The sequence below is a fragment of the Stegodyphus dumicola genome, chromosome 2, assembly GCF_044657685.1.
Source record: "Stegodyphus dumicola isolate Sdum_Otavi_A_Nest chromosome 2, ASM4465768v1".
In the NCBI taxonomy this organism is placed as follows: Eukaryota; Metazoa; Arthropoda; class Arachnida; order Araneae; family Eresidae; genus Stegodyphus; species Stegodyphus dumicola.
The window spans coordinates 285,023,670-285,312,027 of NC_140769.1; the positions used below are offsets into that span (position 1 = coordinate 285,023,670).

The 288,358-nt window shown below is 33.9% G+C and overlaps 1 protein-coding gene and 2 non-coding genes across 6 annotated transcripts; 1 reads left to right on the forward strand and 2 right to left on the reverse strand.

Annotated features, from left to right (window-relative positions):
- Positions 1-14,616: 14,616 nt before the first annotated feature.
- On the forward strand, positions 14,617-14,690 carry TRNAT-AGU (transfer RNA threonine (anticodon AGU)). Its single transcript has one exon. It is a non-coding gene; the product is annotated as a tRNA-Thr (tRNA).
- Positions 14,691-17,416: 2,726 nt separating this feature from the next.
- On the reverse strand, positions 17,417-232,487 carry LOC118183050 (zinc finger protein ush-like). 4 transcript variants are annotated; one of them, XM_085812239.1, is made up of 5 exons: positions 232,329-232,487; positions 51,843-52,027; positions 42,897-43,017; positions 32,338-32,769; positions 17,417-24,334 (listed from the first exon to the last, which is right to left on the reverse strand). In XM_085812239.1, exons 1-5 carry the CDS (start codon positions 232,366-232,368, stop codon positions 21,735-21,737), a joined length of 3,378 nt encoding a protein of 1,125 aa, XP_085668365.1. In that variant the 5' UTR covers positions 232,369-232,487; the 3' UTR covers positions 17,417-21,734. The 4 variants fall into 4 exon arrangements, with proteins under 4 accessions (XP_085668365.1, XP_035208354.1, XP_035208356.1 ...); XM_035352463.2 differs by lacking the exon at positions 232,329-232,487 and adding an exon at positions 110,892-111,739; XM_035352465.2 differs by lacking the exon at positions 232,329-232,487 and adding an exon at positions 69,553-69,692.
- Positions 25,834-25,905, reverse strand: TRNAN-GUU (transfer RNA asparagine (anticodon GUU)). The gene has a single exon. It is a non-coding gene; the product is annotated as a tRNA-Asn (tRNA).
- Positions 232,488-288,358: the final 55,871 nt, after the last annotated feature.

The window sequence follows — 288,358 nt, forward strand, 5'->3', positions numbered from 1 at the left end:
AATATTCTAATTTGTGAAATGAGGTGCTGTCACCAGCTTTTTCTTGAAAATTATACGCACTGCATACTCCTCCGGATATGGGCAAGGTGACAGCCGGCAATACGCCAAGGCAAGGGAGAAAAACCTATTTGTTGTCTATTTCTTATAAGGTCCATGGATACATATCAAACATTGCTAAATTAACACAATAATTAAAAGTATATACGAGATCTTTAAGAATCGAAAAATGAATTTTACTGATAGTGAAAAAATAACTTAAATATTGAACTTATGGAGAAGTCGAGATATTTTGTAATTGATAGTAAGTTTGAATAATTATTGGGTATGTGCCAGCTAAACGTTACCGTCGGCTTTGTGTCCTGTGGATTAAATGTGTTGACAGTTAAGTGTCCCGTAGCTAAATGTCTTGACGGCTAACTCTCTGTTTCAGCAAAATGTCCTGTCGGCTAACTGTCCGTGTCGCCTAAGTGTCCTTGTCGGCTAAGTGTCTTGTCGGCTAACTGTCCGTGTCGGCTAAATGACCTGTCGGTTAAGTGTCCGTGTCGGCTAAATGGCCTGTCGGCTAAGTGTCCGTGTCGGTTAGGTATCCGTGTCGGCTAAGTGTCCGTGTCGTGAAGTGTTCCCACCTCTTCCGGAATTCCGGGATTCTCCCGGAACTGATCCCTGAAAATTAAAACCTCCCGGCTCCCGGAAGGAATTTTAAATAAATATTACTCTCCCGGAATATCAAGTTTCTCGAAAATAACGATACAACGTGCAGGAACGAAATGGTTGAGAGCATCGAAAATCACATTACCGCCAAAGAACGTCTATAATCAGCGGTTCTCAACCCTTTGACTAACGCGTACCATCTAAACAAAAATTGAAAACCTTTAGTACCACCACTACAAAGTACTACTACTACCACCACCACCACCACCAACCTTAAACAAAGCTCAGATCGCATAAAGTTACGAGTGTCAGAGAAAAAACTCATTCAGGATGTTGGGTTTATTTAATTTTTGAATTTAATAGTTAAAATTATTTTGTTTCTTTGCGTACCACCGGTTGAGAACTTCTGCAATAAACCGATGATCCCAGCATTGTTCTGGTCCCTCTCGCCCCCACGATTATCTTCTCCTTTCCAATCAGCAGATGGAACCACATGTGCCACCACTTCCAGTTCTCGCCGATGTGTTTTGCTTTATGGAGTATAAAGTTGTAAGGATCTTGTTTTTAATAACGTTTATTTTATTTTAAAACTGTACTATCACTTCTTATTTTCTACTTCCGGCCAGAATTAAATGCTTTAACTTGTTTATGCAAATTGTCTGGCTAACGCCCAAGTACTTAAGTTGTGGCCTTTTGCCAAGAGAGAGAGAGAATGAGTTTTAGGAAGGAAGCCGCTTGCCACTGTAGTTTTACGAGTTTTCACTCGATTGCTGGTTGCCTTTAAGGCCAGAGGTTTAGCCCTCTTGATATTTGCAGACGTGTCATAGTTTTAGCAGCTCGGCGTACTACATACGTACCTTTTTTAAATAAAGGCCAGTCTTAGTGCTAGGCATTTGTATACTAATTCAAAGTTAGCTTTTAGTTAGAGTTTTAGTTAGTATTTTTTTATATTCTTACGTTCAAACCACAAGTGGTTGGCCGAAGTTCGGAAATACCTGTAAAGTATTGAAAATAAAGGGTTTCGTATACCCTTCCTGCTTGTGTTGTCTACTTCACACCTTCTTGAACATAGCTTGAGTAAGCTCCCTGTTCAGGATCATTCATGTTTCCAAAGCAAATCAAGAGAAACACAAGTCCTGACAAAGTGTTCTCGCTTTCTATCTCAGTTCTGTGACATTCCCTGGGAAATTCAGTTAAGGAACTCTCACTTTCGTCATGCTCTTTGGAGACTCTCCAAGAAGCTGGCAAGAGATATTTTATAATATCTGCAAGCCAGCATGACAGCTAGTTCCAAGTGGATTAATTAATAGAAAACGGGATTAAAAAAATTTGGCAACTTGAGTCCATAAGAATTAAAGACGATTCCAGTGAAAATGAGATCATTCTTTATAAACATTGAAGAAAACTCTTCGTTTTAAAGATAACCGGTATAGTTGGTTGGTTGGAGTTTTTTTTGGCCCATGGGGGTTATGTTGCGACAAACAAAAGGTTGTGTATTTTTGAAACTGTAAATAATAAAGACAAGAACACATGCCCTATTCAGAGCATACTCACGAATGGAAATTTAAGGCAACGTTCCATATAGGTATAAAATAGCAACAATAAAATCAAACACGTAAAATTCTTAAAATCAATACATATTCACTCTATATCAATACATATTCTTTGCAGTAGCCATCTATGGTGAGCGATGAGTAAGCGCTGTGCGAATGTATCGTGGTTTCATGCCGGCGTGTCACGCGCCCTCATACCCTTTCACCCTCTCATATTCAATCCATTCCTTTATTTAGTCTGCTATTAGGTAGCTATCCACGAATAAGGGCGTATTTTGAAATTATTTAAATGCTTTCATAATAATGTCTAGTGGAAAAAAAAATTCTGATGCTGCAAAAGTGAAGAAGTGCCATAAAGGAAGACAAAATGGTTAACTCAATTTAATTGGCTTATGAAGAGAGACAACTTTAACGGAGAATGTAAACTGTCGGAAAATGATTAATATTAAGTAGGAGGGTGTTAGAGCTGTAATTAAGTAGGAGGGTGTTAGGGTGTTAACTGTACATTTCCAAAGCAAGAACCACCAATCGTTAATATTGAATAGGGATTCTTCGCAATCGGTTTCGAACGTTTTCCTGAAGAAAGTTTTAAAAAAAGAAGATAATAAGCAATTGAAATTACTTCAGTCTATCATGGGATTAAGCAGCATCATAGTTTTAATAGCCAGGATTGCACAAACAAATTGTATAGCACTTTATTTCCAGATTCTTCTTTAGCCAAAATAAAAGATTTCTTGTGGTAGAACAAAATGTACAAGTGTTTACGAGAATTGCTTGCTGCTACAGCTCAAGAAATACTTTTAAATGAGATTAAGAAGGCGGAGTTCTTTTCTCAGTTGCGACAAATAATAATAATAATAATAATAATAATAATAATAATAATAATAATAATAATAATAATAATAATAATAAATAAAATAATAATAATTTATTTTTTTTTCTTCTCCCGGCAACATTTTTTCCTCTCTCGGATTTTGATAGCCAAGAGGTGGCAACGCTAACAGCGACGCTTGAACTCAAAGGTGGTGGACGATAATTCGTCACCACTAGAATTTGGTGATTACGGATCCGCCTTCCCTGTTTCATTTTACGTGAACAAGAATGTAAGATGATGAAACGCGATGTAATTTGAGAGCATGTCCAGCTAGTAGGCAAGAGGTCATGATTTGAATCCTGGTGGGCTGCACTGCATATTTTTCATATTCCTGATTCGACTAACTTAAAGACTCCATAACCATTTAAAGAGCGAAATAAATATGAAATGTGTGTGTATTTAATTATGGAAAAGCCCACTAGGGATATCTGCCTAAGAGGAGGGATGCCTTCGTGAAGGACTTTCTAAGGGAAACTGACTCGTATACACGTTACACATGGGGAAAACCCATTCAGCCAGCCCGTTCGCGGGATTCGAACCTCGGACCGAACTACCAGTGTTCAACGACTTTACCGCTCGGCCGCTGGTGGGCCTAAATATGAATATTTTTTGTCTCATATTTACTTTTAGTTGCAAAACCTTTTTAACGCAATATCGCAACTGAATGAATTGTGTTTAGAAAAGTTTAGCGTGTTTTCAAATTCCTTAGATCTTCTTATATTCAAGAAAAATGTTTCCAGTTAACCTAATGACTCTACAAGTGGCGCCCGAACTAAAGAAGGTTGTAGATGATGATTCTCTGCAGCCAGGATTTGGCGACTAGGTCCCCTAAAACCCTAGTCGCCCTTTAAAAAGGGGAGTATATAAGGTATTTCTCACACTTCTCTAGCGTGCCTTCGTGGTGTAACGGTAGCACTCTGGGCCGCTATTCCAGAGGTCCGTGGTTCTATTCTCGGCGAAGGTGGTTTCATATTTTTCATCTTTTTTGCTTCCAATTACCTAATGTCTCTACAAGTGGCGCCTGAACTAAAAGGGTTGTGGATGATGATTCTCCGCACCCAGATTTGGCGATTGGGTCCCCTAAAAAGTCTAGTTGCCCTTTAAAAAGGGGAGTATCTGATGTATTTCTCCCACTTTCCTAGCGTGCCTTCGTGGTGTAGTGGTTCTGCACACTGGGCCGGTATTCCAGAGGTCCATAGTTCGATTCCCGGCGAAGGCGTTTGCTCATTTTTCATCTCTTCGTCTTTTCCATTTAACCTAATATCTCTACAGTGGCGCCCGAACTAAAAGGGCTGTTGGACGATGATTCTCCGCACCCAGATTTGGCGATTAGGTCCCCTAAAAACCCTAGTCGCCCTTTAAAAAGAGGCGTATGTAAGGTATTTCTCCCACTTTCCTAGCGTGCCTTCGTGTGTAGCGGTTCTACACACTGGGCCGGTATTCCAGAGGTCCGTGGTTCGATTCCTGGCGAAGGCGGTTGCTAATTTTTCCTCTCTCCGGTCTCCAAAAAATACCTAATGTTTCTACAATATAAAGTCTTATAAATTCGAGTTCAAGTATTATGAATTTCAGTTTTATAATCGCCTTAAATATTATAAATTAAATCCCGGTGATATAATCTCTTTAAGGATTAAGTTTCCTATTTTTGTAATTTCTGTTCAGCATTATTGAAAAGGAATTTAATGATAAAACCTTACTACTTAAGACTGATTAGAACTATTTTTGAACTCTAAAGAATTCCCCTACGAAATATTCTCAAGCATCAACTTATTTAAATTAGAACATTAGACTCTTATTCATTTCTTGCAAGAAAGTAACGGAGCTTTCCGTGCCCCTCTGTTAATGAAAATAGTACAGCGAACTGAAACGGTGAAGCAATTTAACGTTAACGGCAAGCCATGAAACTTGGAGAAACTCTTATTCTCTTGAGCTTCTTTTTGACAGCGCTGTAAATATTTTCTCCGTTCTACAAGACGAAGCAGTGGCAGATATATGCAGAAAATGAAAAAGAATTGAAGTGCCGCAAAGATGGAACTAAGCGTAATGCTACTGGGAAGTGGAATTTCTAAAATGTTAGTGACTTGGATATAAGAAGGACAATAAACGAACTGCGAAGTCAGTCAGGTTTTTAAAAGTAATTGTCTGATTTTTCACCTTTAGTTTAACAAACTTTGCTGAAATAGTCATTCGCATTCTTCAGTGTCATTTCTATCATTTTAATAATTATCTTAAATGAAGTTTTGCACTTCTAATTAAACCAAGTTTGCGTGTGCTTTATGCATCAAGCCCTTGCTATTTCATTAGCAAAAAATAAATGAAACATCAAGTCGTAAATATAAGAATTTTAGCTCCCTAGTCTCTTAACAAAGATGAAAGCCCAGCAGTTTTAAACATTAAAGCAATTGCAGCTTTTAATAAATTACTTTTACAGACACAGACAAAGATGAGAATCTTAATGCTATTTACTCTGCTGAATAAAAACTCCTTTAATAATGTAAAATTCGGTTCAGTGATATAACTAACGTGTACAAAATATAAAATTAGTATCAGTTATGGAAAACTTCTGATGATGCTAGTAATGTCCATCTGATAATGTCCAGTAATGTGGTTATAAATTACTGGGTTTTGAAATGGCCAATATGTTCGGGCGCCATTTCTAGCCCGCGAATGGAACACCTTTCACCTTTTCGTTAGTGAGGACTACGTGTAATATGCGGACACCAGCAGGGATAGCTGTACAAATTTTATTTTCAACAGCCTATTTTTGCTTTCTTGTACTTTCGGGTACTCACTAACACCTTTTTCGTTAGTGAGGACTAAGTGTAATATGCGGACACCAGCAGGGATAGCTGTACAAATTTTATTTTCAACAGCCTATTTTTGCTTCCTTGTACTTTCGGGTACTCACTAACACCTTTTTCGTTAGTGAGGACTAAGTGTAATATGTGGACACCAGCAGGGATAGCTGTACAAATTTTATTTTCAACAGCCTATTTTTGCTTCCTTGTACTTTCGGGTACTCACTAACACCTTTTTCGTTAGTGAGGACTAAGTGTAATATGCGGACACCAGCAGGAATAGCTGTACAAATTTTATTTTCCACAGCCTATTTTTGCTTCCTTGTACTTTCGGGTATCATACTTCGACGAAAATATCCAGTTTGAACCGCACTCGAAACCATTTGAATGTTTTTTCTGCATGACATCTGTACGTACGGCCAGAATAAAGGAATCTTTTTTTCGAAAACGGATTATAAAATGGATTCAAAGCAGATTTTTTTTTGCGTGACATCTGTACATACGTACGCATCTCGCATAACTCAGAAAAGATTAGTCACAGAACGTTAACATTTTGTGTATGGGACTGCTATAACATGTACTTGTGCACCTCCCTTTTTCATTTCTCTCGGCCGCAACAAACATATATGTGTTTGTATATATAGAGAGAGATACCCTGTTACTGGGCTTGGTGATCTGAGTATTTTTCACCTTTTATGTTGGTAAATTGTGCATTTTTTGCTCTAAAAGTGATTTATTTGTTTGTTCTTAAGTTCCGGTTAATGGCTTTATGCCTTTAGTTAAGGGGTATCAGAAACCCCTATACCGACAATGTTAAACTGGCCATTTTCGATGTACCTTTTCTCAAAATCTGCTGTAGACACAAGCTTGAAATGTTTTCTGTAATTAAAGTATATAAATGGCGACCTCGTTAGGCCTAGCGCCACTTAAACCTTTCATTTGTTGATAATTCTACAATTACTACATTCAGATTAAGGAGTGTTGGAACCCCAAAATCTTCAAAAAATTGTGATTTCGGATTTTTTCATTTTCAAATTCTCTACACTTTTATCTTTCTAAAAATACCATGCTTTAATATCTATGAAAGTTAGAACTGTAAAAAAATCTAGTTTTAATTTGTCATTTATTAATTTGTCATTAAAGTATAACCTATCTGATTATACTGAAATGAGCTTTTGAAACATTTTGAATGTTAGAGTAAATTACAGAATATTTTGTTAAGCATAGTAAAATTTAGCACTTTTCTCACACAAAAAAAAATTAATTTTTTTTTTCAAAGTTTATTACAAAAAGCTCATTTCAGTAAATATTAGGGTACCTAATAAATAAGCCATAAAAAGTTGATACCTGTGAGCAGTAGTTCCTGAGAAAAGGTACATCGAGTGTAAAAATATCACGTTTGGAGAAAAACGCGTTTGTATGTAAAAATCCCCATTGATCAAAGCAGTAGATGACAAATTAAAACTAGATTTTTTTACATTCTAACTTTCATAGAGATTAAAGAATGGTATTTTTAGAAAGATAAAAGTGTAGAGAATTTGAAAATGAAAAAATCCGAAATCACAATTTTTTGAAGATTTTGGAGTTCCAACACATCTTAATCTGAATGTAGTAATTGTAGAATTATCAACAAATGAAAGGTTTAAGTGGCGCTAGACCTAAGGAGGCAGCCATTTATATACATTTGAAACACTTAAAATAATGAATCAAGTCAATTGGTTTACTAGCTTCATTGCCCTTTTGTCCAGTGGACCAAAAGTTAACTTTCAGTTTTGGGCATCGAAAATTTGGCCTTTTTGCTCGTTGGCCGAATTACTTGTATTTGCTTAGAAAGTTTAATTGTAAAAATTGTTTTCTGACTGTTTTTATCTGTAGTTGGTGTTTTAGGTTTTCTGTCTTTTACAATTTTTAATGAAGATGTTTTTTGGGGTTTTTATGAATTTTCGCCTTGCCGCAAAGTGAGAATTAAATTGATTCAATGATATCTGTAAATGTATATATATCTGTAAAGAAATTCGAGGAAATAAGTTTAAATGAAATGCAGCAAAAAAACGCGTATAATTTACGTATAAGATCGCTGTACAACAAACCCTTGGGGTGTCAATATCATATATTTAAAAGTACGTAAATGTTTCCTTCATTTTTTTTCAAGACCAAATAGTAACTGGAGTTATTATTACATCGCAAAGAATGCTTAAGATTATACTTTTTACTTCCTTGTACGAAGTAAAAAGGAAGTATTGTAATCGCGAAAAGCTTCAAGCAGCATATTTCAACGAAAATATCCATTTTGACCGCTATCGAATTCAATTTAACGATGTTTTTGCATGATATCTGTACGTAAGGACAGAATAAAACACTCTTTTCCTTCAAAAAAAATTATAATACTGCTTTAAAATTAATTCTGAAGAGAATTTTTCGTGGCGTCTGTACGAACGTATGTACGTACGTACGTATCTCGCATAACTCAAAAACGAGTAGCCTCAGAACGTTGAAATTTTGTATATAGGACTGCTATAACATGTAGATGTGCACCTCGTATTTTGGTTGCAATCGGCCGCACCAAACGTATATAAATATATTTATAAATATATCCACTCTGTTACCCGGCTCAGTGATTTCAGTTCCTTTACTCTTAGATGTGTTTAATTGTACATTTTTTGCTTTAAAAATGATTGAATTATGTTCTTTTTATCTTCCGGTTAAAGTTTTTATGCCTTTCGTAATTCTGGAAGCAATATTTGTACAATTATCAACAATTTAAAAGCTCTTTAAGTGCTGTTAAGTTTTAAATAACATGGCGGACATATTTGTTTACATTTGAAACAGCAGAATTGTAGATTTGTTGCCAATCTAGAGACACTAAATTTTTGCAACACAAAAATAACGCCTTCATTTATTATTGCGAATTAAATCATGCTTAATCCTTTCTGGAATTTTTTCGAGGAAATAAGTATTTAAGATTTACTTCGTAATTTTTAATACAGATATTTTGAGTTTTTATGTATTTTTGCCTTGTCGCGAAGTGAAAACTGAATTAGTTGAATGAGAAATACTCAATCGTCCGAGAAAAACTGTTTCTTTTTCGTTTTGTTTGCTTAATTTCTTTTATACAACGTTCTATCTTTGTTATAGTATTTGAATAGAACATGTGGCAACGATTCGATAATTCTTTAAATGATATACATTTTGTGCATTCTGAGTTATAATATGAACGAAATATAATACTGTTAAGTAAACCTAGCGCCAGAGTGTCGCTATGGTAAACAAAGGGAATTTTAAAGAATGCATTTATTATATTGTGGTTTATGCGCTGTCGGCGAAGTAGGTTTAATTCAATCTAATAAGTTAAATGAAATGCAAGAAAAATTGCGTATAATTTAATATTCCGTACAAGGAAGTCATGTGGTGTACATATCAGATTTTTTTAATCTTATTTATAGTGTTAACTTTCTCAAATGTTATTTCGACGAAGGCTAATGTAACGATGTAGGCTAAAGTAAAATTAGAATGCAAAAATTGATTCTGCACTAAAAAATTTCAAAAATAACTTTACACATTAAAATTTTACATGCAGTACTTACATGTATATGATGTGCAACAGAATATTTGGGTCAGATCACGTTTACCGTACACATACGATTTTATATTTCTCCAGATGTCATTCAGAAACTGAAATTAGTTGCAGTTTTACGTCGATTGTTTAAATACAGTGAAGGGAAATTATTGCTATTTTTTTAAGGTTTAGATCGCGCGTATATGCGAAAATACTGCCTTTCATTAACCATGCCTAACTTGTAGAATTTCTACTAAATTGGACAGCCGAAATCTACTCAAAATGTTCACGATTACAGCAATTATTGCGAAGTTGGCATATCAATATTCTGCTTATGGGTGCCAAAAATATCATACTTTTGTAATTTCAAATGAAGATTTAACCCTCTAAGCGGCAAGGCCTAGCATATAGGCTATATGGCCTAGAATATTTTTTGTGATATCTGTAAGAACGTATATATACGTGCATATTAAAATATGTCAAAGAAATTAAGACAATATATCAAAAGAAAACAAATCCAGGTATGAAATACCAGAAGAGTTTTCACATTAAAATTTTAAAAAATAATAATTTGTTTTCACATTAGTTTTAGGAAATTTGTGCTTTCTTGGCGAACACTGTGGCCGCTCAGAAGGGTTTAAAAGATTATGGATCTGTATAAGCTGTTTGTCTGATGGTACAGACAACCGTAGTTGTGTTTGTTCCCGGACGTTGACGCTGTGCTGCATCGATTTACCTCTCAATCCGACTGCCAATCAACTTGTTTTGATTGTATCCTTATTTTTGTTCTGTGCGAGACTGGAAAACCTACTGCATTTAATAATCGCCGCCTAGGTGGTGTATTGGTTAGTAACTCTGACTGCAGTACCGATGCACTCGATTTCGATTCTTGGAATAGGAACGGATGCTTGTAAGCGGATTGTAGCTGTGTGGTAAGGGAATGCTCAAAATTCAAGGCGAATGCATGTAAATAATTGTATAAATGTAAGTAACTTTTGGTGAAATTATATATTTGTAATAATAAAATTCCATAATCAAGAATACACTTAAAATTCTAACTGTATGTTTATAAAGGAATATTTTATAAAGCTCACACCTGAAATCTCAAGATGTAAAATTCGGTGTCATCCTATTCAGCACATCCTCTTTGTAATCTTAACAACGGCAGAATGTTGCTAAACGTAATAAATTGTTTCTAGCATAGCTGCATTCTTGAATTCCGAAGCAAAATCATATTCAATGCATGGCATAACATTTTCGACATAAATCGGCTACATACATAAATTATGATGCAATTATAAGAATAAAGTTACTGTCATAGAAAACATTGTTAGAATTGTATTTTTATTACCATGGAATTATATTTTATTCATTTGTACTTGTACGAAGTAAAGGAAGTATCGTAACAGCGAGAAATTTTGGTTATCAGATTTCAGCGAAACATCCATTTTGACCATTCTCGAATATATTCGCACTATTTTTTCCGAGACGTCTGTATATACGTGCAGACTCTTTTTTTTAAAAAAAAAATCGGATTGTAAAATGGATTTAAAATGAATTCAGAAGAAATTTTTGTCGCGATGTTTGTGCGTACCTACGTATGTACGTATCTCGCATAACTGAAAAACGACTAAACGCAGAATGTTGAAATTTTGCGTTATGAGACTGCTATAACATGTAGATGTGCATCTCCCTTTTTCTTTGTATATATATGTAAGATAAAGTATATATATGTAAGATATGTAGACATTAGGTACACTGTAGAGACATTAGGTATTAGCTTCCTCTTCAATATGGATCTACGTACGCATCAACACTGCTCGGTCTTTTCCTTGCTATTATTATATATATATTTGTAATAATAAAATTCCATAGTCAAAAATACACTTCCATAGTCAAGTTCTAACTGTATGTTCTTTTCATTTTTAATGGCGACGTTCTCTTATTTGAATGTACGTGGAATTAAATCCAGAGCCTCGTAGTCAAGTTGTTTTTCCCGCCTTTTCTACACGTACAATTATAGAATGTTCTGGAAATATTTAAAGCGAACTGGATTGGCTGATGTCATTCCTTGGAAGCTCCGCCTTTCCAGAGACTATAAAAGGACTCGCAAAAGAATATCGGGGCTTTTCTTTAATGTCACGATGCAGTAAATTTCATACAAAAAGTTATTAGTAATTCTTTTTTATTTACTCCGGATATCTGATTTTGTAACTGCTATTTTCTCCTGAAATATGATAAATGGATCCTGTTTTTTAAAACTTATCGTCTGATAATTTAAGCTACGACAAAAGCTGGTTCATCACATATATATTGTGGTATTCCTTAAATAATGTAGCATGAAAGGCCTCATAATGAGATGCCTCGCCGGAAAAATAGGATTACAGGGATACGTGAATTTAACGTTCAAGTAAATGGTTATAGTGCTTAGTAGGCGATGGTTTTGGCTAAAATTTGCCAAACGTCAACAATTGTGGCGGCTATTTGGCAATTCTGGTCCTACTACTGTGTAACTGTAACTGTGTCCTTATGTAACCGTAACTGTGACCTCCAGCAATTTAGAAAAATCAATGGTACAAGAAATTTCTTGGTGGAGGAGCGAAAACTGTGTAAGACTAGAGAGGTCATCAGTTATGAGTTTGTAGAGACATTAGGTATTTTTTTTTAAGCAGGAGTGATTAAAAAAATTAGCGATCTCCTTCGCCGGAAATCCAACCACGGACCTCTGAAATACCGGTTTGGTGTGCTGACCACTACACCACGAAGGCGGGAGAAATACCTTACACACTCCCCCTTTCGAAGGGAGAGTGGGAGTTTTAGGGGACACAGTCCCCAAATCCTGGGTGCGGAGAATCATCACTCAACACCCTTTTAGTTTGGGCGCCACTGTAGAGACATTAGGTATTTTTTTTTTTTAAATCAGTAGTGATGAAAAATTAGCAATCGCCGGGGATCGAACCTCGGACCTCTGGTGGTGTGGTGTATTGAGAATACGGCAAAGCACACTAGGGCTATCTTCCTAAGGAGAGGGATGCCTTCTTGGAGGACTTTCTAAGGGAGACTGGCCCGTATACACGTTACACATGGGGAAAACCATGAAAACGCCCGTGCAGCCAGCCCGTTCCCGTTCCCGAACCTCGGCCACGGACCACTGAAATACCGGCTCAGTGTGCTGACCGCAACACCACGAAGGCACGCTAGGAAGGCGGGAGAAATACCTTACAAGTTGAGTTCAGAGTAGTGAGAGATCACTGAGCGAATTTCGCTTTTAGATCGCTTTGCACTGTCTTGTTTTCAACATTCTTAATAGTTTGAAGATGTATCTGCTGATTGTGTTCTTCTGTGTGTGTTCTCTTCAAAACTATAAATTATTCCGTATTAGAAAAATGAAATCATCAAGCTACGATTGTTTCTGTGTACATTCAAACCATTACTCACGTCACTGTTTTTATGTCAGGAGAGGGGTTGAATGCCGGTACCAAAAGCAATGGATGAGCAACTGAGACAGCTGGTGACAGCTTTGCTGCATTCGAAGAGAAGATAAAACGGGCCATCAGGTATGTTAAAGTAAAGATGAAAGTGCACGAAGAAAAAATTGAAGTGGGCCAAAAAAAAAAAAAATGAAACGGACCATCAAGTCAGTTCAAGAAAATATTGAAACAGATAAAGAAGTTTAAATAATAATAAAGAGTCTCTGCTGTGCCAAGGAAGTTGACATGTTACATAAATGCGTAATGACAGCTGAAATCAGTTCTGATGGCTTTAAGTTCCCACCTATGTTTTCTTGACCCTTTCTAAAGCTAAGCGTATATAACTGAAAAGCTATACATATATAATAATTCTGGCAAATGTCTAAAACTGAGTTCTCTATAGTGGCGGACGCAAATGGATGGAGTTCCAAAATTATAGCCTGCCATTTCGCCATTTCTCTAAAAGAAGACGCAGCGGATATTATTAAAACTTTTTCCAGAAACCAGATGCCAGACTTCGCAGCTGTACCCGGAGCGCTGGAGCAGTTTCGCAGCTGTACCTGAAGCAACTGTACCCGGTAACCTTATTTCGCAGCTGTACTCGAAACAGTTGTTTTGGCGAGAAGTGTCTAAGAGTATAAAAGATTTTATTTAAAATCTTGCCAAAACTGTCCCATAGAAAATGTAAAAGAGCTCGCCACGGATGTGAGAGGTTATCTAATCTTTTCTTTCCAGATTGCGCAACAAGGGAAACCCAGTCCCTGCAGTACTTCGTTTGTAGAAACGTTCGTCCTGAGAAAGAGAAAACCCTGAAAATGGCGGAATGTCAAGGATCTAAAGAACGCTTTGGTGTACGCTGTGAAATTCGAAGCAGCTCAGCAAGCAACTCATAGAGACCGTCACCTAAATCAGAGCTGGTCAAGTCCAGGAGCCAGTAGATCAAGTAACTGCTAGTTTAAATGATTTAAGCAGGCAATTTAATGCCTTAAAGCGGAATACGAATGGGAAAAAATCGATCCTTAAGTCCTGGAACTGCGGTGGGATGGCCACGTAAAAGGAAGTGCAGAACACTGCATATCCGGGAGCTAAGACCGCTCCCAGCAAGAAGGAGAGAAACTAATTAGTGGCCATCTCCGTAGGGTGGAGGGTGGCAGACATTGCGAATCACTATTTTAAAGCACTTCATACTACATTGAAGTACTAAAAAGACTTCAAAATTAGGAAAAAAGCCACAGTTTAAAAAAAGCCGATATATAGGCGGGCACATTCTCCTGGTGCAACAACCATCCACACTGATGGATGGTTGTTGCACCAGGACAATGCGCCCGCCTATATATCGAGCAGTTACTGACCAGCAAAAACATTACTGTGATGGCGCATCCTCTTTATTTGGCTCCATATGACTTTTTTTATTTCCTAAAATTAAATCTTGCTTAAAGTGAACCCTTTTACCACAGTTGAAGAGGGTATAAGGTATTTCTCCCGCCTTCTTAGCATGCCTTCGCATGTAGTGGTCAGCACACTCGGCGCGTATTCGAGAGGTCCGTGGTTTGATTCCCGGAGAGTCCTAATGTCTCTACAGTGGCGCCCGAACTAAAAGGCTGTTGGATGATGAGTCTCCTCACCCAGGATTTGGCGTTTGGATCCCCTAAAAACCCCAGTCGCCCTTTCAAAGGGGGGAATATATAATGCATTTCTCCCGCTTTCCTAGGGTGCCATCGTGGTGTAGTGGTTCTGCACGCTGGTCTAGTATTCCAGAGGTCCGTGGTTCGATTCCCGGCGAAGGCATTGTTAGTTTTTCATCTTCCTTGCCTTTTTCAATTAACCTAATGTCTTTACAAGGCTCTGGCAAACACGGAAAATCTCCTGAAGGGCCTTCCAAAAATCTCGTTCCAGAACTGTTAACAAATTCAGAAGTGTGTGAACTATTTTGAAGGTGATAATGGCACGAAGAACTGATTCTGTAAGGACAATGATTTATTGGACCCATATCGTTTTTACTTCCTTGTACAAAGTAAAAAGGAAGTATTGTAATCACGAAAAGTTTCAGGCAGCATATTTCAACGAAAATATCCATTTTGACCGCTATCGAATTCAATTTAACGATGTTTTTGCATGATATCTGTACGTAAGGACAGAATAAAACACTCTTTTCCTTCAAAAAAAATTATAATACTGCTTTAAAATTAATTCTGAAGAGAATTTTTCGTGGCGTCTGTACGAACGTATGTACGTACGTACGTATCTCGCATAACTCAAAAACGAGTAGCCTCAGAACGTTGAAATTTTGTATATAGGACTGCTATAACATGTAGATGTGCACCTCGTATTTTGGTTGCAATCGGCCGCACCAAACGTATATAAATATATTTATATGTATATCCTCTCTGTTACCCGGCTCAGTGATCTCAGTTTCTGTATTCTTATATGTTTGTAAATTGTACATTTTTTTCTTTAAAAATGATTGAATTATATTGCTTTTATCTTCTTGTTAAGGATTTTATGCCTTTAGTAAATCTGTGTGCAATATTTTTAGAATTATCAGAAATTTTAAAGTTGTTTAATTCTCGCTAAGCCTGTTTTAATGGCGGCCATTGATGTTTACATTTGAAACAGGAGACTAGTGGATTTGTTGTCAATCTAGAGAAACTTAGCTTCGCAACAACAAAGATAACGCATTCATTTATTATTGCCAATTAAATCATGCTTAATTCTTTCTGGAATGTTTTCTAGGAAATAAGCGTTTGAGATTTACTTCGTAATTTTTAATATAGATATTTTGAGTTTTTCTGTATTTTTGCCTTCTCGCGAAGTAAGAACTGAATTAATTCGATGAGAAATACTCAATCGCCTGTGAAAAACTGTTTTTTTTTTTTTTTGTTTTATTTGCTTAATTTATTTTATACATAGTTCTAGCTTTATTATAGTATTTGAATAGAACATGTGGCGACGATTAGATAATTCTTTAAATGATGTACGTTTTGTGCATTCTAAGTTATAATATGAATGAAATATAATACTGTTAAGTAAACCTAGCGCCAGAGTGTCGCTGTGGTAAACAAAGTGAATTTTAAAGAATGCATTTATTTTATTGTGGTTTATGCGCTGTCGGCGAAGTAGGTTTAATTCAATCTAATAAGTTTAAATGAAATGCAAGAAAAATGCGCATAATTTAATATTCCGTACAAGGAAGTCATGTGGTGTACACATCAGATTTTTTTAATGAGTCACACCTTGTATATCTCTGTGTGTGCGCATATTTGTACGATATACATACATATAATTAATTTTTGATAGCTTTAATATTTCTGTACAAAACTTTAACGTATAATTTCGTTTCAAGTAATCAAGGGATCATCTGAATCTCGTTCTTCCAGTATAAAGATCTGATACTCATGTTCGAAACTGACTTTACTATGGCTACGTGCAACAATACATACAGAGGAATTACTCTCTTCTAATAAAACTATCCTATCTGACTAAATTTTCCCTGTAGTATTTTATTAAAGCCTTATTTGGTAACCAAAAACTTTCATTGATGTTTGATAAATTCATTGATGTTTGATATTTATAGTAAACCAGAAACACTTTTTTATGTTTATTTAGAAAAATTATTAAATGTTCAATTCGCAAACATGTTAACGAAATGTACTTTTTGTATGTAATTATTGGATTTAGATTAAAAATCACATAATGTTTCTCCGCAATCGCGACACGAAGTTTCCCGCAAATGCTATATATCTTCTAATTATAGAATAAGAAAAAATAAAATTAAAAGGTCAAAGTGATACGTATTTAACGGATGAAAACGAAAAATGTTTATGTATAACTACTTTCTTTCCTTTTGCACGTTATTGCCCCTGAATATACATTTTTTTTTTTTTTCTTTTTTTCTTAAGGTTACTTTCATAGTTCTTAATTGGCGTTTCTTTCCTTCAACCTTTCAGATGTGTAAACGTTCTAGCAAATCATTTTCTCTTTATTGTTTTGTTAATTCTTCTACGTAATTTTATTATCGCTTCTTTCCTGCATTAAGTCAATGTTCTTAATTTGATTTATTGAAGGAAAATAGCTTTCATAAATGTGATTTATGATCTTTTGTAATTAATCGAGATCTAAAAGCTTAGAATCGTCATCCCGTTAGAATCAGCTTAGAATAGCACATTCCGGTTCATTTCATTCTGCTTCCGTTTACGTTGCGTTCGTTTTGCACATTTTATCAAATAACTATTAGCGAATGGTTTAACACATTTTATTTCGGTACATCTAAAAACGAACTGAGCTTAAGGTATTCTAAATTTTAAAAGTGATTTCAAAATATTTGTAAATTTCTTGAAGGTGCTGAAAGAGATAATATTTTCATGTCTACAATCTACTTTATAAAATTTATGCGTTGAATGAAATTGTCTTTAAATATTCACATTATTCTTTACAAGTTCAATACTCAAAGTCTCTTCAGCGTTTATGTCTTAGCTTGTAACATGACAAACGTTTGAAAATAAAAACAATTCTGATCAAAATAACAAATGCACTTTTTATTTGGCATTTAAACAAGACTACAAAGTTCTTTACTTTTTACAGTTTCACATATTCATAGACATTTTATGCTCCATATAGTCAACCTGTCATACCTGTCATCAAGTATACGGTTAACAAAAGAAAACGGTTTACGTCCATATTATCGGAATTTTTCTCGTGAAGTCAAAAAGCAAATATTTAGCTGTTTATAAAGGAATTGCATTCAAGTTTTCTTATTTACAACATGCATAAAGTAGTTATCATTCAACAAGACAGTGGGATTTTATAGAATAAATACACGAAATAATATCAGCAAGTAATTACCTAATCATACTTTTGAGTACAAAAGTTATTGAAATGCCTTAAAAAACGGATCTTTTCCGAAAATTATTGACCAAGTAGTTTACGCAAGCATATGCAGAGATATAACTGGTAAAAATGTAGTAACCATGTTTGCTATTAAAAACCATAATTTGTAGAAACACCAATTTAAGCATAATTTGCCTGTCTTAAATGTTTCGATTTGATCATAATTTATGTGTTAACTTGCCTGTATTTAAAATATTTTAAAATAGCCAAGTTTCATGACTTGAAACATATGCATCCAAATCTTAAAGTAATATGTCTTAATGTATACATATGTCATCATTATACATAGTTTATAATGTCTTACTTTTGAGTAAGTATACATATGAGATGATTATCAGTGGTGCTTATTATTGATGTTTTAAGGTAATACGCGAATCACATTGATATATGTGCTCCAAAATTAATTGATAAATGCTGCTTAAAAGGTTTTGAAAATATTCTTAGAATTTTTATTTTGTTGCTGAAATTTTTTTTATTTTATATGCATAAAATTCTTTTCTAAATGCTTATATATTTTAAGCAAAGCTTGAAATAAACAGAATGAAGCTAATGAAAACATAACAATATATGACTCTAAAATAAGATCGGGAACTGAATGAACAAAGTGAAAATAGATTTAGTTAAAAATACAAAGAAAAACGTGAAAAATGGCAGACAAGTAGCAGACATCTAAACATATACGATAAGAAAAAAAAATTATATAGAAAGCTTTTCGGAGAAAATATGGCCACATACAGTTTTATTAAACAAGTTTTTAATATCTTAAAATATATCGACGATGCCATTATACATACAAATAAACACAATATATATAGTAAATGCTGCTTATTCTGTTCATTTTCCATTCTTAATAATTAAATTTTCATTACTTCATAAAAATAAATTGCTAGTGATTACGTATTATTTGAAATTCAATTCTTTTATTTAGAAACTTCTTATGACACTGGTAGAAATAAAATAAAAACTATGAGAAATATGATTTTTACAGGTTATTTTTCCAATAGACCGGCGTTATTTTATGCCAACTTACTGAGTTTCATCCTAAACTAACGCCCACCGAGCAGTAAAGTCGCTGAACACTGGTAGTTTGGTCCGAGGTTCGAATCCCGCGAACGAGCTGGCTGAAGTGCTTTTTCGTGGTTTTCCCCATGTGTAACGTGTATACGAGTCAGTTTCCCTTTGAAAGTCCTCCACGAAGGCATCCCTTCCCTTAGGCAGAGCCCTAGTGTGCTTTGCCATAATTAAATACACCAAACACCATCCTTAACTAACATTAGGACAGACTAACTATTTTACCGAAGCTAAAAAATTATAATTGTTCTTTTCACAATAATTACTAATAATTACTGAAAATGGCAAAACTGCAAATTTTGAAATTAAATGCGAGTTTTTGTATTTTTATCATTTCATAACGACTGTAAAACTTTTCCAAATATACGAACCGCACGGTTTAAAAGGTGCATTTCGTTATTTTTTGAATTTTTTTTTTTTTTTTTTTTTTTTTTTTATTTGGCATTGCCAAAGCATGAATATTATCTTAGTTTAAAACGTTTCTGTAATTGAAAGCATATGACTACGACCAACAATTGCGAAAATAAAGGCCGGGTGAGGAGGTGGCTGTCTACATATATAATTTTGGTACTGCGGGTTGCAGTAAAAAAGCGAAGTGCACAACTAGTTGTTACAGCAATCCCATACTCTATGGCTAATCGCTTTTGAATTATGCGAGATAAATACGCATGCACGTACGTACGCACAGATGTCACGGGGGGAAACTACTTTAAATCCACTTTGAATTCATTTGACAGTCCCTTTTGGAATAAAAATCCTTTATTCTGTCTGTACGTAGAGTCATCTTATCAAACAATAGTCAAAAGGTATTCAGGAACGGTCAAATTGGATGTTTCCGTTGAAACATGATATCCTAAATTTTTCGCGACTGCGATACTTCCTTTATGTCGTACAACAAAGTTTAACAAAAAAACAGCAATATCAATTTTTGCATGTATTTTTTGTGTGTATTTATGTACGTCAATGACATGCACAATTTTTTATCACAACGTAACTTCCACACAATGTTTAATAATAATTAAAATTTATCAGCCCCTCAGGAATAAATTAGCCAAGTTTAGACGAAAAATTGTGTAATTTTCTTAGATGCACATTTACTATTCAGAAGAAACTAACCTAATTGAACCACATAAACGGATGAAATCTCACACAGCAGTTGAACATGTCATGGGGTGCTGAAACATTTTGATGCGTTTATCATAATGTTTGACACTTCGATTCTTATCCTCCTGTAAGTTACCCTGCAGCATTAATAATCGAAATGAATTTTAAACAAAAGAATTTGTGCTTAAATATTAAAATTTTAAAATTAATGTGTTTCTTAGTGGTTTACAATAACTTATATTTATTTAATTTTTGGTTTAATTTTTATTTACTTTTTATTTTTTATTTTAATTTTCTTTCTCTTTTATTCTAAAGCTTAGGAAAATAGTCAACCGTGAAATTTCCATAACTCACATGTACATTTTAAAACTATTTCTTACCCATCTGTTTGTCTGCAATATTTATTATCACTAGAAGGTACTGAAACAAGCATTGTAAGCCATTAATAATAATATTACAGATCAAATAGAATAACAGATTCTGAACAGAATAAGCGGTACATAAGTATTTAAATTTTGAAATTCCTGTGTTTATTGATACACTTAATAATTCAGAATTTTTTCGGTTCAATTTTCTTTCATCATAATATTATTTAAAATAACAAAAATGATGACATTTTGTCAGTTCATATCTACTTTTAAAAACTATTTCATAAGTATCTGTTTTTTTTTTTCATATTTTTTATCACCGGGAAATACGGAAATAAGCATGCATTTCTGCACTGATTGAAAATAAACATAATTAACATGATGCAAAACATTGATTACAATGGCATCTATTAAACATTTTACTTAATAACGTAACAAATTAAATTACCTATTCGCAACTAATAAATTGAAAAAAAGTTATATTACATTTACTAAAATATTTTTACAGATTTTACATAAAAGGAAATTCAAAATGTATAACCACACTCTTTACAAAGCCTTATTATAAGCCAACGAACAAATATAAATCTTGATTATAAAATTCTACTTATTAGTTCTGTACTAAAGTACCACATTTACTTGAACGCATAGTTCTGCTTGCAGTTATTCTGTTAAACCAGGATTCATCAAATTCTTCATTATACTATTGTTTTAATTCACTCTCTTATTATATGAAATTTGATTAGCATAAAATGCTTTAGAAATTTTAAAAACAAATTTTTTAATCACAAAATTTATACAAAAGAAATTAATGAATTAAAATATAATACTAATTTCGTTATAAATTTATAGTTGTTTTAGTGCAATATACATAGGTTAGAAACAAGTCAGAGAATTAACAACAAACATTCAAATAGGTTAATTCTGTTAATATACCAGTTACAATATCCTATAAATATTTAATAAAAGATCATGAATATAAATAGGCCAGGTATAGAAGTTTATGGTTGACTGTTTTTAATATGCCTTTAAGTTCTTAATGGTAGTTAAAAATAAATAAAAAGAAAGCAATCTGCATTAAATCACCCAAAAAGTATTTCGATAAAAAAATTGCATCCCAAAAAATATTTGGATTAAAGAAGATTTGGATGATCTAAATGTTATTTTCATATAGGATGAAAATAAGAGCACGAAAGTTTGGACACACTGAATAAAACCTATTCCGTACACTTTTATAAAATTCTTTCACATATTCAAAGAAGTCACGCAGCAGAGGCAATAAGCTCAAAGAATTCAAATGCTTTGCATGAACCGGCTGCGAAAGTTGAAATGACAAAGAAAGTAGACACAAATGGCAATTCTTAGTAAAGGCATTAAAATATTTACATGTGGGTAAAAATGCTCATTTAACTGTAGCCGTTTCTTGAAGACAGTTTTGTATGACTCTTGACACGCAATAGTACTTTTTATGGGCTACAAAATTATCTATGTGAAGAAATGATATATCACATGACTTGCAGTATTTAAGTTCAGAATGTGATTTCACCTGAGTGTTCCTTTTCTTCCGCGAAGTATGAGAAAAATGTTTTCCATTCTCTGACCTTTGAGCTTCAGACGTAACGCGTATCACGGACGTTGACTGTGATGATGGAGAAATGGACATGTCTCGTGGTTTGTCACCGCTGTCACATTCTGTTTCAGGTTCGAACTTAATGTACGAGCGTGGTAGTTCATCCCTTGATGAGTCGTCGGCACTGCCGTCGCGATCGTTTTCTGTCTTGATGACCACATCGCAGAAAGCTAAAGGATTAACTGACTCGTGGTGATTGCTAACATTACCGTCAGAACTGCTGTCACCGGATTCCGTTTTGACGCTACAACTTTGTTTGTGACGAGTGTCAGAAATTCTTCCGTCACTACGAGGAGAATCTTCTGGCTCCGAATGGTCTGTTGGCACTGAATCTTGCTCAGGAGATGTCACTTCATTAAAGAGTTCCAAAGAAGATTTTTGTTCCTTTTTAACCAAACATTTTATTTCTTTGTTAGTTTCAGACTCTTCATCACTGCAGTGAATCACTGCGCGTGGCAACACTGGTATAGCTGCACTTTGAGCGATAACAGAAGAAGCCACAAATTCATCTAATGAAGTGCTGTCGTCTTTCAGATGCTCGCATGCATGGTTGCGCATTCCTCGAAGCGTGTTTCCTTTGTATCCACAAACAGCGCAGCAGAAACCCTTCAGTTCAGTATGAGTCAGTAGGTGTCGCCGCATTGTCTCATATGAGGAACAAGACGCATCGCAATAGTTACACTTCCATTCGTCTGGCCCACAAAAAGGAGGTTCTAGAAGTTTGGGACTATTGCCTCCGTCACCTTTCTTTCCAGATACATTCCTCGCGCTTTCGGACTTTTTGATACAATAATATGTCTGGTGGGCATTCAGATTGTCTGAAGTACTAAATTTCACTCCGCATGCGTCGCAAGAGTACACAGGTTGTGACTGTTTTGCAACCGGCGTCCGAAAATGGTCTACACCGTATTCCATTCGACGCAGTCCAGGTTTACTAGGATCATCAGAATGACAGCTTTGAGTAGAATCATTCAAAGGGTTGTGGTTGCTGTTTTCGTCACTCGAATGTTCCAGCGCAGAGGATGCAGCAGCAGCGACAGCTGCTAAAGCGGAAAGCTGTCGGCGCCTATTAGTGCAATAATGTGTCTTATGGGCTAAATAATTGTCGTACTTATAGAATATAATGTGGCACTCTTCACATACATTGTTTCCTTGTTTCATGAGTTTTGGAGGAGGCATTCCAGGTGTAGTGACTGGCTTGTCTCCAACAACAGCGGCTTGTAGAACTGGAGGCAGCGGCGAAATTCTTTCCGAAACTGCCTGAGATACACGTTGTACAACTACGGGGACATGAGATGAGTAGCAGGAACTGCTTTCACTATTGTAAGGACTGGATGGTGAAATAGCACCTCGGGGTGATGACACTATGCAGCCAGACGGTGGAGATCTAGAATGTACAGGTGGTGATGGGCGTCCAGTTGAGGCTGAGGAGTTTCTACGTTTCATTAACGAAGGACTGGAAAGTAAACTGGAAATCCTTTTCCTCTTCAAACTCAAATCCAAAGGAGCCTCTTGATCCACGTTTTCGTTCTCTGTCTTTTGGGTGATCCTATCTGGAGAAGAAGCACGAAGTTCGTCGCTTGTGCACGTTTTTTTAAGATTTAGTACATCTCCTTCGCTCATTTTACGTTTCATCTGTGGTGTTTTGGAATTGTACCCAGCCTTTGCTGACGATTCAATACCTGTGTTTATCACAGGATGACTGCTCTTTCTATAAGGACCGCTGCTTTCCACAGATTGAGAGCTTATAGATTTGTCTACGACTGTAGAACATGTTGCATTTGTCTGCAGCACTATGCTAGGACCTCCTGTTGGAATGACTCCATTCTGTGGCACCAGTCCCTGTCCGGGGACTAAAGAGCAAGGAAGCAGTATTAGCGGATTTGTTGAAATGGCAGCGTAGATAGCTTGAGGCTGAATGATGGAAGGCGTCACCGCGCCATTAATGCCGTTCCTAAGAATTACAGTATCAGAGGCTGTTCTGAAAGCAGTTGAAGCTACATTAATATCTGCAACTGGCGAAGTTCGCCGCAAATCTTCAGTATCGTGTCTAGATCTGCAGTAATATTTCTTATGAACTTGATAGGTGTTTATAGACATGAACTGAATCTTACAGGCATCACAAAATGATTTGGGGTTAGTTAAATTAGAGGCATGGCTAGTGTTAAGGTTGTGATGAGAACGCACGTGCTTATCGTAACTGTATTGATCCATTGCAGTGAAATCGCATACAGGGCATCCGTATGGAAGATGTCCACTTTCATCCTTCAGTTGAATCTTGCGCTGGTCTTCCAAAATTATGCTTTTGTTGCTGTCCTTAGAAGTAGCATCTTTACCACATTTGACTTTTATTCCATCGAACTCTTTGTCATCTGAAAAGAATAAACACATGGTGAATTCATTACATTTTCACAATACACAGGAGTCTGGAGATATATTATTACTGTTTTATACAAATTTATTGATATTTTTTCCATATTTCATTGATAGTACCTACTATATTTTTCACGCTTTGTTAGGTTTTACTCTTTTCTTTAAAATATAAGCCTTTGAATGAATTAATTTTATTCCACCCAAATATCTTCCAGAGCTATTACTGTTATTTTTATGAACTGATTCTAGAAATAACACTTCTTGTTAGTTACCAGGGCTCTAACAGAAAGCAAAACTGGCAAATGAACCCATAATTACAGAAAAAATATAGGAATGATGAAAATGAAGCAGGTATGAAATTGCCAGAAATTAGATACGGTGATAAAATGAGAACAAATTTGGAATTCGTAAAAAATTAATTGTATGTTTAACTCTAATTTTAAAAGTTCTTTTTTCTAATTGTTTTTAAATGTATTTGTTGTTTTAGGTTCTTCAGTATTTTGCAATTTTTAATAGTGCTCTCCAGCGGCCGCGCGGTAAAATCTCTGAACACTAGTAGTTCATCTCGTGTTTGCATCCCGGCGAACGAGCAAAGACAAGGGCGTTTTCGTGGTTTTTCCTCATGGGTAACGTGTACACGATCCCTTAGAGAGTCCTGCACAAAGGCGTTTCTCCCCGTGTGCTTTGCCGTAAGTACACTATACTATTTTTAATGAAAATGTTTTTAGGTATTTTTTTGCCTTGCTCGAAGTCAGGACTGAATTAATTGAATAAGAAGCTTATCTCTAATGAAATTCGAGGAAATTTAAACGAAATGCAGCAAAAAATGTATGTAATTTAATAAGCCGTACAAGAAAATCAAGTGATGGCCACATAGATTTTTTTTTTTTTTTTTCATATTCATAGACTAACATTTCGCTAAGAGAACTATCACAATTTTCGCTTTTCTTACAAACGAAATTTCGGTAAATATTTCCCCAGTTTTATCCCTTCCACTTCCTTCTAGACATAACACATAAGTGGTAAGTTACATTAAGCCGCTTTCAGCTCTATTTTACTTATGTTAAGGTTTCGGGAATTAAGATTTAGGAAAGGGAAAAAATATAGAGGAGAAAACTAAGAAACATTGGTAGGAAGTTTTTTTCGGTGGGAAGAAAATAATCCCAGTAAACTCCAACATTTTGGTGAGGCTATAGATTCCAAGATTAATAAGAGTTAGACGAGATTTATCTTTCGTAGCCTCCTAAGTTTGTTAGATATTGTTTCGCTGGATACATAATGGTTATTTATGAGAATATACAGATAAACAAAAGCCTAATTCTCAAATTAAGTAAAAATAACAAGCTTATTGTAATTTACCGTATGAATGTTATGAAAAAGAAAATACGGTGAAAATCGTTTAACACGAAACTGAGGGTGTAGAGACATTACGTATTTTTTTTTTATTTTATTTATTATTATTTTTTTTTTTGGAGCCAGAGAGAGGAAAAACTAGCAGCGCCTTCGCCGGGAATCGAACCACGGACCTTTGGAATAACGGCCCAGCGTGCTACCGTTACACCACGAAGGCACGTTAGGGAAGTGGGAGAAATACCTTATATACTCCCCTTTTTAAAGGGCGACTAGGGTTTTAGGGGACCTAGTCGCTGAATCCTGGGTGCGGAGAATCATCATCCACAACCCTTTTAGTTCGGCCACCACATTAGGTTATTTTGAGGCCGGAGAGATGAAAAATTAGCAACCGCCTTCGCCGAGAATCGAACCACGGACCTCTAAAATACCGGCGTGCTACCGTTACACCACGAAGGCACGCTAGGGAAGTGGGAGAAATACCTTATAAGGGGACTGAAATATTTTTTCGTGTTAAAAGAACTTCGTGTTAAACGATATTGAAAAACAAAAACGTATATTCAACAAAATTAAATTTATTAGAGTACATTTTATTTGCATGCATATAGGCATGTATTTAATAAAAATCAATGAAACTTAAATATCCACAAGATCTTAATGAAATTTAATACAAAATGTTTTTAAAGTTTTTTGAAAATTAGAACGTTTATTGAGTTTTTGGAAAGTAATCTGATATTTTTCTTTGCACTGTCTTAGCATCAAATTGTTAACAAATTGTTCAGTGCTTCCATTACACCATTGCAATGTGCGCCTAAATAACTTCGCATACTTTGTTCCTCCTTTCGGATGACGAGGCCCACCAGCGGCCGAGCGATAACGTCGCTGAACACTGGTAGTTCGGTCCGAGGTTCGGATCCCGGGAACGGGCTAGCTGCATGGACGTTTTCGTGGTTTTCCCCATTTGTAACGTGTATACGAGCCAGTTTCCCTTAGAAAGTCCTCCACGAAGGCATCCATCCCCTTAGGCAGATAGCCCTAGTGTGCTTTGCCATAATTAAATACACCACACCACAACACCATTCGGTGTTCTATCGAACAGAGCGAGAAATAATCTTTTAGTCTTTTGCAATACCGCTCCTGCGTATTTGTCAATCAATATGCAGATCAACCATTGTGCTTATTAGGTAGATTTCTGATTCTTTAAATTTAAAATGCCAAACTATGAAACTTTGCCTCATTTGAAACATTTTTGTAAGTGGAAGTATATGTCTACGACGGACAGCTGTAAAAATAAGGCCCGGGTAAGTATGGTCAGTCCATAAATTCGTGCGCATTTTTTGTAAATTTTTAAATTATATGAAAAAACACAATATAACACTTTAATCAATTATATATTTTCCTCCATTATCTACAATGTCTCGCCATCTTACAGGCAGCTTTTTTTAGGCCATTGCTGTAGATAAACTCTGGTTTGATGCAAAAAAATCTTGAAACTTCATTGTGTACATTCTGTTTAGAATTTAATTTTTTTTCCAAGTAAAAAATTTTTTAAGGCACAAAATAAGTGAAAATCACTTGGGGCAATGTCTGGGGAGTAAGCAGGATGTGGCAAAAGCTCCCAATTAAATTCACTAATTTTTTGCAGCTTTCTTCGAGCCGTAGTCGGTCTAGCGTTATCATGAGGAAGCAACACTTTCTTGACATTCACCCATCGTGGGCGTTTTTTGATCCATTCTGAGTTTAGAAGGCAAAGTTTTTCACTAAATATAAATAAATACAAGGATAAATACTGAAAATATTTTCTAAAAGCAATCAGATCAAAGAAATAAAAGCCGGTAATCCGCTGCAAAATATCCTTCGTGAAAGAGAGGAAAATTCATATCAGTGCTTAAGGAGAGAGCTTCTTTTGCCTATCCCAACCACTCTGCTTAGTTATTGACACACTTAAAGAAAGAAGAATTGCTTTAAAAAGTATATCTAACGTTTCTTAAAATAACAATCCTATATTTGCATCTCCGATCACAAAATATATAAACAGTTGTTAGTGCTGCCATCTGTTCGTTGAACTTATACCTGTTCGTATTACTTCAGTATTTAATAAGAAAAGTAAATTTGCCCTGTAACATAGAAGATTTCTTTGTCATCAGTTGTCATAACTTAAATTCAGAAATAATAACAAGATATTTAACGCTTACACCGTTTGAAATTAAAACGAAATTTTTTAAAAAATCAATTTTGCAGTTTTATTGCTTTTACAATGCAACAAATATACAAAATTTTCTTATTATAACTATAAAATAACTGTAAAATTTTCAAAGACGGAACTGATAAAAAATACACGACATCAAAAATATGTGCCTGTAACAATTTGTTATATTTACATTCAGTTTTATTTCATTCTTCATTCATTTCATATTGTTGCGTGCGTACGGATTCGTTACTAAATGAATGCACAAGTCCGATGAAAAATGAACAAAAATTTATTATTATCACAACAAAAATGCTTAAATTTTCTCAAATTATCACGCAGTATTACAATATTTCACAGTAGTTTTCTTTTAACTACTCAAATGTCCAATAGAACGTAATTCAAAACAGCTAAAGAACGCTAATCCGCGAATTCGCTACAATCAACAACAGTAGTTTTCTAAACAACAACAAACTAAGCAACTACTACGAACTGAGATGTTTTCCTTCTTTTATAACATTTTAAAATCACGCGCTAGAATTTTCCAGTACTTTCTCGAAATGAAAAAGAGTTATTTATTTATTTAATGCACGCGCTCTTGTATATTCAATTTTCCGGCTTAGCTTTCTTCTTTTAATATTCGTCACGCGCTGCACTGCGCGGGAAATAAAACCAATTAATTTATAATTGAACTACCATTACCTTTTTAAATACCAAATTCGTAACACTGCCCCCTTCCCAAGGACTGCACGTCCCGGGCAGTACAATCCCTGGATAGGAAGCTAAACTTACAACTGTGGCATAAATGCAACTGAGGCATAAACATTACATTACAATATCAAACAACATGAACAATAAATGCAATAACTAACTTAAACAAATCAAATGCTATCAAATACTAAATATAAAACAAATACTAAATACAAATCAAATACTAAATACAAATCAAATCAAATACACATTTAAAAACAAAAAGGACCATGGTCTTATACTATTTACAATTATTTACATTATGTACTATGGCCATAGTAATGAGCTAACCTGTCGTAAGAGTTCGAAGACTCACGGATCCGAACCATGACGTCATTTAGCCTGTTTAGGATTGTGTGCGAACCATCCCAAGGTGACTGTAAATCAGGCCTGACTCCTTTTCGTCGAATCGGGTTCCACAACCACACCTTGTCTCCTTCGTTGGATCTATGTCCAGCAGCTCTCGTGTTGTATCTGGTCTTCACTTTCTCCGTCGCCAAGTTCACTCGCTTTCGTGCGGAACGGTGCATCACTTCAAAACGGGCCTTGACATCTTGGATGTGTTCCTCAGGCGATGAAGGCGCATCCGTACGGCGATGAAACAGGCGGTCACAAGGCAGACGAAGATCTCGACCGAAGAGCATCTGAGATGGAGAATAGCTGGTAGTCTGGTGTTTCTTTTCGACCCTAGCATGATTTCGGCTCTTTCTCGAGCTGGTTCTTTCGGAAAAAGCGTCGGCATTTCCAGGTGAGGATCCCTTCTTAGGATGGATAGTCATGTCTTTAGATCCTGAAAGCAGTTTGTTGTTTTTCAAGTCTAAGGAAAAATTGTATTTCCTTAAAAAGTCCAATCCGAGTATGCATGGATCTGTAATATCCGCCACATATGCCGTGTGATGGTAGGCGGCACTTCCAAACGTGATGTTTACGTTTAACTTCCCAGTTATGTCGATCTTGTCACCAGACGCAGTCTGAAGGGTAACACAGGATGGCGTCCAAATAAGTTTATCTTTAAACTGTTCAGCTAAATCTTTCCTAATGATGGTAACATTAGCTCCTGTGTCAATGATCATACTGCAAGGAACTCCATCGATATTCCCATTGATGGACAGTCCGTTATTGTTGCCACTCACTGTATAAATTTTAAGAGCTTTAAAACAAGGTTTTTCACTATCTGGCAACCTCCGTTCCTCGATATGGTCACTAATTTGTTTACTGCGTTGTTGCTGGGAAATGGTCTTATTTTCCGTACCTCGGGGTGTTCTGCAGTTTCTTCGTATGTGGCCTTCAACTCCGCAGTTCCAGCACTTTAGAATTAGTTTCTTTTCACTTCTGTTCCGTCTCAAGCCACTGACTTGTCTGGTAAAATCATTTGCTTTATATTCCGTACCCTGGGGTATTGTGCAATTCCGTCTTAGGTGACCTTCACTACCACATCTCCAACACCTTAGAGCCACTTTCTTCTCGCTCCTACTCCGTATCAAATCTTCGACTTGTCTGGCTAAATCATCTAAACGAGCCATCAGTTGATCCACTGGCTCATGGACTCGCACAGCTCTAACTAGGTAGCGATCTCTACTAGTTGCTTGCTGGGCTGCCTCGAACTTCATGGCGTACAACAGAGCGCTTTTCATGTCCTTTACATCTGCCATTCGAAGAGCTTTCTGTATTTCAGGATCTTGGATGCCGTCGATGAAATATTGCAGCGACAGGATTTCTCTTGTTTCTGTCGGGCACTCCGAAAAGGCGAGGTGGGACAGCCTTTCAACATCCGTGGCGAGCTCCTGAAGTGTTTCGGTAGGCTTCTGTTGACGAGATTTTAATTGGAGCCTGCTGTAGTCTTTTAAACACTTCTCCCCAAAGCGCAACTCCAAGGCGCCGGACAGAGCTTCGAAATCTAACCTTTTGTTTTCGGGAAGAGTCTGAAGGATATCCGCTGCGTCGGCTCTTAGAGAAGCGGCGAGATGACAGGCCTTAGCTTGGGAATCCCATCCATTCGCATCCGCCACGATAGAAAATTGTGTCTTATACACCTGCCAGGAGGTCTTCCCATCATATGTGGATAGCTTCAGAGGTGGACGAGCAGGCATTGGTAAGAATTTAAAATCATCAAAGAGGTGGACGAGCAGGCATTGGTAAGAATTTAAAATCTCCCTGCCGACGCTACGAATTTCTTTAAAGTATCCAATTCTTTGGCAACTTCAGAAACTCTCTCATCAATTTGTTGTTCGATTTGGTGTTGGACGGCACAAACTCTTCCTTCAATTCGTTCCTCCACAGCAGAAACTCTCCCTTCTATATGTTCTTTTACAGAAGAAACTCTTTCTTCTATTTCTTCTTTCACCGAAGAAACTCTTTCTTCAATTAGTCCAACTTTATTTTCAATTATGTCAATTCTGCCTTCCATAGCTTCAAATTTATTTTCTATTATGCAGGTAATCTCTCTTTTCATTTCTTCTTGACCTGCTTCAATCTTTTCTTGACTAGCTTGAACGGCTTTCATTTCGTCCTTAACAGAGTTGACGGCCCCTTCCATCTTTCCTTGGCTAGATTTCATCTCTTCTTTCATTTCTTCTTTAAACGAGGCAAAGGCTGTTATCAATTGCCTTAACTGCTCTTCCATCGCTCTTGTTATTGGCATTCAAATCCCACTTCTGACACCAAAAATTGTTGCGTGCGTACGGATTCGTTACTAAATGAATGCACAAGTCCGATGAAAAATGAACAAAAATTTATTATTATCACAACAAAAATGCTTAAATTTTCTCAAATTATCACGCAGTATTACAATATCTCACAGTAGTTTTCTTTTAACTACTCAAATGTCCAATAGAACGTAATTCAAAACAGCTAAAGAACGCTAATCCGCGAATTCGCTACAATCAACAACAGTAGTTTTCTAAACAACAACAAACTAAGCAACTACTACAAACTGAGATGTTTTCCTCCTTTTATAACATTTTAAAATCACGCGCTAGAATTTTCCAGTACTTTCTCGAAATGAAAAAGAGTTATTTATTTATTTAATGCACGCGCTCTTGTATTTTCAATTTTCCGGCTTAGCTTTCTTTTAATATTCGTCACGCGCTGCACTGCGCGAGAAATAAAACCATTTAATTTATAATTGAACTAACATTTGCTTTTTAAATACCAAATTCGTAACACTATATTTATATTTCATCCGAAAAGAGCAGAATACTGTCATTTAAGACATTACGAAGGCATATATAAATTGTTCAACTATTACGTCTTTTGCGATTAAAAAGAAATTTATTTATGGTAAGTTAACTTTTTTATCATCATCATAAATAGATAAATATTTACGAAAACCGAAGCAAAAATTTCATTGCAATTAAGGAAACGAGGCTGAATATTTGTACTCACATGAATTATTTTTTAAACTCTCAGTAAAATTTTAACAGGACATGACAGTTTACTAGCAAACCTATGAATACATTAACACAAAAGAATCGATCCAACAAGCAATATTTATAGATCATTTACATATAATATTATTATATTTAGTATATTGATATATAAGAGTATTATTATAAATTGTTCAGCACCGGTAAATTATGATTAAAATTATATCAACAAAATTAATTCGCAACGTTAAGAGAACAATGTAAACATGTGACTAAAATACTGAATTTAAATTGTGTAGTGCTGCCATCTGTTGTTACATTAATAAACATTATTAGTAATGATACTTACCACTAGATGGAGCCTCTTGCATTGCTGAAGTTGAACTGCTAACTTCTCCACGGCGAGCATCATCCATGTCGCAGTCACTATCGCTATCGTAACTACGAGATTTCAACCTTTTTTCACTTGACAATTTGCGTATTCGAGAATTTTTATACGTTCTTCCTGTATCAGAATTTTTGCTTCCTTCCGAAGCGTAGTCTAACATAGCTTCGGTTTCTGAACGTTCATTTGATGATGGTACGAGTTCTGGTTTTTCTTCCGCACTAAACAATTCTTTTTCTTGGCTTCTCTGTGATAGAATTACGGGTGAACCTTCAGCATCGGAGACCTTGGGAGAGTTATCTTCCTTCTCATCTCCTGCCTCACTAATGCGACAAGTTACTTTAAGTTCCACTTCTTTATTGACGTCTTTAGTGACTGTGCATATAATATCACTTCCTGAAAATAAGATTACGAAATTAGAAATTATTAATTCAAATTTTGATAAAAATTTAGCATATATATTTTTTAAATTAAAAACACTTTTGTGAAAGATTTTTTTTTTTTTTTCTAATTTTCAAACCAAAAATCCTGCTGTACTTTCCGCTGTATTTGCCCAGCTGAATTTTCTATGCAGTTATATAGTATCATGTTATAAACCTATTACGTTGCTATTAGAGCCGAGTTCGTTAGTTATAAGTGAAAGATAAATGTTTTGCATTTTCCGAATGGCAACAGTCTTGCACGCTGGAGATAAAAGTGCTTTTATTTGAAACAGTATTACTACTGATTGCTTTCAAATTGTTGAGTTTGTTAATCAAAAATTCACTAAAATTTAAAAAAATTTGAAATAAAAAATACGTTATTCAAAATTTGATGGCTTTAGGTACTTTGATAATTCTAGCTACTTTTTTCATATTACGAAGAACTTACATACATAGATGCTGTTTCTTCATGACTTAATTTCCTTAAAATATAATACAGGGAGATAATATTCGGTGGCAACATTTTTAAAGGTGATACGCTGTTTATAGTATAAACCAAAGCAAAATCCGATTTCGAGAATTATAGCCCCATTTGAGCTAAAAAACATTTGGAAAATTACGTTAATCCATTTATTATTATTTCACTTATTCTCTTTTAAAATTTTCACATTTGAAATACAAGAATTTGGTAACAATTTAAAATAATCTTTAAATACATTGCACAATGAGATACATTCCGCAGGAGAAGAAGAGGAAGAATGACCTTGCTTGTTTACATTAGCTGTACATAAGTCACGTGATCTCTGAGGTCATTCGCAATGTTTGTTTACAAAAGCAATACATAAGTCATGTGATCTATGAGGCCATCGGAATGTATCTCATTTACTTTTGTCTAAAACTCGTAATAAATCTTATGTTTTTGCGGAGGACATTTTCAAATAAGATAAAGTGAATAATTTCGCGATCTGGAAAGAATTTATTATGTTAAATAATAAATTATTTACAGATCATTAAAGTTAAACAGAATGTTAGTTAAACAGAAAAAGACTAGTTTGACTCCTTGATTGCAAACTCTGTTTTACAACTCACTGTAGTTCAATATAGCCTAAAATGGACAGGTTAACTGAGCATTTAATTTAAATTAATTCCGTCCAAATGTTCTTAAAAATACTTCTCCAGTTGCACTGCAAACAATTAAATTTATTATCGTATCAACAAACAGTATATGCTATTCTTCTCAATGCATTAAATAAATGTAAATAAATGTCATGTTTCTCTCCTACAATTTAAGAAACTTTGTTTTGTTGTTAAAATGTAAGAAAAGCACATCATGTCTAAATTTAAAATTAAATGAATTTAGCCTTAGTATGGAGTTAAATTCGGCGCAATGCCCACAGCAATCCGCTTTTTTGTAAAGTTATCTACGATTTAATCATGCCAATCCTTGATTTTTTTTTTTTTAAATTAAGGGATGATTGTACGTGGTAGTATTGAGATTTGCAGCTTTGCAGCAGATATAAAAGGTTCAGTATATGATAAAAAATATGTAATAACCTGGTACTATAACACCAATTAATTCTTTGTAAGTCAGATGTAAACAGAAGCTACTAGAATCCAAATCAATCTAAACAATACCTAATTTCATTAAATGAAAGTCGTATTAGTTGAAGACCATTAAGGGGACTCATACACCTTAAAACCCATAAGATCTTCGAATATGTGACTCCTGCAAGAACTGGGATAACTTACTTATTTTAAAAGCAATTGCTTCCAACGTTTTACAGCTGACTACATAATAAGCTGCTTTCTGAAATAATAATCAGAAAATTTGTGTTGCCACGAATATTTTTATAATTTCATCCGCTTTGTGACAAAATTTTTCGTCATGTTTCCAACTTGTGCGCACAGTTGGAAACAAACTATTGCATAATTTAATTCGATATTTAATATATAGCTTTTATAACACTTGGAAACTACTGTGAACCAAAAATTCTAAGAATTTCATGTTAAATTTTTATTTTATTTGAAGCTGAGTTTATAAAATGTACTTTATTAAAAAAATTTGTAATGTTTTAGTGCATAAAATTTTTTAATATTAAAACATTCATCGGATTTTTGGTTCAGTGAGAAAATAGTGCCCATATAATACAATTTCATCAAATTTCAAGTATGTACCATTAGCCATTTTTAAAATATCATGCGCGCAAGGTGGAAACATGACGAGAAATTTTGTCACAAAGCGGATGAAGTTACAAAAATATTTGTGGCAACACAAACTTTGTGGTTACTAGTTCCCAAAGCAGCTATGTTATGTAGTCAGCTGTAAAATGTTGTAAGTAATTGCTTTTGAAATAAATAAAATATCCCAATTCTTGCGACAGTCACATATTCGAAGATCATAAGGTGTTTAAGGTGTATTCAATAATATTTCAATACTAGTATTCTCCTTAAACGAAACTTTACTTTTATAAGCTCGTAAACAGAATACCTCAACACGAAATCGTACTCGCCACTTTATGATTTTGGAGTAAATTTTCATATTTAAATTTTCAAATTTTATCCGCCTTTAAAAGTTAAGTAAGAATTATTCAAAAATTTATAAATTGTTTTACAAAAATTTCAAAATTTTGCATTAGAATTCTAACTATACAAGTATTTTTAACCTCAGTAAATTTCGTAATTTTGATGTGAGCATTTCCAAAACTAGATGGCTTAAGATTACGTAAGTGTCATTTGATAATTGAATTTTGATATTGTGTATTTCCTTTCTCTTCCCATCATGCTCTCGGTCGCTTCATGTGTGTTTACAAGTACATTTACTAAAAGCTCACAGAGGCTGTTCGCAAACTTTTTTCAGACGATTTCATTGTATTGACAGAAACATTTTACCCCAATCTTTTGTGTTTTAAATGGCTGTTTCGTAACACATATTTCTTTGCCATCTTTCTACTTCAAAGAAACTAAAGCCTTTTGTAGTATCAGAAGAGGTTATTTTATCCCATTCCTCTTGAATAGATTTCCAAAGTCCAAGGGAGATCGTAGGTCGATTCGCTTTTTAAAAGTCCGAAAGCGCAAAATTCCATGAGTGATACATCAGGAGGTTTAGTTAGGGATACTAGTGAAGAGTATGACTTTTATACCGATTACTTGTTCCAATATTTCCAGGAAATTAAGAGTGGATTTTGAACGTGCGGCCGCTTGCTTTGTCTCAATGCAATTCTGATGATTGATCTCATTGTTGGTAAACAGAAGGTATTTCGTATTTGAAAACTTTCGTATTTATCAGATATGTTCCTGATATCAGATATGTTCCTGATAATATGTGGACTTGACCTTAACATTTTTCTCCACTCTCTTTATTCTTAACTTGCCGTAGTGAAAAAAAAAAAAAAAAACCAATAACAATCATAAATCCCTTTGGAAAACTTTCTTTGATCCATTTTTTAAGACTTTTGTCTCCTTTTTGATGATCATAAATGGATCTCTTTTGAATGGAGTTATTTGAATACACGAAAGATACGTCTATTGTGGCAACATTTTTTGCCGGGATAAATGTTGCTCATAAAGGATAAATGTTGCCGGATAAATGTTGCCCGGATAAATGTTACCCGGATAAATGTTGCTGCAGCGTATTCTGCGTTCCGCAGTTCTGCGGCCCTACATTGAAACAACTAGAACTGCCCGAAAACGGCCGAGATTGTAATCTTGTTTTCTTTCCTCCCCCTAAGATATGCAGTAGCAGGTGCAGTTTCCCCAAATGCATTGTATCAGTTTACTGCAGACAGCTTGTCCTAAGAAATTTCTTATCTTTTGGTTGATGGTGACATTTCGTTGTTATTCTTTTGTGGTACAGTATGCTTTTAAGCTTTAAACAGCAATAAAAGAGCAGTTTAAAAATTTAAGGATTATATTTATTTTTAAACAATTTATTCCTTCTTATAAAAATAACGGAAATAAACAAAATCTCAGTCATGATCATAACAAAGCCAAAAAGGCTTGTTAGTCTGACTTTCAGAATAGTTTCATAAAGAACGGGGTCGAAGGCTAATGGAATCTTTGTTAGCTTTAAACAGCAATAAAAGAGCAGTTTAAAAATTTAAGGATTATATTTATTTTTAAACAATTTATTCCTTCCTATAAAAATAATGGAAATAAACAAAATCTCAGTCATGATCATAACAAAGCCAAAAAGACTTGTTAGTCTGACCTTCAGAATAGTTTCATAAAGAACGGGGTCGAAGACTAATGGAATCTTTGTTAGAAAGTACAAAGGATGTCATTCGAAATCTTCACACCTATTTTCTGCGTTAATGGACGGGCAGAGGAGGAAATTGCTGTGAAACTGGAAAACTATTTCGGGCGTTTCGGTATTTTGAGGACACAAGTTAGCGAAGGGTCTGGATTTCAAAGAGTTAAAGATTCGAACAACGTTTATGACATTCGAAACGTGTCTTTTTTTTTTTCCTTTGATATGTATTTGGAACAATTTTTCCACTTGAAGTCAAACTTTGACTTTTTTTCCCTTTTCTTGTTGACAATATTACCTGTCGTAGCTATGGATATCGAAACACCAGGGCTTCTGAGTAACTGGATACGAATCATTTTCTTCAGAAAGAGTAGAAACATCGCCTTCTATCTATTTTTTTTCTTTAAAAGCACCATTTTGCATAAAAACAAAACTTTCAAATAACAGTTGATAACATATACTTTCAAAAATATAATTGCACTTAAGGAAAAATTATCAAGCAGACCGAAACTACCAAGTTTCTTTAACAAAAAAATGCGAAATTATCTAAAAAATCTGCGAAAAACCTCTGTATAATCCCTATTTACGCTTCATTGCTTCACAGTCGTTGAATCTTACAAGGCCTGTTTTCTTCACTGGGGAATTAACTTCACACAGTTTGAAGCTAATGAAAACATTTTTATATTATGATTATAAACAAAATTTCCCCCTTTTATAAGCCCCTTGTTCACGCAAAACTCATTTCTGTTCTTTATGGGTGTCCGCCGATAACATCGCGGCAAAAATATCGCGGACGAAAACGTCGCGGAGAAAACAACGCAAGGCGAAAACGTCGTGGGAGAAAACATCGCAAAGAGAAAACATCGTGGGAGAAAACATTGCAAAGAGAAAACATCGCAGTTCTAAAACATCGTGGTACAAAACATCGTCGTCGAAAATAAAGCGGTTCAAAAACTTCGCAGTCGAAAATATCGTGGTAAAAAATAAAGTATCTACAAATCATCGCATGACGATAATATCGCAGACATGCTTTTTTCAGGCTTTAATAACTGTAAATGGATATTCCCATAATGATTTGTGAGCGCAAGATGTAAAGAAGGATAATTTTTACTTTCACATTTTTTATTAAATATTAAATTTTTGCTGAGAAAATAAGAAGAAAACTTAAGCATAGAAAATTAATGCAACTTATAGCACTTAATAGAATTTTAAATCGACATAGTTAACTAACAAAGACCATTAATGAATAATTTTTTATAAAGATTTTACAGGTAATTTTTCATAAAAATTATAATCTATTAAGTTGCATTTAATTTTCTATGCTTAAGTTTCCTTCTTATTTTTTCAGCAAAAATTTATTAGTTAATAAAAAATGTGAAAGTAAAAATTATCCTTCCTTACATCACTTGCGCTCACAAATCATTATGGGAATATCCATTTACTGGTATTAAAGCCTGAAAAAAGCATGTCTGCGATGTTATCGTCATGCAATGATTTGTCATGCAATGATTTTACCACGATATTTTCGACGGCGATGTTTTTAAACTGCGAAGTTTTTGAACCGCTTTATTTTCGACGACGATATTTTGTACCACGATGTTTTAGAACTGCGATGTTTTCTCCCACGATGTTTTGTAGCACGACGTTTTCGCCTTTCGTTGTTTTCTCCGCGACGTTTTCGTCCGCGATGTTTTTGCCGCGATGTTTTCGGCTGTAACCCCTTTATGTACCAATTATTTCACTCATTTTGCACACACGTCAACTATTATATTTCAAAAACCACCAGAATAGGTACAAGAAGAAAAAAAACAATTTATTGGATTATTAAATCATCCATTCCTGAATTGCATGTAACATCGGTAGCTTTCATAATTCATTTATTTCCTTTTACTGCTAGCGATAAGTATTCGAGAGAAAGATTTTTAACTTGTTTTCACTGATACTACAAGTAAATGAAAATAAATAAGAGAAACTTCATCCTGCAGTGTTTCGTTACATAATTATTAACAATATATGACGCGTTACTTTGATAGATTTTTTTTAATTCAGATACATAAACGAATGTGATCACTATTTAAAAATAACGACAATTGTGATACTGAAATCTTGTAATAAAATTTTGTTGTTAATAGTTAATACTAATTCCTAATGGTTTCATAACACTAGCCGAGAATTACTGACTCACGTAAGAAAAAAGATAAATTAATGTTAATCAAAGGGAATGTTTCAAATTGCAAAAATCTAAAGATATAGTAGCAACAGAAAAAGATAAATTAATATTAATCAAAGGGAATGTTTCAAATTGTAATAATACAAAGATATAGTAGCAACGGAACTATTCTACCTACCTCAGTTCCTTTAGAAAACATCTTTATTAACCACAATTAACAGAGACGAAGGTTTGTTTCATACATTCACATTAAAATTGCTTAATAGGCCCCCAAATAAACAAAACGTACTCCAAAGATCTAAACTCTGTGCAATAAGAGGAATCAAAATATACAACTAACTAAATATAATAGGAGCATTACAGAGATCCTATCTCTGGCTAATAACAATGCATTTCTTGGTCTAAAAGGGTTTCTAATCTTATCAGTGGCACCGGCACCCTGCTTCTTATCAGTGGCGCGTTTCCCTCTATTTCAGATAACTCGATTCCTTTATAAAAGAGTGTATCACGTGATAAGCACGCTGTTATATCTACCAAGGTGAAAGTAAAATCACTGGGAAATATAAAATATGACGAAATAGCCATTACATAACCCAACTAAGAACGTTTACGTAAAAAAGACGCATTACATAGTTTCCATAAGAGGATGCAAATATAGATGAAGGTAAGTTTAGTGTTAAATGAATGACTTGCTATTCCCCATTTCAACATCTCATAACTTTTATCTACATTCGTAGCTAGTTTACTGTTTATATAAATAGATATGGCTATTATTATCAGACAAACAATCTATCCGTGTCCAATTTCGACTTAACTCTTTCTATTTACTTTCACATCTGTTCCATATTAAAACATGTGCATCAGATAATTCCAAGAATTTCGATCACCGAGGAGCAAGTGCTCCTTCGAGGAGAATTTGGAAATTTTACGGAGCAAAACGAGCATTTACATTAATTTTTTGTAAAGTTTTGTGGATCAGTCAGTACGGAGCAAAACGAGCATTTAAATTAATTTTTTTAAAGTTTTATGGATCAATCAGTACGGAGCAAAACGAGGATTTAAATTAATTTTTTTAAAGTTTTGTGGATCAATCAGTACGGAGCAAAACGAGCATTTAAATTATTTTTTTTTTTTTTTTAAGTTTTGTGGATCAAACAGTACGGAGCAAAATGAGCATTTAAATTAATTTTTTTGTAACGTTTTGTGGATCAGTCAGTACGGAGCAAAACGAGCATTTAAATTAATTTTTTTTTAAAGTTTTGTGGATCAATTAGAAATGAAAACACTATTTATGAAGAATGCAACTTATTTGAATCAAGATTATTTAGAAAATTAATTTTGTTCTGAAAAATTATGATAGTTAGAACTATTACTTTTTTCTGTTATTCTATATTTTCTGTGACAAATCTATTGAAACAGAAAATAAAATAAAATGTACGAATTAATAACTCCGTTTTACTACATAACTGATCTTAATAATATTTTAAATTGTTTAAACTTTCTTCATCAATTCAAAATAAAATTTTACATTGAGAAATTTCGTTAATTACATCGCTTAATATTTTTCCAATGCTCAGCTCTCAATTATTTGTTTTTCTAACATTGGGCTCCATTTTAAATAAGTACACACTGAGTTCAAAAGTTAAAATCCTACACGCAACACTGTTATTATTTTTAGAATAAACTGAATCACATTTCTGTGAAAACAAATGACCTTCAGGGAATATGAATAACACGTATTTCCTGTGTGCAAGGAACTGAATCGAGAAGTATTCAACATAATAGTTAAATTATTTCTCGGTGATCTTAATTGGGATTTAATTATATTATTAGTTAAAATATCCCTTCTTATGCTAGAATATGAAAGGGAAAAAGCAATAATTCTGCTGAAAACTAGACAATAGAAGCTTCTGGAATTCATACACGCTAATATTCTGTATAATGTGACATTGAAAGAAAATATGCAATACAGATTTGGCCCCCTTAATATTATTTTTCATTTAAGAAACCTATACTCTTAATTTATAAGGTATTTCTTCAGCCTTCTTAGCATGCCTTCGTGGTGTGGTGTTCTGCGGTTCGATTCCCGGCGAAGGCATTGTTCATTTTTCATCTTTTCCTGCTTCCAAAAAAATAGCTAATGTCTCTGCAAATGAATCATCTGTTTTTAATTGTTTTATTCTTAGAGCTTGTCATCCATTTGCATTAAATACTATATAAAATTAATTAAAAACTCCGAAAACGCTAACTTGCGCACTCATTTTTACCGAATGGCAACAGTCTCGCACGTTGGAGATAAAAATGCTTTATTTTATTAATCAAAAGGGGCTTTGTCCCTGAAGGACTATTGTTTTCGTTTTGCGATTTTTCGTTGAATCACTATAAATGTTCGTTTCACTTTTCAAACTGTTGCCACCCAATGTTAGAGTCCTGCATTATATTTAAAGAAATTAAATAATGAAAAATCTGCATAAATGTATGCATGTTTCTCGCAATTGGATAAAACAACGGTACAATGAGCCATCGAATTTTGAATGACGTAATCTTCTTACAAATATGGGCATGTGGAAGACCAAATTTGAAATTTGGAACTTGCTTTATTATCGTTCATATTTTGTAAAACTTTTAACGAATTTTTGAGTAACAAACTCAAAGATTTAAAAGCGAGCAATGGCAACACTACCGAGGGGGGGGGTACCTTTTTATCTCCAGCGCGGAGCTGTGTATCGGAAATTCTACAGATAGGCTCATTTTAAAATTATTTTGCAGCATTGCTTTTGAACTGAATTTTATGGTTTAAACGCAAAGTATATGATATTTAATAAAGATAACACACAAAACATTAAAAAAACACCCCTTTGGACGTAATTTAAAATCTGAAACCTTTCAGATTTTTTTTTTATTATTATTTTATTTATTTATTTGTGGTTCCTTTCCCCCTCCCTTTTAACGTAAAATTGTAGATAAAGCTTTGAAAATTACATACGTAGATAACTGTCTATTGCCAAATATATCTGTACTACTGTAATAAATCTACAGCAGTAATAAAAGTGTGGGTTTCAAGATTTAAAGCATTAAGAATTTATAAACATTACCATTGTATGTAATATTAAAACATGGATTTACCACACAAATTTTAAGTTATTACTAATATTTCTGCATTTTAGTCATGTAGTTCTAAATGAATATTAGTGAGTAAATAACGGCAATAAATAATGCAATAATATACATAAAATTATGGAATCACTGCTATACTTTTTATCCCCCCCCCCAAAAAAAGGAAAAGAAAAGAACAGGAAAAGCTGCAATTAAGAAAGAAATCATTTATTTAAAATATTATTTTGTACAAACTTACGTATAGAAACTAACCATCGTATTAAAAATACGATTTCATTGCAGTGATGAACGTCAAGTTGTAGTTTAATCTTAGTTTTAGAATTATGAAAAAGAATAATTACTAATTGCCCAATTTACTTAAAACCTGTTACAATTAAAAGCTTAAAAAAATTATAATTTGCTAAGGATTTCTTCGTTTTTCTTTCAACCTCATTTTAGTTATATTTTATCCGTGTTAAAAAAATATAGAGTACAATATTAATATACAGATAATTACCATAAAAATGAAAACTTAGTAAATATATAATTCAAAACTTTCATTTGTGGGCAAATTGATATAGATTTATACCTGAGATGCGAAGGCTAATGTTAGCATCGGTGGGTAGGGCTGCCGTTCTCATCAGCTTTAACCAATGGCCTTCATTTTCAAGCATCACGTGGACTGGAGAACCACCGTCGGAACGGTTCACCTGAAAAAGTACATTGTTTCAAATATAGATGGCAGCACCAGGCTAAGGTAAAAATTTTGTAAAAACGTACGTTTAACTCGTACAAAAAAGAAATGTATTACTCCTAATTATATTTCATCAAAAACCTAACTTCTAATCAGTATCTTCTTCGTTATTTACATCTTTTCTATTAATGATTCATTACAGAAATTTAAATCGTAATAATAATGTAACTTAAAATTGAAAAATAACGAAACAAGAGTTATCAAAGTGTGATCAGTCAATAGCTTAAATAAAGAGATAACCATGTTACAACATACAAGATAGAAAAAGAGATACACTTCGTGCTTAGAACTAATGTATCTTTTTCTCCGTAAATATGATGCAAATAGCCCAACTGGAAAATTATTCACGTAACATGTGTGAGATAGTGTGGTTACGTAAATATTTCCAAATGTAGAATAGGGTGTAAAAGAACATTTAGGGAATCAGAAAGCTGCTTTTGTCTTTTTTCCCCTGTTTTTTCCTTTGATAAATGGCATTTGCATTCTGGAATTTCTCCCATATGTTCTGTAAGTACGAGTTATTGCCAATATCACTGTTGGACTGGATACGTTGGTCTGCCAAAATAATTTTTTCTTAAAAAAGAAAACAATAATATACTTATTATATTAACGGTACATCTAACAATGTTTCCAGATGGTAACGTTTTTAAAAATGCACTTAATAATTTTTCAGATTTTGTGTAACAAAATTAATTAAATTGATTAAATTAAAAATAATTAAATTTATTATTTAAATGCAACTATTTCTTAACAAAATATTATTTTGTAGTTTTTTTTTTTTTTTTTTTTTTTTCCTAAAGAGGCTTTGTTCCTGATTGCCTGATTGGTTCGTTTTGCGATTTTTGGTTAAATCACTATAAGCGGCGAATCACTTTTCAAACTGTTGCCACCAAATGTTAAAAGTCCTACAGTATATTTGAAGAAATTAAATAATGAAAAATCTGCATAAATGTATGTATATTTCTCGCATTGTGATAAAACAACAGTACATTGTGATAAAACGAGCCATCGAATTTTGAATGACATATTCCTCCTACGAATATAGGCATGTTGAAGACCAAACTTGAAATTTGGAATTTGTCTTATTATCGATTTCGTATTTTGTAAAATTTTACCGAATTTTTGAGTAACAAACTCAACGATTTAAAAGCGAGCAATGGCAACACTCTACGGGAAAAAAAATCTTTTCATCTCCAGCGCGCGGAACTGTGTATCGGAAATTCTAAAGATATGCTAATTTAAAATTATTTTGCGATATTGCTGTTGAACTCAATTTTATGGTTTAAGAGCAAAGAACATGATATTTAATAAATAAATTAAATAAAATAAATAAGTATAATTGTGTGTTACCTTTATTTAATAAATAAATAAAATTTATTTAATAAATAAAGGTAACACACAAAACGTTAAAAAAAAGCCCATTTGGACGTAATTTAAAATCTAAAAACTTTCAGATTGTTTGTTTGTTTGTTTATGGAGCCGGAAATTATGATAAATCAGGTATGTCCACATCGGTTTCCAGCCATGAATCTCTAATGCTACATGGACATGCTTCACTTATACCACTAAAATATGCAGAAATGTGGGAATAAGGAATTAGGGGATAACTCACCCTAATTCCTTATATTCCCCCATCACTCCTCAGCTTATACTGTAGATGAGAAATGGAATGAGATCCAGATGAGTGATGACTAATTATCGTTCAACACAAGCGCCACTCTAGAGATATTTAGAAATTTCAGGTTTGTTTTGGTTCGTTTAATTACGACAAAGCACTCGAGTGCTTGTGTGCGTAAGAGAAAGGATGGCTTTCTAAGGGTCTTTCTTTAGAGACTTTTTTAAGGGAAATGTGTCGTATACACGTTCAATGTGGGGAAAACCACAAAAACACCCTTCACCATGATTAGAACCCCAGAACTAACTACCAGTGTTCAGCGACTTTGCCGCTCGTTGGTGGGCCTAAAAATTTTGCGAGTAAGTAAGCATAAAAAACTCAGCTATACTTTCTAAGGTACTCGAGTGACAGATCGTCCAGTACTACCTGGATGGGCTGGCACTTGCCCTGCAAGAACATGCACTACAGAAGGCAATGATTACTTATAACATTACTGTATTTGACTGATTATATATACTTTTGGGCATTTCTGATATTTTTTAAAACTTCTTGGACTGAAGACCACAGAAAAACTTAAATAAATTGAAAATAAAAAGATGCCTTATTTAAATTATTTAATGAAACTATGCAGCTTAGATTTATTATGCTCAGTACAAATGTTTAATTAAATTAGTAAAATTAATGGAAGAATGCGTATGAACTTGTTAGAAGAAGTCAACAAAAGAGAATGCGTTGGGAAGATTATGTACGTTATTTATTTTCCATTATAGTTATATTCTCCTCTAACTAGACGACAATGGAAATAGGTTAGGTTGTAGAGACATTAGGTATTTTGGAAGCATGAGACATCAAAAATGAGCAACGCCCTCTCCGGGAACCGAACCACGGACCTCTCGAATACGTGCCGAGTGTGCTGACCACTATAACTATATGCTAAGAAGGCGCGCCTTATAAGGTTAGGTTACTATATGTGTAATATTTATCAGAATTACTAGCAGTAGCACTGAATTAGTATTGTAATGTATAATAATTGTATAATTGGTAATGTAATTAGTATTGTAATGTATAATAATTGTATAATTGGTAATGTAATTAGTATTGTAATGTATAATAATTGTATGTTTGGTAATGTTTCTATTATTCATCGTAACATGCACTGTAAAGTTTATGTGTGTACTGCATAATTAGTATTATAATGTATTGAAATTGCATAATTAGTACTCTAATGTATAATTGGTAATGTATGAATTGTATAAATCAGTATCGTAATATATAGTGCATGCTGCAAAATTAGTTTTTAAATGTATTATAATTGAATCATTAGTATCGTAACGTATTGTAAAAGTAGCATGTTAAAAAAGCCCTGTATGGCCATGTACTTATATTTTTCTCAGATATCAACAAACACTGGGACCCGGGCAGTTGGACGGCAGCGAACCCCGTTGGCGGCTCTGGATAATGGCGGACGTGGTGCTTTACTGATTAACCATTAAGGTAAAGGGACAGTGCCCACGTCCTCCGTCACTTATCACTTATAAGGTTAGGTTGCCAAAATATGGTAAAGCACACGACGGCTAAGGGGAAGGATGTCTTTCGTGGAGGATTTTGTAAGGAAACTAGTTCGCACTTCGTTACACATGAGGAAAACCATGTGAGTTGAAATACCAGTATTCAGCGGTCTTAACCACTCGGACACTTGTAGAGATTTAGCAGTGGAATAAAAAACATTTAAAAAAAATTAGTAACCTATCGCTCAAATCAAATGACAATCTGTTAAATATTTTCAAATATGTCAGATATGCAAGTTATGTGAAAACTAAAAGCGGATGCAATTTTGTCTAGAGAAAGAACAGAACCCACTCCCGGGAAGGGGGAGAAAAAAAAAAAAAAAAAAAAAAAAAAAAAAAACTAGTTCGTAATGCTTTTAAAGTGAGAGTAAAGGTCTTATATGACTTAAAAGTTGTTGTCTTTTATATTATGATCAGCCCACCAGCGGCCGAGCGGTAAAGTCGCTGAACACTGGTAATTCGGTCCGAGGTTCGAATCTCGCGAACGGGCTGGCTGCATAGGCGTTTTCGTGGTTTTCCTCATGTGTAACGTGTATACGAGCCAATTTCCCTTAGAAAGTCCTCCACGAAGGCATCCCTCCCTTTAGGCAGATAGCCCTAGTGTGCTTTGCCATAATTAAATACACCCCACCACATATTATGATCAATGATATAAAGTTAAATAACTCATATAGTTGTTTAAATTTGTCAAGCAATGATAGGCATAAAAATTAAAAAAATTAAAAAAAAAAAAAAGCTTCAGATTTTAAATTATGTCCAAAGGGGCGTTTTTTAACGTTTTGTGTGTTACCTTTATTTATTAAATATCATGTTCTTTGCACTTAAACCATAAAATTCAGTTCAACAGCAATGTCGCAAAATAATTTTAAAATGAGCCTATTTTTAGAATTTCCTACACAAAGTCCGCGCGCTGGAAATAAAAAGGTTCCCGCCCCCCCCCCCCCCCGTAAAGGGTTGCCATTGTTCGCTTTTAAATCGTTGAGTTTGTTAATCAAAAATTCTTCAAAATTTTACAAAATATGAAATCGATCATAAACAAATTCCGACTTTTAAATTTAGACTTTCAGACGCACATATGTGCAGTAGGATTACGTCATTTCAAACTGGTTGTCTCTATGTACCGTTGTCTTATCACAATGCGAGAAACATACATACATTTATGCAGATTCTTCATTACTTAATTTCTTTAAATATAATGCTGGGTTTTCTAACATTTGGTGACAACAATTTGAAATCTGATACTCCGTTTAAAGTGATTCGATGCAAAATGCCGAAACGAAAACAATATTCCTTCAGGAACTAAAAAGAGAGAGAGAAACTCTTTTAATTAATGACAGAGTAAATACTTTATATTTCCCGATTCGATATGAACTTTCGATGATGCGGAACAAAATTCCTGATAAGGAAAAAGGTTTGAAATATTATCTTTATTGTCGGAAAGATAAAGAATAAGTCTTGCAGAAGATATCTCTCATACAGAATCGGTTTTTCTAAACTCTCATGAATTCTTAGCAGATGTTAATTCTAATACAGAATTCATGTATTCGATGATTTAAATATACTAATGATTATCTTATATTCGATTATATAAGATTATTCGACTGATTTCTGTTCGCGTTTCCGCCAAACAATTATCCGCAAAAAAGGAATATGAAAAATTCTTGGTCAAAATAAACGGATTTACGCAATACAGTAACAATAATTGAACATTCAAAACAGCCATCGTGTCTACAGTATTTACTTGGACCTTATTTCCGCAATCATGGCCCATAGACGTATATTTCAACTGAGCTTTAAATGACAATTAATACTTTAAATGACACAAATATCCCCATTTTGGCATTTTACATTAAACTTCATTATTAGCCCAAAAAGGGCGTTAGTCTAAATGCGCTATTAGTCTGGAATCGGCCTTTTGCGCTGAATCACTACAAACGGCGTATCACTCTTCAAATTGTTGCCACCAAATATCATCGGCCTGTATTATATTTAAAGAAATTAAAAAATGAAGAATCAGCGCCAACGTATGTATGTTTCTCGCAAAGTGAAAAAAAACCAACGTTACCTAAAGCCATCAAATTTTGAATAACGAACTCTTCCATCCGAACATGCGCCTCTGGAAGCAATGAATTTTTAATTTCGAATTTGTTTTATTATCTTTTTCATATTTATAAGGTATGGCTCACCATCGGCCGAGCGGTAAAGACGATGAACACTGGTAGTTCGGTCCGAGGTTCGAATCCCGCGAACGGGCTGGCTGCATGGGCGTTTTCGTGGTTTTCCCCATGTGTAACGTGTATACGAGCCAATTTCCCTTAGAAAGTCCTCCACGAAGGCATCCCTCCCTTTAGGCAGATAGCCCTCGTGTGCTTTGCCATTATTGAATAACCCATAACCCCATATTTATAAGGTATTTCTCCCACCTTCTTAGCATGCCTTCGTAGTGTAGTGGTCAGCATGCTCGGAGCGTATTCCAGAGGTCTGTGGTTAGATTCCCGGCGAAGACGTTGCTCATTTTTCCTGTACGCGGGCGTGCCTTTATAGGAAAGAAATAAGCACCATATTCCATATGAAGCACAAAATAGGTCACTCACAAGTAGGGTAAGGGGCTCCTATCTGTTTACTTCAGATAAATAATATATGACCTCTACATTTCTAAGTAATATAAGGTCACATTACCTGGTAAGTAAACACATATCTTTAACAATTTGATTTTGGCAACAATTTTCCTTATTGTTGTTGATAGATTTTGATGAAATCGCATTATTTTGAATAGTTTCATTCTTTTAGAAATATGGGTTTGGCAACAATTTTTCATCGTATTTCTTATGTCACTGTTTTTAAGAGATTGGCATATTTCATTTTATTATTATTATTATTATTATTATTATTATTTTATTTTTTTTTTTTTTTTTGTAGACGGTTGCACGGATTTTGCCGATTTTTCGTATGGTAAACCCATTGCTGGATAAGTTATTTATGGTAACCGATACTTTGTTGTCATTTTATTTAAAAAATAATGCGTTTTATTATGCATAAATTGCGTGTTTTAAATATTATTTATGGCTTCTAAATATTAAAAAGCAATTTAATTTTGCATTTTTATTTGAAATAAAAATTTTGTTGTTTATAATATTTTATATAATTTTATGTTGTGGATGATGTAATCAATGACGTCACCTTACTGAAAAAGTAATTGGTTTTATTAATATCTATAAATTTAATCTAATGTTTTAAACATTATTTATGGCTGTTAAATATTAAAATACAATTTAATTTTGCATTTGTTTTAAAAATGATTTTATTATGAATGATTATTTAAATAATTTTAATTCTATGCGTGATGTAATCAGCTCCCTGATTGGTTTCTGAATATTTGTGCACTACCACGCCATTTTAAAATTTTATTATTTTTGAGTGATTTTTTTAGGAAACAAAGTTCTTAACCTCCTTTATACCAATTTAGTTCTTAAGAATTTGCAAAGGGAAGTTGGTTAATTTATTTATTGGGATAATTAATATTTGTATTAAGGGATATTGCTTATTTCATTGTAATTTTGTCATACATAATAACTTTTTTTATGAAGTTGTTCTGCAGAGTAAAATTCTACGCAGTTTTTAAATTTAACGTTCGGTGTTCCCTTCAGCCATTTTTCCGGTGCATTTAAAAGCCAGACGAAGGCTGGCAGCGAAGCTGCTAGTAATAAATATCTAGCATTCAGTTGGTAAAGTATCAACAATGTAATGTATCATAGCATAAAATTCACGCAAACTAATTATTGTAAAAACACACGTAATTGCATACAATGAACTGACAAAAATAAGTTGGCAATGTACAGCAAATGTATGCAGATATATCTAAAAGTTACGTAGTGCGCATAAGTATGCAGATGAAGCTATTTTTTTCTTTTGTTTTCAGACTTATTTATTTATGTCTTTTTATTATTTTATATTTTCTATTTTTGACAGCTGTTTGTAAAAAAAATTATGTAAACAAGTCATGATTGTAGGCATGATCATGCACTCGAAATAAGCTGCTTCTAGCCAGCTCAATTTGTAATGTCATGATCAATTTTTACATGCAAATAACAATGTACTGCTAGACAATAATGTAATTTCTGAAAATCAATTAACACAAAAACATACATTACAGCACATAATGAATCGTCGAAATTGAGCTGTTAATGTTTCAGCACAACTTTACAAGGGTATACTTAAATGTAAGCTTTGTAAACAATTTTATAGTTCTTAATTAATTCTGACAGTAAACAGATCATGTTTACAAAAATGATTTGTAACGTGGGAACATCCCGCCTGTTTCTAATGCAATATAAAATGTCCTGAAACATGTTGCCTGTACCCACTACAATGGATAACATCTTCAAAATATGCCCCTGCACAACTATGTATTTTGCAATGTATATATATCATGTAATTCAATCCCTTTTCGCGAAAGTTGAGCTAATTTAACGCTGAAAGGTAGGAGTACCGTTGATGCCGCCGCCGGTGGCAGTACCTGTAGTGCTCATTGGAGTCACATTTTCCATCACGATTCGAGGAAATGATGCCAGAATGTTGTTAGTTTTCTAGTTAGTGTGTGGGGCTAATACCTGCTTACTTAGGGTAAATACTAGGTGGCCTCCTCACTTCTACATAACATAACATAACATAACTTCTCCAGCTTCGAAATAGCTTAATGTCTTTACAGTGGCTCCCGAACTAAAAGGGTGGTGAATGATGATTCTCCACATCCAAGATTTGGCGATTGGGTCCCCTGAAAACCCCAGTCGCCCTTTAAAAGTGGAAGTATCTAAGGGATTTTTCTCACCTTCTTAGCATGCCTTTGTAGTGTAGTGGTTAGCGCGCTGGGCGCGTATTCCATTGGTTCGATTCCCGGCGAGAGCGTAGCTCATTTTTCATCTTTCCTGTTTCGCAAATACTTAATGTCTCTACAATGAATATTTGATCAATTCAAAGGTTTCCAAGCGAGCAGTGGCACCACTGCACCGAAAAAAACATTTCTTTCTACAGCGCGCGAGACTGTCTATCGGATATTCTAAAAATATGCTGTTTTTAAGTATTTTGTGATTTCGCCGTTGAATCGAATTTTATGTATAAGCGCCAAGAACATAATATTTAATAAATAAAATAACGTATACGAACATAATATTTAATAAACAAAACGTCAGTAATAAAAACATAAAAAGAGGTTTTGTACAGCCATCTTAGTAAGGAAACTGAACATTAATATGATAAACTGGGAAAAGACTGAAAAAAAACGGGGGGGGGGAATGTTTGCCAACATGTAACGCTGCGTCGGAAATTCTAGACGTATATTTCTACGCTGCTTTTAAAATTTTTGTAATTTTGCTGTTCAATTGTATGTGGCGTAAGTGCGAAGAAAAGGTTAAAGTCAAAAAAAAAATTTTAAGTCAGATTTCTTTTTAGTATTCATTGCAAAAATGGATTAAAAGTTAATCTATACCTCATCTTAAAATAAAGATTAAAAATTTAATTTGAATAATAAGTATGTATTAAAAATTGTCAACAAATCTAACAAGAAGTGTAATATACGAAATACGTTCCATGTCAACATACCTTAAAGGTTTTATCGTCTTCAGTATCACTTTCTTGTACTCCTCCTTTGTAGGTACCCAGCACGGTACCAGCTTTGAGGGGTTCCTTTGTCAGTATCAAAGATTCACCCCCAAATTTCTTCAGGTACAACTGGGCAATAGGAAACTTGAGATCAGGAGCTATTTGGTCAAAATCAGTTGACTCTCCTGAAAAAGTAAAGATATTTCATTTGAAAACATCCACTTCTACAGATAATAAACAACTTATGTTTGTTTCAATTATTAACATAGGTTAAATAAAAAGTTGGAACAAAATTACCGTATGTCTTCTAAAAATCTTCGGATCCACGGACCGGTAAAACTTACGAAAAGATTTCGCTGATCCCCCCCCCCAAAAAAAACTTTACAAGGTATTCAAGAATTACTACATAAGTTAATGGTAATATTCTTATTCCCATTTGCCTACAATCATATTTAAATATAAAGATAAGTAAATATTGTAATTATTACATATCAGTATAACTATCATATATACGAGGGCAATCCCAAAAAAAGGTCTCCTATTTTTGGGGGACGTAGAGAAAGTTTTAATACGGTTGTTGGCAACACTGTTGTGAGTGGTGCCTTTTCCGCTACCACATAAGCACGTAGGCGCTTCGCTCGGATGCTCAGTCTTGGCTTGGCAGCCATTCGAAATGGAGCTCCCGATAAACGTTACCGCCAGGTGCGAAGTGCGCGCAGTTATTCGATTTTGAACGCAAAAGGCGTTAAACCGGTTGAAATTCACCGCCTATTGACGGAAGTGTATGGACAGTCGTGCATGGATGTCAAAAACGTTCGCAAGTGGTGTAGAGAGTTTACAGCTGGTCGTACTGAAATTCATGACGAAGAAGGGAGCGGGAGGCCGTCAATTGCCGACGAGACAATCGCGAAAGTTGAGGATTGTTGAGTTCGTATTCGTTGGGTTTCGCGATTATTGAGTTCGTAAAATGCGTAAAGATCGGAGGATCATCTGGATGCTCCTGAAGCTCCTCAACGCTTCCTGAAGGGCATGGCGGCAAGCTGGTATGACATGGACATTGTAAAACTGCAACAGCGTCTACAAAAATGCATCGACCGAAATGGCGATTATGTTGAAAAATAAAGCATTCTTCATTCTTTAAAGTGATGTAGCAATTATAGAAAATAAACGGTTCTTTGTATATCTAAAAATATAGGAGACCTTTTTTGGGGGGATTGCCCTCGTAAGTTAATAAATCTTTGAGAGATATCACACAATATTACAAAAAAAAAAAAAAAATCACCAAAACTCTTGCATATAGAAACGGATCAATGACGGCCCCTGGACAAGCGAATGGGGATCTCTCATTTACCGTACCTGAAGCGCCACCTGTCAACCTTTTCTAGTCCTCAAGTGGCAACAAATGAAATAATCAGAATTCATAATAACGCTTTCGTTGGAAAGAATATCTCTACAAAGAAAACATTCAGGTTTTGGACAATTTGCTTCAGATTGTGGTCAAAGGACAAAAGCATAGTTCAGTTGCTTTTACCAAGAATAATTTACTTGGCGAACTTCTTAATTTATAGCAAACTATTTTCGTTTTCTTTTTTATCACTTTAGACGAGCGAGAAAAAGGTTATCTTTCATACATTCAAATAATTTTAACTAAGTGCGTAAACCCCCCTTAGCGTTATTATCGCTCAAAGAAAAGTTGCCAAATTTCAAAACGCTTCAATATGTAAATTCATGAATATCTTGGAAAATTTTGATAATAATATTTAATATAATTTGATAGCTTATAATACAAAATTTTTTTCGAATAATTTGCAAAAAAAATATTTTAAAATACAAATTTTAAAAATAAATTATAAAAAATGTGCGAATTATATTTGGATTAGGCTTAAATTTCGAATTCTGGAAAAAGGAATCAATTAAGTTTAATAAAAAAAATAGATATTACTAAATATATATCAGATTCAATTAACATTGAGGACTTACATTTTTTAGAGCTATTTTTTTAAAAACGACTCGTGCAAGTTTTACAAAATTTGGCAGTTTGGTATAATTTGAATCGTAGAATCGAAATATGGGAAAAATTTGGTATGTCATTTCGAAAAAAGTCCAATTTTGCGTCAAAATAGCTATATTAGAACAACATTATATACACTGAAGTGACAAAAGTCATTTGGATAGCAATATGCAAATATACAGATGGCAGTAGTATCGCGTAGAAAATGTATAAATGCGAAGTGCTTTGGCAGGGCTTTCATTTGTGTTCAAGTTATTCATGTGAAGAGGCTTTGACGTGATTATGGCCGCACGACGAGAATTAACAGACTTTGAACGCGGAATGGTAGTTGGAGCTAGACGCATGGGTCATTCCATTTCGGATATCGTTAGGGAATTCAACATTCCGAGATACACAATGTCAAGAGTGTGCCGAGTGTATCTAATTTCAGGCATAACATCCCACCATGGACAGCGCAGTGGCCGACCACTTGCACTTAATGACCGAGACCAGCGACGTCTGCGTAGAGTTGTCAATGTTCACAGACAATCAACACTGCGTCAAATAACCGCAGAAATCAATGTGGGACGTACGAGGGACGTGTCCGATAGGACAGTGCGGCGAAATTTGTCTTCCTTGGGCTATGCCAGCAGAAGACCGACTCGAGTGCCTTTACTGACAGCACGACATCGCCTGCAGCGACTCTCGTGGGCTCGTGAGCATATCGGTTGGTCCCTAAACGAATGGAAATCCGTGGCTTGGTCAGATGAGTCACGATTTCAGTTGGAAAGAGTTGATGGTAGGGTTCGAGTGTGGCGCAGACCCTACGAAGCCATGGACCCAAGTTATCTACAAGGCACAGTTCGAGCTGGTGGTGGTTCCATAATGGTCTGGGCTGTTTTTACATGGCATGGACTCGGTCCTCTGGTGCAACTGAACCGATCATTGACTGGAAATGGATACCTTCAGCTACTTGGAGATCACTTACAGCCATTCATGTACTTCACGTACTCAAACAACGAAGGGATTTGCATGGATGACAATGCGCCATGTCACCGGGCCACAATTGTTCGCGATTGGTTAGAAGAACATTCTGGACAATTCCAGCGAATGATCTGGCCACCTAGATCGCCCGACATGAATCCCATCGAACATTTATGGGACATCATCGAGAGGTCAGTTCGTGCCCAAAACCCTGCACCGTCAACACTTTCATAATTATGGACGTCTATAGAGGCAGCTGGCTCAATATTTCTGCAGGGGACTTCCAACGACTTGTTGAGTCCATGCCACGTCGAGTTGCTGCACTTCGCTGGGCAAAAAAAGAACCGACAAAATATTAGGAGGTATCCCATGACTTTTGTCACTTCAGTGTATAAATTTAATGCATACCCTAAGTCGCGCTTTCGAGACATGTAAAACTCAAGTTGAATTTCGTCAACTGGCCTAGTAGAACGGGAGATACAGAAGTGTTGCCCCTTTCCCCCCTCCCCGCCGGAGTGTATAATCACATTTCCAAGCTTCCATACTGCAAAAGCGTAATGAATTATAAAAATGCAAAATATTCTTCATTTATTTAATGTACAAGATTCTTCATATTAAGTCCTCAACTTATTGGTTTATCACGTGCCACTTATAATGACCAGAAATCAGACTATTAGAAAAAACAAACGATGTCAACTGTGGATTATTTCTTTTATTCGTCTAATTTATTTTAAAACCTTCAGATTAATATAAAATTGAAGAAAATTAAAAGAGAAAAAACCTCTTATGTACTTTTGCAAATTTATTGCTTAGAATGGCAACATTTTCTTCTTAATTGTCTTCTATTGCTCGGTTTCACGCTGTGCGGTGAAATTCATCTGCAAATCAACGCCATTTATATTCAACCGGGAATTTTATATGCAATTTTCAAATCTAGGTACAAGAAAATAACCGACTTCCTGCATTCCCCGTTGCGGAAAAGAAACATTTTTCTAAAATATATTAAGAAATGTACAAGAAAAATGCTTTATCGCATCTTCCATCAACTACCGCATATCGAAATAAAATACGCTACCTGAATATAATAATGCTGAGTAAAACGAAACACTTCACATCTGCTATCTTTTGAAACAATCTCTGAGCAAAAACAAACAGAAATACAAAAAAAAAAAAAAAAAAAGTAAGCAAATAAATAAATATTGCTTAAAGGTTGTACGAATCTTAGACCTTATTACATTCGAAACAGGTACACGCCATTTTGTTTTATCGCAGAAATGGATCTAACCTATCGGGTTATTTATTAGCTGTGCCACTGGCTTTTAGGGTTAACGGAGATAAGGAACCAGATTTTGTATCGACATTAAGTGTTAGATTAAATCAGTGAAGTTTCAAGAGGCAAAATGGTCCTCAGATGCCAAGGAAAATGCTTCTCTGGAAATAAAATACCGTTCGTCGTTTTTTAAGCCGCGCAAGATAAGGAAATTTCGTGACGATTATATATAAATAACGTTGTTACAGAGAAGTGCCGATAAGATTTTTGTTTTGAAATAGTTTGCTTTCGAAATGAGTCTCAGGTTTTTACTTGAATTTTAAACGCGAATAACACCGAAACGTTAGCATAAATTAAATTTATTTTTGAGCATTCTATTCTGTTCTATTCTGTTTGTACGTGTAATTAGATTATTTTATACAGCGTTTCAGAATATAGCTTTCGAAAAACTTATAACCGCAACAGTTTGTTACACACGAGAAAGGAAATGTTAAGGACAACTTTATAAAGCTTGTAGAGACTTTAGGTATTTTGGAAGCAGGCAAGATGAAAAATTAGCCTTCGCCGGGAATCGAACCGCGGACCTCTGGAATACAGGCCTAGCGTTTGAACCACTACACCACGAAGGCACACTAGGAAAGCGGGAGACCATGCTTTTCACATCTTTTATTAATAATTGAATAAGCGTATTTCTCTTCGGACAGCTCAAAAATATAGCTTCCGATTTATTATTTTTTTTTCAGCAACATTTTTAAAGAAAAGAATATTTTTAATGCTGCAAACGATAATTAAACCTTATTCCATTTGGATGCCAGTCTTTGCATTTTTAAATTAATATTTAAATTCATGGAGAAAATCAAAATGATTACAAAAATGTGTGACCACACTCTGTAATGCATAGTTATTTGCATCAAAATATATCAGTTGAAAGTCATTTCATTAAAACGAAACTCAAAATTAGAAAGTAAAACTTGTTTGGTAATAAAAATAAAGCAAATCTATCAGTTAATACAGAAAATTTGTATCTTTTTTTAATCGTTTTAAAAGTAAGTCGTTACTTTTTTTTTTAAATGTTTCAATGAAATTATTTAAAGAGTTCTTTTTCAACGAAAGACAGAAGAAATTAATTACTTTGTTTATAAATACGTGCAAATTAATTTTTTATTCTAGATACTATAGCAGATACTAAAGGACTTCGTAAACACAGCGACGATAAAATCACTTAAGATATTTCTCGAACGGTTACTCTTCCAATATGTTGATAGCAAAGTTAAATGACTTGCTTATCATGCATAAGTTATCATATGTAACTAGTCCTTGGGTGTTGAAAGCGATATTTATTTCTAAAACATGTACAATGAAAGAATTTTTATGTACAGTTTATTTCTATATACCTTATTTCTAAGTCAACTGGTGAAACGAACGTATGTCTTTCTAAATGTACGTAATGAGTAATGTTTATGACGCACAAAAGTGAAGTTTTGTAAGTAGCTTTCACTGTTTAAGAACCAAATGTATGTTGCCTAAAACAGCGTTGAAAAAAAATTAGCCCAAACAGGCATCAGCGCGAATAGGCTATTAGTCTAAAAACAGGATTTTGCATCGTCCACTATAAACGGCGAAAAACTTTTCAAATTGTTGCAATCAAATATTATCGCCCTGTATTATTTATAAAGAAATTAAATAAATGAAGAATCTGCATGTATGTATGTATGTTCCTCGCACTGTGAAAATAATGACGATACTTACAGCCATTAAATTTTGAATAACGTTGTCCTCCACCCGAACATGTGCACCTGGAAGTCCGAATTTTGAATTTTATGTTTCATATTTTGTAAAACTTTAATGAATTTTTGATTGTTAAACTCAACGATCTGAAAGCGAACAGTGGCAACACTGTTTGGAATAAAATATTTTTTATCTCCAGCGCGCGAAACCGTACGGACCGAACCGCGCGAAACCGAAATGCTAATCCATTGAAAAAAAATCTTTTCATGACTAAATAATTTTTAAAAACGTCAGAAAAAATAGCAGTTAAAATTAATAACAAAATAACAAGAATAAATTATCGATCATATCAATATTTTTAGTGTGCAGCATTCAGAAACAACTTAGTAAAATACATATGAAAATTAAATAATGTGCAAGTTTCCAGATGTGCAATGTCAAGAAACTAAAACTGGTAAATTTGAGAACAAATATCCTCAGAATGTTTGACAACCGAAGTCCTCTGGACGATGCAGTATGAATGTCCTCAGGATGTGAAACTGGTGAAGTCCTCAGGACATCTGAGAATCAACATCCTCAGGACATCCTCGTATTATCCCGGGACATAGCGACTTAAATAAGACATCCTCAGGATGTTAAATTACGATGTCCTCAGGACATCTGAGAATCAACATACTCAGGACATCCTAAGTATGTCCCGGGATATTGCGACTTAAATAGGACATCCTGAGGATGTTTTGTGCTATAAAGGGTCTGTCGAAAATTCTAAAAATATGCCGTTTTTAAATATTTTGCGATTGAATCGAATTTTATGTGGCTTACGCGCCAAGAACGTAATATAATAAATAAAGTTCACACACAAAACGTTAATAATAAAAAGACACACACACAAAAAAAAAAAAAAGGTTGTAAGCCTTTTTTTTTTTTGTGTAGAAAAACGTATGCCAACACTTAACGCTGCATCGGGAATTCTAAACATATGCTGGTATGCGGCTTTTCTAATTTTGCTTGAATTGTATATGGCGTAAGTGCGAAGAAAACGGTGCTTAACCCTTTCGGTACACATTTATTTGAAAATGTTTTTGCAGTTGGAGCATATTTAATATTGTGGGCAACTAAAAACAGTAGATTTTTATGCAAGAATTAGTTTATTTCGTATTATTCATTATATAGTGAAATAACTTAAGACAGTTAGTATTACAAAATACCTTTAAACAAATAAAATCTGGTTATAATAAATAGCAAATTATCAAGAATTTTGAAGCCCGTGATATTTTTCAAAACAGGTTGGTAAATGCATTCTTTGCACTGCCAGGTAGTCATCTTCCTAACTTACATGGACCTTATAAGAAATAGACTAACCCAAACGGGTTTTCTCCCTCGTCTGAGGCGTTGCCGGCTGTCACCTTGATCACATCCAGAGGAGTAGGGACGACTTGCAGAAATTTAACATTGGTTGCCTATTGCAGCGTGTATAATTGTCAAGAAAAACTGGTTGTAGCGCCTCATTTCACAAATTAGAATTTCTCCATATTTTCATTTTTGAAATTGAGATTGATTTTTAAAAATTCAGCATATTTATCAAGCATAATTAAAGTTCCAAATAATTATAAAGCTATTGCATGCTTTCAGGGCTGGATATATTTTTAGCTTTTCCTATGCCGTATGGAAATTTGTAACTACTTCTTTTATAAAAATATTTTAAATCTGACCTAATAGAAAATTTCAAACAAGCAGTTTTCTTTTGCACTTTTTATGCTTTCTATTGGAGTAAATAAGTAAAAAATACTAAAATATTTAAAACGAATTTTCGAAAGTTTTGTTTAAAATTCTAAATTGTGCTGCTTTTTTAAAATTATAGATGAGTATTATAGCACAATTTCTACAAAGGAATTTTATTTCAATCATATTTCATAATACGTCATAGTGATAAACACTTTTGACTCCTTAATTTTTTATACACTTAATTCTAATATTAAAATTGTATTTAACTGCAATAATTAATTTTGCTTGTATTTTATAGTGATTATTTTTTAAATTTATTTTTAGTTCTGCGTAAGATTTTTTTATTTACTGTTAATTTACTTTATTAGCTCGAAACGGCATTTTGCGCTGTTCCACTATAATAAATGTCCGTGTCTCCTTGCAAATTGTTGTTACCAAATATTACCACCCTGTATTATATTTAAAGAAATTAAATAATAAAGAATCTTCATGATTACATATATATTTCTCGCACTGTGACAAAAACGACGGAATCTAGAGCCATCAAATCTTGAATAAGTTAATCCTCACCCGAAAATGGGCACTTGGACGGTCGAATTTCGAATTTGTTTTAATCTATTTCATATTTTGTAAAGTGTTAACAACGAATTTTTTATTAAGAAACTCGACGAATTCAAAGCGAGCAATAGTAACACTGTACTGAAAATAACATTTTTATCTCCAGTGCCGAAATTCTAAAGATATGCTTTTTCAAATGTATATGGTTTACGGGCGAAGAACATGATGTTCAATAATTATAGGTACCACATAAAAGTTAAAAAAAAAAAGGTTCCTTTTGGGCGTTATATAAAATCTGAGTGCGTCTAGATTTTATTTTATCTTTTTTTTTTTTTCCTGCATTACACTCAAAATTTTATGCTCGGAATTTTATAAATTACTAAAATAAATAATCCACGTTAATGTTAATAATTTAATGATCATATAATCAACTAAATAATCGTTTTGTAATGTTGTTATAGTTTTGAAAATCACTGCCTGAAAATGTTCATTAAACTTTTTTAAAAAATATACCAGATCTTGTTTAATTTTACCTTATTTATTTCAAAGCATCCCGTACTATCAATGTTATTTAATTTTACTTTATTTTTACGCAAAATGAAATTCATAAATTTTGTGCTTAGAGTTTTTACCGTTTTCCCAAAGTAAAAATATTTGTACAAGAATTACACGTGAAAAAAAGAGCGAACTGCAGTAAAAAGTGCTTTAATGAGATGTATTAAATCCTACTTGGAAAAACTGTGGCTTTAATAATCTCATCACTATACAACGTATCACATTTAATAATTAAAAAGAGTTATGTGATACAAATGCCATAGGTTTCAGTGTTAAAGTAAAACAGATCGTCCCTACTCTTTCTTGCGGACATGTCGGTTACACGCACCCTGCCCACTGGATTAGTCTATCTCTTATAAGGTCCATGCTAATTTAGTGTTGACGTATCAGATGACGTATTAGAACGTCATGTACGTCTTTGCCCAAACAAATGCACGACGTACTGATACGTCACATGTAGTCAAAGGATTAATAATAAACCTAGCAGGAATGAATGCAACTGGTAGACTGCGAGCTTAGCGACAGCGTCGAAAAACTTAACGAATATTTTTGGGCGATCGTTAAAATCGGAACTATTTCAAAATTATTTTAGAATAATTTTCTTATTAAAATATCTAATTTATTTAACAAACATTGTTGTGCCATATATTCTGTGTAAAATACCTATTTATGTGGAACGCAGTCGATTTACTGTGAATGGATATTATCAGCACGAACATGAAATATAAAAAAATCTGATGTGTACACCAACCACATGACTTCTTGTACGTAATATTAAATTATACGCATTTTTTCTTGCATTTCATTTAAACTTATTGGATTGAATTAAATCTACTTCGCCGACTGCGCATAAACCACAATAGAACAAATGCATTCTTTAAAATTCACTCTAGTATTTGTTTACCATAGCGACACTCTGGCGCTAGATTCACTTAACAGTGTTATATTTCGTTCATATTATAACTCATAATGCACAAAATTTATATCATTTAAAGAATAGAATTATCTAATCGTTGCCACATGTTCTATTCAAATACTATAATAAAGCTAGAAAGATGTATAAAAGAAATTAAGCAAACAAAACAAAAAAGAAACAGTTTTTCACAGACGATTGAGTATTTCTCATTCAATTAATTCAGTTCTCACTTCGCAAGAAGGCAAAAATACATAAAAACTCAAAATATCTATATTAAAAATTACGAAGTAAACCTTAAACACTTATTTCCTCGAAAAAATTCCAGAAAGGATTAAGCATGATTTAATTTGCAATAATAAATGAAGGCGTTATCTTTGCTGTTGCGAAGCTAAGTTTGTCTAGATTGGCAACAAATCCACTTGTCTGCTGTTTCAAATGTAAACAATCAATGGCCGCCATGAAAAAAAAGGCTTAGGGGCACTTAAACAACTGTAAAATTGTTGATAATTCTAAAAATATTGCAGACAGATTTACTAAAGGCATAAAAGCCTTAACCGGAAGATAAGAACAACATAATTCAATCATTTTTAAAGCAAAAAATGTACAATTTACAAACATATAAGAGTAAAGAAACTGAGATCACTGAGCCGGGTAACAGAGTGAATATTTATATACGTTTGGTGTGGCCGATTGAAACCAAAATACGAGGTGCACATCTACATGTTATAGCAGTCCTATATACAGAATTTCAACGTTCTGGGTCTACTCGTTTTTGAGTTATGCGAGATACGTACGTTCGTACAGACGCCACGAAAAATCCTCTTCAGAATTTATTTTAAAGCATTTTTATAATTTTTTTGGAGGAAAAGAGTCTTTTATTCTGTTCTTACGTACAGATATCACGCAAAAACATCGTTAAATTGCATTCGAAAGCGGTCAAAATGGATATTTTCGTTGAAATATGCTGCCTGAAACTTTTCCCGATTACGATACTTCCTCTTTACTTCGTACAAGGAAGTAAAAATTTATCGCCTTTTTTCACGAAATATTATCAGAACATTAAATAAATAAATATCAGAGCATTTTTTTGCAGTCAATTGTTCAATTTGTATCCTCAATCTCTGATAAAGAAAAAAAAAAAAAAAAAAAACTTTCCGGAACTGGAAGCTCATAAAAGCATTCTTTGTAATTTTTGTAAACATGAGATTAATGTCCTTTCTTGAACCCTGAACATAGACGCTCTAACTGAACGAAGCATTTCTCTGCTATAGTAAATGCCCAATCGCACAAAACAAGCCGTCGCAAGTAAATGAAATCATTAAAAAAATCCTTATCATTAAAAAATTACCATATAAATGTCTAATTCCATTAATTCGTGAATCTAATAGAGTTAGAAGTTCGATTAAGAAGGTCATTGCTGATCATCATTCATTAGCCGATGGAAATACTCTCGGAGCAGTGGCAGAACTTCTGATGAAATATCTCATTAGTATTACTTTCCAGTAACTTCTGTATGAACTTTCAACACTATCTCGCTTTTCTTATCTCAGAGATTCAATGACTCCTCTGTTTATTTCTTTTCATCTTTTTTTGGAAGTTTATTTCCTGTTTTGCTTTTGTAAGTTTGGGAACATTCTGTAAAAATAGATACAATTTACTAGAATACGACAGCGTACAGTGAAGTTTATATTGCGTTAAAAACTGTATACTTATTAGTACCAGTGTAGTTTAAACTTACATAATAATTCGCTCTTACATAATTTAATATAATGTACATAATTCGTTCTTACATAATTTGATATCATCTGAGGAAACTGAAATATCTATTTCACGGGCATTTTCGTTAGGTTAGTTAAAAAGTTTAAAGTTAAAAAATACAAACATTGAACACAAAACAGATTTTTGAAACCTCACAAAAATTTCTCCGTTTCAGCCATTTTTTACTACCTTGTACTAAGTAAAGGAAGTATTAATTTAGAAATCAAACAACAGAAATCAGTGCTATATTTTGAAATCTTCACAGGTCTAGTTTCGAAGCTTCTACCGAACCATCATCCTCAGCTGCAAAAGCGCAAATGAACGAGATAAGATATAGTGATTAGATAATATATGTTATTTAATTATTAATCTTATTATCTTGATTTCTAAATTAATACTTGTTTGGCGTGTTATTGTATCTTAATTAAAGGAAGTATTGTTGTCGCCAAACATTTCGGGCAACATATTTCAATGAAAATATCCATTTTGGCCGCTCTCGAAACCGTTTCAACGATGTTTTTGAGTGACATCTGTACGTAAGGACAGAACAAAGCACTATTTTTTCCAAAAGAGATTGTAAAATAGATTTAAAATGGCCTGTACGTACGTGAGTATGCATCTCACGTAACACAGAAACGAGCATATTGTGAAGTTTGAAATGATGTATACGAGTCTGCTATAACATGTAGTTGTGCACCTCCATTTTTCGTTGCAATCGGCGCACCATTCGAATATGAATTATATCACCAAGCCACTAACAGAGTAGCCAAAATATGCCTTGCTTTTATTCCAATTTAATAATAAATTTAGATGCTTTAAGTTTATTCTTCTTCAATCCTGCAGCTATAGCGCACGACGGGTTTAAAAAAATTTAATTCTTATTTTAGGCTATTTATATATTTTTTTTATAGATAGAGATAGATATAGGTAGAGAGATAGCTACTCTGTTACCCGGCTCGATGATTCCCCTTTTTTTTATTCTATGTTGGTAATCTGTGCATTTTTTTGCTTTAAAAGTGATTGAATTTTTTTTGTTTGTTCCGATTAACGTTTTAATGCCTTAAATAATAATAATTATTATAATAGATAATCTAAAGATAATCAAGATAATCTGCTGGAAACAGTTGCAGAATTATCAACAATTTAAAAGTGGCACACTTTAAAATAGTTGATAATTCTGCAATTCATCCGAATATGGGCTGCTGAAAATCCTCATGCCCACGTCGAGTACGAACGTAACAGCCCTAAAGCGAACGTGTGGTGTGGCCTGATGCATGATAAAGTGATAGGACCGTTTTTATTAGCGGAGTAGACTGTAACGGCATGGATGGGGCCCACATCGAACTGCACTGAATAGGTATGAAACTTTAAAAGGTTTTCTTTTGTTTGGTGAAGATTTCACGTTTCTGTCTTGTTTGTTGCTTTCTTGTGACTGATCAAAAGTGCACCATGACTTTACGGACGCACTATATTTGTTGCTGTACTTCATTTAACCCTGCAACTGTAACGTGGGGGTAGAAATACTTATTGATTATTAAAGATTATTAAAATGAAAACTTATTGTAAAAAGTGCTACAAATTCATGTGTATGAGCCATATGTTCTCTATCTGCGCAGTGTCTTCAGCCTCAAGAAACAGATGGCGAAATCGAGTAAGCAGGTTTGGAAGGTGTAAGTTTAAAAAAAAAAACGTTTTTTTGATCATTTATGTATGTTATAATACGATTTTAATTGGGTTATTCACACTTAGTTCACATTAAAGTTTTGAAAAAATGTTTTGGAGCAATGGCGTTATGTTATTCTGTCCTCAAATATACAAATTTGGTAAGCTTTTAACATTGGGGGTGTAGGGACACCCACGTTACCGCTTACGATGGAACTGTCTACGTTACAGCTGCAGGGTTAAACTTATTTCCTCGAATTATTCTAACTTAATTAACGGATCCGAAGCTCACCAGCGGTAAAGTCGCTGAACACTAGTAGTTCGGTCCGGGTTTCGAATCTCGACGAACGGGCTGGCTGCATGGGTGTTTTCGTGGCTTTCCCTGTAGAGTCATTAGGTTAATTGGAAGCAGAAAAGCTGAAAAATATGCAACCGCCTTCGCCGGGAATCGAACCACGGACCTCTGGAACACCGGCCCAGCGTGCAACCGTTACACCACGAAGGCACGCTAGGGATGTGGGAAAAATACCTTATATACTCCCCTTTTTAAAGGGCGACTAGGGTTTTAGGGGACCTAGTCGCCATTTCCTGGGTGCGGAGAATCATCATCCACAACCCTTTTGGTTCGGGCGCCACTTGTAGAGTCATTAAGTTAATTAGAAGCAGAAAAGATGAAAAATATGCAACCGCCTTCTCCAGGAATCAAACCACGGACCTCTGGAATACCAGCCCAGCGTGCTACCGTTACACCACGAAGGCACGCTAGGGAAGTGGGAGAAATACCTTACATCCCATGGTAGCATGTATGTTTCCTTTAGAAAGTCATCCACAAAGGCATCCTTCCCCTTAGGCAGATAAGCCCTTGTGTTTTGCCATAATGAACAAAACCAAACCTAATTAACCAATCCCTCGAGGCAAGTAGAAAATGACATCCAAAATTGCGAAATTTTGAAATTAAATAACAATACACAGTCAAGTTTTGTTATTTAAAGCTCTCAAGTGGTATAGTGGTTAGTGACTCTTTTAGCGCCCGCGATCCAATCTCGAAGAAGGTTTGGTTGTAACTGTCTGTTCTTTCATAGGACGCAACACCGGCCACTTACTTGAAATGGCCACTATTATTGGCCCTTGTAGGGGCGCAAGGCTAATGACTATTAAATAAAGAGTCTGGCCAACTTTACTTAAAACACTTCTATAATTAGAAGGATATGACTACGACCAACGATGCGAAAATAAAAGCCGAATAAGGACTTCTAAGCCGAGTAAGAGGATGGTTGGTAATATATATGTCTGGTATTGCCGATTGCAATAAAAAGGGTAAGGTGCACAACTAGCTGTTACAGCAGACCCATATATAAAATTTCAGTGTTCTACGACGAATATTTTTTGAGTTACTTGAGATACATATATATGTATGTACGTACAGACGTCACGAAAAAAATTCTCTTTTGAATCCATTTTACAATCCGTTTAGGAAAAAGGAATCTTTTCCTCTCTTTGTATATGTTACGGTGAAACACCGAAATCTGGAGAATGTCGACTTTCACCGGTGAATGTCAACATTCACATAGACTCTTGGTGTATGTTCAAAATATTTTCCAAATACTCTTATTTCTGACTTACACCGGTCAATGTCGACATTCACCATGTACTAATAGTGAATGTTGAACATATAACAATATTATATTTTCTTCTCCGTAATTCAGTCGCGAATAAACGCACTTGACTTGAAATAAGAACTTAAGAACATGAGAACCTAAAACACACAATACATTCAAAGTGAGGAAGGAAAATAATAGAAGTTAAAAAACTTACTTAATTATACAGTACGTTCTAAATGAGAAAATAAAATAACAGTCATAAAAACCTTACTAAATTATGTGATTCAAATCTTATTTATTGCAACAACTTAAACTATTATGGCACTTTATGACCTCTCTTTTCGACTTTCACCAGAACATACTCGTATCTCTGATTGTCGACATACATCGATTGAGGGTCCGAATATACAAGAATGTAGTGAAATATTCGGTCTTTCACCGACGTATTTGGTGATTGTTGATATTCTCCGGATTCTCCGGTGAAAGTCGACATTCTGCAATTTCGGTCTTTCACGGTAACATATATACAGACGTCACGCAAAAAAAAAAAAAAAAAAAAAAAAAAAAAAGTTCCGAATGGTTTGGTAACAGCCGAAATTTTTATTTCCGTTGAAATATGGCACCCGAAAGTTTTCGTCATTACTATACTGCCTTAAAAGCACAAATGACGTGCGAAACAAAATTATGCGATGATTAATTATGATTAATTTTATGCATTATGATTAATTTTATGCAAAATCAACTTCATTTCTACAGCATTCTTCCGTTCTCAGAAAAATATTGTATGAAATGCAGAAGAATTAAATTAGAAGCTTTTTTTGTAGGAAAAAAAGGGGGGAGGCGAATTTTAGAATTTCATTATAGTCTAGCATAACTGAAGGACTTACATGGAATAAGCATTACTTGAAATAAACAGATCAGTAAAGAAATCATAGAAACTGATAAGAAACTGTGATACAGAAGAGTGTCGAATATCAAAAATACCATTTGATTCAACGTAACACAAAAACACAGTTCATATCAGAAATAATTATTGCGAAGATAATAATTTTTGTTTTTATGATAATAATAAAGGTTATTATTTTTATCCTTCAATAATCTTCTTCATATTTTTTAAGTTATCCGACGATCCCAGATATCTGAACATAATTCAGTCCCATTTTACGTCAGGTAACTTTATATATTAAGAATCAAAGACCATTTAAAATTAATTGTACAGTAGTAAAGTTCTATGATTTTGATGTCTTAATACGTCACATCGCTACATTTTAATAAATATTACATATTAAAAATGCATACATTATTGGACAAATAAAGGATGTAAAGCGAAATACTGATTTCACTGCTAGAGTATACTATCAAAAATCAGCATAGTAGTAGCATTATAAACACAGATTCGATCATGATTAAACGGAATTCGACACATATTTGAAGGCAAACACATATTTGAAGGCAATAATCAGATCCAAACAAACAAGAGACAAAGGGTAGTTGGCCAAAGTGATATGTAATGTTGCCTTGATGATTTAACACGGCTTATCCGAATGATAGATCGTAGAAACTCGCGACCTATCGTTCGGATCATGCGCAAGTTAAACGTATTTAAATTTGCGCATGCAATTAAGAAAACGTGAAACCAACATGCATTTATATCCTAACTTCGCTAAGAGACATAATTCAAAGTCGAAATAACCTACTTGAGACTTTAAAGCAAATTAATTAAAGTAAACAATACACTGTTCGTTTATAAACAGTCTGTTTAAAATAATACCCCCCCCCCGAATAAACTCCTTATTCGAACCGATTCTGTTTCACTCAGATGGTAAAATAATATCCCTCCCGGATAAACTCCTTATTCGAACCGACTCTGTTTCACTCAGATGGAGTAATCAAAATTTTTCAAAAACAATAATTAGAGATTGTACATATCTCTTTAATAGTGTCTGTCTTAAATACACGTTTTGATTTTCAAACTGAAAAATTGATTATCCAAATAAAAATCTTATCCGAACCTGTTTCGATTTCATGTAGGGCAGGTAATCAATATTTTACTATATATAATGATACTTAAACAGATTCATGAACCTGTTTCACATAATTATTTTATTTTGCAATTGAGAAATCGATTATCCGAATGAATCTCTTATGCTACCAGTTTTGGTTTCATTCAGGTCGGGTAATCAATATTTTTCAAAAACAATACGTTAAGAGATTATACATATCTCTTTAATAGAGCTTGTCTTAAATACACGTTTTGTTTTTCAAATTGAAAAATTCATTATCCAAATAAAGATATTATCCGAACCCGTTTCGACTTCATGCAGGGCGGGTAATCAATATTTTACTATATAATGATACTTAAACAGATTCATGAACCTGTTTCACATAAATGTTTTATTTTGCAATTGAGAAATCGATTATCCGAATGAATCTCTTATGCTACCAGTTTTGGTTTCATTCAGGTCGGGTAATCAATATTTTACAAAAACAATACGTTAAGAGATTATACATATCTCTTTAATAGTGTCTGTCTTAAATACACGTTTTGATTTTCAAACTGCAAAATTGATTATCCAAATAAAAATCTTATCCGAACCCGTTTCGACTTCATGCAGGGCGAGTAATCAATATTTTACTATATAATGATACTTAAACAGATTCATGAATCTGTTTTACATAAATGTTTTATTTTGCAATTGAGAAATCGATTATGCGTACGAACCTCTTATCCGAACTGGTTCTGGTTTCACTCAGGTCGGGTAATCAGTATTTTACTCTATAATGGTACTTTAAGACATTATATTAATTCTGCTTCAAATAATTATTCTGTTTTTCCAATTGAAAAAATGGATTATCCAAATAAACCTCTTATCCGAACCGGTTCTGGTTTCACTCAGATCAGGTATTCAACATTTTACTATATAATAATACCTTAAAAGATCATAAAAATACAGAAGACTCACAAGTCTTATTAAAGCACAACATCAACGAAGTTGACACAGCAAATACAGCGAAAGCGCCACATCACAGCTCACGGGATCAGCACATAAAAATCTTGGATCTTTCTCAGCATAAAGGCAAGAACTGAACTGAGATAAGTCTGGTTCTGTTACACTCTGAACTTTTCGATATCTCCCCGTCTCTCTCTCTCTCTCTCTCTTTTAATCTCTCGACAAAAGCACGGCACACGAGATAAGAGAGACCTATTTTTGGAGCAGTATCTTCTCTTTACATGAGCTCTTTTCGTGCTGCTCTTGCTGCTGATCGGACTTTGATTCGTAAATAAATTTTATTTTTTTCTCTTTGTGTCCTTTTTAGGATTCATTTTAATGATAACTATGTATGTGTGTGGTGTGGTACTTTGGATTGGAATTATCGGACGAATCCGAAAGCCCATTCTTTTATGATTATGTCCGAAGTCTTATGCAAGAAGAGAGCAGTATTGCAGTATGTTTCAGAATTCGAGTAATTAGCTAATCATTTTGTTAAATAAAACCCGGATAACGGCTTGATATATTAAACAAACAAAAGTATTTCCTCTACCTGAAAATAACTCATGTTACATTAGAATCGTAATTATCTGAGAAGATAACTCAACCAGGATGACACAGAAGACTATTACGATTTCTCTCTTCGATCTCCATTTTAATCCATTTTCGACTCGAATAAAAAAGGAGGATATAAAATATTTCTCAAATTTATTTGATATGTTATGACATTTAAATACCCTTTCAGTTCTACGCAGCATTTCATACATTAAAATCGTATAGTGTGCAAATTGATTGGGACAAAGTGTTTTTTTCACAGAATTTGTAGTTTCAGTTGCCAGGAGGCCCCTCAGATCATTTTTATCTACCATAATGTCATCTGGATGTCTGCTTACGATTACTTAGAATTCGTTTAGATAGACAATAGGATTATTGCAATATTTTTAAGCTTTTTTCTGTAAAAAGAGATAGTTAGTTTTGCATATAACTTTACATACTTTTTCATAATATGTTATAACTCTTTGAAAACCGAAGTCTTCGTTAGCCTGTATGCATAAAAATACCGAACCGCCCGAAAACGTTTTCGAGAGTCACAGTAATTTCCTTCCCTCCCCATCCATTAACGCACAAAGAAGAGTGAAGATTTCGAATGCTATCCTTTCTACTTCCTAACAAATAAAGATAAGAAACCATAACTAAATCTTTTTAGGACAAGCTGTCAACAATAAAATGATACAATGAATTTTGGGAAAATACACCTGCTACTGCATACCTTAGGGAAGGGAAGAAAACAACGTCAGAATTTCGGCCGTTTCGGGCGGTTGTGGTCCCTGGAATAAAAGGCCGTTTGGGGCGTTATGGTCTTCAAAGAGATAAGGTATTTCTCCCACTTCCCTAGCGTGCGTTCGTGGCGTAACGGTAGCACGCTGGGTCGGTATTCCAGAGGTCCGTGGTTTGATTCTCGGCGAAAGGCGGTTGCATATTTTTCATCTTTTCTGCTTCCAATTAACCTAATGTCTCTACAAGTGGCGCCCGAACTAAAAGGGTTGTGAATGATGATTCTCCGCACCCAGGATTTGGCGACTAGGTCCTCTAAAACCCTAGTCGCCTTTTAAAAAGGGGACTATATAAGGTATTTCTCCCACTTCCCTATCGTCCTTCGTGGTATAGTGGTTCTGCACGCTCGACCGGTATTCCAGAGGTCCGTGGTTCGATTCCCGGCGAAGGCGGTTGCTATTTTTCATCTTTTCTGCTTCCAATTAACCTAATGACTCTACAAGTGGCACCCGAACTAAAAGGGTTGTGGATGATGATTCTCCGCACCCAGGATTTGGGGACTAGGTCCCCTAAGCTTCCAGTCGCCCTTTAAAAAGGAGAGTATATAAGGTATTTCTCCCACTTCCCTAGCGTGCCTTCGTGGTGTAACGGTAGCACGCCGGGCCGGTATTCCAGAGGTCCGTGGTTCGATTCCCGGCGAAGGCGGTTGCATATTTTTCTTCTTTTCTGCTTCCAATTAACCTAATGACTCTACAATGTTTCCCATTCGTTCTTTTTTAATGTACTAAAAATGGGTATAACGCCAGAAAGAAAGCAACGAATATCGCATTAATAATCACACATACATCACGTAAGAAATATTCCTTCCCGCGTTCTGTGTTGGGAAATGGAACGTTTCTCGAATTCTGAGGAGACAAGAAAGGAGAGGCAAATGTGGAAGGAAAAGGAAAACAATTCACAAATTTATCGATTACTGTCCCGAAATAGCATTATATAATCCAACAAAAATTAGCAAAGTCTGTAAGAGACATTAGATATTTTTAGAAGCAGGCAAGATGAAAAATGTGCAACGCCTTCGCGGGAATCGAACCGCGGACCTCTGGAATACGCGCCCACCACAGGTGACAGGTGAATGTCCGGACACCCGGACAGCTTAATATGACAAATCGGGTGTCGTTCGGTACCCGCACCTATTTAGAACAACACAACCCTGTCGACTTCCTGAGAGGGCTGCATCGGGAATATATTAATGGAGAATATGAGGTATTGACGTGACCAAACAAGGACGTGTGCATATATATGCTTCAGTATACAATTAATAAAAAGTTTCATACACAGGTACATTGGTGGTATAGGTACGTTGGATACATATGTATATTGGTTTAAGTGGTTAATGATATAGGCAAACAATAAACACTTATACATTAAAAGAAATGAAACACTGATAATGCAACTGGCGCATTAATGCAGAAGATGACTATTAATGAATACACGTAATCGTGTGTCATCCTGTATGACTATACATAAACTACTAGAAATGATATACATAAACACATGCGAATGATGGCGATAAATGAAAACACATAATCATGCATTATTCTACTGGGCTATGCACACATCAATAAAAATGATACATACACACCTATACGTTGACAGAAATGATACACGGAGAATGAAAATTGTGTATCAGTGTGAACGATGACAGTTAATGGTTACACGTATTCGTGTATTAACTTACTTGGCTGTACATATATATTAGTCCAAATGATACACTTAAACATTAATGGAAATGAAATACTGAAAATGGTACTTGTACATTATACAATAGATGAAGAATAATGGTAACACGTAATCGTGTATCATCCTAAGTGGCTATACATACAGTAATAGAAATGATACACTTATACATTCATATACATTTATAACATGGTAAATGATGCATTTATTGCAGACCACAACACTAGGAACGCTGCAGAAATACCTTATGACGTAATAAACATCAAAACTTATCAACCGATATCATACCAGTGATATGCACAGTAGGGCGAACTACAAATTCACCAGGTAATGGAACCCTTGTCCTCTGGCGTATGGTATAGTGATACGCACAGTGTCTGGGAAAAGTTAGATAACGCAGAAAAGAAGAAAAGCAATCGTGGATTTAAAAAAAATAGACTATATAAATGTAGAAAGATTTTTCACAATAATTCACTTCTGCATGTACTCGAAAAGGTTAAAAACGAAACCCGTTCAGTAATAAATCCTAGCTGAAAAAAATTCTACATAAGTTTCTTTTTATCGATTCTTGAAGTTTAAACAAACTCATAATATGGGCCCATATCAAATGATAAAACCATGAATTTAAAAAAAAAATCTGAAAGCTTTCAGATTTTACATTACGCTTAAAGTGGTGTTTTTTTTAGCGTTTTGTGGGTTACCTTTTTACTTCCTTACGAAGTAAAAAGGAAGTATTGTAATCGCGAAAAGCTTCAGGCAGCATATTTCAACGAAAATATCATTTTGACCGCTTTCGAAAGCAATTTAACGATGGTTTTGCATGATATCTGTACGTAAGGATAGAATAAGACTCCTTTCCTCCAAAAAAACTAAAAAACTGCTTTAAAATGAATTTTGAATCGAATTTTTCGTGGCGTCTGTACGAACGTACATATCTCGTATAACTCAAAAACGAGTAGCCTCAGAACGTTGAAAGTTTGTATAGAGGACTACTATAACATGTAGATGTGCACCTCGTATTTTGGTTTCAATCGGCCACACCAAACGTATATAAATATCCACTCTGTTACCCGGCTCAGTGATCTCAGTTTCTTTACTCTTATATGTTTGTAAATTGTACATTTTTTTCTTTACAAATGATTAAATTATGTTGTTTTCCGGTCAAGGGTTTTATGCCTTTAGTAAATCTGTATGCAATATTTTTAGAATTATCAACAATTCAAAAGTTGTTTAAGTGCCGCTAAGCCTATTTTGATGGCGGCTATTGCTTGTTTACCTTTGAAACAGCTCAGTTTGTTTCCAATCTAGAGAAACTTAGCTTCGCAACAACAAAGATAAACGCCTTCATTTATTATTGCGATTTAAATCATGCTTAATCCTTTCTGGAATTTTTTCGAGGAAATAAGTGTTTAAGATTTACTTAATTTTTAATAATTAGTAATTTTTAGTAGAGATATTTTGAGTTTTTATGTATTTTTGCCTTGTCGCGAAGTGAGAACTGAATTAATTGAATGAGAAACACTCAATCGTGTGTGAAAAACTGTTTCTTTTTTGTTTTGTTTGCTTAATTTCTTTTATACATCGTTGTAGCTTTATTATAGTACTTGAATAGAACATGTGGCAACGATTAGATAACTCTTTAAATGATACAAATTTTTTTTGCATTCTGAGTTATAATATGAACGAAATATAATACTATTAAGTGAACCTAGCGCCAGAGTATCGCTATGGTAAGCAAATAGAGTGAATTTTAAAGAATGCATTTATTCTATTGTGGTTTTATGCGCTGTCGGCGGAGTAGATATAATTAAATCCAAAACGTTTAAACAAAATGCAAGAAAAAATGCGTATAATTTAATATTCCGTACAAGGAAGTCATGTGGTGTACACATCAGATTTTTTTATTAAATATCACGTTCTTCGGACTTAAACCATAAAGTTCAGTTCAACAGCAATATCGCAAAATAATTTTAAAATCAGCGTATCTTTAGAATTCCCTATACACAGTCTCGCCTGCTGGAGATAAAAATGTTTCCCCTCTCGTACAGTGTTGCCATTGCACGCTTTGAAAACGTTGAGTTTATTAATCAAAAATTTGTTAAAGTTTTATAAAATATGAAATAGATAATAAAATAAATTCCATATTGAAAATTTGGGCATCCAGATGCCCACATTCGGGTGCAAACGTACGTTATTCAAAATTGGATGGCTCTAGAAATCGTCGTTTTAACACAGTGCGAGAAACATACGCAAAATTATGCAGATTCTTCATTATTTAATTTCTTTAAATATAATACAGGGTTGTAATATTTGGTGGCAACAGTTTGAAAAGTGAACCGACATATAAAGTTTCCAACGCAAAATCCCAAAACGAAATTAATAGCCCTTCTAAGCTAAATAAGCTAACGTCCCTTAGCCTTTCGGCTAAAAATAAATCTTAAATATAATAATTTATTGAAAGCAGACAAAATTACATCGTAATTTTTCATCACAAAGAAAACGTTTTATTTAAAACTTGCTTTTGATTTACGACATTAAAAATCACAAATTTTATTGCAGTTATTTGTATATCAAACAGGAAACACAAATTCACAAGTAAATGTTTTTAAACTTCACGGTGAACATGAATTTTATAACAGGAAACGCTCAGTTCCATGAAAATTTTCTCTCTGTTAGCAAAACACGTTGTTGAAATTTTTGCACTTCAGTTAGTGACGTCAACTGGAATAGTGATAAAAGAGAAAAGGTTAATCTCTTAAGATAACTCTAAAGATTTCCTCAAGGTAACAGAAGTTTGTCTTACAGAGAATTGTATCACAATAAATAAGAGTGTTATCCAAAGCTTTAAAATATTCGTAATACTTTCCTTCCTCCCAGAATAACAATTTTCTCTAGTTCGCGCAAAGACCTCGGAGTTCTCGAAAATTTCCAAGTACAGTAAAGATTTTAAAAAGGGGCTGTAATTAAAAATGTCCAAAAAAAGTAAAACTATTAAACAGATGGAGCTTCAGTTATTAGCAACTAAAGAAGAAAGTACAGTCAAAATTTTATGAATGAGGCTTGCTAAAATGGATGCACAGTTACTCAAACTTTCGTAGTTAACTTTGACCTTTTTATGATTTATTGACAGTTGTTATTTGACCTTCTTAAGAATTCGTAAAATATTCAGCTATTATCTCTTAACCCTTTGCGGCACAGTGTGTCCGGTGTGGACACACCTAAAAATTTCCTTCTGTACGCAGAGAATTGAATGAAAAAGGATTTATAGATTACTATAAGTTACTCTGAACCTTCTTTATTTATAGTAGATGTCAGCTCAACACAAACCAGTCCATTATTTTAGCCATGTTTAGTTTTTTAAGACCCTCATTTTCCAAAGAAATCTTCCATATTTTTTTTAGGATGTAAAAGGAATTGTTTGAAAAGAAATTTCTGTATTATTTTTTTGGCTGTATGCTAATCTCCTTATTCTATATTAGTTTTAAATTTTGACCTTGAAATCTTGCCTAAAATCAAACGGCGAACCCTACGTGTGCCCAGACCGGGCTCACCGATAATCTAGGACAACTGAGACTCTGTATTCTTTGTTTCTCAGCATCTCATCGGTCAGTTCATTGACAAAAATGCTCGTTTTAGCTCTCTTTTCGAAGCTGTATTCAATCAGTGTGCCCACTTTGGGCACACCCACAGAATTAAAACGATAAGTGCTATCTTCACAAAATTTTATTTGTGTACTCCTCTTGGCCTAAAAGGGACTGCCTACTTTTTTTTAAATTAAAACTCTGACTTTAAAAGGTAGCGTGCCAGAAAGGGTTAACCGAGTTATCAAGCTTTTACGAGAAAAGATATTTCTAAGAGCTAACTAATATAGCATTAAAAATGCTACGAATATCCAATAGATTTATAACTTGACATTTCAATGTCATGTAACAAAGTGTTTGACATTTCTAAATAACAAATCAAAAATACCTCCAGGATCTTGATGGCTTTTATCAAAAATCTGGCCTTTTTTATCATTCAGTTCTAAAAGACATTTCTACTTATTCCAGCTGCTTTTCAAAATGAAAAATCAATAAATACTCTATACTAAAAAAACTGAAATGTTTCAGATTTTAACGGTCGCCCAGAAGTTTTGTTAATGTCTTTTATGCGGTGGTCTACCACTCTGCTGTTACACTCATTCCTACTAATACATTTTTTTGTTGTTGTCATTTTAGCTTTATTATTAAAAGCATCATTTTCTTCGCACTGAACGCCATATAGTACATTCATGATATGATGTATATGACATTTCATGACATGATCTAACTGGTGGCCATAATTAAACTGACAGTGCTCACAGTGTTCTGTAGCGCGATCTATTTGCGAGAATGACGCCACATTTTGTAGGAAGATTAAACAAGACGGGGGGGACGAAGGATTCCGCGAAAAAAGAATTAGTTCCAAAAGTCACCGCTAGATGAATATTTGGCGCTGTGTAATAGAAAATAGAGTGTTAACAAATGCAAATCAATAAGGAAATTACTTTTTATTTTGCATTCAAATGAGGTTCAATGTGGCTGCCGTTGTTGTGGACCATATATTACATTCTGTGCACAGTATGCACAACAGCAGAAAGTAACATGTCTGCAGGAATCTCCCATACAGTTCATGATATGTTATACATCAACGTAGCCAGGTCCTGGTCCACTCCTTGATAGACCTTGGACTTAAAGTAACCCCATAGCCAGAAGTAGCATGGGGTAAGATTAGGCGACCGAGGTGGCCATGCAGTTAGAAAGTAGCGGCTAATGACTCTTTCTGTTGTGAATTTCTGTCGTAGCATCTGTTGCACCCGTACAGCAACGTGTGGAGGGGCTTCATCTTGCATGAAAATGATTTGCCCCAGGCATTGTCTTTGCTGAAGTGCCGGAATGACAAAGCTGTTCAACATGTGGCGATATTTCTCTCCGGTAACAGAACAGGTTTCCGTTCCTGTCGGGGTAATGTTCTCATAGAAGAATGGACCTACGATAAATTCCGCTGTGAACCCACACCAAACAGTTACCTTTGGTGAATGTAAGGGAATTGCTGTGACTGCATGTGGTGATTTGTCATCTCAAGTTCGGCAGTTCTGGGTATTCACAGTTCCATTCAGGTAAAAGTGGGCCTCGTCTCCCCATAAGATCATCCATCACGGCCAAGCATCATCCGCCTCCATTCTGGCAAGAAAGGTGAGAGCAAAAGTCAATCGCTTATCATGGTCGGTGTACAGTAACTCCTATACACGGATAGAAGTTGATAATCTTTCCTAAGATTTTCCATACCGTACTGTAAGGCATATCCATATTCAATAGGCATATCCATAATAAAAGGTAATTTTATTCCGTATTAATTTGCATTTGTTAACACTCTATTTTCTATTACACAGCGCCAAATATTCCCTTAGCGGTGACTTTTGGAACAAATTTTTTTTTCGCGGAATCCTTCGTCTCCCGTCTTGTTTAATCTTCCTACAAAATGTGGCGTCATTCTCGAAAATAGATCGCGCTACAGAACACTGTCAGTTTAATTATGACCACCCGGTATATGACATGATGACCACGCATGTGCAGTTTTAGCCGAACGGCCTGCAACCCCCCTCTCTCATGTGACTTACATTAGAAGAGAAGAGACTGATAGTAACAAAGTAATGAAAGTGATAAACGTGGTTTATAATTTTGTGTTAACTATTTGTTCTTGTTTCGTTCGTGTGTCAATAAATTATTCGTTTGTTAAACGTCTGTTTTATGCAATGGCCGCATCACGAGCACGTCTACATTAAGAAGTAAATATATATATCCAAGAACCCACACGCCCAAGAAGATACTTATGACACAATTCAACAGCAATAATTTGTTGTTAATTAAAATTACAAAAATTTTAAGGGGTGTTGGAACCCCAAAATCTTCAAAAAATTGTGATTTCGGATTTTTGCATTTTCAAATTCTCTAAACTTTTACCTTTGTAAAAATACCATCCTTTAATCTGTATGAAAATTACAACTGTAAAAAAATCTAGTTTTAATTTGTCATCTACTGCTTTGATCAATGAGCATTTTGACATAAAAACGCGTTTTTCTCCAAACGTGATTTTTTTTATACTCGATGTACCTTTTCTCAGGAACTACTGCTCACAGGTATCTAAACTTTTTATTTCTTATTTATTAGGTTCCCTAATATTTACTGAAATGAGCTTTTTGTATTAAAACTTAGAAAAACATTTTTATTTATTTATTTATTTATTTATTTATTTTTGTGTGTGTGAGAAAAGTTCTAAATTTTACTATGCCTAACAAAATATTCTGTAATTTACTCTAAAATTCAAAATGTTTCAAAAGCTCATTTCAGTATAATCAAATAGCTATACTTTAATTACAGAAAAATTTCAAGCTTGTATCTACAACAGATTTTGAAAAAAGGTACATCGAAAATGGCTAATTTAACATTGTCGATATAGGGGTTTCTGATACCCCTTTTAATAACAACTTAGCAGTACACGTTTAGAATTCCCGATGAAATGTTAAGTGTTGAGATACATGTTTCTGTGTTTTTTTCCTCAGTCATTTCTCAGTTCTTCATATCAATGTTTAATTTGCTTACTAAGGCTTTATAAAACTGTTTTTGTCTTTTTATTATTAACATTTTGTTTGTTTACTTTATTTATTAAATATCACGTTCTCGACGTTTACGCCACATAAATTCTATTCAACGGCAAAACCACAAATTATTTAAAAAACAGTATATCTTAAGAATATCTGATGAATAGTCTCACGCGCTGGAGATAAAAATGCTTTATTTGATGCAGTGTTGCCTTCTGGCTTTGAAAGCGTTGAGTTTGTTAATAGAAAATTCGTTAAAGGTTTACAAAATATGGAATAGGTAATAAAACAAATTCGAAATTCAAACTTTGGGCTTCCAGGTGCCCATGTTCGGGTAAATGTATACGTTATTCAAAACTGGATGGCTTTAGGTGGCGTCGTTTTTTCACAATGAGAGAAACATGCATAGATTCATACAGATTCTTCATTATTTAATTTATTTTAATACAATACAGGACGATAATATCTGGTGGCAAAAATTTGAAAAGTGATATAACGCATTTAAGTATTTCGAGGCAAAATGCCGCTTCACTAATATCCCATTCCGGACTTAATGTCCCTTTGAGACTTATACAGCAATTAAAGAGCACTTTGCTCCATAAAATGTACATTAAGACGCCTCTCTAAAAGTTATTTTCTATCGAATCCTTTTGATGCATTTAAATTACAATGAAAATTGTAGAAAAAATGATGATAAAATAATTAAAATCCGATAATTTAAAATTTTGTATGGCATTTAAAATTAACCCCTTAACGACCAGCGTCGCGAGAACGAAGCGCAGTCACGGGACCGGACCCGCTGAAATGGATCGTCGCCACCGGCCCGCACATTTTGAACAGTGAAGCCTAATTAAAAAAAAAAAAAAAAACGTATAAAATCAGCATTTTGATATTATGGCTTCACATTTTGAAGTTGCGTATTTAATATACTTGTCTTTAATGTGTACTAATATAAAGAATATCACATTAATAAAAAGAAATTAAACAGGCAAAATACTAAAATCATTACTATACACACACAAAAATAAGTGCTATACACAGGAAAAAATTACAAATAAGAAATTAAAAAAAAAAAAAACCTTAACAAGAATTAACAGTAGTTAAATTCCAATTTAAAAATTCTGCTCTGTGTGAAATAATTCAAAACAAGGATCGACAGACAGTCCTACATTGCATATTTCGCCCTCAAATAGCGTTGTTTGCTTTCGCATTTCCTTGATTTTAGTGCACATAACGCATCTTATACTTTTCTTACCTTTTCCGTTAACATAAATTTTCGGAAACTGTCTTCCAGTTAGACGGAAAAGTCCGGTGATTTTGGACAAATTTTTAAGTAAGGTCTCTTAACCATGGCTAATGGAATGAAACTGAATATAACCCCAACACATGTCCCGAAACTTCTTCAAAAGACACTCAGAAATATTTCGTCCGCAAACCCTGTGTGACATTAGGTTTATATTAGAAAACTTCCTGTTTTCCTTAATCGAAAACAGCTTCCACGATGACCGGAAAGTGATCAAGGAAAGACCCTCCACAGGCGGGATATGCATTTACTGATCACGTCAATGTATACATTATATATAATTACATTATATGTAAAGTAAATGCATTATATACTAAAATATAATTACATTATATGTAAAGTAAATGCATTATATACTAAAATATAATGACCTAATAAATCGAGTATAAAACACAAAACGCTGGCTCTTTCCTGAGAAATGTGAGCAAGACGCATTACGCGTCTAGAAAGCTGATAGTCTTTACCTTTCTATAATAATGATGTAGTATTACTTTTTAATTAACCAAGAAAGCTTATGCTGAGTTTCAAAATAAATAGAAGAAAAAAGAAAATCCTAACGAAATAAACAAAAACGCTTGTGCCTTTTTAATTCACTGGCGCACTTATAAACAGCCGTGATTTCCATTTTGTTTATTTCAATAAATCTCTCAAAACCAGAAGCACAAAACAGAAACTATTGCCAGTACATGAAGGTGAAATGCCGTATGAATCAACCTATGTGAAAACAATTACCACTTACCTCCATTTACTGACTTTTAAAAATTAAAATATGTAGTTCCGTTTTAATGTCGCATATACGCGACGCTGGGCTCATAGGACCAGAATCGTTGCGTCGCGTTTACGCGATGCTGGTTCTGAACGGGTTAAGAAAAACGGCAACCCTATTTTGGCGTAAATTTTGAATTAAAACGCTATTTCCAGGATGATCAGACACAAGACTCTACGAGGGGGAAAAAACATTATGCGAGCAAAAAAACTCCGCAAAACCTTTTATGTATGTTTGCTAAAAAATAAACAAATACACATAATTCTGTCATAATTATTTTTTACTTCCTTGTACGAAGTAAAAAGGAAATATTGTAATCGCGAAACGTTTCAGGCAACATATTTCAACGAAAATATCCATTTTGACCGCTATCGAATGCAATTTAACGATGTTTTTGAGTGATATCTGTACGTAAGGACAGAATAAAAGACTCTTTTCCTCCAAAAAAATTATAAAACTGCTTTAAAATGAATTCTGAAGAGAATTTTTCGTGGCGTCTGTACGAACGTATGTACGTACGTATCTCTCATAACTCAAAAACGAGTAGCCTCAGAACGTTGAAATTTTGTATATAGGACTGCTATAACACGTAGATGTGCACCTCGTATTTTGGTTGCAATCGGCCGCACCAAACGTATATAAATATATTTAAATATATATCCACTCTGTTACCCGGCTCAGTGATCTCAGTTTCTTTACTCTTATATGTTTGTAAAATGTATATTTTTTGCTTTAAAAATGATTGAATTATGTTGTTTTTATCTTCCAGTTAAGGTTTTTATGCCTTTCGTATTTCTGGAAGCAATATTTGTACAATTATCAACAATTTAAAAGCTATTTAAGTGCGGTTAAGTTTTAAATAACATGGCGGACATATTTGTTTACATTTGAAACAGCAGAATTGTAGATTTGTTGACAATCTAGAGAGACTAAGCTTCGCAACACAAAAATAACGCCTTCATTTATTATTGCGAATTAAATCATGCTTAATCCTTTCTAGATTTTTTTCGATGAAATAAGTGTTTAAGATTTACTTCGTAATTTTTAATGCAGATATTTTGAGTTTTTATGTATTTTTGCCTTGTCGGGAAGTGAGAACTGAATTAATTGAATGAGAAATACTAAATCGTCTGTGAAAAAACTGTTCCTTTTCTGTTTTGTTTGCTTAATTTCTTCCATACATCGTTTTAGCTTTATTATAATATTTGAATAGAACATGTGGCAACGATAATTCTTCAAATTATATAAATTTTGTGCATTCAGAGTGTCGTTATAGTAAACAAATATAGTGAATTTTAAAGAGTTATTATTTATTCTATTGTGGTTTATGCGCTGTCGACGAAGTAGATTTAATTCAATCCAATCAATTTAAATAAAATTCAAGAAAAAATGCGTATAATTTAATATTCCGTACAATGAAGTCATGTAGTGTACACATCAGATTTTTTAAATTAGTAAAAATTAAACAATTCCAAGTATAGCATAAATAAAAGCATGTGCAATCTTATTAAAGTTCGCCAATTCTAATTATTAGGATAACAACAGTCTTACTGTTTCTTCTTTAAAAATATGTTCTGAAGCTGTAGATTATAATTTTCTTACTTTCTTTGCCCTCCCCTTCTTTATCGCCGTTTTTTTTTTTTTTTTTTTCTGTTTTATAGAAAATTCTTCTTTTTTTCAATCTTATTCCAAATTGACATTGGTTTAAATTTCAACCTTTCTAAATATATATTACCTTTCCAATACAAACGAGGAAATAAAATATTAATATCCTAGCAATTGTGAAATTTAGTCTCGAATATTACTTGTTTAGTTTCGAATCGTGGAGATGTAATTTATTGAAATTTGAACATATCGGATATCCTGTGATTTCCGACGGCATTATTAAATGAAAATAACAGAACCGTCTTGAACACGGGAAGATTTTAATTACTTTGTTCATCAGTTGATCTATCGCCATATTGAAATAGAAGTCTTGCCTTACATAATGTCTTGCCTTCATCGTACGCTGATAGCTTTGTATTCGATGGCACATTAACAATAAGCAGTTTGAAGACGTTCATTGTTTCGGGATGAATTTTTGATTTCCATTTTTGTTATTTGTTGTTTTTATTCTTTTTCTATTTTTAATTTTGTCGTCATTACTTTTTAATAACAATAAGCTAGTACTGTCTTATTTCTGTTCATAGACATTTCTTCGTTTCGCAAAGCATTCATTCCTTCGTTTATTCATTAAGTTCGCGTATCTTGTGTCAAATGTTTTTTTTAATTTTATTTTTATTTATTTATTTATTTTTTTACAGCATCAGTTTTCTACATACGATAAGGAACAAAGAACTTATTTGAATATAAGCAGATCGGTGAAATACTTAACAAACCCTAAAAGCAACTGTCTTAAATAGACGATATTGTTCTATTTCAAAACCTTACATTTAACATTTGACGATTCATTTTTGCTTCAGAAACTCTTTCTTAAAATCGTTTTAACTTGCTGAATTTCAGAAAATCGTCATTTCACTATGCCAGCCAGTTTGAAAATGTACAGCATTTAGAAACAACTTCGTAAAATACATATGAAAATTAAATAATGTGCAATGCCAAAAAATTAAAACTGGTATATTTGAGAACAAATATCCTCAGAATGTTTGACAACGGAAGTCCTCCGGACAATGCAGAATAAATGTCCTCAGGATGTGAAATTGGTGAAGTCCTCAGGACATCTGAGAATTAACATCTTCAGGACATCCTGTCATATCCTGGGACATAGCGACTTAAATAAGACATCCTCAAGATGTTAAATTACGATCTTCTTAGGACATCTGAGAATCAACATCCTCAGGACATCCTAAGTATGTCCCGGGATATTGGGACTTAAATAGGACATCCTGAGGATGTTTTGTGCGGATATGTTCAAGTGATTTTTCTTTAAAATTTTCATGCTCGTAATCTCACTAAATGCAGGCAAAATGCGTGGATAATTATAGCAAGACACTGCATTCCTTACAAAGTTCTGATGCTACAAATGACTACATACATTTTCTTATTTCTGTTTATGAAGACTGCTATAAGGTATTTTCTCCCTTCTTCCTGCATGCCTTGGTGGTGTAAATAGAAGCATACTAGACAAGTATTTGAGAGGTCTAGTCTGCTGGTTTAAAGTAACCTAATGACTCTACAGTACATTTGCAAAAAATATAATTATCCCCTAAGTTAGCAAAATTTGCGTGTTATTAAATTTTACTTTTCTGAAGTAAAAGACAAACTCTTAAGGGTGTTCATACACCTTAAACCCCTTATGATCTTCGAATATGTGACTGTAGCAAGAATTGGGATATTTTATTTATTTTAAAAGCAATTACTTCCAACTTTTTACAGCTGACTACATAATATAGCTGCTTTAGAAAATAGTAACCAGATAGTTTGTGTCGCCACAAATAATTTTGTAATTTAATGCGCTTTGTGACAAAAGTTTTCGTCATGTTTCCACCTTGCGCGCATGATAATTTAAAAATGGCTAATGGTACGTACTTGAAATTTCATAGAATTTTTTATATGGGCAGTATTTTCTAACTGAACAAAAATTTTGATGAATATTTTAGTATTAAAAAAATTTATGCACGAAAACATTACAGATTTTTTTAATAAAATACATTTTATAAACTCAACTCCAAATAAATTAATAATTTAACATGAAATTCTTAGAATTTTAGGTTCACAGTAGTTTCCAAATGTTATAAAAGCTATATATTAAATATGGAATTAAATTATACAACACAATGTTTTAAACTGTGCGCGCAAGGCGGGAACATGACGAAAGATTTTGTCACAAAGCGGATTAAATTATAAAAATATTTGTGGCAACACAAACTTTCTGATTACTATTTCAGAAAACAGCTATATTATGTAGTCCGCTGTAAAAAGTTGGAATCCCAATTCTTGGAACAGTCACATATTCGAAGATCTTATGAGTTTTAAGGTGTATGAGTCCCCTTAATTCAATATGAGAAAAAGAAGTGAGGCGATGGTAAGCTAATGTGGGAAAGGAATTAGAGCTATTAAAATGACGTATGAGATTCATATAAGCAAATACGACTGTGTGGCCCAAAAAACCTTCTTACCACCCCACGCATTTTGCCTGTGCAATTCTTATCTGTATTTCATTCAAACAACAGACTTAGCTGATACCTTGCTTATGTGCTTCATAGCTCTGTTTTTGACGATTCAATGAATCACCATGTGCTGATGCTGCTTGAGTGGTTTACTCCAGAACTCCAAAGAATGAATATTCTAGTTTGGCTTGCAGTAAGACGGGAGCTACTTGATGTTTAACAGAGGTAAGCAGATATTTATCCCACGTTTGAATTAGGATGGTATAACAATCCCATCAGTGTCAGAGAATTCGTAAATGATATGGTCTCCAGCAGGTGGGTAATGCAAATCTGCCACCATCGATTGAGTGGCTTGTCAGGGACCACCTTAAAAATGCCTCGTTAGATATTATCAGAGAGCATTTACCGTAACATAGATACTAGACACAGATAAATTGAAAAAATGCTGTTATAATATTTATAAGAATTACGAAACGTTTCAGAGCGTTAGGCTTTATGGCGTCGTATCTTTTTGTACTATAGCAAACGCTGTATTCGTATGGTAAGCTGGATGTTTAAACAAACCACTGGTGAGCCATTTATGAGACATTAAACATACGTCTGCAGACAGAACACGGACACGAAAAGGATTTTGGGACCAAGTGTGATCATATGAGTTCATGATGAGCGCGCGCCGATGGGGCGATGCCATTTGCTGGTACTAATTGCGTTTATTTAGATTGTGTACTACTTTATATAGAATTAAAACACATTTATTATAAATCTTTGAGAAGCTCTATAAGCAATACATAACAAAAACTGACAAATAATATTGAATGCGTACAGTGGCGTAGTTACTGTGGGGCAAGGGGGACATCTGTCCCCGGGCGCAGCATCCAGGCGGCGCCAAATTGATGCTACGAAATTTTTTAATGAAATGTTTTCCATTCATGGCACACAGAAAGGGGCGCAAATTCTTCAGTTGTCCCCGGGCGCTGGAATCCTTGCTACGCCACTGAATGCGTAACTAAGGTAAGTATTCGTCTCATTATAAAGATTACCTTTTCCTAGCGGCAACAATCTCTCTAGTCGAGAGTCTAAAAGCATTCTACCATTCTACCCGTCTGGAACAATCTGCAGACTGAATTAGTCCTGCCATTTTAATTTTCTGATTGCTTTTTACGTTCTCTGATTCGCTACAGATGAAACGATACCAGAGAAGCAACAGGACCATTGGTCCCTCTGCCTCTCTAAAATCGAGAGGCTGTGATGGTAGACACAGTCCAGACCGTTAAAACCTTTCGTAATGTAAAATGGAGGTGTTACTTAAAGAGGTCATTAACTTTAATTTCTAATTTTAAGATATAGAACAATGTGAAATACATGTAAAAACATTTAGTAATTGTAAAATTATTATAGTAAGTTAAAGAAATATCAAAACTGCTAAAATTTGCAGCGACCCCCTGGTGCGGGTCCCGCAAAGCCCTTGGGGGTCACGACCCACAGTTTAAGAAACCCTGAGTTAAGGTATATTCAGTGCCTTGTGCTTATTTTTAGTATGTTGTACAGTTTTTATCGACAAGCAAAAGTTCTGTCAGTAAAGACCTTCCGACCTTTCAGTTTCTCAAGATCTTCCGAAACACACCGCGGTTGTAAACTGTAAGAGTCAACACTGCTTAGGACCTTTTATATGGACACTTACATCGCCCTGATGTTGTTTCTTCTCCCGACTGCTTCTCCTTGTTTTACAGGAGACTATATGGGTTTTATCGTATCTTGTTGTGTCCTCAGCTTCACGGCAAACACTTCTCTGTTGCTGAAAATTCTAAGGTTGCTGAACTTTACTGGGCCGCTCATGGGGAGTTAAGGTCCTTGAACTCTTCCCCGATGTAGGGAGGCAAAGCATTCTGTACAATATTATTAACACCAGACGTTATCATACTAAATACATGCTGTGTGGTAATAACAGCAGCCCCTATTTTGAAATTGGGAATTACAAATTTGAAACTGTTAGCAAATTTAAATATTTAGGATCCGAAATTAATACTCTCAATGATTTAATGCCTGGATCCATAGTAGGGTCACAGATTGTCACATTTTTGCCACTAGATGGCGGGCATCTCTTTCTTTACTTTTTCTGTAATTGAGTTCCGAGAACCAGTCGAGATTGGAACAGCTCTAAGGAGCGTAAAGACTCAGAACTAAAAATGTACTGTCTTAAAACAATTATCACCTACCTTGTAAATAGTGTATATTAGCTTTTTATTTCAGTAAATAATTAAAAGACAAGATGGCTTGTTAGCAGTAATAGAAACTCTTACTGAAAACGTGATTATTAGAAGCCTGGCGTCGTGAACACTGAAGATGCAGCAGGTAAAGAATTTTACATTAATTTTATTGTAAATAGAAGAACCTGATGCAACATTTTTATGGCGCCCGAACAGGGACGCCAGGTTTTTTGAAAAGTTCTAATAAAGTGAATTCAAAAGCTGAATATTAAAATTGAAGATTTTAATATTTGTTCTTGAAGTATTCAGCAGAAGAATAATTTTGTTTTCTAAGTAAGAGTTAAATATTTCTTTTTCATGAGACGTATATTTTTTGTGTAAGTGTTTGAATCTAAGAAAGATAATGGCAGAAGTAGATAAATTAAAAAAGAAAAGAAGTATCTTAAGAACTGCCGTTACAAAACTATTTAAGAAAATCGAAAGTGAATTAAATAAATCTGAAGGTAGTATTAATGAGCTCGAAGAATTGTTAGAACAGCTTAATGCTAAAACCGAAACACTATCTAATGTCGATGTAGAAGTTGAATAAATTCTGAGTGTAGATGAATACGAAATTACAGAACAATATCGCGAGAAGATAACGTTATGGAAATTCAGGCTTAAGAAACGGATTAAGGAACTTAATCATGACTTAAATGCACCGAACACTCAGCAAAATATAAAAGATACACCTAATGTTAAATTAATTCCCGTATTTTATGGGAACAGTAGTCAATGGCTTACTTTTTGGAATAGTTTTGAGTCCTCAATACATTTTTAGTTCTGAGTCTTTACGCTCCTCAGAGCGGTTCCAATCTCGACTGGTTCTCGGAACTCAATTACAGAAAAAGTAAAGGAAGAGATGCCCGCCATCTAGTGGCAAAAATGTGACACAGATGCTAACCGATGTTTTTTCGGTCTCAAAAAATACTTGAAGTCTAACTTCACGGAGCAGAAAAACGAAGATTTTAATTTACAAAAGCTTCATCAGACCCATTCTTACATACTCTGCTGAGACCTGGGTGATGACAGAAAAAGCTAAAAGCATCATTTGTGTCTTTGAAAGAAAAATTTTGAGAAGTATTTTTGGTGGCATAAAATGTAACAATATCTCGAGAAGAAGAACTAACTCTGAACTTTATAAATCCTTTAAAGAACTAGATATAGTAGTAGTAGTAGTAGTAAAGGAGGACATAGGCACGAATTAGATATAGTAGTAGTAGTAGTAGTAACGGAGGACATAGACACGAACTAGATATAGTAGTAGTAGTAGTAGTAGTAACGGAGGACATAGGCACGAACTAGATATAGTAGTAGTAGTAACGGAGGACATAGGCACGAACTAGATATAGTAGTAGTAGTAGTAGTAACGGAGGACATAGGCACGGACTAGATATAGTAGTAGTAGTAGTAGTAACGGAGGACATAGGCACGAACTAGATATAGTAGTAGTAGTAGTAGTAACGGAGGACATAGGCACGAACTAGATATAGTAGTAGTAGTAGTAGTAGTAGTAACGGAGGACGTGGGCACCATCCCTCTACCATTAGGGTTAATTGGTTCTGCCCACGTCCGGCCTTATCTAGTATTTATTAATAAATCCAATTTTACATTGTAAGAAGTAATAGTAAACATTATAATAGTTTTTACATTACAAAACAAGTAATATTTTTACATTGCCATATGGTGCGCCATATAGTGCCATATAAAAAAATTAATAAAAATAAAAATCTTAAAGTTGTACTTTATAGCCCTTCATGAAGTGTATCTTTGTAAGTTATAAAATGTCGAAATTTGTGTTAGTAAAAAACGTTTGAAACTTATTCCCTCGTTCTTCTTCAAGAAGTTCTTTTTTTTTTCTTTCTTCTTCTTTTCTTCGTTCTTCTCTTTCCTTTAATCTTCCTTTCATTTAATCTTCGTTAAATCTTCCTTTTTTCTATCTGAATTTCTTTCCTCCATTTGACATGTATTTTCTTCCTATATATCCTTCATCTTTTTACTTAATATAGCGAATAAGAAATCCATCTTTATGAAATACTTGTTAACATATTCTTTCCATCTTCTAAAGAAAAATTTCCTTTTTCTTTTTATAACCTTTATTTGTAATTTTTTACCTTTTCCCTTTAAATCTTTTTCCTTTGAAGCCGCTGTGATGCTTCTTTGGCGAAATGAAGCAACTCCAATGATGGAACACAGCAATAACTTTTATTTAACACTCAAAAAAATGGCGACATACAAACAAGAAGAGAAAACATATTCTAACATTTAAAAATAAATTACATTCTTCGTGCGAGAGTCGCACGTGGCACTCGAGTCTGGTTTCAAATATTGCCAGTAATCTGTACATTATTTATTATTCACCTATTTCAAATGCACGAGAGATTAATAACGATATTAAAGCTGTTACAACCTCTCCCCCAACGGAGAGACTTTTGCCGAAGGGAAAAGTTCTGTAAAATTTGAAAGTTTATAAGCTCAGCTTGCTAAATTGCTTAAAGAGAAAAGATAACTTCTCTCATAAGTTTCCAAATTTTCAGGCCGGAAATTTTAAGTTTTAAACAAGTATTTTTACACCACATTTAAATAGGAAGAAAATGTTCCAGTGTTCAAATTAGTCTTCTTTTTTTTTCTTGACGGCACCTAGATCTCTTCCATGGTGGACCATTTCCTCGGCTATAATTCACAGCAAAGCCTTTCCTCAGTTCATCTGTGCCTTTCGGATAATATTCATTTGTCATTTGCTTTCGACAATTGCTTTCTTCGTCTATTAGTAACGGCTTTGATATTAAATCAAAAGCCGAAAGATGATGATAACGCTGCATTGCAAAATGATTCTCAATATTAATTTCTTTATCGTTTTTTAAATTTTCGTGAACATATTCCTCTTTTAATTCTGGTGATTTAACTTCTTCAAATACATCTCTGGGTGCTTTATTTTCTTCCTTCATCGGTTCCAAGAACTGCTCTTCAGCTATTTTTCTTTTCCTTTGAGCTCTAGTAGAAATGGCATTAAAATGGTATCACTAAGTTTACGTTCAAGTGATAATAATAAAATAAGGCAGTTCAGTGTTAACAGGAGGTAATAACCTGATATCACTAATATTACGTTCAGTGATGAACTAATAAAATAAGACAATTCAATATCAACAGGAAGTTACGTTCAGTGATGAACTAATAAAATAAGGCAATTCAATATCAACAGGAAGTTATAATCTGGTATCACTAATATTATGTTCAGTGATGAACTAATAAAATAAAGCAATTCTTTATGAACAGGAAGTAATAATCTCGTATCACTAATATTATGTTCAGTGAGGAACTAATAAAATAAAAATACGCACGATTATTCGATCTCGGTCGGTGCCTCCAGAATAATTAAGACTGAATTGCTTCTTTGGCGAAATGAAGCAACTCCAATGATGGAACACAGCAATAACTTTTATTTAACACTCAAAAAAATGGCGACATACAAACAAGAAGAGAAAACATATTCTAACATTTAAAAATAAATTACATTCTTCGTGCGAGAGTCGCACGTGGCACTCGAGTCTGGTTTCAAATATTGCCAGTAATCTGTACATTATTTATTATTCATCTATTTCAAATGCACGAGAGATTAATAACGATATTAAAGCTGTTACACCGCCTTCTTCTGTCTTTCCTTTGAAACCTTTATTTGCAATTTTATACCTTTTCCCTTTAAAATCTTTTTCCTTTAAAGCCTCCTCCTTCTGTCTTTCCATAAACGATTAAGTAGTCCTTCAATAGCTATAATATCTTGAATACTACTCCCTATTTCCTAAATTTTTAGTTATCCTTATACTATGGAGTAAATTCATCTATATCTTAAATCCTTAAACTTCTTCTACTCATCAACTTCTTCTCTTCCTGTAACTAGATATAGTAGTAGTAACGGAGGACGTGAGCACCATTCCCCTACCATTACGGTTAATCGGTTCTGCCCACGTCCGCCCTTATCTAGTATTTATTAATAAATAAAAGGTTTTTACATTGCCATATAGTGTGCCATATAGTGCTGTAAGGATCTTAAGTTTTACTAACGTTTATTTTATTTTAAATCTTTACTATCACTTCTTATTTTCTACTTCCGGCCAGAATTATAAGCGTGAAGGAGTTTATGCAAAGTTGTCTGGCGAACGCCAAGTATTTAAGTGTGGCCTTTTTGCCAAGCAGAAGAGAGGAAGCCGTGAGTTCGAAGCAGGCCGCTTACCTTAGAAGTTACGCAGTTGCTACTTTGCCTTCCAGGCCAGCGGTTTTAATCCTCTTGATAAATTAAACGTATTGTAGTGTTCACAGTCTCTGTGCTACATACGCTTCCTGTTATTATAAGGCCAATCTTATTCTAAAGTTAAATTAGAGTTTAGTTTTATTTTGATATCTTTTAAGTTAGACCCCGAGTGGAGGGTCATTGTATTCCGAAGTACGGAAGTCATTGTATATAAAGAAGAAAATAAAGGGTTTTGTATACCCTTCGTCTGTATCCTGTCTACTTACTACAATTAGTGAACATAGCTTTAGTAAGCTCTCTGTTCTAGTCAGGTCATTCTATGTTTCCGAAGAAGGTTAGAAGAAACATTGAACCTGATAGTGGCGCCCGACGAAGAATAACCATGGCCGAGTTTCAAGAAGAACCTGTGCTGCCTGCAGAAACAGCTCAGAATCCAGAAATGCCAGCTGCCGCCCTGGAAGGATTTGGGTAGATTGTCCAGACCATGCGCGCTTCGATGAAACCAGAAGCAACGTTTAATGGAAACTCACAGGTAACCAGTTTTTTGGAAAAATTGGATGACCACTTCATGCTCTACCCCGTGCACGAGTTTCAAAAAGTTACCTTAGCTACCAGCCCTTTGAGGGGCCAAGCGCTTAACTGGTTCAAATGTATCGGCAGAAGTCTCTTGGGTCAAGCAGGAAGTCCCACCTATACCTACGAAAATTTCAAGACTGCCCTACTAAAAGCCTTCCCTGTTGTAAGCGATCGTGCGAAATTAGAAACAGAACTTTTCAGTATATATCAACAAAGAATGGAAAACCTCTCGAGTTTTATTTTAAGAAAAATTCACGTTTTCAAGCTCTTGTATGGAAACCGTCCGGATCCTGAAATAATTCAAGTGATTTTGCCGAGGCTACTACCCCAAGTGCAAGACTTTATTGAATTGAGAAATCCGACTACACTGGAAAAATTATTTGAGCTAGCAATCCAGTTTGAAAGTAGAAGAACGGCGGACGTCGAAAGAAGACGCCAATATCAACAGCGAAACCAATTTGGTACGCCAAGACTACAGCAAACTCAAGCACATGGCTACGGAGAAAAAGCGAATCAGTGGGCAAGGAAACCCGAGCATTCAAAAACAGCCGGCGAACGTCGACAGTTCAATAGCAACCCAGGAAAAAAGTCTCAAGGCCAGTGGAGAAAGAAGGAAAGCACCGAAAGAAAAAATAATTTAAACTAAAACGGATTTCTGCTGACGAGAGGGTGCGGAAATCCGAAGGCCACGAAAACCCCTCTTCCTACAAGTTAAATACAGTAATGGTGAAAAATTTAACTCTTCCGAAGATTGAAGTCTTGGTAAATAATATCCCGGCCACCGCACTCCTGGATACCGGCGCGCAGTGTTCCTGTGTGGCAGAAGTCTTTTTTAGAAAGTATTTTCGCAAATACCGCATATATAATGCGGATAATACAACAGTATTAGCGGCGCAAGGAGAACAATGTAAGTGCGTAGGTAAAGTACCTTTGTACATCCGTATCAAGGATGAACAAGTAAAGGTGATGTTTTTTATAGTAAAGAATTTGCAAGCACACTTAATACTAGGAATAGACTTTCTTTCAGACGCACAAGCTACACTGGATTTTAATGAAGCGTCTCTTAAGCTGACGATGAAACCAGTGCGTGTAGAAAAGGTTGAACCGCCGAGGTTAAATCTTGACCACCTGCCTAATGACGAGCAAGATAGAATCCGACAAGTGGTAAGTGAATTTGCTTCCTTATTTAGTGATATTCCAGGATTTACCCAGGTTACTAACCATAGTATTGACACCGCAGATGCATTGCCGGTTCGTCAAAAACCATACCGGTATGATAAGAATAAGGAAAAAATTATAGAATGGCATATTACCGATATGCTACGTAAAAAGATCGTAACGCCTATCTCAAGTAGTTATGCTAGTCCGGTGGTTTTATGTAAGAAAAATAATGATTATCCTTTGGAGCATCCAAAAAGGTGGAGATTCGCTATTGATTACCGTAAATTAAATTCCATAACGAAATATCCGGTATATCCGTTACCGATTATAGAAGAAATTTTAAGGAACATAAAATCAACCAAATTTATGACAACTTTAGACTTAACGAATGGTTATTTTCAAATAGGGATCAGGCCTGAGGACGTGCCTAAGACTGCTTTTATAACCAAGTCTGGCACTTATGCATTTTTGCGAATGCCGTTTGGCCTTTCAGGCGCCCCAGCAACATTTCAGCGATGCATGGACATTGTGTTAAGACCTGTTCTTGGAAAGTCCACATTTATCTATTTAGACGATATCATTATTACTAGTGATAATCTAGACCAACATGTACAGGATTTAAGACAGGTGTTTTCTTTATTAAATGAGGCCGGTCTAAAAGTTAATGTCGAAAAATGCAAATTTGCAGCCCCTGAATTAAAATATTTAGGTTACAAAATATCGCAAAAAGGGATCGAGACAGATGAATCAAAAATAATCGCTGTACAAAAGTATCCGACTCCAAACACGGCAAAGAAGCTCTCTTCTTTTCTAGGACTTTGTTCATATTATAGGTCCTTTATAAAAGATTTTGCGGCTATCGCTGAGCCATTGTTAAAATTAAAAAGGAAAAAGGCAAGATTCTCGTGGACGGCCGAAGCCAATAGTGCTTTCGAAAAATTAAAACAAGCATTAACGCAAGCCCCTGTGTTGAAATTTCCTGAAAAGGATGAAAATTTAGAAATTTCAGCGGATGCTTCGGATTATGCGGTAGGAGCGGTACTTTCGCAAAATCAGCAGCCCGTGGCATTTTTTAGCCGAACTTTAAATCAAACACAAAGAAACTATTCCGCGACCGAGAGAGAGGCACTTGCAGTTCTGTTAGCAGTGCAAAAGTTCCGAGTCTATTTTGGAAAGGCGCCGATAACAGTATATTCTAATCTTGCGGCGGTAACTAGATTGTACTCTGGGAAAAATTTATCCCCAAGGTTAATAAGATGGGCACTCAAGCTGCAAGAATATAATCTGGTAATCAAGCATACCCCCGGAAAGGAAAATATCGTAGCAGATGCCCTGTCACGAATTAAATTAGACGAACAGGGTAATACCGTAAAAGTTGCAATGCTGACAGCGTGTACAATAAATTCCCGAGAAACTGTAATAACCGAACTGGGTAAGGATCCTGAGTTTGGAAGTATTTATGAGTATTTGAAGGATCCTGAAAATTTTAGCCACCAAGATATTGTGGCGATAAGAAATAGGGCGGCCCATTACGAACTAATAGATGGTCTATTATTTTATACAAAAACTACGAATTCCAACAACGAATTTCGACCTGTTATCCCAGCTAGTCTTAGATTAAATATCCTGCAAGAGCTCCATGACAGCCCTTTACCTTCTCATGCTGGTATTCGAAAAACTACTCAACGCGTACGCGAGGCAGTCTACTTTCCTGAACTGCAAAAGTTAACAAGGGCGTATGTCCAGTCCTGCCCAACATGTCAAGCCGTTAATTATATTAATTTCCGCCCGGCCGGGTTTCTAAATAGTATTAAATCCGAATTTCCAAATGAAATAATCGGCATCGATTTATTGGGCCCTTTCCCAAAAAGTCAGTTAAACAAAAGTCGCTATCTCCTTGTTATAGTTGATCATTTTAGTAAATGGACCGAAATTGTTCCCTTAAAACGAGCCTCCGCGAAATTAGTTACCGATTCTATTTTAAATAAATATATTTTAAAATACGGGGCGCCCCTAAAAGTTATATCGGATAATGGTCCTCAATTTGTAAGTAATATATTTGAAGACATGTGCCAAAAACTGGGCATACGTCATTTAAAAATGGTCCCGTATCGGCCGCAATCAAATATAGCGGAACGGGTCAACAGAAATATAGTGAAAATTATCCGTAGTTATGTTAAAAATTTTCATAAAAGCTGGGATAACTATGTCAATGAATTTGCTTTCGCCCTTAGGACCGCAAAACATGATACAACGGGCAAAACTCCTGCTGAGTTATTTCTAGGCAGAAAGGTTATAACACCGTTAGATAAACTATTTTATGTGCAACAAAGAGCCCCAGAATTTAAAATGGGTGATATAGAAAAACTAATAAAAGAAGCAAAAAAGAATACGGAAGTAGCACAAAGAAAACAAAAATTGTATTATGACTTGAAACGACGGGGAGTAACTTATAAAGTAGGGGATGAAGTACTAAAAATTAAGCATTCACTTTCTTCAGCACCAGAAGATAAAACTGCCAAATTTTTTCCACGCTTTGAAGGACCATATGTTATAGAAAAAATAACTCACGCTGTTGTAGTGTTAAAGGCAAGAAATGGTGAAACCTGTTCCGCAAATATGGATCAAATCAAGCCCTACTTCGATCGTAATAAAATGCAAATCTTTTCAGATCTTTTGCAGGATCCGGTACGGCAGACACCGCAGGTACAAGTTCCAGAGGTGGGAAAACGACAAGTACAAGGGCAAGCCAATGAGAGACAGAAGCAAGTGAAAAGAAAATTGCCCCGCGGAAAAATTGAAGGTACAAAGAAAAAGAAGCCGTTCCACCGTCCAAAAAACAGAGTTCACGAACACCCCCAGAATGAAGAAGGGAGAAGGACGACGTATGTGAAAAAGACCGGGAGAAAGGACGGCAACTATAACCCGGCTGTGAAACGGAAGATTGACTCCGTTTCACAGCCGGGTTATAGTTGCCGTTGTTATAAAAACGACAGAACTCTCCGCAGCAAAAGTCGCCGAACTGCGGAAGGGCCATCAGCGGCGGAGGAAAAAGTACAAGAAAAATTTGAACGGCCAACAACGAGGTCCAAGCAGGATCACGACAGAAGTTTCCCGGTTCCACCAAGACCAGCTGCCTTCAAACGGCCAAGACCACAAGCAGAGGACAGAAGGAAGATGTTCAAGGGTGGCCGTAGTGGTGAAAAACGGAAGCTTCCAGAGGAAAGCACTGAAGGGCGAGCCCGTACAAGAAGGAGGATCAACCAAGCTACGGTCTGCAGCACCTTTAAAGACTGGGCCCAGAAAAGGATGTCTGAATATTACAAAGATAAGTAAAATTTTATGTTACTTTACAAACTTAAGTTAATCTTTCATTCTTACTGCAAGTGGCAGATTTCAAGAAGTTTTACCTCATGCGAGGTCTACCTTTATCGCCAAAAGGGCGAGAAATGAGTTGTGACCGATTTTCTTATTATGTTTTTCAATTACTCGCGCGTAAAACTAAAGTTGATGTATAATAGCGTTGTATAAAGACTTAAATATTGTAAAAAGTTATTGTATAAATTTTATTTAAAACATTCTAACAAGAAAGAAGTTTTAGTCTGAAAGACTTTTTGAAATGTAGTATTATTTCAATGTAGAAAGAATTGGCACTTGCTTTGAAAAGAATAGAAGTTAACAATGTACTACTAATGTATGTTTTCAAATGTGTAAAATTAACGGCATCTTGATATGTTCTTGTATACATGTGAACTGTTTTTTTTTGAATGTTTAGAAATACCGTGATATGGTAAAAGTGAAAGTAATGTTAAAAATTTGTTATTCGTGTGACTGTAAAGATTAAATCATGGTGAATATGTGTTAAAGGTTGAATGATGTAGTTAGGCTCTCTGACGCTACACTTTAGAGTTAGCCACTTTCAGAATAGTACCTCAGGGTCTAGAGTTGAAATTAGGGTGTGTTAAGAGGTCTCGTATGTTGAATTTTAACACGTTAGTGTTTTGATTGTAGGAGAAAGTGTTGAACACATAGACAGAAACACATTCGTGTTTGGTGTTTTTACAACACAGGTCAGAGAGCACGGGGAGAGATAATTAAAATAGTCATGAATGAAATAAGAATGTTAAGAAAAGTATATTCTATATGTTATTTGCAATGTCATTCTGTAACATTTCATTAAACTAGTTTTCCTTCCAGATCTCTGGAAGGAACCAGAATTGAATAAAGCTCCTGTTTTGATGCAGTACAGATGAAAAAGAAAAAAGATTGTTGTATATTCCGGGAGCTGCTATTGTAACAAATTTCTTTCTTTTAAAATTTTCTAGTTTCTAGCTAAGTTATGATTGTAAAAGGTTCGCCTCGCGTTAGTTTCTAGAGCTAAAAGTTTTCAACAAGGTCGTTTTAGACCTCAGTTTCAAACTAATTAACTCTGGCGGGAAGTATGTAAGGATCTTAAGTTTTACTAACGTTTATTTTATTTTAAATCTTTACTATCACTTCTTATTTTCTACTTCCGGCCAGAATTATAAGCGTGAAGGAGTTTATGCAAAGTTGTCTGGCGAACGCCAAGTATTTAAGTGTGGCCTTTTTGCCAAGCAGAAGAGAGGAAGCCGTGAGTTCGAAGCAGACCGCTTACCTTAGAAGTTACGCAGTTGCTACTTTGCCTTCCAGGCCAGCGGTTTTAATCCTCTTGATAAATTAAACGTATTGTAGTGTTCACAGTCTCTGTGCTACATACGCTTCCTGTTATTATAAGGCCAATCTTATTCTAAAGTTAAATTAGAGTTTAGTTTTATTTTGATATCTTTTAAGTTAGACCCCGAGTGGAGGGTCATTGTATTCCGAAGTACGGAAGTCATTGTATATAAAGAAAAAAATAAAGGGTTTTGTATACCCTTCGTCTGTATCCTGTCTACTTACTACAATTAGTGAACATAGCTTTAGTAAGCTCTCTGTTCTAGTCAGGTCATTGTATGTTTCCGAAGAAGGTTAGAAGAAACATTGAACCTGATAGTGCCATATAAAAAAAATAAATAAAAATAAAAATCTTAAAGTAGTATTTTAGAGTCCTTCATGAAGTGTATCTTTGTAAGTAATTCTTTATAAAATGTCGAAATTTGTCCTTAGTAAAGAAACACGTTTGAAACTTATTCCTCCGTTCTTCTTCAAGAAGTTCTCTTTCGTTCTTCTTCTTTTCTTCCATTTCCTTTAATCTTCCTTTCATTTAATCTTCATTTCTTCTATCTTAATTTCTTTCCTCCATTTTACATGTATTTGATTATTACATGTATTTGTAACTAGATATAGTAAAATATATAAGGATTCAGAGAATTAAATGGGCAGGACACCTGTGCAGAATGGATGAAAATCGAGTGACTAAAAAGATTTTCTCGGCCAGACCATTCGGCACCCGAAAAAGAGGGAGACCTAAACTTAGGTGGCCCGACTGTTTGGAAACAAACTTAAGAATTTTAAAAATAACCAACTGGTATCCATGGCCAGGTATAGAAGAGCTTGGAATTCGATTCTGAGGAAAGCAAGGGCCCATCCTGGGGTGTCTGGCCATTGAAGAAGGAAGAAGACGTTATCAACTCCAAGAGCTTATTATATGGCTCGTGTTGTAATTTAATTTGATTTGGCGATGCATGTTAATAAATTGCCAAAATGTTAGTGAAAACTGGCCAGTCGCGTTCAGAAAACAAATAAATTTTGAACGTTCATCGTTAAAATTTGTACCCCTTCTTAAAATAATAATTACCTAATTCACATAGAGTTTTGTAAGCGGTCGATTTTTCCTGCTGAGATAATTCTGACAGAAATAATAAAATAAATTATTGGGAATCACGCAAATAAAGAGGCCCTTTCATACGCAATTCATCTTATCTGCATTTATCAAATCTTTACTCGATACTGTACTGATTATAGGTTATCCTTTCATTTCTGACCTTGTCAACATCTGCATGAGTTGGAATATTTAAGAAAATGGAGAATATTAAGATGTGAAATGCAGATGAAGCCAAAATTGGAAAGAACCGAATACTCCCATACGTCTCTTAACTGTTATCAAAGCATTCAACCAACGCAGAAAACTTCCATCTGCAAATTTTTAACCGTAATCAAATTTATCTATTAACTTTTTTTCTCTTCTTAGTTTGAAGATTACAACCTACGGTGTTTCAGATAGCGATGTTAAAACAACAGGATGTAGCAATTTAAGTTAATGTTTCGAAACGATACTTCTCGAATGTATGGAAAAAATGTATTTGTATTGCTTTGACGTCAATGAGAAGATCCTTTTTACAATTGTTCATTTCATCAATTCACATGATACTTGTTTATGCATCTTGAATTTCATTCACCATTTGTCTGGCGCATAATAACCCTCGAGGTTTTGTACCATTTAAAAAATCAACCAACCAACCTTTTTTCAATAGGACACAACGGTTTTGAGATTATTCTGTGACGGTGGTGTTGAGATTGTAGAACTTACCTTTAGTTTCTGACTAGTTATTTTAAGTTAATCATCTTTCCTATCTCCCTCATTTCCATTTTCCTCTCAGAATGTAAATTTTTAGCGGGCGAGATAATCAAATGAGGTAGAAAGGAGAGAGTATTTAAAGGAAGGTTTTAGACGATAGAATCAGAGCATGCTCTGTCTGCCTGAAGACCACGTTGCTATTTTAACCCTTTGCGCTCGAGGCGCTTTTCTATGCATACTGTCCATTCTGAAGGTTCAGTCTCTTCTGTACAATCACTTTGGCTTCCAGATTCACTATCGATTATTCGGATTTTTCGTCTTCTTGCTCCTCTAACGTCGTCACTAACTTTATCACTTCCATCTTTGTTCTCATTGGCAAGCTGTCTATGTAGTGATGTAATTTCGTTCGTTATTGCCGAAAAATTAAACTCATCTTCGCTAGAAGTAACTTCTTCGTCGTGTTCCATACTTATTGGGCTCAGTAACTTTGAAAGAAACGCTGCGATCGGCAAGAAGTTTGAGTTCGAACTGATGTTGAAGACAGAGTCCTACCCGCGGTCGCAAGTATTTTTGAGATACGACATTTAATCGCATAAGCATTGCAAAGAAAACCTTTATTTGAGATAAGACATCCTTATAGCTGTTCAGACACCTCGTAATATGATCTACAAAAGGCCAAATAGATCTCTCAAGTAGTTTGATGTCCAACTAATAGTTTTAAAGTGCCTAAACCACATTTGATGTTTTATCACTTTCAACAGATATGCCAAATTTCAAATGGCCCCAATATATAAATTCACTAATATCTTCGGAAATTTTGAATAAAAACTGTAATTTTTTTAATTTTATAGATTATAATTCAAAAATGTTTTTTGAAAAATTTATAAAAATTATTTTAAAATACAAATTTTAAAAATAAATCGTAAAAAATAAGCGGAATTTATTTGGAATGAAACTAAATTTCGAAATGTGAAAGGAAGGATCAAATAAGTTTAATAAAAAAAAGAGAGATTAATAAATGTATACCAAACTCAATTAACATGGAGGAGCTAAACTTTTTAGAGCTAATTTTTTAAAAATTGCTCGTGCGGTTTTTACAAAACTTGGTAGTTTGGCGTAATTCGAGTCGTAGTATTGAAATATGGAAAAAAATTGGTATGTTATTTCAGAAAAAGTACGATTTTGTGGTAAAATACCTATATTAGAGCAATGCTATATATAACTCTAATACGTATCCTAAGTCGCACTTTCGAGACATGAAAAACGCAATTTGAATTTTGTCAATCTGCCCAGTAAAAAGGGAGATATAGAACTGTCTCCCCTTTTTTTCCCCTCCCGCAGTGTACTTACGACATAACGATAATTCGTTTCAGCTTTAAGAGTTCTCATACGTTTGATGTTCCGGAAGAACACCAGATTCAACAGAATTTTAAAATAGTGCAAATGGTGAATATATTCTTGTGTTTCTAAATTTGGATATGTAAAAACATATATTAGATCTATGCTGACTATACGTTTCGTTTTGAGACAATATCATTTTAATGACATATTACGTCTATTTCGCCATAAAATATTGATTTTATTACGTCTTTGTAGTCACTTTACTTAAATGCTGGGCAGTAGGAATTAATCCTATATCAATGGTGCCGATTATTAATCAATCCTGTTGAAAATACAACATTCCGGACCATTGAAAACGTAGAAATTCGCGTTGGCAAATACTTGCTTGTATTGTGCATTTTGCTAGGTGCTGCGTATAGATAATGTGTATTACTTCAAATGTACGTTTTATATACTGTTTTTAATACAAATTAGAAACATCAGTGCATCGACGTAAGATATAGTGAGTTTTTGTGCGACTTCCATTGCAACTTACTTTAGGTTCAATGATTTTGTCTGTTTGAATTGTAGTAAGTTTCAGTTTTTTTTTCAATTCAACGTTTCTCTGAACGAGATGCTAAAATTGCTAAGCCATTATCTTTTTTCTTTTTTTCTTTTTTCTTTTTTCTTTTTTTTTCTTTTTTTTTTTTTTTTATTATAAATTCCAATAATTCCAATAAGTTTAAAAAAAAAAAGACAGAATTTTAGGTTACAGGTGATACATCTCGGACGAAAACTCCACGCAAAACTTCGTATAAGCGGAAAACATCCTATAAAACATCTTGGATGAAAAGAACGCAAGGAAAAACCGCACTTCTAAACTATTATGGTAGAAAATAAAGCAGTGCACAGACTTCGTAATTCTAAAAGGCCGTAATGATTATCGAACAGAAGCAAAAGAGAGTAATATATCTCTTTCCAGGCCTTTTTACTTCCTTGTACGAAGTAAAAAGGAAGTATTGTAATCGCGAAAAGTTTCAGGCAGCATATTTCAACGAAAATATCCATTTTGACCGCTATCGAATGCAGTTTAACGATGTTTTTCCGTGATATCTGTACGTAAAGACAGAATAAAAGACTCGATTCCTCCAAAAAAATTATAAAACTTTTTTTAAATTAATTCTGAAAAGAATTTTTCGTGGCGTCTGTACAAACGTATGTACGTACGTGCGTACGTACGTACATACGTATCTCGGATAACTCAAAAACGAGTAGCCTCAGAACGTTGAAATTTTGTATATAGGACTGCTATAACACGTTGATGTGCACCTCGAATTTTGGTTGCAATCGGCCGCACCAAACGTATATAAATATATTTATATATATAGCCACTCTGTTACCCGGCTCAGTGATCTCAGTTTCTTTACTCTTATATGTTGGTAAATGTACATTTTTTGCTTTAAAAATGATTGAATTATGTTGTTTTTATCTTCCGGTTAAGGGTTTTATGCCTTTAGTAAATCTGTATGCAATATTTTTAGAATTATCAACAATTTAAAAGTTGTTTAAGTGCCGCTAAACCTTTTTTTATGGCGGCCATTGATTGTTTACATTTGAAACAGCAGACTAGTGGATTTGTTGCCAATCTAGAGAAACTTAGCTTCGCAACAACAAAGATAACGCCTTCATTTATTATTGCCAATTAAATCCTGCTTAATCCTTTCTGGAATTTTTTCGAAGAAAAAATATGTGTTTAAGATTTACTTTGTAATTTTTAATATAGATATTTTGAGTTGTTATGTATTTTTGCCTTTTCGCGAAGTGAGATCTGAATTAATTGAATGAGAAATACTCAATCGTCTGTGAAAAACTGTTTCTTTTTTGTTTTATTTGCTTAATTTCTTTTATACATCATTCTAGCTTTATTATTTATTATAGTATTTGAATAGAACATGTGGCAACGATTAGATAATTCTATTCTTTAAATGATATAAATTTTGTGCATTGTGAGTTATAATGTGAACGAAATATAATACTGTTAAGTGAATCTAGCGCCAGAGTGTCGCTGGCGAATTTTAAAGAATGCATTTATTCTATTGTGGTTTATGCTCTGTCGGCGAAGTAGATTTAATTCATTCCAATAAGTTTAAATGAAATGCAAGAAAAAATGCGTATAATTTAATATTCCGTACAAGGAAGTCATGTGGTGTACACATCAGATTTTTTTTAATATTGTACTTTTCATAAAAATCTGATAATACGTCTTTGCGCAAGAAGTTAGTTAAATAATGGCTTTGTTACCTAGCAACGTAAATGATATTCACTTTATTTGTCTCACGGTGTTTTGTACAAGGACGTTTTCCCCTTCTGTTGTTTTTTCCTGGACGTTCCACGCCCGTAACCTTTTCGGCGGGACCCGAATTTTTATTATTTTAAGTAGTTGTTAAAATTATAACGCAAATTTCGCATAATTATTATTTCGTGTGATTTATACAATTTCCTTTGTTTAATTTACCTTCATATTTGATGTCATACTCGTTATCGAAATGAAATCATCTATCAAACCGAACAAAATTTTTAAAAAAAATCTGAAACGTTTTAGATTTTAGCGGTCGCCCAAAAGGCTTTGTTAAGATTTTTTGCGCTCTCGCTCTGCCCGCAGTCTACCAGTTAGCTGTTACACGCACTCCTACTAACCCTTTTTTTTTGGGGGGGGGGTCACTTTACTATTAAGCATCATTTTCTTCGAACTTGCGTCATATATTTAAAAGCAGCATATCTTTAGAATTCTTGTTAGACACATGCTGGAGATAAAAATAAATATTTTATTCCGTAAAGTGTCAACACTGCTCGCTTTGAAATCGTTGAGTTTTGCAAAGCATGAAAAATTCGTTAAAGTTTTGCAAAGCATGAAACAGATAATGGAACAGATTCGAAATTTAAAATTCGGGCTTCCAGGTGCCCTTGTTCGGGTGGAGGATTATGTTATTCAAAATTGGATGGTTCTAGGTGAGTTCTTGCTTCGAAATAATCTAATGTCTCTACAGTGGCGCCCGAACTAAACGGTGGTGAACGATGATTCTTCACCACCAGGATTTGGCGATTGGGTCCCCTAATAGCCAGTCGCCGTTTAAAAGGGGGAGTATATAAGGATATTTCTCCCGTCTTGTTAGCATGCCTTCGTGGTGTAGTGGTTAGCACGCTTGACGCGTAATTGAGAGGTCCATGGTTTGAGTCCCGGCGATAGCATTACCCATTTTTCAAATCTCCTGCTTCGAAATACTATATCTAATGTCTCTACAGTTGCGCCCGAACTAAAAGGTGGTGAATGATGATTCTTTACCATCAGGATTGGGCAATTAGGTCTTTTAATCCTCAGTCGCCCTTTAAAAGGGGTATATATAAGGATATTTCTCCCACCTTCTTAGCATGTCTTCGTGGTGTAGTAGTCAGCACGCTCGACGCGATTCGAGATGTCCGTAGTTCGAGTCACGGTGAAGGTATTGCAAATTTTTCATCTCTCTTGCTTCAAAAATACCTAATGTCTCTAGAACACAATTCCGAACGTTGTTGGACATTTATTCTACTGACTTCCGAGATAACATTTCATCAAAAATGAATGAGATTGTTGTAATTTCAGCGGTCCCGGAATCCAAGATCATTTCGCGAAGACTCTGACTACCACAATGTTTCTAAATGCCTTGTCCTGAAATTTATCAGATTTTTTTAAGTAGTGTTTTTTGAAAATTCTCGAGTCGTTTGAAAAAGTTGCGTGGACAGGAAACATGCTATGGATGTTTCTAGCCATTTATACCATGTTATAACCTGAAAAAATATTATTAAAAGTTTTAACTTCAACTCTGTAGAGTCACTACTTTTTTTTTTTTTTTTTTTTTTTTTTAAAGTCTAAAGGGACAATTTTCTCAGAATGACTATTAATTTCGTTTCGGCATTTTGCGTTGATTCACTATAAATTTCGGTTCACTTTTGAAATTGTTGCCACCAAATATTATCGCCCTATACTATATTTAAAGAAATTAAATAATGAAGAATTTACATAAATGTTTCTCGCATTGTGATAAAACAACGGTACCTAGAGCCATCCAGTTTTGAATAACGTATGTTTCCACCCCAATATGGGCATCTGGAAGCCCGAGTTTGGAATTTGTTTTATTATTTATTTCAGATTTATTTATTTTGTTAATTTTTTCCTCCTTTTTACAATTATTCTTCTTACCTGAAGGAACTTAAATATTTAATGTTCGACATATTGGGAAACTTTTAGGATGTGGATTGATTCGTACAATCAAACGTTTCATTCTAGACACTAAACAGGAAACAAAGTGGAAATTTATGAAAACTCCAAGAAAACTTTTATATTTTGTAAAGCTATTTGAATGTTTATCAGAGTGAATGCTTGTCTATTACTTTCCCTTGAGCAGTAAATAACAGTGATAAAAATATCGATAATAATCAGCACGTACTTTTATTAAGTAATTATATTCATTGTTTCCATTCTAAAATATATTATTATCTTAGCTTTATTTTTATCTTGCCTTTCCTTCTTTGATACTTTAAAGAAATAAATAATCACCATACTGAGATAAGGATAATGATTACTACTATGGTAATTAAGAAACATATCATGAAATACAACGACTGATATAAATGCAAAGTATCATTTTTCAGACTAATGACACGTAAAGTAAATCAGAAGTGTATTCAGATCGAAGTAGGTCAGGTCATTGCATATCTTTAGGCACATTTTGAGGAAATAACCAGAAAGCGATTGAAATTAAATGAAAATCTGACATCACTGACAACTTTTGTTATTATGTTATTCTATTTTACTAAAATTTGAAACTTTTAGTAAAACAGAATTACAAAGCAAAATAATCTTCAAATAAATAGTTGAAAGAATATGTTTTATAAGGGAATTGATACTAGCTTATCTACTTGATAATACTATAACTACCGATGCAGTTTCATAAGTATATTCGCTGCAGATATATTAATTTTTTTATTAGTAGAGTTATAGCTATTTACAAGTAATACCAGTAGTTTTTTTAATTGTCATACTTGTTAAAGTAAATATAATTATTTGTTGCATTTTTACTCATGAAAACTTTAAAAATACGTGGTAAAAATAAACATTAAATTTCATTATTTATTTTGTCTGTCAACACAAATTTTAAGATATTTATTCTACAAATGCAAATAAATGATATAAAATGCTCGTTTGAAAGACATTTTTCCGAATGGCAACAGACTCGAATGAAAAGTGAAACGACGCATTTATAGTGATTCGATGCAAAATCCCGTTTTGGAGACTATTAGACCTTTTTTGGTAAAAAATTTATAAAATTTAAATAGATTATAAATTATATACATTGTGATTACCGTACATTATTAAGGCAGTATTGCATTTAATAAAATATGATGGTTTAGGAAAGAGCAAGAAGTCCCCCCCTTTCTGAATATTATTCGCGCAAATAATGTGAAATAATTTTAAAACATGGCAGGGAAACGGGAAGAAAACTTATCTTTAATTGATTATTAAGGAAGTTTAATTTATGTAACAGAAGTAAAATTACAAATGAAATATACAATCATTTTATTTTACATAAGTCTTTCGATAATTATATTATTCAATTTTAATTGATTATTATTCAGTTTTATATTATCCCTAATACAGATTAGATACAAAATCAGATATCAGCTTAGATAAACTAATAAATCTACAAATATCAGCTTGGATAATCTAATATAAAAACAACCATTATATCTAGGAAAGGGGAAAAGAGATATTTAATGACTATTTCAATATTTAAATGGATTCAGCAGTTTCTATAAAATTCCTGTCAGTAGCATTAGTGCATAACTGAAATAAGTTCGCGCTTCATGGGTAACATATGCAAAACTTTGATTATAAAATTACGCTCAAATGAGTATTAATTTAACTTTTTTCCCATTTTCATAGAAGACTGTAAGATAAGAAATATCGTAATAAACAGATTAAGCTAAAAGATAAAATTTTTAATTCTTCATTTCTTATTGATTATCTGGTTGAAAATGCACAAGTATATAATTACAATTTTTTTACAATTGCATAATAGTTTAACAATTCGTGTTTCTGTGAGGAACTTTTCAAACATTCAGTAATTATACATAGTAACGTCCATTACACTACGTTCCTATAAGTTTATCATCCACATTAAAAGCTAATCTTGCTACGCCAAGTATATAATTTACCTCGAAAATTTAATCAAATTTCAATTGCTTAGCAAACTAGAGATATTAAAAACTTATTTGAACGTCCACCTTAATAATTGAATATGTATTTCATTTTAAATGAGTATTTAACAGAAATAATTTTAAAAAGTATGTCCTCTAAATAATTTGTAAGAAAATTTGCAGCACTACCATTGTTGAAAAGATTTGTTCCTAATACCGTACATTACGCAACTAGTTCAGAAGTGTTTTTTTAAAGGGGCTCATACACCTTAAACCCCTCATGATCTTCGAATATGTGACTGTTGCAAGGATTGGGATATTTTATTTATTTTAAAAGCAATTACTTCCAACCTTTTACAGCTGACTACATAATATAGCTGGTTTGGAAACTAGTAACCAGAAAATTTGTGTTGCCACAAATATTTTTGTAATTTAATCCTGTTTGTGACAAAATATTTCGCCATGTTTCCACCTTGCGCGTATGATATTTTAAAAATGGCTAATGGTACATACTTGAAATTTGATGGAATTCTTTATATGAGCACTATTTTCTAACTGAACCCAAAATATGATAAATATTTTAATACTGAAAAATTTTATGGCCGAAAACATTACAAATTTTTTTAATAAAATACATTTTATAAACTCAACTCCAAATAAAATAAAAATTTAACATTAAATTTTTAGAATTTAAGGTTCACAGTAGTTTCCAAATGTTATAAAAGCTATATATTAAATATGGAATTAAATTATGCAACAGAATATTTTAAACTGTGCGCGCAAGGTGGAAACATGACGAAAAATGTTGTCACAAAGCAGATTAAATTATAAAAATATTTGTGGCAACACAAACTTTCTGATGACTATTTCAGAAAGCAGCTATATTATATAGTTAGCTGTAAAAAGTTCGAAGTAATTGCTTTTAAAATAAATAAGTTATCCCAATTCTTGCAACAGTCACCTATTCGAAGATCTTATGGGTTTTAAGGTGTATGAGTTTCCTTAAATGGTAATACTTTATTATGCATCGAATCGAAAATTTTTACAATAATTGAGAATTTAAAAAGTACTAATAAAAGTCATGACAACAATAACCATTCTATCTCGGTATAAGTAATAATAAAAAAATAAAAATAATTAAATACATGCGTTTGATACTGACAATTGCAATAAAATATATAACTAGATGAATATATAACTAGATGTTACAGTAGTCACATATACAAAATGTTAACGTTATACAGTTAACTGTTATGCAGGATACACACATACGTAAATACGTGCAAACGTAACGAAAGTATATCCATTTCAAAATTATTTCAGATTTATTTTACGATCCGTTTTGGTCGAAAGAGCCCTTTATTCTGTCCATACGTACAGACATCATGCAAAAAATTAATCAAAATGGATTCAGGAATGGTCAAAATGAATATTTCCGTTGAAGTTTAATATCCGAAATTTTTCACGATTACAATACTTCCTTTATTTCGTACAAGAAATAAATCCGAAATCATTATCCGAAATAAATTCCCCCCAGTTAATTCCTATCAAAGAAAACTGCTAAAATTTATCTATAAAGCATTTTTTAAATGCCTTCGCATAAAAATAAAACATAGAACTGACACACAATAACAAAACTACCGTAGATGGCAACAGAAGCAAAGACCGTAATTCAATACTATTAAAACTTTAAAATATATTTTCCTCTGGTACCTGTTATATATTAAAAATTACTTTTTTATTTTCAATACAATACAGATCTAAGCTGAAAGTTTCGAGCTATTTTTCAGAGATATACAGCTATTATATCTGTATTAAAAGTATACATTTAAAAGCATACATCAAAAAAAAAAAAAAAAAAAGAAAGAAAGATAGAGAGAGTAGAAATAGAGAATAAACAAAATTTAAAAAAAAGTGTTTACAGAATGAATGCTATCTTTAATGAAACACGAAAGCTAAAACTCCTCTACTTATTTTTATCTTTTAAAAGAGGTATCCAAAAAACACTTAGATAGAAATTTCTACATGAACTATAAAATATATTCTTTTATTACGTCTATAAAATAAGGCATTTAATACAAATACTACCAAAAATTCAACAGAGGGAAGATTTCGAAGTGCTTCAATAGCGCCATCTAGTATTTAGATTTGAAGATTAAAGTCTTTAAACAACAATGAATTGTTTTTTTATATGTTAGAATGAAAGACATATATAATTTTGAAACTGCGCACATTTTATGTACATATAATTTTGGTATTGTAAAAATATATATTTTTGCACATTTTAATATATTTTTCCTTCGGCTGAACGTAAAATGTTTGACATTAAAACTTCATCACTAAGTTTACAGACGCTTTCACGAATATGGACAGCAAACAATTCTAATAACTAAAAAAATTAATTATACATTTTACCAGTTTTTGTTGTGGTTGTTACATGTTAATGCTAAATTATTTTTCCCAGTTTCTAATATTTAACTAAATGGAAACAAAAACATGTCACATAAAAAATGGAAATTGTTTTCAATCGGAAAAAATCGTTTTTAATATTTACATATATAAGCCATATTGAAATTTTATGTGACAGTAAATATATAACCCAAATTTTAATAAGTAGTAGAATGAAAAATCATTTCGTAAATAACAATGATAAAATTTAATATCAGTGATCTCTTTTAATACAGCACACGCCTTAAAATTAAAATGCTGCTGCAATAAAACTCGTAATTAATGCATTTAGATACCGAATGCTTTTAGAAACAACTTAAAATGAAATGTTCTTAGTATAACTATAAATGATAATTAATCCAAAAGTTCTAATAATTTCAGACTGGTCTCCTCATATTTTCTTATAAAATTAGTTTAATAAATAAATTACCATGTAACGAATTTTTAGAGCTTTATTTTATTTTTCATCACAATATTTATTTTTAATGAAACCATAATAATCGTATCAGTATAGGTTATATCTAACGAAACTCTGCAAATTTTCCATTACCATTTTCAATTAAATAAGAGCTAATTTTTATGTAAAGTGGTTATTATATTTGGAGAAGCGAAAGGACAGTTGATTTCGCAAAAAGAGAAATATACAGTATTCGTTAGAGAAAACATCTAAAAATAATTTTTAATTCTCTAAAAATTTAGACATCAAGGAAAAACAATTGTTTTGAAGGACACCAAAAAGTAATCTTTTTTACCTTAGAAAAATATATAATTATAACGTATATATAAATTACCAGTCATTGGAGCGTATTCTCAAAAAATAAATCCATTAGCATCTTCATATTCCATTTCCATGTATAGTATGCGTTATATGGTTTTCTTTCAAAACATAAAGCAGCATCCGGTGAGAAATCTACCACAGACTGACACCTGGAGAACATAAAAACGAGAACTGATCGCTGTTGCCATCTTCAAGAAATGAAGTTTCGAAACGTCTGAAAAATATGACACCTTCGCCAGTGAAGCTCAAGTCATGCGTGCGCCGAAAGTGCACAAAGGCCATTTACACCAACAACTCAACACACAGCTACTCGGACGTCTTTTGATAAAAATGAAACGAACAAAGAATAATAATAAAAAGTAGCGGCAAGAGAAGAGAGAACACACACACCAAAAGCCGAAATGTTCATTTACATTATCGCTCGGCGTTATCTAGTTGGTTACAGTCGCTGGTGAGGGGGAAGGAGAGAAAGGAGGAGCTGGGGCCGATATCGACTTTTATCGTCGGAGGTTCGTAATCCCAAAGCAGGGTAGAAATCAGCGAAAACTGAACTTTTTTTTCTTTTATTTATTTATTTATTTTTTTATTTTTAGTCCATTCTCTTCTTCCACGATGCATGTTGGTGGGTGATAAGAGCCTTATCTCAACCCGAGATAGAATGGTTATTGTTATCATCCAATAGGAAAGCGGCTTTTGTAAACAGGCGGGTTTCTGTTGGCTGTTTGATATGATAAGCAAACTGTAAATGGGAAGGGGGGCGCTAGTGAAACTTATCTCGCCTTCGCAGGAGCACTTTCTATCTTCTATTCACTCCTCCCGTCCACTGCATCTCACCCCCACTATCCTTTCTTTTCTTTCATCCGAGTTTTCGCTGAAAGTACAACGTTCTCTCTCTCTCTCCTATCTATGCCTTGGTTCAGTTCGCGGCCATTTCCTTACGCACTTAAGTTATTTCACTGGGATGCTTTAGAATTCCCACTAAAGTTTTCATGTAAGAAGGGAACTTACTGGCTGCAAAGTAATCGTCACTTTAAGGTGCTTAGAACGAAACGGTTGAACGTTACGGCCGAAAGTTGAGAAGTCAGTTTAAAAGAAGCAGTTTGTTTCTCTTGTCGTCGCTCTCATCGGAATTATTCGGTTATCGGAACTAAATGCTCTGTGAAACAGTGTTTTTATGCAACGGTGATCAATACTGAAGGCAAGCAGTTCAGTTAAATGGTTTCTAAAAAGAAACTATTTAAAGAAATAGTTTTTAAATCCATAGCTGGGAAAGGAAAACTAAGAAAGGAAGTTAAAATTGTGTTATTTTGCAACTTCAGGACCTCATATATTGTAAGATGACACCCCATTTATCCTCTGAAAATGCCAATTTGGTTGATAGTGAAATAAAAGAAGTTATTCAAATTAGCCCCTTTTATCTTCGTGTAAAAGATATTTAATTTCAAAACTTGCAATTTTTGATGTCATTTTCAACTTGCCTTGAAGAATCGGTTCATTTGTAGAGTCATTAGGTTAATTGGAAGCAGAAAAGATGAAAAATAGCAAGCGCCTTCGCCGGGAATCGAACCACGGACCTCTGGAATCCCGGCCCAGGGCGCTACCGTTACACCACGAAGGCACGCTAGAGAAGTGGGAGAATACTTTATATACTCCCCTTTTTAAAGGGCGACTAGGGTTTTAGGGGACCTAGTCGCCAAATCCTGGGTGCGGAGAATCATCATCCACAACCCTTTTAGTTCGGGCGCCACTTGTAGAGTCATTAGGTTAATTGGAAGCAGAAAAGATGAAAAATAGCAACCGCCTTCGCCGGGAATCGAACCACGGACCTCTGGAATACCGGCCCAGCGCGCGACCGTTACACCACGAAGGCACGCTAGAGAAGTGGGAGAATACCTTATACATTGCGTTAGAGCAATTCGAAGAATTAAGTTTAAATGAAGTGCAGCAAAAAATATGTGTAATGTAATAGGCCTTAGAAGGATGGCATATGGTGTCCACAACATATTTTTTCATCATATCTTTATTGTTGTGTTTAGTTCTCATAAAATATATAGGAAATTTGGGAAAAAATCATTAAATTTGTACTACGTTATTATGCATTCATTTTATTTCGAACAAGCATCACGTATGTAAACTTTTATGAAGTACTTAAGAGTTCGCTCCTGTAGAGATATATAAAATATTCTCTCCACAACCTGCATTCCACTTTCTGCAGTTTCGTACAATACAAAAGGAAAACAACATATAAAAATTAGGCTAAAAAAATTTCTGAAAGTGTCAGATTTTAAAGTAGCATTGCAAGATTCGTTAAGCTTTCTCTTCTCAGTCTACCAGTATGCTTTTGGACTCACGCTGAACCCCCGCCCCCTTTTCAGCTTTATTATTATGTATCGCTTTCTTCGTAAATATGAAATACATAATTTAACAACAAACTAGAAAAATTTTTAAAAGCACCATAGCGGCTAATGTTTAAAGTTCTTGATACAGTGCTAAGTGTTGGCATACATTTTTCAATCTATTTTTTTTTTTTTTTTTTTCAAATCTTTTCTTAGTTCAGTTTTCCATTTTTCTTAATCACATGACTCGCAAAGCTTCTTTTTCCTGTTATTTTATTAGTAAATATTGAACATTATTTATTACATAAAACGCTGGCCACATACACATAAAATTCAACAGCAGAAATCCAAAGCGTTTAAGAGTAGAATATCATTAGAAATAGAATTACCGATGAAGTCTTAAATATCGCCATACAGTTTTTTTTATTCGCTATATTACTTCTTTAAAACCTAGCCGCCTAAAATAGTTATCTCAAAAAAGGAAAAGAATATAATGGTTCCATTAAGTCCAGCTAGTGTAACGCCATAAAAATCTTGAATATTTCTAATTTGACATCTCACGATTTTAAGGCATTTTTATTTTAAACAATGATATTAAAAAGCAGAAAAAATATTAATAGCTGTGTTTATTGGTTTTAGATCTCTTAGTTTACTATTCGGTATATCTTCCAGATTATTTAAAATAAATATCCTAGACTTTACTGAATGGCAACAACTTATCGCGTGTATGTTAAAAGTACTTTATTTTTGGCAGTGGCAACACATTGTTTTCAAATAGCCCAGTCTATTAATTAAAAATGAAAGATAAATATCTTATATTTTTCAGGTTCGCGCGCTGGAGATAAAAATTCTTTATTTATAACAGTGTTGCCATTGGTCACTTTCAAATCGCTAAGTTTGTTAATCAAAAACTCATTAAATTTGCACAAAATATGAAATAAATAAATGCAGGCTCGCAGGTGCACATTTTTTGGTGGAGTACTTCGTGTATTCAAATTCTGATAGCACCAAGTGCTGTTGTTTTTCTACAATACGAGGAACATACATACAGATTCTTTATTTAATTTCTTTGAAAATTATGCGGAGCGATAACATTTGTTGGCAACAATCTGAAAAGTGAATCGGACCAAAAAAATCGAAACGTGAAATGTTGATTAATGAACGCTGATTAACTATTAGCGTTTTTTAAACGTGCGATTTATAAAACATGTTAAAATGAAAAAATTTATTTTTAAAACATAGAGAACAATTAATATTTATTAAAGTGTACACACATATTTTAACGCAACTTCAGTACAATACCTACAACAAAAGTTTTACGTATTGGCAATTACAAATAATTCTGAACTTAGAAACAGATACTATTAGAGAAACAAAAATGTATTATATAAAATTAAAAGTATTTAAAAGTACCTATTTAAATCTACAACTCGGCATCATTTATAATGCTAACTGTAATCAAATTATACAGTTAAGCTGAAAAATGATAAAAAAAAGTATTATCAATAAAGACATATTACGCACATCAGTGATAAGTTATCATATATCATTAATGATATTAGACTCACAAATATATTGATTTTCGAAACTAATTCCGAACTAAAACAACCGTACAAGACTTAGATTTAGTCTAAACCTCAAAGATTTTAGTCTAATACCTCAAAGAGTTTACTATTATAGTTTCAATCTATATACAGTAAGACCCCGCTTAACGCAGGGGATACGTTCCATCAAAGTAGAGCGTAATGCGAAACAGCGCTAAACGAGGCTATCTTTACATGTAAATATTTGGGTTAGGGGAAGATGGCTAGGAAATTGGTTAGGTATTAAATTTAAAAAGTATGTTTTTTTTAATAAAAATAAAACCAAACATTTATTTCTTAAAGCCCAAATTAATACCACATTATTATTTCTTGCAAAAATAAAAACAAAATATAAATAACAAAACGAATATTCTTAAAAAAAACAAAATTCTCAGTCAGTCATATTTAGTTAGCCTTCCGCGTTTTCAGTGTTCTGCCTTTTTGTGACAAAAGCATCTAATGTTGTTTGCCTTTTTCTTTTGCGTTGTTCTCTTAAAAGTTCTTCATAAACGGATAGAGCATCTCTAACACCACGCCTTACTTTTGAGCTCCTGTCAAAATTCGGATCATTTTCAATGAATTGATCCATTATTTCAGTTATGGTAGACAAACTCCTTTTTAAAAACGCCATCGAAAGTTCTTTTTGCTCTTCTTCTGAATCACTGCTGTCAACATTTTTGTTTTCTTCTTGTTCAGTTAATTCCTTGAGCTCATCATTAGAAAGACTAGCCGCTGCTTCTTGAATTATTTCTTCGACATCTTCCACATTTACCCCTTCAAAATATGTCTGTACAATACCGCACCAAACAAGAAATACAAGTACACTCTTTCGGATATGTATTTGAAACCTATCGCTGCATAATATTTCGGGGAATCCCCGTATGCTGCGAGCGATTTCGTGGAATCCCCGGGTTGAAATAAAAGAGCGCTAAACTGAAACAGCGCTAAACGAAACAGCGTTAAGCGGGGTCTTACTGTATATTAAAAAATATGTGCAAGGATTTTCATACTTTAACGTTCCAACAGAAGCTTTGTTGAGGTTATTTGTGCTCTCTCTCAGCTCGCAGTTTACAAGTCTGCTCTTGGATTCACTCCTGCTGCTTTTTTTTCTTTCTAACACTGCTTTCTTCACATTTACGCAGCATAATAATAAACACTAAAATTACAACATTTTTAAAAGCAGCGTTGTTTAGAGTTCCCGACACAATGTTTAGTGTTGTTATTAATTTTGTTTTCTGCCTTTTCTCAGTTTATCATATCAATTTCCGTTTTTTCAGTTTTCTTAGCAAGATAATTTAAACATTATCTGTCTTTTTGTTATTAATTGTCTTTTTATTCATTAAAAGTTACTTTCTTTGCACTTACATAACATAAATTTCTACAGCAAAATCCCAAAATGTTTAAAACCAGCGTATTATCTTTAGGATACCTGTTAGAGTGTTAAGTATTAACATATAATTTTTTTAATATTTCTTTTGAAAACAAAAGTTTGGTGGCAACATGCTTTTATTTGTGTTGCTACACATAGTTTTATATCGGCTAGATTATTTCTGTAAAAATAATACACAGCAATAACATCCAGTGGCAACGTTCGTTCAACGTATTCCAAAAGTGATGCGGTCAAAAGAGTTAAGTTCGAGATTAATAAGCCCTTTAGTGCTAAAAAATTTAAATACTAATAGTATAAAAATCATAAGCTTAAAAAGAAATTGCGATCATATCTCATTATGCAGATTTCTAGTGAACACTTGAAGCAATTTCAAGCTAATCATTAACGATGGATTTACTGATTACAATCGGTCCTTAGAAATTAAAAATACAGAATATCAAAATGCGTAAAGATTTAATTACCCGAGATGTAACTGCATTTTAAAATTTTGACACCCCTTTAAATGCCACCCCCCCTCAGTGTTTATTTATTTATTTTTTTTTTTTTACTTCTTAATTTTTTCAGTAACTTACCAAAAGTCAGTGTAAATGAAAAGGAGTGTAATTAAATATGACTCCAACTATCAAAAAACTGTATTTATGCGTATATACTGATTTATTTAAATACAAAAATTAAAGTTGGAAAAAACTTTTTTTTCACCTTTAAACTGGCAAGTTTATATATTTATACTGAGCTCAGCAAATAATTTTATGTGTATTATGTCAACAAAAATGCTATGCTTATTCAAAAGTTGAAATTATCTGTGATTAGATACGAACAGAAAGAGGTGGTGTAATGAAAGTGATCAAATTTCTGACCGTAGCATTATTGAAATAGTGCTGGAACAAACATTAAACTTTTTAATTAATTAAAATGCACATAAATTAATTTAAAATGCAATTTATGTACGACAACAAATGGCTAAAATAAGAGAAGAAATCACATAAGCTGCTGAGTGGTTTTAAATAAAATGTTTTATGTCAGTTAAAATTTCAAATTTTGCTTTTTAAAAAATGAATAAAACGACAAATTAATATTATCAATAATGATTATAAGCGTTTTAGAAAATATATTATAATTAATTCATGCATTAAAATTGTTTTGAGAGAGTTTTAAAAAACAAAAACAGGTAAAGAAAAATTGTGCTTGCATTTTATGATAATTTTGCAATATTTCTAGACAGATAAGGTTTTAAACAAAAGCTTGTAATTTCTATTCATATTAATCAATTGAGCAGTACTAAGTTTTAATATATATATATATGTATTGAAATTCAGTAATAAAATTTTTAAGAAATTGGAAATGATTTAATTACCGTCCAGACAGTTTACATTCTTTAAACTGCGATTTCTCAGTTTGCAATTTTTTAATATATCCTTTATAATAAGTCCTGAAACTTGTTCAGATATGGACCAAATTATTTAATAATTTTACTGCTTATTTAAAATTGCATACTCAATAGAATCAAGGATGGGATTTGAAAAATAGTGAAAAGAAAAATTATTGGAAGTAAAAATGTTACTGATATCATATTTTTTAAAGCTTTTACATAAAAATGTGCTTTTTATTTTTTTCTCAAAAACTAATTCATTAATTGAAAAATCGATCCGTAAAGTTATTAAGAACACTATTATGAATAGAATAAAAACATTTGAAGCAAAAATATTGAAAATTATAGAAGAAAGAATTTTTAATTGTTGATTTTTTTAAAAAAAATTCAAATTAAACAAAAATTAATAGCAAAAAAATTTTTTAATAGCAAAATTTTTTTTTCAGCTTAAAACCATTTTGTCTCATAAAACCACTTAATATTATTCATAAAAAGTAGATGAACGTGCTTAAATAAAAAAAATCATTCAATGGGTACCGAGTCCCCTTAACTTAAAACAATAAACAATCAGGAATCAGACTTCCTCCTAATATTTTGCAAGTACAAAAGCAATATAACTTACTTAAAAGAACAGTTATCTGTTAACACTTACTCGACATACTGATAGAAAGTTTGCATATATTTTCCAGTGATAGACGATGCTATATAACGGTAAAAGACATTAGTAACTTTGCGTGCATTACCGAAATAGTCGAGTTTTTTTAAGATGTGTTATTGCAGTACGACTGCACATACAGAGAACGTCTTACAGACGAACAGCCAGTAAGCTTAAGTGGGTCAATTAAAGATTGCACGATGTGATTGAAGCACGATGCAGCAAGATTACCGAGAACCGAGAAGTAAGAAACTAGTAAGATAAGGTGGATAATTACGACAGAATTCCAATTGTAAAGCTGGTCACAGAAGAAAGAATACCTGCGAGGGCATTCGTACAAGAATGATCTAAACGTGTATTCCATGACGAGTTTTGGAGGCGTTTGAAAACAAATGAAAAATAAGGGGGGGGGGAATGAAAGCCGAACTATTATTTATATTAAAATCAATGATTAATATAAGTAAAACAAATTATGTATTGGACGAAAAAAATAAATGAAATCACATTTCTTGACAGGAAAAAAAAACGGAACTTAAATGGATCACAGGGTATTTTATGCTAGAAAAGAGATGACAAAGAGAAGAAAAAAAGTCAAAATAAAAATAAAGATGTAGAGCCATTAAGTATTTTTTTTAAAGCAGGCAAGATTAATAATTAGCAACGCCTTCGCCGGGAATCGAACTGCGGACCTCTGGAATACGTGCCCACCGTGCAGACCACCGCACCACGAAGGCATGCCAAGAAGGCGAGAGAAATACCTTAGATACTCCCCCTTTTAAAAGGCGACTGGGATTTTTAGGAGATCCAATCACCAAAATCCTGAGTGGGGAGAATCATCATTCAACACCCTTTTAGTTCGAGCGCCACTGTAGATGCATTAGATATTTTTTCGAAGTAGGAAAGATGAAAAATGCAACGTCTTCGCCGGAAATCGAACCACGGACCTCTGGAATACGCGCCCAGCGTGCAGGCCACCACACCGCGAAGGCATGCCGAGAAGGTGGGAGAAATACCTTATAAAGATATAACAAAAAGTAATTTCATCAACGAAACGAGAAGCATCTAAAGTACATTTAATGATAATTTCACATGATACGAATAATTTAAAATGCAATATAACCATTTGATTCCATTCGTTTCATATACTACGAATCCTAAATGAAAGGCCTCGCCTGTGACCAAGTGATGAAGACTGCTCAATACTGGCAGTTCTTCAGGCAAGTGAGCTAAGGTAAGTGTCTAGCACGAATAGTTTCTCTTTGAAAGTTCTCCATGACGGCATCTCTTCCCTTAGGCAAACTCCCGGGGGTCGACGCAGAGCGCTCTATGTAGTACTCGCTAGGGTTTATACCTAGGCAGTCTCGGCCACCGCGGGTATAAAAATTCATGAACTTGGCGCTTACCGACAATCTGTGGGGATCCCGACTTTTCGCGGGTCTGGTGGCGTGTCTCCGGTAATTAGGGTATCAGCAGCCAAATAGCGCCTGGGCCATTGAGCGTCCAGTCACCGCTGTCTTCGGCATTCTGTGTAAAGCCTGTGGGAAGGGGCTGCCCGCGTCGTACTGGTAGGTAGCAAATCAATCTTCGACTAGTCAAAGCTCCAAGTCATCATACCCAACTCACCGTGGTCTCTGTTCACTGGGACGGTGCTCTTGGTTGGTCAGTTCAGCGGTGGGCCTTAAGAGCGAGCCTAGAATGCCGTTTTACTCAGGGATGTGGGCTCCAGGACCCAAGCGGAAGTGTTTACGACCATCCTCAGGCTGGCTTTTGAATGACTTGTCAATCCCTGTAGTGCTATTCAGTTGGTGGGGCAGATACAGAAGTAATTAGTTCGTTAGTAGTATAAAAATACGGGTTCACCTGCACGCGGTGTGCGGTGTGGGCGTGGCCAATGACGTCACACAGAGGGCGGGGCCAAAGGCAACGTCATCACACTAGGAGGCGTGGTTTCGAGTGGAGTTGAGGTGTTCGTAGACTGCTGATTGAGTTGTAGACTTCCTGCTTTTCATTTAAAGTTAGTTTTTTAAAAATTGGCAACAGGAAATATTTTCTGCATCTTAATTTTGATGAAATGGCGATGCTGCCCTCTCTTGACGAAAAAGTGAATTATATGTTTTAGAAATATATTTTTAAGTCTGGTGTTAAAATTATTCAATGCGCGACTCTGAAAACAATGTAAAAGAAACAAATATAAAAAAGACTTTCCTTTAATGATAGTTTACCATGTCATCAAAATGAAACTACAAGATAATTTGTTTTTATTACTCAATTTTATTCTGATACTTTTATCCTTTCTAGTTTTCCATGAAACTTAAACTTATTTCTTAGGTTTTCTGTTCATAATAGCATATTCATTTACTGTCATATTTTTTTAATACTTAACGTTTCTAATTTGTAATATTTTATTTAATTTCCACGTACTATTTTTTTTTCATACCTTTCATAAATTTCAGAATACCCTGATTTTTAACTTATACGTTATATTTCACAAACGTTCCCGCACGTGCTGTTTATTTGTTACATTGCTTAATTTTAGATGCAATTTCACACTTTTTTTTAACGTTATAATGTTCAATATATTCTGAATTTTAACTTCATTTACTTTTTTTAAACCATTATATACACACTTTAACTTAGTGGTATGAAATTGTATTTAAAAAGAAACGTTTATTTTTCGTGATCTTAGTTCTTTTACTAAATTTTCTACAGAATTTCTAATTTCTTTCACGTGTTTAACAATATCTTCCTTACATTACCGAATATTTTTAAAAAAACTTAAGTCTATAACTGTTAATTGCTTTTCTTACGTTCATGATTTCCCTTCTGTGTTTATATTTCTTAATTCTAGCTTAACTTATTTATTATAATGTTTATATTTCTGTCTCATCACTCGTAATTCCAACATTTTATCCCTTTTTATTCATTTTAACGATATGGATTGTTCTCATTTACTCCATATTCAAATATTTCCTTACAATTTTTATAATACTTGTTTTATTCCTCGATCATAATAGATCATCTACAGGTTTTACTCAGAAATTTCCATTCACAACTTTACAGTTTAATACCATTTATATCTAAATGTATTTCTTTCTCATATAGTTTTATGGTCTTCAAAGTTTCTAACATCATGTTTAGTTTTAAATCCCGATTACCTTTAAGTGTGTTGATAATTTTCATTTCTAATTTTACAACCACGTTCAGTGTTTCATCCACACATACCAAAATATTTCTTACATTTTCAGATATTTAGTCTATGTCATATTTCAGTACTTCAAATGAATTTACACTGCTCACACTATTATTTTTTCATGTTTTAGAGACACTAACTATACTAATTTTACTATTTTTCCTGCACTAATTGCATCTATGTCAGCACTCATGATAAATTAGCAATTGTTTTGCATCACATGCATAAAGAAATTCTTAAAACCAACTTTTTCAATATCGTACTCAAATTACTGTTTTCCAGATGGGAATTACCAGTATTCTTTGGTTTTACTCTGTTACATCTTTTTAAACTTTAACATCTTACTTTTAATTCTAACATACATCTTTTGAACAGTTTTTTCTTTTAATGATAGCCTTACCTTATTTGTTCAAATTAATTCTTTCATTCACCTTCTTTACTACCTTTCAGTACCTTCATAATTCACTATGCAAACGCAATGTCTTTCACTGACATTCTGTTTAATAATACCACAAGTTTCCTTAATTGACAAAAAGCGAATTATTTCTCATTTCAAAATAGAACTACTATATTTTTGCACAAACATTACCTTTATTCATTCAAGCCACCCCTTAACCTGTAACTGACGTAGCGATAGGAAAGGAGATTCTTATCATATGCTCTTTTGACATTTGAGGTTTCTAGAACTTCTTTGACAAGTATATCAATACCATCAGAAAATATACTTAACACTTTTACCCAGTTTAAAGGCAACATACTGTTATAAGAATGGTTTTAGTTAAATTTAAATAATCATGATAGGATAGTGGGAAAGAGTTATAGTGTCCTAATGTTGTTATTCTGAACCTCGATATTACATATATGCATAAGGAGAATCTTAAAAGCATCATCCACTTATCATGATAGAGTAATGGAAAATTTCTAAAACTCTGATAATCATACGCGAAAGAATGTATTATCTTAAGGTTATTGTTGCTATTCCAAATTTGACAGTACATACAGAAGTGAAGGAAGATCCTTGATAAGCGCTGTAGACTTCACGTTATCATGATAACGTGCAGCACTCATCAAGGGTCTTCCTTCACTTCTGTATGTATTGTCAAACTTGGAATAGCAACAACAACCTTAAGATAATACATTCTTTCGCGTATGATTATCAGAGTTTTAGAAATTTTCCATTACTCTATCATGATAAGTGGATGATGCTTTTAAGATTCTCCTTATGCATATATGTAATATCGAGGTTCAGAATAACAACATTAGGACACTATAACTCTTTCCCACTATCCTATCATGATTATTTTTACACATATGAAGCCAGAAAGACTGGATTTACAAACAAGACATGACAAGAATGTATTACGATAAGTGTTGATGAAATCATTTCGTTAATGTACTCGTATGTTTTAGATAATTTTTGCCATTTAAGAATGCTACGTATTTCTATATCATTCAGAATTGTCGTTAGATTCAAAAGCGAATATGAGGAATATATGTGATACAGAGTTAAATGTGGAATTATACGAAGAATTTTATTCACGAAATGAAGCTGATATTTTGCTAGATGAAGTATCAAATTATGATTTTAAAAATATTAGTTTTGAAATTAATGGGACTCAGTATGTTCCACGAAGAAAAGTACTCGGTTTTGGTGATGAAGGACTTAGTTACGAATTCTCTGGAACGAGCATTTGTGCAGAACCATGCACTCAAACTCTTCTAAATGTAAAAGATTATGTTGAAACGATAACTGGCAAAAAATATAATTTTGCTTTATTGAACTATTATCCTGACGGAGTGGCGAAAATTTCAACGCATAAAGACAATGAAACTTGTCTCGAACCTGAAAGTGATATACCTATCATCAGTTTAGGTGCAAAACGTCAAATGGTATTTACCAGGCGAAATTTCACATCTCGAAGCGTGGACTTAACTCGTGGAACTCTCCTTGTAATGAAACCCCCAACGAACCAATTTTGGATGCATGGAATACCCTCTCAACCTGACGTTAAAGATCCTAGAATTAGTATCACATTCCGAAACATAAAAATTTCGAAAATCAAAAAACGACGCTTGGAAGATAATGAGGATGAACTTCCAGAGGATGACTGGTTTGCCCACTATATGAAATCTGTTCCTGAAAATATCTTCATGCCGAATAATCGAGAACAAAAAAAAAAAAGAAAGTTCGAAGTTGATTGCACAGTGGACTCTTGGTTGGGGATATTTTGTGTCCATAAATCAGTTTGAAAAGAGAATGAACATTCATCTACGTGAATGTGTGGAACAAAATAAAATATTATACCCTACTACACGCGGTGTTGTTATAACTCCTGCAACATGGCAAGAATTTTCTTCAAAAATATATGAATTTAATCTGGTCTATACGAGTGCCAGCATTATTTGCAATAATGAGTTGGTAGTTTTCAACAAAGAAGGTGAGTGTATTTTTCAACAAGTTTTTAAACAAGATGAATATACTTTTATACTAAAACCTACATACCTAAAAGTAAACTGTGATATTTTAAAAAATTGAAAGAAATTATTCCTGATGTATCTAATACTTTATATAAAAGTATTTTTGAAATTATTTTACCGTTGCAAATCAAATGTAAAAACAATTGTTCGGATATGGTAAGTGATGATGATGAACTTTTTAAAGAACTCATAAACTCTATCAAAACTGAATTAAATTCATTGATAAAAAAGCTATATAAATGCGAAAGTTGCATTGTAAATCATCCTTCACAAACAAGACATGATTGCATTATAATAAGTGTTGAGGATAGAATTAAATATATTGGTGAAGATATATTTTTATGTATTAATTTTAAAAATATAAGAGATTCTTTAAGGCAGAAAAAAATGTTTCATTTATTTTGTAATAGGTTTTTTGAATCGAAATGTTATGAAGATTATAAAAATGCACTAATATAAGTACAGCTATTCTATTTAAATTTCTGTCTTATGTTGATGTTATGAGTATTTTTTTTTTCCTTATGTTTTTTTTAATAGAAATATATTGAAATTTTAGTTTTAATTTTAAAGCAAACATGTATATCAAATATCAGTAAATGGATATTGTTGTTAATTTGATATTAACTAATGAAAGAAAATTCTAAGTATATTTTATGTATAATACAGAAACTTGTTGTTTGGAAATAAATCAATGTATTTAAATAGAAAAGCTTCTTGGTGAAATGAATGTATTTTTATTTTTTATAACAATTTTTTTAAGTATTGTATGTTTACAGTGCAGTATATGCTTCAAGTGATTCACTCGTGTTGAAAATTTAAGAGTTTATGAAGCGATTATTCGCTGAACTTATGTGATATATTTGTAAGGTTTCTTGAATACGAGTAATCTGAAGAGATATTTGAAATCTCATGAAAGAAACATCAGATGTAGTGTATGTCCTAAGAAATTTAAGTTTATAGTTTGAAAAGTCGCGAAGCTTCTCGTCTTAGAATTTTGTAGTGAATAATCACAAGTTCTTTTCATGTAAAAAGGATATGAAAACTAATAAAGTTACTTTTAAGGGTAAATCATGATAAAAAATATTTAGTGAGCATAAGAATTTAAAACAATATGAATCTTTACATCGTATTGAATGTTCGGACATTTTTTCAAGTAAAACAAAATTTGAAAAATATCTCACGAACCTTTTTTTTTTTTTTTTTTTTTTCAAATTTTGCTGGTGTCAAAAGAAACAGAAATATGCTGATGATGATGTTTTGAAACAGCATGATACTTCTCTTCTTATAAATTGCATCCATTGTTTACAAGTGTTTAAAAGAAAAAGTGATCTCTTACACCACATTCGAATGCGACATGATTTGATGTGAATCTTATAAAAAGGAAGAAACGTTGACATCGTTAATACATGCAAGTCTTCTAAAATCGCAAGTCTTAATAGTATGTTCGCAATTGAATCGATTTGCTAGAACATAGAAAATGATCATGTCTTAGATGTACTTCTTGAATATATAAAATTGTAGTTAGTAGGGAAAAAATGAGTTATGATGTAGTTTTACACTGAGTTATGATATCGGTGTTTGAAATAGTAATCAATAGTTACATTTAAAATGTGTCGTGAGTGTGAAAATGCAGAAATAAAAGAGCTTTGGCGAATTTAATAAACGCGGTTCAATGTGGTTGATGGAAAACTTTGTTCCATGTGAATTAAATAGTGTAAGATATGAACCTCTTTCTCTCAATAGTTAATTATTCAATTGTAAGACAATTAAACTTTAAATATATATGCATATAGTACATGTAATGATTAATATTACATTGAATTATGTAAATAACTGATGATATGTGTATTAACATAGTGAATGTTCGCTTTTATGAAGTTCTAAGCATTACTTTAAATACCATTCATAAAACTTTTATCTCATATATACAAACATGACAATATCTATTGAGTTTTCGTTTATTCTTTGGAATGTATGAAAGTTTCAATATTTTTTTTTTTTTAATTTAATGTAGATTGGAGTAAAATATCTGTATCTTTCTTCATTTCAATCGGTAATATCTGTATGCTGGTAAAGGTACGTATGTTCGTAAGAATTATACTGTGTCACATTTTTGACAATCTTCTTTCATTCATATTAGCTAATAAGAGAATTATTGAAATTAGTAAAGTAATGAAAATCCACATTATTGAAAGAAAAAAACTCTAAAAGCATTTACATTTCCAGAAATATATCAAAGTTCCTTTTCTTAAAAACACCAGGTGTATCGTAGTTTTTATTTCTATTTCGTTAAAAGCTGAACTTGTAAAATAAAAATTTTCTATTAGTGTAAGGTAAACAAAAAAAAATCAAGAGACAATCCGTATAATGAATGAAATTCAAGTCTTACATCGGATTAAAAAGAAATATTCTGAATCTAAATGTTTATGCCTATTTAGCACAAAATGTGTTTATTTGTGTTATAAATTTAACTAAAACCATTCTTATAACAGTATGTTGCCTTTAAACTGGGTAAAAGTGTTAAGTATATTTTCTGATGGTATTGATATACTTGTCAAAGAAGTTCTAGAAACCTCAAATGTCAAAAGAGCATATGATAAGAATCTCCTTTCCTATCGCTACGTCAGTTACAGGTTAAGGGGTGGCTTGAATGAATAAAGGTAATGTTTGTGCAAAAATATAGTAGTTCTATTTTGAAATGAGAAATAATTCGCTTTTTGTCAATTAAGGAAACTTGTGGTATTATTAAACAGAATGTCAGTGAAAGACATTGCGTTTGCATAGTGAATTATGAAGGTACTGAAAGGTAGTAAAGAAGGTGAATGAAAGAATTAATTTGAACAAATAAGGTAAGGCTATCATTAAAAGAAAAAACTGTTCAAAAGATGTATGTTAGAATTAAAAGTAAGATGTTAAAGTTTAAAAAGATGTAACAGAGTAAAACCAAAGAATACTGGTAATTCCCATCTGGAAAACAGTAATTTGAGTACGATATTGAAAAAGTTGGTTTTAAGAATTTCTTTATGCATGTGATGCAAAACAATTGCTAATTTATCATGAGTGCTGACATAGATGCAATTAGTGCAGGAAAAATAGTAAAATTAGTATAGTTAGTGTCTCTAAAACATGAAAAAATAATAGTGTGAGCAGTGTAAATTCATTTGAAGTACTGAAATATGACATAGACTAAATATCTGAAAATGTAAGAAATATTTTGGTATGTGTGGATGAAACACTGAACGTGGTTGTAAAATTAGAAATGAAAATTATCAACACACTTAAAGGTAATCGGGATTTAAAACTAAACATGATGTTAGAAACTTTGAAGACCATAAAACTATATGAGAAAGAAATACATTTAGATATAAATGGTATTAAACTGTAAAGTTGTGAATGGAAATTTCTGAGTAAAACCTGTAGATGATCTATTATGATCGAGGAATAAAACAAGTATTATAAAAATTGTAAGGAAATATTTGAATATGGAGTAAATGAGAACAATCCATATCGTTAAAATGAATAAAAAGGGATAAAATGTTGGAATTACGAGTGATGAGACAGAAATATAAACATTATAATAAATAAGTTAAGCTAGAATTAAGAAATATAAACACAGAAGGGAAATCATGAACGTAAGAAAAGCAATTAACAGTTATAGACTTAAGTTTTTTTAAAAATATTCGGTAATGTAAGGAAGATATTGTTAAACACGTGAAAGAAATTAGAAATTCTGTAGAAAATTTAGTAAAAGAACTAAGATCACGAAAAATAAACGTTTCTTTTTAAATACAATTTCATACCACTAAGTTAAAGTGTGTATATAATGGTTTAAAAAAAGTAAATGAAGTTAAAATTCAGAATATATTGAACATTATAACGTTAAAAAAAAGTGTGAAATTGCATCTAAAATTAAGCAATGTAACAAATAAACAGCACGTGCGGGAACGTTTGTGAAATATAACGTATAAGTTAAAAATCAGGGTATTCTGAAATTTATGAAAGGTATGAAAAAAAAATAGTACGTGGAAATTAAATAAAATATTACAAATTAGAAACGTTAAGTATTAAAAAAATATGACAGTAAATGAATATGCTATTATGAACAGAAAACCTAAGAAATAAGTTTAAGTTTCATGGAAAACTAGAAAGGATAAAAGTATCAGAATAAAATTGAGTAATAAAAACAAATTATCTTGTAGTTTCATTTTGATGACATGGTAAACTATCATTAAAGGAAAGTCTTTTTTATATTTGTTTCTTTTACATTGTTTTCAGAGTCGCGCATTGAATAATTTTAACACCAGACTTAAAAATATATTTCTAAAACATATAATTCACTTTTTCGTCAAGAGAGGGCAGCATCGCCATTTCATCAAAATTAAGATGCAGAAAATATTTCCTGTTGCCAATTTTTAAAAAACTAACTTTAAATGAAAAGCAGGAGGTCTACAACTCAATCAGCAGTCTACGAACACCTCAACTCCACTCGAAACCACGCCTCCTAGTGTGATGACGTTGCCTTTGGCCCCGCCCTCTGTGCAACGTCATTGGCCACGCCCACACCGCACACCGCGTGCAGGTGAACCCGTATTTTTATACTACTTTCGTTCCTTTAGGTCTCAATCACATTATGTTTTGGCTACGCGAGACTTGACGTCGAAAGGGACAATTCTCAGAACCCCCGCATTTCCAGGAAACACACTAGCTAGGTTACCATTTTCACTTACTACAAAGACTTGAATGCCAAACAGTAATCGATTATCGTTCAGATTGGGATCACGTGATCCTTCAGAAGCAGAACTTTCACCTGATTGGTTGATCTCTACCCGGGACAAAGCTCCAGCCGAAACATTCTACATCGCTTCCGTAGCTAGGCGGAACTTCGCTTCAAGCGGGGCTCTCTTTTGTAGGGGTCCTCGCGTTCAAACCAGTGGTACCAGAATCTCGTTTCTCAGAAACGTCCTGTCTAGCAGAGTCTGTCGCCATATGTGATAGCCTCTTCAGACAGATAGCCCTTATATGCTGTACTGTGTTCAAATAACCAAACTAAAAGGGAAATTTCAGTAATACAATGAAGTCCAGCAAACAGGGTAATCCAGCAAACAAGTCCCTGGTTTCAAAATTAAAAATCTCGAAAACAAAAATTGGTATAGGAATACAATATGCGGTATATTTATTGTGAAAGTTGTAAGATTGTTATGTGGAACATTCAAAATAATAGCTACAAAAGCTGCCAACAGATGGCGTTATACGCTGACGCCTGGTGACTAGATTTTAAATGTAACATGTCTAGGCTGTTTCTCAGTATTTTCTGCGTGCTGGAACGCTTCAAACCAATCTCTGTTGCAGTTCTTCGGACAAATTTCCTTGGATTTGCTGAATAATTGCAGAACTAGCTGCGATATTTTTAGGAGTAACTACATTTTGCCTATATAACCAGATCATCGGGCACGCTGCCTGTTCGTTGGATATTTAGCGAAGAGCTTGTGAATGGTTATAACATCAGGTCCTTTGGGAGCATTCAATGGTGTTTGAAAACTACGCCTTGTTGCCATAGAACTGTGAACTAACCACCAGTATTCCAGCACCAGAAACACAGGTTGTTCAATGAAATACTTGATTTCAAACTCCTTTCACGTTTCTTACAACTCTAACTATGGTTGTATGCCGCGATTAGCTTAGTAGATTGAATGCATGAGTCCAGAATGGCAGCTTAGCCAACTTTATTATTAATTTTTGAGCCGTCTGTAAATGCTTCAGTTCAAGTGTTTTTAGCTTTCGAGTATATTGCTGTTTTAATTTTAGTTTGTGGTACAGCAGGATATCTGTTGTAAGTACCTTGCAGGGTACATTTTTCAATCCTCTGTTAAGTGTGTGTTGTTATTATAAGCAATATTCTGCTTGTAGTTGATATACTGTAGAACAAATTGCTTTTTGAATGGATTCGAGATGGAGTGGAATGGTTCCAGCAAAGATGTTAAGAGCAGCACTACAGGTTGTTCGAAAGTCTCTGGTATGGTAAGACCAGATCATAAGGGGTGTTGGAACCAAAAAATCTTCAAAAAATTGTGATTTCGGATTTCTGCATTTTCAAATTCTCTACACTTTTATCTTTCTAAAAACACCATTCCTTAATCTCTATGAAAATTAGAACTGTAAAATAATCTAGTTTTAATTTGTCATCTGCTGCTTTGATCAATGAGGATTTTTACATAAAAACGCGTTTTTCTCCAAACGTGATTTTTTTATACTCGATGTACCTATTCTCAGGAACTACAGCTCACAGGTATCTAAACTTTTTATGGCTTATTTATTAGGTTCTCTAATATTTACTGAAATGAGCTTTTTGTAATAAACTTAGAAAAAAAATGAAAATTTTTTTGTGTGAGAAAAATGCTAAATTTTACTATGCCTGACAAAATATTCTGTAATTTACTCTACAATTCAAAATGCTTCAAAAGCTCATTTCAGTATAATCAGATAGGTATACTTTAATTACAGAAAAAATTTCAAGCTTGTATCTACAGCAGATTTTGAGAAAAGGTACATCGAAAATGGCCAGTTTAACATTGTCGGTATAGGGGTTTCTGATACCCCTTCCCTTAAGTGTAAACTGTCGTTGTATTGAGGTAAGAATTTTTTTCTTTTCTTGCCATAGGGAATGTCCAGATAGTAGAGCCATAGGTAATCAGATTGGTTATTACTGTACGATATCGTAATTTGGTGATATGTGGATATAAACCCCAGTTGGTGCCATGCATGCGTCGATGATTTTCACTTATAGAATGTGTACGAATTTAAGTTCGTTGAGGTGTTCGATTAAACATTGTTTTTGATCTATTATAACTCCTAGATATTTGATCGATTTAGTATGCTTGGTTTCTTTTCGCCATTTATTTTAATAGAAAGTTGTTTAGTAAAATTTTGTACAAATTTATGAGTTGTCGTGATTCTAGATTGTGGACATTCACGAACTTGTTTTCTGCTGATTAAAGTATTGTTATATAAAATGAGACTATGGCGATTATAGAGGAAATTGTTGATAATTTGATAGATATCGTAGAGTCATTCAATATTTCGAAGTGCTTCTTTAATTGAGGGCCACTATAATGAATCAAAGGCTGATTTAACTGATTTTATGGCAGAGTGCAGATTATTGATTTCATTAATATTGATGCGATTTTAAGACTGCATTGATTGCATGAATGGTAGATTTTTGCTGTCTAAATCCATACTGATTTCCGTTGATGAATTTATTTATGTTGAAAATAGTATTAATTCTTCCTATAATACAACGTTGAAGAATTTTGCGAAGAGCTGGAAGAAGGTTAATTGGTCGATAGCAGGAGCTTTGTTCATTTTGAGGAGGAGTATGATTTGTCCTGTTTTTAAAGACTGTGACAGTAAAAATATAAACAGAGGAAAATACAAAAAAACAGAATACGTTAAAATGAATTACTACTCCATAATTGTAGACGGGTTCAGTACGGCCATGGGCCTCTTCTTGAAATTAGCACTAGTGTAATCATAGTTATGAATTCTTACCTCTTGGTTGCTTAAGCTTCTCGTTTTCTCATGGAACGTTTTTGCCAGATGACAATAGAAAGTTCCAAGTTCACAAATTTTCAACTCTTCATGAATCGTGCTGTTTCTAATATGCCAGATGACAGTAGAAAGTTCCAAGTTCACAAATTTTCAACTCTTCATGAATCGTGCTGTTTCTAATATACCAAGGCGAGTTAGTAATTTGCCGTAGTACACAGTTTTGTGCATTTCGTAGTTGTTTCCTATTTGTTTTACACGAGAGGCCCAGACCGGACAGGCATAACACGGCATGGGCTGCAAAATGGATTTATAAATGAGTAACTTGTTATGTACAGATAGAACACTGTTCCGGGCAATTAAAGGGTACAGTTGAACCCGAAACTTCCTGAGAATAGAGTGTATGTGTGGGGACTAAAAGAATTTGGGAAACTTTAAAAGAATTTGTGAGGAACACCCCAAGATAAGAAGACTTGCTTAACCCAAGTTAAGTAGCTCCATATAATTTCAAGTTTTTTCTGATATATCTTTTCCTTGAAAACATAAAAGCTATAGTTTTGTCCAGATTGATTTGTATTTTCCAATTAATGAACCATGTTTCCAGTGCATGGATCTGGTCTTGAAGGTGTTGAATTACTGGACTGAGAAATGCATTTTGAGCAAGGATCGCCATGTCGTCAGCGCACATTGCTAGTGTAGTGCTGGGTGTGCAATGAATGTCGTTTACATAAATGAGAAAAAGCGTTGGGCCTTGTAATGACCATTGCGGGACGCCAGCTCATATAGCTCGGCGAGTTGAGTAGGTGCTAGAGGTTCAAATGACAAAGTGTCTACTAATTCAGAAGTCAAACAACAAAAATCAGCGTTATATTTACAAAATTTTCACAGGACTAGTTTCGATGGTTTTACCGAACCACCATCTTCAGCTGCAAAACCGCAAATGAACAAGATAGGAAATAATGATTAGTTAAGATAAGAAAGCCTGGACAAGAATAAGCAAGCGGCGCCATCTGTTGGTAAAACCAGAACTAAAACATAATTTCTTTAAAGGCCGAAGGCAAATTTGGATTGGAATTAGGATCGTTAACTAGAACAGAAAGATTTTTATGAAAGTGAAATGCCTCTAGAAAATACAGTTCTCCAATGGAAGATGTTTTTTGAATAATTTTGGCAGCAGAAAAATTGAAAGTGTGGTTTTCGGACCAACAATGTTGAGCAACAGAAGACTTCTGTGTTTCCTTTTTTCTAACATATGCCTCATGTTCCTTGACGCGAAATTTTAAGGCTCTCTTAGTTTGGCCAATGTAAATTAAACCACACTGGCAACGAATCCTATAAATACCCCAGGAATTCATATCCGGAATGGGGTCCTTGAGTATGGAACTCGGAATTTTATTGATGGGAGAATAAACAACCCGAAAGTTAAATTTCTGCAAAATATGTGCAACTTTATAGCTAATTGATGGAAAGAAAGGAATGACAACAGAATTTTTATAATCTCCTAAAACAAGAGTGTGCCTTTTAGTGTGTTGAGGTGAGAATTTTTTAACTGCTTGCTTAATAATGTTGGGTGGAAAGCCCCTGTCAATAGCTATTGCTTTTAAATAATTTAGTTCTTTATCAAGGACTAGTTTGGAGGAGCAAACTTGAAGAGCACGGAAAACATAGGAATAAAATGACGCTAACTTTTGTTTAGTCGGATGACATGATTTAAAGTGTGGTGGAAGGCAAACCGATGAAGGTTTACGGTAAACCGTAGTACTGAAGTTGGATGTGTTACGTGTGAGCAGAATGTCGAGAAACGGAAGAGAATTGCAAGTCTCAAGTTCAAAAGTGAACTGAATAGCAGGATCAATAGAATTCATTGTTGAAAGAACTTTATTTAAATCATCTTTATTACCTTCAAACAGAGTAAAAGTATCGTCTACGTAGCGGAACCATGCCGGGAAGTTTAAAGTTTCAAACAATTTTGATTCATAATAATGCACGTAGATATAAAGTGTCTACCTGTTACGTATGATTTAATCATGTGTGTGATGTAAGCTGTAAAACTCAGACTGTGGCAGGAAAGGACATTATGATACTACACTTTGCGCCAGTTTCAGCTAGCACCTCAAACATCAGACAGGAAAGGATCGCTCTTTCGTCTTATTTATGCACACTAAGTATTGCTATTACATCGCCATCTTTTATCAGCTTCTGTAACTATTATTTGGGCACTACAGCTTTCACAATAAATATGCCATTTGCTGTATTTGCGATCTTTGTTTTTGAAATATTTAATTTTGAATATAATATACATTCTAAGCCGCGCTCTCGAGACTTCAAAAACGGATAGATTTTGTCAATCGGCCCAGTAGAAGGGGAGATATAGAATTGCCTCTCTCTCTTTTTTTTTTCGGGGGGGGGATATGTGCGTGTGCCCGGTGCACTTTTAGACAAATGTGTTCATCTCACAAGAGCTTTTAAAGTTTTCAAATATCTCATAATCCTAAGGATCCAATGAGAAAGCATGGTTATGACTGTTCACCTGTTCATACAAGGTAACGGCCCCGCCTGTTAAGTGCTTTCGCAATGACACTGCCATCACTCCTGGCCTTAGGAGTGGCCACTGTAGAATAGGCAAGTGCAAGTCATTAGATTATAAAAAAGGTTCCAATGTAACTAATCTCTGTACCATATGGTTATGAGCTGCTTGTGAAGTTTGTGGCCTAACTGAAGAAAACCGGGGGGGGGGGGCGCGTCAAATTTCATTTAAGTCTATCACTTTGAGCTTAACAAGAATTAGTATATGAAGAAATCAAGTATGTTATGTAGCTGGAAATTGGCAAAGAACGAAGACAGAGTCGCCATAATTCAGCGTGGAACTCAGCGGGGTCTTTCAGGTAATCAACAGAATGAAGCATTTTACCTTGAATATTTTATTTTGTGATTCAAGATGCTGGAACATAAATGTGTTTTGGTCTTTGAAAATAAAACAACACTCACACGGCAAAAACTTTAAATTTAATAATTTTAAGTTATAAGATGTTTCTCCCGCCTTCTTAGCGTGCTTTCGTGGTGTAGTGGTCTGCATGCTGGGCGCGTATTCCATAGGTCCGTGGTTCGATTCCCGGCGAAGGTGTTGCTCATTCTTCATGACTCCTGCTTTGAAAAAATACCTAATGTCTCTACAAAGTGTTTAAAAGTACGATCTAATGCAGTTCATTCACTGTGATGAAGAACATAACAAGATAAGCCATAAAATCATACTGGTAACAAAGCAGTCTGATTTTACGCCTTATTATGAATACATTTCATAGCTCATCGTGTATTTATGACTAATCCTGCAAGACATGAATCACACATGGAAATGTATTTATGACTAATCCTGCAAGACATGAATCACACATGGAAATAACTTTCACGAGTGTTGCAATTATTTTAAAAATAAGATAAATAATCATTCATTTTCAGCAGTTAAATATAAATATTAACTATGCTCACGTGAAAACAATGCAATTCATTTCCTTCAGTGTTTTTAACACAGCATAACGCTGTTCGAGTCATCCTCCAAACTTATCTAAGTTTTGAATCATAACAGCTACTTCTCAAACGCGATTCAGTTCTGTTATGTTAGAAATTATCCTCTAAAGGGTTTAGAATAACCCGAATGTATCAAACGCTCACTAGAAATCCATTATGTCTATCATTGGCCAATCAGATTACAGTACGGGACGTTACGTCACACGGTCTGTGTTAATTAAGCGGCCCGCCGACAGATAGCGCTGCCGGGCACGATTTTCGCGGTTATCTTCTTCTCCTGCACTTGGCTTTTCGTTCGCCTGACCGATCGCTTTAGGAAATGAAATCTCGCATTAGGCTTTAATTAATGGCAACAGATAAAGCGCGTTATATGCGTTGATAATTTGGTCGCCATCTGACATGAACTGGCCAAACCGTAGAGATAATTTATCGATTTCCCCAGCAAAGAAAAAAAAAATTAGGGACGGGAACAGAGAGAGATTGTATCTCTTAACACTGATTGCATTTTAAAGGAATTTTAAAGCCCAAATGAGAACGTTAATCTCCATACACGGATATATATATATATATTTAGCAGTCGATACACCTGCTAACGGTGTCTAAGATCAAGGATTGAGAAATTTATGTTAATTTCGGTGATGACAGAAGTTTGCGAAAATTTCCTTTCTTGTAATTAAACGTCAGCTGCAATTTTTAATATCAAACAAATAAATTTGAATCTTACGTTAAGTATATTGTTAAACAAAGGTTATAAAGCATTTACATTTTGCGGCAAAGTGTTTTTCTAACAGTTAAAATAAAACAATTGTTACAATAAAAATTAAAGTTTCTACGCCGAAACAAGCAATTCGGCCAACGGGCAGGAAGACTTAATTCGGCACAAAAAAAGAAACTTCTGGTCCCAATGGGCAAAAATACACTTTCGTTGACTTAATTCACTACTCTACTAAGAGTTGCAAACGTAAACAAATGGCAGCGCCATTTAAATTGATGCAGATTAACTAAAGGCATAAAAATTTCAACCGGATATCAGAATAACATAATCCAACTACGTGTAAAGCAAAAAATACACTATTTACCAACATATAATAATAAAAAACTGAGCTCACTGATCGGGGTAGAAGAATGGGAATATATATATATATATATATGTGTGTGTGTGATGTACCAGCTTTTGTCAGGAATAAATAGATTGTTGAAGAATCATAAATGTAGTCGTAGCTTAAATTATCAGACTATAAGTTTAAAAAACAGGATCCATTTATAATTGGTCAGGAGAAATAGCAGTTACAAAATCAGATATCCGGAGTAAATAAAAAAAGAACTACTAATAACATTTTGTATGAAGTTTACTGCATCGTGACATTTAAGAAAAAGCCCCCGATATTCTTTTGCGAGCCCTTTTGTAGCCTCTGTAAAGGCGGAGCTTCAAAGAAATGACGTCAGTCTCGTCAGCCAATCCAGTTCGCTTTAAATATTTCCAGAACATTCTAAAACTGTACGTGTAGAAAAAGCAGGAAAAACAACTTGACTACGGGGCTGTGGATTTAATTCCACGTACTTTCAAATAAGAGAACGTCGCCATTAAAAATGAAAAGAACATACAGTTAGAATTTTAAGTGTATTCTTGACTATGGAATTTTATTATTACATATATATATGTAATAATAGCAAGGAAAAGACCGAGCAATGTTGATGCGTACGTAGATCCATATTGAAAGGAAGCATTATTTTTTTATATTACATATATATATGAAAAGAAAAAGGGAGATGCACAACTACATGTTATAGCAGTCCCATAACGCAAAATTTCAACGTTCTGCATTTAGTCGTTTTTCAGTTATGCGAGATACGTACATACGTAGGTACGCACAATCATTTCTTCTGAATCCATTTTAAATTCATTTTACAATCCGATTTTTTTTAAAAGAGTCTTTTGTTCTGCACGTACATACAGACGTCTCGGAAAAAATAGTGCGAATATATTCGGGAATGGTCAAAATGGGTGTTTCGCTGAAATCTGATAACCGAAATTTTTCGCTGTTACGATATTTCCTTTACTTCGTACAAGTAAAAATGAATAATATTGTTACGAATTTGGTATTTAAAAAGCTAATGTTAGTTCAATTATAAATTAATTGGTTTTATTTCCCGCGCAGTGCAGCGCGTGACGAATATTAAAAGAAGAAAGCTAAGCCGGAAAAATTAAAAATACAAGAGCGCGTGCGTTAAATAAATAAATATCTCTTTTTGATTTCGAGAAAGTGCTGGAAAATTCTAGCGCGTGATTTTAAAATCTTATAAAAGGAGGAAAACATCTCAGTTTGTAGTTGGTAGTTGCTTAGTTTGTTGTTATTTAGAAAACTGCCGTTGTTGATTATAGCGAATTCGCGGATTAGCGTTCTTTAGCTGTTTTGAATTACGTTCTATTGTACATTTAAGTAGTTAAAAGATAACTACTGTGAGATATTGTGATACTGCATGATAATTTGAGAAAATTTAAGCATTTCTGTTGTGATAATAATAAATTTTTGTTCATTTTTCATCGGACTTGTGCATTCATTTCATAACGAACCCGTACGCACGCAACAATTTTTGGTGTCAGAAGTGGGATTTGAATGCCAATCACAAGAGCGATGGAAGAGCAGTTAAGGCAATTGATAACAGCCTTTGCCTCGTTTAAAGAAGAAATGAAAGAAGAGATGAAATCTAGCCAAGGAAAGATGGAAGGGGCCGTCAACTCCGTTAAGGAAGAAATGAAATTGGGCCAGGAATCTGTTAAGGACGAAATGAAAGCCGTTCAAGCTGGTCAAGAAAAGATTGAGGCAGGTCAAGAAGAAATGAAAAGAGAGATTACCTGCATAATAGAAAATAAATTTGAAGCTATGGAAGGCAGAATTGACACAGTTGAAAATAAAGTTGGACAGATTGAAGAAAAAGTTTCTTTTGTAAAAGATCAAATTGAAGAAAGAGTTTCTTCGGTGAAAGAAGAAATAGAAGAAAGAGTTTCTTCTGTAAAAGAGCATATAGAAGGGAGAGTTTCTGCTGTGGAAGAACGAATTGAAGGAAGAGTTTGTGCCGTCCAACACCAAATCGAACAACAAATTGATGAGAGAGTTTCTGCAGTTGCCAAAGAAATGGATACTTTAAAGAAATTCGTAGCGTCGGCAGGGAGCAGGAGTGATGATTTTAAATTCTTACCAATGCCTGCTCGTCCACCTCTGAAGCTATCCACATATGATGGGAAGACCTCCTGGCAGGTGTATAAGACACAATTTTCTATCGTGGCGGATGCGAATGGATGGGATTCTCAAGCTAAGGCCTGTCATCTCGCCGCTTCTCTAAGAGCCGACGCAGCGGATATCCTTCAGACTCTTCCCGAAAACAAAAGGTTAGATTTCGAAGCTCTGTCCGGCGCCTTGGAATTGCGCTTTGGTGAAAAGCGTTTGAAAGACTACAGCAGGCTTCAACTAAAATCCCGTCAGCAGAGGCCCACCGAAACACTTCAAGAGCTCGCCACGGATGTTGAAAGGCTGTCACATCACGCCTTTTCGGAGTGCCCGACAGAAACAAGAGAAATCCTGTCGCTGCAATATTTCATCGACGGCATCCGGGATCCTGAAATACAAAAAGCTCTTCGAATGGCAAATGTAAAGGACATAAAAAGCGCTCTGTTGTACGCCATGAAATTGGAGGCAGCCCAGGAAGCAACTCTTAGAGATTGCTACCCAGTCAGAGCTGTGCGAGTCCACGACCCAGGGGACCAATTGATGGCTCGTTTAGATGATTTATCCAGACAAGTCGAAGCTTTGATACGAAATAGGAGCGAGAAGAAAGTGGCTTCAAGGTGTTGGAGATGTGGTAGTGAAGGTCACCTAAGACGGAATTGCAGAACGCCCCAGGGTACGGAATATAAAGCAGATGATTTTACCAGACAAGTCAGTGGCTTGAGACGGAACAGAAGTGAAAAGAAACTGGTTCTAAAGTGCTGGAACTGCGGAGTTGAAGGCCACATACGAAGAAACTGCAAAACACCCCGAGATACGGAAAATAAGACCATTTCTCAGCAACGACGCAGTAAACAAATTAGTGACCATATCGAGGAACGGAGGTTGCCAGATAATGAAAAAACCTTGTTTAAAACCTTGTTTTAAAGCGCTTAAAATTTATACAGTGAGTGGCAACAGTAACGGGCTGTCCATTAATGGGAATATCGATGGAGTTCCTTGCAATATGATCATTGACACAGGAGCTAATGTTACCATCATTAGGAAAGATTTAGCTGAACAGTTTAAAGATAAACTTATTTGGACGAACAAGGTTCCATCCTGTGTTACCCTTCAGACTGTGTCTGGTGACAAGATCGACATAACTGGGAAGTTAAACGTAAACATCACGTTTGGAAGTGCCGCCTACCATCACACGGCATATGTGGCGGATATTACAGATCCATGCATACTCGGATTGGACTTTTTAAGGAAATACAATTTTTCCTTAGATTTCAAAAACAATAAGCTGCTTTCAGCATCTGATGGCATGACTATCCATCCTCAAAAGGGATCCTCGCCTGGAAATGTCGACGCCTTGTCCGAAAGATCGAGCTCGGGAAGCTGCCGAAATCATACCAGGGTCGAAAAGAAACTCAAGACTACCAGCTATTCTCCATCCCAGAAGCTCTTCGGTCGAGACCTTCGTCTGATTTGTGACCGCCTGTTTAGTCGCCCTACGGATGCACCTTCATCGCCTGAGGAACACATCCAAGACGCCCAGGCCCGGTTTGAGGGGATGCACCGTTCTGCACGAAAGCGAGTCAACTTGGCGACGGAGAAAATGAAGACCAGATGCGACACAAGAGCTACTAGACAGAGATCCAACAAAGGAGACAAGGTGTGGTTGTGGAACCCAATTCAACGAAAAGGACGGAGTCCTAAATTACAGTCACCTTCGGATGGCCCGTACACAATTCTAAACAGGCTGAATGACGTCGTGGTTCGGATTCGTAAGTCTTCGAACTCTAAACCTAAAGTCGTTCATTACGACAGGTTAGCTCATTACTATGGCCATAGTACGTAATGTAAATAATTGTAAATAGTATCAGACCATGGTCCTTTTTGTTTTTAAATGTGTATTTGATTTGATTTGTATTTAGTATTTGATTTGCATTTAGTATTTGATTTGCATTTAGTATTTGATTTGTATTTAGTATTTGTTTTGTATTTAGTATTTGTTTTGTATTTAGTATTTGATAGCATTTGATTTGTTTAAGTTAGTTATTGCATTTATTGTTTATGTTGTTTGATATTGTGATGTAATGTTTATGCCTCAGTTGCATTTATGCCACAGTTGTAAGTTTAGCTTCCTGTCCAGGGATTGTACTGCCCGGGACGTGCAGTCCTTGGGAAGGGGACAGTGTTACGAATTTGGTATTTAAAAAGCTAATGTTAGTTCAATTATAAATTAATTGGTTTTATTTCCCGCGCAGTGCAGCGCGTGACGAATATTAAAAGAAGAAAGCTAAGCCGGAAAAATTAAAAATACAAGAGCGCGTGCGTTAAATAAATAAATATCTCTTTTTGATTTCGAGAAAGTGCTGGAAAATTCTAGCGCGTGATTTTAAAATCTTATAAAAGGAGGAAAACATCTCAGTTTGTAGTTGGTAGTTGCTTAGTTTGTTGTTATTTAGAAAACTGCCGTTGTTGATTATAGCGAATTCGCGGATTAGCGTTCTTTAGCTGTTTTGAATTACGTTCTATTGTACATTTGAGTAGTTAAAAGATAACTACTGTGAGATATTGTGATACTGCATGATAATTTGAGAAAATTTAAGCATTTCTGTTGTGATAATAATAAATTTTTGTTCATTTTTCATCGGACTTGTGCATTCATTTCATAACGAACCCGTACGCACGCAACAATATGTAATTCCATGGTAATAAAAATACAACAATTCCATGGTAATAATAATTCTAACAATGTTTTCTATGGCAGTAACTTTATTTTTATAATTGCATCATAATTTATGTATGTAGCCCATTTACGTCGAAAATGTTATGTTATGCATTGAATATGATTTTGCTTCGGAATTCAAAGAATTCAGCTATGCTAGAAGCAGTTTATTACGTTTAGCAACATTTTACCGTCGTTTAGATTACAAAGAGGATGTGCTGAATACGATGACACCGAATTTTACATCTTGAGATTTCAGGTGTGAGCTTTATAAAATATTCCTTTCGGTGCCCCTTTTGACCCAACGTTCTAATATTCTTATCAGATAAATGACATCCTTTTTCGACACGACACTTTTGAACTTTCATACCTTCACCTGATATCGTTTTTACTGCCATTGCTTCATGGAACGTGATATGGTTTTAAAAACTTCGAAACCAAAAAGGTAATAAGTTTGCAGAGATCTGCTAAATTATAAAGTATTATAAAACTTCTTCAAACACTGTCTTCTACAGTATATCCTGAAAGGGGGCTGCATGATTTCTTCCCCTAAAACGCGATTGTGAGGTTGTATATCCATCTGTAAAATTTTCCAGAACAGATGATTTTATCTTAAAATAGTCACCTATTTTAAGATAAAATCATCTGTTCTGGAAAATTTTACAGATGGATATTCTAAAACTAGACGATTTTCTCAAACTAGGTTTGAATGGGTCCTGTAATTGTATATTGATTTTTTGAAGAAAATATAATCCACATGTCCCAGTAAATGAAAATTACAGTTAATGAAACAACCATTGCACTCCTGAGATTTATTTAATCTACTTAACAGTTAATTTTATTTTAAAGCAGCGATCTTTCCAACCGCTGTTGCTTTCAACGCAGACTTTATTACTAAAATGATGTTTCAGTTTCGCACAGGGTAGAAAGATACTATTTAAGCTGGTGTTTGAATTACTTCAGACAAAGTGGATAATACAAGAAGCTCTATATTTTTGTAAACAGAATTTTCCCAGCTATATAAAACTAATTATTTGCATGGATGTCATTTCAAATTCATTAACGAATGTTATTTTACCTAAAAAAGGAAAGAACTAAAATATACATATATATTACCGTGAAAGACCGAAATTGGAGAATGTCGACTTTCACCGGAGAATATCAACATTCACCAAATACGTCGGTGAAAGATCGAATATTTCTTTGCATTCTTGTACATTCGGACCCTCACCGGTGTATGTAGACAATCGCAAATATGCTCTGGTGTAGGTCGAAAAGAGAGGAGTATATGTACACGCTGCCATTCCAAAAGGAAGTGTTCCACAAATAAATGCAGTTGTAAAAGCAAGGGCCTCTTGTGCAATTCAAAGTGTCATAATAGTTTAGGTTGTTGCAACAAATAAGATTTAAATCACATAATTTGGTAAGTTTATAACTTCTATTATTTTCCTTTCTCATTTTGAATGTACTGTGTGTTAAGTTCTTATGTTCTTAAGTTGTTGTTGCAATAAATAAGATTTGAATCACATAATTTGGTAAGTTTATAACTTCTATTATTTTCCTTTCTCATTTTGAATGTACTTATGTTCTTATGTTCTTAAGTTCTTATTCTGAGTCTCAAGTGCGTTTTTTCGCGAATGAATTACGGAGAAGGAAATATAATATTCTTATATGTTCAATATTCACCATTAGTACATGGTGAATGTCGACATTCACCGGTGTAAGTCAGAAATAAGAGTATTTGGAAAATATTTCGGACATACCCCAAGCGACTACGGGAATGTTGACTTTCACCGGTGAGAGTCGACATTCTCCAGATTTCGGTGTTTCACCGTAACATATATATATAAAATTTGAAAGCTTTCAGATTTTAAATTAGTCCAAAGGGTCGTTTTTTTAACATTTTGTGTGTTACCTTTATTTATTCAATATCATGTTCTTCGCACTTATCATAAAATTCAGTTCAAGAGCAATATCGAAAAAGTAATTTTAAATTGAGCCTATCTTTAGAATTTCCCATACACAGTCTGGAGATAAAAGTGTTTTTTCAGTACAACGTTGCCATGGCTCGCTTTGAAATCCTTGAGTTTTTTACTCAAAAATTTGTTAAAATTTTACAAAATATGAAATCGATAATAAAACAAATTCCAAATTTCAGATTTGGGCTTCCACATGTCCATATTCGCAGTAGGATTACGTCATTCAAAATTGGATGGGTCTAGGTACCGTTGTTTTATCACAATGCGAGAAACATTTATGCAGATTCTTCATTATTTGATTTCTTCAAATATAAGACAGGGCGATAATATTCCGTGACAACAGTTTGAAAAGTGAAACTGACATGCAGAGTGATTGGACGAAAAATCGCAAAACAAAAACAATAGTTCTTCAAGGACAAAGCCTCTTCGGACTAAAACTGGTAACGTCTGCTTTGGGCTCTTTCTTAAATCTGGATAAAAAATATGCGATTTTAAGGAAAAATTCTGTTCTAAAATATGATTTCTGCCAGTAAATTCGCTTTTGAATATACCCGTGACTTTTCCTTTAAATCTATGGATTCTTTCATATGAACTTGCTAAAGCAGAATGAATATTTCATTAATTAAAATTTTTGTTCTACATACAGCAGTGTAAAAAGTTCCATATACTTTATGGGAGCTTTTAAATACTTACAAAACCTTCCCCACCCACAGTTAACCCCCCAAAAAAACTTCTTCATTTAATACAGCTTAAGTTTTAAATGAAGTTATTTATTTTGAAAAACTTTATAACAGGACACACAAATCTGAAACTGATGTTTGGTTTGGTTTATTTAATTACGGCAAAACACACTAGGGCTATCTGCCTAAGGGGAGGGATGCCTTCGTGGAGGACTTTCTAAGGGAAACTGGCTCGTATACACGTTACACATGGGGAAAACCACGAAAACGCCCATGCAGCCAGCCCGTTCGCGGGATTCAAACCTCGGACCGAACTACCAGTGTTCAGCGACTTTACCGCTCGGCCGCTGGTGGGCAACTAATGTTTAAATAAAAGGTTTTTATAAAATAAGTTTTCATTTAAAATTTATAAAATCACTAGTGAGCTAAAAGGAGAAAAATAATTTATCACACAAATTAATGAGAACAACAGATTAAATAATTATCTTTACAGAAATCTTTTAGGATTTTAAATCAAGAATAATACTAGCTTGAAGTGACCTTGATAAATTCATTAAAATATATTTTACAACACTTTTGACAATTCAGTTCAATTATTCGATTTAATTATTAGAAAAATAAAACTGTTAAAAGAAAGTCTGGTTTATAACACACGTTTCTTTCTCAAACATCAACAGCTTTGTACGTGAATTTGCGTGTTTCAATAATACAAATTTCAGTATGTTTTCATATATTAGAATCTGAGATTTTTCTCTAAAATTATTTTATGCTTATGACCTTTCTTAATAATTATGTATGATGTTTATATGTTTATTTTTTTAAAGGTTGCAAATTATATATATATTTTTTTCATTTCCTTACGTCATATATTGTTCATCATGTTTTAAAGACAAAACTTTTCTTCAATTTTTACAGATAAAAAGATTGAAAAATGAATAGCGATTGATAAATTAGAGGTGTTTTATCGTTCTCCCCAACATTTAAAGTATTCAGCATATTTACGTTATCTCACAGATTTCCAATGCATCTGTTTGCATCAGAGCAGCCTATTTAATAAACACTGTTGATGCAGTAACTTTCAGACTGTAATGGGAATCGAACGAATTTCGTTTTCAAGCTTGAAAGTCTTTGTGATAAAAGATAAGCAAATATGAAATACTGTATTTGAAAAGTTCATTTCATTAATTGAACTCTTTCAAGGTTAGGAAAGTTAAGATTTTGCAGGATAAAAATAAGGTAAAAAAATAAAATTTCTATGGGGGGGGAAATCTGAAAGCTTTATGATTTTACTTAACGCTCAAAGAGGACAGCACTCTTCGCAAGACTGAACATATGTAGTCTGAATTCTTGATTCGTTTTTGATGATATCAGCCAATCGTAAGAATGAGTTCCTGCCCGAGAAATAAAGCCGTTAAAAAAAAAAAAAAAAAAAAATCTCCAGAATTCTAAGTGGGAAAGGTAAAAACAGTTTGATGTTTATCATTTGTAAGACCCAAATGCGTACTGAGAGGAAAAGAATAAAGATATAGACACTGATACGAAGTCTCTGATGCTGTTACATAACAAACATCTCCTGACGCACGAGAGAAGCGGTGAAACACGGGGGTCCCTAGGTCGGAGGCTTTACCCACCCTCGAACCATTAAATCATTACGAATAAATACTGCACAATAACCCAACTGGGTCATATAATTAATAACTAGATAAAGTAAGATATTTTATCAGATCTTAACAATATGAATTATAAATTTATCTTGGAAAAATTAAAAGATCTAAATTTAAAAAAAAAAAAATTCTGAAAGGTATCAGATTTTAAATTACGTCCAAAGGGGCGATTTTTTTTAACGTTTTGTATGTTTCCTTTATTTATTAAATATCATGTTCTTCTCACTTAAACCATAAAAGTCAATTCAACAGCAATATCGCAAAATAATTTTAAAATGAGCATATCTTTAGAATTTCTTCTAGAAGATAAAAATGTGGAAGATAAAAGCATTTTTATGTTAAATGTTTTTATCTTCCACATTTTTATCTTCTATAAGATAATTAGTTTTTTTTTCCTTCCCCGTACAGTGTTGCCATTGCTCGCTTTGAAATCGTTGAATTTGTTAACCAAAAACTCGTTAAATTATTACAAAATATGAAATAGATAATAATACAAGTTCCAAATTAGGGCTTCCCTATTCGGTAAAGGATTCCGTTATTCAAAACTGAATGGCTGTAGGTGCCGCTGTTTTATCACAATGCGAAAAACACACGTACATTTATGCACATTCTTCATTATTTAATTTCTTTAAATATAACACAGGGCAATAATATTTGGTGGCAACAACTTGAAAAGTGAAACGGACATTTAAAGTTTTCTGTGCAAAATGCCAAAACTAAATTAATAGGCCTTCTGGGCTAACGCCCTTTGGAAAAAAAAAAAAAAAATAGACAGGAAAACTTAAACTTTACTTTTCTTTCGTATACAAATGCTTCAAAGAAAATGACTTCAACATGAATGAGATAATGCATGAACTCCATGGTTCTTAACCATTTATCACAGCTGATTGTTCTCTTTGACAAGCACTTTTAGAAGAGATTTAGAAGACTCCGGCTGCATCTCAGCATTCACAACTGCAGAGTAAAAATAACTTCTTGATATTTCACAAGATGCTACATTTCCTTTCGCAGTTCTAGACTTTGGTGCGGTATGAACAGCCAGATGTAGGACTTTTAAGTTTAATGATGGAAACTGCTAATATCTAATGCGATATCACGAGTATCCAGAAGTGGTTTGGAAATTTCGACCACCCCCAAAGTGGGTAATCGGTTTTGATTCTCTTTTGTAACGTATTTGAAGTAAGATTTTCAGTAACAAACCATCAACATAAACCCAACACAAATGCGAAGCGAATATCGATTAGACCAGAGTTTCGTAGACTGTGGATCGCGACCCCCATGGACACTGCAGCAGGGGTTTGCCAAAAATTTTAGCAGTTTTGATATTTTTTTAACTTATTGTAATAATTTTGCAATTACCAAATATTTTTACACAATGTATCTGAAAACAGATAAAGATAAGACAACACAGACAAAGGAAAAAAACGAAAACTTTTCGACGCATTCTTTTTATAACATAAACGTTCATTTTCCTTGTTTTGCACGTGACACTGTCATTTCGTCTGTTACTCATTTAAAAATTTCCCTTTGTTCAATGTCTTAAAATTACAAATTAAACTTAATGACCTAAAACTGCAATAGTATATTACAGTACAAGTGAAAAAATTGACAGTTTTACTCATGCGTGTGTCGGATTTGCGCAATGCTTATGGGGGTCCCACAAAATTTTCGTAAGTATTATGGGATCCAGGAGTCGCGAAACAAATCACAGTGATAAAAAGGGGTCGCGAACGAAAAACGTTTAAGAAGCCCTGGATTAGACGATGAAAAATACAGTTTTCAATCTTTCCATACATTTTGATGAAAAGCATTGTAAAAAATGTTTATAAGAAATGTACATTTGTTTTATGTGATTATGGTAAAGCACTCGAGGGTTAAGCGGAGGGATGCCTCCGTGGAGGACTTTCTAAGGAAACTTGGCTCGTATGCACGTTGCACATGGGAAAAGCCACGAAAGAGCCTTCGCAACCAGCTTGTTCGCCGGGATTCGAGCCCCGAACCGAACTACCAGCATTCAGCAATTTCACAGCTCGACCGCCGATGGGCCCAAGAAATGTACAATATTAAAAAAATTACTTCTAATTTTTTTAACCTCTATAAAGTGTGTATTTAATTATGGCAAAGCACACTACAGCTATCTGCCTAAGGGGAGAGGGATGCCTTCGTTGGAGGACTTTCTAAGGAAAACTGGCTCGTATACACGTCACACATAAGGAAAACCACGAAACCACTCATGCAACCAACCCGTTCGCGGGATTCGAACCTCGAACCGAACTACCAGTGTTCAGCGACTTTACCGCTCGGCCGCTGGTGGGCCCAATCTCTATAAAGAGAAAGGTTGTAAAAATTTCAACAGAAGCTGAAGAAGGAGCAACACTAAAAGCTTGCTGAAGGTTATAATAGGTGTTATATGCTACATCAGCGGTTCTTAACGTTTTGACTAACGCGTACCATCTAAACAAAAATTGAAAACCTTTAGTACCACCACTACAAAGTACTACTACAAGTATTCCCAGCGAAGGCGGTTGATAATTTTTTATCTCTCCGGCTTTTCCAATTAACCTAATGTCTCTACAGTGGCACCCGAACTAAAAGGGTGTTGGATGATGATTCTCCTCACCCAGGATTTGGCAATTGGGTCCCCTAAAAACCTTAGTCGCCCTTTAAAAGGGGGAGTATATAAGGTATTTCTCCCGCCTTTCTAGCGTGCCTTCGTGGTGTAGTGGTACTGCAAACTGGGCCGGTATCCAGAGATCCATGGTTCGATATCCCGGCGAAGGCGATTGCTAATTTTTCATCTCTCCGGTCTCCAAAAAAAAAAAATTCCTGATGACTCTACAATGTATATAAAATTGGTAGTTTGAATGTTAGTTTGATTTATCAAAATAAAGTAATTACAGCGTTCTCAGGTATGTCTTCTTTTTGTCCCATTCAATATGAAACTCCCTATACAGCAATTTTACTAAGCGTATCATTCAGAAAATACACAACTGAAAAATCTTCGTGAAATCGACTTCATTCGATTAATTTTCTATCGCTTATAACCTGTGCAGACAAAGAAAAAGAAAATGGAATTCGGTAGACTTTACTGCATCGAGCTAAAAGGTTACGAAAGTTTGAATAAAAGTCCAAGGTATCAAAAGTTAATGCAGGAATAAGCTCTCTTGCGGATTTTAGATATTTAAAAAGGGATCAGAATATCATTTTAACGAAAGCTTTGTTACGGTGTGTGACGTAGTATATATCTTCTAGAATAGATCTTCCAGCAAGTTCAAAAACGATGAAACACCTGTCTCTTATCACACTAAATCTGTTATTGCGACAGTCTTGATTCAAAGTTTCAGGTTGTTGTGCAATGCGGAAACGGAGAACTTCGAACTTAGATGAAACGGTGACGATGGATGAAGGCGTGATGACCTTTTAAAGAAGCTTGGATCCTAGTTGCAGGTATGGAATATACCTACCACCTACCACTGAATGCAATGGAATAGATAATGCGAAAGATAAATTTTACCTCTCGGCTAATAAAATGTTAAATAATAAAAATTTTCTTAACACGCATGCATTCTTTAATAAAAACGCTTTGCATTTTTAAATTACTCGACGAACAGTTAGTCCGATATTAATCAGACATAACCGTTTGCCGGAATTAAAACGCGTTATTCCTGAAATAGTTTCTTTAGAAAATTAGATATACAGGGTGATCATAAAAAAAAAAAAAAAAAAAAAAAAAAAATTCCCGATATATGAATTCCTTGCGGCCTATCCGTTCAACCGATCGAAGTGAAATTTCAGGTACAGTACAACTCCAATTATCCAAACTCTAATTATCCTTTTTTTTTCTCAGCAAACATTTATTAATTAATAAACAATATGAAAGTAAAAATTATTCTTCTTTCCATCTTGCGCTCACAAATCATTATGGGAATATCCATTTACAGTTATTAAAGCATGTTTGAAAAAAGCATGTCTGCGATGTTATCGTCATGCGATGACTTGTAGATTATTTTTACTAACTAAAAAACAACTAAAAAACTAAAAAAGGTGGTGGATGATGACTCTCCACCACCAGGATTTGGCGACTGGATCCCCTACTTTCCAGTCCCCCCTTAAAAGGGAGAGTATGTAAGGCATTTCTCCGGCCTTTTTAGCATGCCTTTGTAGTGTAGTGGTCAGCAAGTACCTAGAGATCCGTGGTTCGAATCCCGGCGAGGGCATTGCTCATTTTTTCATCTCTCCTGCTTCCGAAATAACCTAATGTGTCTACAGTTTAATTATTTGAATCTCCGCTCATTCATTCTTTTTTAATAAAAATTAATGTCAAATGTTAAGAAAAAATATTCAGCGATTTATTATACATGGACATTTGGTCTTATTCTGACAGCAATAAAAGACTTCTAAAATTCTCTTAGTTCTCAGCTGTATAAATGAATTTTATATTTCTTCTTCTGTATGTAGAAAACATCTTGAAGTCATCGAATGAAGTAATTTAGTTATATTTTTTACGGAAAAAAAATGTTGCAGGAATGAGCGATAAAAAAAATAAAAACTATTATCATTATAAACAGTAACAAACATCATTTGAATACTTACTTTAATGCAATAAATGATATTAATATAACGGAGAAGTAGGATTTAATATTAATTCAGAAGTCAAACAACAAAAATCAGCGTTATAATTTCAAAATTTTCACAGGACTAGTTTCGATGGCTTTACCGAACCACCATCCTCAGCTGCAAAACTGCAAATGAACAAGATAGGAAATAGTGATTAGAGGCGATAAGAAAGCCTGGGCAAGAATAAGCAAGGTGGCGCCATCTGTTGGTGAAACGAGAACTAAAACATAATTTCTTTAAAGGCCAAAGGCAAAGATGGATTGGAATTAGGATCGTTAACTAGAACAGGATTTAATATATTTTAGCAGATTAGCGTTCTTAGTCTATCAATTTTACTCAATAGATCTAAAAGATTAGATAAATTATGTAAGTTCGAACACTTTACAAACTGCGCTTTAAGATTTCTAAGCACAATTCTTTAAAAGGCTTCGTGTATAGGAGTGTTTAGAACGTGTTTGACTATTTACAAAGCTAAATGCTTTGTATTATTAAAAATCATTATAAATAATTATCTGTTAAAATGAATCGGTAAAAATAATTTACCTTATCTAAAAACACTAAACGCTTAACAGTTCTCAAAAATTAGATAAATTATGTAAGTTCGAAACCTTAATAAACTGCGCATTAGAAATTCTAAGCACAATTCCTTAAATATCCTTAGGTATATAGGAGTGTTTACAACGATTTTTATATTATTGAAAATCATTAAAAAGAATTAATTATTAAAACAAATGAGTAAAAATACTACTTAAAATACACATTAAATGTTTATTTAATTCGAAATATCTTATTAAAACATTAATTATACAAATTTTGAATACGATCATCCTTCTTTCGTATCTTTAACACATTTCTCTCTTAAATCATAGACTTGAATGCAAAATGTAGCAGTTTTTACTATTTGTACCTGATACGCGACGATTTCATTAGTGAATTCTTTCGAGATAAATTTCCTAGAAGTCTGACATTTCGAAGTCCATATATAGGTAATGTTTAGGCAGTTGAGAAAAATTAAGTCGCTTTTACAATTCTGGAATAAAGCTTCTTGCATAGAAATCGGGCATGCTGGCCATTAAAACTGTAACACCACGAACGAAAGCAAATATAAAAAAAGATATTTATTGATACGTACGTCTTCATGCCGTACGTATCAGTACGACATGAAGACAAAATGATTAAATGATTAAAGGAACTCATACCCCTTAAAACCCATACGATCTTCGAATATGTTACTGTAGGAAGAATTGGGATAACTTATCTATTTTAAAAGTAATTACTTCCAACGTTTTACAGCTGACTGCATAATATAGCTGCTTTCTGAAATAATCATCAGAAAGTTTGTGTTGCCACAAATATTTTTATAATTTAATCCGCTTTGGGGCCAAAGTTTTCATCATGTTTCCACCTTGCGCGCTCAGTTTAAAACATTCTGTTGCATAATTTAATTCCATATTTAATATATAGCTTTTATAATATTTGGAAACTACTGTGAACCAAAAATTCTAAGAATTTCATATTAAGTTATTATTTTATTTGAAGTTGAGTTTATAAAATGTATTTTATTAAAAAAATATGTAATGTTTTCGTCCATAAAATTTTTTAATAATAAAATATTCATCAGATTTTTGGTTCAGTTCGAAAATAATGCCCATATAAAGAATTCGATTAAATTTCAAGTATGTATTATAAGCCATTTTTAATACATCATGCGCGCAGGGTAGAACATGACGAAAATTTTGTCACAAAGCGGATTAAATTACAAAAATATTTGTGGCGACACAAACTTTCTGGTTACTAGTTCCCAAAGCAGCTATATTATGTAGTCAACTGTAAGAAGTTGGAAGTAATTGCTTTTAAAATAAATAAAATATTACATTTCTTGCAATAGTCACATATTCGAAGATCATAAGGGGTTTTAAGGTGTATGAGCCCCCTTAAACAGATCTGAAGACCGTGCAGGCCAGGGCAGCAATCGAATACCCTGTGTATCGTGGAAGGTCAGAACACGAAGTACAACATGTGGTCTTGCATTATTTTGTTGGAAGGTGGCGTTTAGCAGGCTTCGAAGATAGCTAACAACCACTGGACGTAAGATGTTAGAAATGAACCCATCTGCGTTCAAAATAACTTCAATTCGGACTGTATGTGTCGTGTACCCAATGGCTGCCAAAACCATGATACCAGATAAAGTGCCCCTATGCCGCCATCGAATGCAAGCAAGGTGACGTGCTCCAGACAATGCATGCGGCCATCAAAATACTGCACGCAGAAGCGGGATTCGTCTGAAGAGACGACATTGTGCCACTCCTGTATCCAGCTTTGTCGATCGACGCACCAGAGTCGTCGTCTCTCTCTATGCTTCTTTGTCAACGGAAGTCGAAGTTGTGGTCGCCGTGCTGGTAGTCCACGCGACTGCAGACGTCGACACTCTGTACAAACAGATACTGGGCGTGCTGCATACATGACCTTTTCCTGACTGATGGTCCGTGATATGGTTATACGGTTTTTTAAGGCTGACCTCACAATATGTCTGTCCTCTCACGCGTTAGTCATGCGAGTACGTTGAGATCCTGCATGCCGTTCAGTATGATCCTCGGCAACCCATTGATTCCATACTGTATTTGGATGTCGAACATTGCAAAAAGAACGGAATCACGGAACGATAATCTACCCTCTCGATAAGCAACGAACCTGCCAATGAATTCCGACACTTGCTGCTAAGCATTTCTTCTTATTATTCGAGGCATAACTCGACATTCCGATGAAAGTCCAACCTTACAAAACGCTTTCCGAATGAGAAATCCACTACACAACTTTTCCTTTATGCAGTGCTTCAGATGTCGTTTCTTCTCCTGCGTCGTCTAAATGCGCTGAAATACTAATCAGCATATCACAACCTCTTCTTCCCTTCATGTGATCACATCATTCCTTCCTGGTATTGCAATTTTAATGGCCCAGCAGTGTACATACATATAAATCGGAATCTTATTTTATTCGAAACATGTTCTCCCAATAAAATGAATATTAAACACAAAGTAAACACCCAGAGAAGCATGCCTTATCATTATTCTACGTGGCTCTTTGCAACTCATCCAACACGACAGCGACCGATAAGTTCTTAAGAAAATTCATATTCTTACTGTGTTTAGTTGACGTAATTTCCTGATAGGGATTTATTAGAGTCACATTATTTGAAGTTTTAGAAAAAAATTAAAATACTAATAAAAAGGGATCGCAGAATAAATTCTTGACAGTGTTTCATCATAAGTCTGGCTCTAAAAATACAATATTTTAGAAATTATTTAGAAAATATTACAATATTTTAGAAATTTAAATAAATATTTTAGAAATTTCTAAAATTAACTAGGATAACGGTAAAACTTCCCTTAGCCGCCACGCACAGCTGCAGATGCATTGAGCGTTTTGTGAAGATGTTCAAAACTGTTAATTAATTTCGTTCTCGGAAATAATGGTCCTTTTCAGAAGCAGTCGTCTTGTTCTCTCCCTGCTTTCTGCATGTCCTCGCGGTGGTCTGCACACTCGGCGCGTATTCGAGAGGTCCAGGTTCGAAACCCGCCGAGCTCATTTTTCATGTAATCCTGCTTCAAACAATACTAATCATTCTACAATGGCGCCCGAACTAAAAAGGTGGTGCCTGATGAATCTTCACAACCAGGATTTGGCGATTGTCTCCTCTAATCCCCAGTTTAAAGGGGGGGAGTAAATAAGGTATTCTCTCCCTGCTTTCTGCATGCCTTCGTTGTGTAATGGTTAGCATACACGGCGCGTATTCGAGAGGTCCAGGTTCGACTCCCGGTGAGGGCATTGCTGAATTTTTGTGTTTCCTACTTCTAAAATCCTAATGTCTCTACACCGAGAAGTTACTTCCCAGTATAATCCAGGTAGCACATAGTAAAAAGATGTCGCAAAATGGCGCGACTAGTCGCAATGAGGTCGCGGTAACTTTTACGACGTCTCTGGCACAGATAAGACGCAAAAGATTTTGGTAATCCACGGATGTTGATGAAACGTCGTGAAACAACCGCTTTCAGATAGAGCAATCTAATTTTGTCCATAGTTTATGAGCGCTGATTTTTGAATGAGAAGTGATTAATTTCGCCTTGTCAAGAATGTGAACGCCCCACAAGATTCAATTTGTAATTGTCCTTTAGTTTATTTCATCTAAATATATTAATGTAAAGTAAATACATCTAGAATAAGAATATAAATATAATATAAATAATTTTGAGAATTAAATTTAGTTAATGCTTAAAAGAACGTACAAAATTATTAATTCAGATTTGGTAAAAATTAATTAATATTTTAATTTTGTATTTGTATTTTTTGCAATTTATTAAAAAAATCTGAAAATCAAAATAATATAACGGTTTTTTTTTTTTTTTTTTTTTTTTTTTAGTCCAAAGAGGCAGTTTGTTCAGAAGGACTACTAATTTCGTTTTGGCGTTTTGGGTTGAAATATTGGTTCACTTTCCAAATTGTTGCCACCAAGTATTACAGCCCTGAAAATTTATTTTAATTAAAGAAATTAAATAATGGAGAATCTGCATCAATGTATGTATGTTTCTCGCACTGTGATAAAACAACGGTGCCTAGAGCCATCCAATTTTTAATAACGTAATTTTCCACCGAATATGGGCATCTGCAAGCCTAGATTTGGAATTTGTTTTGTAAAACTTTAACGAATTTTTGATTAACAAACTCAACGATTTAAAAGCGAGCAATGGCAACACTGTGCGGGGGGGGGGAAATTATCTCGAGCGCGCGAGACAGTGTATCGAAAATTCTAAAGATACACTCATTATAAAATTATTTTGCGATATTTGTGTTGAACTGAATTTAATGTTTTAAGTGCGAAGAACTTGATATTTAATAAATAAAGGTAACGCACAGAATGTTGAAAAAACGTCCCTTTGGGCTTAATGTAAAATCTGAAAGTTTTCAGATTTATTTATTTATTTATTTATTTTCTTAGTAATAGTTGATTTGCATATAAAGTGAAACCTCTTATTGAGACGCCGTGTGAAAGCAACTTATATTTTCAGTGCATAATTAAAGATCTCCGCAGAACATTACGCACAGTTATGTTCTCTAAAGCAGCTACCTCCACAGATGACCAAACCATTAAAAACCACAGATTATTTTCTTCGAGATGTTTCACTGGGTCATCATAACTCAGCAGTTTCTTTTCAGACATTACAAAATATTTTCACACTCTTCATCACCATGTTTTAATGCTTATTCGAAGCTATTATTTTATATTCTTACAAATTATTATGCCTTTCTTCCACATTAGTGAAGAATACCAACACTCTGTTTCAAAAAAAGCGAAATCACTGTTTTACACCTTTCTCAAACAAGAACTCGTTCTAATTTCAGTTGATATTAACAATAAATTTTACAGATTTTGAATTTAAATGCACTTACTAAAAGGCAACTTCAAATATATTTAACGTTTCAATATATAGGTAGTGTCAAATCCATTTCATCTATTATATACAAAAGCATAAAAACTAACGTCATGTTTTCACAGAAACTGCTAGACTGAAAACAAAAAGTCTGAATTCCTTTTCCATCCACTCCGTTTATATTTCAATATTATCTAACATCTCGAATAGAAAACTTCAAAACAAAAACACACACACACACTAAAAAAAAAAAAAAAAAAATGTGGAAAGACAAACAAAAAGCATAAAACCCAATCTTATCTCCATGGCCATCGAAGAATGATAAAACAAAACCGAAATTCCCAAAGGGTAAAAACCTGCAATATGACTTGGTCTTAACTAGAACCGCGTGAAGTTTCTAATCGCGGCGACTGATAGCGACTTCTGGTTTCAAATTAAATAGCTATTTTTTATCCATCTTAATCCAGTAATAGGAGACGAAACGATGCCTTCCAGCTAGAAGCATCTCAGATCACCAAACCGCTGGATATTTAATAGCTATCTGTTTCGTCACATTGTCGAGGCTTTCGGTCCGGAATATATCGTAGTTCTTTGATCGAACAGCGTATCCTCGAGGATAGGTATGATGGATCACTTCCAAAAAGGATTTTGATGCATTTTATTTTTTGGAGATCACAACACGTTTCGCTGTATTCACACGCAAGTAATGGATGTTAATACACTAAAATCGCATTACCTACTAAAATCAACAGATGATAGCTTCTTTTATCACAATTTAAACTAAATAATCTTTTCCAGAAGTCAAGCAACAAATCAGCTTCATTTTCTCCTATGTTTTTCGTGCTCTTCAAGTTTGCTCCTCCAAACTAGCCCTTGATGAAGAACTAAATTACTTAAAAGCAATAGCTATTGACAGGGGCTTTTCACCCAACATTATTAATCAAGCAGTTAAAAATTTCTCATCTCAACACACTGAAAGGCACACTCTTGTTTTCGGAGAGTATAAAAATTCTGTTGTCATTCCCTTCTTTCCATCAATTAGCTATAAAGTTGCACATATTTTGCAGAAATTTAACTTTCGGGTTGTTTATTCTCCCATCAATAAAATTTCGAGTTCCATACTCAAGGACCCCATTCCGGATATGAATTCTTGGGGTATTTATAGGATTCCTTGCCAGTGTGGTTTGATTTACATTGGCCAAACTAGGAGAGCCTTAAAATTTCGCGTCAAGGAACATGAGGCATATGTTAGAAAAAAGGAAACACAGAAGTCTTCTCTTGCTCAACATTGTTGGTGCGAAAATCACACACTTTCACCAGAGCCTATCTGTGATTGTCGACATACACCGGTGAGGGTCCGAATATACAAGAATGTAGTGAAATATTCGGTCTTTCACCGACGTATTTAGTGAATGTTGATATTCTCCGGTACTAATTCACCATGTACTAATGGTGAATGTTGAACATATAAGAATATTATATTTCCTTCTCCGTAATTCATTCGCGAAAAAACGCACTTGAGACTCAGAATAAGAACTTAATGATATAAGAACTTAAAACACACAGTACATTCAAAATGAGAAAGGAAAATAATACATGTTATAGACTTACCAAATTATGTGATTCAAATCTTATTTATTGCAACAACTTAAACTGTTATGACACTTTGAATTGTACAAGAGGCCCTTGCTTTTACAACTGCATTTATTTGTGGAACACTTCCTTTTGGAATGGCAGCGCGTACATAGACTCCTCTCTTTTCGACCTACACCAGAGCATATCTGTGATTGTCGACATACACCGGTGAGGGTCCGAATGCAGAAGAATGTAAAGAAATATTCGATCTTTCACCGACGTCTTTGGTGAATGTTGACATTCTCCGGTGAAAATAGACATTCTCCAATTTCGTTCTTTCACGGTAACATATATATTTCCGAACTATTAGTATTCAGCGACTTTACTAATCGACGCTTGGTGGGCTCTGTCTCTATATTTCAGAAGTGGGAAAGACAACTTCAGCAGTTAGAACAGCTAACCCATTACGTATTTAGAAAAATTGTTGCAGCAAAGCGAAACAAATGTAACTTGATCTGTCGTGGAAAATAATGGAACGTGAAAAGCTAAGATATTACAATTTTGAGAGCGTTGAAAAATTAAAGTCTTTTATTAAAGAAGAAAAATTTTTGTGATTATGAAAGTCTTGCAATAAATCCAATTTACGTTGCATTTGTTTCCAGTTTTTTTTTCGGGGGGGACGAGCGTCCCTACCACCAACCTCTCGAGAGGACTTTCGTCTCGCCGCATATTTAGTATCCCTCCATATGTCGCACGTACGCAATACATTTACAAATATTCATGCTTCTCCCGGATTCGAACCCGGGTTCTTCGGCACGACAGTCAGAAACGCTAACCGCTATACCGGTTTGGCGGTATTAGAAATAGTAGTAAGCCGGTTGTGTTCATGAGGGTGCAGACTGGTATTTTATTTAATAACTAAAATTTGTATTTTGAATTGCTAAATCGGTGGTCTTAGTAACATGCTCGCAATTAAAGAAGTGTTTTAAATGATGAAAATATTCGCGTCTTGTAAATATCAAATTCCCCCCCCCGAAAAAAAGTTGGGCAAACAACGGAATTTAACTTTTCAAAATTATGATTAATACAGATTAATGATAATACGATCTCCCGGTTCCTATACTCATACTTGGGAAAATTTTGTACTCGTTTTGAAAAAACAAAAATTCAAAAAATTTGATTCCTGTACGACAAAAACTGACCGAAATTTTTAATTTCAAAATTTGCAACTTTTGATGTCCAGCTTGCCTCAAGGAATCGGTTAATTACGGTAGAATAATTCTAGGAAAAAAATGTTTAAACGAAGTGCAACAAAAAATTTGTATAATTTAATAGATCGTACAAGGAAAGAAGTCTTTTTTTTTTTTTTTTTTTTTACAGAAAGTATCGTAATCGCGAAAAGTTTCAGGCAACATATTTCAACGAAAATATCCATTTTGACTGCTATCGAATGCAATTTAACGATGTTTTTGCGTGATATCTGTGCGTAAGGACAGAATAAAAGACACTTTTCCTCGAAAAAAAAATCATAAAACTGCTTTAGAATTAATTCTGAAGAGAATTTTTCGTGGCGTCTATACGAACGTATGTACGTACGTACGTATCTCGCATAACTCAAAAACGAGTAGCCTCAGAACGTTGAAATTTTGTATATAGGACTGCTATAACATGTAGATGTGCACCTCGTATTTTAAATAACATGGCGGACATATTTGTTTACATTTGAAACAGCAGAATTGTAGATTTGTTGCCAATCTAGAGAGACTAAGCTTCGGAACACAAAAATAACGCCTTCATTTATTATTGCGAATTAAATCATGCTTAATCCTTTCTGGAATTTTTTCGAGGAAATAAGTGTTTAAGATTTACTTCGTAATTTTTAATGCAGATATTTTGAGTTTTTATGTATTTTTGCCTTGTCGCGAAGTGAAAGCTGAATTAATTGAATGAGAAATACTGAATTGTATGTGAAAAACTGTTTCTTTTCTGTTTTCTTTGCTTAATTTTTTCATACATCGTTTTACTTTGTTATAGTATTTGAATAGAACATGTGGCAACGATAATTCTTCAAATGATATAAATTTTGTGCATTGAGAGTGTCTTTATAGTAAACAAATATAGTGAATTTTAAAGAGTGCATTTATTCTATTGTGGTTTGTGCGCTGTCGACGAAGTAGGTTTAATTCAATCCAATCAATTTAAATGAAATTCAAGAAAAAAATGCGTATAATTTAATATTCCGTACAAGGAAGTCATGTGGTGTACACATCAGGTTTTTTACTGTCATGTTTATTTAATTTTATTTCAGCATAGAGTCGTGTTAGTATTTGTTACTGAATGTCACGAAATATTCGCGTATTATTTTATTTGAATATATCACCTGCAAAAGATCGCAGAAAGTGCGTTAAAAATTCTAAAAATTCGTCAAAGAATAGAATTTTTTTTTTTTTTTTTCAAATTTCAAAAATATTTATTGGTGTCGGTTATCTTTCTTTTCCATGTTAAGGCTATTAAATGAAGAACCATTTCTTCCAGTTCGTCTCGCTGAAAACAAATCTTTCGGCACCATTTTCACTTGCGACATTATGCGCAAAGCAAAGCAGATTGATGATAATAATAATAAAAAATCTCAACTTCCTGCTTGACGCTGTCGTAAAAGTACCTAAATGGACCTGGCATTTTCTGACCGTCGAGAATCCAGCATCGCGGCTGTGCTCTTATCTGCCTGCGCGTATGTTGTGCTGTTATCGCGAGAGTCCACAAACGCTGCGAGAGATAACGGACGTAACTGCTGCTGCCACCGCCCGATTAGGAACTCGCTGAATCTATGACATCCGATAAAAAGACGGAGAAGGAAATTCTGTGTAACAGCCTCGCTTATGGTTCATCCTGAGCACAACAATGACGTACAAAAATGTTTCCAAGAAATTTTAATTTTTAGACTCAAGATAAAGGTATTGGTAAGAAGCGAATAAAATGGACAAAAATATTTCATCCTGGCCATCAAAAGCAGCAAAAATTTATAGTCAGTAATTTGACAGCTGTCAAAACAATATGCTCGGATTTAGAAGGTTTTCTAAATTTTTCTACGAAGTTATATGTCTGTCTGTGGGTTGTTAAATCCGTACGCAAGACAGACACTAAAATGTACCTCAAAAAAGTAATTTCCCCTCCCCCCTCCAAAAAAAATTTCACTAGGCAATTATTAGAAATTTCAAAGCATACAATAATTAGAAATTTCAAAGTATTTCAATATTAATAATTTAATACGATAATAATATGACTAATACGATAATTTAATTCAATATTAATAATAATTTAATATGTATTTCAATATTATTGATAATTTAATAATATAGCATGCATAATGAAACTTGTTTCTTCTGATTCAGTATTATTGCCAATGAAATATTTATTCTATACTTTCCTTTTCACTTCCTGGTACGAAATAAAGGAAGTACTGTAACCGCGAAAAATTTTGGGTACCGTATTTCAACGAAAATATAAATTTTGACCCCTCCCCGAATCCATTTCAACGATGTTTTTGCGTGGCATCTCTATGTTCGAACAGAATAAACTATATTTTCCAAAACGGACCACAAAATGGATTCGTAAGAGGCCCTTTTTCGTGACGTCTATACGTATTACGTGAATTAAGTCTTGTGCAAAGTTGGTGCACTTTTCATCGAGTGGGATCAAAAGTAAAATTTCACTTTTGTGCACCGAAAGTCTAAACTTCTGCCCGAGGTTTGTGGCCGAAGTAAAGACAGACTTGCATTCAGAATTTATAATCGAATTTTAAGGCATATTTATGATTAAAATAAAAATATGTTTACTGAAATTGTAGTTAACTTACATTATACGGTATCTCTCCCGCCTTCCTAGCGTGCCTTCGTGGTGCAGTGGTTCCGCACTCTGGGCCGGTATTTCCAGAGGTCCGTGGTTCGATTCCCGGCGAAGGCGATTGCTAATTTTTAATCTCTCCTGCTCCCAAAAAATACCTAACGTCTCTACAGTGGCGCCCGAACTGAAAGGGTGTTGGATGATGATTCTCCTCATCCAGGATTTGGCGATTAAGTCCTCTAAAATCCCCAGTCGCCCTTTAAAATGCAGAGTATATAAGGCATTTCTCCTGCCTTCCTAGTGTGCCTTTGTGGTGTAGTGGTTTTGCATACTGGGCCGGTATCCAGAGGTCCGTGGTTTGATTCCCGGCGAAGGCGATTGCTCATTTTTTATCTTGCCCGCTTCCAAAAAATACCTAATGTCTCTACAACATAAAAGAGTTGCCGGAGCCCTTTTATTTAGAGCTCCGGTTACAAATATGATTTATCTCAAAAGCTGAGAAAAACCGGAGCAATTTAAGCCCTGAAACACATTCTTGTTTTTAAGCTTCTCTCTGGAGGCCTCTTTTGCTCGACGGAACCAGCGACTCGAGACGATATTCCGCATGTTTGGTAATTTCTTACAGCTAACCCAAATTGATTTCACACATAGTTTAAGGAAATCTAATGGTTCTTTTATGTCTGAAGATATTTGTGGTGCTGCAGGACTTTCGCCAGATACAAACGGTATCTCTTCAGACTCTGTGCATGTTATTCCATATCGAATTTTTTTATCTCTTTATCTTTTCTTTATATCTTTCTATATTTATCTATTATCTATCTTTATTATTATTCTATCTTTATTATTATTCTATTTTTATCTTTATCTATTTTCTTTATATCTCTTTATCTATTCTTTATATCTTTTATCTTTATCTATTATTCTATCTTTATCTATTTTCTTTATATCTCTTTATCTATTCTTTCTATCTTTCTATCTTTATCTACCTTTATTATTATTCTATCTTTATCTTTATCTATTTTCTTTATATGTCTTTATATCTTTTTATCTTTATCTATTATCTATCTTTATTATTATTCTATCTTTATCTATTTTCTTTATATCTCTTTATCTATTCTTTGTATCTTTTCTATCTTTAGCGGAATCACTTCTCGCTTTCCCATTCACTCTCTTATTACTCTGATTTTTCGCCTTCTTGCACCTCTTACTTCACCAACTGCTTTCCTCCTCCTGTATGTTCAAGTATTATATACAGACATCATTTATTTCTTCATCGACAAAAACATTAACCTGATCTTCCCCTGAACTGCCTCCTTCATCGTATTCCATCTCCTTAGCTTAGTAAATAATATAATAACGAATTTTTGAGTAACAAACTCAACGATTTAAAAGCGAGCAATGGCAACACTCTACGGGGGGGGGAGACCTTTTTATGTCCAGCGCGCGAAACTGTGTATCTGAAATTTAAAGATATCCTCATTTGAAAATTATTTTGCGACATTGCTATTGAATTAAATTTTATGGTTCAAGTCTAAAGAACATGATATTTAATAAATAAAGGTAACACACAAAACGTTAAAAAAACGCCCCTTTGGACGTAATTTAAAATCTGAAAACTTTCAGATTATTTTTAAAATTATTTATTTATTCATTGGTATCAATAAAGAGATTCGGAAAAGAAAGACGCCAATGTTAAATTCAATATTAGAAAGGAGGGAACCTTTGCTTGTATAGCGTATATATGGATGAAGTTCTATCGGTTGTCGTTTAGACAACCGCACCTCCTGTTCGATAACAAGAAAAGAAGTAGTAATTATTTTTTGCCACCTTTTTTTCCACTTTGTTAAATTTTACAAACAACTCGAAGAATACAAGTACTGTGATCTTTTTTATGATGATGGTATCAACTCGAATTTCTCTAACATTTTCTTACAGATAAAGTTCGGTTAAGGGGTATCAGAAACTCCTATACCGACAATGTTAAATTGGCCATTTTCGATGTACCTTTTCTCAAAATCTTCTGTAGATACAAGCTTGAAATTTTTTGTGTAATTAAAGTATACCTATTTGATTATACTGAAATAAGCTTTTGAAACATTTTGAATTTTACAGTAAATTACAGGATATTTTGTTAGGCATAGTAAAATTTAGAACTTTTCTCACACAAAATTAAAAAAAAAAAATTTCTAAGTTTATTACAAAAAGCTCATTTCAGTAAATATTAGGAAACCTAATAAATAAGCCATAAAATGTTTAGATACCTGTGATCAAGTAGTTCCTGAGAAAAGGTACATCGAGTGTAAAAAAATCATGTTTGGAGAAAAACGCGTTTTTATGTAAAAATCCTCATTGATCAAAGCAGCAGATGACAAATTAAAACTAGATTTTTTTTTTTGCAGTTCTAATTTTCATAGAGATTAAAGAATGGTATTTTTAGAAAGATAAAAGTGTAGAGAATTTGAAAATGCTAAAATCCGAAATCACAATTTTTTGAAGATTTTGCGGTTCCAACACCCCTAAAAAAAAAAAAAAAAAAAAAAAAAAGGCGGCTCATTTTTTCTCAATGCCAAATTTTTGAAAACTCAATGACTCACAGATAATAATTTTGCCTTAAAAGCGAAAATTTTTATCGTAACCCCACCTTAGAATGCAGGCTAATTTCTAAGTTCCACGGGCAAAACCTAATCTGGTAAAAAAATCGCCAAGTGCCGAGAGTTTTCTGACATTTTCCCCGAGCAATTAATCACCCGAACACCATTATTAGTGTCCAGGAGCCCACGCAAGAGCAGCGAGCGAATCGATTGGAGTGTATAATCAGTTGCGGCAATAATTCATAGACACTAAACTGCCATTTGGTTTATCTAATCGCCGTTGGCATCGATAATGGACGCCGGACCAGGTACGGTTGCGACAGGCCCTAACTGGCAATCAGGATTAAAAGCCCAATAGATCCGAAAGATTGTCATTCGAGTGTCTAACTACACTTATAACCGCTTCGCCGAAAGATTTACGAAAACCCATTCTGTTTGAATTTTTGTGTATTATTAACATAAAAATATGCTACTATTATATCTATTGGTAGATAAATTTCAAATATAACGATACCTGACGACTATAAAACATAAAACTTTCTTTTCTAGCCAAGATACGACTTTAAACATACTCGTCGTGGATAAAAAAATGAATATAAGTTATAATATAAGTTATAAGGATAAAGAAGAATATAATTAAAGAAAAATTAATATCTCTTCTATCGCTAAAGATTTTCAAGTTTAAATCAAATACAAAATTAAAAAAAGGAAAATCTGAAATGTTTCAGATTTTAAATTACGTCCAAAGGGACGTGTTTTTAACATTTTATATGTTACCTCATAAGGTATTTCTCCCACTTCCCTAGCGTGCCTTCGTGGTGTAACGGCAGCACGCTGGGCCGGTATTCCAGAGGTCCGTGGTTCGATTCCCGGCAAAGGCGTTTGCTATTTTTCATCTTTTCTGCCTCTAAAAAAATCCTAATGACTCTACAAGTGGCGCCCGAACTAAAAGGGGTTGTGGATGATGACTCTCCAGACCCAGGATTTGGCGATTGGGTTCCCTAGAAATCCCAGTCGCCCTTTAAAAAAAGGGGAGTAGTGTTTCTCCCCCTTTCCTAGCGTTCTTCGTGGTGTAGTGGTTCTGCACGCTGGGCCGGTATCCAGAGGTCCGTGGTTCGATTCACGGCGAAGGCGTTTGCTATTTTTCATCTTTTCTGCCTCTAAAAAAATCCTAATGACTCTACAAGTGGCGCCCGAACTAAAAGGGTTGTGGATGATGACTCTCCAGACCCAGGATTTGGCGATTGGGTTCCCTAGAAATCCCAGTCGCCCTTTAAAAAAAAAGAGAGTAGTATTTCTCCCACTTTCCTAGCGTCCTTCGTGGTGTAGTGGTTCTGCACGATGGGCCGGTATCCAGAAGTCCGTGGTTCGATTCCCGACGAAGGCGTTGCTATTTTTTCCTCTCTTTGCTTCCAAAAAAATAACTAAATGACTCTACAAGTGACGCCCGAACTAAAAGGGTTGTGGATGATGATTCTCCGCACCCAGGATTTGGCGACTAGGTCCCTTAAAACCCTAGTCGTCCTTTAAAAGGGAAGTATATAAGGTATTTCTCCCACTTCCCTAGCGTGCCTTCGTGGTGTAACGGCAACACGCTGGGCCGGTATTCCAGAGGTCCGTGGTTCGATTCCCGGCGAAGGCGGTTGCATATTTTTCATCTTTTCTGCTCCCAGTTAACCTCTACAACCTTTATTTATTAAATATCATGTTCTTGGCACTTAAACCGTAAAATTCAGTTCAACAGCAATATCGCAAAATAGGTTTAAAATGAGCATATCTTTAGAATTTCCGATACAGAGACTCACGCGCTGGAGATAAAAATGTTTTTTCTGAACAACATTACCATGGTCATACACTTCCAATTAAACAAGTGTTTTAAATGACGAAAATATTTATGTTTAGGCAATGCTAAATTAAAAAAAAAATAATAATAATGAAATAAAAGGAATTTTCGACAAATAACCAATAATGCGATCTCCTATTTCCTATACTAATATTTATGAAAGGTTTATAGTCGTTATGAAAAAATAAAATTGGAAGAAGTTTGACTCCCGTGTGACAAAAATTGAGTGGGACATTTAATTTAAAAATGTGCAATTTTCGATGTCATTTCCGAGTTGCCTCGAGAGATCGGTTATTCAACTATAATTTGAGGAAATAAGTTTAAATGAAATGCAGCAAAAATTTGTATAATTTAATAAGTCGTACAAGGAAGTCATATGGTATCCACATCAGATTTGTTACTTCATGATTTGTAAGATATTCATACTACTTTGCGATAGCATGGAGATAATAACTGGTAACAACTCCTTTGCTTTGTATTATTCGATTTATGAAACGCTTCATAGGAATGTTCTATCTTAAAAAAAGGGAAAGAAGTAAGCATTAAAAAATTAGCAGTGCATTTTATAATCTGGGAAATAAAGATGATATGCCACGTAGATTGGCAATATGTTTTGGTAAGAATGCTTATAAATCCGAATTTATCATTGTGCTCAGAAAAAGTGGTATCAAATCCCTGATGACGCTTTAATATCGCATATTATCTATTGTTTCTACTAACAAGAACAATTTCAGTTTCTGCGGTTGGCAACAATTTGTGAGTAAAACTCAAAATATCATCTCTCACGTCCCTTTCGTTTCTTAAAACTGAAATCCTTTTATACCTTTACAAAAATTGTTAATCTAATGTTAAATAGCTTCATTAATTTGTCTCGCCAAGTCAGATATTCAAAAGAAATGCTTATATTTAATAACTGTTAATACCGTTCAGACAAATACAAAAAGATGAAAAATTAATTTTGATTTGTAACACTTATAATAAAATATGGTATTTTTTCTCTTCTTATTTTATTTAGAACCCAAATTATTCTATTCAAAGAGCCAATATAAGTCAGAAAAATTCAGTTCTAGAAGAGGTAAATATCTATTTCTATTTAAAATATAAATATAGTTTTTATTAAGACATTTCATTATACATGCTTTAAAAAAAGTCATTTAGTTAAAACAGTTTTTTAAACTAAAATCATAATTCACTAGAGCCCGAATAAAGTAAGAAAAATATTTTAAACTAAAAAAAAATATTTTCCAAAGTAATGCGAAAGATTAAAATCAAGGAAAAGTATTTTGAGTGCTTTATATGACAACCCTAACAAATAAAAAAAACTTTAAAATAATTTTGAAACCTTATAAAGGAGCATAAGATTAAACTGATAAAGAAAATTAAAAGGAAATGAAAAAGTTTCTAGCAAAAAGAATATAACTCCATGGCTATGAAAAGATTTTAAATTTAATGCAAAGATTTTTAAAGAGTATAAGATGAAGTCCAGATAAGACACGCATAAAATTATGGGAAAGTAACACAACAAAACCAAAGTTCCATTATGTCTGGTATGAATTATAATAAATAGCGATATCATCCAATCTTATCTTCATAAAATCAAAAAGTAGTGTTCAGAATTCTTGTCTAGGCTTCCCTAATTGATATTCTGCACTAGCACAGTGGCAGGTGAGGACAGCATAACAAAGATAAGAATCCTAATGAAGTTAACATCTATGTGAACTGTTTATGAGGAAGTTAGATACATGTGGGTCCTTCAAAACCAGTACAGCCTGAGACCTTTTGTTCTGTTTCTTTTATAATAAAGGTCTCGTTAGATAAAGGTATCTTCTTCATATGCATCTTAAAAAGATGTCTTCTGCGTGTGCATACACAAAATTCTAATGAGAAAAGCTCAAGATTATCATTGGAAATGTTGAAGAATAATGATATAGCTATCGGTTAATACCTGGGGCACGAAGATCTATACCCGATAATGACCAATATGGCAATGATAAATAGACTAAATATCACTGCCATCGGCAGGACAACTGGATTCCTCAATAAATCGAAGTGATACTCTGTGCCATTCCAGATCTGATCATCCTATATAAACCTGCTTTATTAGAAGCACATTTGCATTTATACTGTTTAAAGTTTTGAATGTTTCAAAACTTTAAAACGTGATTTTGAAAATGATATATATATATATACATGTGATGTACCAGCTTTTGTCCGGAATAAATAGATTGGTGAAGAATCATAGACGTAGTCGAAGCTCAAAGTATCAGACGATAAGTTTAAAAAACAGGATCCATTTATTATTATTCAGGAGAAATAGCAGTTACAAAAATCAGATCTCCGGAGTAAATAAAAAAGAACTACTAATAACTTTTTGTATGTATGTTTTGTAAATTTAGAATACATAGTGTTGTTTTCCTTATTATATTAATTTTATAAATACTACAATGTGTTGTGAAAATCATTTTGAATGTAACTTTATAGTATCAATAATTTACTTTTTGGATATTACAATGGATAAAATCAAGTAGCGAATTTAAAATTTTTTTTAACGATTTTAGGGAAGGTTTTTTGAGATAACATTTTGAGATAAATAATTATATTTCTGGATTTATTTTTAAAATTTTAAATTGGTCCTAAGACTATAAAGGTATTTCTCTCGCCTTCTAAGCATGCCTTCGTGGTGTGGTGGTTTGCACGATGGGCGCGTATTTCAGAGGTCCATGGTTCATTTCCCGGCGAAGGCGTTGCTCATTTTTCACATCTTCCTGTTTAAAAAAATACTAATGTCTTGCCCCGAACTAAAAAGGGTGGTGGATGAAGATTCTCGACACCCAGGATTTGGCTGTAATGGAATCTGAAAATAAATAAATAAATAAATAAATAAATAAATAAGTTAAACCGAATCTTGTTGGTTAAAGTATTTTCTCAATGCTTAATGCAGCGTTTCAGACGACTGGAGTGCTTTCCAAACTCACTGCAAATAGTCATCCTTCATCTGGGAGCTTGCACAGACACTGCACTGTAACTTGATGCTTGAATTAATCGGTTTACATGCACGATGATCTAACGTCTGTGTAGCGTTAGAGTACCGTACAAGGAGTTTGAGTGGTGTCAAATTCATCAAAGCTAGACTGTGCTGCAATATGTCAATGCTTTATTTTCTGATGAGAATCAGTTTAGTCGTCTGCAAATGGAATTTAGTCATTAATTTATCTGGCGAGAAGGGGGTAATGCATACTAGTCGAAATACATACAGGAAAGGTATTGTTCAGGTGCTTGATGGAGTGATGATGCGAAGCTGCATCAAGATGGATGGATGCATAGAGTTAAAAATACTGATTAATAATGGCACTACTAATTAAAGCTACTGTAAAAATGCTGCTAAATGCCATTTTTGCATGTTTTATGTTGCCATTAAAGGAGTATGTTCCCACCCCGAATGATAATGCCACACCACGTTGAACTAAAACACTGAAATATTTCCTTAAGAGTGAGAATATATCCACTATTGAACCGGTGGGCTGCATGTTCTCCAGACCTAAAGCACATATGGGATATTATGTAGAGATTTTGCAAACTGCAATTATTTGCATAAAGAAAGCAAGGCCTGATCTATGTTTTTAAAGGAGGAATGCAGTAATCGGCATCATGAATACTTAATTTACCTACAAGTTAGCAAGCCTCAACGTTGCGATTCTCGCACAGCAGTTCTAGATAGATACAACCACTGTGAAGATTTGAAACACCTTAGAATTTTTCATCTAACCTTCACCAACTCCTATATGCAACTTCTTCACCAATTCAGACTTGTTACCATTCTTTTGATTTGTTATTGGCGACAGGTAGTTATTAGGTTATTATCTTGTGTCAGGCACCAAGAAATGCTTTAGTTTCAAGTTTGTTCCCAATCAACAAAATCTTTCCATACGGGAAAATATTTTGTTCATTCATAAAATTTGAACATATGAATATATATGTAATAATAAAATTCCATAGTCAAGAATACACTTAATTCTAACTGTATGTTCTTTTCATTTTTTAATGGCGACGGTCTCTTATTTGAAATTACGTGGAATTAAAGCCACAGCCCCGTAGTCAAGTTGTTTTTCCCGCCTTTTCTACACGTACAGTTATAGAATGTCTGGAAATATTTAAAGCGAACTGGATTGGCTGACGAGGCTGACGTCATTTCTTAGAAGCTCCGCCTTTCCAGAGGCTATAAAAGGACTCGCAAAGGAATATCGGCGGCTTTTTCTTTAATGTCACGATGCAGTAAACTTCATATAAAAAGTTATTAGTAATTCTTTTTATTTACTCCGGATATCTGATTTTGTAACTGCTATTTTTTCCTGAAATATAATAAATGGATCCTGTTTTTTTAAGACTTATCGTCTGATCATTTAAGCTACGACAAAAGCTGGTACATCATATATATATATGTATATATATACACAAATTGAAATTTCAATTCCTTCTTTTCTACAAGTTGCGCCTGAGCACAAAGGTGGGGGATAATAATTCGTCACCATTTGGATTTGGCAACTGGGACTCCTAATCCCCAGTCGCTCTATAAAAGGGCAGTATATAAGATATTTTCTCCTTCCTTTCCTCAATCCTTCGTGGTGTAAAAGGAAGCATGTTCGACGCAGATTCGAGAGATCCAGGGTTCGAGTCCCAGCGAGGGCACTGCACGTTCTTCATATCTTCTTCAAAAACACCTAATGATTGTATAACCTACTTATCACTTCTCCGTTTCGCTACTTATACAATTCTGTTACCTGTTTATCTTCTTCTGAGTCATTTTTACTTCCTTGTACGAAGTAAAAAGGAAGTATTGTAATCGCGAAAAGTTTCGAGCAGCATATTTCAACGAAAATGTTCATTTTGACCGCTTTCGAATGCAATTGAACGATGTTTTTGCGTGATATCTGTACGTAAGGACAGAATAACGGACTCTTTTCCTCCAAAAAAATCATAAAACTGCTTTAAAATGAATCCTGAAGATAATTTTTTGTGGCGTCTGTACGTACGTACGTATCTCGCATAACTCAAAAACGAGTAGCATCAGAACGTTGAAATTTTCTATATAAGACTACTATAACATGTAGATGTGCACCTTGTATTTTGGTTGGTTGCAATCGGCCGCGCCAAACGTAAATCAATATATTTATATACATATCCACTCTGTTATCCGGCTCAGTGATCTCAGTTTCTTTACTCTTATATGTTTGTAAATTGTACATTTTTTGCTTTAAAAATGATTGAATTATGTTGTTCTTGTCTTCCAGTTAAGGTTTTTATGCCTTCAGTAAATCTGTATGCAATATTTTTAGAATTATCAACAATTTTAAAGTTGTTTAAGTGCCGCTAAGCCTAATAATTTTTTTTTTGATGGCGGCCATTGCTTGTTTACATTTGAAACAGCAGGACAGTGGATTTGTTGCCAATCTAGAGAAACTTAGCTTCGCAACAACAAAGATAACGCCTTCATTTATTATTGCGAATTAAATCATGCTTAGTCCTTTCTGGAATTTTTTCGAGGATATAAGTGTTTAAGATTTACTTAATTTTTAATAATTTAATTTTTAATAATTAGTAATTTAATTTTTAATAATTAGTAATTTTTAATACAGATATTTTGAGTTTTTATATATTTTTGCCATGTCGCGAAGTGAGAACTGAATAAATTGAATGAGAAATACTCAATCGTCTGTGAAAAACAGTTTCTTTTTTGTTTTGTTTGCTTAATTTCTTTTATACATCGTTCTAGCTTTATTATAGTATTCGAATAGAACATGTGGCAACGATTAGATAATTCTTTAAATGTTATACATTTTGTGCATTCTGAGTTATAATATGAACGAAATATAATACTGTTAAGTGAACCTAGCGCCAGAGTGTCGCTATGGTAAACAAATATAGTGAATTTTAAAGAATGCATTTATTCTATTGTGGTTTATGCGCTGTCGGCGAAGTAGATTTAATTAAATCCACTAAGTTTAAACGAAATGCAAGAAAAAAATGCGTATAATTTAATATTCCGTACGAGGAAGTCATGTGGTGTACACATCCGATTTTTTATTGTTTGACTGACTGCTAAATTTTTCCTTTTTATATAAACTTTGTATGTAATCATATATGAAGGCACTAGATTCCATCAACAGCGATACTCTGAGAAAGTAAATCTTCTTTAGGCATTTATTTCTGTTGGAAATTTTATTGAATGATCTTTGTGCAAGATAAGTTCTTTCTTCCTCTTGGATTATTAGCCAACTTTAACAATCAGAAATAGTTTTAAGAAGTTTAGTAACAAAGGATAATTGTTTTGGTGCTATGTACGTCCTAGCTTTCAATCAATGAAATCAAGTTTTGTTTTATGAGAACAGGTTGTAGAGGCATTAGGTATTTTTTAAAAGCAGATGAAATGTAGAATGAGCAACGGCAATCGAACCACGGACCTATGGAACCAGACCACTATCACGTGCAGACCACTACATTACGAATGCACGCTTTTCTCTAAAACCAGTGCCAATCTAAGACTGAATTTTGCCGATTTTTTATTTCAAACTGACGTGTGTCATTTTTAATAGATGTATTTTAATTAAAAAAAGTACACATGTGTATATAAAGAAGTATTTTAAAAGCAATAAGAAGTAGAATTGTGTCTGAGAAAAAGTATCTTTATGTGACAGTTTAATTTAAATTAAAACAAAAAATATTTCTTAAACTCTTTTTGTTTTCCAGAGAATAATTATGAGTTAAATAATATGACTTCCTCAGCCATGTACCCGATACCCGAGCGTAGAAATCTTTGTAATGATTAAAGCTTAATTAGGGTAATTAGAGAAGATAATTTCACGCTACAGCTACTACGCATGTTATTTATTGCTACTTAATGTTAACATCTAAATTGTACGGTATGGATAAAGACAGACGTTTTCACGTCCCACGGTTGAAAAACACCAAAAAAAGGGGGTGGGGGAACTAATCTTTCGGAGATTAATTTATCAAGTGTTGCGAGGAGGCGGCAAAACTAAACTCCAGAAGAGGTGCAGACGTGACCTACCAGCCCACAATCACGTGACCCTCCCTCGCAATATCCCGCCTCGTGACTTCCTCCTTTTCCCCATTGTTGGTATAAAGCGCCACCGAGCGGCGCTGATGACGGCTTGAGATTTGAATGTTAGATTCATCCTATGCCAAGGAATATGAGAGGTTTCGCGTCTCATACCGTTATCTGTGGTCGGATATTATTCGATACCGTCTAAAGAAGATGGCATTTCCTCTCCCAGTCACTATCTGCGTGGGACAGCTGCACAGACAGATGCATCATAACAGAGTTTTTTAAGTAGGGACGAGGATTTTCTTGTATTTTTCATTGCTTGAGAAAGTTTTGCTCACTCGCAGACAAACTGAGAGCAGTATCTTACAAATTTTATATATGTTACGGTGAAACACCGAAATCTGGAGAATGTCGACTTTCACCGGTGAATGTCAACATTCACATAGTCGCTTGGTGTACGTCCGAAATATTTTACAAATACTCTTATTTCTGACTTACACCGGTGAATGTCGACATTCACCATGTACTAATGGTGAATGTTGACATTCACCATGTACTAATGGTGAATGTTGAACATATAAGAATATTACATTTCCTTCTCCGTCATTCATTCGCGAAAAAACGCACTTGAGACTCAGTAAGAACTTAAGAACATAAGAACTTAAAACACACAGTACATTCAAAATGAGAAAGGAAAATAATAGAAGTTATAAACTGACCAAATTATGTGATTCAAATCTTATGTATTGCAACAACTTAAACTATTATGACACTTTGAATTGCTGAAGAGGCCCTTGATTTTACAACTGCATTTATTTGTGGAACACTTCCTTTTTGAATGGCAGCGTGTACATAAACTCCTCTCTTTTCGACCTACTTGACCTACCAGACTACCAGAGCATATCTGTGATTGCCGACATACACCGGTGAGGGTCCGAATGTACAAGAATGTAAAGAAATATTCGATCTTTCACCGACGTATTTGGTGAATGTTGACATTCTCCGGTGAAAGTCGACATTCTCCAATTTCGGTCTTTCACGGTAACATATACAGCTCATTAATATGAATCTCCAGAGACCGAAAAATCAAAAGTTCAAAAACAGTTCGTGTTGTTAACTGGAGACTCAAATTTTATTTACGGAAAACACTTTTCTACATATTAACCATTTATAGTATATAGGTATATAAGTACTATAATATATTATGCATGTCAAATGCACTCACAGATCATTTTTTGGGTTAAAAAAAATGCTCCTGCATACTGTACTGTCGCAGAAGGGAACGAAAATGTCTGGTGACTTCACGGCCAACTATACTCATGACTTCCTTAACCCTTTGCACTCGAGGCCTTTTTCGCTTGCGCGAACCAGCAACCCGAGAAGATTTCGGCCAAATTCGGCAAACACTTTACAAGTACTAGCTGACTGTGGTACGTTTCGTAGCACAGTCAGCTAGAGCATAACACAGTCACTAAAGCATAACACGGTCAGCTAGAGCATAAACTCTGATACCCCATTTAGTCGGTTTCGTCGGATTGTATGTTATGAACGAAATTCGACCCTTGAATTTTATAGCCGACTCGTATACACGTACGTACTCGCCCGGAATAAAATAATACAAAAACTTCAAGTTGACTTCCGTGTTGTATAGGCGTTCGTGGATTGGTGTTGCGTGTTGAAATAGTCTCCATATGAAGCATCCAGAAGATTTCGCTAAATCTGTCTCTTGTAAATAAATATATCCGAATCGAAAGGAATATAACTGACGACATTCCTCTTACTATATATATTTTTATATATTTAAGACTTATATATATTTCAAACTTAAAATCACTCTGGCTCCGCAGCAGCGCCGCTCGAGTGCAAAGGGTTAATACTAGCGGTCAATGCTGTTGTTGCAGCAAAACTTCTTACAGTATCCAAGATGTGTAGCATTTCCTGTCGGATGTCCTCCTCGCTTTCTTCTGATAGTATTTCTTGCACCTGAGAGGCAACTGTTTGTACTTCATATTCCACTGAAGCACACACGATAACATCGTCATCTGCACCAATAAGGTCCTCAAAACTAACACCAGGGTTCGCAATATCTTGCAGAGTATTCCATTCGTCAAGTGAAGTGCTATCGTTGTTACTCGTCAACAGGTTTACCGTCTTTATGTCTACAGGCTCTGCTGAAACAGCTTTGTGATGACACGAATTTTCAGAATGCGGCAACAGCTTTTATTGCATCAGGCACGCTTCAAGTTTCCCTTTCCTTTTCCGCAGCTTGAATTGCAGTGGTCACAAGTCGCTTACGATAAGACCTCTTTATAACTGTAATAATGCCTTGATCCAAAAAGACTGACTTAATCAAAAAAACTTGCTGCGTATGGAGGGCGGGTGAAGTGAACCTTTACATTGGTTAAGTTCAGATAATGTATGTTATGGACAGTGTCCATAAGAGGTTTTCGATTAAATGGGACGGACCATTTCTGAATGCAGACCCAGCAGAGAAATAACGGGGGGGGGACATGAAAAGCTTGAAAATTTTGTATTAAATGACAGAATTTAATGATGCAGCGGATTATAAGACGGTTTGTAATTCGTCCTGACCGAAATTAGCGTTAAAACTTCTTAAAAGATCATATACATCGCTGCTGGGGGCCGAAATTTTGTTCATGTTAACCGAGTGTTCGTCTTTAGCGAGTTCGTGTTAAGGGGTATACTGTACATTAAGAATATCTTCAAAATGAATTGATTCATGTATATGTTACGGTGAAACACCGAAATCTGGAGAATGTCGACTTTCACCGGTGAATGTCAACATTCACATAGTCGCTTGGTGTATGTCCGAAATATTTTACAAATACTCTTATTTCTGACTTACACCGGTCAATATCGACATTCACCATGTACTAATGGTGAATGTTGAACCTATAAGAACATTATATTTTCTTCTCCGTCATTCAATCGCGAAAAAACACACTTGAAACTCAGAATAAGAATTTAAGTGTATAAGAACTTGAAACACACAGTACATTCAAAATGAGAAACGAAAATAATAGAAGTTAAAAACTTACTAAATTATGTGATTCAAATCCTATTTATTGCAACAACTTAAACTATTATGACACTTTGAATTGCACAAGAGGCCCTTGCTTTTACAACTGCATTTATTTGTGGAACACTTCCTTTTGGAATGGCAGCGTATACATATACTCCTCTCTTTTCGACCTACACCAGAGCATATCTGTGATTGTCGACATACACCGGTGAGGGTCCGAATGTACAAGAATGTAGTGCAATATTCGATCTTTCACCGAAGTATGTGGTGAATGTTGACATTCTCTGGTGAAAGTCGATATTCTCCAATTTCGGTCTTTCACGGTAACATATATAAATTAAATTTCATGTCAGTTTGAACTTCTTACTATCAGTGCTTTAAATTCAACTGCAGTCTGTGCCCGATATTCCTTAGATTTTAACAGAAATTCCAATCGTAGCAGTCTGCAGTCTTAAACTAGCAAGACTGTCATTTAAGCACAATCAACAGAAAATTGCAGTACATACGTAACATTCCTGTCAGCAAGTAATAAGACTCTGACAGTATTATAATCCCACCAGCGGCCGAGCGGTAAAATCGCTGAGCATTGGTAGTTCGGTCCGAGGTTCGAATTCCGCGAACGGCTGGCGACATGGGCGTGTGCGTGTTTTTCCCCATGTGTAACGTGTATACGAGAAGTTTCCCTTAGAAAGTAGCTACTTTCAGACACAGCGGATAATTCGTTTCACGTCTGCTAGGAGTTTGAGACTATTTAACTTTAACCAGATCAAGACAATCTTAACTTCAACCAGATCTCAGCCATTTTTTTTTTTTAATAAACGAAGAGTTATTAAGATATAAGTGAAATTAGCAAATGGGGTACATTAATTAAAATTCTTGAATACTGAAATTCAGTTTCTTTTTAATTCGATTTACACAAATATTTGAATAACATCCAAATTTTACTCATTTTCACAGATTATTTTTAAATGAAAGCATGCATTTTAAAAATTTGTACAGATTAACACTACACAAGACTGTATGCGCTGGGCGCTATGACTGGTAATCTAACTTCGCTGAAATTGTAACAATAGTTTGTAGAGTCATTAGGTATTTTTTGAAGCAGGCAAGTTGAAAAATTAGCAACGCCTTTTCGCCGGGAATCGAACCGCAGACCTCTTAATTACGCGCTGAGCGTGCAGACCACTACACCACGAAGGCTCGCTAAGAAGGCGGGAGAGGGAGAAATACCTTATAAGTTTTCTAAAGAACAGTTCTATTGGGCATTTCAAAAAGGTTTATTTACTTACTTATTTATTTTTCAAGGAAGTCAGAATCTAAAACAGTCGAATGACAAACAATGCGCGAAACCCCGAATTTAGTGTGTTTCAAGATTCATCAGTGTTTTTCAAGATTCATAAGTCCGAAGATTTGAACGCGCGGTCCCTGACAAGAACCACATTCCTAATGCGTTTTAGGCACATTACGTGCGCAGAAAATCACTGACAGACAGACAGATAAAGTAGACAGATGTCTTGTTTTGCACCCGCTAAGTCTTTCTGCACCGATGGGCGAAAAATCAAGCATAGGTGCGAAGGAAAGGTATATAGAAAGGGGGGCAATTTCGTATAGACTTAATAAGAAGCTACAAATGGTCACGGTTTGAGTCCAGCGGTTGACAACCAAAGAAATCTTCAGAAATACAAATAAAAAATTGGATTAAAACAGAAAGCTCACAATATTCTCTTTCCTGTATATGTATCTCCTCGTTTAAAATAAATAAATAAATGAATGAAAGATAAATGTCTAAATAAAAAACCGCCTTTAGGCCTGTTTCCCCGCAGTTCTCAGTTATAATTGGAGACAAAAAAAAATAAGATAGTAGCCTTTGATAATAAAGCGGCCGTCCCAGGCAACTGCAGCACTTTGACGATAAGGAAAAGCGCTTTTTTACTTCTTTTTTTTAGTGTTTACTTTTTTATTATTCTTTCTCTCATATGGTATTACTATTTTATCACGCTGGCCGATCGGTTTTGGTGATATCGTATCGCAGAATCTCTTTCTGCTTGGCGCCATTGTGCTGGGTGTATGGCGCTAGATAGCATCGCTCTGGCGAGATATTTCTGCAGCAGTGCTTGCATGTTAAAGAGAGAACACTGGCTCAGTTACAAGCGTGAGAGTTGCAGCGCCATCTATTAGCGAAGGAGGTAACGTCACTTTGGTTGGTTGCTATTTGGGTAGTTCTGTCTGAGTTTTAATCATTTTTCTTTCAGAAGCAGTCGACGAAAGCTGCGATGTTTGATAACGACAACTTCTTAAAAAGCGCTTATATTTTTTTTTTATTCTTTCCCCCTCTTAGACCATTTTCCGAGAAATAAAGCAACGAGCAAAATTTAATTTTAGCTCGGAAAAATTTTGTTTCAAACATTTACTCCTTGTTATATGTCAACAAATGTTAATTAAGGAAAAGTTTGTTTAAAAGATAAAGAAATTCAACACGTAATAAATATTTTTGATAAATAATAAATGTTTTTTATTACAGAAAAATGAATGAAAAAAAGTGCAGTCTGAAAGCTTCGAATTACCTTAAAAAGTTTATAAGGTCAAAACTTTTTTAAAAAATTTTAAATTAAAATATCATAAACTTTTAAAAATTTCCAACTGTGCAGCTCTCTAAACTTCTGATTGCAGATTTTAGTTGTATGACTGCAGATACTGATGATTATTAATTATATATGCAGATTCTAGTTTAACACCTACAACAATTTAAAATTAAAACTTACGATTAGTTTACTAGTTTAAAAATTAATCTTTAAAGATTCAAGATATAAAATCATACATTTAAAACAAGTTGTTAAAAATGGCATTATAAAGTGGTAGGGTAAAAATTACTGTGTTATCATTTTCACCGGAAATTAACCTCATTACGAAAGTTGTGCATTTATCTAAGAAAGAAAAGATGTAGCTAGACATTATTTCACTGGATCGCCTACACACGAGGCTTGCAACAAGTATTTATCTCAAATGGCAGTACAATTTATATTATCAGGATAAGAATCAGGATGAGAATATAATTTTTATTGACAGTAATAAACACCTCTCGGATGTGTTTAATAAAAAAAACTACATTTACAACACAGAAATATATTAAATTTTCAATATCAGCATCTAATTCTTGCTATTAAACACTTGCTATTGTTACTATCGAAGTAAAGGATGTATAGTAATCGCGAAAAATTTCCGTTCTCATACTTCAACAAAATTATCCATTTTGATCACTCTCGAATGCTTTTGAACGATGCTCTTGCCTGACATCTGCACTTACCGAGGACTCTTTTTTTTTCCAAAACTGATTGTAAAATGGATTTAAAATGGAATTCAGAAGAGATTTTTTTCGTCACTTCTGTACTTGCTGTTCTTATACTCTGGTTAAGGTTTTTATGTCTTTCTTTAATCTGCATGCAATAGTTCTAGAATTATCAACAATTTAAAAGTCGTTTAAGAATTGTGAAGCCTAAAGAGGCCGCTATTTGTTTAAATTTGAAACTCTTAGAAGAAGAGAGAATTAAACCAGTTTGTGCACCAAACTCAATGTCTTTCTGCCCAGTTGGATCAAAAGTAAACTTTCAGTTTTGTTCATCGAAAAATCCGTCTTCCTGCCCGCTGGCCGAATTACTTGGTTTCTTTATATGTTTTTCTGTATTTTACAATTTTTAATGAAGGTGCTTATTTGCTTTTGCCTTGCCGTGGAGTGAGAACTGAATGAATTGAATGAGAAATTTATCTCTCAAGAAATTCTAGGAAATATGTTTAAATGAAATGCAGCAAAAAATGAGTATGATTTAATAGGCCTTACATGGAAATCGTCTGGTGTCCACATCAGATATTTTAGTTGGATCTAACAATGCTTTTAAATTTAATTTTCTTATATCAGCTCACAGAAATTTTACTGAAACTTAAAATACAGTCATCTCGCACAAAATAATTTACGTCTAATTAAAACGAACTTCTGTTCGTTTACTGCAGTGAATTATCACATTTTCGTTGCCGAGTTTCCTTATAAAATTCTAATGCAAATTATTTAAGGGTAGAGAATCCATCCCACACCTTTCTTGTTAAAACTTAACATCATATGATTTTCTTATTTTAAACTTGGGATCGAACGAATATTCTTATTGGTACCTCATTCAAATTTTATTCTTTCTTCAGTTACATGATACAAATTTTATTAAGGTTTTATTAGGACACTCCACTTGAAAGTTTTTGTTTAAGGGCAAGTATGCTCTAATAGAGGAATTTGTAAGCAATTTCTCTTACGCGAGGGAAAATCTAGAAACACTGATGCAGCTCGTTTCATACCTTGGAATATTTACGGGGCGCATATTTCACAAGTGCACATCTGTGTAGCCACCGAGGGAGTGGCTTCTAGGATGGCCCAATGAGCATCCAGTAATATTTCTGTCATGTCACATGACTTTTCGCACGCTTTAAGATTTAAGCAAGATGGTTGAAAATATTTTGCACGCAATTTTCTGTACTAATTTCTGTACATCGTTTATTTCTTCGGAAAATTTTCATTGCGAAGTTAGATCAAATATAAGCAATTATGAAGATTTCATTACCTGGTTGAAAGAATTTGAAATAGATACAAACACATGTTGGATACTACGCAAAAATATTCATGCGAAATATTACTTAAAAAGTGATAAATAAGACGAAGAAATATGTGATACACATCTGATCCCAAATGCTATCTTTACATAAAACTATGCATATGAGAAAAGTATTTACACCATTTATACATGTAAATAGAAGTCAACACTTTTTATTTCAGTCTATATGAAAAAGATGTTTTATAATAATAGCCAACGCAGAATTTTATTCAAAGTGAACTTCACTAATTTGCATTCGTAATTCACTAATTTGCATTTAGTCTGATAAATTTCACATTTAATAACTGCTCACTCTTAAATATACTGTCTACACAAGAAATACTCATCAAGCAGAATGAATTTATTTATTCACAACGAATATATTCAATTTATTCACATATAAATTTTAATGTTAACAATGGATATAATCATATCATACACAATATGTATTCTGAATATTACACGTTCAAAATCAAAAGAATGCAGGCAGTAAAATAAGAAAACACTAGATTCATTGTAACACTTCCAATCCTCAGCTCAATAAAAAATATAAAAAAAAAAAAAAAAATCTGAAATGTTTCAGATTTTAAATTACGTCCAAATGGGCGTTTTTTAACATTTTGTGTGTTACCTTTCTTTATTAAATATCATGTTCCTCGCACTTAAACCATAAGATCCAGTGCAACAGCAATATCGCAAAATAGTTTTAAAACGAGCTTATCTTTAGAATTTCCGATACAGAGACTCACGCGCTGGAGATAAAAATGTTTTTTCTGCACAACGTTGCCATTGCTCGCTTTGAAATCCTTGAGTTTGTTAATCAAAAATTCGTCAAAGTTTTAAAAAATAGGAAATCGATCATAAAACAAATTTCAAATTTCAAATTTGGTCTTCCACATGCTCATATTCGTTGGAGGATTACGTTATTCAAAATTCGATGACTCTATGTACCGTTGTTTTATCACAATACGAGAAATATACATACATTTATGCAGATTTTTCATTATGTAATTTCTTCAAATATAATGCAGGACTCTAACATTTTGTGGCAACAGTTTGAAAAGTGAACCGACATTTATGAGTCCGACGCAAAATGCCAAAACGAAACTAATAGTCCTTCGGGATTCAACTCCCTTTGGACTAAAAACTGTACACATGAATTCTCTTAATCCACATTTGTTATTAAATGCATAATATTCGAGGCTAATTATAGTTTCAGTCATTTTCTCGGTGTAAAGAGCGATAATATGCCGTGAACATCAATCCAAATATCAATGCGTGATAAAAATCGCGAAAGTGAAATGTCAGCGATTCATTAAACTCATAAAACGAAAGCACTACGAGATTTTCTACATTTACACCATACATTTATAACTGCGAAACAAATGGAAATTATAATGTAAGCAACATACGCTCACATGCATCAAGATTTAGCGTCACAAGAGCAGAAGAAGCTCATTTGTCCATTTTCGAAACCCCTCCCACAGTGGCTACGCTGATGTGCACTTGTAAAATATGCTTACGGGGCCGTCAGGCTCTACAGGAAGGCTTAGATTAAGAATCGAAAATCATATATCTGTCATTTCATACGGATAAACAAAATATATAAAGCTAGAATTTCAAATGCAACAAACGTTTAATTTAATAGCTTTAACGAGAAAATCACAACAGGGCCTTTTTTCGCCCTTCTTTACAAAAATACACAAATATGGTTTAAAACTTTGGTTCGAAATCACGGATGTAGATTTTAATAGTAACTGTATTGATAGATTCCAAAGCAGAAAGCAATACGTATGATAGCATTATTTCTTTAATAATGTCTCGATAACGCATCGAAATTGCAGAGAATATTTTCGTTTCGGAAATGTATATCAGTTGCATAATATTGTTGCGTGCATACGGCTTCGTTACGAAATGAATGCACAAGTCCGATGAAAAATGAACAAAAATTTATTATTATCACAACAATAATGCTTAAATTTTCTCAAATTATCACGCAGTATTACAATATCTCACAGTAGTTTTCTTTTAACTACTCAAATGTCCAATAGAACGTAATTCAAAACAGCTAAAGAACGCTAATCCGCGAATTCGCTACAATCAACAAGAGCAGTTTTCTAAACAACAACAAACTAAGCAACTACTACAAACTGAGATGTTTTCCTCCTTTTATAAGATTTTAAAATCACGCGCTAGAATTTTCCGGTACTTTCTCGAAATCAAAAAGAGATATTTATTTATTTAATGCACGCGCTCTTGTATTTTCAATTTTCCGGCTTAGCTTTCTTTTAATATTCGTCACGCGCTGCACTGCGCGAGAAATAAAATCATTTAATTTATAATTGAACTAACATTAGCTTTTTAAATACCCAATTCGTAACTATATTATCAGCAAGTATTGTGATTTCATAAAGCATAACAGGATATTCGTAAAGTGAACAAAACATAATGTAATGATAAACCTTACTTTCTATATTTAAATTACTTAATTTGCTAATCAAATTCCAAAAAAATTATAAAAATGCTTTAAAATAAATTCTGAAGAGGATTTTTCGTGGCGTCTGTACGAACGTACGTATCTCGTATAACTCAAAAACGAGTAGCCTCAGAACGTTGAAAGTTTGTATAGAGGACTACTATAACATGTAGATGTGCACCTCGTATTTTGGTTTCAATCGGCCACACCAAACGTATATAAATATCCACTCTGTTACCCGGCTCAGTGATCTCAGATTCTTTACTCGTATATAATTGTAAATTGTACATTTTTTTGCCTTAAAAATAATTGAATTATGTTGTTTTTATCTTCTGGTTAAGGTATTTATGCCTTTAATAAATCTGTATGTAATATTTTTAGAATTATCAACAATTTTAAAGTTGTTTAAGTGCCGCTAAGCCTTTTTTATTTATGGCGGCCATTGATTGCTATTTGAAATAGCAGACTAGTGGATTTGTTGCCAATCTAGAGAAACTTAGCTTGGCAACAACAAAGATAACGCCTTCATTTATTATTGCCAATTCAATTAAATCATGCTTAATCCTTTCTGGAATTTTTTCGACGAAATAAATGTTTAAGATTTACTTCGTAATTTTTAATATAGATATGAGTTTTTATGTATTTTTGCCTTCTCGCGAAGTGAGAACTGAATTAATTGAATCAGAAATACTCAATCGTCTGTGAAAAACTGTTCCTTTTTTGTTTTGTTTGCTTAATTTCTTTTATACATCATTCTAGCTTTATTATAGTATTTGAATAGAACATGTGGCAACGATTGGATAATTCTATTCTTTAAATGATATAAATTTTGTGCATTATGAGTTATAACATGAACGAAATATAATACTGTTAAGTGAATCTAGTGCCAGAGTCTCGCTATGGTAAACAAATACTAGAGTGAATTTTAAAGAATGCATTTATTCTATTGTGGTTTATGCGCTGTCGGCGAAGTAGATTTAATTCAATCCAATAAGTTAATTGAAATGCAAGAGAAAATGCATATAATTTAATATTCCGTACAAGGAAGTCATGTGGTGTACACATCAGATTTTTTCCCTACAAGTTATTGAAAGCAAATGATTCTATTTCTTATTAATCGATAAAAAATAACTGATACTTTTCTGTCTACTGATAACTGACTGTCAGCAACTGTCTACCGATAACTGATTTCTGATAAAAACATAACTGATATTTTCCACACTTGTCTGACAGTAGCACCAGAACCAAGTCCAGAAATCATCTCGGGGCAAAGAGTTCAGGATTGTGCCTGTCATTCGTATGGGCCTCGGGTTAGGCTGCTGTCACTTGCGCGTTTGTTTCGAACGAACAACTGCTTCAAACAGTTTTTCTGCCTGTTTTACCACTGAAAGAAAGACGCAGGATTTTTTCCTGTTTTTTTTTTCGCAAAGAATTGTAAGTTGTTCATTTTCAACAACCAATCAGCTGCCATCAATATATCCCTCCTTCTCATTATCATAATGAAGTGCCAATTTCCTCTTTACGCGTTAACCCCAAAGTGATGTGCGGTGATTGGCTGTTTTACACCACGTCACAGAGCAGAAAATTTATCCTAAACAGTCGTCTTCCTGAAAGTTTCGAATGTGAAATAAGATCTTTATAGGCGATAATACGATTTTGTCCACTTTCGTCTCAATTATCAAGAAGAATTCACCGCAGGACATTCCACCTTTCTTCTACCTGAAAGTACCGAGTAATAGTCCTAACCCTGAGAGGCTTGATAGGACTCTCGGCTCGCCGAGTACTTATGTGGCTCCATGTCGCAAAGACACTATACATTTTATATACGTATATTATACATGTCCCGTTGGTGCAAACGCACTATATATACAAACTTCCTACATATGGGTTCACTCTTTTTAGGTACTTCTACTAAATTTATATTAGGAGATAATATAATCAATATTTCTTTAGTAAATAAATTATTATGTAGGTATTAAATTGTCTCGATGCCGCAAAGACACTGTGCATTTAGCAACATCCGAGCCTTCTCCAGAATTCGGTTTGTCTTTGTCAAAATACCTATATTACAACACTGCTATATATTATAAATTTAATATATATCCTAAGTCGCGCTTTCGATACATGAAAAACGCAATTTGAATTTCGTTAATCGGCCCAGTAGAACGATAGATATAGAACTGTCCTCCCCCCCCCCACTTTTTTTTTAGTCCAAAGGGGCTTTGTCCCTGAATTACTACTGTTTTCGTTTTGTGGTTTTGCGTTGGTTCACTATAAATGTCCGTTTCAATTTTCAAACTGTTGCCACCCAATGTTAGAGTCCTGCATTATATTTGAAGAAATTAAATAATGAAAAATCTGCATAAATGTATGTCTATTTCTGAGATTGTGATAAAACAACGGTACATAGAGCTATCGAATTTTGAATGACGTAATCCTACTGCGAATATGGGCATGTGAAACCCAAATTGGAATTTGTTTTATCATCGATTTCACATTTTGTAAAACTTTAATGAATTTTTGATTAACAAACTCAAGGATTTCAAAGCGAGCCATCGCAACGTTGTACAGAAAAAAAAACATTTTTATCTCCAGCGCGCAAGACTGTGTATCGGAAATTCTAAAATATTTTATGATATTGCTCTTGAACTGAATTTTATGGTTGAAGTGCGAAGAACGTAATATTTAGTAAATAAAGGTAACAGACAAAATGTTAAAAAAAACCCGCCCCTTTGGGCGTATCTTAAAATTTGAAACCTTTCAGAATTTTTTATTTATTTTTTTTTTTTTTTCGCAGTGTACATTTTGATCTTAAGTGGTTGTTAGCGTTCAACCACATCGTAATTTTAAATGTATAAAATGGTGTTAAAATTTTATCATATAATTAGACATTCTTAAAAATATCTGCTAGGCTTATAAGGGGCCACCAATGTTATGGGTTAAATTACATTCTATAGAAATGACGACATTTCGGATTTTAAATTAAGAATCAAAATCGTGGCATTAGCATAATTTAAATCATAAATGGATATATTAAAGACGGCTTACAGAATATTCGGAAACGACTTTTCTGTTAAAAAAGACGTGTTTCGGTAAAGGAAATAAAGAAATTAAGTACCTGGCTAAATATTAACCGGGTCATTGACACGAAGCGACGCGAAAAATTACAAGCAGGTTGTCATGATCAAATGCCATTATCTTAAGAAAGTTTGATTTCCTTTTCTTATTAATCTGTAACTTCGGGGAAAAAAATCAAACAAAAATGAAAGTCGACTGTCTTATTGAATATCTTCAGTTGTTCCAGAAATCTCCGAACAGCGATAAGAAAAGAATTCCATTTCTAATCTGTCAAAATCTGTTCTACACGCTTCTTTACTTTTAGAAAATGTCTCTAGGTAAGCGAAACGATAAACTGAGTACTGCCGGCCAGGAAGACCGCAATGGAACAGATGATCAAAGTCATTAAAAGAATTTCGAACCTGTGCTTGGGTACCGAGAGATAAGTAAAATATCGGCAGATGCATTTCATCATAACCAGTAAGTGTCCATAAACAGGCAATATCAAGGCATGCCGAATAAGATGACAGGAAATTAGCTGAGTGGAAACAAGTTAGGCTTTCACTTATGAATTGTTTTATGTATGAGGGTTACGCTTCAGAAGTAATACAAATTTAGACGGATGAGACTTTTTTTCCGGCACTTTATAGGCGCATTATGGTTATGATGCTTATGACTGAGGGGGGAGGGGGGCAGCACTCTTCGCAAGACTGAACATATGCAGTCTGATTTCTTGATTCGTTTTTGATGATATCAGCCAATCGTAAGAATGAGTTCCTGCCCGAGAAATAAAGCCGTTCAAAAAAAAAAAAAAAAAAAATCTCCAGAATTCTAAGTGGGAAAGGGAAAAACTGTTTGATGTTTATCATTTGTAAGACCCAAATGCGTACTGAGAGGAAAAAAATAAAGATATGGACACCGATACGAAGTCTCTGATGCTGTTACATAACAAGCATCTCCTAACGCACGAAACAAGCGGTGAAACACGGGGGTCCCTAGGTCTAAGGCCTTACCCCAATCGAACCATTAGGTCATTGCAAATAAATACTGCACAATAACCGAACTGGGTCATATAATTAATAACTAGATAAAGTAAGACATTTTAGCAGATCTTAACAATATGAATTACAAATTTATCTTGGAAAAATTAAAAGATCTAAATTTAAAAAAAAAATCTGAAAGATATCAGATTTTAAATTACGTCCAAAGGGGCGATTTTTTTAACGTTTTGTGTGTTATCTTTATTTATTAAATATCATGTAAAATTCAGTTCAATAGCAATGTCGCAAAATAATTTTAAAAGGAGCCTATCTTTAGAATTTCCACACAGTACCGCGCGCTGGAGATAAAAAGGTTTTTTCCTCCCCGCAGAGCGTTTGCCATCGCTTTTAAATCGTTGAGTTTGTTAATCAAAAATTCGTTAAAGTTTTACAAAATATGAAATCGATCATAAAACAAATTCCACATTTCAAATTTGGTCTTCCACGTGCCCATATTCGTAGAAGGATTACGTCATTCAAAATTCGATGGCTCTATATATCGTTGTTTTATCACAATGCGAGAAATACACATACATTTATGCAGATTTTTCATTATTTAATTTCTTCAAATATAATGCAGGACTCTAACATTGGGTGGCAACAGATTGAAAAGTGAAACGGGCATTTATAGTGAACCAACGCAAAATCGCAAAACGAAAACAATAGTCCTTCAGGGACAAAGCCTCTTTGGACTAAATAACTTGTATTTCATTTTTTTAAACACGTAGTTAAAGAATATGAATAGAGTGACGTGCAGGCATTCAAATGATTCAAAACGTAGCAGTTAAATAACAGCAACAAACTGCGCGAGCCGGTGACGTAATCTGAAAACACAGAAAACAAGATGCAAGACAAGTAGTACAGTGAGAGGTGAGTGTGAATCTTTGGTGCGTTGAAATTTAGAGCTAGAAATTAAAGTGCATGTATACAAATACTTATACACTTTTTATACAATACAGGAGACACAAAGTGAGAAAGACGAACATAAATATGAAACATAAAACAATATTACATGTAACTTATTTAGCCATTTCGATTATTCAGAATAGCAATAGGGCTTTTAATGTTACCTGGGTCATTAAAATCGTAAACACATACAGTAATTGCAGTGTTGTTAATTGATTTTTGATTTTCATATAATTTACGAGCCATACGCAATAGTAAGATCTGAGTTACTCAACATCCAACTCCTCCTGAATCCCGTTATTTCTCATGTACGGAGGTGAGTTTGTTATCTGTCTTAATACACAGTTTTGGGCTGTTAGCAGTCTTTTTACGATTTGAACGACAAGATTGCCCAATCTGGCCAAGCAACTCCTAACAAAGAACGAGTTCGAGTATATTAACACAGAAACGCAAGCTAATAAATCTAATAAATAAATACACTTACTACCAATAAGTATTTGGACACCTGTGGTAGAAAAGAAAAACTAACTTTATTCAAAATCAACAGTTTGTAGAGCCTCCACGAGAGGTAATTACAGCGTGGACCCTCCGGGGCATACTTTCCACAAGTCTTTGTATGACAGCTAGTGGTATTTTCTTCCACTCGGCTTGGAGAAGACATAGAAGTTCATTCACCGATTTTACACGGGTAGTGCACCCCTGAATTCGGCAATGCAACTCGTCCCAGAGGTTCTCGATAGGGTTCAGGTCTGGACTCTGGGCAGGCCAGTCCATTCGATGAACTCCATTGGCCCCATACCAAGCCTTGTTTAACGTCGAAACATGACAACTGGCATTGTCGTCCTGAAAGTAACGGGTCCAACCCGTAAAACTGCCACAAGGTAGGAAGCACATTGTCATCCAAAATAGTGCAGTAAGTACCGGAGTTGAGCTTACCATGAATGGGGACTAAGGGTCCCAGCCCATACCAGGAGAAACACCCCCAGACCATAATTCCACCTCCGCCGAACTTGACTGTTGGCACAATGCATTCTGGCAGGAGACGTTCTCCAGGTAGACGCCAAACCCAGACCCTGCCATCCGAACGATAAAAGGTGAACTCCAAAGAACTCGTTTCCACTGATCTCTACGGTCCAATTTCGATGTGCTTTACACCACATTAAACGAGCAGCGCGGTTGGACTTTGTGATCAAAGACTTATGGGCAGCAGCAGGACCATGAAAACCAAGCAGATGTGCTTCCTTACGGATGTTATTCATTGAAACAATACTTCCGAATGCCTGTTGAAGCTCCTCGCGGATGAGGGCCATCGCTTGGGTGCGGTTCTTCCGAATTTCTCTGAACAGCACTCGTCGTTCCCTATCTCCCAGTTTCGTTGGTCTGCCGACTCGGGGCACATTCCGACAATCACCCCTCACCTTCCACTTCTTAATCACATAGGCCACTGTCGATTTTGGGTACTTCAAATCGCTAGATATAAATCGGCCACATTTGTGATAAATCGCTAGATATAAATCGGCCACATTTGTGATACCCGATAATTATACCTTTCTCGAAATCAGAAAGATCCGAACTGCGAGGCATCTTGCATGCGACTAAAGCCGATGCTGTTTCCTACACGACATATATCGTCGGAGACCATGACGTACCTTAGGACCGCAGATATTGTCATTTGCATAGGTGTCCAAATACTTATTGGTAGTCAGTGTATTCCTTCGAAGCGACATTTTCATTACGTATTCCATTTGGCACATTTTCAAATTTTGCTTACATATGCTGTCCCAGAAGAAAAAAAAGAAAATTCAAGACAAATTATGCTTAAAGTTTAATTTGAGCAACGCATTGCGTAAAGATGACTATAAATATATTTCTACAATTCAAAGCATTAAAAAAGTCGCTAGAAACATTTTAGATATTAATCTTAAAGTGTGGGATCATAGGCAAAAATGCCTGTCCCTTTCAAGTTCCACGTTATTCGACCTCTTTGTTTTGTAACCTAATTTATTTTTTTAAACAAAGAAGTTTAATTATTTTAAATATGAACTATGAGTGTGTTACATTCATGATAAAATTAATTACAAAAATAATTTCTTTAATAAATCAATAGAAAAATAAGTTTGTCTTCCACTTCATGTCAAGTCCGTTACCTTGAGATTATTTTACACAAAATTGGTTTGTAAATCTGTCTAAAAGAGGCAGTACATACTCAGGGACACGATAAACTAGTCAAGCTAAGTTTGACTACTCTGAATATATACTGCCCCCTTTAGGCAGATTTATAAACTAATTGGGGGTAAAATAATCTCAACGTAACGGACTTGATATGAAATGGAAAACAAATTATTTTGATCGATTTGCTAAATTTTTAGCTATAAATTTTCAATTGATTTCTTTTTATATTTTAAATTGTAGAAATATATTTAGTCATTTTATGCAGTTTAAGAAGAAAAGAATATGTGATCCAACTTACTTTACTTTTAGTACTTTCGTACGTACTTCTTACCTCGTTAACTGCTTCATTTCATGCAGTGCAATGCTCAAATTAAACTTTAAATATTAATTTATCTTGATTTCCTTTCTTTTCTTCTGGGACAGCATATGTAAGCAAAATTTGAAAATGGGCCATTTATGAATTAACACATACGTGTGATAAGCCAACAGTTATGTGTGCAGAATCTCGGCCACCCGGGAAGCTTGAATGGCCCTTATACCGAAAACGCAGAGATAAAACTTCACCTTATAAGGTATTTCTCCCGCCTTCTTGGCATGCCTCCGTGGTGTGGTGGTCTGCAAGGTGGGCGGTATTCCAGACGTCCATGGTTCGATTCCCGGCGAAGGCGATTGCTCATATTTCATCTTGCCTGCTTCCAAAAAATACCTAATGTCTCTACATAAAATCTTCCTTTATTTAACCATTTAAAAAATTATTTAGACTCGTTTTTCAAGTTCGTCATTTTTCATGTAAGCCTGCTTCAAACAATACTAATCATTCTACAATGGCGCCCGAACTAAAAAAAGTGGTGCCTGATGAAGCTTCACCGCCAGGATTCTCTCCCTGCTTTCTGCATGCCTTCGTGGTGTAATGGTTAGCATACACGGCGCGTATTCCAGAGGTCCGCGGTTCAATTCCCGGCGAAAGCGTTGCTAATTTTTCATCTTGCCTGCTTCCAAAACAAACAAAAAAATACCTAATGCTCTACAACCTGAAAAGGACATTTACGGAAATTTTTGTAGGCTATCTTCCCGTCGATACCGTTAAGATAACGAACAAAAAATATCTAACACCAGCCTCCCCAATCTCCTTCATTTATAAACTCTTGCAATTCATTGAAAATTCTTGCAATTTATTCTTGTATTGCAATTTATTATAGGATCCTTTTGCATAAATACTACCAAAACAAGGGGGAGGGAATAATGTAGCGCAGTTAATATACGATTCTACTTTTGACCGCAAAATCAATTAAAAAAACCTGGATGAGGAAGGCAGCCTGTATGAAAGAACATATTCACGCGCCTATAATAAACATTTTTTCCTTTTATTTTTTTGAAATGCAATCGACTCCTGTTCAACAGGGCGCAGATTAACCAGACCCTGTCTAAAATAAAATCAAATACGTGAATTTTTGTTGTCTCATGTAATCTCTACATATAATAAAAGAAAGAGTCTGTGTGTGTGTGTGTCGTTCGTTCGCGCTGGGCGTAAGCTAATAGACCCACGGCTACGAAATTTCGTACATAGGTGCATCTACACAAGAGCCAGTGCACCTCGAAGCGATTTTTTCAAATTCGAATTAGAATTTTTTTTATTTTATGTTTCGTGACGAAATCGTGTCATTTTGTGACATAATGGGCTATAGGAAAGCGTGATTTTACTCTACACATTCCATTTTGACATCTTCATGAAACGTAGGCACTTAGCTATTTTACGAACTTAAAATAAATTTCGTGTTCCAATAAATCGATAAATATGAATTTATTTAACAAAGAGAGCTTAACACCTTTTCGACGGGATTTTTTCTAAAAAAGTTTATTTTTAAAAATGTATAGCTTATTTTTCTTTGATTTTTGGACACGTTAAACTTTCATCCTTGCGACTGCTTTTACAAAAAGGATTTTCAAAAAATGATCATATTTTGTATTTTTAAAAGATTTTTTAAATGAAGCTTCCGAGTACACTTCTCACATCTCACATCTTTAAAAATGTGATTTTGGCAACAGTATTCCTGTCTTATTGTTGTTGATAGATTTTGGATGAAATCGCATCATTTTGAATAGTTTCATTCTTTTAGAAACATGGGTTTGGCAACTATTTTTCATCTTATGTCTTATGTCACTGTTTTTAAGAGATTGGCCTATTTCATTGCCATTTATATATATATATAATACATTTTTATTGATTTTTTTTATAAAGTTGTTCTGCAGAGTAAAATTCTACGCGGAATTTTATGTTTTTCTGAGTTGCTTTCATGTTATTTTTTGCTTATTTCACTATTTGTAAGATACTGAAAAGTTTTGCATAATCTTTTTTTCTTCAAATGAAAGTTGGTTAATTTTTTATTAGGATAATTAGTATTTTTATTAAGGGATATAGCTTATTTCATTGTAATTTTTTTCTCTTGAAAATATAAGAAAAAATATCATTAATTGCACTTTGCTTTTCAGAATTTTTTTGTTTTTCGTATTCTTTTATGCTATTTATGGCTCATTTCACTGTTTTTAAGATATTGAAAAGTTTTGAGTGATTTTTTTAGGAAACAAAATTCTTAATCTCCTTTATACCATTTGAGTTCTTATGATATTGCAAAGGGAAGTTGGTTAATTTATTTATTAGATAATTAATATTTATATAAAGGGATATTGCTTATTTCATTGTAATTTTGTTATACGTAATAACCTTTTTTTATGAGGTTGTTCTGCAGAGTAAAATTCTACGCAGTTTTTAAATTTAACGTTTTGTGTTCCCTTCAGCCATTTTTCCGGTACATTTAAAAGCCAGATGAAGGCTGGCAGCGAAGCTGCTAGTATACATATATTTTAACTAAGGTTACAAATAACATTTTTTACCTTAATATTGTAAATATAAACGGATTATTAGAGGTAAAACAGCGATTAGTCGTTGCTGTAAAAGCGATTTTTCAATTCAATAATTTGATTGATAGCGTGTTCATTCAGACTAAAAAGAAGATAATAGAACATTTAAATATGTTTTTATAAAATAAGCTTTTATTTATAACTCAGTAAGGCAAGTAACCTCATTTTAATGACCTAAAAGGATAAAATAATTTATCATTTAGTTTAATGGGCGCAAGAGATTAAATTATTATCTTCACAAAATTCTATCACGAATAATAAAAGCGTGGGCAACTAACTAACGAAATCTAATGATCAAATTGCATAAATAGTGCTCCATTATCTTCATTATCTTATCAAGGGTGCCCCAAGCTTTTATCATTCGTGATATAAAACTGTCGCTGAATTTTGAAAACAGAATTATTTAATCTCTCGCTCCCATTAAACTACGTGATATAATAAAATTATATAATTATAAATAAAATAATATTTTGTAAAGACTTTTTTATCTCAAAGGGGCAATTTGGCCAGAAGGGTTATTAACTTCGTTTTGGCATTATGCGTCGATTCACTGTAAACGACGAACCACTTTTTCAAACTGTTGCCACCAAATATTAGAGCCCTGTATTATATTTAATGAAGAATCTGCATAAATGTATGTATGTTTCTCGCATTGTGAAAAACCCACGGTGCCTAGAGCCATCTGATTTTGAATAGCGTACTTCTCCACCCGAATATGAGCATTTGGAAGCACAAATTTGGAATTTGTTTATTATCTATTTCTTATTTTGTGAAGCATTTATGAGTTTTTGATTAAGAAACTCAACAATTTCAAAGCGAGCAATGGCAGCACTGTACGGAAAAATAAAAACCTTTCTATCTCCAGGGTATGAGACTGTGTATCGGAAATTCTAAAGATATGCTTGTAAGGATCATGTTAATTTTATTAACAGTTAAATTTTAAGTTAAAGTTCCTTTCCTGTCAAATTCTTAACTTCAACTTACTACTTCCGGCCAGAACGTAGTTTTGGAATCTTGCTGAATATTTAATGAGGAGGAGCGGTATTTAAACCACGAAGTTACTGAGTCAGAGAGAATCAGAGTTTCTGATTTACGTGCGTCTGCTTTTTTGGCCACTCTCTCTCTCAAAGCTGTTATTACGCTCGGTCGTACCAGGCCCTTGCTAAGCTTTGTAGTCAAATAAGTTAAGGAGGCCAACTCGATTTAAACCTTGATAGCTTCGGCTATACTTTAGTTAATCTTAGTTTTAGTTTAATTCTTAGTCTTTTAAGTTCGAGTCCAAGTGCGGGCTTTGCTTGTACACTCCCAGGCGGAGTTTTGTTAAAATTGGGATAATAAAGGGTTAGTTACCCTTCTATCTTGTTGTTTCTTGTCACCGAACTCAAGCGATTATTCGCTTATCAGTTCTTAGATTCTTCACTTCGAACATTAACTTAGAATTCCAAAGTGAGGAACTCTACATGCTAATTTTAAAATTATTTTGCAGTACATTGAATTTTATGGTTTAAGTGCGAAGAACATGATATTTAATAACTAAAGGTAACGCACAAAACGTTAAAAAAACGCCCCTTTGGGCGTAATATAAAATCTGAAGTCTTTTAGATTTTTTTTTGGGGGGAGGGCTATTATTTTTATTCTCAATAACAGTTTCTGTCTTGAAAAAAGGTTAAGTTTGTCGATTGTGGAACTGTATCTCAACCCATTAAAATATAGCAACATTTGTATAGAAAATGCAAATAAGTGAACAAAATGCAAGAGATAACATCAATTATAGCAGATGTTGTTGCCATTTTTTAAATCCACTAAAGTACGTAATTTAAAAATCCGATGTGGACGCCACGTGACTTCCTTGTATGACCTTTAAAGTTATATACATTTTTTGCTCCATTTCAATTTAACTTATTTTCTCGAATTTCATTAGAGATGTTATTTCTCATTCAATTAATTCAATTCGCGGCAAAGCAAAAATATATAAAAACTCAAAACATCTTCGTTAAAAATTATAAAATACAGAAAAACATAAACACCAAATACAATTATATCGCTTAAAAAACATTTTTATTATTGAAAATGCAATTTCCTCTTCGATATCAGTGGTTCCCCTAATGCCGAACATGTGTCGTCAGTTTAGTGAAGTCAGTCTTATAGTTAGTCGTCCTAAGACGAGTACAAGCATCCAATTCTTACTTAAAATAATTTTTAGTATCTTAAATCTTAAGTATCTTACTTAAATTAATTATTAAATTTATTAATTATATTTTAGTATCTTACTTAAGCGGGCTCATACACCTTAAACCCCTTATGAGCTTCGAATTATGTGACTGTCGCAAGAATTGAAATATTTTATTTATTTTAAAAGTAATAATCTTCAACTTTTTACAGCTGACTACATAATATAGCTTCTGTGGAAACTAGTAACCAGAAAGTTTGTGTTGCCACAAATATTTTTGAAATTTAATCCGCTTTGTGACAAAGTTTTTCGTCATTTTCCCCCCCTTGCACGCATGATATTTTGAAAATGGCTAATAGTACATACTTGATATTGGATAGAATTCTTTATATGGGCACTATTTTCTAACAGAACCAAAAACATGATGAATATTTTAATATTAAAAAATTTATGCACGAAAATATTACAGATATTTTTAATAAAATACATTTTATAAACTCCACTTCAAACAAAATAAAAATTAACATGAAATTGTCAGTTTTTTTGGTTTACATTAGTTTCTAAATGTTATAAAAGCTATATATAAATTATGGAATTAAATAATGCAACAGATAATTTTAAACTGTGCGCGCAAGGTGGAAACATGACGAAAATTTTGTCACAAAACGGGTTAAATTATAAAAATATTTGTGGCAACACAAACTTTCTGATTACGATTTCAGAAAGCAGCTATATTATGTAGTGAGCCATAAAATGGTGGAAGTAATTGCTTTTAAAATAAATAAGTTATCTCAATTCTTGCAACAGTCACATATTCGAAGATCATAAGGGGTTTAACGTGCCGACAAACCCCTTATGATTAACGAATGCCGACAAAGTGAGGAAGTTAATTTTGTTTTCGCTTCTGAATTGATTCTTTCAATATTGACCAAGTGCGCTCAGTTTACTTGAGAGTAAACTACGAGAATGGCATTAGTGTTGCCACCTTACTGTCAAGGAATTACGGATCGGCGTTGCCAAACTTATCGATTTCTGCTTGAAATTATGTTACAATTTTTATTTCTTAAAAGTAAAATATACGTTCTTCATTGCAATTTTATCATCAAACGAAGACGTTATTGTTATTATTTATATTCAGTTTTGTATGTCTTCTTTAAGCGTTCGTTTCATATTTATGTTTTATAATTTATTTTTATATATCATAATTTATTTTCGGAACTCAAGCGGGTCACTTGAAATTACGAAATGTGTCACTCGGTGACCCACGGATCATAAGTTGCAGAGGCTTGGACTATAGTAAAGGGTGGGCCATCTAACTTTTGGAATTTGCAATCGGCTATAAAATGAAACTAATGAATATTTTTTTTTTTCGAAATTACGAGTTGATTAGAAAGATTGGATATTTTCATTTAAGAATAAAACACATCATTCAGATGATGGTTTTACCCATCCGATCAACCCAATGTTTCAGTAAATTTTCGATTATTTGGATCTCGATTTCGTGTTTCAAGGCATCAATCGTCTCTGGGTAACACTTACCGTTAAGGGTTCCCCACAAAAAAATCGATCTTTTAGGCACTGTTTTTGGAAATTGAATCATCAGCCGAAGTACTGATGTCAGTTGGCCGCCTCGAAGCTGTGATTTGATCCCGTTAGAATTTGTTTTTTTTTTTTTGGGGGGGGGGTGGACCCTTAAGGATAAGTGTTACGCTAACCACCCAGAAAGGATTGATGTCTTGAAACACGACATTGAAGTTGCCATTCATGCGATTGGAGCCCAAACAATCTAAAATGTTAATTCAGAAGTCAAACAACAAAAAATCAGAGTTATATTTTCAAAATTTTCACAGGACTAGTTTCGATGGTTTTACCGAACCACCATCCTCAGCTGCAAAACCGTCCTGTGAAAATTTTGAAAATATAACGCTGATTTTTTTGTTTGACTTCTGAATTAGTATTTATTCGGCGTGTTATTGTGTCTTAATTAATCTAAAATGTACTGAAAAATTGGGGCGATTGGGTGGGTTACTGTCAAGTTAGCCGTAACAGTCATTTGAATGATGTTGTGTTTCATTCTTAAATGAAAATGTTCAATCTTTCTAATCAACTCCTTATTTTGAAAAAAATATTCATTAGTTTTTTTTTTTTTTTTTTTTTTTTTTTTTATATATATATATATATATATATAGCTGTGTAGAGACATTAGGTTATTTCGAGGCCGAAAAGATGTAAAATGAGCAACGCCTTCGCCGGGAATCGAACCGCAGACCTCTGGAATACACGCCCATGCTAAGAAGGCAGGAGAAATACGTTATATACCCCCCTTTTAAAGGGCAACTGGGGTTTTTAGGGGACCCAATCGCCAAATCCTGGGTGAGGAGAATCATCATCCAACACCCTTTTAGTTCGGACGCTACTGTAGAGACATTAGGTATTTTGAAGCAGTAGACTTAAAACATGAGCAAATGGCTTCGTCGGAAATGGAACCGCGCCCAGCATGCAATACGCGCCCATGATGCAGAACCACTACACCACGAAGGCCGGCTAAGAAGGCGGGAGAAAGACCTTATACTCGATTCAAATTCCAGATGTTAGATTGCCCAACGTATATATTATCTTCATGAAAATTTAATTTTTAGCGCATATTTCTTCCCGTTAAGCCTCTCGGCGGCCGAGCGTAGATTCCGGTCCGCGTAATGGCAAACCACACATTGAGTTGATCAATGTTAAAGAATTTCCCTTACTGCGCATGCTCAATGGCGTACCGTTGGCGTGGGAGGAAATTCTGACTACTAAGCATAAGCAACCCTACACAAGCCTGTTTGTCATATTGGGTTTACTGTTTACAATTGAAATACTTCGGAAATTTGTGTGTGCTTATTGCGTGTGCTCCTGTTTCATTTCATTTTGTTTATTTTATTCATAAACATTACACTTAAGAGGCTCATATACCTTAAACCCCTTATGATCTTCGAATATGTGACTGTTGCAAGAATTGGGGTAATTTATTTATTTTAAAAGCAATTACTTCCAACTTTTTACAGATGATTACATAATATAGCTGCTTTAGAAACTAGTAACCAGAAAGTTTGTGTTGCCACAAATATTTTTGTAATTGAATCCGCTTTGTGACAAAAGGTTTCGTCATGTTTCCACCTTGCGGGCATGATATTTAAAAATGGCTAATGGTACATACTTAAAATTTAATGGAATTCTTTATATGGGCACTATTTTCTAACTGAACCAACAATTTGATGAATATTGTAGTATTAAAAAAAATTATGCACGAAAACATTACAGATTTTTTAATAAAATACATTTTATAAACTCAACTCCAAATAAAATAAAAAATTAACATGAAATTCTTAGAATTTTAGGTTCACAGTAGTTTCCAAATGTTATAAAAGCTATATATTAAATATGAAATTAAATTATGCAACAGAATGTTTTAAACTGTGCGCGCAAGTTTCCGAACTTGACGAAAAGTTTTGTCCCAAAGCGGATTAAATTATAAAAATATTTGTGGCAACACAAACTTTCGGATCACTATTTCAGAAAGCAGCTATATTATGTAGTCAGCTGTAAAAAGTTGGTAGTAATTGCTTTTAAAATAAATAAGTTATCCCAATTCTTGCAATAGTAACATATTCGAAGGTCTTACGGGTTTTAAGATGTATATCAGTTATTTGACTTTAATTCAATAATTTAAATTGAATTTATTCCTTAATTTGTTAAAGTATATAGACATGGAACGTATGATAAATACTCGATTGCTTTTATTCCTCAGAATTATAATCAATAAGCATTCGGCTAATATATTTTGTAATGTTTCCTGTTTTGTAATCCCTCTTAAACTAAAATTTGAGTAGTATACACTCGATAATTACATTCTGTGTAATAAAGCAACTTACAACCTAACAAGTTTTAGAACCTCGAGCTGTTTACGCCCAGATAAAACACAATATCAACCATATACCGTATTTATCTTTTAAAATTGCGCCAAAGTTGTAATTGCACCAACTTATATTCTGGGCATGCGCAGTAAACGAAATTCGCCTAACATTGGTCAACTCAATGTGCGGTTTGCCATTACGCTTCCGGTCCTTAGTCCAGTATTGCGAGATATGCTACGCTCAAATAACTATCAGATTACCTTCTACATTTCAGCCAGTGACAGAATTCATAACCTGAATGATAGGAAGTCTATACATGGAAGAAATATAAATAGGATAAACTACAGCCAATACGATCGATGATACAATCTGAGATCCGTTGACCTAGTCGAGATCAAGTTACTATCAAATATTAACTAAATTAGCCACATCTCGATTAAGAATTGATTTAAAGACCTTGTTCCTCCTCGATGATAATAACCCGTTGTCAGTTTTCAAACATCGACTGCTTCTTCAAACATCGGCGTGGCAAGCAGAGCATGAATTCAGTAATGATTAAAAGCAACAAATTGCTTAAACCGCTGATATGTAATCGATAATAATCCTTTTCTATCATATCATACTCCAATGTAGTAATTATCTATTTGTTATGACTGACCAATTGTATAAACCTAAAAGCTTAAAAAATGGTACGGCTGGTTTGCAGTACAGCATGCCCGCCAGCAAATTTTAATTTTTCAGTCCGTAAAATACTGAACTAACGACATACATCAACAGTCCATATAACCTCGAACCGACATTTAAAAAAACCGACATTTAAAACTTTATAAAGTGAACCGACATTTAAGTTTTCAACGCAGAATTACAGAACGAAATGAAGGGTAGGGTAGACTTTAAGGTACCCTTTGTATTATGGCGAAGTTGTTGTTTGATTTATCGCCAAGTTGTTGTTCCATTTATGGTAGCCTGAGTAGTTGAATGTTATGGAAACCCTATTGTGACGTAATCGGGTGCATGATTCTGGGAAATTTTGAATCATGGGATGTTTTGTAAGCGTTTTTGTGGTGTGTGTTAAAACCGTTTAGATGGATTTGAATGGGTTTGTAGGAAGAAAGGTTCAGATGGTCACTATGTGAAGCGTTCGATCAGAAATAGTACCTGGTTTGAAAAAAGTCATTTGAGTATGATTGACATTTTGATTTTTACGTGGCTCTGGGTGTACGAAGCGAACTCGAAAATCATGGTAAGTGAATATTTGCTTTTGGTAGTGCTTAAATGTATAACATGTTTTTCCTTTATGTTATTTTATTGTTTGGTAAATGTATTTTATTGAGATTATGTATTTTTTGTTTGCCTATATTGTAGAATTTGGTGCTCCTTTGACTTTTTAAGTGAAAATATATCGATGTGTAACATGGACAAAGTAAAGGGAGTGCGCAATGCAAGTTTGTGCAATTCTGGGATTTGTTTTAAGTGAAAATAGGTCGACGTGTACATGGATAAAGTCAAAGGAGTGCACAATGCCATTTTTGTGCAATTCGGGGTTTTTTTTAAGTGATAATAAGTCGATGTGTACATGGATACCGAGTTTGTGCAATTGTTTGTCTTGTTATTTTGTCTTTGTGTAGCGGCGATTTTTGGCGCAAAAATCGCCGCTTCGCAAGCCAAAATAACGAGTCAAAAAATTGCACAAAATCGGTATCCATGTACCGCCAAAAATCGCCAAGTTTCGCCAAGAGGTACCTTAACTATACTTAACATATATTATACCGAAATGAATAAAAAATAAATTTTTGAGTCCCGTAAGAACATTTGCTGTTGTTTCTTATAGTTAATCCTCAAATCAAAATTTAGTTACAGCGTTGGTAGAAGCATAAAATACGAACAATTTGTTATCCGCCTAATTTAATTTCAGATTATATCACTGCACGATCAGCGTGATTATTGGGGTTAATTATGTCCCATGGGCAACCATACACTTGTCAGACATTTCAGACGTTTGGGCTCGGCCAGAAATGAAATGTCATTACATTGTTCTTGATGGGCAGGAGATGTAGGCCAGATAACACGGTCGTCTAATCGCAATTTTAATCGGAGAACAGACATGTAATTCTTATTTTTCAGAGTTATTGTTTTAGAATGATATCACAGAGAAAGTTGCAGTTACAGGAAGTTCTGCCGTCGTAACCTTACAGAATGAAAACCTTCCCGTTGCAACTGGCATGTTTTCCTGTTGAAAAGTCATAAAAAGTTTGCATAACTGCCGCTAATTATTTTATTCAAATCCTCAATTAGAAATTATATTGTAACTCAAATTCGAAATTTTATTGCACTAATTATAATCAATTAGTATCTATTTAGACAATAGAAAAATGTGACAGATTATTCTATTCTTGTGACTAATATACCGTATATACCCGCGTATAAGTCGAGATATTTTGGATAAAAAAAAGAATTCGTAGTGGGGGGTCGACTTATACGCGGGGCCATAAAAAATTAAAAGAACCGGAAGTTCAAAAATTTCTTTATATAATGCAGTTGTTTTCTTCCCGCACTCAAATTGGACGACTTATCAAATAAGTCACTTACTTGAAGTAATTTCATGACTTAAATTATGTGACGAACTAATCACAGAGTTTCATACTTTAACTAGAGTAAGTTTCGATTAAACCAAAGAATTTTCGGCCCCCCGAACAACCGATCAATATCGAGCAATACAAAAAATTCGCCAACACGCCAAGAAAAGAGAAATGCAGATAGTTTTTACGTACGTATAAGTCTTTATAATAGTTATTGTTCATTCATGAAATACTTTTGTTAACAGGCGTACACGTCAAAATTTAAAAAAATAGCCCACGCAATAACTGAACAGTTTTGAATATTTCTTTTAACTTTTAAAAAGGGAAAATGCTGATAGATTTTACGTACGCGAATCTTTTCCGGAACAAATTTTAGAAGGTTACTATATACGATCATTTTTCCCCAATTTTCCAAAAATTTTTCGAAGTTTCTCGATCAATTTCGGAAGTGGAGGGTCGACTTATACGCGGGTATATACGGTAACTGAAAAAATTGTGTTATTAATAGCTGAAGGTTTAGTATTGTTTTCGCATAAAGAGCAAAACTTATTCAAGGGCAACGTAAAAAAAATTTTTAGGAAAAGATTACAGAAAGATTGTATTTTGTCATAATATTAGCCGATTTTTTCTGCTTTATGTGTAATTAAAATTGAAAAAAAATTAATGGTTATTTCAGTTAATAATACAATAAATTTAAAGAGTCTTCGTTAATTTTTCTCAGTTATTTAATTTAAACCCATATGGTCTATTACTCTCAAAACGGCCTTTTGCGCTGAATGACTTTTCAAATTGTTCCTTCCCCCCAAATATTATCGCCCTATACTTATTTAAAGAAATTAAATAATGCAGAATCTGCATGAATGTATGCATGTTTCTCGAACTGTGAAAAAACAGGTACTAGAGCTATCCAGTTTTGAATAACATAGCCCTCCACCCGAACGTGGCCCTCTGGAAGCCCTAATTTTGAATTTCAAATTTGTTTTATTATCTATTTCATAATTTGTAAAACTTTGCGAATTTTTGATTAACAAACTCAACGATTTCAAAGCGAGCAATGGCAACATTGTATAGAATAAAACATTTTACTCCAACGCGTGACATCGTCCATCGGAAATTCTAAAGATATGCTGTTTTTAAATATTTTGTGATTTTGCTATTGAGTCTAATTTTATGTGGCGTTAGCATCAAGAATCATATTTAATAAATAAAGTTATCACACGAAACGTTAATAATGATAAGGAGACAAGAAAATTTTGTGAAGCCATTCTAGTAAGAAAACTGAACACCGAAATGATGAAGCGAAAAACTTGCATGAATTCATTTTCCATGTTCAGACTATTAACTATGCATTCATTTTATACTATTATGATGATAAATATGTAAATCTCTACATATAATAAAAAAGAGCCAGGGCTACGAAATTTGGTATATAGGTGCATCTAAACAAGAGCCAGTGCACCTCCAAGCGATTTTTTCAAAATTTGAATCATATTTTTTTTTAAAAAATCTTTTCGATTTTATCGCATCATTTTGAATTGTTTCATTCTTTTAGAAATGTGGTTTTGGCAACAGTTTTTCATTCAATTGTACACTGGACTGCTGACTGTTGAAAATCAGCACTGTTGCCTCTTGGAAAAATGAGGGCGATCATTCTGTGCAGTTTTTTAATTTAATGTTTCTCTTGGATACTTTACGTCTGTCGAGAGAAGGCAACGGGAAGTTGGTTAATTTACTTAATAGGATAATTAATATTTGTATTAAGGGATATTGCTTATTTCATTGTAATTTTGTTATGAGCACTGTTGCCACTTGGAAAAATGAGGCCGATCATTCTGTGCAGTTTTTAAATTTAATTTTTCTCTTAGATACTTTACGTTTGCCGAGAGAAGGCAACGGGAAGTTGTTTAATTTACTTAATAGGATAATTAATATTTGTATTAAGGGATATTGCTTATTTCATTGTAATTTTGTTATGAGCACTGTTGCCACTTGGAAAAATGAGGGCGATCATTCTGTGCAGTTTTTAAATTTAATTTTTCTCTTAGATACTTTACGTTTGCCGAGAGAAGGCAACGGGAAGTTGTTTAATTTACTTAATAGGATAATTAATATTTGTATTAAGGGATATTGCTTATTTCATTGTAATTTTGTTATGAGCACTGTTACCACTTGGAAAAATGAGGGCGATCATTCTGTGCAGTTTTTAAATTTAATTTTTCTCTTAGATACTTTACGTTTGCCGAGAGAAGGCAACGGGAAGTTGTTTAATTTACTTAATAGGATAATTAATATTTGTATTAAGGGATATTGCTTATTTCATTGTAATTTTGTTATGAGCACTGTTACCACTTGGAAAAATGAGGGCTATAATTCTGTGCAGTTTTTAAATTTAATGTTTGTCTTGGATACTTTACGTTTGTCGAGAGAAGGCAACGGGAAGTTGGTTAATTTACTTATTAGGATAACTAATATTTGTATTAAGGGATATTGCTGATTTCATTGTAATTTTGTTATCAGCATTGGTGCCACTAGGGGAAATGAGGGCGATCATTTTGTGCAGTTTTGAAATTTTATTTTTCTCTTGGATACTGGACGTTTGTCTAAAGAAGGCAAAGGGAAGTTGGTTAATTTATTTATTAGGATAACTAATATTTGTATTAAGGGATTATTGCTTATTTCATTGTAATTTTGTTATATGCAATAATTTTTTGGATGAAGTTCTGCAGAGTAAAATTCTGCGCAGGTTTTAAATTAAATTTAAAGTTTGGTGTTCCCTTCAGGCATTTTTACGGTACATTTAAAAGCCAGACGAAGGCTGGCCACATAGCTGCTAGTAAGTAGTAAACAAAACAAAGACTATTACATTTTGTAAGCCCTCCCGTAGTTTTGGAGATAATAACTCTTTCCGAATCTAATAGCAAATTCCTTCGTAATTACCTCTAGATATTACGGACAGAGAATCACCACGAAATTCCTGAAGTCTACCACCTGCATTCTCAAAATGGTCGCAGACCATTTCAACTCTATGTCCCAAGTAGCAGTGAGACAATTTATCAATCATTTAAAAGCTACTGAAGCGTATCGAAACAGGCAGAGAGACATCCGTGTCTTCTATGCAGATCGTGGTACGATGAGACGGAACATTCTTAACACAATTGTTCCGGCATAACAAGACTGTAATAGCTTGTTGCTGCATAATGAGACATTGCTGCTGAAAAAGCGCGAAATGGTTTTTCACTGCGTAATAATAACTTGCCAAGTTGCGACTTCAGAATTAAGTGCTCAAAGTCTGAGTAGAAGTGGTCATTAGCTCACCTTTTAATGGATGTCACCCATTGTGCGCAGTGACCCCTCGAGTCTTGTTAAGAAGGGTGATGGAATTGTTGGGAGGATTCAAGCACAGGTCACGTTTAGTTGTTTCAATTTTTTTTTTTCCTTTCAGAATTTTTTTATCCGTCTTAAATTGGTGGGAAGTGTGAGAAAATTATAATCTCTGGATCATTACAAGGCGGTGTTATCTGTTCATCCTTATACAGGTCAACAGAAACGTCCGGTTGGCTCATCGCTATGATAAGCTACTACAGTTGCTAATCGCTATGATAAGCTACTATGATAACGAAATTATCGATTTTTAATTCTAACTTTCAGCTAATCGTATCGATTATCTTTAAAATAACCGATAGAATATCGATTCTCGAGCTTGTCGGTATTAAACAAAAATTTTTAATTTCGAAATTTTGGGAAAAAAGATGGAAAAGGAAGAAAGTTAATGCCAGCGTAGAATATGACAGGAATATAGGCTACTACACAAAAGATAAATGTAATAAAATATTTTTATTTTACACTTTAATGTTTTTAGCAGTACCTTTGGGATTTAAATTTTAAAGAACCAACATTTTTATTTGCAGTTATATAAGGTATTTCTTCCGCTTTCTTAGCATGCCTCGGTACGTATTCCAGAGTCCCGGCGGCGTAATGGCAAACCGCACATTGAGTTGATCAATGTTAAACGAATTTCGCTTACTGCGCATGCCCAGAGTAGAATTGGGCGCAATTTTAAAAGAAGATAAATACAGTATATAGTTGATATTGTGTTATCTAGGCGTAAACAGTTCGGGGTTTTAAAATTTGTTAGGTTGTAAGTTTATTACTTAGAGTGTAAATATCGATTATAAACTACGCAAATTTTCATTTAAGAAGTAGTACAAAAAAGGATATGTTACAAGATATATTAGCTGAATGTTTATTGATTATACTTCTCAGGAATGAAAGCAATTGAATATTAACCATACTTTCCATTCGTATATACTTTCACAAATTAAGGAATAAATCTAGTTTAAACTACTGAATTAAAGTCAAATAACTGATATTAAATGTAATGTTTATGAACAAAATAAACCAAAATGAAATGAAACAGAAGCACATGCAATAAGCACACAATTTCCGTAGTATTGCAATAGTAAAAACAGTAAAACTAGCATGACTAACTTGTGTAATGTTATTTATCCCTTCCCCCTAGTCGCCAGTATTTCCTCCCACACCAACGGTACACCATTGAGCATGCGCACTAAGCGAAATTCGTTAACACTGATCAACTCAATGTGCAGTTTGACATTACGCGTCCCGGCGAGGGCATTGCACATTATTCACGTCTCTCAGCATCGAAAATCCTAGTGTCTCTGCAGTGGCGCCCGAAATAAAATTGATGATGGATGATGATTCTGCACCACCAAGATTTAGGTGTCGCCCTTTAAAAGGGGTAGTATATAAGGTATTTCTCCCTCCTTCTTAGTATGCCTTCGTGGTGTAATGGGGAGCACGCTCGGTCCGCATTATAGAGGTCTGAGGTTCGAGTGCCGGCGAGGGCATTGCACATTTTTCACGTCTCTCAGCATCGAAAATCCACATGTCTCTACATTTAAAATTCTCAATCCACTGAACAATCCACTAAAGAAAGTAATTAATTAATACCAATTACCTCATCTAAAACAGACTGTATATTAATTCAGGCTTCCGAGAGGTTATGTTAATTCCTATTTTATTAAACTTTAGGGAGTATTTAAGAAATATGTTTACATTTTCCGGTACCATTTAGAACAGCGAAATACCTTATATACTCCCCATTTTATAGGGCGACTGGGGTTCTTAGAGGAAATAATCGCCAAATCTTGGGTGAAAAGAATCATCATCCAACACCCTTTTTAGTTCGGGCGCCACTGTAAAGACATTAGGTATTTTTTGGAAACAGGCAAGATAAAAGATATGCAACGCCTTCACCGGGAATCGAACCACTGGAATACGCGCCCAGCGTGCAGACCACCACACACGAAGGCATGCCCAGAAGGCAGGAGAAATACCTTATAATACAATAACTCTAGATTCAATACAGAAAATGCAATAAAAACCAGATTGCATGCTATAAATATTCACAATAGGTCTATTTAAATTAGACAGATCATTAGAATCGGAATCACAGATTTTACTATTGATTATTCACAGATTGCATTATTGTTTGCAGCCTTTATCATTTTTTAGTCTGAATTCAATAGACTTCGATTTTAATACGAAGAAATGTCTTCGGAATAACTTCATAAACTTTCTCGCATGCGCAGTACTTTTAAACTTTCAAAGCATACCTTTTTGTAATATTATAAGGTATTTTTCCCACTTCCCTAGCGTGTCTTCGCGGTGTAGCGGTAGCACGCTGGGCAGGTATTCCAGAGGTCCGTGGTTCGATTCCCGGCGAAGGCAGTTGCATATTTTTCAACTTTTCTGCTTCCAATTAACCTAATGACTCTACAAGTGGCGCCCGAACTAAAAGGGTTGTGGATGATGATTCTCCGCACCCAGAAATTGGCGACTAGGTCCCCTAAAACCCTAGTCGCCCTTTAAAAAGGGGAATATATAAGGTATTTCTCCCACTTCCCTAGCGTGCCTTAACGGTAGTAACGCTGGGCAGGTATTCCAGAGGTCCATGGTTCGATTCCCGGCGAAGGCGGTTGCATATTTTTCATCTTTTCTACTTCCAATTAACCTAATGACTCTACAATATAATTACAATAATTTTGTGAAATATATCAGAGCATAGGATTAAATAAAAACAACCAAAACTATCTTCGACGATTATCTACTTTCCAACTTTAGAATACCTTATGAATACCTAAGCTTTCAGTTTCAGTCTATCTGATGATATTTAAAACAGAAAAAAGGAATTGTTGGATTTAATATATTCTATTCATGTGCGAAAGTTATATTATTATGACATGCACAGAATAGAAAAATTTCAATATGTATTCCAACTCTAGGCTGTGAACGCAACCATGTGCAACCACACAACAACGGGAAGTAATATCTAAAAAATGCCAGAAACACGGAAACGTAAAGGTCGACATTACTGATCTGATAAACACTCAACAGGAAATTTTGTATTACTACAAACAATGTTGTTTTAAAACTATTTTCGTCAAAATGCTACGTTCCGTATCAACACGCAAGGTTGTCATGAATATCTCAGATGACATTTTAAGCATCAGTTAAATAAAGTAAAAATAATTTTAGAGCGAATTCAGCCCCTCAGAAATTGCATACTATTATTAACCTTTCTTATTTTATTTGCATTCAGTTACAGATACCATAAGAAATAAATACTGTCTAAATTTAAAGGTATCTAAAGGTATTTCTCCCGCCTTCTTGGCATGCCTTCGTGGTGTGGTGCTCTGCACGCTGGGCACGTATTCCAGACGTCCGCGGTTCGATTCCCGGCGAAGGCGTTGCTCGTCTTTCATCTCTCCTGCTCATCTTTCATCCCAAAAAATACTTATTGCGATAGTTACTTCTAGTTTACCCATGACTACTTTTCTCGACCTTCTTTGACTGACGTTATAAGGCATTTCTCCCGCCTTCTTAGTATGCCTACGTAGTGTAATGGCCAGCACGCTGGGCGCGTATTCCAGAGGTCCGCGGTTCGATTCCCGGCGAAGGCGTTGCTCATCTTTCATCTCTCCTGCTTCCAAAAAATATCTATTGCGATAGTTACTTCTAGTTTACCCATGACTACTTTTCTTGACCTTCTTTGACTGACGTTATAAGGCATTTCTCCCGCCTTCTTAGTATGCCTACGTAGTGTAATGGTCAGCACGCTGGGCGCGTATTCCAGAGGTCCGCGGTTCGATTCTCGGCGAAGGCGTTGCTCATCTTTCATGTCTCCTGCTTCAAAAAAATATCTATTGCGATAGTTACTTCTAGTTTACCCATGACTACTTTTCTTGACCTTCTTTGACTGACGTTATAAAGCATTTCTCCCGCCTTCTTAGTATGCCTACGTAGTGTAATGGTCAGCACGCAGGGCGCGTATTCCAGAGGTCCGCGGTTCGATTCCAGGCGAAGGCGTTGCTCATCTTTCATCTCTCCTTCTTCCAAAAAATACCTATTGCGATAGTTACTTCTAACCCATGACTACTTTTCTTGACCTTCTTTGACTGACGTTATAAGGCATTTCTCCCGCCTTCTTAGTATGCCTACGTAGTGTAATGGTCAGCACGCTGGGCGCGTATTCCAGAGGTCCGCGGTTCGATTCCAGGCGAAGGCGTTGCTCATCTTTCATCTCTCCTTCTTCCAAAAAATACCTATTGCGATAGTTACTTCTAACCCATGACTACTTTTCTTGACCTTCTTTGACTGACGTTATAAGGTATTTCTCCCGCCTTCTTAGCATGCCTAAGAAGTGTAGCGGCGTGTATTCCAAAGGTCCCTGGTTCGATTCCCGGCGAGGGCGTTGTTCATTTTTCATCTTTTCTGCTTACAAAACACCTAATGTGTTTACAGTGGCGCCCGAACTAAAAGGGTGTTGGATGATGATTCTCCGCACCCAGGTTTTGGCGACTGAATTGGTGTTTATTTAGTGTTTTTAGGGGACCCAGTCGCCCTTTAAAAGGGGGAGTATATAAAGTATTTCTCCCACCTTCTTGGCATCCTTCGTGGTGTGGTGGTCTGTATGCTGGGCGCGTGTTCCAGTGGTCCGCGGTTCGGCGAAGGCAGAGCTAATTTTTCAATTCTCCTGCTTCCAAAAATATACCTAATGTCTCTACAAAGTTACAGATATCATTTTAGGTTGATGAGATATACCATGATTACTAAATGTTTCATAATCTCCTGTTAATGAGAGACTATACCGTCTCGCTCGCAAACAGCGACAAAAAATAATGCAGTTGTTCACAAACAATAAGGAAAAATATCCAACTGATATATATAAAAGTAAATATCGGATGAAGACACCGCATGTCTTCTTAGTACGGCCTATTAAATTCTACACATTTTTGCTGGATTTCATTTGAACTTATTTCCTCAAATTTTAGTAGAGATATAATAGTTCAGTTCAGACTTCGCGGAAAAGCAAAAATACGTAAAAATACGTAATACGTAAAAAATGGAGAAAAACAAAAACATCAAATACTGTAAAAAAAAGGTGTAAAAATACTTTTTACAATTAAAATTAGAGCCTCTTAAAAATTAAAATTAGGCCAGCGGGCAAGAAGACAGATTTTTCAGTGCAAAAACTGAAAGTTTACTTTTGGTCCCTCTCGGCAGAAAGACACTGGATTTTGTGCACAAACTTATTTAATTTACTATTCTACGAAGATTTCCAAATTTAAATAAGTGGTGGCGTCATTAGCCTTAGCACCATTTAAACAACTTTTAAATTAATTAAGACACAATAACACGCCGAATAAATACTAATTCAGAAGTCAAACAACAAAAATCAGCGTTATATTTTCAAAATTTTCGCAGTGAGCAACAGAAGACTTCTGTGTTTCATTTTTTCTAACATATGCCTCATGTTCCTTGACGCGAAATTTTAAGGCTCTCTTAGTTTGGCCAATGTAAATTAAACCACACTCGCAAGAAATCCTATAAATACCCCAGGAATTCATATCCGGAATGGGGTCCTTGAGTATGGAACTCGGAATTTTATTGATGGGAGAATACACAACCCGAAAGTTAAATTTCTGCAAAATATGTGCAACTTTATAGCTAATTGATGGAAAGAAGGGAATGACAACAGAATTTTTATAATCTCCCAAAACAAGAGTGTGCATTTTAGTGTGTTGAGATGAGAATTTTTTAACTGCTTGATTAATAATGTTGGGTGAAAAACCCCTGTCAATAGCAATCGCTTTTAAATAATTTAGTTCTTCATCAAGGGTTAGTTTGGAGGAGCAAACTTGAAGAGCACGGAAAACATAGGAATAAAATGAAGCTAATTTTTGTTTAGTCGGATGACATGATTTAAAGTGTGGTGGAAGGCAAACCGATGAAGGTTTACGGTAAACCGTAGTACTGAAGTTGGATGTGTTACGTGTGACCAGAATGTCGAGAAACGGAAGAGAATTGCAAGTCTCAAGTTCAAAAGTGAACTGAATAGCAGGATCAATAGAATTCATTGTTGAAAGAACTTTATTTAAATCATCTTTATTACTTTCAAACAGGGTAAACGTATCGTCATTACCTTCAAACAGGGTAAAAGTATCGTCTACGTAGCGGAACCATGCCCGAAAGTTTAAAGTTTCAAACAATTTTGATTCATAATAATGCATGTAGATATTTTGAAAATATAACGCTGATTTTTGTTGTCTGACTTCTGAATTAGTAACTTTTAAATTGTTGATAATTCTACGACTCCTGCATGCAGATTGACTAAAGCCATAAGCACTTTAACCTAAACACAAGAACAACAGGACATAATAACTTTTAAACTAAAAAATGCTCTGCACAATTTACTAAAATCTAAGTATAAAAAAAGCTCAGCTCATCAACGCACGTAACAGTTCACATACATACATACCTACATACGTGCAGTCTTTACAAACAAAATCGCTTCTGCATCCGTTCTACAATCTGTTTTTTTTTCGGGGGGGGGGAAGGAATTCCTCAAATATGGAATGTTGACGGAAATATGGAAAAACATCAGTACATCAGCTCGGAAAAAGTCCAATTTTGTGGCAAAATACCTACATTAGAGCAATGCTCTATGTAAAAACCTAATATTACGGATATTTTATAACATTTTTAGGTCGCGCTTCGAGTTATTGAAAATGCAAATTTAATAGTCGCGCTTTAGAGACATTGAAAACGCAAGTAAAATTTCGTCAAACGGCCCAGTAGAACGCAAGATATAAAACTGTCCCCCTTTTTATTTATTTTTTTATTTTTATTAGTCCAAAGGGATTTGAATCGCGAAGAACTATTAGTTTCGTTTTGGCATTTCGCGTCGGACGGATAAATGTCGGTTCACTTTTCAAACTGTTGCCATAAAACGTTAGAGTCCTGCATTATATTTGAAGAAATTAAATAATGAAAAATCTGCATAAATGATTGTCTATTTCTCGTATTGTGATAAAACAACGGTACATAGAGTCATCGAATTTTGAATAACGTAATCCTCCAACGAATATGAGCATGTGGAAGACCAAATTTGAAATTTGAAATTTGTTTTATGATCGATTTCCTATTTTTTAAAACTTTGACGAATTTTTGATTAACAAACTCAAGGATTTCAAAGCGAGCAATGGCAACGTTGTGCAGAAAAAACATTTTTATCTCCAGCGCGTTAGTCTCTGTATCGGAAATTCTAAAGATAGGCTCGTTTTAAAACTATTTTGCGATATTGCTGTTGCACTGGATCTTATGGTTTAAGTGCGAGGAACATGATATTTATTAAAGAAAGGTAACACACAAAATGTTAAAAAACGCCCCTTTGGACGTAATTTAAAATCTGAAACATTTCAGATTCTTTTTTTTTTTTTTAAATTTATTTATTTTGTGTTTTGTTTTTTGTTTGTTTTGTGTGTGTGCGTAAAGTGCACGTTTTTACTTCCTTGTATGAAGTAAAAAAGAAGTATTGTAATCGCGAAAATTTTCGGGCATTATATATCAACGAAAATATCCATTTTGACCGCTATCGAATGCAATTTAACGATGTTTTTGAGTGACATTTGTACGTAAGGACAGAATAAAAGACTTTTCCACCCATAAAATTATAAAACTGATTTGAAATGAATTCTGAAGAGAATTTTTCGTTTCGTCTGTACATACATATCTCGCATAACTCAAAAATGAGTAGCCTCAGAACTTTGAAATTTTGTATATAGGACTGCTATAACATGTAGATGTACACCTCGTATTTTGGTTGCAATCGGCGGCACCAAACATATATAAATATATGTATATATATAGCTACTCTGTTAACCGGCTCAGTAATCTCAGTTTCTTTACTCTTATATGTTTGTAAGTTGTGCATTTTTTTTTCTTTAAAAATGATTGAATTATGTTGTTCTTATCTTCCGGTTAAGGTTTTTATACCTTTAGTAAATCTGCATGCAATATTTTTAGAATTATCAACAATTTAAAAGTTGTTTAAGTGCCGCTAAGCCTAATAATTTTTGCCATGTCGGCCATTGCTTGTTTACATTTGAAACAACAGAATAATAGATTTGTTGATCGAGGAAATGTTTCAGATTTACTTCGTAAATTTTAATATAGGTATTTTGAGTTCTTATGTATTTTTGCCTTGTCGGGAAGTGAGAACTGAATTAATTGAATGAGAAATACTAGAATCGTCTGTAAAAAACTGTTTCTTTTTTGTTTTGTTTGCTTAATTTCTTTTATACATCGTTCTAGATTTATTATAGTATCTGAATAGAACATGTGGCATCGATAGGATAATCCTTCAAATGATATACTAAATTTTGTTCATTCTGAGTTATAATATGGACGAAATGTAACGCTGTTAAATGAACCTAGCGCCAGAGTGTAGCTATAGTAAACAAATATAGTGAATTTTAAAGAGTGCATTTATTCTATTGTGGTTTATGCGCTATCGACGAAGTATATTTAATTCAATCCAATAAGTTTAAATGAAATGCAAGAAAAATGCGTATAATTTAATATTCCGTGCAAGGAAGTCATGTGGTTTAAACATCAGGTTTTTGTATTTTCATATTTTGTTTCGGTCATAGAAAAGTTCAAAATCCCACGCTCTAAGAACAGAAATTGTCTATATGAGAATGTACTTCACAATATAAAGAAAAATTTTACCTGGGTATCTTGAAGTAACCTGACAATTCGATTATTTGACTATGGTTCATGTTACACCCGATTTAAAATCTAACATTTTTAGGACTTTTCCAAATAGTTCTCCATTGTCGAAGAACAGGATTAACTAGAACACTTTTCTGTTCTCTGACAAAATCGTCATCATTATTGCAATTTAAATCTCCCCCCTAAAAAAATATATACGTTTCTTGTGTTTCGTAAGGAAGTAGAAATGTTATATTCCTACACGAAACCAAAGTTTAATTAAATTCAGTAAATCCTAACCACATCTCGTTAAAAACCGGCCGAAACCGCAAGTAGATAAGGATATGAATTATGCCAAATGGATTACTAGCTCTAATGCAACAGCGATAACTATGCTCATTACTCATGAATTATATCGCATTTCTTGATGTAAAAATAGGCAGAAGAAGAGTAAGCGTGGGTTTTCCCGCATTATACCGAAGGCGTTTATCAGTTCTTATCATGTGTCCCAAATTTTTTTATCTTCATCATTCCTGGTATACTAGTATTAAAACGTGCTTCGGTGTTTTCAAAAGTATTTGGTAATCTCACGCCGTTTCTTACCTAAAATTAATTTCCGCATCTTTGATATTTATATTAGAGATAACTCAAAAAATCCCAATGCTACTCACAATACATTTGTTACCCTACACTATGTCCACAAAAGTCCTTAATCTTTCTATATTTTACACAAAGGTTTCATCATAGACTTTCAGTTACAAAAATGTTTTAAATGATTTAAAGACTTCCATTTTCGCATTCTAAATCAATATTATAAAAATTAGGAATTCTAACTTATTTACACAGTTTAGGAAAATTTTATACTACTCACAAAACATAAAATATATAAGTTTGACTCCATTTTATGTTTAAAAAGTCTGATGTGTACACCACATGACTTGTACGGAATATTAAATTATACGCATTTTTTTCTTTCGTTTAAACTTAGTGGATTTAATTAAATCTACTTCGCTGACAGCGCATGAAACACAATAGAATAAATGCATTCTTTCAAATTCACTTTATTTGTTTACCATAGCGACACTCTGACGCTAGGTTCACTTAACAGTATTATATTTCGTTCATATTATAACTCAGAATGCACAAAATTTATATCATTTAAAGAATTATCTAATCGTTGCCACATGTTCTATTCAAATACTATAATAAAGCTAAAACGATGTATAAAAGAAATAAAGCAAACAAAACAAAAAAAGGAACAGTTTTTCACAGACGATTGAGTATTTCTCATTTAATTAATTCAGTTCTCACTTCGCGAGAAGGCAAAAATACGTAAAAACTCAAAATATCTATATTAAAAATTACGAAGTAAATCTTAAACGCTTATTTCCTCGAAAAATTCCAGAAAGGATTAAACATGATTTAATTGGCAATAATAAATGAAGGCTTTACATTTGTTGTTGCGAAGCTAAGTTTATCTAGATTGGCAACAAATCCACTAGTCTGCTGTTTCAAATGTAAACAATCAATGGCCCCCATCAAAAAAAAAAAAAAAGGCTTAGCGGCACTTAAACAACTTTAAAATTGTAGATAATTCTAAAAATATTGCATACAGATTTACTAAAGGCATAAAAACCTTAACCGGGAGATAAAAACAACATAATTCAATCATTTTTAAAGCAAAAAATGTACAATTTACAAACATATAAGAGTAAAGAAACTTAGATCACTGAGCCGGGTAACAAAGTGAATATATACCATATAAATATATTTATATACGTTTGGTGCGGCCGATTGCTACCAAAATACGAGGTGCACATCTACATGTTATAGCAGTCCTATATACAAAATTTCAACGTTCTGAGGTTATTCGTTTTTGAGTTATGCGAGATACGTACGTACATACGTTCGTACATACGCCACGAAAAATTCTCTTCAGAATTAATTTTAAAGCAGTTTTGTAATTTTTTTGGAGGAAAAGAGTCTTTTATTCTGTCCTTACGTACAGATATCCCGCAAAAACATCGTTAAATTGCATTTGATAGCGGTCAAAATGGATATTTTCATTGAAATATGCTATCTGAAACTTTTCACGATTACAATAATTCTCTTTTTATTTCGTACAAGGAAGTAAAAATTTGACTCCATTCCTCCGACTTGAAAGATAAAAGTACGACAAAAATTGACACAGATATTTAATTTCAAACTTTTGATACGGATGTCATTTTCGACTCGCCCTGAAGGGTCGTTCGGTAAATAAATCAGAACTATTCGATGTTCCCTCTTCCCTTTAAATTGCCATTCAGTGGTATTCTTCTGTGATTACTATTGTATAACATTGTTAAATTTGTAATTTTTTAAAGTATCTTAATCACGAAAAACTTCCGGCATCATATTTCAATGAAAATATCCATTTTGACCGCTGTCCAATCCAACTGAGCGATTTTTTGCGTGACAATTGTTCGTATGGGCAGAATAAAGGACTCTTTTGTTTTTCCAAAATGGATTCAGAAGAGGTTGTTTTGTGGCGTCTTTACGTACGTACGTACGTATGTATCTCGCATAATTCAAAAATGATTAGCCTTAGATCGTTGAAAAACTTGTATAGGGTTGTTATAACACGCAGTAGTGCACCTCCCTTTTTAGTTGCAGTCGGCCGTACCAAGTATATATGTATGTCTGGGTATATATATGTCTGGTAATATAATAATATGTATATCTCTGGATAATAGAATAGGTATATATATATATATATATATATATATATGTAATAATAAAATTCCAAATTCCAATAAATAGTCAAGAATACACTTGAAATTCTAACTGTATGTTCTTTTCATTTTTAATGGCGACGGTCTCTTATTTGAAAGTACGTGGAATTAATTCCACAGTCCCGTAGTCAAGTTGTTTTTCCCGCCTTTTTCTACACGTACAGTTATAGAATGTTCTGGAGATATTTAAAGCGAACTGGAATGGCTGACGAGGCTGACGTCATTTCTTGGAAGCTCCGCCTTTCCAGAGGCTATAAAAGGACTCGCAAAGGAATATCGGGGTCTTTTCTTTAATGTAACGATGCAGTAAACTTCATACAAAAAGATTATTAGTAATTCTTTTTTATTTACTCAGGAGATCAGATTTTTGTAATTGCTATTTCTCCTGAATAATAATAAATGGATCCTGCTTTTTAAACTTATCGTCTGATACTTTTGAGCTACGATTACATCTATGATTCTTCACCAATCTATTTATTCCGGACAAAAGCTGGTACATCACATATATGTATATGTAATATTTTGGCAGTCTGTGATACTGTACTGGAAGAAGCTATCATAGCAGCACATAAATGATTGCAGCAAAGCGTCTTAACAGGAGGAAAGCTTAAGCGAAAAGAGAGAGAGTATCACAGTAGTAATGCAAAGGAAGAAGGAGGGAGTCAAAGGGTTTGATTTACAATTATTTTGATTGGGCAAGAGACATCTGCATTAAGCGTTACGTAAGACCGCATGATTAATTTGAATGACGCAGCTTAGCTATAAATCTTATAATTAAAAAATTATAAGATTTATAGCGCTATTTCTAAGACAGAGAGATGAGGTTATAGTAAATTAAATTTAGAAGTTTGCTTTCATATTTTTTTATCTTACACATAAAGTCAAAAGAAAAAGTCGGAGCGATTGAGAAGCCTTTTTGAGAGCAAAAGCATTAGAGCAGCAAAATATGAGAAAGATAATTTTGAAAATACCAAACATAAGTTTTTGAACAATTAAAAAATTATAAGTCGTAAAATTTTGAATTCAGGAATAATTTTAAAGACTATATTCTTTTAAAATAATTGCACAATTTTAGAGTCCTATTAAGATGGGAGTCCAATCAGTAAAAAGTTCTTGTTTCTGGATCATTCACATCACAATTTTGATACTTGAGGTAAGGCTTTAGAAAAAATTTTTGCACACAAATTAGGGGCAGTTAAAATTCTTGCCACGAGCGCCATTTTATTTAGATACGCCAATGTGCTCCGTTAAACAGTTCAATCAGTCGTTTAAGCTCATTTGCACATGGTTGCCTTACATCAAAACCAAGCTGCTTGGGTACCTAATCCGTTACTTGGCTGCATGTCTATGTCATTTGCCAATTTTTGTACTCTTTTTAAATTCCTACTATTAGCTCACACTCTCCCTATTATCTTGTTCAAAATATCGATCGCCCACCAGCGGCCGAGCGGTAAAGTCGCTGAACACTGGTAGTTCGGTCCGAGGTTCGAATCCCGCGAACGGGCTGGCTGCATGGGTGTTTTCGTGGTTTTCCCCATGTGTAACGTGTATACGAGCCAGTTTCCCTTAGAAAGTCCTCCACGAAGGCATCCCTCCCCTTAGGCAGATAGCCTTTGAGGCTTTGAGGCTTTGCCATAATCACACACACACACACACACACAAAATATCAATCGTTAATAAAATACTTTTTATTTATCCACTCAAGTTCAAATACATTTTTTAAACATGCAGTGGATGACACTTGATGTTAATACAGATTTTTTCCATATTAAAGTTTTTTTATTTTTTTTTTTTTTTTCGTATTTTTACAATTTTTCTTTGTTGTCTTAAGTAGGAATTGACTTTTTTTTAAAAAAATTATATTTCTTGTTACCTTATTTGATATCTTTCATTTATTACTTTGTTTCAGTTAAATTATATTCATTCTAAGATATTTTGATAATATTAATCGACTTTTTGATAACAGTAAACGATGTATTTTCCATAATTTCGTGTCTAAGCGGACGAGACTTCGGCGATTCGATAATAATATCCGAACGGTAATATTAACTACGATCTCACTATCGGCGCCTAATGTTTGCCTTTTTAAAAGTTAACATTAACATTAAGCGTTTAACATAACTAGTGCTTCGTAAGCTCGTTATGTTAAATTTTAAAACCTTGTTAGTTTAAAAATTAAACTTTATGTTTCTCAAAGAAAGTAAAAAGGAAACCAAAGCAACAAATCTGGACTGAACACATGGACTATACACGTGACATGGAAAAAGTCCTGCTTCGAATTAAGAAACGAAGCCCAAAAGTTACATTTTCTACAAATAAGTATAGAAAATTAAGATAAAAGGGTTTCAAGTTAATTTGCTGCTTTGGGAAATATTCTGTGTTTTGATCTTGGCTACTTATTTTTGTAAGTATAATTTTAAAGCCATTAGATTACTGTCTAATTTGGAATAGTTCATAATGAACCTTGTAGAGACATTAGGTATTTTTTTGTTTTTTACTTCCTTGTACGAAGTAAAAAGGAAGTATTGTAATCGCGAAAAGTTTCAGGCAGCATATTTCAACGAAAATATCCATTTTGACCGCTATCGAATGCAATTTAACAATGTTTTTGCGTGATATCTGTAGGTAAGGACAGAATAAAAGACACTTTTCCTCCAAAAAAATTATAAAACTGCTTTAAAATTAATTCTGAAGAGAATTTTTCGCGGCGTCTGTACGAACGTACGTACGTACGTATCTCGCATAACTCAAAAACGAGTAGCCTCAGAACGTTGAAATTTTGTATATAGGACTGCTATAACATGTAGATGTGCACTTCGTATTTTGGTTGCAATCGACCGCACCAAACGTATGTAAATATATTTATATATATAGCCACTCTGTTACCCGGCTCAGTGACCTCGGTTTCTTTACTCTTATATGTTTGTAAATTGTACATTTTTTGCTCTAAAAATGATTGTATTATGTTGTTTTTATCTTCCGGTTAAGATTTTTATGCCTTTAGTAAATTTGTATGCAATAATTTTAGAATTATCAACAATTTTAAAGTTGTCTAAGTGCCCCTAAGCCTTTTTTTAATGGCGGCCGGTTATTTGAAACAGGAGACTAGATTTGTTGCCAATCTAGCGAAACTTAGCTTTGCAACAACAAAGATAACGCCTTCATTTATTATTGCCAATTAAATCATTCTTAATTCTTTCTGAAATTTTTTCGAGGAAATAAATGTTTAAGATTTACTTCGTAATTTTTAATGTAGATATTTTGAGTTTTTATGTATTTTTGCCTTCTCGCAAAGTGATAACTGAATTAATTGAATGAGAAATACACAATCGTCTGTGAAAAACTGTTTCTTTTTTGCTTTGTTTGCTTAATTTCTTTTATACATCATTCTAGCTTTATTATAGTTTTTGAATAGAACATGTGGCAACGATTAGATAATTCTATTCTTTAAATGATATAAATTTTGTGCATTATGAGTTATAATATGAACGAAATATATAATTTAACTGTTATTATTGAAATATTTAATTATTGGATTATATAACAGTTAACTTAGTTTCTGTTATATAATTATTATATAAGTTAACTGTTATATAATTATTAATACAGTTAAGTGAATCTAGCAGCAGAGTGTCGCTATGGTAAACAAATACTAGAGTGAATTTTAAAGAATGCATTTATTCTATTGTGTTTTATGCGCTGTCGGCGAAGTAGATTTAATTCAATCCAATAAGTTTAAATGAAATGCAAGAAACAAATGCGCATAATTTAATATTCCGTACATGGAAGTCATGTGATGTACACATCAGATTTTTTTGGAAGCAGGCGAGATGAAAAATGAGCAATCGCCTTCGCTGGGAATCGAATCACGGACGTCTGAAGTACAGGCTCAGTGTGCTGACCACTACACCACGAAGGCGCGCTAGGAAGGCGGGAGAAATACCTTATAACCTTTCTACGAAAAACCTACTGGAGACATTTCTGGAAGAAATAATAAATACTAGCTGAAAGATGTTTTTTCCAAACGGATACACATACCAAACAAGCTCAACAACAGCCGCGCCAAAACACACACACCAGCTCTTTCAAGTCCGCGCACACAACAAACCTATTTTGCCATACATCCCACAATACACGAAGAGGCACACACAGCCGCTCCAACAATACAGAAGGGAAAAAGATAAGGCCCAGAACACAGCAACTCAGCCCTAGAAAGAGAACTGCCTTGTACCTCCCTTTTGTTGGCATGACACCGTTCTATTCTGTGTTCTCTCTGTAAACAATTGAGACTCCCCGCCGAGATAAGATGGCGGTGATAGATAACACTAGACACAGAGAGAGAGAGATGTTACGAAATCTTCCACGAGATGTTTAGGGAAATGAAAATGCCTGCATGTTTAGATTATATTTTCTATTCTTTTGTCCTTCCCTTCTGTGACTTCTCGTTTTATCAGTTGGGGTATAGGTGCGATAAAAGCGGGAGCTCTCTCTCTCTCTTCCACAAGAACGTGTGGGCTTTGTTTAGGTGGCGTTATCTTGCCTGGATTTTTGTGTTTCTCCGAATTTTGTTTTTGTTTCATTCTACTCCTTGTTTGGTGGTTTTCAACTGTGAAAGGCCCGGCCTTTTTTTATTTGGGATCAGTCCAAGAAATGGTAATTGGAGATAAAATTGCGATACATAAATAAATCTGAAGAAATCAAAGAGTATATTTTATAATTAAATAAAATATTTTCCTCAAAACTCGAAGGAATTTTCTCCTTTTTCTAGAGCGCGCTTTCGTGGTGCAGTTGGGAAGATCGCCCGGCTAGAATCGGAAGTTCCGGAGTTCGATTCCCGACACTTATTTTGTCTCTTTTCCTGCTTCCAAAAAATAACCCTACGAAGAAGCTCCTCAACTAAAAGAATAAGATTAATTATAATAATTCACCAGCAGGATTTGGCGACTGCGTTTCCTTCTCCCAGTAACTCGGGCCACCAGCGGCCGAGCGGAAAGTCGCTGAACACTGGTAGTTCGGTCCGAGGTTCGTATGGATCTGTGATTATACACAGGCCGTGTATGCCCATGTAATATTTATATTTATATTTTTACACGAAGGAAATATTCCCTTCTGCCAGGATGACTATTAACACTGTAAGATTTTTACAACAAAATCAGGTCAGTGGTTATCTCAGGCCATGGAGGTAGGAAGATGGAGTGGCCCTAAACAGGTTTCTCCCGTACCCTGCTCTGAAGCATCGGCGATCCCTACGTGGTGACCAAAACATTGGGTCATTTACCATTAAGTTCAATGGGTTTTGACGCGATCGGATGTAAATATTTTGAAATTACGTCGTAAATATACATCTAAATGTATATATTTTCTTTTTCTACAACACTTCACAGTCTTAAGTATATGAAAACAACACATTTTTAAACAACATTTAATTCTGAACGCATTAAATGCTATACTTTTCACAGAACAGTTTTCACAGAATGGTTTAATTTGAATGAAATATTTTCAGAAATTTTCGTTAATTACATTAGAAAAAAATGTTAAGTAATTCGATTTTATTCGGTTACAGTACAAAAATTAAGATCAAAGTTTATTGTATTATTAATATTAAAATTATGCATTATTTCTTTTCTATTTATAGAGCGTCTTCCTAAAATACTTTCTTAAATATTACATGATTTTTTGGCTTCTGAGGCATCTTTTAAATCGAAAAATATAAGTCAATTTATAATTAATGCTTTATTCGGTTTATTTTAAATTAGATAATTGTTAGAAATTAGCGAAATACTTTAAATAGTATTTAACTTTCTCTGAACATTTCTGAAAGGGAATAAAATAAGGATTTTATTTTTAATTAACCCAAATAAGTAAAACGTGTAAACTCAAAGTGATTATTTTTCAGATATATAAAATTTAAACGATGAGTTTTAAAATGAGCAGCAGTAAAGCCTCTCCTCTAAAAAATTTTAAAAGGTACATGTTACAATAATATATGGATGTGAAAAAAATTTATTTTATTTAAAACATTTTGGCGTTTGGAACATAAAATAAAAGTAGCGAATACTCTATCAAGAGTATCGTAAGGTATTTTTCATTCTTTTAAGTATAACAGTTTTGTTAAAATCTATATTTTTGTAGTTCAACAGCTTAGAATTTTATAAAACAAATTCATAATCAAAATCGCTGTTGTTAGTTATCGAAAAATAACCAAGATGCGATTTTTGCGTAAATGTCAGTAAACTATACAAATTGCTATTATCCATCACACTATGAATGTTTCTTTCATGCGAAAGTGTCCCTTTTTCGATTTGTATGGAACTGTCGTGTGTCGAAATACTATCAGAACATTGTCAAGCGAGCTTCTGAATGTAAACAAAGAACACCCCATCTAGTGACCGAAGCTTCGAAGCAGTGCTTCATTTCTAGTGCCGGTTGGCCACTCCTTCCTTTCTTACCTCCGTGTCTCAGGCGGCGCTCAGTACATATTAAAAAACCCTTAGCGGACGTTAAGAGGCCAGTAAAGTCCCTTTGTAGAGTCGGTAGCTTTACTTTGGAGCAAGAAACGTGAGAAAATCAGCTAGCTCTCGCTGTTTATTCGAATGACGTTACGATTGCTAGTCGAACGTTCCAATTACAGTAAGACCCCGCTTAACGCTGTTTCGTTTAGCGCTGTTTCGTTTAGCGCTGTTTCGGTTTAGCGCTCTTTTATTTCAACCCGGGGATTCTCCGAAATTGTGCGCAGCGCTAGGTTTCCAAATAACATATCCGAAACAGTGTAGTTGTGTTTCTTGCTTTTTATCATTTGAAACAACATTTGTTGACATTATTGTAAGTTTAAATTTGATATATAATACTATAACGATTAAGTGTATACAGTGACAAATATTATGTATGATCTTTAGTTTTTATCATGGGTGATAATAAAAAACAAGAAAAGAAAGCAACCAGAAAAAGCATTTCACTGGAAACTCAAATGCAAGTGGTTAGAAGATTAGATTCTGGTGAACGTCAATCTCAAATTAGTGCTGCATTGATTTTGGCAACTTCAACAATAAGGACAATTCTTAAGAATAAAGAAAAAATACTGTCATCGGCAACTGCAACTACGTCGAGCTCTGCAACTAGAATTACCCGTTAGAAATAACATTATAGAGGAAATGGGAAAACGACTGTCTATATGGATTGACGACGAAATTGAACGCAATATGCCATTAAGCCAATCTATCATAATGCCTTCTTCACAAAAAGGCAGAAAATTGGAAACCCAGAATACACTGAATGATCTGACTGAGAATTTTATTTGTTTTTAAAAGTATATGCGTTTATATTGTTTTTATTTTTGTAAGAAATAAATGTTTGATTTTATTTTTATTAAAGAAAACATTATTAAATTTAATGCTTAACCATTTTTTATCCGTCTTCCCCTAACCCCATTATTTACATGTTAAGATAGCCTCGCTTAGCGCTGTTTCGCATTACGCTCTACTTCGATGGAACGTATCCCCCGCGTTAAGCGGGGTCTTACTGTACATCACGAAAACACGCGGTGAAGGAGGAGAAAAGAGTATAACATGATTGGAAACGTTGAGATTCCTTTTATTGGACTTGTTTCGTCAAGGGATTGTATTGGCTTCGCATCATGCTTTCATTCAAAATTTTTAGTCTGTTAAGGTCACGTGATTTCAACCAGGCCGCAACGTGCACCTCCCGTGAAACTCCAGCGATTCGATTAATCCGATATAAAACAGATGAATAGATGGTCTGATAAACAAAATGTTAAGTAATGAAGAAGATAGGAAATCAATTTGAATGAAAAGCCTGTACAAGTATGCTATCTTTCTTTAATGAAATGCATTTGAATGACGTCAGACATCACATGACCAAAGCTACTGCAAACAAACTTAGCTCTTCGGTTGTGTATTAAGACTGCGATTGAAAATTTGAAAGACGTTCTGTTTATTTTCTGTTGTTTAAATTTTTATTGCCTTTTAATTACTTCTAAACTACTTGCGATTTTTCTCTAAGGTGCTCTAATTCATATTTAATTCTTTTGATTCCCAGTTTTGGTATATTAGTTTGTTTCTTCGTTTTATGATTTCTTCTTTTAACTTTTCATAATTTCTTCCTTCACTGTTTCTTATTTTGATTTTTTAAACATTTTGTTATTTTTATTTCTAATCCTCCTTATCTTGAAACTGCAACAAAATCAGATCCAAGATTTTGTAGTGTCTAAGAGGTAAAGGTTGCGCCTGCCTCTTAGCCATGATAAATATTGCCTTGGATTAGCCACGATAAACGTTGCCTTTAAAAAGAATTTAATCCTGCTTCTTCCCGCTTTAGAAGGAGAATCCCCCGTGGGATGAATCCGAGGGTTTCCTACGACCAACCTCTACAGACAACTTCCGGCTTAACAGTATTTTACGAACTTTCGACTGCTTTACTATAAGTCAACTGCTAATATCCATAATAATCATTTGTAGACATACAATTCATTTATACAACTTATATCCGACAATTTTTGTTTTTAAAATGTGTATATTTCCTTAAGTGAAATAAATATCATAAAACAGCGAAACTTATTGATTTATGCAAAAGGTTAGGTTAGGTTATTTAATTACGGCAAAGCCTCGAGGGATATCTGCCTAAGGGAAGGGATGCCTTCGTGGAGGACTTCCTAAGGGAAACTGGCTCGAATACACGTTACACATGGGGAAAACCACAAAAACACCCATGCGGCCAGCCCGTTCGCGGGATTCGAACCTCGGACCAAACTACCAGTGTTCAGCGACTCTACCGATTTATGCAAAAGAGAAAGTATAATAAAAATATTGATATGGACACCGTATGACTTCTTACATGTTTTTCCTGCCCTCCATTTAAACTTATTTCTTCGAATTTCATTACAGATATATTTCTCATTCAATTCATTCAGTTCCCGCTTCTTGGCAAGGCAAAAATACATAAAAACTCAAAATATCTTCATTAAAAATTGAAGATGTAGAAAAACATAAAACACCAAATACAGTTAAAACAATTAAAAAAAATTTGCAATTAAAATTACAGTTTCTACGCAAAAACAAGCAATTAGGTGAGCGGGCGGGATGACAGATTTTTTGGTGCACAAAATTGAAAGTTTACTTTTGGTCCCACTTTACACATACTCTGAAGTTAATGCACAAACTAAGAAACAACTCATAGTAACAAATGTTGACCCCGTTAAGCATAGTACTATTTAAAAACTTTTAAATTGTTGATAATTCTGCGACTAATACATGCACATTAACTAAAAGCATTAAAACCTGAAAAAAGAACAACATAATTCAATCGCTTTTAAAGGAAAAAATGCACAATTTACCAACATGTAAGAATAAAAATAAAATAGCTCATACAGATATATGTATACGTTTATATATGTTTCGTGAGGCCGATTGCAACCAAATGGGGAGGTGCACAACTACCTGTTATAGCAGTCCCATATACAGATTTCACCGTTCTGAGGCTACTTTTTTTTTAGTTATGCGAGATACATAGATACGTACTTATTCTGTCCGTATCACAGGAAAATAACGTTCAAATAGATTCGAAAGCGGTTAAAATGGTATTTTCTTTGAAATATGATACCGGATATTTTTCATGATTATAATAATTCTTTACTTAGTGCGCGGAAATAAAAGGACTTTAAACCAAAATGTAGGTTTTTGCACCTGAAGGTTTCTATGCAAAAGCTTAATTAATTTTTTTTTTCTCTAAAAGAATATTGTAGTTAGATAGATACATTGAAAAAAAAAATTTAATTTATTGAATCCAACCAGTTAGTAAATCCAACCATGTACTAATTGCCACAGCATCTTACTCATTACGCTGAAAATCAATTTTCTCATTGAATTAATAATTTTAAGTGAATAACATGGCTTCAATAGCATTTTGTACCGTAATATCTATTCTGTGTAAGCATTTATGTAAGATTCATCACGCAATTAGAAATTCCTCCGATTAGGCGGACGTGCTTCCAGTCAATTACAACGTGAAGGCACGCAATAAGGAAGGATAAAATTCCTGACATTCCCTTCCAATTGCAGGACAACACGACTGTTGACAAAATTTTGCCAACATTTTAGTTCGGCCGCCACTGTGAAGTCATTAGTCTTATTCTGGAGCAGGAAACATGAAAAATCAGCGAAACTCCCATCGGGATTAGAATTGCAGACCTTCTGTTCGGGATAAAAAACTAGGAAACTGGAAATTGCTTATAAATGTATTCAATTCCTATCGATTCCCAAATTCTGGAAATAAATATTATCAATAATATCAAAATTCTCTACCAAAATGGGATATAAAATTATGACAATACTGTAAAAGAGTTTTATAAATTTAGTGAACGAGTCTAAATAATATTTTAAAGAGTTGACTTGAAGGAAGTTGTTATACTGATAAAAGGAAGGAAAATCGTCGAAAATACAAAATAAGCTAAATTTTCCGAAGACATGTAATTCTTGATTTTTCTCAAGCATAAAACTAGAAAGAAACCGCTTTCCAACCTTGACTTATTTAGATCTCTGCAAGTTTTAAAAAGAGAGATGAAAATACTTGTGGTAAAAGTTCGGAAGCCAGCCAAAACCTTAACTCTGACTGCAGTGCATAAGATAAAGAGATTTAGGAAAGAAGAATACAGACGGTGTTTCTTCGTTAAAGAACTTGTCGGTCTGGACACACCTAAAATCTTCCTTCTGTACGCACAGAAAAATTAAATCAAAAAGGATTTATAGGTTACTATAAATAATACTATAACCTTCTTTATTTATAGTAGATGGCAGCTCAACACAAACCAGTCCATATATTTTAGCCATGTTAATTTTTTAAGACCCTCATTTTTCAAAGAAATCTTCCAGATTTTTTTAGGGTATAAAAGGAATTGTTTGAAAATAAATTTCTATGTTGCTTTTTTGGCTGTATGCTAATCTCCTTATTCTATGTTAGTTTTAAATTTTTACCTTGAAATCTTGCCTAAAATCAAACGGCGAACCCTAGGTGTGCCCAGACCGGGCTCACCGATAATCTAGGGCAACTGAGAGTCTGTATTCTTTGCTTCATTGACAACAATGCTCGTTTCAGAACTCTTTCCGAAGCTCTATTCAATCAGTGTGGCACTTTGGGCACACCCACAGAACTAAAACGATAAGTGCTATCTTCACAAAATTTTACTTGTGTACTCCTCTAGGCCTAATTAGACTGCCTACCCTTTATATATATATATATATATAGGAGTTATTAGGAGTTTTGATATATATATATATATATATATATATATATCAAAACTCCGACTTTAAAAGGTAGCGTGGCGGAAAGGGTTAATCTACATTCCTGGAGGAAAATTGTTTTTATTCAGTAATTTCCAGATTTCTCCGACATTATATTTTATTAGAATTCTGAAATTTTACTCAAAAATGTACCTTCATACAGGCAATTTCAAAAGGTTTCAAGTTGGAAGCTTTTAAACGTACCGAAAAAAAAAGGCCTTTTAGTGCAAGGAACATGATATTTAATAAGTAACGCACAAAACGTTAAAAAAAAAAAAAGCCCCTTTAAACGTAATATAAAATCTGAAAGCTTTCAGTTTTTTTTTTTTTTTTTTTTCCCAGAATATTTCTTAGGTGTATTTAATGTTAAGAATATTTTCATTCTGTTCTTATTTCTACTTTTGTCGCATACCTCATCCTATAGCATGCAGTATCAAAAAGCACAGTCGTATTTAGGTTCACACCTACATTCATATGAATTGAATTATTTTCAAGTTAACCATTTGAAGATGCTTATGTTGAGCTGTTAATAGCTGAGTTGAGCTGGCCATACTTCCGTAGTTCTAATTTTCTGAATTACCTCCGTTTGAAATCTATGCATACATACAGAGATATATTAACATTAGCGTGCCAAATCAGATTTAATTTAATATCGGGCTTTCTCTTCATTTGCTGGTATCCTGTTTATGTAGATGTAACTTGGTCATTTGAGATAAATGAAATTCTTATCAGATATGGCAATACCAAAGATACGTTGGTTATAAATAACATCATCGAGATAATTTCGGTTAATGATATTTGAACGAGATTTCCAGTCTCGCGTCCTCCCTTTCACCAGACACTGAAATAAGCTTTTATTAATTTAACTTTCTGTTGCCACCGAAAACAATCAAACGCTTATTGACTTCAAATTTATCTTTTAGATTAAAACATAGGATTGTTTGTTACTGCAACAATAGAAGCCGCTTAAAAATGAAAAGTATCACTGCGATACATTTGATTGAATAGTGTTGCCAAACAGAGTATAACAATAAATTGATACAAACATTTGAAGCATCGTGATTTCATTGTTTTTTGCCGAATGACTTAAGATGGAACTGACCGGCTTTACTTTTGAAGGCGTTTCGCAAGGTAGTGGGGATATACATATTAAGACAGTTTCACGTATATGGCCTATATAGGTACGTATATGGCTTATATATATAGTCTTGATATATAGGATGAAAATAAGAAGAAACTTATTTTCGAGAACATAATTACATAGTCTACAGAGATTACACTTTGAACTACTTAATTACAAAAGACACAAATACATTTTTGGAAATAAAATTAAATGATCATTGTTGTAAATTTTCGTAAATATTTTGAATTCATTTGATTGCATTGTTGTTTTTCTATGTTGTTGTAATACAATGAATTCCTTTCATTGCATTGTTGTTTTTCTATGTTGTTGTAATGCAATGAATTATTTTGTTTGGTTATTCGTGTATTTGTTGCTTTTAGGGTGAACGTTCTGGGGTTTATTTTGTCTATGGTTGAATTCATGAGTCATGCTCATTCCTTGGGTGGATCTTTCGTTTTTTAGTGAGGTGGCATTTGTCTCGTAAAGGCGGCTCGGCTGGGGCGTGGGAGTTGGGCACGGGAGCTCTAGCAAGAGTTACTGTCGCCAAGTAGGCGATTTTTAACCAGTTCAGTGCCGAGTTTTAACTCTGTAAAGCTCAATTCAGAAGTCAAACAACAAAAATCAGCGTTATATTTACAAATAATATTTTTGTAAATATAACGCTGATTTTTGTTGTTTGACTTCTGAATTAGTATTTATTCGGCGTGTTATTGTGTCTGTAAGCTCAAGTAAAGTAGGAAGCGGCACTGAACGAGTTAAAAGTTTTTCGTCAGTTTGGCGATTTTCTGGATGGTTCAGGAGGGCGCATTTTCAGGATTCCATGATCGTTTTCTAGATGCCGTGCGCTACCATATGGGTGCGGTTCCCAGAACTGGGAAGAGCTGTGTGATTCAGCTGTGAATGTTTGCGGCTCGAAGTAATTGAATTAGGCTTCAACGTTTACTCCGTGAGCGGTTTTGAGAAATTACGTTGTTTTATCTTGAGCTAAAGAGGAATATCTATGTTTTCCTTAATATCTATGTTTCTGATATGTTCTTTAATATCCATGTTTTGCTTGAATTATTTACAGCTATATATTTTGCTGGACGTTTTTATTAATTACAATAAATTTTCAATTACTTCCCGCTCATCTGGAGTGATTGTATAACTGGATAGCTGCGAATCCGTAGTTTCTCTTAGAAAGTCCTCCACGAAGGCATCCCTTCCCTTAGACACATAGCCCTCGAAAGCTTTGACACAATTAAATAAACCAAACGAAAACAAGATCAATAAAGAATGCTTTATATTCAATCCAATGCTGTTTGCATTTCGGGAAACATAAAATACTATAAAATATCTCGCGACCGGTTGAAAACTAAAAAGCGGAAAACAGTTGCGAATTGCTTAGTTCTGCATGAACTGAGATATCAGATTTAGCTTTCTCTTTAGTTGCGCTTTTCATTCAGTTTTATTTTTATGTTTTTAGTAGTTTGAAGCATAACTATGTTTATATTGCTTGATATTACGAACACATGCACGAATATCTCTGACGGAAATTACAGAGTTCTGATATATTTCTGTTTATATTAACTTATTATCGGACTTGCGCATTCAATCTATTACGAACCCGTAAGCATGCAACAGTATGTTTCTCGCATTGTGAAAAAACAACGGTACCTACAGCTATCCAGTTTTGAATAACATAGCCCTCCACTCAAATATGGGCATCTGGAAGCCCAAATTTGTAATTTGTTTTATTACCTATTTCATATTTCGTAAAATTTTAACGAATTTTTGATTGGCAAACTCAAGGATTTCCAAGCGAGCAATGGGAACACTGCACGGAGGGGGGGGGCAAATTTACCTCAAGCACACGAGATTGTATATCAGAAATTCTAAAGATATGCTCTTTTTAAATATTTTGCGATACTGCTGTTGAATTGAATTTTATGATTTAGTGCGAAGAACATTGATATTTAATGAATAAAGTAACACACAAAACGTCTATTTAAGCGTAATATAAAATCTGAAAGCCTTCAGATTTAAAAAAAAAAATATTTTATATATTTTTCTTTCCTATAATAACTATTTCATGAGATAAGATTAAAATTATTTATCTATTTTGCGTACTGCGGATTGCAATAAAAAAGCGAGGTGTGCAACTAGATGTTATAGCAGTCCCGATGCAAAATTTCAACGTTTTATCTAATCGTTTTTGAGTTATGCGAAATACATACGTAGGTATGTGCTTGCAGACAGTGGCGTAGCTAGGGGGGCAAGGGGAAACATCTGTTCATGGGCGCAGCATCCAGGGGGCGCCAAATTGATGTTACAAAATTTTAGAATGAAATGTTTTCCATACTTGGCACACACACAGGGGCGCAAAATCTTCAGTTTTCCACAAAATTTTAGAATGAAATGTTTTCCATTCTTGGCACACCCAAAAGGGGCGCAAAATCTTCAGTTTTCCCCAAAATTTTAGAATGAAATGTTTTCCATTCTTGGCACACCCAAAAGGGGCGCAAAATCTTAAGTTTTCCCCAAATTTTTAGAATGAAATGCTTTCCATTCATGGCACACACAAAGGGACGCAAAATCTTCAGTTTTTTCCCAAAATTTTAGAATGAAATGTTTTCCCTGCTTGGCACACACAAAGGGGCGCAAACTCTTCAGTTTTCCCCAAAATTTTAGAATGAAATGTTTTCCGTTCGTGGTCCACACAAAAGTTCGCAAAATCTTCAGTTTTCCCCAAAATTTTAGAATGAAATGTTTTCCATTCTTGGCACACACAAAAGTTCGGAAAATCTTCAGTTTTCCCCAGGCACTGAAAGCCCTAGCTAAGCCTCTGCGTGCAGACATCACAAAAAGATCCATTTTACAGTCCGTTTTGGAAAAGAGTCCTTTACACTGTCCATACTTACAGACAGCGCACAAAAAAAAAAAAAAAAAAAAAAAAAAAAAAAAATAGTCCAAATGAGTTCGAGAACGGTTTAAGCGGATATTTCCGTTGAAAACCGTATCCGAAATTTTTCCGTAATTTCCGAATTTATGGTATCCGAAATTTGAATATGAAATAAAATAAACAAACAAAAATTCGAAATTCAAAATTTAGGTTTTGAGGTGTACATGTTCGAGTGAGGGACAAAATTCTGTTGCCGCCGTGTTTCTATAATACGAGGAACAAATATACATACATGCATGCATAAATATATTTAATTAATGTATTACACATACGTGCAACGGTATAAAAAAAAGTTTTTACGTGACTCAGGGGGGGGATGTTCAATAATCATTTTGAAAAAAACATATTTAAGGGAAATTTTTAAAATATGCCTTTAAATTAGAATTAATTTAGTAATTCTGTACCAAAAGCTGTAGTTAAAATTTAATTAAAATCAAAAATGCAGAATATAAAATAAAATTCTAAGTTTAAGAATTTTAAAAAGTTCTTGTGTCTTTTGGAACGTTTTGAATACATGAATCGGAAGAACAGTTTGCGGTAATTTTGAATAAAAATTAATTAATCTTCAAAATCTAAAACATTTTTTGAGAAATAATGCTTACGTTAAAATGAAAGTTATTTATTTAAAAAAAGGCCTGTCAGCGCTTTAAATTATCACGCCATTTTGTATATTTGAAATGCTTAATTTTCGCCGAAAATTGAAACAGAATATTAGCTAGGAAAACGAATCTCCTCGTTTTCAATCCCTTTCATGATTTCGTATTATAATATCATTCCAAAAACTGTATATTGTTGGAGGGAGCGAAAATAAACATAAATAAATAAACATTTTTGTTTATATTTTCCTTTTAAAATAAGAAACTGAATCAGATACTTTCTCCAAGACGACAAGAGGGAAAAAAAAAAAAAAAAAAAAAAGACAAACTCAAACAAAATGTACATAAACAACGGTGCGATGCTACCGCTCACTTTGGCGCGAAACTGAGTTCGAAGATAAGCGTTGAATGCAGAGGAGAAAGAAATGATAAAATGAAAAGCCGGAAAGAGAAATTTTTAGGTTTAGCTTACTTTTCGCTGGCTTCGGGTTTGGTTGTTTTCTCCGCGACATGAGATTAGGCTTAACCCAGACATCCACGTTATTATAAACACCACCACCATCGGAAGCGGTTACTCTGTGCTGTATCCCGTGACAACCGCTCTAGTCGCAGGTTACTGAACGTAATGAGCTACGTCTACGAACAACAGACAAACGAAAATCGCCAAATAAGCGAAAATGCAGCCAAGTTAGTAACACCTCCGATAGTTTTAAGAAAGATCGCCAAACATGCCAATGGGATGATTTTTAGATGATAAATATTACAAATGTTTTTCAAATTCCATTTATTCTTTTATTTCGAGATAATTATACATAATTTGAGTAATACCAGTTATTTAAACGTCTTTTATATACACGGGTTAACTTCTTCAGCGGGGGGGGGGAGTTAACATGCAGCATCTAAGATCATAATCCTTAAAAAAAAAGAGCAACGAGAAAACTCATTGCTGTCAGTATTAATTATTAATCGCTTTAATTTTAGCGATAAAATGTAATTTAATTTTGATTTGTGTATTCTGTTTCGTTAAGGAATAGACTATATTTAGATGTAGGAATACTTCTCTTACACCTCTTGATTTACGATAGTGACTCTTTATCTGAAGTTGCAGAAGAAGCTTTAGTGCTTTATAAATTTATTTTGAAAGTATAATAATTTTTTCTTACGTTTACTTTTATTAACCAGAAGTTATATTTATCTTTATCTGTTTATAAATGTAAATGAACATTTATTATCATGTGATTAAGATAAATTAAATGTCGTTAATTTCTTACGTCTCGCATCCTATGTAAGAGTGTGCATGAGTGTAAATCATCTTCCGCTTTTGTTTCAACAGTTTATTTCCGGCTTAAGGCTCTCAATGCTTATTTTATTTAATATTTAGTTAATTTATTTTCGTTTAAAAAGCATTATAAGTAGTTGTAAGTAGTTGTTTTGTCCACATTACATGGAACAATGATTGCCAGAGCCTACTCCGAAGAGAGGTTGAACTTCTAATCCCCCCAATTTTGTGCACCCCGGGGGTAAAGTAACGAGGCACAGCCCCCAGCCCACCTAACCAAGACAGCTTGGTCATATAGCTTGTAACAGGAGCCAGCCCATCCAACAACAAACGAGGAGCCAGCGATCCGGCCGTGCTCGAATCAAAGATATAAAGAAAACAACAAAAATAATCTAGTACTACAAGCCCCGGAAAACCAATAACTTCGGGAACCGAGTAACTAAAAAGGTTAGTATAATGTAAACTAAACAAAATAATAAATACGACCAGTGAAATTCATTTTATCACTGGACCTAATACATTCACATAAACGAACATAATAAAATAATAAAAAACTGTTAGGAACTTAGAATAAAACAACACGTAAAACAAATATTCACACAAAAGACAAACGCATCACTCATTCATTAATTCCTATGGCTTTTTTTAGTTGTATTTAAGATCCTCATTATTTCTCTACAATATTCTTCAAAGTTCTTATGATTTTTTCTAAAATCACTGCAATAAAACTTTTCATATTTTTTCCTTGCTCTCCCAGTAATAACGCAGTCCTCAAAAAAATGTTGTGAATCTCCAATTACATTGCACAAATTACACTTTTCATTATCTTGAAAGCCAAACCTTTTTAAGTAAGCTGGGAATCGACCGTGTTCTGTTAAAATTTGGTTTACATCCATATCTTTAAAAATATCCATTTTTTTCCCTTAGTAATATTTTTTAATAGTCCATGATTTTTATCGGACGATTCCCAGGCGAGTCTCCGTTTTTGTAAAATGTCATTATATAAAACTGAAGTGGCTTTTCGTTTAGAGTCAGGAATATATATGCACCCCGGGGGTATCCGCGGATCTCCCACGCCTCTCCCCTTCCACCAAACCACACGAGAGGACTTTCGGCTCGCCGCATATTTAGAGTGCCGCCATGCCGCACCGACAGTATACATTTACAAACATCCCCGTCTTCTCCGGGATTCGAACTCAGGCCCTTCGGTACCGTAGTGGGCTCCCCCTAACCACTATACCGTCTGGGTGACAGCATTATGAATAAATATCTGATTTAACTGCTTATAGCTAAGCACTCAAGGAGATTTCTGCCCGAAAGAAAAATACTGCGTGGAGGATTTTCTAAGGAAAACATGCCTCACAAATGGGGTTCGAGTTTACTAAATTATGCACATTATGGTTATCTGCCTAAGCGAAGGGATGCGTTCATGGGAAACTTTTTAAAGAAAGGCTCAAATTCACAATACTAGAGGCTATCGATCAAAACCTGGCCTAGCCGAAAATTTGCCAAACATCGAACCCAAGTCAAAATGTTATATTTCAGAGGCTCGAAAATGTCGTGCTGTTGCTCACAGAAGGAACTCTATATGAAATATTATACCCTTAAGATGTCTATCTTTTATTTTTAAAATTATTAAATAGCTTCCGTATCTAACAATATATTCAAATAGTGTTTGTCTGCGGGGAGCAGACCACACCTGACCACAAATGGCCTTATATAGTGTTGTCAAAATTTGATAAATTCTATTCCAAGTTAAAAGTTGAATTTATAATAAAATCTTTATTTATATCGTTTAAAAGTGGGTAAGTCTCCACGAAGTATTTAGCATCTCCAATTGGACTGGTGCTGCCGCATTGGTCGGAGTTTTGAAGATTAAATCTTTTTAAAGTACGAGGGAAAACAACCATACCCTATTAAAATTTGATTTAAATTTATGACACTGTATGTTTGTTCTTTTTTTACTGTTACCATTCTCACACATTTTTATTTTTATTGAGCATTTACCATTTTTCTTTCCATAATTTGTAGGTATAATTCTTCATAAGGGTCGCGGCCTTACCCTTCGACCCCTGCAGCTCAATGATTTCGATGTCCTTTTGTGTAACAGCCGCTTTGGCCAATACCTTTTCATTTCCAATAAAACCCGCGTGTGCTTTTACATTGTTCAAATTAATTATGTTTCTGCCTAGGAGTTCAGAATGAATATATAATTATTCCAAAGGGGCTTTATCCTTGAAGGACTATTGTAACAAATTAATTATGTTTCTGCCTAGGAGTTCAGAATGAATATATAATTATTCCAAAGGGGCTTTATCCTTGAAGGACTATTGTAACAAATTAATTATGTTTCTGCCTAGGAGTTCAGAATGAATATATAATTATTCCAAAGGGGCTTTATCCTTGAAGGACTATTGTTTTCGTTTTGCGATCTTGCATCGAATCACTATAAACGGCGTATCACTTTTAAAAGTGTTGCCACCCAATGTTAGAGTCCTGCATTATATTTGAGGAAATTAAATAATGAATAATCTGCATAAATGTATGTATGTTTCTCGCATTGGAAAAAACAAGGGTACCTAGAGCTATCCAATTTTGAATATAGCATATGGAAAGCCAAATTTGAAATTTGGAATTTGTTTTATGATCGATTTCATATTTTGTAAATCTTTAACGAATTTCTAGTAACAAACTCGACGATTTAAATGCGAGCAATGGCAACACTCTACGGGGGGGGGAACCTTTTCATCGCGCGGAACTGTGTATCGGAAATTTTAAAGATACAATTTAAATTAAAATTATTTGCTGTTATTTATTGCTGTTGAAATGAATTTTATGGTATAAGGGCAAAGAACATGATATTTAATAAATAAAGGTAACACACAAAACATTAAAAAAAGTCCCTTTAGAAGTAATTTAAAATCTGAAACCTTTCAGACATTTTTTTTTATTACAAATATCTAATTTCATTTCATTTGTCTGGTTCGGGTACCGAGAGTGCCTATATTGTCGGTAAACAGCCGGTATATTAATTGTACTCCTGACTTTTAGTAATCAATTTATTTGCTTTAAAGCAAAGTAAATAGCAGTGGCCTCCTCCTGAAATACCGAATTATGTTCAAACTTGTATTTCTAACAGTCTGTCTCACTTCCATAATAAAAAGGTAATTGTAGTAAACAGTTTATCCAACAGATGGCAGTATCAGTAATGCTCTCTCCCATACGGGACCCATCAGTATAGACATTATATATAGCTACCTAGGAAGGATATCTATAATACATAATAGATCTCCTCTAATACAGTGTTAGATTGTGCATTATATATAGCTACCTAGGAAGGATATCTATAATACATAATAGATCTCCTCTGATACAGTGTTAGATTGTGCATTATATATAGCTACCTAGGAAGGATATCTATAATACATAATAGATCTCCTCTAATACAGTGTTAGATTGTGCATTATATATAGCTACCTAGGAAGGATATCTATAATACATAATAGATCTCCTCTAATACAGTGTTAGATTGTGCATTATATATAGCTACCTAGGAAGGATATCTATAATACATAATAGATCTCCTCTGATACAGTGTTAGATTGTGCATTATATATAGCTACCTAGGAAGGATATCTATAATACATAATAGATCTCCTCTGATACAGTGTTAGATTGTGCATTATATATAGCTACCTAGGAAGTATATCTATAACACATAATAGATCTCCTCTAATACAGTGTTTGATTGTGCATTATATATAGCTACCTAGGAAGGATATCTATAATACATAATAGATCTCCTCTAATACAGTGTTAGATTGTGCATTATATATAGCTACCTAGGAAGGATATCTATAACACATAATAGATCTCCTCTAATACAGTGTTAGATTGTGCATTATATATAGCTACCTAGGAAGGATATCTATAACACATAATAGATCTCCTCTAATACAGTGTTAGATTGTGCATTATATGTAGCTACCTAGGAAGGATATCTATAATACATAATAGATCTCCTCTAATACAGTGTTAGATTGTGCATTTTTGCAACAAAGTACACAAATGTTGAAGTTAGAATCGGTTGCGCAACTTATTCGTTCTTTTCGGAAGTAACGCGACCTGCCTAAAATTTTTCCCGCTTTACGTTATGCTAAATTACTTCTCACTTATGACTTATCAAGGTGATGACCACCTCGGTCGTCGGATTTAACACTCTATGAATTTTCCTTTTTAAAGTTCCTTCAAGGATACTTTCTTTGCGTCTGAATTTACCCATTAAAGTTCATGAACTTCTCAAGCATATCACCGTTATTATGGCTCTATTGACCTGATATGCTGGACTAAAATAGTTCATATTTTCAAATCTAACCGTTAATTTTTTTCTGCCAGTTATTGTCTGTGCGTGACAGAAAAAATTCAGAATTATCTGCATATTTACTATAAATATGCGAGGGCGTTTCTGTGATTTTCTCTGCATTTTATGTAAAAATGAGCCAATTTCAGTTAGAAAGACCTCCACGAAGCATCTCTTTGCTTGGGTTATAAGGTATTTTTCGCGCCTTCGTTGTGTAGTGGTCAGCACGCTCGACGCGAATTCGAGAGGTCCGTAGTTCCAGTCCCGATAAGGGTATTGCTCATTTTTCACATCTCTTGCTTTCAAAAATTACCTATTGTCTCTACAGGGGCGCTCCAACTAAAAAAGGTGGTGAATGATGATTCTTTACCACCAGAATTTGGGCAATGGATCTTCTAAAACTCCAGTCGCCCTTTAAAGGGGGGAAGTATATAAGGTATTTCTCCAGCCTTCCTAGCATGCCTTCATGGTGTAGTGGTTCTGCACACTGGGCCGGTATTCCAGAGGTCCGTGGTTCGATTCCCGGCGAAGGCGGTTGCTTATTTTCACATCTCCTGTTTTCAAAAATTACCTAATATCTCTAAAGGGTAAATAAACATAGTTTGGTTTGTCTTATCATAACCTCTATTTTTAAATAATGACGAGTCTGGACATATATGTACATACAAATATATGTATGTATGCAGTGTGATTCAAAGCTAGAGGAACAAACTTCTAGGAGGGGTAGGTTAATAGGTACCCTGCATTGGTACGGGATCCCGTACCAATGCAGGGTCGGAAGTGCAGTTCTAACGAGATAGGGGAGATTGTTAAGGGCTTTAGAAGGGAAAATTTGTCGACAGCCAACCGCAGAGGTGATTGGATGAAAAATAGGAATATATCGGGATTGTAAATTGACATTTAAAAACCATAGTCTTAAAATAAGTCATGACTCTTCTGATAATAAAGTTGACCGAAGTTTTGGGCAACAGCGTCTGAGTTTGGCATGGCACCATGGACCATTCCAAAAATGGGCACAGCATTTAATGGCCAGTCCAAAAATGGGCACAATTCGAAATGGACATGTTACGGTGAAACACCGAAATCTGGAGAATGTCGACTTTCACAGGTGAATGTCTACATTCACATAGTCGCTTGGTATATGTCCGAAATATTTTCCAAATACTCTTATTTCTAATTTATACCGGTCAATGTCGACATTCACCATGTACTAATGGTGAATGTTGAACACATAAGAATATTATATTTTCTTCTCCGTGATTCGGTCACAAAAAAACGCACTTGAGACTTAAAATAAGAACTTAAGAATATAAGAATTTAAAACACACTATACATTCAAAATGAGAAAGGAAAATAATAGAAGTTAAAAACTTACTAAATTACGTGATTCAAATCTTATTTATTGCAACAACTTAAACTATTATGACACTCTGAATTGCACAAGAGGCCCTTGCTTTTACAACTGCATTTATTTGTGGAACACTTCCTTTTGGAATGGCAGCGTGTACATATACTCCTCTCTTTTCTACCTACACCAGAGCATATCTGTGATTGTCGACATACACCGGTGAGGGTCCGAATGTACAAGAATATAGTGCAATATTCGATCTTTCACCGACGTATTTGGTGAATGTTGACATTCTCCGGGGAAAGTCGACAATTTCAGTCTTTCACGGTAACAGACACAGTCCAAAAATGGGTACAGTATGGAATCCCCCAAATTTTCGAAATACGTCCATTCGTTAGCAGTAGCCACGAAGATTCCAGGCTCCGAGTGCATTTCAAAATGTCCGAAATTCCATACACCACGTTTCGAAATTCCATACACCACGTCCGAGATTCCTTACACCACGTTTCGTAATGTCGGAGACCTTCATCATCAGGAAAGTTAGGGCTTATTTTTATGGTCTTTAAATAGCAGTTTGCTATCACGAAGTAAGTATTCATATTTTCCGTCCTAACACATCTTCCGACAGCTTTCGCTGGATTTTCTGCGCAGAAACTAACAACCCCCTACATCGTTAGGATTGTATTTCAGACTCTGCACTGCTGTGCGATTCTTAGTCGTCTAGGCGGTCCACCAATGGCTAAGCGGTAAAGTCGCTGAACAGTAGTAATTAGGTCCGGGGTTAGAATCCCAGTGAACGGGCTGGCTGCATGGGCATTTTCGTGGTTTTCCCCATGTGTAACATCTATACGAGCCAGTTTCCCTTAGAAAGTCCTTCACGAAGGCATTCCTCTGCTTGAGTACTTTACCATTAATCAAACAAACCAAACCAAATATAATCGTCTAGGTGTATCCTATTTCTCCTAAAATTTATTCTTTTAGTTTTGAATAACCGTGCATGCATATGTATATTCCTTTCATTGTGGAAAAATGGTAGTACTTAGAGTCATCAAATTTTTAACTCTATAGTACTCCTTATGAATATTGACACTGAAGCTTAAAGCTTGCATTTCGAATTTGCTCTTTCTTACATATTTCGTATTTTGTGCGAATTTAAGAATTTTTCACTCATAAACTGAGCGACTGAAAAATGGACACATGTTGACAGTATCACAAATGAATTACTTTGACCTTCTACATACAAATGTGTTGCCATTCGGCAAGCATACACTATTTAACTTTGAAATTTAATCTGTCTATCGTTGATTAACAAAATAAGCGATTTAAAAGCAATAAACGCAGTTCTTAAAAATATATTTTCAACTTTTTAATCTGACCGGTTTGAACAAAAATTCATTTAATTCATGAAATAGCTAATGAAAGCCTTAAATATTTTAATGAAATTACACCAGCTGAATGCATTAAAATTATTAATCCAAAGGTGCTTTGTCCCTAAGAGACTATTGTTTTCGTTTTGGCATTTTGCGTTGAGATCTTAAAAAAGGCTGCATCACTTTTCTAACTGTTATAACACAGGGCTAATATTATCGCCCTGTGTTATATTTGAAGAAATTAAATAATGAAGAATCTGCATGAATGTATGTATGTTTCTAGCATTGTGATATAACAGCGGTGCCTAGAGCTATCTAATTTTGAATGCCGTAATCCTAACTGCGAATATGGGCATCTGGAAACCCAAATATGGAATATTGAATTTGTTTTATAATCGATTTCATATTTTGTAAAACTTTAACGTATTTCTGATTAACAAACTCGATTTCAGAACGAGAAATGGCAACGTTGTATAGAAAACACACTTTTATTTCCAGCGCGTGAGACTGTGTATCGGAAATTCTAAAGATAGGCTCAATTTAAAATTATTTTGCAATATTGCTGTTGAACGAAATTTTATGGTTTTAAGTTTGAAGAACATGATATTTAATAAATAAAGGTAACACGCAAAATGCTAAAAACACGCCTCTTTGGACGTAATTGAAAATCTGAAACCTTATCAGGACTTGTATTCCTCTTTACTTGCTTTGGAAACATGAACTGTCCTGACTCGGAACAGGAAGCTTACTCAAGCTATGTTCAATAATTTGTGAAGTAGACAATACACACAGGAAGGGTATACAAAACCCTTTGTTTTTCTATCTTTACAGCGATTTCCGGAACTTCGGAATACAGAGACCAACCACTTGTGGTCTGAACATAAGAATATAAAAATATTAACTAAAACTCTAACTAAACTAACTTTGGATTAATATACAAGTGCCTAACTTTAAGATTGGCCGTTATTTAACAAAAAATCCGTATGTAGTACAGAGAGCTGCTAAAACTACGATACGTTTGAGATTATCAAGAGGACTAAACCTCTGGCCTTGAAGGCAACCAGCAAACGAGTGAAACTACTATGGCCCGCGGCCTGCTTCTAATAACTCCTTCCTCTCTCTTGCTTGGCAAAAAGCCACAACTTAAGTGCTTGGCGTTAGCAAGACAAATTTGCATAAATAAGTTAAAGCTTTTAATTCTGGCCGGAAGTAGAAAATAAGAAGTGATAGTAAAGATTTAAAACAAAATAAACGTTAGTAAAACTTAGGATTCCTTTCACATTAAAAAATTAATTATCTTTTTTTTTTAATAATTATTTCATGCTACTAGACTCGCAAGTGGCCAGTAAATAATAAATAGTAAAATTTGACATTAGTTTTTTAAATTGTTTTGCTGTGAATTTAAAAAAATATTTCGCGGAATTGTGTATAGCTGTGAACGACGAAGCAAAGCAAAACGAAACAAAAATTAGCTAACTTACGACTAGAGAGTAACATATTACCGTTATTACGTTTCTTTGAAAACCGAAAGCAAAATTATTGCTGCGAAAGAAATAACGATATTATGTAACCTTTTCTTTTCTTTCTTTTCTCTTAGAGAGAAAAATAAACTTTTAAGTGCAGTATTTGAGATTACATCCCAAAATCGCAATACAGCGGCATCAAACCGAAACCAAACTTCTCGAAGAAAACTAGGTTTACCAAAATATAAAAAGTCGGCGCCAAGTTATTCGCCAAATGCATTTCTTCGTCGCCAATTTTTATCGCCCTTGATGGCGTTTTAATTACAAAGCAGAATCTTTTTTTTTAACTTAAAGAACCTCAGGCATTCTTACATATCGGAAGAGATCTCACTTGCTGGCGGTCCTGTCTTTTGGCAGGCTAGGAATAAAATTACATCTGATAACGAATAAAATTGTTCTCAGCTCGTATCAGAAGTATTTAGGGCATCAGATGAAGACGATATCTCTTTATCTAAGTGAGAAAGAGGATTACATAGCATTAAAATTATCAAACTTGAACGGAATACAAAATATTTTCTTTTCCTACATTTGAATATATCCACCTTTCCTATTTAGGAAGACATTTTTGGATAACTTAAGGATCTTTTGCTTTCAAAGCAAATTTTATTAAACTTAGTTCTCGAATATGTTTTTATATACTGAGCCAGAGTTTAAGGCGAAGAATACTATTTTTCAACACAAAAGAATCTGAGAATTGCACTGAGGTTTTTATGCAATTTTCGCAAATGGAAGTAAAGTGTAAATATAATTATTCACACTCCAGGTTATACGAATTCCAGTTTTCCGAATTAGTCTGCGTGCCATACGTGATAAGTAAACTGCTCGTTTTTAATTATCTCGTATTTTTAACATTTCGTTTGCTTGAAACAGTATAAAAAGATATTTCATTATATTGTTTTACAATACATTAACGTTATTTACTCATATATCTTTATTTTATATCAAGTAAGAAATATTTGCTTGCTTTAACTAAATTGATTAAAAATAGGTTGGTTGATTTTATTTTATTCCATAAACATATTAAGATAAAGAGTAGGTTAATTAATTCTTTTCCTAAATTTAAGCAGCAAAAATTAATATAAAATTATATACTATTTTTTACGGCTTACGCAAATACATATATATTTCGTTATTTTATTTTAAATGAAAAATTGATGAAAATGCATTGATGGTATTAAACTTAGGTGAATAAATAAAAAAATCTGATGTGTACACCACATGACTTTCTTGTACGGAATATTAAAGTATACGCATTTTTTTCCTTAAATTTCATTTAAATTGATTGGATTGAATTAAATCTACTTCGTCGACAGCGCATAAACGGCAATAGAATACATGCACTCTCTAAAATTCACTATATTTGTTTACTATAACGACACTCTGAATGCACAAAATTTATATCATTTGAAGAATTATCTTATCGTTGCCACATGTTCTATTCAAATACTAATAAAGGTAGAACGATGTATGAAAGAAATTAAACAAACAAAACAGAAAAGAAGCAGTTTTTCACAGATGAATCAGTATTTCTCATTCAATTAATTCAGTTCTCACTTCGCGATAAGGCAAAAATACATAAAAACTCAAAATATCTGTATTAAAAATTACGAAGTAAATCTTAAACACTTATTTCCTCGAAAAAATTCCAGAAAGGACTTAGCATGATTTAATTCGCAATAATAAATGAAGGCGTTATTTTTGTTTTTGCGAAGCTTAGTCTGTCTAGATTGGCAACAAATCTACAATTCTGCTGTTTCAAATGTAAACAAATATGTCCGCCATGTTATTTAAAACTTAACCGCACTTAAACAGCTTTTAAATTGTTGATAAGTGTACAAATATTTTTTCCAGAATTACGAAAGGCATAAAAACCTTAACCGAAAGATAAGAACAACATATTTCAATCATTTTTTAAAGCAAAAAATGCACAATTTACAAGCATATAAGAGTAAAGATATTGAGATCACTGTGCCGAGTAACAGAGTGGATATATATATAAATATAGTATTTATATACGTTTGGTACGGCCGATCGCAACCAAAATACGAGATGCACATCTACATCTTATAGCAGTCTTATATACAAAATTTCAACGTTCTGAGGCTACTCGTTTTCGAGTTATGCGAGATACGTACGTACGTACATACGTTCTTACAGACGCCACGAAAAATTCTCTTCAGAATTTATTTTAAAGCAGTTTTATAACTTTTTTGGAGGAAACGAGTCTTTTATTCTTTCGTTACGTACAGATATCGCGCAAAAACATCGGTAAATTGCATTCGATAGCGGTCAAAATGGATATTTTCGTTGAAATATGCTTCCTGAAACTTTTCGCGATTACAATACTTCCTTTTTACTTCGTACAAGGAAGTAATTTTTTTTTTTTTTTTTTTTTTTGTTTGTTTTTGTCAAAAAAATTATACACGTTTTTTGAGCAGGTTCCCTTAGAAAGTCCCTTGGTGCAAGTGTGCGCCAAAAAATTTAGCAGTTTTGGTATTTCTTATTAAAATAATTTTACTATTACCAAATATTTTTACACAATGTATCTGAAAATAGATAAAGATAAGACAAAGAAAAAACGAAAACATTTCGACGCATTCTTTTTATTATATAAGCGTTCATTTTACTTGCTTTGCATTTTACTTACTTTAAGAAGTTTACTTAGACTGCACTTCGATAAAGACTGCGCTTAACTTGGAGATACTAGATTTAAACTCTTTCTGTCACAATTTTAATTATATTAAAAAAAAAGAAAAAAACTATTTTTTAGAAATAACTTATTTTTAAAAACCTCGGTCTGTTTTCTTTCCGAGCATCTATTTCAGCAATCGCTGAAATTTGCAATTTCATGAAGTTTACTTTAAGTATTAGTTTAAAGTACCCCTGCGCATCGAACGTGGCTATCTTGAGAGGAAACAACACAAACTTTAAGCATAGAGGATGCTAGTACATCGAATTATCTCATCCTACTCTGTTTTTTTTTTTTTTTTTTTTTTTTTTTTTTTTTTTTTTTTTTTATGTTAAGTATGCTTTTCTAATTTTCCTTTAAGTTTTAAAATAAATATTTTGTTAAAGCCATTTATAATGGGGCTTATTTCTCTTCTCATGTGGTAGTTAGCAGAATTTTTCATACTATTCGAGATTTGAAACATTTTTTTTTCTCTTCACAAATGCTTTATCAGTGCGTACCCATAACTCGAATCATCCTGAAGAAAATGTCCACCAAATCGTTGTTAAAAAGGGAATAATAACTGTAAATTTTTGCGTTTAATTTACAGTAGTCAATGACTTCGTTAATTATAGGATGTTGCTGTTTGGCCACTGTAAATGAAATATTGTTAGGAAATTTAATACACTGACTACCAATAAGTATTTGGACATCTATGCAAATGACGATATCTGCGGTCAAGGTACGTCACGGACTCCGCCGGTATATATCGTGTAGGAAACAGCATCGGCTTTGGTCGCATGCAAGATGTCTCGCAGTTCGGAGCTCTCTGATTTCGAGAAAGGTATAATAATCGGGTATCACAAATGTGGCCCATCCTTAAGGGACATATCTAGCGATCTGAAGTACTCAAAATCGACAGTGGCCTATGTGATTAAGAAGTGGAAGGTGAGCGGTGATTGTCGGAATGTGCCCCGAGTCGGCAGACCAACGAAACTGGGATATAGAGACCGACGAGTGCTGTCCAGAGAAATTCGGAAGAACCGCCCCCAACCGATGGCCCTCATCCGCAAGGAGTTTCAACAGGCATCCGGGAGTATTGTTTCAATGAATACCGTCCGTAAGGAAGCACATCTGCTTGGTTTTCATGGTCGTGCTGCTGCCCATAAGCCTTTGATCACAAAGTCCAACCGCGCTGCTCGTTTAATGTGGTGTAAAGCACATCGAAATTGGACCGTAGAGATCAGTGGAAACGAGTTCTTTGGAGTTCACCTTTTATCGTTCGGATGGCAGAGTCTGGGTTTGGCGTCTACCTGGAGAACGTCTCCTGCCAGAATGCATTGTGCCAACAGTCAAGTTCGGCGGAGGTGGAATTATGGTCTGGGGGTGTTTCTCCTGGTATGGGCTGGGACCCTTAGTCCCCATTCATGGTAAGCTCAACTCCGGTACTTACTGCACTATTTTGGATGACAATGTGCTTCCTACCTTGTGGCAGTTTTACGGGTTGGACCCGTTACTTTCAGGACGACAATGCCAGTTGTCATGTTTCGACATTAACCAAGGCTTGGTATGGTGCCAATGGAGTTCATCGAATGGACTGGCCTGCCCAGAGTCCAGGCCTGAACCCTATCGAGAACCTCTGGGACGAGTTGCATCGCCGAATTCAGGGGTGCACTACCCGTGCAAAATCGGTGAATGAACTTCTATGTCTTCTCCAAGCCGAGTGGAAGAAAATACCACTAGCTGTCATACAAAGACTTGTGGAAAGTATGCCCCGGAGGGTCCACGCTGTAATTACGTCTCGTGGAGGCTCTACCAACTATTGATTGTGAATAAAGTTAGTTTTTCTTTTCTATCACAAGTGTCCAAATACTTATTGGTAGTCAGTGTATAACGAAATGTTACGAATTTTAATATGACGAAAAATGTGAAAGCTCCGCAGGAAGAAAAAAGGTAGCAGGAGCAAGGTCAGTTAATATTAAGGGTAAACGGCTATCTCGCCAAATTGGCGAAATATCGCTAACCAGGCAATGGTCTTGGCGACTAATTTTGTCTCCAAATTAGCGAGAAATCGCCAAAAGTCATTAAAGTTGGAGACCATTTGAGAACATTTTGGCCTGTTCCTATATGTAATTATAACTTTGTCTGTCTTCCAGCAATTTCGAGAAATGGAAGGTACAGTCAGTTTCTTGGCTGCCGGAAAAACTATGTAAGACTGGAAAGTCTCAGTCTTTAGTTTAGAGTCGTGAAATTAAATGCCGAGCAAAGAATTTTAAGCAGAATAAAGGAGTGGGTATTTATACGCTTCTGGTATACATTTGAGATATACATCGGATACAATATCGGGGGCTTTTTCTTAAATGTCACGATGCAGTAAACTTCATACAAAAAGTTATTAGTAATTCTTTTTATTTACTCCGGATATCTGATTTTGTAACTGCTATTTTCTCCTGAATAATAATAAATGGATCCCTTTTTTTAAATTTATCGTCTGGTAATTTAAGCTACGACTAAAGCTGGTGCACACATATATATATATATATACACTTTAGAAAAAAAATATGTACATTATAAAAGAATTGAAATGAAACGATTTAATTCCGTACAACGAAACTGACTTTTTTTTTAACGTTGTTTATAATTTTCTTGAGAAATTTCGCATATGTTTGTAAAATAAAATATTACTTTAGTAAAAGATTTCTTATGTTAATATATTAAGTGACGAGCATATTTGTGCAGGTTATTCTGAAAAGTATTGGTCACTACAATTTTTAGTTCTTTGTACGAAGTAAAGAAAATATTGTAATCACGAAAAATTTCGGGTATCGTATTTCAACGAAAATATCCATTTTGACTGCCATTTGAACGATGTTTTGCGTGACATCTGCACGTACGGACAGAATGAAGTATTCTTTTCCACAAAACAGATTGTGAAATGAATCAGAATAGATTTTCTCGTGACGTCTGTACGTACGTTTTTATGTTATGCATCTCACTTAACTCAGAAACGGGTAGCTTCAGAACATTGAAATTTTGTATATGGGACTGCTATAACACGTATATGTGCAGCGCGCTTTTTGGTTACAATGGGCTACACCAAAAGTATATTAAATATATGAATATATATATTTTTTTAAAATTATAACAAACATGTATATACGTAAAAAAGCAAATTTAAAGTTAAAATAATTTTTAAAAATGTAAATTTAAAATTTTAAAAAATTTTAAAAAATGTGCAAACATATAAAAGATTTAATTTTCGAACTAATCTACAGTATCATTTAAATTCATATAGCATAAGTAAATCAAGTGCAAAACCAAACCATGAAAATAAATTCACCAATTTAGCAAATTAAAATTAATCTAAAAATATTTTTTTAAAAATGCATAAGTGAATGACTGTTGAGCAGGCAGGAGACAGACTTATCAAGGGGAAGTTGCCCCTAACCTAACTCTTCAATCATTCAATTCGTGTTTCGTCATTCATGCAGGCAAGGCTAAAAGTCAAAACCAAAAGTAAATGTATAGCGAAGAATGTCCAAATAGAAATACCAATAAAGTGGTACCTTGAGAAATTAGCAATTAAAAATTAAAGTGGTACCTTGAGAAATTAGCAATTAAAAATTAAAGGTCTAAAAGGAAAATACCAGTAATGAAGTATTTTGAGAAATAAGCAATGTAAAGTCTAGTATTAAATTAATTTTTTAAAAAAATTAAATTTTCCGGAAAAATTAATTTAGAAACCAATGCATTTTAGAAACCCTTGTCTACAGAAACCTCCCCGACACGAATATGCATATCAGTTAAAAAGAAACTAAAAAGGAACTAGACATAATTTATATAAAAAAACAATAAGAAACCAAAGAGAACTACTTCATAATTTATAAAAAACAAATATATACTTAAAAATATAATTATATATCAAGAAAATACTTAAATACTACATAAAAATACTTAAAAAATATTTAAAAGCAAGTAAATAGTAAGTTTTATTTCTAACTTACCTACCATATTACCGTTGAGGTCTGCAAAAGTATTTCCTAAGTGATGTAAGTGTGTTATACAGAGAGAGAGAGAGACAGAGATATCTACTCTGTTACCCGGCTCGGTGAGCTAAGGTTTTTATTTTTACCTGCTGGTAAATAATGCATTTTTTGCTTTAAAAGTGATTTAATTATATTGTTCTTAGATTCCTATTAATGTTTTTATGCCTTTAATGCCTGCAAAAGTTGTAGAATTATCAACAGTTGTTCAAGTTTTAAACTGTTGATAAGCGTGTCCACTAAGCCTAATGACGCCGCCATTTATTCAGTTTCTGCACCTGTCTTGCTGCCAGATGGTGTCCAAAGTTTTGTGCAACGAAAAATCTATCTTTCTGCTTCATTTTAATTATTTTAAACACTAATTTTAATGGTAAAAATAGTTTTCTTTAACAGTTTTTTAACTCTGTTTGGTGTTTGATATTTTTCTGTATTTTACAATTTTGAATGCAAATGTTTTGAGTCTTTATGTATTTTTTCCTTGCCGCGAAGTGAGAACTAAATTGATTGAACGAGAATTTATCACTAATGAAATTCCCGGAAATAAGTTTTAATGAAATGCCGCAAAAAATGTGCATCATTTAATAGGCCGTACAGGGTAGTCATGTGATGTCCACATCAGATTTTCTTTAAAGGAGCCTCATTCACAAAATCTTTTAAAGTTTATGTTCTTAAGCACTACCAGGTTTAAAAAATCTTCCAGGTTCAAATATCCGGACATAGCATTATTTGCAAAAATTAAGAATGAAAAATAATTTTAGTTTAATATTTTTTGATTCTAAAGTAAAAAATTTCAATGTAAATATTAGTAATGTATTTTTAGTGTTTGAAAAGTTACAGAGTATAGGTTACTTTTGAAGGAGAGATGAAAAATGTGCAAGGCCGCGACTCGAACCCGAGATCTTTCGAATACGCGTAGAGTATGCTCCCAGATACTCCACTAAGTAAGGAGAAAATATTTTATGTACTCCCCCTTTTAAAGGACAACTGGGGATTAGGGGGACCCAGTCGCCAAATCCTGGAGGTGACGAATTATCATCTATCCCCTTTTAGTTCGGGCGCCACTGTAGAGTCGTTACTTTTTTTCTTTTTTATGCTGGAGACCTGAAAAATGAGCAATGCCCTGGCCGAGACTCTAAACTGGACCTCTCGAATATGCGCCAAGTGGACAACGTTTACAACACGAAGGCATGCTGAAGGGAGGGAGATAATGCCTTATAAGTACCTCAGTGGCATTTAAGGGAAAAACATAAATCGAATTGTTCAAATTAATTTGTAGTATTTTTCGTGTTGTAGGGAAAATTTTGTTTCTTTTTTACTTCTTTCTACAAAGTAAAAAGGAAGTATTATAATCGCGAAAAGTTTCAGGCATCATATTTCAACGAAAATATCCATATCGACCGCTATCGAATGCAATTTAACGATGTTTTCGTGACATCTGTGAGGACAGAAAAAAAAAAAAAAGATTCTTTTCCTGCAAAAAATTTATAAAACTGATTTAAAATGAATTCTGAAGAGAATTTTCCGTGGCGTCCGTACGTACTATCTCGCATAACTCAAAAACGGATAGCCTCAGAACGTTGAAATTTTGTGTATAGGACTGCTTTAACATGTAAATGTGCCCCTCGTATTTTGGTTGCAATCGGCCGAACCAAACGTATATAAATATATGTATATATATGTCCACGCTGTTTGTGGCAACGATTAGATAATTATTCAAATGATATAAATTTTGTGCATTCCGAGTTATAATATGAACGAAATGTAACGCTGTTAAGTGAACTTAGTGTCAGAGTGTCATTATGGTAAACAAATATAGTAAATTTTAAACGGTGCATTTATTCTATTGTGATTTATGCGCTATCGACGAAGTAGAGTTAATTCAATCCAATAAGTTTAAACGAAACGCAAGAAAAAATGGGTATCATTTAATATTCCGTACAAGGAAGTCATGTGGTGCACACATCAGATTTCTTTCTATAATGATCTTTAAATTTTTTTAAGAATAAATATAGGAATGAAGGCAACGTATAAAAAGTTTCATTTAGTAATTTCTATAAAACTGATATTTTTTGTTCAATTAAAAATGTCAGAACGTGTATCTATTTTGCATCATTTAAAACGTATTTTGTAAGCGTAGAGTATGCGTAGAGAAATGTATTTGTAAGCGTAGAGAAGTGTATTTGTAAGCGTAGAGAAGTGTATGTCACTGACCGACAGCTGGATCATTAGTACAAATTACTACAATTGTATGTGAAGTAAATTGCGATTAGTTAGAAATGTTCAGCTTATTTTGATTCGCAAGAAAATGAGTAAGTGAAACTCAGTTAATCAAAAATGTTTTCAAATAAAACGGGTTCCAGGAGCAACTGATGCTTAAGAAATCTATGATGCATTTTATTTGCTACCCACACTGGCGACCTATCGCAGCGGTTCTAAACCTTTTGTCTAACGCGAACCATCTAAACAAAAATTGAAAATCTTTAGTACCACCACTACATTTCACAATGATTATTTTTCAGTTTCTCAGATATTAAAAAAAAATCATATTTTGCCATTTGCACAACCTGTTGGCTATTTGTTTTAAATACGCACGCATAAAAGTATTCGATTAAGGGGACTCATACCCCTTAAAACCCATAAGATCTTCGAATATGTGACTGTTGCAAGAATTGGGAGGACTTATTTATTTTAAAAGTAATTACTTCCAATGTTTTACAGCTGACTAACATAATATAGCTGCTTTCTCAAATAGTAATCAGAAAGTTTGTGTTGCCATACATATTTTTATAATTTAATCCGCTTTGGGGCAAAAGTTTTCGTCATGTTTCCACCTTGCGCGCTCAGTTTAAAACATTATAGTGCATAATTTAATTCCATATTTAATATATAGCTTTTTATAATATTTGGAAACTACTATTAACCAAAAATTCTAAGAATTTCGTATTAAATTATTATTTTATTTAAAGTTGAGTTTATAAAATGTATTTTATTAAAAAAATCTAATTTTTTCGTCCATAAAAGTTTTTAATAATAAAATATTCATCAGATTTTTGGTTCAGTTCGAAAATAGTGCCCATATAAAGAATTCCATTAAATTTCAAGTATGTGCTATTAGCCATTTTTAATATATCATGCGCGCAGGGTGGAAAATGACGAAAATTTTGTCACAAAGCAGATTAAATTACAAAAATATTTGTGGCAAAACAAACTTTCTGGTTACTAGTTTCCAAAGCAGCTATAATATGTAATCAGCTGTCAAAAGTTGGAAGAAATTGCTTTTAAAGTAAATAAAATATCCCAATTCTTGCAACAGTCACATATTCGAAGATCATAAGGGTTTTAAGGTGTATGAGCGCCCTTAAAGATTGGTTGCCATTTTAATGATCAAAATTTAAATTATAATAATTTAATTCTAAAATTGAGTGCGAAATTTGGGCCTGTTTAAGAAAGATCATTTTTTTTTTAATGTTTGGTTTTATTTCACTTAGTTTTAACCGTAAATTAGGATGCACTTTTAATTTTGTTATGTATTTATTTTTCAAATACATCATGGAAGAAAATTCTTGTTCGCACAAATAGGTTTTGCAAAAAGGCAATAAAATTTTAACACCTTTATTTGAAATGCCTTTAAATTGTTTTTACGGTTTCAGCCAAAAGCTAAACAACAGTTTGCTTAACCACTTTTCTTCACGAGATTTTATAATTTAATATTTAAAAATACTTTATTTCTTTCCTGCCTACTTATTTCTTATTATAAATACTTTATTTCTTTATTTTTTTTTTCCTGCCGTCTGTACGAACGAACGTTTGTACGTACGTACGTATCTCGCATAACTCAAAAACGAGTAGCCTCAGAACGTTGAAATTTTGCATATAGGACTGCTATAACATGTAGATGTGCACCTCGTATTTTGGTTGCAATCGGGCATTTTTTTGCTTTAAAAATGATTGAATTATGTAGTTTTTATCCTCCGGTTAAGGTTTTTAAGCGTTTAGTAAATCTGTATGCAATATGTTTAAAATTATCAACAATTTTACAGTTGTGTAAGTGCCGCTAAGACTTTTCTTTATGGAGGCCATTGATTGTTTACATTTGAAACAGCAGACTAGTGGATTTGTTGCCAATCTAGAGAAAGTTAGCTTCGCAACAACAAAGATAACGCCTTCAGTTATTATTGCCAATTAAATCATGCTTAATCTTTTCTGGAATTTTTGCGAGAAAATAAGTGTTTAAGATTTATTTCGTAATTTTTAATATAGATGTTTTGTTTTTTTATGTACTTTTTGCTTTTTGCCTTGTCGCGAAGTGAGAACTGAATTAATTGAATGAGAAATACTCAATAGTCTGTGAAAAACTGTTTCTTTTTTGTTTTGTTTACTTAATTTCTTTTATACATCGTTCTAGCTTTATTATAGTATTTGAATGGAACATGTGGCAACGATTCGATAATTCTATTCTTTAAATGATATAAATTTTGTGCATTCTGAGTTATAATATGAACGAAATATAATACTGTTAAGTGAATCTAGCGCCAGAGTGTCGCTATGGTAAGCAAATACTAGTGTGAATTTTAAAGAATGCATTTATTCTACTGTGGTTTATGCGCTGTCGGCGAAATAGGTTTAATTCAATCTAATAAGTTTAAATAAAATGCAAGAAAAATGCGTATAATTTAATATTCCGTACAAGGAATTCGTGGTGTACATATCAGATTTTTTTTTGATCTCGAGTACTGTGAAAAGAAAAGATTTGTGCGAGCCACATTTAGTCACAGTCTGCGTTATCTAGAAACGACGATATGTCTACCTGTTAAAGATTTGTGACCCAAGCCTTTCCTTCAAGTCTAGTTTAGTTTATGTTATAATGGGTGCTGCAGCTTAGAAATGCTTTCGGGAATCCTCTTGTAAAGCAGTGCTTGCGTTTCTCGTGCTATCTTAATTTCATGCAGATTTGCACGAGCTCTGAATGCATGAAACCAAACAGTTTGTCGCATAATTATCGTTCGCCTTTAACTACACAGTGTTTCTTTTTTACATCATCGAAAGAATTTAACATTTTTCTTTGAATGAGGATTAGGATTCTTGGAGTAGCTTCATTTCTCATCCAAAGAATTTAACATTTTTGCTTGAATTAGGGTTAGATTCTCAGAATAGCTTCCTTTTTTACAGTGCTGTCGGGGACTTCGTAGAAATTTTCCTTTTCTGGGATCATGAACAAACAGTACTTTTTTGGTGCCGGAATCGAAATAACTTCTTTAATAAGCTCTATAATATGCGGTTTATCGCTACTAAATTTTGCAATAATCTTATTTTTCACTCTACGAATATGGAGCAAATTCCAACCTCTTTATTGTTTAAAATGGAAATTTAGAAATTCTCTAAAATAAAACTTAGAAAAAAGAAAGAAAGTATGAAAGGTTTCAGATTTTAAATGACGTCCAAGAGGCGTTTATTAAACATTTTGTCTGTTACCTTTATTTATTAAATATCACGTTTTTCGCACTTAAACCATAAAATTCAGTTCAACAGCAAATTAGTTTTAAATTGAGCCTGTGTTTAGAATTTCCGATACAGAGTTTCGGGCGCTGGAGATAAAAATGATTACGGCATTGCCATGGCTCGCTTTGAAATCCTTGAGTTTGTTACTCAAAAATTCGTTAAAGTTTTAAAAAATATGAAATCGATAATAAAACAAATTTCAAATTATGGGCTTCCACATGCCCATATTCGCAGTAGGATTACCTCATTCAAAATTCGATGGCTCTATGTACCGTTGTTTTATCACAATGCGAGAAATATACATATATTTATGCAGATTTTTCGTTATTTAATTTCTTCAAATATAATGTAGGACTCTAACATTTGCTGGCAACAGTCTGAAAAGTGGAACGGGCATTTATAGTGAACCAACGCAAAATCGCAAAACGAGAACAATAGCACTTCAGGTAAAAGCCCATTTGGACTAAAAATTTAGAATGTTTATTATTACACAGTGAAGAATCTGTGCATGTATACATGCTAAAAATAAAACTTGAAAATTTAGAAAGTCTATTATTACACAATGAAGAACCAGTGAACGTATCCACTCATTGTGGAAAAATGGTGGTAATTAGACCCGCCAAATTTGGAACACACATTGTCTGTCTCCTGAAGTGTGTAGAGTCATTAGGTTAATTGGAAGCAGAAAAGATGAAAAATATGCAACCTCTTTGGCCGGGAATCGAACCACGGACCTCTGGAATACCGGCCCAGCGTGCTACCGTTACACTACGAAGACACGCTAGGAAAGTGGGAGAAATACCTTATAATTTACCTCCAAATTTAAGCTGTGTGTTATTAATTAACAACTGAAGCAGTTTAGAAGCAATAAATGCAGTTCATAATAATACTTATTTTATTTTTTAATCTGATTGATTTCAATACAAATGCATTTAATTCGTGATATATCTAATTAAAAATAAATAAATATTTTTGCAAAATTACACTAGCAACACCTGCTAAAATCATCATATCCTTTTTTCTATTCATGACTATAGTAATAATGATTTTTTTTTCATGATGGTTTTCATATCTAATTAAAAATGTAAATATTTTTCTTAAATTACTCTAGCTGGGCCCATTAAAATCATTATACACTTTTTTCCTTACATAATGTCTACTTTGATAATGACTGTTTCATAACGTTTATTTTTTCATATTGACTATCATAATATCTAGTTAAAAATATTACATATTTTTGTGAAATTACTCTAGGTGGACCCACTAAAATCATTATATACTTTCTTCTTTCTATAATGACCATGTTAATAATGATTATTTCATTATGACTATTTCATAACGACTATTTTTAATAATGAATATCATAATATCTAATTAAAAATATGAAATATTTTTGTGAAATTACCCTAGCTAACTCATTAAAATCATACTATACTTTTTTCTTTTCAATATTGACTATTTCGTAATGATTATTATAGCATCTAATTGAAAATATTAAATATTTTTGTGAAACTACATTACCTGGACCCATTAGAATCATTCTATACTTTTTCCTTTTCATATTGACTATTTTAATAATGACTATTTCATAATAACTCTTTTTTTTTGTAATGATCATCATAATACCTAATTAAAAATATTAAATATTTTGTGAAACTACACTAGCTAGACTTATTAAAGTCATTGCATACTTTTCATACGACTATTTTAATAATGTCTCTTTCATAATAACTGTCATACGTATTAATTTTTCCTTTTCATAATGACTATTTTAATATTAACTATTTCATTAGGACTACTTCATAAGGATTATTTTTAATAATGACTATCATAGGATCTAATTTAAATATTAAGTATTTTTGCGAAATTACCTAGTTGTCATGATTAAAATCATACTATATTTTTTTCATTTTATATCGACTATTTCATAATCGCTATTTTTTCATAATGACTATCATAGCATCTAATTGGAAATGTTAAATATTTTTGTAAACTACATTGCCTCGACCCATTAAATCATTCTATATTTTTCTTTTTATATTCATTATTATTTCATAATTATTTTTTTTTCATAATGATTATCATAACACCTAATTAAAAATATTAAATATTTTGTGAAACTACACTAGCTAGACTCATTAAAGTCACTGTATACTTTTCACATGACTATTTTAATAATGTCTCTTTCATAATAACTGTCATATGTATTAAAAATGTTAAATAATTTTGGAAACTTACACTAACTGGCTCTATCAAAATCATCATATACTTTTTTCCTTTTCATAATGACTCTTTTAATAATGACTATTTCATTAGGACTATTTCATAATGACTATTTTTAATAATGACTACCATAGGATCTAATTTAAATATTAAATATTTTTGCGAAATTACCTAGCTGTCATCATTAAAATCATACTATACTTTTTTTCATTTCCTATTGACTATTTCATAATCACTATTTTTTCATAATGACTATCATAGCATCTAATTGGAAATGTTAAATATTTTTGTAAACCACATTGCCTCGAACCATTAAAATCATTCTCTACTTTTTCTTTTTATATAGATTATTTTAATAACTATTTAATAATTATTCTTTTTTTCATAATGATTATCATAACACCTAATTAAAAATATTAAATATTTTTCTAAAATTACAATAGCTAGACCCATTAAAATCTTTATATACTTTACTGTTTTCATAATGACTATTTCAATAATGTCTATTTTATAAAGACTGTCATATGTAATAAAAATATTAAATAATTTTTGTAAATGTACACTAACTGGATCTATTAAAATCATTATATACTTTTTTTAATAATGACTATTTCTTTAGGACTATTTCATAATGAGTAACATTAACAATGACTATAATAGGGTCTAATTAAAATATTAAATATTTTTGCGAAATTACCCTAGCTGTCATCATTAAAATCATATTATACTTTTTTCTTTTCATAATGTCCATTTTGGTCTGCTGGTAGCGCATGCAATAATAATAATGTTAGTAATAATAATCGTAATAATAATTTTCATCATAAATTGGAAAATAAAAGTAATAAATTTTTAATAATAACTTTCAACATAAATGTTTTGTATTCATTTTGGACATGAACAGTAATAATAATTTTGAACATATGTGTTTTGCATTATACTTGTATTTCTTAATTAGAACGCTGGGATACATAAATGCCGAGCCATGAAATTTTTTAATTAATACTCTTTTAATGTATGTACCGCATTCTACTCTCAGTTTCGAATGTCTGAAACTCAAAAGTTAAATCTGCCATCTCTTATAAAATATACATAACAATTTTAAATCAAGTTTTAAAAGCAAGGGTTTAGTGCCATCAAGTACTGAATTACATCGGTTTTGAAACTTTACAATTTTAAGATATTTTTTTTTTAGATTTAAATATTTATATTTTCGGAAGTTAAGAAATAATTTTCATTCAACTTGTTTGTGCTCCTTCAATTAAAATAATAATTTAATAAAATATAAATTATAAATTCAAGTTCAATGACAGAATTGCTAAAATTTAGTACATGAATTTACAAAAATTTATATTTTATCAATGAATTTAAAGTAATTTTTTATATTACTTTAAATTAAAAACAATTTAATTATCAATGAATTTAAAGTATATTTTTATTTGAAATATCATAAAGACTTCTTTTTTTTTTTTTTTTTTTTTTTTTTTTTTTCAATCAGTACAGATATGCAAAATTTAGTCAGGAATTGTGAAATTTGTTTTTATCTCAAGATTTCGAACGATACGTGATGTTAGCATTCTTGAATTTTATTTGATTGTTTTTGCGTTGATATAAGAGCTTCGAATTTGGATCAGTGAGCAACCAAACCAAACAAAAACGAAAACGTTTCTTCCTGGGAAAGTAAAAAAAAAAAAAAAAAAAAAAATCCCTAATGCAGTCAATGAACCTGAAGATTGTCTAATACAAAAATCAGGACACTTTTATAACTTGTTTTCTCTAAATATATCATCGCAGCCAATTTACTGTCAACTTCCGGGAATAAATTATTTTACCTGAAAGAACACATTAAGATATATATGTTACTGTGAAACACTGAAATCGACGTTCACCGGTGAATGTCAACATTCACCTAGTCGCTTGTCCGAAATAATTTCCAAATACTCTTATTTCTGACTTACACCGGTGAATGTCGACATTCACCATGTACTAATGATGAATGTTGAACATATAAGAATATTACATTTCCTTCTCCGTCATACATTCGCGAAAAAACGCACTTGAGACTCAGAATAAGAACTTAAGAACATAAGAACTTAAAACACACAGTACATTCAGGATGAGAAAGGAAAATAATAGAAGTTATAAACATACCAAATTATGTGATTCAAATCTTATTTATTGCAACAACTTAAACTATTATGACACTTTGAATGGCACAAGAGGCCCTTGCTTTTACAACTGCATTTATTTGTGGAACACTCCCTTTTGGAATGGCAGCATGTACATAGACTCCTCTCTTTTCGACCTACACCAGAGCATATCTGTGATTGTCGACATACACCGGTGAGGGTCCGAATGTACAGGAATCTAAAGAAATATTCGATCTTTCACCGACGTACCGTCTTTTTCTGAAAATAAGACATCCTCCGAAAATAAGCTCTATCGTGATTTTCGGCACTTTTTGTAAAACAAGGCATCCTCCGAAAATAAGCCCTATCGTGATTTTCGGAACTTTTTGTGAAATAAGACATCTCCCGAAAGTAATCCCTAGTTAAAATAATGTGACAAAAAGAATTCGTTAAAGAAAGTGGGTTGATTTTATGCTGCCACCACTGTTGAGGGGTCAGAATAGAGGTTTACTGGTTTGGAATTCAGCCAGTACTCACCGCGCTAAAGACACGATAAACTTTCTTGCTGAGAGGAAGATTGATCAAATAATGATTCCAGCAGGAATGATTGGTTACCTCCAGACACTTGACACTGCTATAAACAAGCCATTCAAGGATCATTTGTGGACGGAAATCAATGAATATAGTGAAAACAGAATGGTGAGAAATCATCGAGGTAATTTTGTAAAACCAGGCTTACAAGAAGTTGTAAATTGGGTAAATATTCATGGGACACTGATAGTGATGTTTTCAATGCACTACGAACAGGCTATTTAGACAAGAAGTATTCATTTAACGATAGCTATATCGCAAGACATGAGAGATTCGGACCAATGATTCAACAGGAAATGGATTTGAAAGAAAACCAGAATATAATTCAGAATTTTATTTATGACGATATTCCAGAAGAAGATGACATGACTGTAATTGAATAAATTTAAATTTCTGTATTCTGTGGTTATAATAAATATTAAATAAAAATATATAAATATGCTTTTATTTTTGCCTTCCCCGAAAATAAGCCCTAGCGCGTATTTTGGACCAAAAAAGAAAGTAAGACAGTGTCTTATTTTCGGAAAAAGACGGTATTTGGTGAATGTTGACATTCTCCGGTGAAAGTCGACATTCTCCGGTGAAAGTCGACATTCTCCAATTTCGGTCTTTCATGGTAACATATACGCTGCCCAACCGGTATCGTGGTTAGCTTCGCTTACTGCCGTGCCGAAGGGTTCGAATCCCAGACAAGGCATGGATGTTTGTAAATGTACAGTGTCGGTGCGGTATGGCGGCACTCTAAATACGCGGCGAGCCGAAAGTCCTCGCGTGTGAGGGAAAGAGGGGTGGGAGACCCTCGGACCCTTGTACCGAGTTGCTCTGCATCAAAATTTGGGGAGAAACTGCGCTAAATGGCTCAAAGCTGTTGCCGACGACAGGCGTAAACTTGCGCTCTTTGCCACGAGAAATTTCATGGCTTAGGCTACGTCAGAGAAGTAAGTATAAGAAAAAATAAATAAATAAATAAATAAATTAAAAAAATCTGAAATTTTTCAGATTTTAAATTACGTCCAAAGGGGCGTTTTTTAACAATTTGTGTGTTACCTTTCTTTATTAAATATCATGTTCCTCGCACTTAAACCATAAGATCCAGTGCAACAGCAATATCGCAAAATAGTTTTAAAACGAGCCTATCTTTAGAATTTCCGATACAGAGACTCACGCGCTGGAGATAAAAATGTTTTTTCTGCACAACGTTGCCATTGCTCGCTTTGAAATCCTTGAGTTTGTTAATCAAAAATTCGTCAAAGTTTTAAAAAATAGGAAATCGATCATAAAACAAATTTCAAATTTCAAATTTGGTCTTCCACATGCTCATATTCGTTGGAGGATTACGTTATTCAAAATTCGATGACTCTATGTACCGTTGTTTTATCACAATACGAGAAATATACATACATTTATGCAGATTTTTCATTATTTAATTTCTTCAAATATAATGCAGGACTCTAACATTTTATGGCAACAGTTTGAAAAGTGAACCGACATTTATCCGTCCGACGCAAAATGCCAAAACGAAACTAATAGTTCTTCGCGATTCAAATCCCTTTGGACTAAAAACTGAAATGTTTCAGATTTTTAATTACATCCAAAGGGGCGTTTTTTTAATATTTTGTGTGTTACATTTATTTATTGAATATCACGTTCTTTGTACTTAAACCATAAAATTCAGTTCAACAGCAATATCGCAAAATAGTTTTAAAAAAATGAGCCTATCTTTAGAATTTCCGATACAGAGACTCACGCACTGAAGATAAAAATGATTTTTATGTACAACGCTGCCATTGCTTGCTTTGAAATCCTCAAGTTTGTTAAATCAAAAATTCTTTAAAGTTTTACAAAATAGGAAATCGATCATAAAACTAATTCCAAATTTCAAATTTGGTTTTCCACATGCCCATATTCGTGGGGGGGGGGGGTTTACGTGATTCAAATTTCGATGGCTCTATGTACCTTTGTTTTATCACCATGCGAGAAATATACATACATTTCTGCAGATTTTCCATTATTTAGTTTCTTTAAATATGACACAGGGCGATAATACTTTGTGGCAACAGTTTGAAAAGTGATTCGCCGTTTGTAGTGAATCGACGCAAAATCGTAAAATGAAAATAATAGTCCTTCAGGAACAAAGCCCCTTTAGACTTAAAAAAAAAAAAAAAAAAAAAAAAAAAATCTGATGTTCACCACATGACTTTTATTTATTAACTACCTTCTATTTGTACGAGGTATTAAACTCTTAACGCAAGTAGTTATGCCAGCTGTACTATTTTTCGCAATGACGTAGCCGTTTCGTGGCCAAGGGGCTGGAAATTACAATAAAAACCTCAAATTTTGGAGTTAAATATTTCGGTTATTGTGCGGGTTCTAAAAGTTTTGTTTTTTATAACTTCCTTGTATGAAGTAAATGAAGTATCGTAATCGCGAAAAATTTCGGTTATCAGTTTGTTACTGCAATATCTGTTTTGAAAGTTTCCAAATTTATTTTAACATTCTTTTTGTGTGAGGTGTGTACGTAGGATACGTAGGTCTCTACGTAAAAGACTCTTTTTTTTCCAAACTAATAATAGAATAGATCGGAAGTAAGTTTAAAATTGATTTTTTTCTTTACATTTATACGTACTTACCTATGTATGTCGCATAGGTATGTATGTATAAATAACTTTAAAATGATTAGCCACAGAACTTTGAAATTTTGTATATGGAACTGATGCTACGACATCTATTTGTGCACTTCCCTTTTTTTATTGCAATCGGCAGTACCAGATTAAGGTTTTATTAATCAAATTTTGTTAATTAAGAAGCTAAATTTATAATTTAGAAGAAAAACATTATATTATCCTGGAATTTTTTTTAATTGAATTTTAAAAAGAAGCAGAATAAGATGCAAAATGAAAAAAAAGAATTGAAAATATTTTAATAAATTTTTTAAAAACTTTTAAGCTTTAAATTGTTACACTCTTCAAATATCTTGAAATCGACTCTTCAAGTTTCTTGAAGATTAAGATATGAATAATTAATTTGCATAATCACTTAAATTCTTTTTAATTCTCCAAAAAATTTCTGGAAAATTTTTCTGATAAATTTTTTCCCGAACAATTTTTCCTTTCAATTTGCATCTTATCTTCTTATAAAATTCAATAGCTTCTCTTTTTAAAATTCAATTTAAAGAATGTTTCCAGGATGGTATAATTTTTTTCTTCTAATTTATTATGTTTAATTAAATTTAAATTAGCGTTAAAAAGCTAGATTTTAAATTTGTTTTAGCTAATTTGGGAAACATTCTTTAATTTTAAAATGTCATTACACACCCACACACATATGGATACACATCTCTAGGGAGATGGGTACCTGGCTTAAAAGTCTTTAAACCGGCTTAAATTTTCGAAATTGTTAATCGTAGTTTTCCGATTACAGAAGTGTTTTAAAGGACGAAAATATGCATGTTTTCACAATGTCAAGTTAAAGAAAAAAGTTAATTTTGGACAAAAATTAAACAACGAAATCTAACTTTTAATGAAGGTCTTCCTGTTTCTACTCTTATGTTTGGGAAAGTTTTATACTCGTTATGAAAGAAAAAAACTTACAAGAAGTTTGATTCCCGTACGACGAAAATCGACAAGGCTATTCAGTTTCAAAATTTGCAATTTTTGATGTCATTTTAAACGTGCCTTGAGGGATCGATTAACTAAGTTAGAATAATTCCAGCCGCCCAACCGGTTAGCGTCGCTGTCTGTCGTGCTATAGCGCTCGGTTTCGAATCCTGGAGAAGGCATGGATGTTTGTAAATGTATAGTGTCGTGCGATATGGGGGCACTCTAAATATGCGGCGAACCGAAAGTCCTATCGAGAGGTTGGTGGTAGGAGAAGAGAGGGTGGCAGACCCTCGGAACCGTCCCCCCAGAGTGCTCTCTATCAAAATTGGGGGGGGTGAGGTAAATCGCACTATCACCTGTTGCTAAGGACAAGCGTAAACTTGCGCTCTTTGCCATGAGGAATTTCATGGACTTGTGCTGACTTATAGTTCAGACAAATGACTTATAGTTCAGACAAATGACTTATAGTTCAGACAAATGACTTATAGTTCAGACAAATGAGTATTAGCAACAACAACAGAATAATTCGAGGAAATAAGTTGAAAGGAAGTGCAGCAAAAAATTTGTATAATTTAATAACCTGCTCAAAAATGTTACGTAGTGTCCATATCAGATTTTTTTTCGTAATGAATATAATTTTTTTCTAAATTATTAAGTTTTAAATTATATATAATTAATTAAAATATAAATTAATTGCATTGCTAATTACATTTTCTAAATTAATATTTCTAAATTAATAAATTTGTACGAAAAACTACAGTTTGTAATTTGTATGAAACTGATTTTTAATATATAAATACTAAATGTGGATATTTGAAACATTTTGTAATTTAAACATTTAAAACATTTTGCAGTTTGGAAGTATTTGACTGCGGCCATCCATTGCGGGAGAAAAGTCATGGTGTTTTTTACAAGTGGCTAATAATCTCATTTTGAGATAAAGCATGCTTAGTATTTCCATGGAAAAAAGATGAAAGCGGCAGTATTAGCAAAATACGATGCTCAGGTTTCTGGAAGCTGTACTATACCTGCTGAGGTAAGTATCATTCTTCAGTTTTCTAAACGAAAACCAGTTAACTGAAACTTTAAATTAGGTCTTTTATCCTAAAAATCAAAATTTCACGATACTGTATTCTTAATAAGAGTGGTAATAAATGATATGGCAATTCACTTTCTTTCTAACGAAGCGAAATTCCATTCCTTTTAATTGTCATTCAACCACAACACAGCAAATCAGTCTCATTCTATGGTTTTTAACAGAAAGTATGTTTTTATCGACGTGCCAAAAAATAAATCTTATACGGCTTTGGCGTTACGAGCATATAATTTCATATTTTTTTCAAAAAACTAGGTCTCGAATATTGATGGAATGGTAGTTTGTTAGTCTTATCTTGTGTAGTAAAAGATTTCCTATCTCCATACAGAGTTAACAAAGAGGCAAAGGTCGTTTGGATTTCTTTTTGTTTGGACTATGCATCATTTACATAACATGATAACTTTATTATGTTGTTACATTTTAGGCTGAAAAGTATATGATGCTTGAGAAATATTTAATAAATATTTTCAAAGTGATATTGCTTCAAACCGGATAAAAGTTGGCATTTTTATGTTTAGATTTTGCATTTTTAACCCATAAAGGGCCATTAGTCTCGAAATGGTATTTGACGAAGAATGGCTATAAATGCTTCGTTACATTTTTTATTCGAGCCTGTTGCCATTCGGCAAAATGTAAAATATTTGTGAAATATTTATCTTTCAATTTGAATCTGTCTGTTGTGGAATAATATACTAAGATACTTGAAAGCAATAGATTCAGTTCTTAAGAATATTTGATTCTTAAATTTGAATCGGATTAATTTAAACGAAATAATGCATTTAATTAATGATCTATGTAATTAAAAATATTCAATATTTTCACAGAATGACGTTATATATATATTTTAGTACTTATTTTATATTTTGTAGTGTATTTTTGATCAAAAATTTGAAAGCGAGCAGTGGCAGCACTATACCTAGTAAAACAGTTTTGATCTTCAGCCCGCAGGGCTGTCTATCGAAAATTCTAAAGATATGCTGCTTTTAAATATTTTGTGATTTTTGCCGTTGAATTGAGTTTTAAGAGAACATGATATTAATAAATATATCTAACCCACAAAACTTCAATAATAAAAAGACAAAATAAGTTTTGCAAGTCATCTTGCTAAGAAAACTGTACGTTGATATGATAAACTTAGAAAAGGCTGAAAAAATATGAAAATATGTACCAACACTTAATGCTTCATCAGAAATCTAAACGCCTTCTGCATTTACTGTTGAAGTGTATATGGCGTAAGTGCGAAGAAAACGACGCTTAATAATAAAGCTAAAAAGACAAAAAAAAAAAAAAAAAATGGGTTAGCAGGAGTGAGTGCAACAGCAGAGTGGTAGACTGCGAGGTCAGAGAGAGCGTAGAAAACCTTAACAAACCCTTTTGGGCCACCGTTCAATCTGAAACTTTTCAGTTTTATTATTAAAATCTGAAATCTTTCGTATTATTATTATTACGTTTTTGTTGTAATTGTTATTTTTATGGTATCAAAAACAGCATGTGGGAAATATTTCGACCCTGAGACTAGCAGTGGTCAAGGGAAAAGACAACTGAACACTGATAATTCAACCCACACTCAAATCCTGGTGAACAGATTATTTTCGTAGCTTTCTGCATGAGTAGCGCAAATTCGAACCAGTTTTTCTTATAAAAAATCTCCAAAAATTGTGTAGATTCTAGCCCCGTCTATTGTATAGCCCGGTCTTTCTACAAAAGAGGGCAGCCAGTAACCCAGCCACCCCCAAACAACAAACAAAAATACTAAATTAAAAATAAATAAGCACATCTAACACAAAATTACAAACAAATAAATAAACAAAAAAACCCTTAAACACAAATTCACAACATAGGACACAGATATCTAAAACCCATATAAATACAGAATTCAATTTTAACAGAAGATTCCTACAAGCGCCCAGTTCTCATTGATAAAGTTCATTAGAGCAATGGTATATGTTTTAAAAACTTTAAAATGAATGGCACTTACATTAAAATCAGTAATGTTAAAAATCTGTCTGATAGGGGCTGTTAAACTACAATCAACCACGAAATGCCTAGCATCACCATCAACCTGACAACTATTACATAGTTTATTTTCCTGCAGATTAAATCGGTTGAAATAGAACGGAAACCTATCACGTCCAGTTAAAACCTTATTAACGTAATTTCATTTTATTCGTGATTTTAATTAGTTCCATACATCCTTTGTTTTTAGGTGAAGAGAACCACTGTGTTTTCCATTTGTTAACGTAAAACTCTTTCATTCTTCGAATAGCAATTCTCTTCGAATCTGTTACTTCAATATCCATTGCACTGACATTTGAAACTGCCTGCTTGGCCAAGCTGTCGGCCCTCTCATTACCATTAAAACCTATATGGGCTTTGACCCAATGTAGCTTAATATTTGAATATGAACTCAAAATTTCTAAATGACTCTTAATTTCGACAATTAATGAATTGAAATTGTCTGGGAAGCAGAGCGCATGCAGAAGTGACAGGCAGTCAGTGTAAATATTTACAGACGTGGGTATAAATAAGGTATTTTTAACCCTTTGCGGCACAGTGTGTCCAGTGTGTACACACCTAAAAATTTCGTTCTGTACGCACAGAAAAATTGAATGAAAAGGATTTATAGGTTACTATAGGTTACTCTGAACCTTCTTTATTTATAGTAGATGGCAGCTCAACACAAACCAGTCCATATATTTTAGCCATGTTTAGTTTTTTAAGACCCTCATTTTTCAAAGAAATCTTCCAGATTTTTTAGGTATAACAGGAATTGTTTGAAAAGAGATTTCTATGTTATTTTTTTAGCTATGTGCTAATCTCCTTATTCTATATTAGTTTTAAATTTTGACCTTGAAATCTTGCCTAAAATCAAACGGCGAACCCTAGGTGTGCCAGACCGGGCTCACCGATCATCTAGGGCAACTGAGAGTCTGTATTCTTTGTTTCTCCTCATCTCATCCGTCAGTTCATTGACAAAAATGCTCGTTTCAGCACTCTTTTCGAAGCTCTATTCAATTAGTGTGCCCTCTTTGAGCACACCCACAGAATTAAAACGATAAGTGCTATCTTCATAAAATTTTACTTGTGTACTCCTCTGGGCCTAATTAGACTACCTACCTTTTTTTTTTAATAAAAATTCCAACTTTAAAAGGTAGCGTACCAGAAAGGGTTAATTTATAATAAGGCTTGTTTGAACGCTTCCCTTTCTGCTTGGAAAACTGAATTATATACTTTCAACTTAAACATTCTACAATCCACCTCAGTTCCATAGTAAGAAACAAACAAAGGCAGCTCCTACGCTCCCTCCAACCCCAGAACCATCTGTATCAATATCAAATACATCAACAGTTGGATTACAGTTGGATTATCAAATACATCAACAGTTGGATTACTTTTATCAAAAACAAAAACAAATCTATTAGAAGTATGTATTAAATGAATATTAAATTTTTCAAAAACATTCTTTGTAACCAAATAATAAATCACTGTCTATGTTTCACCTTGTCTCTTCACAAAACTCTGAAATCCTCCTGAGAAAAACCACGAATTTTAATAGGCTTTGCTGAGGTTTATAAGCTTGCGGATGAACACTTCCTTGATTGAGTGTCATAATGCTTTTTAAGACAATGCTTATGTATCAAATCGTACGAGCTACGTGTAAAGCCGTACACTGTTTCTTACCTGAACATTATCTGTCAAATCTTAGACAGAAAATCTGATAAAAAAAAGCCATACGAAAGCCGCAAGCTTAAAAATACAGAGTAAAGTTTATTATTCACTTATCCAACCAATCGCTATGAATATCCGGCGCATCAGATCAGTGAGGCAAATTTCGCGGAAAACCGGCCTGGGATTTAATGCGTTTGCTATCCTTGTGGGCATATTAATCTCGAATAAAAATCTATATAGTGTGCATTGAAACCTTGGCGGTGTGATTATTATCGCTGCCATTTTACCTGGAAAATGTCTCTGAGAGAAGAGTTGCACACCTGACTGAAAGGCTGCCATGCAGTAACATTTATCGCTCGGTTGGTGATTGTGGCAAATTATCAAATATAAAACACTCGCATCCAGTATGTAATATGTTCTGCAGTAAACACTTCTCTTCTGAGAAAAGTATAAAGGAAAAACAAACAGCTACAAAGTTTTATTGGTAAACAGGCGTATGCCCCGCGTTCTCCACTATCTAGAAAAAACAACTCTCTGGAGCCCCAGGAGGCTGCACCGGGAGTTCGTTTGGATCTTAAATAAATTTGTTACATGGCCATACAGGGACTATAACTAATGTAAGACATTGTGTGGGAACGTAGTACATAGGTTATATTAATAAATTACAAACAGCAGTTACATAAAACACATTAATATACACATTAAAATTAATTTAAAATATGACATGGAACACATACAGCACAAATTACACAAAAAATCAATCAATAAATAAAAAAATAAACACAAAGAGAGAAAAAAATAAAAATATATTATTACATATTCAATATACATAATGCGCTATGCATAATGCAATACAGGAATACTTTTAAGTGATATGTATGATATGCATATAGTACGGGTTACTTATGTTAAAAGTTGTGCATTATGCAAGTACATAGTTTATGCGCAATGCATAGTACAAGAAAAAATAAATACATGCAGAGTACATGGTGTACATAATACAGATTGCAAGTACATAATGCAGATAATACAGATAAACAACATACATACAGAATACATAGAGCTTTGTGCGTAGGACAATACTGTTACATGATACGTGGAATTACTTAAAACTAATTAATATACTATACATGATACATATTTTATGGAGGTGCATAATGCGCAATACAAATAAATTACATACATACAGGATACATAGTGCACTGTGAGTAGGACAATACTGGTACATAATACTTAGCATTATTTAATACTGATTAATATACCATACACAATACTGATTGTTATGGAGATATTACGCTTAATTTGATATGCAGACAGTGATTGACATAGATTATACACAGTACATAATGCAGATTGTTAAACATAATACAGATCGCAGATACACTGGGTGTGATACAGGTACATACTTCATAATACAAATTGCGGGTTATGCGTGTTACATAATACAGATTGCTATCCGTCGATTCGCTATAAATGGCGAATCACTTTTGAAATTGTTGCCACCAAATATTATCACCCTGTATTATATTTAAACAAATCAAATGATGAAGAATCTGCATAAATGTCTGAACGTTTCTCGCATTGTGATAAAATGACGGTACCTAGAGACATCCAGTCTTGAATAACGTACGTTTCCACCCGAATATGGGCATCTGGAAGCCCAAATTTGGAATTTGTTTTATTCTCTATTTCATATTTTGTAAAACTTTAACGAATTTTGGATTAACAAACTCAATGATTTCAAAGCGAGCAATGGCAACACTGTACGAAAAAAAAAAGGGGGGGGGGAACATTTTTATCTCCAGCGCACGAGACTGTGTATCAGAAATTCTAAAGATATCCTCTATTTAAAGATTATTTTGCAATATTACTCTTGAACTGAATTTTATAATTTAAGTGCGAAGAACATATTTCATAAATAAAGATAACCCACAAAACGTTAAAAACACCCCCTTGTACGTAATATAAAATCTGAAAGCTTTCGGATTCTATTTATTTATTTATTTATTTATTTATAAAAGCAGTTTAATGTCTACTGCTAACATTCATTAAGAATTATCCTTTCGGTTATTCTTAGGATATTAGTGTATTTGGTAGCAATTTTAAAACGGAATGGAAATTGATTATCCTTCTCCCTGTCAACAGTCTATTTTTATCATACATCGGTATTTGTCTCCATCTGACAGACATTTAGAAATAAAGTGAATAAAATCGTATATTAAATGAGACCATATTGCGCAATAAAATATTACTTTTTCTGTCATCTCTACATGTAATAAAAGAAAGAGTCTGTCTGGCTGTGTGTGTCTTTCGTTCGCGCTGCGCGTAAGCTAATAGACCCACGGCTACGAAATTTGGTACATAGGTGCATCTAGACAAGAGCCAGTGCACCTCGAAGCGATTTTTTCGAAATTCGAATTCGAATTTTTTTTATTTTATGTTTTGGGACGAAATCGCGTCATTTTGAGACATAATGGGCTATAGGAAAGCGAGATTTTACTCTACACACTCCATTTTCACATCGTCATGAAACGTAGAGTAGGCACTTAGCTATTTTACGAACTTAAAATCAATTTCTTGTTTCAATAAATCGATTCAACACGAATTTATTTAACAAAGGGAGCTTAACATCTTTTCAACGGGTTTTTTTCTAAAAAAGTTTATTTTTTAAAATGTACAGTTTATTTTTCTTTGATTTTTGGACACCTTAAACTTTTATCCTTGCGACTGCTTTTACAAAAAGAATTTTGGAAAAATGATAATATTTTGTATTTTTAAAAATTTTTTTAAATGAAGCTTCCGAGTACACTTCTCACATCTCACATCTTTAAAAATGTGATTTTGGCAACAATTTTTCTGTCTTATTGTTTTTGATAGATTTTTGATGAAATCGCATCATTTTGAATAGTTTCATTCTTTTGGGTTTGGCGTCTTTTTTTAATCATACAAATTTTTCATCGTATTTCTTATGTCGCTGTTTTTAAGAGATTGCAATATTTCATTGTCATTTATATATATATAATACATATTTATTGATTTTTTTTGATAAAGTTGTTCTGCAAAGTAAAATTTCTGCGCGGAATTTTACGTTTTTTGAGTTGCTTTCACGTTATTTTTTCCTCATTTTACTGTTTGTAAGTTATTGAAAAATTTTGCATGATTTTTTTTCTTCAACGGAAAGTTGGTTCATTTTTTTTATTAGGATTTTAAGTGATTTTTTTAGGAAACGTAGTTCTTAACCTCCTTTATACAATTTGAGTTCTTAAAATTTTGCAAAGGGAAGTTGGTTAATTAATTTATTAGGATAATTAATATTTGTATTAAGGGATATCGCTTATTTCATTGTAATTTTGTTATACGTAATAATTTTTTTATGAAGTTGTTCTGCAGAGTAAAATTCTACGCAGTTTTTAAATTTAACGTTTGGAGTTCCCTTCAGCCATTTTTCCGGTACATTTAATAGCCAGACGAAGGCTGGCAGCGAAGCTGCTAGTGATTAAAATAAAAGGTTAAATTACTGTTTTAACGAATATAATAGTGTGAGGCAAAATAAAACTGTGTAGAAAAGCAACTTGCGTTAAAGTTTACGGTGGAATGTTTCAATCGTGGGATTTCATGTTCCTTATGAACAATTTATTAGGTAGGTTTTAATATTATTTTATGCACCAATGTATGACACTTCAACTAAGCTTCAGTGGTCTGCGTGCGTCACATTAACGATGTTTGATAGTGTTTATCGCATCGTGGCTAGAAAGAGTTTCGGAATTAATTTTAATTTCTTATTTTTATTTTGCAGGATAATAAACAAACTTATAATATGACCAATTTGTAATTCTAATCTCAATTTATATTTATACCGCATAAAATATGAGGCTTATCTTATCCGTCACAGTGAAGGTCCCAAAACTGAGGGATAATAATATGCATATGATAGTGCATATATTGGTGTTGTATATATCAATTAATATATTATAATTTTATTAGTGCATATATTGGTGCTGTTGTTAACACTTATCTGACAATGATCAGGCACATTTGCATGCGTTTCGCTGCATGCGAGTCTGGTAAGAGCAATGATAAAAGCTGATTTTATCAGCATTTTAATAACGCATATATCAGTCAATATATTATAAATTTTAATAGTGCATATATTGGTGTTGTATATATCAATTAATATATTTAAATTTTAATAGTGCACATATTGGTGTTACATATAACAATTAATATATTGTAAATTTATTAGTGCATTTGATAGTGCATATACTGGTGTTTTATATATCAATTAATATATTATAATTTTATTAGAGCATATATTGGTGCTGTTGTTTAACACTTATCTGACAATGATCAGGCACATTTGCATGCATTTTGCTGCATGCGAGTCTGGTAAAAGCAATGATAAAAGCTGATTTCATCAGCATTTTAATAACGCATATATAAGTCAATATATTATAAATTTTAATAGTGCATATATTGGTGTTGTATACATCAATTAATATGTACGGATTATGTTAATTTTATTAACAGTTAAATTTTAAGTTAAAGTTCCTTTCCTGTCAAATTCTTAACTTACTACTTCCGGCCAGAACGTAGTTTTGGAATCTTGCTGAATATTTAATGAGGAGGAGCGGTATTTAAGCCACGAAGTTACTGAGTTAGAGAGAATCAGAGTTTCTGATTTACGCGCGTTTGCTTTTTTGGCCACTCTCTCTCTCTCAAAGCTGTTATTACGCTCGGCCGTACTCAGGCCCTTGCTAAGCTTCGTAGTCAAATAAGTTAAAGGGCAAACTCGATTTGAGCCTTGTTAGCTTCGGCTATACTTCTTTAGTTAGGCTTAGTTTTAATTTAATTCTTAGTCTTTTAAGTTCAAGTCCAAGTGCGGGCTTTGCTTGTACACTCCCAGGCAGAGTTTTGTTAAATCTTATTGGAATAATAAAGGGTTAGTTACCCTTCTATCTTGTTGTTTCTTGTCACCGAACTCAAGCGATTATTCGCTTATCAGTTCTTAGATTCTTCACTTCCAACATTAACTTAGAATTCCGAAGTGAGGAACTCTACAAATATATTTTAATTTTAATAATGCACATATTGGTGTTGCATATATCAATTAATATATTATAATTTTATTAGTGCCTATATTGGTGTTTGTAACCAATCCTTTAACATAAACTGTTGGACTAACTGTAATAACATGGCTGCCCTCTGGTGAGTAGCGAGAGAAGTACTTCAGTAAAACCCAAGCGTCCCACTTGATAGGTTGTATCAGACCCTTACTCTGTATTTTTCTTAAAGTTAAATGTAATGTCCTTGTGTAACTTAAACCTGTTAATAAATACTTGTTACACTATAGACTCTTCTATGACCCTATCTAAAACGACCCCTTCACCAAAGTGACGCCCAACATGTTTGTAACCAATCCTTTAACATAATAACTGTTGGACTATCTGTAACAACATGGCTGCCCTCTGGTAAGTAGCCAGAGAAATATTTCAGTAAAAGCCAAGCGTCCCACTTGATAAGTTGTATCAGACCCTTACTCTGTATTTTTCTTAAAGTTAAATGTAATGTCCTTGCGTAACTTAAACCTGTTAATAAATACTTGTTACACTATACAGGACTCTTCTATGACCCTATCTAAAACGACCCCTTCACAGTGTTGTATATATCAATTAATATATTATAATTTTATTAGTGCATATATTGGTGCTGTTGTTAACACTTATCTAACAATGATCAGGCACAAATCCATGACATTCATCGTGGCAAGCGCTCAAATGCGCCTGTTTTTGACAACAACCTCGAGCACCATATGAGTGACAGCGAAACTCAGTTCCGGCCCCCAATTCTAGGACAGAGCACCCCGGGTGGGGGGACGGGTTCGAGGATCTTCCACCTTTCTTCCCCTCAACATCAACCTCCCGAGAGGGCTTTCCACTGGCTACATATTTAGAGTTGCCCCATGCCGCATAGACACTTTATGTTTACAAACACCCGTGTCTTCTCCGAGATTCGAACCCTGACCCTTCGGTATCGCAGTCGGCTCTCCTAACCATTATACCTTAATGGAGGCAATTTACGTAATATGGATTGAATTATTTAAATTATGATAAAGCATGCGATGTCTATCTGCCTAAAGGAGGTTAGGTTTAAGTTATTTAATTACGGCGAAGCCTCTAGGGTTATCTGCCTAAGGGGAGGGATGCCTTCGTGGAGGACTTTCTAAGGGAAACTGGCTCGTATACACGTTATACATGGGGAAAACCACGAAAACACACATGCAGTCAGCCCGTTCGCGGGATTCGAACCTCGGACCAAGCTACCAGTGTTCAGCGATTTTACCGCTCGGCCGCTGGTGGGCCTGCCTAAAAGAGGAAATGCCTTCGTGTAGGACATTTAAAAAAAAAAAAAAAAAAAAAAAAGGCTAGCTCCTCTCCTATTTACGTCACACATGGGAAACACCACAAGTTAAGCAATATTTCTATAGCGATTTGCAGCATTAAAAGAATTCGCATTTTGTAAAGTCAATGTCAAATTTAATGTTACACTTTTCATAAAAAATTTATGATGCTCCTTCGGTTATTTACAACGTAAGTATATGGCAGGCTAAACGAGGCTCCAAAACCTTTATGTTTCGGTGGTTTAATTTTCGCTCGGGAACTGAAAGATTTCAGGCTTGAAAGATTTTGTGAGGGTGTTTTCTGTGAAAACAGAACCTTCTAAAATTAGAAATTCTATTTCGTGCCAGTGTTGTGCGCTATTTGCAGGTATCTCGTGTAGATCAGAAAGGGATACGGAGACCTCATGGTCTCATAACGTGATAGAATCAGAAGAAAGAAAGATCTGGTAGATATTACGGTTGAGAGACATGTTGGCTAAGTTGAGTTGCTAAGATGGATTCAAAATGAAGTGAAACATTTTGCTATGGAACTAAATATATCGCGTTTAAAAAATAAATAAATAAATAAAAAAATAAAAAAATTGAGGCTTGTACTCTTACACATAATATTTGTACTCATAATACCATACCTTCACAATAATATTCAAATTAAAACGAACAAAAGCCTATTACGTCCTTAATATTCTTTCTGTTAAATGCATTGTAAATAATTAAAGACATTGCTTCGATTATTTTGGCGGGCCCACCAGCGGCCGAGCGGTAAAGTCGCTGAACACTGGTAGTTCGGTCCGAGGTTCGAATCCCGCGAACGGGCTGGCTGCATGGGCGTTTTCGTGGTTTTCCCCATGTGTAACGTGTATACGAGCCAGTTCCTTTAGAAAGTCCTCCACGAAGGCATTCCTCCCCTTAGGCAGATAGCCCTCGAGGCTTTGCCATAATCACACACACACACTCGATTATTTTGGCATTGTAATAATTAGCATATAAATCCTATAAGATAAAACCGCATAGACCTATAAGATAAACCTAATAAGAGATATTACTTGATAAGATTAATAAGAGACCTGATAAGAGAGATTATTTTGGCATTGTAATGATTAGCATATAAATCCTATAAGATAAAACCGCTTAGACCTATAAGATATAATAAGAGATTCAGAAGTCAAACAACAAAAATCAGCGTTATATTTTCAAAATTTTCACAAGACTAGTTTCGATGGTTTTACCAAACCACCATCCTCAGCTGCAAAGCATCTGAGATAATGTGGAAAAGACCCATGCCGCGTCATAAACTGTGACAGATAGTTATTCACTGAAAGTGGCTCCAGTGATACTTTGGGAAGAAATTTACAGACCCGATGGCCTTAGAATCAACTTAGAACTTACCTTTGTGAAATTGGTATTTGTAACAGATGCCTCGAATGCTCTGTACTGTTGGATTGCTGCTAGCCTCAAAGCAGAACTGGTGTAAGTTTTTCTTTTCCCTTCCAATGGCGGGCGCTTGCTTATGCCGGCATTGGCCACTCATAAGGCCAGATGTGGTGGTCTCTTTATTATGGAGGCACCTAATAAGTGGGCCACCTTTGCCTTCTATGAAGGGATAGACAATTTACAACCATGCCTTCTTCGGGATTCGAACCCGGGCCCTTCGATATCGTAGTTGGGCCCACCAGCGGCCGAGCGGTAAAGTCGCTGAACACTGGTAGTTCGGTCCGAGGTTCGAATTCCGCGAACGGGCTGTCTGCATGGGTGTTTTCGTGGTTTTCCCCATGTGTAACGTGTATACGAGCCAGTTTCCCTTAGAAAGTCCTCCACGAAGGCATCCCTCCCTTTAGGCAGATAGCCCTCGAGGCTTTGCTGTAATTAAATAACCTATCCTAACCGCGATATCGTAGTCAGGCTGCCTTAACCACTATACCGTTTGGGCGGTGTAAGTGGGCTTGGATATATTATTAGGGACGTTGACTGCCCTGCCTATTGTTCCGGGCTCAAAACCCAGAAAATTCATGGATATTTATAAGCACGTAGGATCGGTGAGGCAAAGAGACACTCGAAATGCATGGCGAGCCGAAAGTTCCTTCGAGAAGTTATGGTAAGGAAAGAGGGGTGGAAGACCATCGGATAGGCTTCAGGCTGTCCTCCTTCAAAATTGTGATGGAACTGTACAATTGCTGAGGCGGAACTATATCTGAAAAGCAAAAAGTGAAATTATGAAGTCCCGCCCACTTCTCTTTGTGCGCATATAGGCTGAATGCGTGAGCGCTTTCGTGGTTTTCGCCATGTGTTACGTGGATATGAACCAGTTTCTTCTAGAAATTCTTCCACGAAAGTATCCCTCTCCTTAGGCAGATATCCGCCGAGTGTTTGCCATAATCAAATAAACGAAACTTTAATATAGAGCCTATATCTTGAAGCTCCAGTTATTGACTAAATGTTCTAAAATTTACTCTTTTTTTTTTTTTTTTTTTTTTTTTTTTATCTCCACCCGTTTCTTGTTTCAAAGTGTTTGGCAAACAAAACGAAGCCACGCTGCCATATCTTCAGAGTGACTAGGCTGGTACTCTGTAAGAAACCGGGTTCTTAAAAATCACCTTGCAAGAGGATCTTTTAAATCTTGATAAGATTTAAGTTTCAACTGCGAAATGATGACCTCCTTCTGCTGGTGATATCTCATGCATCTTCAAATCTTCTCGAACTCAAGTCATAACCACAATTCCATGAAGAAGATCTAAATCAATTTCTTGAGAATATAGTCAATAAAAAAAACCACCTTCACAATTTCCTTTTGATTACGCAAGAAAGGTGATGATGAAATGTTTTGATTCCCAGGTTTCGGAAAAAATACTCTCTTTAACGAATTTTTATTCGGATTTTATTTTTTTGTGATAATATCTGTACTACAGTTCAACAGAATGCCTGGGAGAAAAATTTAAAAGCGCAATACAAAAATAAGATTACTATCAATCCACCAAGAGAAAAGAATTCAATATGAGACGTTAAATAATACCTTTTGCTTTCTTAATGTTGCTGTTATTCACTCAGCTCACTGAACTAGCTGATTTTTACAGTTTCTTTCCTTTCCATGTAGTCAAAAATGTGATCGTCACGAATTTATTTTTAAAGAATTATTTTAGTATTGAAGTAAAGATGTGAACATTTTTCTCCGATCAATCAGTAATATCTTTTACTTCCTTATATGAAGTAAAGGATATATTTACATCAATTGATATTTGTTCGGCGTGTTATTGTATCTTAATTAAATAACATATTGTTAATCGCGAAAAATTTGATTATCAGATTTTAACGAAAATATCAATTTTGACGGTTACCAAATCCATTTTGACTCTTTTTTTAGTCCAAAGAGGCTTTTGTCCCTGAAGGGACCCCTGATTATTGTTTTCGTTTTGCGATTTTGCGCTGAATCACTATAAACGGCGAATCACTTTTCAAACTGTTGCCACCCAATGTTAGAGTCATGCATTATATTTAAAGAAATTGAATAATGAAAAATCTACATAAATGTATGTTTATTTCTCGCAATGTGATAAAACAACGGTACATAGAGCCATCGAATTTGGAATGACGTCATCCTCCTACGAATATGGGCTTGTGGAAGCCCAAATTTAAAATTTGGAATTTGTCTTATTATCGATTTCATATTCTGTAAAACTTTAACGAATTTTGGATTAACAATCTCAAGGATTTCAAAGCGAGCCGTGGCAACGTCGTACAGAAAAAGCATTTTTTTCTCCAGACTGTGTATCGGAAATTCTAGAGATAGGCTATATGGGCATGGATATTTCTTATATGGGCATGTGAAAACCCAAATTTCAAATTTAGAATATTTTTTATTATCGATTTAATATTTTGTAAAACTTTAACGAATTTTTGAAGAACAAAGTCAACGATTTAAAAGCGAGCAATGGCAACACTCTACGGCGGGGGAAAAAATCTTTTTATCTCCAGCGGACGGGGAATTGTGTGTCGGAATTTCTAAAGATATGCTCATTTTAAAATTATTTTGTAACATTGCTACTGAACTGAATTTTATGGTTTAAGTGCAGGGAACATGATATTTAATAAATAAAGGTAACACGTTGAAAAAACGCCCCTTTGGACATAATTTAAAATCTGAAACCTTTCAGCTTTTTTTTTTTTTTTTTTTTTTTTTTTGTGCGTGACGTCTGTACGTACCGACAGAATAAAGGAGTCTTTATTCGAAAATGGATAGTATTTCTCCGATTCAAAATGGATTTTTTCATGACGTCTGTACGTACATATAATTCAAAAACAATTATCCTTAGAACGTTGAAATTTTGTGTACGGGACCGCTATAACGTCTAGTTATGCATTTCCTTTTTTTTCTCCCTTACAATCGGAAATAGCAGAAACTATGCGGTGCGTGTCACTGCCCGGGATAGCTGCACCTACTCTCAGAAGGTCCAGATCGAACCCCGGGTCGCGTAATGGCAAACTGCACATTCAGTTGATCAATGTTAAATAAATTTCGCATACTGCGCATGGCCAGAAGAGAATTTGGCGTAATTACGACTTTGGTACAATTTTAAAAGAAGATAAATAATGTGTAATAAGGTATGTGGTTGATATTCTGTTATCTGGGCGGAAACAGTTCGGGGTTTTAAAATTTGTTAGGTTATAAGTTCGTTTATTACTTAGAGGGTAACTTTCAACTGTAAACTACTCAAATTTTCGTTTAAGAATGATTACAAAACAGAAAACATCACAGGATATATTATCTGAACCTTTATTGAATATACATGCGAGGAATAAAAGCAATTGCATATGGTAAATAACTATATGTTCCATTTGTATATACTTTAACAAATTAAGGAATGAATCCAGTTTATTATCCAGTTACTGAATTAAAGTCAAGGAAATTATTATTTCCTTATTATTTATTATAAATAACTGATTTTAAATATAGCGTTTATGAACAAAATGAAATGAAACAGAAGCAAATTCATTAAGCACAAATAAATATCGGTTGTATTGTAATTGTAAATAGTCGATAAGACCTACACGATGAACAGGCTTGTGTAATGGTTGCTTATGCTTAGTCGCCAGTATCTTCTGCCACGCCAACGGTACACCACTGAGCATGCGCTGTAAACGAAATTCGTTAACATTGATCAACTCAATGTGCGGTTTGCCATTACGCCCTCGGGTCTCCTCCCATAAAATGGTCGGTTCCGGAAATCCATTCCATAAAACAGCGTCAAATAAGTTTAATAAAAATGCACGCGAAAAAGGTAATAACTATATTTTGTAACTGAAATCTATTAGCACGCTTTGCTGAAAACACCAAATTAATGCAAAAAACACTAAAAGCACTTAACAGTAAAAAGTAAAAACACTAAAAATTATTTATAGACAGCTAACAGTCTAAGAATATTTGATATTTCTGAAAACAAAACACCTGATTTATACGGAATTTAAAAGCGTTAGTTTCAACTGGATATCATATTCAAATATCTCGGGAAATTCATCAATCAATTATAAAAATTCATCAATTAGTGTTAAATTAAATCGGAGTAAAATTGAACCTTCAGTTAATTGTTTCATTAGTCATTTCTTTTTTTCTTTTTTGCATTAATTTTCTGTTTCAGTTTTGGTTTAAAAGCACTGATCCGACTTATATCAGGCGATTGAAAAAGCCATTTATTGCAATTCCCGTAAAATGTTTAAAAGAAATCATCTGTTCTCGATTCATGCGTCATTGAATTCGATAGTAAGATATCTTTATTTCCAAAAATTCCGACATTTAAGCAATGCAGTTCCTTTCCTTGAATATATTTGATAATATTCATTTTACTTTCAACGATATACGCTTCATGAGCCGAGATAAAAGCTGATAAGAAATTTTATGCTTTGACTAGCACAGGAGGTCCTAAATCTTCCTTTCTATCGGCTAATATCACTACCTCTATCGTACAAATATTTGCTAGATATTAAAATAGACTGTATGTATGCGAATTCAGAATTGCCTAAAGACAGTCATCCATAATACATCTCTTGTAACCATATAACTTTATAAAACCTTCGACCATTGCTCAGCATTGCAAACTAATTAATGCATTTTCAGTTTGAACTGAATTCACTTCAGTTAATACAGGGTGATTCAAAAGTTGCGCTCTTGAAACTTCAAAATATGTAGAAATTTCAAACTAGATACTGATGGCAAATTATTTAAACGGATGACACCTGTATCCTCTTACAAATAATAGGTCATTTGACATTTCAGTCGATGCTTATGAAGTTAGCTTTAAAAAGCATTTGTTTGATGCCAGTTAGAGATGAGTTTTCTCAAGAGGAACGAAATTTTATAACTGAGCAGTTGTTGAAACGTTTTAAGGGGGCTTTATACACCTTAAACCCCTTATGATCTTCGAATATGTGACTGTTGCAAGAATTGGGATAACTTATTTATTTTTAAATCAATTACTTCCAACATTGTATGGCTGACTACATAATATAGCTGCTTTCTGAAATCGTAATCAGAAAGTTTGTGTTGCCACAAATATTTTTATAATTTAATCCGCTTTGTGACAAAAATTTTCGTCAGGTTTCCACCTTGCGGGCACAGTTTAAAATTATCTATTGCATTATTTAATTCCATAGTTTATATATAGCTTTCATAACATTTGGAAACTACTGTAAACCAAAAAAACTGAGAATTTCATGTTAAATTTTTATTTTATTTGTAGTTGAGTTTATAAAATGTATTTTATTAAAAAAATCTATAATGTTTTCGTGCATAAAATTTTTTAATATTAAAATAGTCATCAGATTTTTGATTCAGTTCGAAAATAGTGCCCGTATAAAGAATTCCATCCAATTTCAAGTACGTACCATTAGCCATTTTTAAAAATATTTTGCGTGCAAGGGAGGGGGGGGGGGAAATGACGAAACATTTTGTCACAAAGCAGATTAAATTACAAAAATATTTATGGCAACGCAAACTTTCTGGTTACTAGTTTCCAAAGCAGCTATAATATGTAGTCAGCTGTAAAAAGTTGGAGGTAATTGCTTTTAAAATAAATAAAATATCTCAATTCTTGCAACAGTCACATAATTCGAAGCTCATAAGGGGTTTAAGGTGTATGAGGCTCCTTAAAGATATCGCCACAAATGTTCGTGAATTTCGTAAGACGGGTGGTTTTCTTCTCGTTAAATTATTTTCAAAAGTGGAAGAGCTCATTCTAGGACAGCGGTTCTCAACCTTTTGAGTTACGCGAACCATCTAAACAAAAATTTAAATACTTTAGTACCATCACTACATTTTAAAATGATTATTTTTCAATTTCTCAATAACAATATTTAAAAAAACATATTTTGACATTTGCATAACCTGTTGGATATTTGTATTAAATATGCACACATAAAAATATTCGATTAAAATTGTTTACCATTTTAATTATCAAAATTTAAGTTATAATACTTTAATTCTAAAATTCATTGTGAAATTTGGGCCTGTTTAAGACAGTTCAATTTCTTTACGGCTGGTCATATTTCGCTTAGCTTTAACTGTAAATTAGGATCCACTTTTAATTTTGTTCTGTATTTTGTTTTTCAAATATAAAATGGAAGAAAATCTTTGTTCTTACAAACAGGTTGTGCGAAAAGGGAATAAAAATTTAATAGCTTTATTTGAAATGCCTTTAAATTATTTTTTTCAGTTCAATTTAAAGTTAATAAGAGTTTTATTTTTGAAATCTTCAATCACAGAAAATTTCTACCAATTGTTCTTTTTCCACACGAGATCTTTGAATTTAATAGTTAACAATACTTTGCTTCTTTGTGTACCGCCTTTTTTTCTCTTGCGTACCACCATCGGTTGAAAATCGCTGCTCTAGGAGATGAAATGTCTTCTCGTCAATTTCGAGTTCCATCAAAATAATCGAATAAAATGTTGCAAAAGTTGTTTAAGTGCGGCTAAGCCTAATTATTTTTGCGGTGGCGGCCATGTTTATTTGAATATCAAACAGGGCAAAATAGCGGATTTGTTGGCAATCTAGAGAAACTAAGCTTCGCAACAACAAAGATAGCGCCTTTTTTAATTATTGCGATTTAAATCATGCTTAATACAATCTGGAATTTATTCGAGGAAATAAGTGTTTAAGATTTACTTCGTATCCCCGGTGCGTATGGAGAGGTTCGTGGTTCGATTCCCGGAGAGGGCATTGCTCATTTTTGAAGTCTCCGGTTTTCAAAAAATACTTAATGTCTCTACAATCTTACCGGGATTAAAAGTCCGTACTCGACCTTTATTTTTGCAATCGTGAAGCGTAGTCATATACTTCCAATACAGAAATGTGTCACATGACGAAAATATTCACGTTTAGGCAGTCACGTTAAAAAATTTAATTTTGGGCAAATAACGGGACCTAACTTTTCAACGGGTCTCTCAGTTCTTATATTTGGAAAAGTTTTATACTCGTTACGAAAAATTAAACGTACAAGATATTTGACTCCCTTACGATAAAAATTAGCCGAGATATTTAATTTCAAAATTTGCAGTTTTTGATGTCATTTTCAACTTGCCCGCAACTTCTACTAATTAATAAGAATAATTATTAATGAGAATAATTCGAGGAAATTAAATAAAGTACAGCAAAAATTGTGTATAATTTAATAGGTTATGCTAATTAATAAGAATAATTATTAATGAGAATAATTCGAGGAAATTAAAGTACAGCAAAAATTGTGTATAATTTATTAGGTTGTGCTAATTAATAAGAATAATTATTAAATAGAATAATTCGAGGAAATTAAATAAAGTGCAGTAAAAATTGTGTATAATTTAATAGGTTGTGCAGTGAAGTCACGTGATGTCCACATCAGATTTTTTTTTCTCTCCATAATGTTGTTGCCATATGGTGATTTCAGTCAGTGAAGCAGCAAAGTAGTCAATTCATTTTCAATAGGATAAGATGTGTCAACTTCATCTTGGATGTTAAAATCATGAGGATTTCTGTCAGGCAATTAGCAGACTTCTTCCTATAACCCAGGCATGAAATTCGAGGATTGGTAATTTTTTTCTCATAGCCTATAAAAATAAAATTCTAAACGCATTTATTTCTTCGATCACAGTATTCAAATTCGTATCGGTCGAGTACCTTTATGATTATGTTACCCTGAAAGACCGAAATTGGAGAATGTCGACTTTCACCGGAGAATATCAACATTCACCAAATACGTCGGTGAAAGACCGAATATTTCACTACATTCTTGTATATTCGGACCCTCACCGGAGTATGTCGACAATCACAGATATGCTCTGGTGAAAGTCGAAAAGAGATCATAAAGTGCCATAATAGTTTAAGTTGTTGTAATAAATAAGATTTGAATCACATAATTTAGTAAGTTTTTTTATGACTGTTATTTTATTTTCTCAGTTAGGATTTACTGTATAATTAAGTAAGTTTTTAACTTCTATTATTTTCCTTTCTCATTTTGAATGTATTGTGTGTTTTAGGTTCTCATGTTCTTAAGTTCTTATTTCAAGTTTCGAGTGCGTTTATTCGCGACCAAATGACGGAGAAGAAAATATAATATTGTTATATGTTCAACATTCACCCTTAGTACATGGTGAATGTCGACATTGACCGGTGTAAATCAGAAATAAGAGTATTTGGAAAATATTTTGGACATACACCAAGAGACTATGTGAATGTTGACATTCACCGGTGAAAAATCGACATTCTCCAGATTTCGGTGTTTCACCGAAACAATTGTACTTATAAATTCTTTTATTTGATACTTTATGAAGATAATCGCTTCTAGAAACATTTGTGTAAAGCGAAAATACATTATCTAGAAATAATGATAGATTTAAAATTCTTAAAAAATGTTTAATATAGGATCAGTATTTTCATTTTCCCTTCATTTTAAAAGTAAGGATATACTGCTGAAATTTAAGTTAGCTATGTACCATGCAGAAATCTATCGGGTCAGTCCGTAAGTTCGTGCGCATTAAGAGTATGAGTGGAATTCACTGTGGCGCACTTACTAAAACAATACAATTTTGAACCTGTTGAAACTTGTCATCGTTTGACTAACATATTATTCAGTTCATCACCAACTTTCGTAAATATCGAACGCATTTGAATACCCATAGAAGATGAATATAGAGAATCAGTACAAACGTCCTGTGCTACATTTTTTATTTTTGTGTGGTGAATCTGCCAGGTTTGCAGCAATAAAAATTAATAGTGTACATGGTGAACACATTATTAGTGTAAGGACTGCCCGGAAATGGTTTTAAAAATTTTAAGTTGGAAAAAGCAGCATTGATGATAAACCCCGTTCAGGACGTTTTGAATTGTTAGAACCAAATCAAACGATTCATTCAGAAGTTTATAGTGAAACTCAGAATACCAGACCGTCTAAACTCAGAATGGATCAAAAAACGCCCACGATCGGTGACTATCAAGAAAGTGTTGTTTCATCATGATAACGCTAGACCGCATACGGCTTGAACAACGCTGCAAAAAATGAGTGAATTTAATTGGGAGCTTTTGCCACACCCTGCTTTCTCCCCAGATATTGACTCGAGTGATGTTCACTTATTTCGTGCCTTATAAAATTTTTTACTGGGAAAAAAGTTAAATTCTAAACAGGATGTACACAATAAACTTCCAAGATTTTTTGCATCGAAACCAGAGTCTTTCTACAACAATGGCATAAAAAAGCTGCCTATTAGATGGCGAGATATTGTAGGTAATGGAGGAAAATATATAATTGATTAAAATGTTAAATTGTGTTTTTTTATTTATTATTTAAAAATTTACCAAAAAATGCGCACGAATTTATGGACTGGTCCAATATTTATGGCATAATGCTACTTATGTGTTCTAGTAAGGTATCATTTATTACAGCCACAGAATTATAATTTTATTTCTTTGCTCTTATCTATTGTATCACACAAATTGCAGAGTAATTCATGACTTTTATAATCAGTTCTGGAACTAGGAATTATACTGTCTGTAAATGTTTTCGCAGCACAGGCAAACATGTACTGATAACACGCAGTGTTTTATTTGTAGTATCCATCCATTCGTTACTTGAAATTTTATATATGCTCACCTACTTTCTTAGGACTTCAACTGCATTGAGGATTTATGAGTATATTTGACAGTTTGATTTGATGTTAACTTCTTGTTGATACCATCATATGATAAACTTTTCTAAAATTAATCACCAACATCTGTTCTGTTTATCTGTGTATGAAAATTATCGGTTTGTTTAGAATGGTGCGATTGCCGCCCTATTCCGAAGCCGAATGAGTTGTTTTCGCGATTCCTCTTTCCGTATTTTTCGAAATTCTTCCTGTTTCCGCGAAATCGGACAGTACAGTAAAAGAATATGTATCGTTACATAGACGTTCTTTGTTATAGCCCCCCCTCCCACAGCTCCTCAGGGGCTGTCACAATGAGTCATCAAGAAGAGCTGGGCAGTTTTTTTGTGAATAAGTTTAGTCTTCGCTAGATTGAAGATGTGTCTTAGTTTAGGCTCCTCTCGAAATCTTTAATTTCATTCTATTTGCAATTCTGCTACAATATTAGCTGTTATTTTCACATCATATGTGAATCAATATGGATGTTTTAGACATTACTGAAACTGAAAGGAGAAAAGAAAAAAAAAAAAACTTTAGCACTTTATACAGGTTATCAACAGCGAATTCTGAATAGAAATGAGGAAAATGTAGTTTATTGGATTTGCATAAACGAAAGAATTAAAAGTTGCAAAAGCGCAATTAAGACCAAAGCAAAAGTGCTTTTAGAGGAAGGAACGGTCAATTTTAGGCCTTCGTTTTAGAACGAATATTTATTCTGAACGATTTTATTATAACTCACTTTATACAGAAAATCGGAAGACTATTATTTTTTATTTTAGGGAACGATCTTTTAGGTCATAGCTAAAATCATCGCAAAGTTTGAACACCTCTCTCTTTCGTTTTGAATACAGTATTAGCTGCATTCATGCAAACAGCTGAGATCGTAAATATTTTTCGATTATTTCTTTTATAAATTATTCTTTTTTTAAATCTACAAATATTTTGTTTTTCTACATTTCGGGAGAGGCCAATGTCCAGTCCCTCCCCCACTATGAACGAATGCTTGTTTGAACCGCCACCCACCAGACACTCTGGCGGGGCCGGTTCTTCTCATATACAGACAGTAATTGCACCAAAAACTCCACCTACGTGCCAGCCCCGAGGCCTGTTCTCGGCATTGTTCTCGGCATTTAATGCCGAGAACAGGCCTCGGGGCCTGTGCCACTGAAACAAGTTAATATATAACTGGCTGTTGTTTGGAAACATAAAAGTATCTTTTAATCTCTTCTTCCAAGAAGAAGCCCACCAGTGTGCCAAGCGGTAAAGTCGCTTAAAACGTCCTCCACGAAGGCATCCCTTCCCTTAGGCAGATAGCCCTCGAGGTTTTAGGCCACTACTAAAATCATCGCAGAGTTTGAACACCTCTCTCTTTCGTTTTGAATACAGTATTAGCTTCATTCATGCAATCAGCTGAGATCGTAAATATTTTTCGATTCTTTCTTTTAGAAATTATTCTTTTTTAAAATCTACAAATATTTTGTTTTTCTACATTTCGGGAGAGGCCAATGTCCAGTCACTCCCCCTCTATGTAACCCCTTTTGGAAGGGGGTAATGAAGATTGATGATTTCGCAGAACAGGAACATTTTTGACAACCGCGGAAACAGGAAGACACAGATTAGCAGGTTCAACTTCCATATCGCTGGCCCCGGCTTTCAATCCCAGAGAGGCCCACCAGCGGCCGAGCGGTAAAGTCGCTGAACACTGGTAGTTCGGTCCGAGGTTCGAATCCCTCGAACGGGCTGGCTGCATGGGCGTTTTCGTGGTTTTCCCCATGTGTAACGTGTATACGAGCCAGTTTTCCTTAGAAAGTCCTCCACGGAGGTATCCCTCCCCTTAGGAGATAGCCCTAGTGTGCTTTGCCATAATTAAACCAAATCAATCTCGGAGAAGGAGTAGCTATCTCTTCCCATCTCTTACTTCGCAGAGAAATCTGTGAAGCCACTGGTTAGGATTTGTACCTAGGCAGTCTCGGCCATGGGGTTACACAATAATTGGACTTGGACTTTCAAACAAGGATATATCTTGTTAGTTAGGCTCATTGGCCCATCAGGCGAAACACGTAGAACAGATGGTTCTGTAGCTCGGTGTGGGTAGGCACCGAGTTTGTTAGGTAATTTCCTAATGTGATGCGCAGCCCGTGTAGTACTGACGGAAGCATTTAGACGATCAGTCAAACCTCCAGGTGATCAGGTCACGTCCCTCACCAAACGCCGAGAACAGATCTCGGGCCTGGCAAGTAGATGAAGTTTCTGGTGTACAATTACTGTCTGTCTATGAGAAGAACAGCCCCGCCACAGTGTCTGGCGGTTGGCGGTTGCTATAGCAACAGAGCTAGTATATTTCAAATAGGAGCGAACCAAGGGTTGCCAATTCATGTTTAAATGCACCACGATTGCAAAATGAAAAGTAAATCTTCAAGACACCCCTACGAAAAATGGTTCAAAGCTCGTTTCTACGGCAATAGACAGCTGCAGACTAGCTAGCGAGAGCTTTTCTTATGATAGACAAACTGTACGTCTGTGGCTGAGATCCGGGGCCGGCTCTTCAGACAAAGGTGGTGTATAGTAAGCACCTAAGGTCGAACTGACGGTCTCGTGACCAGATCAGCTGCGCATTATCCCCTGCCTAATAATATGGGAGTTTGCAATAGGATGCAGCTCCCCTAGTTGCGTCAAGTCGCAAGAAGAGCGTATAAATTTTGATTGATTGATTCCCATCTCTTGCTTGTTTAATATCGTCTACCTTTTGCGGTGCACCCTAGGCAACATTCTTTTCATAAGACAGGTTCAGTATTCACAATCAGTGTTTGAACATTTCAGAACATTTGTCCTACGCGATATGAATAATTTTTATAGGCTCGTTTTTGTTCGTAGGAATTATTTCAACTGAAAATAGAACTTAATATTCGTTTCTAAGCGCATTAAAGTATCCAACTGCGTTCTAATCGTCAATCCTGATGAAATTTTTCAAAAAAATTTTTTATTTATTTATCTTTGCTTTTAACTTCCAAAACTACTTTCATTTTGTCTCTCTGGCCGTTAGAAGCAGGAATGATGGCTATTTTTGTTCTGTGCTGTGAACCGGAAGTTTCTGTTTAAGAACCCGGAAGCTAATGTCCAAAGGTACACAGAGTGATCTTTTCATTTTAATACTTTTGGCGATGTTCAAAACATGATTTTGAACTTTGCTTTTGTTATTAAATGCTCGGGAACAATTAGTTTTGCAATTTAATTTTCATACCTGACAACAGTTTTTCCTTTCTGTTTATGTTTGTATTACATTAAACCTAGATTTGAAAAACTTGACTTTTCCAACTTTCCTTTTACCCCCCCCCCCAAAAAAAAGTTTACTTAAAATATTACGAATTTAATTTACGAATAGTAATTTTACGAAGCTTTCCACAAATATTCTGTGCAATATTTTGAATTAAATGGACTAAAAGTTTAGGTTTATGTACGCATTTAAAATTTTTTCGGGAAATTTTGTAAATGAAAAGAGAGAAATTTCTCGAAAAATAACCAGTGCAGGTACTCGAGCAAGAATATTTAATAGACATTTTATTTTATCTATTAG

Bases quoted from the DNA above. Each gene is read 5' to 3' on its own strand.
- LOC118183050 (XM_085812239.1), bottom strand. From the start codon at position 232,368: ATGTCGCGGAGAAAACAACCAAACCCGAAGCCAGCGAAAA. The intron at 32,770-42,896 runs GTATAAATCTAT...TCTTATTTTCAG, and splicing joins CATTAGCCTTCGCATCTCAG to GAAGTGATATTATATGCACA. The intron at 24,335-32,337 runs GTAAGTATCATT...TATTCTTTTCAG, and splicing joins GCAAGAGGCTCCATCTAGTG to ATGACAAAGAGTTCGATGGA.